This window comes from Anopheles coustani, chromosome X, assembly GCF_943734705.1.
Source record: "Anopheles coustani chromosome X, idAnoCousDA_361_x.2, whole genome shotgun sequence".
NCBI classification, from domain to species: domain Eukaryota; kingdom Metazoa; phylum Arthropoda; class Insecta; order Diptera; family Culicidae; genus Anopheles; species Anopheles coustani.
This window is the reverse complement of record NC_071290.1, coordinates 6,572,856-6,861,213: the sequence shown is the minus strand read 5'-3', so window position 1 is coordinate 6,861,213 and position 288,358 is coordinate 6,572,856. Positions and strand designations below refer to the sequence as shown.

Genomic DNA, 288,358 nt, shown 5'->3' with positions numbered 1-288,358 from the left:
CGTGTGCGAGTGAATATGGATACGCTCATTTTCGGCAGAGAGGGGGACCGTACATTAGCGTGAAGCATCAAAGGAATATATAATTGAGTTGATTTTTAAATCATTCCCTTTCCGGTTCATTCTTCAAACAAGCAGTTTTTTCGTGGTACCCCTCTCTCTCTCTCTCTCTCGCTCACTCTTGCTCGCTATGTTTATCTCTTTCGTGCTTTTTTTTCCCTCCCCTTCCCACACTCACATACTCACACGTGCGAACAAACTTCTTCGTTTTTCCCAAACGGCAAGGCGCAGTAATGTGTTTTTGGCGAACGGCAGACCAAAACCACAACCGAAAGCCGGGTGGAAAATCCGCAAAGGCGAATTTCGTGCCGAAAAGCAAGTCCTCTCGACCCGACGACGACGACGACGACGACGACGTACGGTCGTCGGCTGTCGCAAGCAATCATTAGTCCTTCGCACGTAGGAAGGGGAAGGAGTTTCTTTAGCCGGAAAACTTCTTTCCGCACAACAATAGGAACAATCATTTCGTATTAATCTTGTTTGGGCATGACTTCAAACACCACCCTCTCTCTCTCTCTCGAGGCTCATTTGATCGTCCGATCGACCGGGAGGGGTGAAGGTTTCGAACGAAGGGACGGTTTAATGCCATTATCATAACAACATTCTCGCATCTCGGTGTGTTCCTCCTTCCCCCCCGGATCCCGAATCCCTCAATCGCCCACTCCGAACGACATGTTCGGAGCACGGATCCGATCCGAGCTTTGTTTTCCTTGCGGTCGGAGCAACAACTGATGTGCAAGCAAGATGTGTTCAGGGTGCGCTTCCAAAACTCGCATGCTTCCACTTTTTGCCAGTATTTCGCTTATGCGAGAATAGAAAGCAATTAGAGGCCATCAAGACACACTTTCGTGCAGTTCCCTACGTCAAACATAATAAAGTTGAAGGAAAACATTAGAAGGAAAGCAGAATGAGGCCACCAACATGCAAAATCGGCAGTGAAAGTAACAACCACACCGGAAAAGTCCTGCCCGAAAAAGGGCGAGAAAATCGAAAAAAAAGGTTGTCGCAGAAAAGGTGAAAAACGGTGACGAACACACGCACACACACACACACACTAGCCACAAAGTGCCCAAATTGAGTAGAGCGGCCACTTGAAGAAATGGTAATAAATCAGAAACCCAGCCCAGTGGGGGATAAGAGCGAGCCCGAAGGAAAAGGTGATGGAAAACACTAATGATACGCTACTTATAATTCACCAAAAAAAAAAAAAAAAAGGAGATGGTACAGGTAAGCGAGACGGCGTGCGGCGGTTCGGAAAAGCCAAGGCGGAGTGAGCGAACGAGCGGAGGGTTGATCAAATCAAATCAAATGGATTGTGAGCCGGCGGGCGCAGGAGGGGTGAGCAATTGCGAACAACGCACCCGGGTGGATCCGAACAAAAACAGAATAAAAAAACGAAAGAAAAGGGCCTCGATAAAAACACACACGGAAAACCAAAACCAATAAGCTGAACAGCAACCAACAAACTCCCCTGTCAAATGTAAACAGCTCCCGTTGTAACGGAAAAGCAAATCCACGGTAGCGCCTTTTTCGGTGGGTAAAAACCGCCTAAGGACTTCCTCGCTGCTTTATGAAACAGAGCAAACGGAAAAAAAGAGGGAGATAGAGGGTGAGCAAGTGTGAACACCATTCGGGAAAATTCGGAGACAAATAGTGCGCGAGTGAGCAGCGATAGATGATATAAAAGTGAGCAAAAGCGCGAAGGAGAATGAGAAAAAGATAGATAGATAGACAGAGAAAAAGAGAAAGAGAGAGAAGAAAAGAGAGAGGAGAAAAAGAGAGAACGATGGCAGAAATGCTACGAATGTTTTCCGACTTGCGCGGGAAAATCTTGTTTTAGGGAAAAATGGAATCCAGGAGGTGATGAAAAAATCCCTTCGGACCAGCGCAATGAATATGGTAAATAATAATCGAAAACAGCTATTACTTGTCTTTCTCATGTGCGCCCAAGTGCGCAGAGGGGTCGAGAGGGGTGAACGAAAGTGGGAAGTCGAGAGCGTGATTAGAGGGGAGTTTGCGGTAACGTGAAGCGTGAATAACACCCCTTAAATTATGAGTTTGACTAATAAACTTAGGCTAGGCTGAGCCGCTGATGTTTGTGAAGTGGATCACTCGCTGCCTTGCGTTCGCTGGCTCCTTCTGTCCGTGGCGAATTTCGAGTCCCTTCCTCTCTTTCTCTCTCTCTCTCTCTCTCTCTTTTGCTCGTTCGCACCCTGCATCCACGCCTTGTGTACATAGAAATACACACTTTCGGTCCATTTCATCCTTCCCTTCGCGCGAAAACCCCTTTTTGTGGAAAGCCATCTGCGGAGCCAATTGAGTGCACTTTTCACATTCCACCCCTCTGCCGTGCTATTCTCCCCGAGGGGTTTCTCCCGAGTCGAGGGGTTTTCGTCGAGTGTCGATTGTGATGAGAGTGTTGAATAGCAATTAACTCTTACATGGGTTTGTGAATGTGACAAACATCCTGCTGCGCGCTGGTACAATGTGGACGCGTTTTGATTGGATTGTGTCCTGCAAAATATTTCAAAAACTTACAACTATTTAAATAAACAGTTTCAATTCCGATGGCAATATGGGTATCGGGATTGATTACATAATAATGCTCTTGAAAAGTGTATTAAAGATCTTAAAGTGATAAAATCAGCTTTTGGAATACTGAAAATTCAAACTAAAAAACCACGGAAAGGAAAACAGGAAATGTTTTTGGTTTGCAAAATCGAAACGACTCTACTTGAGATTGCAAACCTACCAAAAGCGAGGAACGCTAAGTACAGCAAACAATTCTACCAAACCCTCAAACATTCTTGATCATCTCGATTGTCCATATGTCTATATATCGTGTTTATGCCGGTGGAAATACTCACACGATTTCAAGACTGTTTTTGCCGTCGGAAATCGGTATAAGCTTGTTGTTAGCTGGTTCTAGGTGTTAAACGTATGAGAGAAGAGAAACTGGGCACAAATATATCATGAGAAGTAAGTAACAGATCTATTAAGAGAAGAAAGTGTCAATAATATAGATAGAGATAGTTTCATTTAAAATATTAATGCGAAATGATAAACTAAACAAGGAAACATATAAATAGCCTACCAACCTATGCTAGAGATTATAAATGGTAACTAGACACTTGAAAGTCTAATTTGGTAACGTGCTTTTGCTGCTGTAGCATTGTTTTTGAGTGAAATGTACAACATTTGATCGCAGTACTAATAGAAACTATTGGAAGGAGTAGAATAAGATTACAAAAATCTCGGAACCAAGAGATGTTGACCCCTTGAACATTATCCTTAAACATTGCCAAGAATGAACCAAAGCACAAATACTTCAATTTTGTTCAAACCTTCCATTACTTTTTCCATTACTTTTTCTTTCGTTTTCCATGATGTGCAGAAATAAACCAAAGTATGCGAAAATGGTACATTTTTCATTAATAGTTTATTTTCATGATTAATTTGTTTCGCTTCTCAACGTCATCTGGTATTTATATTTTGGGGGAAGGGGGGATGAGTTTTATGAGTTGATAATGAACGAAGTTGTATATACATGATGTGTTCATAGTTTCCAATAAGCTTCCGTACTGGTGTTCTTCAACCAAAAACTGTGATGATCCCGCTATCGGTGAGTTGTACTGGGGATCTTTCTTTTGCTTAACAACAAGGAATGTCGCTTTAATCGTGTCTGAGCCTCTCTACAGTCGATCGCTGTTAAAATTCCACGTAATCGGAAGGTTATTTTCTCGAACGATTATTCTCTAAACAATGAAAGCGGTAAAGAAAACAGGGGTTGATCATTTGACACCATTCGACATTTGACTTGCTTTCGTTGTGCTGCGTAGCAACTTTGACAGCGCTATCTTGTTCTAGTGTAACGAACGGGTCTGTAGGAATGATCAGTACCGCAACTTATTGGACACACCATGCACCCCATCGAGATGCCGGCGACCGCAGCGTTAAACGGAGTCTTGCGCGAGTGCTGCAAATCAAAGCGAAAAAGTAAAACAACTTATGCGGTTCCTTAAATTTTTAACGAGTCGAAGATGCGAAGGTGACCGGTAGATTCTACCCTTACACCCCCCCGATGTCCACGTGTACCTCTGTTCCATTCCTAGCGCTATCAATTCCTGCTACTGTTTGGGATGAGAGGTCAGCGGTTTGTCTATGATTAATCACTTATGTTGTAAAACTCATTAAGTATCTTATTTTCGTTATTATTGGAACAGCGAATTGTGGGACAGCTACGATCTCTGTGTTGCAATTCTAGGCTCCTATCATATCCGCATATATCTGACAAGACTTCACACCCATGCCGACTATAATGTGTTCGTTTGTGTTCGTTTGTGTTGCTTTCTGCTCAGCGGCAGACAAGTTTGCTTGAAAGTGTCGATTTTGGGGAAGTTTTGCCTTATCGGTGTTTTTAATCGTAGCTTCTTTGCTTTCACTTTGCTAGTAGGACCGGGTTGAATTGGTTGCAATTATAAATTTCACGTCCGTTTTTTTTTGTGAAGCTGCGATTTAAGTTTGCATTGGTTCAACGTCACAAACTATTTACAATTCCATAACTATCTATAAAGCTTACATTCACTGCTCATCTTTGATTTAAGATTTTTACTTACTTCTTAATAGTTTTCGCACATCGCAAAACATCGGTTGATGTGGACAACTCGTTGTCCGGCTTGCTGCATTATCTATTATTATTTGAATTCAATATCATTACTTTGTTCTTCCGGCTTACTTCGCTTGACGTTTATTCATATCTACGATCTAAGCATAAAACTGAAGTATAATTGATTCTCTTAAATATATATTTTTATGATTGTTTATTACGTCCAGTATTTTTTTTTTTTGCTCCACTTCTTCCTTTTCATTAGTTCCTTAGGATTATGCTGTTTTGTTTCGGTGTTTTCTTCTCTTTTTCAATAATTGTTTTGCTTTCATTTATAAATAATAACTAAGAATTATTTACCAGTCACAGAAGCAAAACTAATAATTTGTTTAATTTTGCTCGCTTGCTTACTTCTCTACGTCGCTTTGTGTTTTTTCCGTTTTTCTGTTATCGTTATTAAAAGTTATTGTTTACTTTTTCTTTTAAGATGTTTGTAATCACACATTAACTTTACTGTACTGTTTACTCCTTTGATGCTCGATATCCTTTGTGAGTTTACTCGTTTGAATAAATTAATAAATGTCCAAGCTCCTGCCACGTCCTGCCCAAAGGTTCGGCGTTCAAAGTAATGCGCGCTGATGGTGCATCTAATACTGGTGTATATTTTCTGGTGCGCCGATTTGAAGCATCTCTCCACCGTAGTCTCATCGCCTCTCATATGGGGGTAAAAGGCATCCATTGCTGGTGCCGTGGTATCAGTTTCCAATAAAATAGGACAAATTTAAAAATAGTTTCAAATGTCTTGTAATCTTGCTGGAGTTAGCAAGTTCAGGGACTGAGGAAGGCATCTTTATTTCGAACTATTTGAAGTATGCGCGTTCAGGCAGAATCATATGAGCTGGAATTTAATTTAAATACTACTTGCTACTGATCATTCATCACTGGATTGCATTTGGACAAACGCATTCGATCTTTTTCTCCGGTTTATGTTTTCGTGCCGCGCATTTTCGTTTTAATATCAACTCTGCCATCCAGATAGGGATTGTGCTACTTTTGTACCTACCATTTTGCACAACCATTTTGATTGGCACAAAGAAAACGAAACTGTGTTTAAATTTTTCCAGCAATACATGTTAGATTGTGCACAAGCTTTGTCCATCTTGTGCGAGTAAGCAAGTTTGCTGCAGAGCTCGGAGTGAACCTACGCTGCTTGTTTTTGACACGACAGTATTGATTAATCTTATGGAGTCTTCTTTGATTGACAAGCTTTTGTTAGACACAGGTGATCAACGTTTTAATAACTCTGGGTTCAAGTGGCAGCCAAGAGTGTGAGCAGTGAGCAGAAACTGCGTGAGGGATGAGACACCAGTTGCCTCCAGACAGGAGTAGTTGAATTGAACTAGGAAGATCTCACAGTATCTCCTCTACACTTTTGATCATGATCGGAATTCACCGAATAGATTTGATTTCGTGTCTTCAGAGGTAGATAAAAAGTCGATGGCGTAGAGCTCTCACGTCTACGTAGAGAATGACGGGCGGTTGTCTGGAGCCGGAGTTGAAGTTGGACTTACTTAGATTTGCGGCGCTCTTGCCAGAAGAAGAAGTTCAGATTCCAGGTGTGATTGGGATGTGGCCGGAGTGTCGATGCGGGACATCGTTTAGTCTTTCAGACCTGAATGTTCTCATCCTCGTCCTCACTGTCGGGCGGGTTGCTCAGAGCGCGTCCGGGTGGACTGCCGGGGTTCAGCGTCGGACTGGGAGTCCGTCGCGCTTGACTACTTAGACTATTGTTGCTGCTACCGCCGCCGAAAGAATTCCCATGGCCTGCTGTAAGGGCACCCTCACCGGTACCCCCGCTACCACCTACTCCGCCCCCAACCGGGGTGCTTCCGTCGCGCCCCGGAACACCCGGGCCAGCACCGGGAGCCTGATGTTGCTGGGCTGCTGCCGCCGCCTGCTGCGCACTGCTCGCCTGGTAGTAGCTGCTGAGCGTCGACAGTGAGCTGGAGGCCGACAGGTGAGGGAACGGACCGCTCGGACCTGGAATCGTGTTGAGAGCGCCGAGGCCTGGTACGCCCGGGTAGATCCGGTAGGGCAGGGGTTTCTGGAGTGCTGCGGCGGCGGCCGCATGCCGGTAGTACGCATCAACCGCACTCTGGGGTGTTCCGGGCGGTCCGGACTGGGTCGGGTACGGCCAGCCACCGATGTACGGAGGTCCACCGTACAACCGCTGGAAGGCTGCATAATTGCCCGCCTCAGCTAGCAACTCCAACCCGACGGCTGTTTGTCGTTTCCACTTGGTTCTAGAAAGAAATAGGAAAGGAAAACGTCAATATCCGCTGGAATTCACGTGGAACTCAATAACTATTCCCCTCTATCAGGATATCAGTTATCAGAACTTTATCACATATGCCTTCAGCTACGTAACTCAACAGGTGTAACTCAATAACTACTTCTGTCTATCAGTATATCAGATATTAGGGCTTTATCAAAATATGCTAGCAGGTGTAACTCGACAACAATTCATTGTTTATCAGGATATCAGATATCAGGACATATCGTCAGAATGTGGCTGCAGGTATATTCGTTACATCAAAGTCGCATGCTCCAAATTAAGTCATGTCTATTCCACACTTTGCGCCAAGCAGGAACCAGAATTCGTACAGGTTGGGTTCGCTAATGTGCTGAGCCTACTGTCACTGTTCCGCCTTTATTATTTCTTCGTAGTTCGGCGCCTACATGATATTTAGCAAAGTTTTGAGAAGACGTAGACAGTTTTTTGCGAATTATATATTTTCCCATTAATCTGTGAACATCATCATCAAAAGATCATTTGGGCGGTGGGTTTGTGTGTGATGAGTTCCTGTGCCCGTGACTTTGGAGACCTCTGGAGCCGGACGTGAAGATGTCCGCAGCTACCACGAGCCACAACATTAAGACGCCTTCGCACGCATGGTTACCCTTCGCCGGAACTGGCTCATTACGGTTCCTATTTACCTCTTGATATTCATGACCCTTTGACTCCCAACGACTCCCTCACTCGGCGGATCTATTTCCCTTCTGGCTCTATCCCTTCTCGCTTCCCATACACCTTCGTACCGCCCTAACCGAACCATTCCCTTGCATCCTAATAGCAACTAAACACGACACATACCGAAGGCATTGGCAGCGTTTTGTTCGAGAGCAGAAGACGAGAAGACAAGAAAAAAATAAACTGCACGCTCGCGTTCTCTTGCAGCTGGATGAGTGCATTTCTTTTTGCCTTCCAACACTTGCCCAACGCTCCTGGCATGTTCTAATCCATGGTCCGCTGGTGTATTTTAACTATATATATATATATACACACACCTCATCTGCACTTACACTCCGCTGCGTCGTCTTCTTTCGCCTTCCAATTTTTTTTTCTCCTGTTCCCGGTTTTGTTTTGTTCACTGTTACGTGGCAATTATGAGTCGGAACATTCCCCACAGGCCTTAATTGTTGCCGTACACCTAACATCGACGGGCTTAAGATAAGCAGCGGTGGCGGCGGCCCTGAGTAGGTTGTAGCAAGCGACATCAAGCTACCACCATTCGGACGGAGATGGACCGTGAAATGAAGCGAACGGCGCGCAAAAGTTGCCGCTCTTCTTTATCGGGGGACACCGATCACCGCACCGAGGCTCTCTCCGGCCGGCATCGAGCATGTGGATGTAGATGAAAGGACAGCAGATATACCATAGGGTCATGACCACGTGATATGAATTGTGGTTGCAAGTGGACAGGCGGCCAATTGCGCTAAGTGCAGCAGAAATTCACCCAGAACCATCGCCTATCCATTATTTTGCTTGCGCTATGGATTGACACGAGACGTCGCGAGGCTTGCGATTATCGCTTGACGGCGCAAAAGAGGCTCCCTTTGACACACGGGGACCGTTTCTGCTTTCATGAAGCTCATTGATAATCGTCATTCTTCCAGCCGTTAATGTTGCCGTCAGGAACTACTTGCGACAACAAGGCCAGCTATTGACAGCTCGATGAGAATACATAAAATACACCAAGTAGCTGTTGACCTATTTCGCGCCAGAACTCTACAGCTTTTCGATTGACACATCTTCATATAAGTGTTCTTTCTTCTGGTTCTGGTATATTTTCCTGTTCTCCAAATGTAGAAAACTATAAGCCTAGGCGACTGAAAGCTGATGTTACAAACACGTAACTGATCAGAATAACTAAATTTTGGACCAAACCAAAAATGGCGGCAATTCAAATCCCGTTAAACCTTTTCAACCGATGCTAAACTACAACGGACTCAATACCGTATTTGAATCGCAGGGACCTGATAGCCCTAACAAAGGTAATGCTCCTGTAAAATATTAGTCCCGACGCAGTGTTACCTCTCGGTTTAACCTAATTTTTATTAAACGATAAAACTGTAGCCGCACATTGGGAACGTTGGGTGCACAGCGTCTCATTTGACGGCTTTAAAAAGGCACACGGTTACGGTACAAAAGAATGAAAGCGGTGAAAAGCATGATGAATTAATTTATTTTCATATCCCGTGGCACGTTGTTTAGGAAACAACATCTCGAGTACTCCGAGGCGCAAAAGGAGGGAAAACACCCTTGAGCGAAATCTAGCTGGTAGAGGACAAAGGGAACTGGGGATCGGCGCTGGAGGGCACGGGTGGTGGCGGTGGCATAATTGGAGAGTTAAAAAAAGGACACACACACACACACTCATACAGGGCGGAACAAGCGGTGGCCCAATTGACGACAACAACGATAGGAAAGTGAGGAAGCGATAATTCCCGAAGGATGTCCTCAGGTTCTTGCCTCGTCGACTTTCTTCTTATCCCTTTGCTCCGTTCCCGTTCTCCTCGCCCGTGCGCCATGGACGTGTCCTTCCGAGGCATCGTAGCATCTTAATACGAACGCATTAACGGAATAGTTGTTTTTTTATTATTATTTTATTTTGCCCGTGGCTTGGCACCGCGGAAGACGAAGAGCAGGCGATGAGCGAGATGAATGGATAAGGAGAACACGAAAAGTGATTAATGAAACTTTAACGAACGGAACGCGATGAAGCTTCCGCTGTCCTTTTACAGGGATTAAACATATCACAAAGAAAAAAGAACAGGCGTGAAAGAAATTGGCTCCCAACATCCCCACGGACTTTGTCCGCGGCAAGAAAAGAACCGAACCCAAGCGCTTTATGTTTTTGGGTCAGCAAATGGTTGCCTGCTGATGGGAAATATTCGAAGCATATTCTGAGATGATTTCAACAAGCAAAAGTTAAACTGTACCCGTAACACGGATGTTCGGAAGCACAAGTTCATTTTCGGGACGTGTCAAAAACCTAAATAGGCCCAGCCAAGACCCGGAGTGAAAAGGGACAGGAAAAGTCAATTTCCAAGGATATTATGGTCGGAGAATGCTTTTTTTTCTCTTCCACGCCCTTGCTTCGTTCTGCATGAAACAACGTCTGTTCATGTTACGTGAAGTGGAATTGCTCGGTACTTCTTAGCGACAAAAGTTATCTACCGTTTGGCTAGTTTGGGTTACCTTTCATCTTTAATTTGGTTTTTCGGAACTTTTCGAGTTCGTCTAACACACCAGGATAAGGTTTCTTGTTTTTTTGCCATCGCACACAATCTCCTCTTTGATAAATTAGCACCGCGAAGGGCGTGAGGGAAATAAATAAAAAGTTACGATTGCTAAAATGTGTTCCAAATATTTTAATTCTTCTTGCTTCTTTTTTGTGCGGAAAGCATTCGCATCTTCCCCAATGCGAACCGTCCCTGGAGAGCATAAGCTGCGTCGGCGATGTTTGGAATCTCTAATAAGACATTATAATTATGACTTGCCTTCAGCGAAGAGCTGAACATTACGTAAAACATTTCCTACACCACCCAATTGGAGGTTTATTTTACGTTTTACGTGAACATTCGACCAGAACACATTGACAGTGTCGAACTATAAACGTTTCAAGAAGGACGTGAGGTAAAGATGTTATAGCTTCAAAAAGCACTAAAATCTGGCAGAAACAACCAATTGTCACACAAGTAGTTGGTTTTACTTGGTATATCGTTAAATAAAAACCTTGCCCAATGCTTACTAACGACTTTCAATGCTTGTTCCAGCAACGATTAATGTTTCAATGTCAAAAATAAAATGTTATTACTATTTTTTATTGCTGTAAAATACGACAATGGTGTTTAACTGTTGCCAGAAGTCAAAACACAATTATCCAAAACGGTTCCTAGTAAAACTGCTGTGTAGTAACCTGCATTAGTATATAGTAGCCTTGGGCCCGAGCAGTCACAAACGTCATCGTAAAAAGCGCGGTAATGATAGTAAACATTACAAAAAACCAACAAAGCGCACGGGAATGTTAGTTCAGTCGTGCAAATGTACTTAAAGTCCGTGTTGTTTCAGTTGAAAGAAGTTTTCAAACACTTATATTTGCGAATCTTCCCTTCTTCTAGTTAGAAATAGAATAATGATAAGTAAATCAAAGTCACAACACAGCGGTCGAGTCCTTCATGTATACCCCGAAAAGGACACTGAATCATGCATTGGATCGTCATTGATTTCCTGGAAAATAAACCCACATTAGGAACGTGTTGAACGAAGTTCCAGTAAGTAAACAAATAAATAGATTGATCAACACGTCGAACCCATAATCGGTGCGATTGAACGGAACGACAACCGTGTACGGGTCGCGCATAATTGACCGCCCTCGGCTGAATACGATCTTAGGGTTTTGTAACCCACCCACAATCCGTGTTCCGAGTATCGGTAGGGTTGCCCAGGCGTATCCGTACTCCTCCTTCGCCCTCGAAAGGAACCCCTCTTCGTCGGTGCTATTATCGATTCCAGAAAGGCGTGTCCAACGTCGTACTATTTCGGGTCGGTTCCCCTCTCCACACTCTCGAACTAATCGATTTGCCAATTACCGGGAAAGCCATCGTCCGCTAATGCATGTTGTAAGGAATCACTTCTTATTGGCACGCCGGGCGGGTGCCAGATCCGAGACATTAGTGCACCACCGGTTGCGGTAATTCGGTTTTGTTACTGTCACAGAACACTCGGCAAAACGCCGACTCCGCCAACCTCCACAAGCACACGTCTGCCCACGGTGGGTAAGTGTAGGGTGCGTCGCCACGGTATCAACCTCGGAAAAGTGGAAATTCCAACCAACGGCGAACCGAAGCGAAGATGTTGTCCCGAAACCAGGGGGGGCCCCAAACACCAATCGGGATGCAACGATAATTGTGGGTGCAAGCATTCCCGCGGCGTTCATACGCCCAAGCACACACCCATGCACCGCGTTATAGCGAGGAGCACCAGCAAGCCAATCAAGCGAATCCAGGCGACGAATGCCTCCTCCGGAGGCGCGACTCGCTCGCGAGAAAAGGACGCCGATGTAACCGACGCAAGTTGGCTGTCTTGTTCGGGCGCAAGCGCACACCAATCTTACCACGCCAGCAACATGATTCACTCCTCCCGCGGCGGCATGTCGCGAGGGTGGCTCCCGACGGTTTCTGGGTTGGGTTTTGCGGCAGAAAAGGTATGGAGAGCCATAAAATACTGCCTCGCTCAGCGTTGCCATCGTCAACTAGCTGCGATGGGTAGCAGAACGGCATTCATGACGCCAACCATTCCAGCGTACTGCACTGTCGTCTGTTGCAACTGTGATTGAGAGCGCAAATGTGTACGAGTCGTGATGAATACCATTACAGGGAAGCAAAACAAGTTTTACATTGGCACGTTCAATTTGCAACAAATGAAAAAGAAGTTCTGCAAGCAACTGTAGTTCTCCATTTAAACAACTTCCAACAACAATTGTAATGAATTCTACTCAAAAAAGGTTCAAAACACATATGACTTAATCTTAATCAAGTTGAAAAGCAGATCGCATTCCCGTTTAAAAGAGAATATATTGCAAGAATTGATGACATTTGTATCTCTTTTTAATATACTGGTTTACAAACCAGAGCAAATTAGTCTCACGAAAGTTCTGCAAAGAACGAATGTACAAGGTTTCAGTATGGCTTTAATGTATAGCATGACTTTAGTGGGACTTTTGCATTTAACAGGAACCTGTTCGAATAGATGTTAACATAAGAAGTGTCTATATCTACAATCTATAACAAATATCTTAGCCAATCTCCATTGCATTCGGAAAACCTGCAACAAATGGTGTTGATACAACGTATATCCCATCAAATAGGCTGTCAGAAAGCCGATGTTTGCTATATGAACCATTGTCTAAAAGAAACCCATGTTCGACAGTCTGCAAACAAAATTGCCAGAATAACGTTGTTACTATAATCAACTTATCAATACAATATTGCAAAGAAGGTTCCGCATAGCTTGTTGGATTTGAATGTTCAGACTCATTTTCGGAGCTCTTCCTTACAAAATGTGTGCATAAATGTCTCAAATAACGCGCGAATCGGCGGAAAAGTTTCTGGAGCAAAATGTTTGCTCTTTCCTCGTAAGACTTCATCTCTATCCATCCAAACCATTAATACCATCTTGTAAAGGTTACTACAACAATATAGTTGGTCTCTTGTCTTGGGACTATATATTTTCTGATTTACAACATTGAAAGATATGCTGAGACTGGTAGAGAGCATGTTAGTTCTGGTAACTTCTGGTTCCAAAATGCGCCCCTACAAATGACTCCTAAAGCCGATCCGCAGATTCCAGCTTTGGCAGGGCCGCCTACAGACAAAGTCCTGCAAGCATACAGTGGTAAGAGATAATTGCCAAGAATCCACTAACTGGTCTAGTAATGACATGGCGAACGAGATGCAAATAATCGATCCAATTGTAAATGAAACGTTTACGGATCCAAAATATCAGTAAACTGTTACTGCTCCGCGTGTACGTACTCCGCGCGCAATGCGCTCCACAAGGGGTACATGACGCTAGTTGGCACAGGGGCTTCCCACAGGTGCCCTAACAAGCATTGTGCTGTAGTGGTAATAAGGCGATTGCGTGTTGCGTTCTCAAATTGCAAGCTTATGTACCGGCATAGAGCGCACGAGCATGTTAGAAAACAGCGGCCTTCTTTGCTCGCTCCCTCCCGGGCCCGGAATGGGGGGGGGGTTGGGGATGGAGGGTCAGAAAATTGCATTTTGTTCGTTACCAGTACGAACAGGCATACCTCCAGGAAACGGCGTTGCAGTGGAAAATTAACGATTTAGTGCCACTGGGAACCGATCGGCAAACGATTTGGCTTGCTTTTCGGTGGGTGTAAGAGAGGGAGGAGAGGGAGGGGGAGGGAGCGCAAAGATGTGCACGGTAACGGATACCTCGTTTTGCAGATATCGTGATGATTTGTTCCCGCACTTCTCATGATGTAAAGATCGTGCCAGCTTCCGCCATTCCCCGTAAGCTGGTAGTAGGCGCTATAGCCTGGGAGAGTCTCCGCACGGCGTAGGAGACCCTAGCAGTCCTTCGGTGTATTTGGATCACCGGTCGCTCCAGACCCTGAGATCCAGCGGATGGAACGGGCTCGGTGGCAATTAATGTTCTGATACATACTAACCCCTCGGTTTTTCGTTTCGTACCGTGAGAAAACATTCCGCCCGGTGCGTTTGTACCACTCCATGTACCCCAAAAACCCACACAGAATAGTCCCGACCACAGCTCCTCTATGGTACAAATTGACCCCGTAGGAGTAAAGCCTCTTTGACGAGCTCTAATTAGAGGCTCTCGCTTACACCTGATTTTCTTTCCCCAGAATCGTCGATACACTGGCGGCGTGGGCTTTACCAAGGCCACGTCATTTTATTTACCCAATTTTGACTACGAATTAAGGGCAGTACCCTCCCGATATAGAGATTTAGCCGGGATTAAGGCTTTTCTATATCCCGGTTGGCTGCGAAGGGGAATAGTTAACGCAGAAGATACTTGCGAAGGTAATAAAGTAACGATTAGCATACAAGATGGCCTTCCCATTTGCTCGAGTGCGGGTCACGAAATAATTCTATTACCGCCTGCTGCCCCGGCCTGCAGTATGATTGACATTTCTTAGCGCGCCCTTTTGCGGCTCGGTCTACATTATCGAAGTATTTGTTATTAATCAGCTTCGCTCGAAAGGTCGTATCGGCTTCGGGGCGTCGTGCCACCGTAAAGAAGCACCACTCGGGGAAGGGCCAAGAACTGATACGTAAGGTAACACCGCCAGTAACACGGATCGTAATGCGATAGTATCATTTGTAATTCAAAACTTCACCCAGCGTACTTGGGATGAAGTCTCACAAAAGTGCTGCCATTCGACCACCCGTTTCGTGCCATTGGTTCGGAATCGAAAAAAACATCCCGGCTTCCCATTCCCCGTAGCATTAATTAATGAACATCGCCAGCGAGCGCCAGCGTCGTCATAATTGACTGATAGAGTGTGGCAGTAGTCCACAACGAGGCGTAAGAATTCCTTGGGAACCTCCCCGGTCGCAAATCTTCTCACTGTGTGGCGTTTCACGACATTTGGTCACAAGCCCGACCGAGCTCGTACGGTTCTCATGTTTCAGCGGCCAGCATGGGATGGGATCGGCTTGCGGCTCGCCGGGAAAACGGTCTCACCGGTTCCCGTGACCGATCGGATATCGATCTAGGAGAGTTTACACGTACGTCTCAGACCCCACGGCTCGGACTGCCCGGTGAAGCGTTAAGTGACGTGACGGACTCCAATGTCTATAGCTGCCTGGATACGGTCTCTCCCTCGTTCTCTCTATATATCGCTGTGGTGTATCCGATCCGCGGCCGGAAGCAGGAACAAGACCTTTAAGGCGCGATGAGGTGCTGACCACGTCACGTATCGTTTTATAAAGCGAGCGGTGAGCAGGCGTAAACGGATGGAAAACTTCAATTTCCCGACGGCGCATTCCGGGAGTCTCGTTACCTCGCAGTCCCAACAAGCCCCCGTCAATTGTTCTACGCCGTGAATGAGCGCATCGAATCTGCGTAGCCGAAGGAGACGACGAAGGCCCAAAACACGCGAAAAGGGGCCTCGGAAAGTCAAAACCGTGACACACAGTGACAAGCGTCTTGCCTATACAAACACCTAGCGGGAAGGTGTGAAATCGCGCCAGCCCCGAAACACCCGAAACACGCGGAGAAAATTTTAATTTAATCTAATTTTCTGACTCATTTTACTGTTTGTTTGCTTCGGTTCGTCACATTTCCGGTTTTTCCCCGGACGGCGGAATGTGATGTTCCGGGATACCACCCTCCCTGGGCACCTTCTCCAATTGGCAGGCAACGTGTTTGCCTAAACATTCTTTCACTCCACTACCCGCGTCAATCGATTGCAACGGTGGAGATGGTTGAACGACTTCCAAATTGATTTTCCCACCAATGGTTCGTTGTGAATTTTAGAGCGACCGGTGTTGTATCCCAGCGAAACGAAAACACAGCAAAACAAACACCAGAAAGGGTTTCGTGGCGGTTAGTTTGTGTGTTGTTCACCATACAGTTTGTCGACCGGAAGCATTTATTGGTTGAAAACGTGCACTTTAATTTGCTACATATTTTATCAAGGACGCAGTTGTACTGTTTGTTTTTCGAAAGGCTATTGGACAATTACTTAATAAATAAAATATATCTAAAAGGAACAAACAAACCGAAATTAAGAGTTACTAATTGTACGTGTGTAGCAAATTTGACTACCTTGTCATCCATTTCGCGAGTGACAGCAGACTAGACTTCCCAGAGGATAAATTTTAAAAGTTTCTATGGTCTTATAATATAAATGCACTACTAAAGTAGTGTTAACATTCTTCACTGAAGTAGTGAAAACATTCTTGACTGAAGTTTAAATCGTTTTTATATGCAATATTTGTTTTGTTTTGGGCAAAGATACTGTGGCACCCGGTGCAAATGAAGGTGCGATAATCCAGCATCGATAATAGTAATGGATGCTGGATTGAAACAAAGGCTTCAGAGACAAAAAGGCTTGACAATTCAAACGAGCGACAGATGTTAGTACTGGTAACAACTGGACCACGTGCGGAACGATCTGAACAAGTGAAGAGATAGTTAAGTTAACACGTTGACTGCCATGGCTATAGCTATTTTTGATAGCCAGCTGTCATTAGTTCTAAAAAGTTTTTGCCCCATAAATGAATGAAAATGCAACATAAATGTATGTATTATTGTATGTATTATTTAATATCAATTCTTTGGGAAGCTAAGTTTTTGCTTAACCTTTGAAAACCATCGGTTTAACAAATGTTATACACAAATTTTATCAAAAAAGGTTGTACTAAAAAACTGTGCTAAAAACGCTTGGCAATCAAAGTGTTAATTGAAGAAAGATAGTAAGTGAACTAAAGAAACCAACTTAGATAAACAAACGATTGAAACACATAACTTCGTTACCAGTTTACTTTGAGTGGCATTCGAAGTAAGGCAAATAATACTATCACTATTACTACCAATGTTAAGGCAACATTTGTAACAATTGAAATGTAATATAAATCAGGTAGAATTGATATTCTATTACCCAATTTGTTTGTGATGTAGTTTTCTCGACATGATACAAATCAATCTACAAAAGAAGGAAACGAAAAATGTTCGACTGTGATTTTTCGGTTTCATTTTGCATTATTAAACGAATCCGCTGACATCGCCGACTTCGGGCGCAACGACAATATTTCAAAACCGCGTTCGAACGTCACGAGCGCTTGTCAAAACGAAGGGGAACCGGTCAGTGCGACCCCTGCTTTTGTTTGGACCGGCAATAATGCTCTAAAACCACAGTAAGACATACGGTTATTAGCTGGGTTATTATTTCGAGCTGGAGTTTTTCGCTTCTCCCCTCCCTCCCCCAACAGGCCTCCCTCCCCCCAGCGTTCGGGGAGGCAACATGGTTTCCGCTCAGCACCGCCCACTGACAATTGAGCTCTTCTGGTCTGGGTCGTCAGCTACCGAAGAAGAAAACCGGTGGGGGGCGGGGGCTGGCGGGTTGTTTGATCAAGCCAACCCGGGATGATGCTTTCCCTCCAATCAATGTGTCTACGTCTATTACCGTAGATTAAATCCTCAAAGTTCCCCCCTCTCACTCGCCGGCAATCACACACACACACACACACCGGGCGTTTTGGCCGGGGATCGATCCGGTGCTCGCCGCACTGTGGTCGCTGTGGAAAGTCTACAAGCCTTTACCTTCAATCAAATTACGTGTCAGAACAAATAACGATATAACGATAATATGCTACGGAATCATGTTTTCCCTGGCTGCTTTCGAATTTCGCTTGATTCGATCGCTGAAAGCATGTCATTATCGAGCGCAACCCCAGAAGTTCAACGGGCCGGGGGGGGAGGGGTATACGATACGAGTGTGCGGTGTGCTTTATCCACCCACCCCCCCGCCAGAACCGCCATCGTCAATCGGCCAATTTGCCTACGCCGGTTTGCAAGCGAGAGAGGACGGTCGAAACATGAAAGAGAAACATGGGGACGAAAAACGAAAACCGAAACAAACCTAACGCGAGGGAAGTAAAATCGAGCGAGAAGGGGCGACAGTCAACATTGCAGAATAAAAAAGAAAACCACCTGCATCGGAACGACAACGGTGGTGGTGGTGGTAGTGATGATGATGATGATGATGATATGCAACCCTGGCCACTCGTGAACGTCGTTGGTTGCATTATGAAGTCCAAACCTCGATATTGCAAGTGCACGTTGTCCCCCCCCCCCCCCCTCCCACTCTCCACATCGCAGCTTGACACATTCCTCGGCACATAAACCGGCCTCCCATTCCCCTTCTATTCCCGAGTGATTTCAACACCATCATTATCATCCTTTTTTTCTCCCTCCCCTCCCTCGCCCGTAATTGGTTTCCAATGGCATGGCATTCGTTTGACACTAATTGTCAAATCACAAATGGCGGGGTAGGAGCATTAGGTGTTTAAGGCGCTGGAGGGTGACAATTGTCCTGCCGTAGCGATTTGAAATAAATCGACGGCGGTGTTGCTGGTTCACGATTTATTCTAACTTCCATGTTTTTTTTCCATTAGAGGCCTCTATCTAAAACAATACTAGACAAACGAGACGTGAAGGAAGCCAGCAGCTTTACAAATGCCGTTTAATCGTTCATTTATTTACCTCGTCAGTGTGGGGGGGGGGGGGGGAAGGGATCGCAAGCCAGAACGATCGAACACGGCGCGGAAGAAGTAATAATAACATGCGCTTCATGCACATACCATTGCTTTGATTCGTTGTCTTGTGGCTTTTTTCTGATGTATTAATTTATTTATTTCTCTGCCAATCGGGCCCTCCCCCATTCCTCCCCGGGCAGGCGGTCGACCGTGTAGTTGGTCGGGAGTTCGCAGCGACCCCGCGATGCAACGCCCGCTAACTAATTCAGCAGTTCCTGGACGGGGACGCAACCCAGCGTCAAATTGCGCCCACGTCTGTGCAGCAAATTACCGGGGGAGGGAGGGTGGGTGGGTGGGAGGGCCAAGTAAATATATTATCCGCGACCGGCCACCGGAATGAGGGGAGGGAGGGGATTTGGAAATGGTCATAATTTTATAACTTGATTGAAATGCCTCGCCCTGGCCCACTTCGTTTTTTTTGCGCTAGTTCCTAGTTGTGCACATTTGTCCATCGACATATAGGGTAGCGTGAGGCACTATGAACCCCTTAACGTGAAAAAGCATTTCATTTTCACAAACTTTCAATTCGCTAACACCTCTTTAAAATCCGATCAACTATCGAATATGTTTCCTATTTGTTTTACTCTTTACCTGTATTACGTACACGCACTACCACCTTTACTTTTTAGTACATAATTTTTAGTACAATCATTTTTGTTTCAATTTAGTTGCCAAATTTATTGAACCAACGCTTTTCGAAAACTAAGCAAAGACGAGGCTTCCTATACGATACACCATTATAGCCTACTACTTCATAAGTCCTCTGCTATAGTAGTGTTAACATAGTGGGTGACAGGCAATCCGAAACTTGTCACGAAACACATATATTATTATTCTAATATAGTGGTAGGCTAGGGTAAAGGTACAAATTTATCGTTAGGAAAGCTTTGTCTATTTGTTATATGTTTAATATGATTGTACTAAAAATATTCTAAAACACCTTGACTGCTTTTTAGTACATGTTTTAGTAATTTTTTTTTTTAACAAATTTGGCTATCAAATTAAGGAAACCATGCAAAGACTAAGCATCCTCAAAGGATGGATGTTTGTATTAATGTAGCTTACTTCATAAATTCAGATATGAGTGTAAAGGACTGCTTTGGATAGCTGCTGTATTATTACACTAATATAGTAGTAAACTAGGGTGATTGTACAAATGTATCGTTAGGAAAGTTTGGTCTATTTGTTATTTGTTTAAAAGCAAGTCTCAGGATTTGTTTTACAACCAAATTTCAACAACAATGTTTGTACTAAAAAAATGTTCTAAAAACGCTCGACGGTGAACGTGTTAATGAAGAAGGATCTATGAAACACGTTAACGTAGATGTTCCATCCGTTCTTTTGAAATTGCCTCACTCAGCCGAAAACATGAAGGTGCGTTTTAGCCCACCGGAGTGTATCTTGCCCCTCTCTCCCCTGCTCTACCGGCCGGTAGTCAATCTTCATCAGTCAGAAGTAGAGGTTAAGCATATAGACTGGACTTTCGTCGGCGAGCAGCGACGCGTGATTTTGAACGGTTTTAAAGTATAAACGGGTCATTTGATAGATGTTAGAATCTGTACCGTTCGTCTCTCTACCTCTCCTGCTTTATCTCTGGCAGTGAGCGCCCCATAGAGTGCCTTCGAGAGGGCAGGATCTTGGCGACGGTGACACTTTCAACTTCCCTAACGTTCGTGTGATGTTTGCAGCAACCCGTTACTCCACTCCAGCTGGCGCTTTGATCAGATTGTGTCCGCTTTTCACCCGAAACCACACGCACACACGCACACACACCGCCCCCGGAGGGCGACGATGACCGCTGGTGTTCGCCTTCCGGTGTTCCCCCCCCCCCCCCCCCCCCTCCCCCCGGTCGCTCTATCAGATGGCGCACCAATTTACTCCTTTTTCCAGATCGTTCGTTCACGGGCGACGTAGCGTGAAACAAGGGTTTTTACCGTTTTATGCGCCGGCACTCCCGCGTTTTCCCGGGGGTTCCGGGCGGCTGGGGTGATGACGCCTCTCTTTGGCCAGCGCCCGAACGTGTTTCAAACCACGTATGCAGCGGTGATAGGGGCACAGGGCCTCTCGCGACAACCGAGCGCTTTTCGGAGCTGGCCGGCGGACGGCTTTCCCAAAACAGTTCGCCTACTCTGCTTTTCTCCATTGCGAGCTGCTTATGTTTTCGCCCGTCTCCCCCCCTCTATCGCCCCGCGTTCCCCCGCCCGGGGTTGGTGGTAATTTATTTTAATGTTATACAGTCTTCAAAGCTCTGTGCATCACGCACACCCAAATATGAGCTTAAATTGTTTGTAGAGAAGTAATATATGTTAAGTGGATCGTTTTTTTACATGTCAATCGCGCCACGACACCTCCGCGTCCTAAACCACGAGCCGGGCGCAGAATTAGCGTACAAGCTCAAGGTGGTGGTGCTTGTTGCTTGAAGTTTCTTGGGAATGTTTTATTTATTTTCCTCCCCCCCCCCCCCCCCCCCTCGCCACCTCTCTCTCTCCCGTTTCGGTGCTATTTTTATACACCTTCCAGGCGCTCGCCCATTTTGTTAAGACCTTTCGGGGCCGACGATACGACGATTAAACGCGGGGTGAAAAGGTGAAAAGAACCGTTTTGTAGTATGTAAATTTTTAAGCGCCATCTAAAGCCCACCGCCTACCACCTACCCTTATCCCTCTGCCGATGCGCGCAAACACTTCTAATGTTCTAACAAACACCACCGCCACCGCCTCCTCCCGCGCAGCAAACCGCAACCGAACGGAGCACCGCCAGTAGGGTGAAACAAACGGCAAGCGACGGGTAGGCACTTTCCATGCAAGTGGCGGTGTGTGTGCGAGAGACTCAACCAACACTCAACGTGTCCTGGGAAAAGCCGCGTCGGGCCCAGGCGCGAGTTTCGTTGATGATCGATTAATTCGTCACCGCGTCATCCGGCGTCATGTACGTGCGACCTCGGTTTGATTAATCGAGGAAACGGCGTTGTGTTTTTTTTTTGCTTTCTTCTCCCTAACGTACTGAAAATGTTACCGATGGCTTGCAACACACCGTTGGCTTCCAATTCCGAGCGTCGCCCTGCTCGATATTAATTGTCATTACACCCTTAGATTAGAACGATTAGTTAGAACCTATTTGTGTCATTTGCCTTCGAGTGTATGTTTTTATTTCACGGTGATTGTAGATTCAGTTAGACCCAAAAAAAAGCTTCTGTTATTTGCGTACCTTTCAAATTTAATAACGTTTGGTCTATGGACAAACAAAGTTAATGTTTCCCTAACATATTTGGTGGTGTTTCCGCGTCGTGAAAAAGTTTGTCAAGAAAAATGTATTAAATAATATTAACACGTTGACTGCCATGTCACCCAAAAGTGGGTGACAGTAAAAATCAGTTCTAAAAAGTTTTTGACCCATTAATAAATGAAAATGCAACATAAAAATTATAGTTATATTTTATATCAATTCTTTGGGAAGCTTAGTTTTTGCTTAGCCATCAATAATCGTTGATTTAATAAATGTTTTAAGATAATTTTATTAAAAATAATGTACTAAAAAAGTGTGCTAAAATGCTTGGCAGTCAACGTGTTAAACCATAATGCCAAGCGTTTTTAGAACATTTTTGTAGTAAAATATTCTTATATATAAATAATCAAAATAACCGTCTGTTTCATGCATTTTTATACACATTTTATCAAAAATTATTGTACGTAAATTAATAAAAAATATTGTAAATTAATAAAAAAACGTGTTAAAACGTTGACTACCATGTCACCCAAAAGTGGGTAACAGCTGAAATCAGTTCTAAAAAGTTTTTGACCCATAAATAAATTAAAATGGAACATAAAACTTAGAGTACTATTTTATATCAATTCTTTGGGAAGCTAAGTTTTTGCTTAGCCCTAAAACATCAGTGGTTTAATAAATGTTATGGTCTAACTATATTAACAAAGATTGTACTAAAACAGTGTGCTAAAAACGCTTAGTGGTCAACGTGTTAAATCAACGGTTTGAGAAAACCAAGCAAAGTCAAAACTTCGCAAAGGATACGTTATTATAATAGCTATAGCCTAGTTATATATTATTGCACTATTATTGCAGTCCAAAAGGCTGATGAAGGTTGGTGCTGTCACCCGCGGGCAGAATGGGTGCAAATTGAATTGAGCCATTGCTGATCATTAAACTATTGGTATCTCAGATTTACGTGAACAAACGCAAATTTAAAACACACAAACCTAACATGTTCAAACACTCTTGAATCTAGTGCGGTTCGCCAAAAGCATAGGACGTGCGTGTGTGCGAGTGTGCTCACGAAGGATGCACTCCTTTGTACGATGTTTGTTTATCGCAACATCTGAGCCAACATCTGACACTTGACAGCACTATAATTCAAATCAAAATGCCATTACAACCAATGCGAACGGATGAGGAGATCGCTTAACTCGTTTCCGTGCGATAATGAAACATTTTCAAAAGGAAAAAAAAAGAAAAAGGAAGATGAAACAAGCACCACGATGGGCTTTAAAACTTGGCCTAATTCATCCCGGACTCGAGATGGGGGATCCTCTTTAGCGACACACTACCTACGGGCGGTGGTGATTGTCAACGGTCGTAAATAATAAAGGCTTCGCGAGATAACGCAGGCGACGAACCGTGGCCCCGGACCGCATCCCGGAGGTCGGCCGAAAGAAAACCCGCCGTACCGTGGAACGCGAGGGGGTTCGATTCTTTTCCCCCAAAAAGCTGCTTCTTCCGCCGGAGAGAGAGAGAGAGAGAGCTCGTTCTCGTTTCACCTGAAGTTTCGCTAATAAGTGCGGTTCCACATAAAATCGGTGAAGCAGAGAATTAAAAGGGTAAGGAAGTGTGTGGCAAAAGCAAAACAACAACCAAATTATGAAAGAATACGACGTCTCTCCCAGCGCAAACGCCATTTTTAAGGAATAACTTTTTCGTACGAACACCGCCGATGATGGCGGAACGAACGGATTAACGGCAGCAAAAACCGGGAGCGGAAGCCGGGCGGCGGGGGGGAGGGAAAGGGAAAGTATTAACAAACATGAATGTCGTAAGTGCCCGTGAACAGGCGATGGTGTGCTGTGTGGTGGCTGTTTTGTGCGGCGGGACACACGCACACCAAACACACACACACACACACACACATACCTACTGGCCGCAAAATAATGAATCGCATCGCGCGAACAAAAACGCAACGGTAATAAATCGTTAATGCGTGCCTCGCTACTAATTTGAATTTGATTTATTATAATTCCTACATTCCGCTTCCCGCTACCCCTCCGTATCACGTCCCTTCCCCCCCCCCCCCCCCCCCTCCGCACCTCTCCCCGGCCCGGCGTAGATCGTCTGCCCTCCCCGGTAGGTTGCTCCCTTTTGATGACCTTTTCCGTAAGCGTGAATTTTCTTTGTCATTACCCCGCTGTATGCGAATTGATCTCGCACGAGCACACGTTTGCATTGTAATGAGACACGGCGAGGGTATTTGAGAGGTGTTATGTATGTATAAATATACATAGCTTGCAAGCCTGATGCTTCCGGCAGGTTTGTGATGCTGCTTCCCAGTTCTAGCGAATGGTTCGACTAACGTTTTTTTTCCCGTAGAGCTTGTAAACACAGCTTGAAATTCTTATTATTCACAACTAACACGTTGACTGCCATGGCTATCATTTTTGATAGCCAGCTGTCATTAGTTCTAAAAAGTTTTTGTCACATAAATAAATGAAAATGTAACATAGCCAAGTAAAGACTTAGCTTCCCAAATAACTTTTTTTTAATATAACTAAAATGTTTATGTCGCATTTTCATTTATTTATGGGTCAAAAACTTTTTAGAACTAGTTACTGCTGTCACCCATATTTGGGGTAACACGTTGACTGCTAAGCGTTTTTAGTACATTTTTTTAGTACAATCTTTTTTAATAAACGATAGGCTAGGTAATGATTTTGCTTCCCAAAGAACTTGTTTTTTCATTTATTTATGAAGCAAAAAAATTTTAGAACTAATACCTGCTGTCACCTGTGTGAAAGTTAAAGGAATCTACGAAGATTACTCATTGTATTACCAAATATTGTCAAAACAGATTGTACTAAAACTGTACTAAAACAACGAGGCAGTCTACTTGTTAAAACACTGTTATAGAGTTCATTTATCTAGTTTTTAGCTTCTTCATAGTACAAAAAGTTGTAAGAAAGTTTCGCCCTTTTATTACGATCTACAAAGTTTGACGGTACGTTAACATCGCACTCGATTCCCTAAGAGTTTGGTGCTAATTGGTCTCTCCTACATGCATTTGTTAGCATGTTTAGTTAGCAAGCCAAACCGGGGTAGAAGGAAATCATGCAAGCATGATTTACAAAAGAATCACTTCGAAAGGTCCAACATCGTGCGGGAAAGAATAAGCGAATGAATATGTTCATTTAATGAGTCAAATCGCTGGTCAAAGTAGAGCCATTCAACAAAAAAAACATACACACACACATACACAAACTCACGCGCAATATACAAACGGCGGAGTGGTTCTTCCGGTAACAAATCATCTCATTTTCGTCATCCCTCCCCGCGGGAAAAAACGTCGATGGAGTGGCGTGGAAATAAGGATTTTGACGAAGGATACAACAATGCGAGCACAACAAAACGCACACGCACAACAACGAACGAGGGAACGAAAAAAAAAACAACAATCCACTCAATCGCGCGGCGGCAAACCACCGCTTCCCCTTTGCGACGCTTTTGGCGTTGCTGGAAGGAAGGAGGAAAGATCCGGAACACATCGCGCTGATGGAAACCGAGGGGTTAAAAGAAATTAACAGTTAAACTAACAAATTTATTCATACATGATCGTTGTGGATTTGCATATACACCATAAATTATCTGTCTCTCGAGGTTTTTCCATTTGCTGCGAGTGCAGAGAGTGGCGCGCGCGCGCGCGGTTTTTCCACCTCTTCATGGGCTGAAATCATGGGCACCCGTTTGAATTTCATCGCGTGGGTGAGCGCAAGCACGCATTGTCCTCCGCGCTTGCCAGGTATAACACCTAGATGCATATATTTCACCGCGCGCCATGCACCGGGAGAAAGAGGAGGACGAGGAGGAGGGAAACCCGAAATGGATTTTATGTCTATCTTCTCGCCAACGGCCATTCCCGGGTGACACCTTATTGACAACAACAGGGGCCCCAGGTCTTTGGTCAACCGCACACGCATCCCGAACCATCATCATTTCTCATTCCGGCCTCTCTCCCGGGAAGTTCTCCGTTGGGTCGTCGCACCCCGCACCCGGCAGAGTGTTGATTAAATTCTAGTTTTCTCTCCTATTTTCTTCCGGAGCGAGGAGAAGAAGGAGGAGGAGGGGTAGGAGGAGGAGTGGGGAAGGGATAAAAGATAACCGCATTCCGCCGCACGACGGACTGGCGGAAGAACCAAAGACAGATTATCGATCCGAACGATCCGCTGAGGCGGAGGCCCCTGCGCAAAGAGAGGGCAGGCGGAAAGCAATCGTAGCCCGTAGTGCTGTGTGTTTACAGTTTCGGGGTTCCAACTTCCTGTCGCCAGGGGTGTTTTTTTTTCGGCGATCGAACCGATCCCCGCAATTAGGGACCTTGAGGTACGCCCCCGAAAGCGACCTCTACGGTTCCGAAAACCCGGCGAATAGCTGAGGGTGCGGCTGGAAACGGGGCGCACGGCACCGCATGCGAAATTCTGGGTCCGTGAGTCGCCGGTGAGTCCTCGCCCTCAGCGGGCGGGCAGGGCGTGCGTGCCGCGCTGTCCTCTCCCTTTTTTTCTGAAGGTTGGCTAATGGATGCTGAACTGTCTATTAGAGGTCCCCGCGATCTGCCGCACGGCGGGGCCCGACGGGGGAGGGCAACGTCGGAAAGCGTTAATTATCCGATGACGAACAGAGCGCCCGCACGAGAGCCAAGTAGCTTTAGCCTATTCGTGATTGATATTAACCGATCACCCGGGCGAGATTGCCGGGTTCTTCTTCGGTGCGATTTCGAGGATCCTCCACTCCCCGATGGGCGGACACGGCGGGATCGGATGTGCCGGCGGCGGCGGCGGCGGGGGCGGAGACAGGGACAATTTGCAGGGTCCCGGAATGTCGGGCCGCCAAAAAAAAAGCCAAAATCCCAAAAAGGGAAACCGTTTGAACTCGGGCGCGCCGCTTGAAGTCCTGGCGCCAACCGGGCCCCGGGTTTCGGTTTGCGGTTCTCGAGGGCCCCGGGGTCCCAAAAAAGGTCCCTGCTTCCTTCCCGTTGCGGAGGATCTTCCAGCTTCCCTTTTTCCCACCGTCGCTTTTAAATAGCCTAGCCGCTGGCGCCGGAAGCTGACTCGGCAACTATTCGCCGACCCCCGGAGGGCAACAAGCGAATGGCAGCGAGGAGTCCGCCGAGTCGGCTTCTGGTGTGTCTTTCTCTGTCCACCACCACCCGCACCGCCGCACCGAGCAAATCGCCTTGAGATCGCGTTTCAACGACTCATCGTCTAATTATACGGACCGTCCATTTGAGGCCATTAAATCGCTTGCCCTCTGTGGCGCACTCTGTGGGCCGCGCGAGCGCAAGGGTTCCATTAGGGACACAACCACCGGTGGGGGGAGGGTGATCGCTCTCCCCTCCAGGGGCAGGCCCATCGACAGCTTTCGCGACTCAAAAACCTCCTACTCCTGCGGGTCTCCGGCGGGCGCTCGTTCTTACAAATGGCATCTAATTTCGCCGCCGTCTTCTCGTTGTCATCCGCTGGCGAGGGGGAGCCGGCTGGGTGTGGGGGGGTGAAGGCCGACATTCGGGCGTGTTTCCTTCGCCGATGGGTAGCAGTCCCCGGCGGGGCACGGAACGGCGCAAAGATGAAAACCCCAAGCAAGCGGTGCACCGAAAAGTAGAACTGATTTGTAATTTTCAACGTATTCCACTTATTTGTTTAAAGCTCTCTAAAAGCAGGTCGTTCCGATGATGTGATCTGATATCTATCGCACCATTCACGACCCGCCTGTACCGCCTTCCTCGTCTTCACTCCATCTCCGTGCCTCTAAATCTGAACTCGTCGTTGCGACGGAACGGGACTGAACGAAACCTTCCGGAGAAGGACCGGAGGAGGGAAGGAGGGCGAAAAGAGCCCCAGAAGAGAAAAAAAAAAACAAGGAAAAGAAACACCTCGGACCTCACCGGGTTAAACCGAAAAACAAAAAAAACAAAACCAAAAAAAAAGGCGTAGGTAGACACTAGGTTCGGGGTCCGAAACCAGTCCTCGGCTCCGGGAGAGTTTCGGCTCACAACACAACACCGTGGAAGCGTGATTAGTCGGCATCTTTCCACGCCTGATTACCGCGTACACCGTTGTTTGATCATCCGCCCCGAACGTCCAGGCGGACACTTCATTCACCTTTTGCTGTCCCGAACCCAGCGCACCCAGGGACCTCGGCACTCCGGACCCGCACATTTTACGTCCATTCATCTTTCGGCGCCCTTCATATAGGCGCGCGTGCGTGTGATGTTGTCTGTATAAACGAGTATATATATATATAGATAAAGCTCTATACATATCTATACATGTACATATAGACGCACACGTGTGTGTGTGTGTGTTTGCGTACGTGTGCGGGATCCCGACGTGGGACGAGGGTCTGGAGGGTTTTTTTTTCTCCCTCTTCTGGAATTGGTCTAATTTAGGATCAATTTTCGATTCTTCGCCGCTCTTTTACTTCTATTCAATTTGCTTTATTAACTCCTTTATTTTAATTGCCGCTCATTGATTCCTCATTCGGTGTTTGAGAAATCGGTGCGCCCTCACCCTCGCGGCGTCGGTGTGCTGCTCTTTTGCATATCATCGTAGGGATAAGTATAATGTGCTGTACATCCCGGGCCCGCATGAATCATTTGCTGGCGACAGATTAGATGAGTTTGTTTGCTGATTGGCTATATATCCATCTACGCCATCCATGCCGCACCGAAAAGGAGTGGGCCGGCATCCTCCTCCGAGGTCCGAGGCGAAATGGCGAACCGCAACCACCATTAAGGTGTGAAATATGCAAATTAAATGAATCTAATTTGATTGCTCTCACCTCCAGTAATGTAGAACGTGATAAAACGTAGTTCAATCAAATGGTCCCCTCCCCGCCCCCTTCCTCTTCTTTCCGGAGTCGGAAGCCGCAACACTATTAGCGCCCGGGTCGCTTTCACCATCTTAGAGTTGGTAAGCCCCAAAAGTGTGGAGTTCCTGCTCCAAGAGAACGAAATGCCCCCAATGTCCGAACTGTGTCTCTTTCGGGGTCTCAGATGTATCATTCTATCGAGTAGTATGCCGCTCACCTTCGGTTCTGGTACCAGGTTTTCACTTGCGTGTCGCTCAGTCCGAGCTTGTTCGCCAGCTCCATCCGGTCCTGGACGCTGAGATACTTCTGCCGCTCGAAGCTCTTCTCGAGCGTCTGCAGCTGGTGGTCGGTGAACGCGGTTCGCGCCTTGCGCTGCTTTTTGCTGAGACCCGGCGTACCGCTCAGCCCGAGCCCGTTCTTGAGGCTGTTGCTGTCGTCGTCTTTGCCACCTGCGGGATAAAAAAAGGAAGAAGAGTCGGTTTGCGTAAGATTCGCCGTTCGTCCTTGCCTACTTAGTGCGCTCTGCCGAAATTATAATCTGCCAAATCAACAACTGTTCTAAGGCATGCCTGGTGAGGATTTGGAGTCTTTCGTACGTTCAGAATTTAGGGACAACAGAAGAAACAAACCAACAAACCTTCTGCAACCATAAGAAACCTGCTTTTCTAACGAAAGTCCACCGTAAGCGGGCGTTTTCTAAAGCCTAACTTACCGCAGGTTGACCGCAACGCATCTGTGCTTAGCTTGCAACCCTAGCTTAACTTAACATAGCCTCGAGTGTTATGCCTTTCGAACGAGCGTTTGCTGAGTTGGGGACCGAAATCGTACGGCTTTTCGACGACGAAGTCCTGAATCGGGTGGATTATCGGGAAATTTGATATGAAATTAGAGTCGGTGCGGTTGTATTTACTTCCGGTAAGTGGCTATATTCAAACCGAGCGCCTATTCTGTTTGTGACGAGACCTGTTTGTAGGTTTAAGGTTCGCGTCTTTTATGCTGATTACCGTTGGCGTCTCCCATCCCATCCCGTGCCGTGCATGAGCACAAATTAAGCGTTATCGGTTGAAGTTGACCGCCCCAGTGGTGCAGGAGCGGGTTTTCAACACGCTGGTGAAGAAACGTCATGGACTGTTCGAGAAATGCTAGACCATCGCAAAGCCGCACAATGCAAGCAACGCCTGGCTTATCCGATTCGTATCTCAAACAGTTGCCGAAGAGCCAAGAAGGAGCCAAGCTGTTACTCGTTCGTCGGTTGATGTGTCATTTAATAGCCTCATCCCGATCTGCCGGCGTGATCTCGTCACGATTGAGCGGATAAAGTGCCTCTCAGCCCGGGAAGAGGGGCGCCTAAATAGTGATTTAATAGACTTGCACCTCAACGCGCACGGACAATTAATCTTTGCCGAGACGCCAACACACGCACAACAACCTACGCCTGGAGGACGTGTACCATGCGGTTCATTTTCACAATTTTCCGCAGGGTTGAGATGTTGTGTGTATGTATGTAGAGTACTTCCTATTTCCGAAGCCACACCGCTGCGTCGCAGGAGTTTCTGTTGTGTGACACTTTTACGATTAGTTTTCAAGCGCCTCGAACTGAATGTGAAATGTGGAAAGCATAAGAAGTGGCAAAATATAAACTAGAACTCCCGAACAATAGCTCTAGACAGCTGGATACTCCATGTAGTTGTTACTTAAAACTTGCTACCTACTCAAATCGAACAAACACTTATCTTAAAAGCTCTTGTAAGTTTGTCTTTAAATAAGAGTTAGTAAAATCCGTCGGCAGTGTGCGATTTGCACTGAGTTATTACTTCAGAATATCAACTCTTGGATAACCCGCATCGAGCCAACAGCGGAAACCGAGTGGAACGATTTGGCGACGGCATTTTGGTCAACTTTTCATTCCGCTCGTGGAAACATTTCATTGGGGACAAGACCTGGAGCTTCTTTCATGTTTTACTAATATTCTTATTTAGTTTACTACCATATCGGTGGCAATTTGTTGGCGCATTTAATATTAGTATTATCTATTTTATGTTGAGGCGTATCATTTCACTTTTGGTTTAGTACCAATTGATATTTCTTTACTTGTTTTTGTTTTTTTAAAACCAAGTACAAATACTTTTACTATCCAATTGTCCGTTTTATATTCGACGTGATTCGTAAAAATGCGAAAACATTTAACCCCAAAGGATGTTTATATTGCACAATAATCTTTAGAAGAGGAAATGTCATGAAAATTGGACGAAGAGTGGAATTCTACTTCTCCCCGTCATTGCTCCATACTTTGAGGTTATGGATGGGTTTGATGCTTTCAATGTAGTATGCAGTCGGTATAGATGTAGATATACATAAATGTCCGCATGCGTAGATCGCTAACGTTGGAGTTTCTTTCTCTCCTCTAAACGATACGGAAAGCAGTAATGAATAGCGGAAACTTAACAATCCTTGGAGCGGCCTAGCGCAAGCATACACACACACGTACGCGCTCACCTCAAACGTCATCGAATCGTTCCGAAGTGAATAGGATATCAATTATGTGAGAAATTGTAATGACACTGCAGGTTTTTCCCGCAAACGCTGGCGCGTCGCTCTGCCAACGTTCGGTTGGCGGAACTTCCTGCTTTTCATTCCGCCGGTTGTTGTTGTTTTTTCTTTCTTTGCTCCGCTCGCCGTCCCGTTTGCACCACCGGGTTTATCCGTCTAATTTCGGAATTGAAACCCTCTTTATGCCCGGGTTCCATTCGCTCTCTTAATTATGCTTTTAAATATTTATAACAATAACAATCAACCGTGAATGCGCGCCAGGAGGTAAGCGACGCTACTGTCGATGCTCCTGTTGCTACCGCGCTGGCCGATTATTTTCATCATTATTCTTGATCCCGCTATTACCGGTATTCTTCCTCGATTTAGGGTATCGGTACGCCTGCTACCCTTTTTTTTCCACTCCTTCCTCCAGCCCCAAACACACAGCAGCCTGCCCCGTTGCCTCCGTACACCCCATAAACTCCTCTTATGACGTTCGTCGGAGCGTGCGGAGAGGGGCGCCCAGGCAGGGCCAACGGAGAGAAATGATAAGTGCAACATGAAGGCCCCGCCGCCGGGTGGAAAAGTGCGGAATTGTGACATTTAAAAATCTATTAGGCTGCATTACGTCAGCAGATTCGATTCCAGCGCGCCTCCGTTGCGCGCCCCAAAACGTCGACGACGGCGACCTTCGATGGAAAAACCATTCGACTTCCCCCGGTGGTGGTGGTGAGGTCCTGGCGTCATGGCGTCGCTGGCGAAAAGGGCTGCCAGGCAACACGGGGCGCACACAGGCGCTTTGTCCGATCCGGAATCCATCGGTTCATTTCTCTTTTTCTTCTCTTCTTTTAAATAGAGTGGAAGTTATCATAATAGCTTTTTTATTATCCTGCGAACAACAACAAAAAAACGGAAAACATTGTCGATTGGTGCAAGAAGATGGCACAATGGAAAAAAAACGCAGGGATCGAACCTTAAAAGTCAATAGTTTCATAGAATGATAGCAAATGGATCGTTACAAACTTTTTTTCCTGATAAGGGTTGGAGAAGAAAGAGGCATGCACAGGAACAGGACCGAAGCTATTTGGAAATGCTAACCGGCGAGCAAAACAGCATGTCACTGCCCGGCTGCAATCTCGTTTAACACAATGACGTATTGGTTGTTGACATGTGGAGCAACACCTAGAGTACACCGATCACTCCAATGCAAGCCAGCCCGGAAGCCGGGAAAGAGCTGAGGTGAGGCTTTAGGAAGCGTTTTTCATACCACTTGGAGTTGTTTGTATTGGTAAAGTGTCCCTAGTACTAGCACGAACTAGTTGTAAACCTTCCCTCTATGCTCAGCAGTGGTTAATTTGACCGCAAAATTTCATAACTTTGTTCATATTTGAAGAATTTGCAATTCTGCAAACAGCTGCTTTTCTTTGCGTTATGACTAGAGTTGTGTCTTATGAATCCTTAGGCGAGATTCATTCATATGAATCTTTCACCTAGGATTCACTCAGATTGATTCATGCATCATTTGGAATTCGAATCTCAAAACCGTGATTCACACGTTCCGTACCACGTCACCCAAAAGTGGGCGACAGCAGCAACTTGTTCTAAAAAGTGTGTGACCCATAAATAAATGAAAAAGCAGCATTAAAAATTATAGTTATATTTAAAATAAGCTATTTAGGAAACAAAGTTCTTCCTTGGCCTTCGAAAGCCTAAACCGATGGTATTTAGAAACAAATTTTAATTCAAAATATTGTACTAAAAACGCTTGGTACGCAACGTATTAATCTATCGAAACATTAATGAATCTTGATGAATGTTTCATGAATCTTTCACGCATCTTAGTGTTTTCGAATTTTTCTTACATTTTGAGCGTCACTGATCGGTTATTTTAGCCTTAGTGAATGTTTGAGATTAATAAATCTCGAAATCGAAGCGAAGCGCCATTCGGATCGATGAATCTGAATCGGAATTACCCAACTCTAGTTATTGCCGATTCAGTAAAGAAAGCATATTTACTGATAAACTCTATACTTTCGTCCTTTTTTTTAATATTGCCAACCTTTACTCGTTTGCGGTTTCGTTTTGCTATATTTCTACACTTATTACTCCATCTGTAATGCCTTTTCGGTAGCTTGATGTAGTGTAGAAAAAGCGTTCATCAATCAATTTGACTGCAAGAGTGTTCTTGCTAGTGGATTACAAAATTGTTGATGTCGTCTGAAGGTTCATTTGGAGCCCGGTCCGTCACTGGAAAGTGTGGTTGCGAGCGTTGCGATGTGGGCAGAGAAGCAAACCTCATTGCAGGTGTAACTGCAACAGCGGGGAGAAACACGATGCGCGCAGAAACACTAAGTTCATCAATGGCAGTCGAAACAAACTATCGAATGTCAGATGGTAAGGGTAGGTACCCTCATCAGCGGCAGTCCGAGGCGAACATCGCCGAGGCGCCGCTTTATCGTCGCCGAAAGGCGCCGCACACCAGCACACACACACACACACACACTCAGGCGCTGGCGGGTCGCCGACGACCTTAGAAGCCAATCAATATCATTAACTAAAAACCGCATCCTCCGAGCGGCCCAACACCGGCCGGGGAGCGGACTCAGGTAAAGCGTGTGCTGTGGCCATCTAATTAATGTAATTTGCTTGAAAATCGCAGCTTTAATTGAACCTTTTGCCTCCCCTTCGCTCCGCAGCGGGCAATACACACTCCTGCACTCCCTACAAGCGCACGTACACACGCACACACAGAGCTAACGGAAGGCAGGAAGCGACGTTCGGCTCGCGATTGACGAGATCTGTTCCTTCCTTCGGTTTTGTACGACGAACGGCGGTGAAGAAGTTTGACAGGAAGATGATAGCCGTGCCGAAATCAATGCATAAAGCTATCATTGATGCCTGTTGGGACGTACAACAGGAAGTGGAATCGAACGGGCCCGGTTGACCATTCTGTGTGAGCGAAGGAAAAGAAAACGACACGAAAGCAAATTCACAAGAGAAGAAATCACCAAAGCAAACGAAAAAGGTACCGAGCGGTCGGCGGCCTAATGGGAATCCGGGGGGGGGGGGGGGGGGGAAAGAGGGCGTGTGAAGAGGTGAAATTAAAAATTGCAATTCTGTCATCCATTTTTGTTGCATCATGGACCCAGTTGCAGTGTGAGTGTGCGCTCGAAAAGGCGATGCAATGGAGTATGATGAGTGGCAGGACCACATCACAACAGGAATGAAAATGGGAACGATAGCGAAAACTTCATCGGTGGATCGAACGGTGTTTAATATGTCACACAACAAAGATTTTCTCAACCACTGTCTTGTATGGTATGCATTTGAAGAAGAAATCTACTTTATTTTAGGAAGAAACTATCTTCTAATTGAGCGTTGATGATAGAACTTCTAGAAGAGATATTTCACAAACCCGGTTAACACGTTGACTGCCATGACTATCATTTTTGATAGCCAACTGTCATTAGTTCTAAAAAGTAGGTAGTTCCAATAAGTAGATGAAAATGCAACATAAAAATTATAGTAGTATTTAATATCAAATTTTTGGGTAGCTAAGTCTTTGCTTACCCTTCAAAAACCGTCGGTTTAATAAATGTTGTAAACCAATTTTATTGAAAAAGATTGTACTAAAAAAGTGTGCTAAAAACGCTTGGCAGTCAACGTGTTAAATCACGGGGACGCTTTTCTATGTTTTATATATTAAATTCTATTATGTTTATTCTAATATGTTTACATGTATGTTATGTACGACATTCTTCGCACTGTTTTTATTTACCCCTTGCAGTTTCGAAGAAGTGAAAGAATGCAGCACAAATGATTCGCAGCATCGCTTTCGTTCGCCACCTCGCAGTTCATTAGCTGACATCGCTCGCCAAGAAGATGCAAACAGTAGCGGGCTCGGCACGTTATATTTTGTGTCGTGTCATGTTTAGCCAATTACTGCTTTATTGATTCGCTGCCAGCCGATAATGATCGTCGAGAGGCATCATTTTCTGCATAAAAAAAAAAACACCTCCCCACTCGTCAACCGCACTCGCGTTTAAAATTGTTTTAAAAGATTTCTACCTGAAAGCTACTGTTAAAATCACACACTCTCTGAATCGAACACATACACACTATAAAGTGCATGGCACGCAAAGGAGAGAAAAATTCTGCTACAATCATTACCATCTGCCAGCAATTATTCGCATCTCGATGGTGGGGCAAAAGGCGGCAAAAGGCGAACACTGTACAGTTACGCGGAGTTTCAGGTAGCACTGTGGGTACTCTATCCAACAATCGCAATCGAAGACATGTTCGAACATGTATTACGTTCTTTTCCAGATTTGTAATTAATTTCTTTACTTTTTCTTTTTAGTACAACTTGTATTCATAAAATGTGTTTATAACATTTATTAAACCGTTTATGAAGGCTATACAAAGACTAAGCTTCCCAAGGAATTAGTTTATAACAGCAATATAATTTGTATGTTGCATTTTCATTTATTTATTGGACAAACACTTTTTAGAACAAGTGACATCTGACTATCAAAACGCTGATATGACACTGATATTGTAATGCAATAATACAGTAGCAGGCTGTAGTTACTACAAAAGAGGATCCTTTTGGACTGTTAGTAAATTTTAAAACTGAATTTTATCAAAAATGGTTGTACTAAAAACCAGTTCTAACAGCAAAAACCGTGTAAAACTTGCTGCTGTAAACACTGGTGTTCTAAACCGTGCAGCTACTTATGCTACCCTTGTGGGCAAATGCGTCGCACCAAGACACATGATGGATGATTGTTGCAGCGATGCAACATGCCGGTACCTATACACATCCCTCCCCCCCCTCATAGGAACGCAAATAATGCCTGCACTTTAGCAGGCACAAGCACAAGCAGCGAAAGAAAATAATGATAGTGAAATTGAGAATCACGGTGAGCTCCAGGTGACGAAATGCAGTTGCTAAGGGTTGCGGGCAGTTCCTGCAGCATAGCATGTAGTGCCAGCTATCTGGCCAGCTTATCTCATCATGGTGGAATTTCACGAGAACATCCCCACACCACCCACCCTTCCGTTCCAATGTGCTTATGTAAATGTGAAAAAAATAAAAGCAAAACCCCGTTAGCCTGATGCCTGATGCCTGCTCTGTGTGTGCTGTAAGGTTGTTAAGTTGTCGGTAAACTCTACATAACCATTATTCCATATCCCCGCCGCTGTTCCCTTACGCACTCAGGCAAGCTCAGGAGTTCAGATTAGTTAGATTAGTTGGCATGTCATGACCGAATGGCGCACTGAGAGTTACGCATTATGACTTTTTTCTCATTTTGTTCGTTGCTGATCTTGATATATTCTCTTGTCTTTTCCTCTTTATTTATCTTTTTTCCCCTTTACGTTGATCGTTCTAGTAGTCTCCCTTTCAAACTATGCCTCATTCTATCTTGCAAAACGCATATCACTTCGAAAAGTAGGTCTTAGATGTATGTACGCTTCACATGGGGGGGGGAGCTAAGTATAACCCGAGCGGTAGTATAAAGAGGTATAATGAATTTCTATCGCCCCAATTGTTTTCTTTCTCAAGTAATGTTGACTATTTCAACTGTAAACAAACAAGTTCACACTTTTTTCAGTTCTAAACCCGGCATCAAGTCTGCTTTGTAAAAGTGCAACCGTTCGTTATACGCAACCCTCATCTACTCACACTCCTTCGGACCGATCTAACCGATCGTATAACATATCTTCCACCTGACGGAGTAAATGGGCCGCAAATGAGCCTCAACTCAGCACGTTGGAAGAATCAATCAACGCATGGCTACCGTCGGAGGTTCAGGTGCACCTTCCATCGCCGATTCTGACCATCCATGTAACGTAGCATTTCATCAACATGGCAAATCAAGGCATATTAGATACCAGTTCGTTGGAATTGTTACAAACGAATTAAAGATGAGTGATTTTGTGTGATTTAAAAACACACTCTGTCTTGTTAAGTTAACTGTCAAATATGTCAAATGAGATAAAAGTGGGTTTGTTTTGTTTTTTCAACAGTAAAACTGCGTTAGTAAAACTCCGTTAGGGAAGAGTAAAATTAAGCGGAACGAGTGAAGATTTTATATCAATTTCAGCTAACAATATAATGTCAAACATAGGCCCCGGGTTTCGTGTTCCCGGTTCGCGTTGCGGCTAGAGACAGGATAATGAATTTGTGATCTGACTGGCTTAATTTAATACACACCACCACATCCCGGCCCCATTAACTTTCCAGCCAGCTGTAGCCACATTGTTCGATCGCTTTTGTATGCCGCTGCCGCAGCGCTTTGCATGCTGCTTTCTAGAGCACAATTATCTGCTCTTTGCCCCGTTCTGTTTGTTGAAAGCATCAAATGACGTAACGATAACACACGGAAAGAGGTGCTGCGGCGTGCCTATCCATGCACGCGGCAACTGGAATGGTTCTGTTTGCGGCTGCCAAATCGCTTAATTTGTCCATTCTTCTATATTTTTATTAACGTTTTATGGAAATTTAACAAGGAAAACAAAGTGTTCCTTTTCCCCCCCTTGGCCGGTTCCCCCGGGGGACTTCACTTCACTTCGAGCTGAACCGGAAAAAGTCGTAGGGTTCTCCCTTCTGCTCCCTTTCTGTCGACCGCGGAGGGGTAGCCCTTTTTTCGTCGTGTGGAACCGGCGAGGCGTGGAAAACGCCGGGGTCGAGCGGGCTTTTCGCTCGACCGGCGACGCGACGCGACCGCGAGGAGCTCGCACCACCAACCCCCGGTTTGCATAGGCGTCATAGGCCGATGGCTTCGGTCGGTTGTCGCGCACTGGTATGCGGCATTTTCCGTTGGTCGCGTGTTTTCGGCTTGTCGAACCTGATACTGCCCCGAACTTCCTCCCGGACGTGTCCCGGGTTGCTGCGGCGTCGTGCACGGAAGTGTTTTATTATTGTGGTTCATAATTCTTCGGTAAAGAGATAGTTAGCTACGCCAATTCGGCCAAACCACCGGCTCGCTGTCGGCATAAACCGGCGTGCCTCTCGGTGGACTGCTGACGGCCGCCGGCGGCCGCCGATTTTTCACGCGCACCGCCCCGCACGGGAGGAGCGCAAACGGTGAAATTTATACGCAAACAAACACTTTGCACAGCCGCACAAAAGAATTATAGCGTCAGCGAAACGACCGATTTGGCAGCGGGCCCCATTTATGTCGCCGGGAGTCGGCCACAAAGCCCTTCAATCCGTTGTCTGGCGACGGAAGCGTGCATGGATAAAGGCAGGAAGTGTTAATGTTGTAACCGAGTCCCGAACCCGAACCGCTAGCCACTCTTCAAATGGGTTTTCGTGGACATCAAAGGGAAATGGACCGAACGGTGTTGCTGTGTGCGTTTCTTGACGTGTTCCAACAAGGGGAAGAGTAGCGCACCAACAGTCGCTGATATCTAACCCTTAACTAAGGATTTGGAGTTCTGATTTGCAACGCATACCTCATTTCACCTTAGAAAACATAACTGCTAAACAAACCCGAGATGTCGAGTGAAACAAGAAACAAGACAAATATTTGCTTTGGTACCTCCAAGTTCAGGATTTCTTATCCATTCCAAACATGCTTCATTCTGCCTTAAAAATGGAGTTCACTAAACTTTTTGTTATAGAACTAAACACAACACTGTTATTGTATTAAATTCAACAGAGGTGTTTTTAAACATGAAAACAGAAATAGAAAATAACAAACACTAGTGTAAAATGGAAATGTAACCGATTTCCGCAAACATTCTCCTAAAACCAGTACATAACATTGGGCAAGCGAACGAACAGTCCTTCCTTTTAGGTGGTTTTGGGAGGGAAAAAGTTTAAAGCTAAAAGATCATACATTTTCCCGTGGTGGAGAAAAAAAAATAAGAATGTCCTCAAGACCCAAGCGGACCCAACCTCAAAAGTCACTTAACGAAATTCACTCATATGGACACTTCGTTTATACAAAGCGAAGTAGTTACCGGGCGTGCGGAGCACACATGGGGCTTGAAACCGAAAGTGAGAGGAACCATCCACCAGGATAAATGTTTAGAACCACTCCGCCGGAAGATGGTGGATGAGTAAGAGGAAAAGGTAAGGATGACAGCGGTAAACCATGGAGGCTGGAGCTGGGAGGGATGAAGGGAGAATGCGACAGAGAACGAGCTCTAGAGAGAGACGAACCGCGCAACCGACGGATCACACCATTTCCAGATAGGTCCAGCATCCGTTTCTCGACCGAAGTCGTCTTCCGTTCGCGCGCACTCTGTCACGCGCGCTATCCTCACTCTCGCCATCTCGCCATACAAACATACACACACAAACGTACCCTAGCATGCCGACTCGCTCGAACTTCCAGGCAAGCATTCGCTCGCGAACGTCCCGGGAAGCTTGGAGCGCCTGCTCGGGCGACACCTCCTTTGTGATTTTTATCCTTTCGGCAACGTTGAACGTTGGCAATTCAACCAATCCTGAACCTGGCTCTATCATCCTGTCTCGTTTAGCACGACGGGGAAGGTAGGTTTCCCACATCCCCTCTGGACTACCGAGTTAACCGGCCCTTTTTTCCGAGTGATAACTTCCTTTCTTTATCCTACCTACGGTCGCCGAACCTCGGCGCACCTCGTAGGAATGCCGCATCGTACCGAGAGCCGGCCAAGTCGGCGTGCAATCAATTTATTTACTCGATCAATTACGGCTCAGAAGATGAGGGCTGGCACGGCAGAACCTGGACGTACTAAGTGAGCCTTCTTTCCCGACGCTTTCGGACGGTTTCGGAAGTAAATAAGGCTATGTTAAGACATTACCAGGAACGAGCTAATCCTACGCTGTACGATCCGGCATTAAGCCTGGAATAAAATGTTCACACACATTAAGGACGTCGGCCTGGAGGCCGTCCCTAAATCCATCACCGAGTTTTCCCACAGCGACGGAGACAACAACTCCAACTGCGGGAAGTACGGACGCGAAAAAAAAGGCCACAAAATGTATTTATATCAAGGAGCACTTGACGTTTCCACACGAGCTCAGTGTACAAAATCGTAACAGAACTGCAGCTGCTCTTGAAAAAGCAATCACCGTTGAACCGGGAGTATTATTCTGTACAGTACTTTCGACCAGGAGGGGTTTTCTGCTAAGTGTGCATTCAATTTTGAGGTCCTTGTAACCCGCCTCTAACGAAAAAGTGACTCTTCGCTTGGCCTCACATCGATGCCAAAGGGTAAGAGTGTGTGAAATGTTCATAGACAATCGTCTCGGGGTGCCTTGCAACAGTCTCTCAGAGACGACGACGTTCGTTGGCAGTAGAAATCATTTCAATACCCTCTACAGACTTAAAACAGTTGAAAGAATAAGTAGTCAGCTGTGTCATTTGACGTAAGTTGCATTTGCATTGCAAACAATGTTTCAAATAGTAGAGAGTCGAGATCTAAAGCTGATGATTTCCTATAACCGATGTGAGGCAAACTTCTTGGAACAGATTCTAGTTTATCTGGAGGATGGTAAATGTCTATCCTGTTTGGGTTTTGCAATCGTAAACAACCCTTTTCGACCAAATTCCCCAAGTTATTTGTTTGGAGCGCATGAAATCCCAATGTGAGTCCAACATATTTTGATGACGATATTCCGCGAACCAATCATTGAGGGCGTCCTACCGATTCGCTCTGGCTGCAAGTCCGGCTTCTACGCGGTTATCCTCGGAAAACATTCCAACAATCGTAGATCCGAACGCCTCTAGTTTGTCTGTTTAATTTCGAACTCCACACATCTCGACAGCCCAGGCTTGTCTACTCCCTAACCTCTGGCGGCGGTCAAACCTTACGGAGGTGGTTAATACGGTTCGTGGGTTCTGCTACCGATGATCAAATTGATTACCGGACACCAAACTATCAATTACGGCTTAGCCCCGGCGTGCACTGATGGCGTTCCGGTCTGTCCTTTCTTTCTGGTTTCTCCTTCGACCGGACCTTCTCGTCTCTCGTGTGGCGCCTCACGTCATCCCCTCGCAGTAGTCCCAGGTTCAAACTGACGGGAAGTACCCAGGAACCAGGGCAGATTGTCGCGAAGTTCGAAGCGTTTCGAGCATTCGTTGAAGCAGTTTCGGAGCAATTGAGTGTCATGCAGTAGAAAACAGTGCGTCGGTTTCAAAGTCGGCTGAAGACGGACCGGGACCGCGCACTTTCCGCTGGAAGTGGCGAACAATGCTCGCCCTCTTGCCGAGGGTCGAGGTCGAGAACGTTCTCGAGAACCCAGCGGCAGCACAGATAAACGGCCTGTTTCTAATTTCCAAATATGTGCGTAATTGACGCGAAGGTGGAAATATTTTCGACACGGAATACCGTGCATCAGCTGCTGCTGCAAGAGGGGGTTTTGGGCAGGCGGGCAGGCAGGCGGCGATCCGGTGTTCCGGCCGGAACCGAAAAACTCGCCGGAAGCCTGTAATCGGAAGTATTCAACCAAATAATAGCAACCCGGCCGGCGGTGGACTTTCGAGTTCCGGCTTCGAGTTCTTCCCTTTATCTGATTGTTTTATCCCACCTTCATTAGGCGGCTCCATCGCACCCAATGGCGCAATTTCCAAATCTATCTTCCTCCCCCCCCCCCCAGCGAATCCCTTCCATTTCCCCCCCCCCCCCCCCCCCCCCTCCCTCGCCAACCCTTACCAAGACCACAATCGCGCGTTACGCTTTCCCAAGAAACCGCCGTCGGTGGCGGTGGCGGTGGCGGGAAATCCGGGGAAAAACAAACCCAACAGAACTCCGCTCCACTCGCTTGTCCTTAGGTCCTAACTACCTCTAATGTTCTCCCGAATTTCGTGCCTTCTTCTTGCGGGCACCACCTCGTGCCGCGATTATAAGCCCGTGTTTGCGTGTCGGAAGTCGTTTCCCGAAGCCGCCGCCCCGCGGAGGGGGGGGGAAACACACATCAAATAATCAACCGTTTCACTTTGGTGAACAAACGTGGCCTTGGACCGCCACCGGGAACCCACCCCCCAAACCCAGTGAGAGAGGGCCTATCGCGGAGGAATTTTGTACCAACCGAAACACCTCATTACGAAGCCCTCTGACCGCTGGCAGCGGAACGCGCGCGTACAGTCCGGTAGCGGCCGAAGCAAAAAAGTATGCTAAACGTGGAAATGGTAGCCATCCGAACGACTTTTCTTTTTCCCTTCGGTTTGGTTGCTTTGATTTTCTCCTCCAACCCCTCGTCACGTGACGTGAAATTGGGACCAGAAGGCGAAGAAATTCATGCCGTGTGGCACGCGTCCTGCGACGGCCAGCGAAACCGATATGCCGGCAGGATTCGGTAAACGTTCATGTATAAACATGTTTCTCAAATATACGCCTCGACTCCGCTGGGTAGCGTAAATGTAAATCATGGAAATTATTTTATTTCATGCCAAATAATCACGTTTGATTACGATTCGAATAACGCTTACGTTAACGCTTGTCCAACGGCTACAGCCGTTGCCGCTCAAAGCAGGTGGTGTTGTCTTTAAGGCACCAAGTTTGGAAAAAACCCACCAGCTTCTGTCTCTAACGCATCAACTTTTGTCTCTTGCCGAAAACATGAAAATCAAAAGGATTATTGCGGTTTTCCTAGATAATAACACTGTATCAACAGTAAATACTCAATTAGTTATGGTTTAAAGTTAGCTCGTGTCTATTGCCATGCGAAGCGGTGAATTCGGGGGTATAAACATATGTTCCAAGCTTCTAAACGTCACCTACTTTGTTTGTTTACAATCGTTGCCTTATATTTTTCCACATTTTGGTCCGTACCTAACTTTAAATTTGTTCATAATTTTGTCTCATTAAGACGTTGATTTCATTTTTGATAGCCAGCTGTCATTAGTTCTAAAAAGTTGTTGTCCCACAAATAAATGTTAATGCAACATAAAAGTTATAGTAATATTTAATATCAATTCTTTAGAAAGCTTTGGGAAGTTTTTGCTTAGCCTTGAAAAAGTGTTGGTTTAATAAATGTTTTAAACAAAGATTGTTCTAAAAAATTGTGCTAAAAACCCTTGGCAGTCAACGTGTTAACCCTTTTTCTAGCCCGCTTTATAAAATAATTTGAAGTACAAACAATAATCTTCATGTTTACGTTTATTTTAAATAGCCAAATACTTAGAGAGGGACAAAACTGAATTCAGAAGATAAAACCAGATGAACACGGGACAAAAGCGGATGAGTTAGCGACAATCTCAGATGCGAGATGCGCTCTCTCAATCATGAGTAGGTTTAGCGGCAAAGCCTGTGATGTAAGAGCGAACTCACGAGGCTCGAAATCGAACCAAATTCTTCTCAACTAAAAAATGTTACAATTTCCCGCTTTAATGAACGATAGAAAATCCAACCGATGGCCCGAGCGGGAAAGGATATTCGTAATATAAAATGTCCAACCGTAAATGATCAATCGCAATGTCCAATTATTACCCAAAGGCCCGAAGCGATGTCAGGGGGTGACGGGTTTGCCCTTTTCCCTCTCTTTGCGTCAATTTCGTTCGACCAAATCCTGCCCCGCTGCCACTTCTCATGGGAAATGGGAAACGCTGGGAAACCGTTATCGTTCGGGCACGGCCCCCGGGCGAGAGGGGGTGGAGAGTGGGGTGGTGTTTTCTGGCGGACGGAAATGTACCAACCAAAGGAAATGGCACTGGCAACTGGGAAAAATTAGTGCAACAGCAGCAAACACGTTAAAAATCGCGCACTGTGGATAAGCGTGAAAAATGCTGGGAAAGTGTGGTGGTGGAGGGGAGGGGGGGGGAGTCGCAGGGTTGGAAGGGGTCCGGCCCGATAAGCATCGCCCGATGCAGATAAGAGCCCTTTTGCCAGCCTTTACCGGTCGCTGCCTTTCGGCCAGGATAGGGACGCCCGAGCTCGCGTTTATCGCAAGGACTTCACGCATGGCGAGCCGGTAGGAAATGGAACATTTTTTCCTTCCCCCCCCTCATCCATGTAGGAAGACAGGGAAGGAAGGAAGGGGGGGAAAAAAGAAACGCATGTTATCGCTATAATCTTGCCGTGTTATTTGCTCTTTTTATTCTTGCTGGTTTGGTTTACTCTCCGTTTCGTTTTGTTGCGATTCGTTTAGTTTCACCTCGTGTGGCGGTTGTGGGGAAATGGTTGAGCATTTAGAACTACTACGCGCGCGTATATTCATGCTAAATACCCACCAGCAAGGATAAAAAAAAAAAAAACAAGGAAGCGAGGGGTGAAAAAATCCATTAAATAACCAACCACTTGCGGACTCTTGCGCGATCGGCCCTCTCGATGCAAAAGGGAGATAATCAAGTGTGCCTTAACTGCTCAGGTATTATTTAGGGTTTTTTTTCTTCTCTCTTTCCTGTTCTACTGTTGTGCAGTGCGTTTTCCATTCCGGTTGGGCGGGGAGGGGAACTTGCAACTTGGGAAACAGGGAAAAGAGTTGTGCGTTGCGGTTAGGCTGGCAAATGGCATTTGTACAAACAGTGGGAAAAACGCTGGGAAAAGTTCGAAATGAAAGTGTTTAAGAAGTGAAGTGAAACAAAATAAAACAAAAACAAAAACAAAAAACAAACGGTTCATCGAACAGGTCGCAGGCGTACATTACCAGCGCACCGAACCGGCGACGCAACGGAAAACGTAATAACCAGCGAGCATTTTATGGTTAATTGCTGCAAAGTGTTCCCTGGACTTTGTGCAACATATAAGTCAGTTGCACGGTGGTCTCCGTGTGGGAAGGAAACACAACAACATTTCGTGAATTTCGTCCTGCTTGCGGCGTGGGCCTTTGCGGCTAGGCGAGGGCTTTTCCTTCCATATCAGGTGCAGTTTTTGGTGACGGCTTCAAGCGCTAAAACTTGTACGACAAATTCTGTACCGAAGGGGGGAGCGCAAGGGTTTGCAGCTGACAGGAAGATAATATTCAAACGGCAACACGCACACTTTTACAAAATTGTTCGGCCGGTGGGGGAGAGGTGCGAGCGGAAGGTGTGCATTTATGATGCATCAACAAAAAGGAAACCACACATTATTAAACTCATTAGGCAACTGAAGTTTCTTCGTCGTTTCTCATTAATCACTCCCTGCCTTCTTGCGCTTCTGTGTTGTTTCCTTCAACCTTTTATGCACTCCCCGTTCGTTCTCGTATGTCGATCTTTCCGTTCTCACTCGACGTTATCGACGGATTCTTATCTTACCCAGGCGTCCCTGTAGAAGATCGTTACAAGATCGGGATGTAAGTGTTACTTGCACTTATCGCAAGCAAACATTCACACCATTCACCGCCTCGTGCACATGTAGACAAACTTTTATCGCAAAACTAGACGTTATTGTGATGCTTAGCGGGAAACGTTTGGTGAACAGTACGTTTCAACAATGTTGCTCTAATCCTTTATCTGTTTCTTTTCTTTATCAAATTGAAATATGTTATTCGTATGGAAAGATTTTCATTCTTATATACCTTTGTTTGGAATTTGTTTTGTTAACTTATTTTTCCTCGTTACACCGTTTTCGTCAATTTAATTAAAATTATATTATTTTTTGATAAATGATTCACTTACATCATTCTAGAAAAGTGACATGCATTTTTAACGAAGTGTTGGATACATTAGGGTCTTACCGAAAAAAAAAACAACAACATGTGCTATTCGAACTTTCTGCTAGAAGCGTTTGTAAGCGGAAGCTTCCATTATTAACGAATATAACCGCAATTTTCCTGTCCCCATGTTGTAGCGTGTTTGAGGTGATTGGAATTCATTGCAACTAGGGTGCGAGTCTCGAAATATCGTCCTTTAATCGTAACTTTAATCACGATTGACTTGTGGACACGCAATGTTATCGACGCCAGAAGACGAACCTTTACTCGAAAGGTAGGACGAGAAGAGTTCGTTTTGAACAAACCAAGCAGCGAAATGATTAGCTTGGCAACACTGTTCGTGTGTTATTGATGGAAAAACTAGCGTGACCTTCGTTATCAAATGAGTGTTTTCGCTTTTCACAATTTTTGGTGTTTAGCTTATCTGCAGTGTCGTTCATGTCAATTAACAGTATTACACTTTCGCGTCGTAATTTTGAGCGGATCAACTAACGCTGCAATCTAGCTATCTCAAATTTATGCGTCCTGAACCCATATACGCCCCATGGTGTTTTAGGTGTTTTTAAGAACGTAAGTATTTGTTTTGTTTTGTTGCTTTTTTGCGTAGGACCCATATTCAATCAAAAAGACTTTTTCAAATTACTTGATTATATTAGCGGGCCCCGCTGCCTAAACTTTGTATCTGGCTCGATCGGACTGCTCGTCAGTAACCAAAGACATGCTGCCAAAGACTATAAACATGTCCCAGATTATATGACAACTCCATTCTTTCCGGCCCCGCCCGTCCTCCAGACCCTCCAGGGGAACGGGACGGAAATGTAGAGATATCAGAGCCCGCGAAGCTGCCCGCCAGACTTGTCTCCGGGCGCGGAAGGTAGGTCGCCGGGATTAATTTAATTCATCGGGGGAAAAAGAGGGAAGGAGAGGGAAGGAACAAAAAAATCTCGAACCTCAAAAACACAGCCCTCCCAATTAGCGAAGACTTAAATGATTCTCACGCCTTGAGAAAGATGTGGAGTAGGCGATAGACATCATTTTAATAATACCAATAACAATAAAAGCAATAAAAGTCACAAAACAAAAGCATCTCGGGCCCGGACGGGGCCCGCGGTGCTGCGAGGCGAGCGAAGAAGTGACAGAAAATCTTTCAACTAAGCCGCCTTCAGCCGCCAAAGCCTGTTAGCGACACATGAACACTTCACTGGTCCGATACCGTGGCGTGAGGGAGGGCGGTAAGGAAGGGTAGGAGGGGACCTAAACGTGAGGGGAAACTGTCGCATCGATCACACACTGCGTAAACATGTTAGGTGGTTATATATTTAAAGTATCTGCATACATTAGACACGTCTAATTTGTAAAAACCATCACAACCGTCTCCGCTACGCTTTTGTAAGCTTTTAAAATTCTTTTCATATTTTCAGAATTATCGCATCCACCGTTAGCCATTCTGATCACTTTGAGCACATAACGCGGTTTTTAGTACAGTTTTAGTACAAGCAGTTTTTTCATAAAATTTGGTCATAGATTTGATCAAAGCAATCATTTTTAGACCACTCTAAGAACGTTTTAGAACACTTTTTAGTACAATCGTTTTTGACGTTTATAACATTCATGAAACCGACGATTTTCGCAGGCTATGCAAAGACTTATCTACCCAAAGAATTAATTTTAAATATTACTACAAATCGTTGTGTTGCATTTTCATTTAATTGTGGGACGAAAACTTTTTAGAACTAATGACAGTTGGCTATCAAAAATGATAGCCATGGCAGTCGACGTGTTATACTATATTAATGTAAAGGACTAGTGTTGATTGCTACTGTCACCCGCTTCTCGGTGACACGACAGTCAATGTTCTAAAAACTGTTTTCATGACATATATGAATATTTGTTCGTAGTAGTTTGACAAAGGAGGATATCACATAAGCCATGGCTGGATACGCCGCCGTCCCGAATAATGAAAAGCTAATCGCTGAAAGCGCATTAGAAATACTTAGAACAATCTCCATTATGTCCTGCGTCGTGTACCGCCCGCACCCACTGTGCGCACACTAGGGCATCGTTTAGCGAGGTGGTGATGGATAATGGTCACATTTTCGCTCCCAAATTATCCCGCTGGCACCGATGTTCTTATCCTATCAAAACGTCTATTATGAGAAGCGTGAACCGGAATCCTGGCGTGGCAAGCAATTGACATACATGGGTCCCCGGGGGAGGAACACGTTATGAAAGTTTTGTGACCGCTGTCACGTTACCTCCACCCCCTACACCCTAAACGGGGGATGTTGGTTGTTTGTATTGTTGTGCTGTTGGAAATCACGGGGCGATCGGATAATCGATTATCCGTTGCGACAAAAAACCTGACCCATGAGCGAACCAAACAAATGGGGTTCTTCCTTTAATAAAAAACAAACCCGAGGCAAGAAGATAAAAGCGCCCCGGCTAAATGTCCGCGTGAGGCAAGATTCGGGACACGGGCACGTAGGGGGACGGGAAATAAAATGGGAGGGAGAAAGAGAGCGATGGGCCGAGTAGAACGAACGAAAATCATTCGAAAACGGGTTTTACTTCGAAGCCGACTTAAAGCAGATTAAGTGATTAGTGTCGCCCCGCTTCCGCCGACCTCCACCGATCCCATCAATTTCCACCATTCAATCGTCCAGCGTTCTGCCCACAGGCAGTATATATATCTCCCTGTGAAACCCATCGGGTCATTCAGGTCTCTCCAGGTGATTCAGATCGACACTAGTCGATCAATGCGATCGACTGTGAGCATTTGTCAAGTCCTTGCGGGAAAGGGTTTCTGTCGCGACGCTCGGAGACATCTCTTTTAATATCGAGTTGATTCCCCCGGCGGCCCAGTAGACGAGACGAGAAGGCCGAAGGAGGGGGGTAGGAAAATGCGAGGCCGGGGGAAAAAATGGGAAGAAAACGCGCCGGATAAAGAAATGAAAACATCACTGGTTTTCTCCTTCGGTTGCTTCGCTTTGCTCTCGCCCGCCGCCCGGGCCCGTTGCACCGTGGTCCGGGTTCCGCCGCTGCATGTTGTGGAATAAATTAGATTTTACGAAGTTCATAAAATATCTTCACACTCGAAAAATCTCTCCGGCCGGTTTTGTCTACGGCGTGATCTAATTTCTACTGATTACAGCCCTGTTAAACGCATTTTCTCTCGAACCCTGTTAATTGATTCAGTAAATCGAAACGATATCCTCTTAGCCGGCTAATGTTTTTGTGCTCGGTGACGCACTTTATCTTTATGGTTTCGGCCCGCAGCAGATGGGGGGTTTTTCTTTTAAATACTTTATTTATTATTATGTTTGTTGTGAAAGCAGGCTTAACCGCGAGGGCTGAGATAACATTTAACGGCGCTACAGCGTAACAAACAAAGCGCATTACACGAGGGAAGTACTTCCTTTTTCGGCACACGCTTCCTTTATTTTCCACACACACACAACCACCATTTCTTATAACACCCCAAAAACTCTCTTATCTAAACGAAAGTTTCCGTCGCAAAAAGGGGTTTGTTATGAAATTGCAACAAAGACGATTCTTGTCAAAACAAGATCGACAAAATGTGGCTCGTTGTATCAATTTCCTTAACTTTAACACGTTGCGTACCAAGCGTTTTAGCACACTTTTTAGTACAATTTTTTGAATTACAATTTGTTTATAATATTTGTTAAACCGATTGTTTTCAAAGGCCAAGCAAAAACTTAGCTTCCCAAAATATTTATATAAAATATTACAATAATTTTTATGTTGCATTTTCATTTATTTATGGGTCAAACCATCGCACCCAAAAGTGAGAGACAGCTGTAATTAGTTCTAAAACGTTTTTGACGAATAAAAAAATGAAATTGCAACATAAAAACTATAGTGATATTAAAAACAAGTTTTTCGGAAAGCTAAGCCTTTGCTTGGCCTTCGTAAATCATCGGTTCAACAAATGTTATAAACAAATTTTATTTTATTAAAAAAGATTGTACTAAAATAGTGTACTAGAAACGCTTGGCAGTCAACGGGTTAAAAAGATAGGTATGTTTTATAAACGCGATACAAGCGGTCGCCAAAAACGGTTAAATCTTTCGACGAATTTATTAATCTAATTGAACATTTAACGGTTGCTGGCGATCGTTTACTTTTAACGACATTGTTTGGCGATATGTCTTAAGTCTTTGACCCATTTTTATTGCTTTACGAAGCAGTTGATTGGCTTCGGTATACTCGCCAAAACAACAAAAAAAAAAAACAAACCAATGGACAGTCAACTGTGGCGTTGCTGTCAAAACCGTTTGAGAGTTGGATGGTAACAAAGCAAAAAGACAGAAAACGGAGAAAAATGATACGGCGCCCGCTTTAAGGTGGACGGAGATAAAATTATTCGGTTGAAAACTGTGGCTGTGGCGCGTGTGTGGCAGAAAGAGAGGGGAACGCATTTCATTAACAACTGCTTGAGTGAATACTGAACAAACGACTTAAACGATAGTGTTGAGAGCAAAGCCTCATACGATTATTTTCATTCCGCAGTTCTCCTCCCCGGCGTTTTCCGAGCACGCTTTGGGCGAAGCGATTAGCTTGACGTGCTAAGGGGTACGTGTGAATAACACCGAAATCCAATCAAAAGTTTGCTTTTCGAAGCAAATTAGTACAACAGCCCATGTGTCCCAACCGCCCGATAGCAGCAGCGTTCTTGGGGCTTGTGTGGCCCGCCGTATAGACGCCGCGATACTGCCGAACGCGACGGGAGCCTGAGGATAGGCTTGATGGAGGGGGAATTGCTAATTATCCATCGTCGACGGTTTTGCGTCCATTTGTGGCAAGCGCTTTTTGTATTCTTTGGTTCAATAAAACATGGTGAGCACGCGTATTAGTATTAAGCTCTTCCGCAGTATATATACTTATCTCGGCTATAGCCTCGAATCGCATTAATTTTGGTGAATTGCGCCAGCTGTCGTGACACTGATTCCTATCTACACATAACGAGGTTTTGGACTAGAAGAAAGTCCAGTTGATATTTGAGCCGACGGTACGACATTCTTGGAGAAATGTGTGGTCGCTCTCTAGTATCGATCCGGTCGACCGAATCGAGAATCGAACCTACGACTCCCAGCGTGGCGTACTCTCGCGCTACCGCTGCACCACGAGTGATCCCAAATGTTGCACCACATTTAGCCGTCCATGTTGCACGCCACAGTATTGCGGAACGTTGATATAAGCACTTTAACGGCCCTTGACATCGCAAGCAAGAGGCAAAAGAGGCCCCGGTGGCCAACAATTGCGGGAGGAAACGGTGAGCGCACTGATACTTGATGGGCACCAGCCAGAATACTTCCTATTAAAAGTACCAGAGGCGGATGAAACTGTACACCGAATTACACCGAATCCCAATGGCAATGGGATCTCACCGAAAGCACTCGACAATGATGGATGCCCGAGTGGGCCTCCCGTGGCAAAATTACGACTCCCACTACCAACGCACAGCGGTGGGTGTGTGTGTGTGCGGCTCTGTACACACAGTGCAATGGGGGGGGGGGGGGGGGGGTGGAATGGAAACGGAAGCAACAGTGTTAGCAAATTAGCTCTTAACAAAATGCCAGCCGCAGCAGCAGCAGCAGCAGCGACGGTGGTGGTGATGGTGGTGTGCTACGGCAGCCACCAGCCTCGACACCATAGACCATTACCCACCGTTTTGCCTGCGCGCTCCCATCAAGACATAAATGGGAAGTGCAATGCTGCCAATTTGCCGGCCCCGGCGGTTTCGACGGAAGGTGCCGAAAGGCCGATAATGCCACGGGATGGCTCATTAAGCCGATGCCGCTGACGAAGACGTTGGCCGCTCGGCCTAGAGGCAGAGCACCAGAGGTCTCTTCCGGAGTCTCGGCCGGAGTCAATGTCGGCGGTGGTGGCTGTATATCGCCCAGGCCGAGCCGGGATCCGAGTGTATAACCCGTTGACGGAAGTGGATGAGGAAGGAAGGAGCCAAGGATGGGCGAGAGGAGGGGGGGGGAGGGCTAAGAATAAAGGGGGATGGAGGCTTGTGGTTAACCATTTACCATCATTATGAGCAGTAAATTCAGCTCTCCCCTCCCCCGAACCGCGCGCACACCCTTCGGCCGACTCCAGCGAATATAACATTCACAACTCTTTGTTTTGTTTTTCGTTTATCATCATCTATTTTCCACTCTTGCCTACCCTTACCCCCCTCTCTCATATCCCCTTTTTCCCCTCCTCCCGTTGGTGTGCGGTTGTTGTTCGCCCTTGCGTTCAACTTTTATTTTTAGTTTATATTTTCGTTTGCTCGTTCCTTTAAACGATTACTATCGAGCGCATTCCCCTGTTTTTTTTTTTTTTTTTTTGCCGAAAGCTGGCTCCCAGGTCGACGGAAGCGCAATGGGGCGCGGGGTCGGGCCGGTAAGAACGTTACGGCCGGGCGAAATGTGCTTCAAATAAGTTATAGTATTTAGTTACGGTTCGGTGCCTGCCGCGCACCGTTTCTGAGAGCGAGTAGACCGTTCGAGAAAACCTTCGGTCCACTGCACAGACAGGAGCCTGCGCGGGAGGGGGGTCGGGAAAAATGGAAAAAATAACGCCGTGAACGTTGGGCCCCCGAGGGGGGGGGGGGGGGGAAACCGGTCGCGCGTTAGAGCTAGCCGCTCGTCAAAAACAAAAAACCCATAGCAGGAGAGAGAGAGGGGGAAAAAAAAGGGAAACACAAAACATAAGCAGCACCTATTATATATCAACGAGTTAATGATTGTCACATCAACACGTTTCTCGTTAACCACGGACCACCGTTTGCTACGGACGGCTCACTCTCGGCCCACCATCCGGGGGGCTACGGTTATCTCGATGGGCCTATACCAACCCTTGCCGAGGCACTCTGTTCTCGGATCAATTACAATGTCTTTCAATTTCCAACCACGAGCAGCAGCAGCAGCAGGCAACCGTACCATTCTTTCACTCGCCCGAGCAGATTAAAACTCTACAAATGATGGATGTGTTGATGGATTGCTCGCCCCAATTCTACGAACATTATTCATTATTGATTAAAATAGTAAGCAACAGCCAACGAAATGATTGAGAGGCTGTGAGCAACGCGACAACTGAAGCTGCAGTAGCACGCTGCGTGATAGAACGGTCTGCAATCACATCACAAGGAAAATTATAACAACTTTCGATGTCCACTTTCCAAGTCCCGAAGGTGAAGAGAACATGTGAAAAGTGGAAATACTATTATTTCTAAGTTATAACTTCACAAGAATCGATGTTGAAAAGATCTATAGCTTATGACACAGCATTGATGTTCTAATCTCTTCGACAATCATCTATTCTGAGGGTGTCTACGATAGCCTTGCGCGTATGCAGGATAGAACACACCAAGCGGGCGTGGGTTCGAATCCCACGACGGCACTGACTATCCATGTATGTCGAGAGAAAACAAATACATTGTAGAGAACAGAGAACACCTGCCGTCGTCGGCAGTGACCTTTTTTCTTTATAATTGCCCCGATTCAACGATGGTGCGATTACAAACACCTTCGGGTGGACTCTCTTTCTGCATATCGCTCTATCACTATTCATTGCGGAATTTTATTTTTTTGTTGATTATTACTCACTTTTGCCGTCTCCCTTTTGATCCCTTTTCGCTAGCTCTTATTCTTTCTTTCGGTATCTTTTTCTCTCTCTCCCACCCAAACCCACACATACGTACACCGACGTACCTCATACTCCTTGTGCGGTTTTGCCCGTTACGCTTTTAGCGTCCAGCCTATCTCTTTCTCGCGTCCCTGTTTACCTCGTCCCACTGCCATTCATTCAAGCTTCATCATTTTCCCTCGTGTCAAAGGGTCGGCTGTATTAGTGGTGCATGAAAACAACCGCCAACAACGGCGTTTGCAGAGGAGCAGCTAATAAAAGGTTGACCGCGACGATTCCGAATCGGGTACGGCCTATAAGGTAGCGGGCTGGCGGCGAATGAAGCTGTCGACTCAAGCTTTTACTGGCAAAAGTGACGAAACAATAACAGCAACCACCTCGGGCACGGGAGGCTTCCGTAGGCTTGTTGGGCTTTATCGTGCATGTACGAATATTTATGCATTAATTCATATATTTATTTCATACTTCCTTTCTCCGGTGCGCGAAGAGCCAAACGCTCGGACCATGTAGTGTAAATGCAGTGGGCTGCCATCAAGAACGGATAGCACGATGAAAAGGAGGGCTGGGGAGTGCAACTAAAACTCGTTCAGAGACTGATCGCTTAACAAACCGTGAAAAAGTATTTTAATCATACATACCACGGGCGGACACAACCTCGACACTCGATGGGTCTGGGAGGAAATCGCGCAGGTTGAACGTCGTATGTATGCCAACAGAGGAACGGCGGCCCAACGAGCTAGCATGGCAGTTTTCGCCGTTGAACCCCCTCTGCTCGTTGCTCAGTAGAATTGTGATGCTAATGAACACTCACCCAAACCCAAACAGGCACAAATGCGCGAGAATTAGAGCCCAAATTACTGACCTGATTCTACCTGATACGAACGGCAGGGAAAATAACACTGTTGTCGGAAGTTCATCATTCTTATTTAGGTGCAACCATGGTCGTAAGGCACACGGTACGTCGGAAGATTCCATCAACCATGGGTTTATCCGAAACCAAGGCAAAAGAAATCAGAACGTAACCGTTCGATTATAAGCGTCCGACGTCACACGTCAGAAAGAACGCTGTGATAAGACTACAAATGTGCTAAGCCCATCTACTTTACGCTCACAATAGAGGATAAACATGGAGTGTATAGCAGACAGAAGTAAAGCCCTTAAAAGGGCGCCCCATAGTAGTGCCCTACTTTTAATGGAGTCTTCCGGAAATGTTGAACAGATTTCTCGACGTGCTCCTATTATAAAACACTTTGGAGCCGTTGTCGAACGGTGAAGGTAAGTGCGTGGACCTGCGTCAGCACTTTTCCATTGTTACCTTCGTCCAACGGGACGCGAGGGGTCGAAGGTTCGGAGGTGACAACTCAGCTTCCGGATCATCCTTCCGACGTTGCACAGCATTTTCATGAGAAGGGTCGGGAACACGAAACCAAATCTGAGGCAAGATTCACGCACCCCATCACGTTTGACATATAAAAGGTCAACAGTGCCTGGTTTAGTATGTTGCGATTAATATTCTTGCTGTAAACAGATCAGAATCCAACCTTTTAGTGGCAGATGTCGGTCTATGATCTCTTTCATGTTGAATTCTTTTAAAAAATTTACTCATTTAGTCTGATGAATCCAAAAAACTTCTCTTATTGTCATTAAGACTAAAATTCCTTGTTGTTTAGTTAAAAAGTTCAATGTAAAATCATCGCAATACCATTCTATTATCAAAAGACAGCTATATCAGAACCAGAAACTAGGAAAACATAAAAATAAAAACCAAACAACAGCCCTGGGCAGCCTAAACATCGTGCATATGACCATCTCTGAACCGGAACAACACTCCCCCGGTCGGGCAAACGAAGTGGACAACAGATTGGCACGCGCATAGTAAAGTGTCATATGCCCGAAGCAATCACATTAAATATTAAAAACAATCCCAAAGCATTCATGTTTTAGGAGATGTTATTCGTCACAGTACATTAGGGTGTTTCAGTTTCAGTTAGTGGATTCCAATAACCTAAAATCAATTGTAAGCACCAATGATAGATGATGGATGACGTACAAGTTGTTGGTAGTAACATTTGGAGATATTCTCCAACCATTGAGAGGGGCTCACTTATTAGTCGAGTTAAAATAATGATTGAAAAGAAACCAAGGATGGAGTAACAACTGTCAACAGTAGTGTAAAAAACATGATTAAATCATAGGTTACAAGCAAAACAAGGCGGGATGAACCCAAACACCTCAGAGCTGCTTTGATGCACTGAATGGAAACTTCCTACCTTGTAAAATAGTTTTATCAAAACAAAATATATCAGAATCCGGACTTAGAGAGGCGGATCAAAGAAGCAAAGCACTCACCTGACTGTTTGTGGCAAATTCTGGTGAAGCGCTGGACGAGCACGCAGGGTTTATTCTTCTTCCGACCAGTTGCAATATCCTGCTCAAATGGCAGCTATGCAACTGCTGGTTGATTGAAGACCCGATTGATTGCATTGCGTGGGCGTCGCTCTTGGGCGAGATCTGTCCCTATCATTGCCAAAAAACGGGCGGCTACACTGCAATTTTCTCTATCTTCACACACACCAATACACTGGGATATTGTTTCGTTTACTTATCTGTAAGTATCAGATAATAAGTAAATACACCCTTTCTCAAGGTAAGACATGGTTACACTCCGTAGCGTTATGCATAAGATAAACTTTTGAGAAGTAGAAATTCCAAATACATGTTTCACTTGCCGCCCTACTGTCTCGCCGATATGCGCACTTGCTGTTTTTAGTAACCCACGTAGAAACATTCCGGCTTTTGATCGCAATCATAGTAGGCTTGGTGGTTAAACAATTTGCAATATTATTCCATGCGCCCATTCCACTTGACATCAAAATCTGCAGTCAGAAACTTAACGTACGTGTCTCGATAGATATTTCAATCATTTTTAAGCATGCGGCAAATAAAAACCATCGCTTAAACTATTATTTACCCGAACCCTTAAAGCTGGGTCGTCGACTCCCTGAACTACAGACTGAGTCTCTCGTAACTCCAGTTTCCGGTATAAGCCGTACGGTAAAGAAAATCGATAAATTGTATCGATAAATACATCTGGAGGAACATCCGGGTGAGCAGCAACAACCCTACCATAATTTTTTTATTTTTTTTTGTAATAATAGAACACAGTTTCAACAACAACGTTTGCTGAAACATGCTTATCAAAAAATTGTTATACTTTTCAAAAACTCCCAATTCTTGAGTGATAAACAAACAAACATACCAAAAACACATTTTAACATGTGGATAAATGATATGCCACCGGAAGAATTGCGTATAATAAATAAGCCTCCCGCTTAATGAAATCGGCTTTCAGACAAGTTTTCCATAGGAAAAACTAAAAATGTAGCTGTATACCTACTTCAGGTCTAGGGGAAAATTAAATCTATCTACATTCCCAACAGGATGTTGTTATAAACTAGACGTACACTATAGGAAAAAAGGACGAGTACCTGAAACGAGTATTTTTATTAAATAAATTAAATTATTTATGAGAAGAAAAAAAACTAGAAAAGTTAGGTAATTTTGTAGGCAGAATGTTTTTAAGCACGCGATAGAAAATCCGTGAGCAAAAACTATGCGAATTGAGCCAAATATCCTCTGTTGGGACGTATTCGTAACGCGCAAATGTGTTTTCGATGGCCTCTCATTGGTTTCGCCGAGTAATTGAAATTAAAAGAAATGACAAAACCATTTATTTCAGTGCGCACCTGAAATGTACCTATTCGAGGCGTTCGAGTTTATTGAATTCATACATGAAAGCATCCATTTCAAACGATTTGGTTCGGATGGTGGTAAAAAAATAAGTCATAGCAAACCCATACGCCAGATGATTGGCGCACGAAATGCCAACTAGTTCCCAACAACAGCATCGGCTGGGATGGACGGAAAACAGTGCGAAGAGGAAGTGAGGCTAAATTATCTACAAAATATCGACACCGCAATTATCGGATGAATTTTCCGGGCGATCGCACCGCACACCGGAAGTCATCGGTAGGCCAAGAAGTAGGAGCAGGAGAAGGCAAAATAAATGACGACCTGACAGAGCCGGTGGCGGCAATGGAGAGGCGCGGGGGGAGGGGGGGAGCTGCGCCGGCAGTAACGGCTGGGATACATGAATCCGAGCGTCTGATTAATTGGCGTAACTTGAAAGGAATGGCCTTGGAAATGGTCAGTAAGTAATAACCGGCTGTCGGAGACCGGCCTGGAAAAGGAGATCGAGGAGTTGGCTGCACATTTTTCCATGTTTTACCACCCAAAGCGGCTGGCGTGCGTGCCAGTCGAACTACTTTGCCGAACTATCGCGCTAATCGAATCACTTCATCGTTCGATAGAGGTAGGAAAATACTTATTTATCCATCCCCGTCTCCAAATACAAATAGCGCGTTTGCAAAACAGTTTCGAAATGTTGATGCACTAGATGCCCGATTAGTTGTCAGTGGTTGTTAAAAACTATTTTCAACTGAAACAGCACGGACTCTAAGTACACTTAACTCTTATTTCACTTTGCTAAAGGTAATGTTTACATTAATTACCGCGCTTTTTTCGATGACGTTTGTTACTACTCGGGCTCAAGGTTACTATATACTTATGCAGGTTACTATAGTGGTTATTCGATACATTTTTGAAAAACCAGTTATAAAAGTAATAACGTTGAAAGGGTTAGTAATTCGTTTGTCAAGTGTTGCGATGTGTTGCATTTCAATATTTGGTGTCATTTCTTCTTTCTCAAACGGGTTTAAAATAAGACTGCGGCGCAAAAATCAACTGTGTTTTGTATAATCTTTCGAATATGCTTTTGTCTCAGTACTGTTATCATGTTTAAGCATTTGTTTTGTTTCTTTTGGGTAAACTTGTGATAAAAGAACGGCCGCTTACTTCCGTAAATATAAAATCTATATGCAGAGGACTCAGAACTCCGGGGTTCTACGGTTTGTAACACTTCAATAATGTAGAAGCCACTCCAAGCACATAGCACTCTACGGTACTTGAATGGAAACTAAACGGATATCGGTTTACATACGTAAACAAATTAAATCACCACGGCTCGATGAGAGTATGACAAGCCATTTCGTGAGTTTCCTGGTGCGTAATGGGTGTCTACCGGAGAGCAGCGAACAGCAAATACACTTCTCGCCAGATCGAGCGGTATCTACACCATTAGCACGGTGGATTTCCACCATTGTTTTGCACCGGGTCACCCGTTTTTCTCGCCCTTCTCGTTATTGAGATATAAAACTTGTTAGTCACTTCTGCACTAATGAGCAAACTAATAAATTGGGGAACAGGTGAAGATATTTCCCATTCACAGAGCCAAATGGCGAGGTGGAAAATGGAGGAAACGCACCGCGCTTCACATCGCTTCGCAGCGGTTGAGCATTATTTCTCATTCTTCAATGAGGCACTTCCTCAATCATCGTGCGTGTGACGTGGGTCCTGGGGGCCGGGGGTGTGTTGCTGCGGTTCCGGTCCCTCGCTTTCTATCCCCCACACCGCTTTTCACTTCGCTTGTTTTATTTCGATAAATTTTGTCTTTTCTCGCTTCCTTGCTTAAAAGTTTCCTAGCGAGCCGCCGAGCTTTCCGCCTTGCTATACAGCAGACACAGCCAAAAGAAGCTTATAGCCGGCACACACATCCGCAAACATCCATCGTCAACACACACGCACATCACGCCGGCGATTACGTGATTCATGATAGCTTTTCCACATGCCTGCGATGCCTTTATTCTGCGGTTTTCTCTCTCTATCTGTTTAATTATTATTACTTTTGTTTTCGAGCACCTTCTTTTACTTCTTCTCGCTACTTCCTTCTAGTCCCCAGACTCTTCCTGTTTCCCCCTTCATCTACCCCCCTTCTCTGTTTCAGTTTATCGGCGTTGTAAGTAGTTTCGGAACGCACATTTTAACAATAAACGCAAATTACACTTGCAAAGCGCGTTATGCTTTTTCCGCACGATTATATGCTACAAGGAACACACTGTTGTACGCACCGAGGGCCATGCAGGTGGAGGAGCGACTACGTCCCCCCACGGTACGTAAGGGTGCGGCTCAGGAAGCATATATATTTGAAAAATTTCCAGTTTGCAGCTGAGCCTGCCCAACATTACAACGCTTAAACGTTGCGCCACCACACATACTGTAGGTCAATCGTGTTTTCGGACAAACTTTGAGAGGGCGGGTAGGGAGGGAGGGGGTTGTTTATCGCTTGAGCGGTGGCGCGAGCTTGAACACGGCTGTTTATAGCGAAAGCTATCCGACGTCCAGCTGATTTGTTTCGCTTTACGACACTCACTCGCTGTTATTGGTTTGATTTTAGCAACAAAAACAAACCCCCCGTACTGACCTATAGTCGGCAACACATGAACAAAATTATAAACTATCAAACCGGAAACAGAATCCAACAAAAGTTTTACCAAAAGTCCACACAGTAAACAAGTTGGTGGGACCAAACCATATAAAACATAAGGTTTTGAAGTAGGAAAGTCCTCACTCAGGAAAGTATGTTAAAACTGGCACGAAGGCAGTGGTCGGCAAAGCCAAATGCGTGTCGGCTTCGTTCACACACCATGTTTTACTTGTAATGAACGTTGAAATCAATACCGGACAACTTCCCTGTCTCGGTATCCTTCTTGTACCCTTTTCGATCACCTTTTTTAGCATTGTTCTTTCTTAATGTTACCAGTCGCGTAACACATTTATTTTGCAGTGTCGTAATAGATGCAAGGAATAAAGTTTTCGTTGCCAGTTTACGAAACAAAACATGCTTCCCAACGTTCAAACCTTCCCGAAACGAAGCGATTTCAATCACTTTAAAATATTCAAAAGAATTGTAAAGTACAACGAAAAGAGAAAAAAATTGATGAAAGGGCCTCAAGTTTGTGTAAAAAAGTATAAAAATTAATGGCCAAGAGAAACACTTTGAAATAGATTGTCTTTTATCACTTTAGTAAGTTACTTTCCGATTCATCTCCACTTTAAACTGGTTTAATGTTACTTTCAGAACATCGTTTGTGGAATTTAGCGGTTTCTTGTCTTTCTTTTATCTTCTGGCCATTTTTGGGAAACGTGTGCCGACCCCTGGGCAACGATATTTTATTACTTATTGTACGAAATCGGTTAAAATCCAAGTTTTGCGGTTCGATTATCGTTATGCAGTTCTTTGATGTATGTGTTCCTCTACGACCTAGGGTGCCTATTAGCTACTGTTAATTTTCCTTTAAACGCTCCAATATTTAGGTCGTTGGTCCAGTGGTAGTTGGTGTGAACCCCCCTCCTGCTTGCCCTGCTGTCGTCACGCACTTTACCAAAAAAAAGACCACCCCCCTCTCCCCCCAACATCACCAATCCTTTCCTACCTAAGCTAGCGAACAGCCACGCGATCCGGTTGACAGATGATCTTTGCTTTACTTATTCGATTACTTTTTACGGCTTGTTTCAACATTGTTAAAATTTTCTCTCCCCCGTCGGGAAAGCTCTAGCTCCCTCCTCCGCTAGTTCTCTGACCGCGCGGAGGGGACGATGGCGGGCGGGTTATGTTTTATGCCATCACCTTCATTTATGTGCGCGTTAACTGTGCGTTAATTACCGAAAATTTCTTCTTTCGTGGTCCATCGCGCTCCCCTTCTCGGCAATTAGGTGCAATAAAATCAGACCTCCCCCTCCCATCCCATCCCCCTTCCCCCCACACCCCTGCGAATCTAATAAATCCACTAACTCCCTGGCATTCCACTCGGCCACTTTCTTCCCCGCTTCCCTTCGTCGTGCCATTCATCAATTCACTGCCACACACGCCCTCAGCGCTTCCGGGAGCGAACGGGAAAAAAGGGGTAGCCGACGCCCCGAAAAGGCACGGGAGAGCGGTGCCGTGGAAAATAAATAACGCGCCCGGAGCCCCCGGAGTCCGATCGATTTTTGTCGCCCGGTAATCCTCACGCTATTTAGCCGGGCTGAGGTAAATATGCCGAACTCCGGACTAGAGGCAGCACCTCCAAAAAACCGAAACTTTGCAGCAACCGCTCTACAATCGGTTTGGGGGGGGGAGTTTGTGGGGAGCGAAATACCTCTAGTCATCCCCCGATTGATTCTTTTCGTGCGCCCGTTTCGCCCTTTTCTTCGGCCCCCTCCCTGCTTTTTTGACAGCTTCCTCCCGTTTCCCTGTTTTGGCGGAGGGTCCCGCCGGGTTTCTTTCCGATTCCGACCCCGCGGCTCCGGGAGCTAATGAACGGACCGGGGGCCCGCAAGTGGTATCCAATTAATGTTGGTCCAATTAATTTATCACTCATTATTTACCCTTCCGCGCTCGCGCGCGCGCACTCGTGAGAGTGTATCTATGTATGTGTGTGTGTGTGTATGGGTGCGTGTGGGAGGATTCGGGAAGCTCGGGGGGATTTGGTGAGAAGTGCTACGTTTTTTTTTTTTTGGAACCCCTCTCAACTGAGGAGGAGCGGAGAGGGGTGTTGGGGATGTGTTGGGGTTGGTGACCGCGGTCGCGGTAAAACTTTTGACGAGCTAATGACGATCGGATACACCGGCGGTTCTGCCACGGTGCTCAATCATTAATCGCTCCGTTAAAATGTAACATATCTTTTCCACCGGGTTTGTTTTGCTCATTACCGAAAACGTGGTGGGCTACGGGACGGGGAAGGGGAGGAAGGGCCTCGGGGAATTGGTGACGAGGGGAAAAGAAACCGGGGGAGGGAGGGCCCGATTCTATCGCTTGCTGCCCTGCAGCCCGTGACCGTTGGTGACATAAATCAAATTCCGTCGGTCACGTTTCCTTGCGTGGACATTGGCTTTTTTTTTTCTTCCTCTGGAGTGCTGACGCAGGGACTGATTCGAGCGGTAGGAGTGGCACTCTCGTCTGTGTGGACAATTTGGTTCGAGATTGGGCCTAAGTGGGTTCGCCCAAGCAGCATTCGATCGATGCGATTGACGTTACATCATCGGTTAACGATGGTAACGCGTTCTCGATCAAGAGGCGTTACTTAGCCTTTATTCGGAACAGAAAGCCGTTACAGCTTACCAAATAAACGGTTCATATTAGTGTTGTGCTTAATGAATCTTTTAGCTAGATTCATTCATATGAATCTTTCACCTAATATTCATTCGAATGGATTCATGAATCTATAGGGATTCGAATCTTCAAACCTTAATGAATCTTTCGAAACTTTCATGGCTCTATCACTAATCTTCACGAGTCTTTCATTGGCGTGGATCTTGCGACCAAAGGGTCCCTCTACCCATTTGTGGCTCATCACTTTTCATCCGTTGATGTAATTTTGGGATTCACGAATCTGTCATCCAAAGATTCATGAATCTCTAAAACGCAATTAATCATTCATAATCATGAATCTCAATCGGAATAGCACGACTCTCAGATTCATGAATCTGAATCTGAATTACACGACTCTAATCACGAATGATTAGGAATTTGCTACACTTGCACTTTGAATGCCCCGCACCGTTTACACGCAAGCAGTTGGTGACTGTTTTGCAACTATTCTGTCTATACAGCTATTTCAGTCAGTTTCGAGCTCGCAGCTCGCCGAACCGTGCAACATCCGACTTTGGCCAGAGCTACCTATTAACACTTGTGTACGCGTTCTGGAATTTTATCGTCTTGCCCTTCAATAGTTTATTATGCTTATTTCGAATTTGCTTACCTAAGACAGCGTTCAAACTACTGAATTGAGGATTAGTTTGACCATTGTCGATTTGAACGGATATGTCAGTTCGGTGAAACACTCGAAAACGATCGTTTGTTTTCTATTTTAATTCGTTCAGAATGAAAGGCTTTTCTTAGACAAATAAACCCCATCTCTTCGATTAATGTTGCTCAGGAATTAACCATGGTAACGAAGAAGCGTTACTACCCGCTTACGAGACAAAACTATCCATGTCTACTAGGGCGGTCTTGATTCCATCGGATGTTTTCGCTAGTGAAGGACAATAATAACTAAACAGTGGTCGGCAATAATATTTCAAAGCTTGTCGATTTTGCACATGATACCACAGATGTATTTGCTTTCATTAACATCGAAAGCATTATCGGAAAATTTCCCTGTCCGGGGGCTTTTCTTGTACTTATTGCCGATCGTTGGACGGATGTTAGTAAACGATTTCACTCAAAACGATCTTTTATTTCTACGACTTCGATCTGACTAAGGATTCTGTTGCTGACAGAAGCGTTACTATCTGGTTGTCGCTGTAAACCAACTCTTCTAATCGATAACTGATCTGATCAGGAATTGATGCAGTTGTCCTTCTAATCGATAAGTTCTGATCAGGAATCGATGCACTTGGCGTTACATAATCGGTTAACGATTGTAACGTGTTCTCGAGCGAAGAGACGTTACTATCCGGTTATCGCACGAAAACTGCCCTACTAATCGATAAATGCTGCTCAGGCAGTTTTGATTCCAATGTATTGTTTTCGCTAACAAAGGGGACTAAAGCCAAAGAACAACAAGACACCGATCTCGTCAACAAAGCAAAACACTTGAACGGCAACGTCACGGGAACGTTGGTCGGACACTTTCCCGTTTGTGTTTATGTGTGTGTGTGGGTGTGTGTTTGTATGCGTGTGTTTATGTCCTCGTTTCGCGTCGGAGGTCGCTTTTGGTTGCGAGTCGCGAAGGTTTAAACTCACCGTTGCTGCACACGCTAGAGTTGTCCATCGGGCAGCTGTCATCGCTGTCACTGTCCGGTTCGTGCTCGTGCTCGTCCATCCCCAGCCCGTGCCCGACGAGCGCGTGTGCCCCGACCAGCCCGTGGTGATGGTGATGGTGGTGGTGTTGCTGTTGGTGCGGGTTGTGATGTTGATTGTGTGGATGATGGGGCCCGGGATGGCCGGCGTTGGCGGCGGCGGCGGCAGCAGCGGCGGCGGCTGCGGCGGCGGCTGCAGCGTGCAACGCCATCGGCCCCGCCCCCGGGTGCATCAGGCCCGCACCGGAAGGGACGTGCGAGTGGCCGTGGCCATGGCCGTGTCCGTGTCCGTGGCCGTGATCCGGAAGCGGCAGGCTGAGATCGCTCGGTCCGGGCGGGCTCGGTGTGCGGCCCTCGCTGCCGTTGGTGCTGCTGCCGTTGGTGTTGGCGCTTCCGGCGATGGCGGCGGTGTTGGTGCCGGCGGCGCGGCCACCCGCCCCGTTCAGCCCGTTCGCCAGCTGCTGGCCGCCGTCCCGGCCGCCGCCCGTGTCGCCGGTGGCGGGCGGGGGACCGGTCGGGTTGGTGGTGTTGGAGGGCGGGGGCTCGGGGCCACCGTTGCCGGCCAGGATGTCCGTGATCATGAACCGCGACCGGGGCGGCTGCAGGATCGCCATCGAGTTGCGCTGCACCGGGACCGTCATCGTGCCGCCGGGTGGGCCACCGCCCGTCTCGCCGCCGCTCTCGCCGTCGCCTTCCCCGACGATGTCCGCGAGGCCGTTAATCTTGGTGTGCTGGAAGGGGCTTTCGCCCGGGATGTGCCACTGGAGCACGATTTTGGCGGCCGTTTGTGGGGACTGGTGCGCAGGAAAGGTGAGGATCGCACGCAACGCACGATCGCCGATCACGCAGACGTGCCTGCCTCTGCTACCCAGTTCTCTCTCTCTCTCTTTTTCTCTCCTTCCCTCTCTCTCTCCTTCCCACTCTTTATCCTTTTCTCTTCCTTGCTACTACCGACTCCCTTTTGTTTTCTTTCTATTGCTCCTACACACACTCACACAGACACACCCAAAAGATTCCCACACACGCGCACACGAATTCCCCCACACTCCGGTAATTCCCCCCGTCTCGGCAGGATGCGTCAACACAACAACACGAACTATAACGGTACACACTGTTACTCGCTGTCTTGCTCCTAGTGTTTCCTTCCTCCTTAGTGCTTCCGTCAATACCAATACTTAGGCCTCTACTTAACACCGGAATGCGCAACGGTCGCGCACCGCCCCGGAAGGAGATCCACTCGTCCTCGTCCTTAACACGGACACGCAAACACACACATACGCGTCGACGGACACTAGTTCACTTTCCAATCGGTACTAGCCAAAGTAGTAGTAGTAGTAGTTTGCGCTTTGTTTCGTGTTGTTTTGACACCTTATTTTTCCTCCCGCTTGGGGTGGAGATGACATTGATTGATTCTGGATGCGAATTGCTTTGCTGCTTGGGTCAGTTGATAAGTTGATTGGTTGGGCAGCCTGAGTGAGTGAGTGAGTGAGTGAGTGAGTGGCTCCTTTGCTCCTTGGTCGAGGCGTCACTCAGCAACAAACCGGGGGTGTAAAATGATCACGAATGCACGCACGGGAAAACCAAAAAAAAAAAAAAAGACAGACGCACACTCACACACACACACACACACAGACAGACACACACGATTCGTAATGTGAATGAACCGGAAGTTGGTGGATGCTGCTGTTAAACTGCCGGAGGGTGGGTGGGGTGGTTGTTGAGCTCAAACCAAAACAAACCGGCCGGCAACCCCGAAGCTTGTCGTTGCTGAGGGGTAGGGGGTGGGCTTATGCCGTCAGTCACCTCACGCAAAAAAAACGCGCTCTCATACACACACACACACACAATCGCACACTCGCGGCCTAATTATTCGACGCACGACGACGACGACGGCGACGACGACGCGAGCGAAACAAAACGGAAGCCGGAATGCAGTGCGCCAACCTTCTACGCCAACTCTACTTTCGATCGACTGGCTCGGGCTCCGGAGGTAGATCGCACGCAGCGCACTCCACCGCACATGATCCAACGAGAAGCGTTCGACTAATACTGAGGCCCGGTGAGCCCGCGCGCCAGGAACCGGCCCGTGGGTCCGGACGGTCCGACGGTTCGTCAGCGCTCCGACCACCTCGGAAACGGCGTGCCGTAACGGGTTTGTGAGTGCGAGCAGACCAACCGGTTGTTGCGCCAGCCCGAGGGCAGAGCGAAGCGAACAACGCGTCAAGCAATAGTCGCTTTTCGAGCATTGGTTCTCTTGCGCGATGGCCACGCCCTCCTTTTTTCGGCTCGACATTGCAAACACACCGGATGTGGGCCAGCACGTCACCGCCGACAGGGGGCGCGGTCTCGCGAACGCAAAGCAAACCCCCCCCCGCGGCGGCGGGCAATGGCTGGAAGATTTCCCTGCCAGGCGGCGATTTAGCTTCCGTTTGGCATGGCAATGGCATGGCGAACCCCCGGCTTAAAGGTGCCGCCCGAGCGGGACCGCCGTATGGATCGGTTCCGTCGCACTCGATCGATTGATCGATTGTGAACGCCGGCGTGCCGGAAGAGACCAGGGCGACGACGCACGGCATAATCTTCGCTCCGACATACAAAAGAAAAGAAAAACAAAACAAACCACACGCCCGAGAACGCCAAGCGATGCTAATAAGCGGCCGGGAAGACGAGATGCCCGCCAGACAATGGCAGAAATGGAGGAGACCAGTCGCCGGAATCTTGCCACGGTTCCGAAGCGAATCGTGTTCCGACGAAGCCTTTTTTCGGCAGGACGGAAATTAGAGGAATATAAAGATCTTTTACTTTCCTACTTGCTACCTCCTCTCTCTTTCTTCCGCCCACTCTACGGTCTCTCTCTCTCTCCTTCTCCTTCACTCTTTTTCTTCCTTCATTTCATTTGTCCTCATCTCTCTCTCTCCCTTTCTCTTTTACCCTCTGTTTTGTACCCGGTTCTTCCGTGCCCGCCCGCGAAAAATCTTGTCTCCTGAGGCATCGCAGCCAGGCTCCTTAGGCTTGAGCATCCTAGGCTCTGTGGAGGACGAAATGCCGATTTTCTTCACGTCGCTATATTTATATAGTGCTTTTTCCCTTCCCTTATGCATTCCAATATAGCTCGTGCGTTTGTTAGGCCGCACCTTGGTTGTTGAATTTGCGAGACAAAATGACGATTTTAAGACTTGGCATTCAACTATAAACGTTCCGGAGAACCCTCCGGTTATTTTATTATTTGTAAACTCAACGACTTAAAGCCATTAGTCTTGATCTGTAATGGAACCATTCAATCGTATCAATATAGACATTTTCCACCCAAACAACCGCCTAGCCAAACCAACATCCTGTGAAAATAAAAAAACAACACATACCTTTTTCCCGGGGAAAACATTCGATACACAATTTGTCTGTGAATTGGGTGAGCATAAATTTACCCTCCGGAGAAAAAAAGGGAAGGGTGCAATCGACCGACTGAGACTACCATGAATGATTTTTAAACCGATCAAAGTTGTCCACGCTTAATAATTTGCACAAATAAAGGACGTGGTCTCAAGTAATCGCAAGATACGAGTGGTCAAACTCCACTCCAGGAAGTTTTAAAGGAGATCTTGCTTATTGTTATTGGACTTATTTTGTTCAGAGTATTCCACACATCTGGAATTTGCAAGAAGAAATCCAACAAGAAAAAATGTTATATTGCTTGTGTTTTCAAAAAAAAAGCTTTCCGGTGATGAATGAAGAAGTCAAAATGTCTAAAACAAATTCTACATTTTATTTGAAAGGTTTCATTGTAATGAAAGCGAAGTGTATGTTACCGTTGGAAGTAAGTTTTTCCATTTAGAAACAGTTTAAAAAAATTATCTCCGCTTTGCGACTGTTTACGAATTACATTGAGTTAATTCATCTCAAGATCGATATAAAAATACACACTTGAGAAAAACTTTCCAGTTTAAAACACTTCTTCAAAACTATAGCAGCACCACCTTAGCTCGCAAACGTGTGAGAAACAGGGCAGAGCATTTCACCGAGGGATTGCTTTTATTGCCTCGTTTGTGTCCCCGTGTCCGTTATCCTACGCAACGTGAATAGGTAGTTAAGTGTAATTATGTTTAATGACAAAAAAAGCCCTCCGTGCGGGAGTACCTTCCGCCGTTTTTTTTTTGTTCTCCTTTTGCGGTGTCTAAGCATCTGCCCATTAATCGGTGAGCGGCAGCAGAGAACTCCACTGGCTGCTCCCGTGTAAATGGAGCTAATTTCTTGAAATTAATATTTGGGGAAGTAAGCAAAACTTTCATTGATATGTGAGGTCAACTGAACTTTTAAAGAAGAAAAGAGAATGATAAAAACTGTATCAAACTCAACAAACATTATGTACAGTATTATATGATGTATTTATATGAAATTCTACTTATAGCGTTCGTGTATACAAAAGAATAAAGATGGTAAGAAAAGAGTTCAAAAGCGTTAGGTCTAGTTGTAGTTAGATAAACTTTACCGTTGAAGCTTATGCAAAACATAGAATTTTCTATTAGATTCCAAAAAACTCAAATCTCTGTGTATTTTATTCGATTGTAGTTAGCCTTTGTTTTATATCATTAGCACCGATTGCAAAGGTTTTTTTATGAAGTCTTCTTTTTGCTTCATTGGCAAAGTTCATTGCGATTGCTACTCAACATTTTGATGCGTGATTAGTTTCCAGTTTCCAGATCAAAAGCTATTTATTTTATATGTCTTCACTTTAGTAAGCGTAGCGTAAAACTCTCAAACATTAAATCTAAACAGATGAAAAATTGCGAATAATTGTCAAGTTCAAACGTCTGTTCATCCAAATGATTTGGGAATGCGTGGGATGAAGACGAGCAGCTTGCCGGAACTGGAGTTGTCTTTGTAAAATAACAGTATGAGCATCGATTAGGCAACTTGCCTCACTACCGTTAATTTGGTAGACTGTATAAAATCTATTAAATGACAAAACATTGCAAAACAAAAATGCAAAAATTTCCTATACTTCACTTGAAATAGCTAAATTGTTCAGATTCAAGTTTGCATGTAAATGTGAACCTATTTGAACACAGATGTCAAAGAGTTGGCAAAACAGACACCCTTGAGACATGTTTTGTGAAATTAGGGTGAGTGGTGTTGTGTTAACTAACCTCTCAAATGTTGCAGTATAGAACATGACGATAAAAAGATTTATCATCAATTAATATTATGAAGCGAGGGATGAATTAGGAGCATTTGCGAGGATTTTCCGTTTGGCGGTGCTACGAATAATCATGAGGTGCAATTAAATCTTTCCAAGCCTATGAAACGTCGTTTGCCAACTATAAAATTTTCCTAGTTTTTGAAAATACCCTTTAGTAAAAGCAAAATTGTGCAGTTTAAAGAAGACAATTCAGGAAGGACACTGTACAATTTCGTGATAGAAAATTCTTTGAATTTACATAGGTTATTAAATGAATAATGATTTCACCGTTTTATTATAATCTTCGTTTTTCTGTAGTGTATTCTGCCTCGTGAATTGAATCACTCCAATTCAATCCAGAGTTTTAAATGTACAGTGAACAATAAAAGCTGTATATCGCTACGAGAAAACGATATGTTTCACGTAGGACATGCATACTGGAGCACCTTCTGCTATGCTTGGTAAGTTAATTGTGTGCGACAGCTTTTGGGTTTCTCACACACAAAAAAAACAAGAACCAGAAGGGTTTTTCCCGCGATCACTCGCGCGGAAACTCTTGACAACAATTAGCGGCAACTAGTGGCCATCCTCCCGGGCAAGCGATGCGCGTTATGAGAACGATACACCATCTCCTACCTTTTTCTTGGTTTCAGTGTTTCATAATTTCGGTCAATTTGTATGTCATCTAAGTGTCTGATCGTTATCGGACTTTTTAGAGGTCTAATAACCGCACCTAACGTACACAGAATTTTTATCGTCAATTTGACATCTTTAACAAGCCAACATGGTTTTGCGTGGAAACATTCTTTCATTCTTACAAGTTTCACCTTTGCAATTGACATCGTAACTTCTGCTTTCTAACTTTAGATATCATCACATGCAGGAAAAGTGTAAAGCTTGTTACGGTTGATGTTTGAGTTTAATTATAATTGAACATTTAAATAGCAGGGTATCGTCTAAGAATGTATTCTAGATGCAAGTCCCTTTATGTCTATAAATCGTCTTCAAACTAGTTAGATTTGTCCGTCCCTAGACAGATTGAAAACAAATCACATCAAGGACGAATAAGAAAGAAATTGTGATGTCCTATCTTGTCCAGAACGTTACTTTAGCTTTCGTAGTACTTTTCTGGTTCAAAGATATGATTTTGAGTAAGAGGTCTCAGATTTGACATTAAGACACTGTCCAGCTTATTCTGGTCAACCGTTCGTTACAAATAACTTCGTGACAAACGTTTCATTATTCTATCGTTAGTTTCAGTAGATAGTAGATTAAATCTTGGAGGAAAAATTTCTGTATTTGATAGGGATATTATATGTTTTCGTTGAAATGGTTCGTAGGCTGATTTTAACACAGTATTACGTACCCGTTATACAGAGTTCGATCTGATTCATCCATTTTTAACTCTTTTCGAAGTTCATTAACAAGTTATTGAGTATGGAATGATTTGACTCTGAAGCATGCTGAGGTGCAGAATAAAAGGCGCGGCATAACCGAAGCATAATCGCTACTAACAACTGTGAAATCGTCTAGCACCTATGATAAGGTTCGGGTTTGTGAGCCAAAATTGTTTTTGGCAAATTTGCGCACCCTTAGTGCTGAAAGAGGGTTTTCCTCAAGTTTGAGGGGTGCAATAGGGAATGAATACTCACTGTATTACCGTATGTTTGAAGAAGAGAAGAGTTATAGAGAAAAATAGAGAAAAGTAACATTCGATCAGTTGAATATTTTTAATTTGAAAATAATAATCAAACTAAGTAAAAACTGTAGTGTTTTGCGTGATTACCAAAAAACAAAAACAAAAACACAAAATACAAAAATAAATAAATATAATTTACAGATATCGTATGATACTTATTCCAGATGTAATATCAAAGTCGTTTTTAACGGAAAATTGTTTAATTTATGTTTAATTCTAGCGATTTGGTAGAACAAATTGTGTTGTGCTTACGTTTCGGATTCTTTTTCTGTGGTATAGAGGTTGCAAATAGTAACATATTAACGAAATCAGGTGACATTGATTTGAAAACGGCTCTAAACGCCTTGAAATAGCGACAAAGAAGCCACAAAATACGTAGAAATAACATGCAGATGGGTGAAAACCACAAAAACCATCAGCTTTGTGAAAATGTCTCTTCTTTTTTCGGCCGTTTTCAATGTTTCTCCTGATAATAGCATTAGCGGTAAATTGAACTCTTTTCTTGGGGCTGGTTATCCACGCTAAAGCTAACGTCTCAAGCCTAGTCACTCGGTCCTGGCGATTTTCTTGGACGTTCCACATAGGGCTCCGTGCGAAATAGTGATAGCATTACCCAATAGCCCGGGAAAGAAATGCATATCACGTTGACTGTCAATCGTTTTAGCACACTTTTTTAGTACAATCTCTTTTGATAAAAGTTGTTTATAATACTTATTAAACCGATGGTTTTCTTACGCTTAGCATAGACTTTGATTCTTAAAGAATTGGTATTACATATCACTGTAATTTTTACGTAACATTTTCATTTATTTATGGAACAAACACTTTTTAGAACTACTGACAGCTGGCTAACAAAAATGATAGCCATGGCATTCAATGTAAAATAAAACTCCGCACCCTAACCTCACTGAACTATTAAATTGAAGTTTCGTTGAACTATTAAATTCAAAGTGGGCCAAGTTATATTTTGTTTTTCATCGGAAGATGTTTATTTCTTTCTTTAATCTCGGCGTTACATGCGTTACAATCCTATGGAAAGGTAACAGATTTAAAAATGTCCTAAAAATGTAAACAACCTTTGGTGAAGAGACAGGAAAGGATGAGAGTTATATTACTACTATGTCAATGGTTGTTTTGATCCGCACAGCTTTTCTATACAAACATACAAACCCACATTCTTTTGAACTCAACCACGCATTACTGCATATCAATAAACCCCTTACGATGTTTACGATGCCGATTTTTCCTTTAAAACCGTCCGCCCCAGGATCTGCCGATTGTTCGTTCCCCCTACCGTATGCGTTCCCTTGGAAAAGGAGTTGGATAGAGTTTTTCCTTTTGCTTTCAACATGTTTGGCTGTGTCCGTAAGTGTAGCTTTTCCGGCTATTTCCTGCCGCCAGAAACGCATTTAGAGTCCCGCTTTGGTTTGTTGGCTTCTGGACAGCGGTGCAAATGTCACGCACGTGTGTGTACAGTTCCGTCTCCGGGGCCCCGGAAAAACTTGTCCCTGCACAGTTATCAAAGTAAATACGTGCAGTGCGGCCCGACGAACCGACTTCCCTCGGCGCGTCATGGTTGACGTGGAAAATTGATCGGTTCTGGCTTCGGCGATGGTGGCGTTTTTCCCGTACTTGCAGCATTCGCCCTTTCTCCCCCGCCCCCGCCGTGGCCGGCGAAGTAAGTGGAAACACATCAGCAAACAGATAAATCAATTGATTTCGGCATCAATACCGATGCTTTCAGGCCGGCTTTAAAGGGCTGCGCGCTTATGCGAGTTGCTATTTTAAAATGGCTATGATTGTTGGTAATATTTTATGCATGTCGCTTGGGGAAAAGCGATTGAATTGATTTGCCCACCGAAAACCTCTCTAAAACTAGTCCTTGAGCGTAGATTTGCAAGGACAAGGAATAAATAACGTTTCTGCCTACAGCTTTCGAACGCAACATACTAAGGCGACAGGATTGGTTGTTCTTTTTAATTTCTCTGCAACGTTTTGTTGTATAAAATACAGAAAACGTCCCTCTTATACAGTTTCCATTGTTTCTTAATTTGAAATCAATTATTTCATAGAGAACATGGTGATCTTAATTCATTTGTTTACGTAAATTTAGCGCATCTATTTTTGATCTATTTTATTGTGCGTTATTTGTATGACACACTCATAACCATTGTTGAACATTTTACCTTGAGTTTTGTCGTATATAAATTGGTGCATCATTCACAAATAATCAAATTGAAAACGAAAAGTCTTCAGGTTTCGTATTAAAATACACGGTGAGGTGTTTAAACTGTAACGATAACAGTAATAACTTTACCATAAATGCAATTGGACACTAGCACACCTTAGTGATTTATACTCTAATGTTTTTTGGTGCATCAATAAGTGATACAAAGGTACTCTTTGTAAAGAAAAAAAACAGATTTCGTAGAAGTTTGATATAGAAAAACTGTTCAAATACTGAAATAAGTTAAGATTGATAAAAAATTGACAGGAAGGAGTAAGTAATTAATAAATTAAGGCTGTAAAATAAGAAAGTCTTGCAGGGCAGTAGCAAGCACACAGTCAACTGAAAATTTCTTAACAAGTGAAACAAAATGTTTATCCACTCACCAAGCATTTGTCGGTCCATTGTTGCGGTCGTCGGGTTAAAGTATCCTTTGCCTGCAGGATCGCCGTTTGATAGATGTTAGATTTGATAAACTTGAAGGCACAACAACAACAACAACAGAACGGTGTAACAACCAGCTGGCACCTGGCGTAAATATCACATGCTGCGAAAAACGGTAACGGTTGAAACTTGTTTACTTTTAAACTTCGGCAGAACGGTGGAAGCGGTGTGCTGTGGCATTGCCTCGCACATTCGCACGTTTTTCGTGGGACACCAAGCTTATCAGTTTTCAACGTTGGGGGTGGGGGGAGTGGGAGAGGGAGGTGGTGGGGTTAACAGACCCTGTTACGCTGAAGGCAACATAAGCACATGCTCTTCCAGCGTAAGTGTAACGGATTTTGGGATGATTTGAATATCCTTTCGAAACGGATTTGCACTTCAAAGGTCGATTGCATATGGTTGAAGGTACCGCGTTGCATTTATCGGTACACACGACGAGACAAGAGCACTAAACAACCTGCACACACAAAAAAAAACAAACAAAGCAGAACAAGTGGAAAAAACCCGTTGAGACGAAATTCAAATACCTTAAAGCGTGACGGCAAGTGTTTGAAACGGAAACAGAAGAAAATACTAAGAGTAAATATAATATTTTCAGTAAAACTTGGCAAGAGGACGCGGCCTCAAATCGAGTGACCGGAACGGGGAAACCGACCAACTGAGCGAACATTTGAAAAATCTGGTTGAAGTCGGTACTTTGGTGGAAATCGGCACCACCACCCCTATTGGTGGTTGAACTTCGAACGCTGAAGTGTTCGCGATGCGATCGGGAAATTACAACTGAAGAAACCCACCGCCATGCACGCACATGTTCACAGAGCGAGCAAACAGCATCCCCCCGGGCGGGGGGGGGGGGGGGGAGGCCGTGCCGGACGAAACCGGGGAGGGGCACAAAACACCACGTAGATAAAACACGTAGCACCCGAAAAAAAAAACCCCCCCCCGAACGAGCACTGCGTTCCGAGCACCGGCGAATCGATGCACAAGTTCTGCTTCCTCCAAAAACGACCTGCCGAGCTGCTAATGCGTCCCTTCTGAGGCGGCTGATAGCGACCGGGGTCCGGTACCGGGACCCCGCCCGACCGCCCAGACGGTCCGAGGCGTTCCGGGGCACCTGAGTGCCCAACACCGGTGCCAGCCGAATCCGACTGGTTCGGCTCCGGAACATAATTATTTAATTGAAATATTAATAGTTCCCGAGATCGGAAGGAAAAACACCATCCGAAACCTACGAACCCCGCCAGCGCCGGGGGAGAGGGGTGCCTGAGGAGGAGGGGGTATGCGATTGAGTCTGCGATCATTTCGGTCAATCATCATTCGGAGCGGTTCGATCGCTGCGGTGTAAGTGTGTGCAGGCGAACAACGGCCAATTTAAGTAGCATCTGCACACAACTCTCCTCCGTTTTCGAAAAGGAATCGACCGGTATGTTCCTTTTCGCCGTTGTCTTCATATGCTGTTTCGCTTTATTTGATTTTATTATCATAAGTATTGTATTAACCCGACCACTGCGCTCTTCGGCGATCGCTCGGTTCGGTTTTACGTCTTTCGAACTAAGACTTTGAGAGCAGCAATTGAGTGTGTTTCATGATTCCAAATTTGTTTATGTCCATTTCGATGGTTGTTGCTCAAATTGGTGCCTCTCAGCATCATTGTTCATTGCTTGGCGCAACTCGTTATCCTTTACATTATCCTTTACACAAGTTATTATATGGTTGTATATTATAACGCGTTACACAGAGTCGTTGAAAGAGTCAGCATCAATAAAAGATGCTAAACTATGGAAGAGCTTTGTCTCGACAGCAGATAGTGTTATCTCAAAGGCACAATGTTTAAAAACGGGAGCTTTTGTCTCAAGCCGAAACTATGAAAATCAAAAGGGTAATTGTGGTTATCCTAGATAATGACACTGTCACAACAATAAACAATAATCAATACATGTTTTGAAGCTAACTTGTGTCGTTTACCATGACTTCTTAACCAATTTTCATGTTACATTTTTATTGACGTAATTTGAAGTTCGCACAGAAGCGTAGAATTCGGGGTTATACATTTATATTAATTTTTTTATATACGTCATTTGTTTCGTTTGTTTACAATCGTTGCCGTGTATTTTTCAAATTTTGATCTAAACTAAACTAAACTTACAATGTGTTAATAATTTTGCCTCAGTTTCTTTTTATAGAATCATTACTTCATAAAATCATTATACGTACAAACAATAATCTTCATGTTTACATTCGTTTTAAATAGTCAAATTTTGAGAGAGGTACAATATTGAAATCAGTAGATAAAACGAGATGAACACAGGACAAAAGCGGGATGAGTAAGAGACAAACTCAGATGCATTAGAGACAGATGTTGGGGCGCTTTTTCAACCATGAGTAGGTAGGCAAGGACAGGTGGCTACGGCTGAAAGCAGTTTGTTTAAATTACTTTTACTTCTCTGTTTAGAACAAATTTGGAGTATCTCAGTTTTACTTTAGTTTTATGAAATTAGTTGTCTTTATCGATAAATTCAAAGTCACTGTTTCATGGTCTGATTCTTCTTATTAGAAGAAGTTGCCGCTATTGTCAACATCCTGTTTGTTTTTCAAAATTTTTGATAATTCTATCTTTTTTTCAATCAACTTAAGCATTTTAAATTTCCATAATTCACATGAATAGATATAATTTAAAACAGTCAGCTATCGAACCACATTGAACGTTAAACAAGCGTTGTTCTCGTATGCTCGAAGCAGCAAAAGCGTGGAAAACACCGAACTCGTGATTAGACGTGAAAGTTAAAGCCGCAAAGCGAGAGGCTAACGCAAGGAGATGACAAGACGGGGATGGCTGAACGAAACACAAAGTTAGGTATACTTTAGTATAAAAGAAAAATAAAAGAATGCAACATCAAATTACATTGAAGTTGCGAAGGCGTTAACTATTGAATTTTATTTGGGATAAATCGTTCGCTTTTAAACTCAACCTAATTAAGCAATTGATTACTCAGAAGGTAAATCGGGTGGTTCTGGATCATCGCCTACTTAGTTACAATGGTTATAGAAAAGCATTAGAACCACCGTGTTATGAAAAGCATCAATTACGAGGTTTCGCGTCAAATCATTTTCGTTTCTCTTAAAATGGGTCATAAATTTGTCACCGTATAACTCTTCGGCGGAGGTCGGCCTGCCCAAAACTTATCTACTGATAGTGGGCCTATCCTCTCCAGCGCAAAGTGCCATATTGGATGAACATTTTGAGGCCCCCCGCTCCTCGCGGTTCCATGTCGTTGGATGTCCGAACAGACCATATCAGCAAGAAGCGACGAAACGTAAAAGAAATGAAATGATCAATGAAACACAGAGGATTATAGAGGATGGGATTGTTAGAGAGGAAGAGAGGGCTAAAAATGACCTGTGTGTACTTCCGAAGGTCTACAAACTGTATCATTTTTTTGGCACAATATTAAACATTATTGGGAATTAAAGCAAAACAAATATTTTAGTGTAAGTTAAAGAACGTTGCCTATTATATGACAAAGACAGATTGGATAATATGGATATGTAACGCCTTAAGAAATGGTAGCGAGGCATCCACATGCTTTCAAACTTTTAGTATTTTACCTCATCTTCTCTGATTTTATTGAAATGGTATAATTCAACATAAAACATGCAGTTACATTTTATTCCACTCCGGTTTCCCCTAACTGCATTTGGCGATAAGCGGAAGTTGAATGATTTGTTCTAACCACAAAACGATGTCCAAAAACGCGTTTGTTACTGGTTCTCCCACCATCGCCATTTCAACGCCATTTCATTGCCGTGCTCTCCTTTTAAACCGCGTTCGTTCGAAGGTTGCGCTTATCCGGAGCCTAATCGGCAACGAAATTTAATAAATTTCGATAAACCAACCGTTTATCGTTTAACCTTAAAGTTGCTAAATCAGACATCATGGCGGGGGTTGGCAAATAAATGAAAGGTTTATTCGAAAGGCTCAAACTCGTTTCGAAACCAACTCGTTGAAGTGAAGACCGTCTTCGGTCAGGTCTTCCAACTAGAGTTTGTCACTATTTCCGATCCTTGCAAGTCCTTGTTAAAAACCGATTTGTAGAAACCGAAGCAAACGTCAAACTGTGTGCCTTTTTGCCGTAATATATGATAATATAAAATGAAGCGAGGGGGGGGAAGGGGTTGAGGAAACGGATAAAAACGCTCCGTTCGGACGCCTCATTGAAGCGGCGAAAATTTGTCTCCGGCATCGGCTCTTAGGCAGCCCAGTGTTCCCAGTGTGTTGGGATTGCGGGGCGTATTAGCATCCAGGTGGCCCCGGCTCCGGCATCCACGAAGGTGTGACGGCGTTATCTCCCTCCAAATTACCAAATTATGTCTATCTTTCGGGGCTCATTAATGAATTGGTATCATAAATTAAACGTTAATCTCTGCTTTTGTTCACCAAGATGGTTTGGATATTTTCTTTTCACCTTTCATCGCTTACTCTTTCGCGCTTCCTTCGTCCGTTTGTTTTTGTTTGTTCGCGCTGAGTGTTTGTCGGGTTTGATGGTAAAATATATGGCACTTGTATGGATAATCTGTACCAGGACTGAATAGTTCTTCAGCGGGTCGAAGTGGGGCAACAGCGTCCATCCTCCTCGGGGCAGTCGTTTTCTTCTATGTTTATTGCTTAATTCTCTTCAGAGTGGACCACATTTCAAACTAGTAAGTTCTTGCCATTACTGTAGCGATGTAAAAAAATCAAATGGTAGAAATTTGTACAAATTATACATGAATCTACTCAAGGTCTATTTATTCAAATATTATTTGACACTAAACCTTCCGTTTCCAACAGCGTAACTTTTTAACACCATCTGATGAGGCGAAGATGAAAAATAAACATGGAATGTAACTTTTTCTCTTCTTTACACCATCCTCAGCGTGTCATCAGCAAAAGAAAGAAAGCAGCATTTTTCCTCCTGTTGGTTACTTTTCTTCTGCAGGTGGATTCGTTTTACGTCACTCACAACACTTGGATATGTACATCGAGAGGATTCGTTCCCGGGCACGGTTTTATGCTTCTACGATTGAACATTTTATGGAAAAAAGTGTGAATTTCTAATTCCTAGGCCAGGCCAATGCCATGCCAGGCCAATGCCAGGTTCGCATGAAGCGTAAAGCAACCTTTGCAAAGCACAGAATGCTGCGAAAACTGGTTGTTTGCGATAGTGTATAACGTTTGTGGATAAGATGTAGATGCGATTTGATTTCCATCTTCTCACGAATAGTAACGTCTTCACGAAACGAAAGCAAAAAAAAATGACAGCAAAACTATACTTTTGCGCTTTATGTTAACTAACCGTTGGTGTAGTTTTGTTGATAATCAAACGGTGCTGCAAACGTATTACAGGGTTTTGATCCATATAATGGAATGTTTCAATAGGTAGAGAGAACATTTTAGGTGATATTTTCAACCGGTTGAGAGAACTTTGCAATCGTATAGGGGAATGTTTCGGACAGCTAAGGGAATCGTGCAAACCCACCGGGGAGCTTTGCAACCGGTTAGGGGAGCAAGCTGTCAACCTCACAAAAGTCCTCGTTTGTTGTAATTTGTTTGTTTACTTTAATCCACCCCTGTACGTTCACGCAAGAAAAGAAAATTAATTACTGTGTATTTTTACTAGTCTATTAATTTGATTAAAATTTGTGTCTTCGATTTTTGGATCAACTAATTTCTATTCGTTTGTTAACCAACGAATTTAGTACGATAAACGTGGCGAACCTCATATCGAATATCACACATTGACTCGTCACTTTACGTTTAGCTCAGTGGATCGATTGGAATCGGAGAATATTGTTTTATTTTAGCTGATAACAACTTATACGTTTTTCAAATATTTAAGTATCTTATCTAAAATACCTTGACATAAAAACGATGAGTTTTGTGAAGTTAGAAGCTCCCCTAACCGGTTGCAAAGCTTCCCGGAAGATTTGCACGATTCCCCTAGCTGTCCGAAACATTCCCCTATACGATTGCAAAGTTCTCTCAACCGGTTGAAAATATCCCCTATGCTTTTGAAATGCTCTCTCTACCTATTTAAACATTTCATTATATGGATCGAAACTTTGTAATTAGATCCAAATGTATTTAATGATCTTCTGATCCGGAATTCTGACACTTTAAGAAAAACCTTCCGTGCTTGGTAATAGAATTTTTTCTATCTTATTAATTGTTTTATAAACCATTTTTTTTATCAAAAAAGATTATCTGAGACTTGTATGCGAAACTTGTGTGAAAGTGTATCGGCTAAATTACCGGTTCGCCCGATTGCCAGTTGAACTCCCTGCGAAAATGAAAATCCTGCGCTCCTGTTACTTCAGTAAAATGTTGGCCGATTTTTAGGTCGATTCTTCGAGCTGAAAATTTCCAGTTTTGTAACAGGAGCGAAGAATTTTGAGGAGGTAAGGATTGGCGGGCACTTGGTACCAAAAACTATCTGCTATCAGGAAGAAAAAAACACAGCTTTTAAAATTTCAATAAGATGCTAACGTTTATTCGCCATTTTTATGTACAAATAATTCTCTCAACCTCGTCCCCGCCACCAGGCTTACATTTTGAGAATTTTGTGAATCACTTAGTAAATTTGTTGGCCTCTACAAAAAGCATACACAGTGCCCGGGCGTTCACAGTCAATGATCTAGAATTTAGACAATCATTTACCTTCAACAACCGAAACGAAAAGGTTCTGTCAATGAAGAGAAACAAGTAAAAAGAGCGTTTAGCTCACGCCAGGCAATCGAAGCGGAACACCCTTCAACATACAATATAATAAAGATTTTATTCATCCTGGTGGTATTGCCATAACCATCTATCACTGGCTGCAGCTTTTAAAGCATATCGCGATTTAGTAAAGAGATTGAGAGGAGGTGTCGAATACAGTTGGACAGTTGCTGCATTCTTTTTTTTATCACTCACCCTGTACGCACTTGCTTCACTTGACTCTTTTCATCGTGTACTCGGTTCACCTAATCCCATTACCTCGCCATTTTGTGACAGGATCCGCAAACCCTCGCTCTAGAATCTAATGGCTAAATTTTCTAAACGTCTTTTGCTTGTTTCCCTCACAAAATTTACCACACACGAAACGACATTCTACGATAGGCAAGGGGTTAACTCTTACGTTTGCGAAGCGTAAAGTTAAACCCGGTTCGACCATCGCTTCAAGCTCACTACCGGATTGTTACGCAATGGAAGTTGAACGATGCGCTGGACGTGTAATTTAGTGCTAGGCTGGTCAAAATATAAATATCGAATTGAAGCCTGCCGTAAAATGTAATATCCTCTGTATGACTAAACTTAACCTTAAAGTTCGTCTGACTCTCAGCGATCGCCTTCGAATGGTTGGCATCGTAGATACGAATAGTTAAAAAATAAATACAATAAGACTGATGTCGATCGTCCCGCTCATATATCCTTACGCGTTGCATAGAATTCGCTTAAACCTGTTGAGTGTGTTGGTGTATTCCGATACGATCCAATCCGATATCGAAATTGAGCAAAACAATTCAATGGGTTTAACGTTACGCCGGGAGTTGACACATTACCAAAGTTTAACCAACTCAAGTGCAACGGATCTCAACGTCAGGTTTTAGAAACCATAGATTAAGCATATATAGCGTACAGTTTAACGTGGGACGCGCGTGTACGGGAGGGGTGTGAGGGGGTTTAATTTAAAAACAATCATGTAAACATTACTAATTTGGATTCGCCTTGGAAGGTAGCGGTGACGCTTGCTGGCTGGAGTTGATGGTGGCGATCAGTTCGCGCTGCTGCCGGAGCAGGTCGTCGATTTGCAGCTTGTACATTTCCTTCACGTCCACCAGATCCAATCGCAGCTCCTCCGTCTTCTCCACCGACTCGCCGTACATCTGGAGCAACGCGTCGTAGCGCTTCTGCAGCTCCATTTGCTCCTCCTCCAGCTCGAATCGACGGTTGTTTTTCTCTCGTATCTATTGTTGAAGTGTAAAATGAAGATCATGGTTGTTAAGAGGACGGGAAACGAAGCGTAATCGCTAGCGTAATCGTGGTATTCTGCTGGTCAATCTGTCAAAAAGAATTTTGGCTCACCTACCCTATAATCGCATGCGTAATCTTGTCAGAACGTAAACAAACCAATCAATAGTTCATTCATCCGTGACTAGTTATCAAATTTCTATGATTATTTAGCGTAGTTTTTGTATTTATTACAATAAACAACAAAATAATAGCAGTAGCTTCAACAAATGTTGCCATTTTTACCAAATCGCAAAACATAAACAAAGCAAAGATGACGCTTGGCCTGAATATCGACGATACACGAGAGACCAGCGATTACGCTTCGTTTACCGTGCCCTTTAGAATATAGTTGATTTTATACCTTGGAGGTTGTGTCTCTCGTTTATGTGACTAGGATGTACAAAGAAGTGTAGGAATACAAATCATATATCACCAACATGTGATATAGTGATGTGTATAAAAGAAATGATAAGGGAAGTAGGGATTCAGAGAGTGGAAAATCGGAAACCCTACATTTATGTGTAAGAATACTGTCTACGATAGAATTCTGTTTTAACCTGGAAACAATAATACTTACGTTATCGAGTTCCATCGTGAGCTTCGATATTTCTGTGTTCAGTATGATGCGCTCCTGCTGGAAGCGGCTCACTTCCCACTGCAGCTGATGCACCTCGCCGTCGCGCTGCTTCAGCATCGCCTGCAGCGTCTCGAGCAGCGATGTGTTGTTGAGAAGATGCACCGGTGCCAAACCGGTACCAGGCGCACCGTCTGCATACCCGGTGCTGGCCTCCAGCGAACCAGTCTCTTCCTCCGTCGCGTTCCAGGGAATGCTCGCCAGCGATTCGGAGAGCGAAAGGTTGCCGATGCTGGGCGTTGGCGAAGAGTCGCACACGCCGCGCTTGGACGCGGTGTACTCGACCGTGGGACTTTCGCTGGGAGCGTTGGAAGCGAGTGCAGTTGCGGTTTCGTTTGCCATAGAAGATGGCTGAGAGGAATGGTAGGCTAGGTTTGAAACGGTTGCTTTGTCTGGTGCGCGGTAGTGTAGGGTAGAGGCAAGATCCTGACTGCCGACCACCTGCTGTAGGCGCTGCTCAAGCTTACTCACTAGCAGCTCCTTTTCGTGCAGCCGTTCGGACAGCGAGAGGCGTTCTCCCTCGCTCTCTGCCAGTCGTTTCTGTATATCACGTTCGAACAGCTCCACGTCGAGCTGCTTCTGCATTAGTTCGCTCGTTGTTTCCTCCACCTGAAATAGGGCTGCCGTGAGTCGCTCCTCCAAATTGGCGATGCGATTCTGCAGCGAAGCGATCTGGTCCCGGTGCGATCGCTCGCGCTCGGCCTCGTACTTGCCCTGCTCGAGGGCGTCCGCCAACTGTTTAGCGACAGCCGCTTCACGCTGCTCCCACACCTGATCCTTGTGGCGTAGGGTGTTCTGCAGGGACTCGAGCTGCTTCATCAGGGGTATCGTTAGCGAAGCGGCAGAGTTTTTCTCCTCTTCCGCGCGCATCTCGGTCGCTTCCAGCCGGCTCAGCAGCTCCGCATGCTCGTGCTTGGCTCGCACGAACCGCTGGCTGTACTCTTGCTCGGTGCGCCTCAGCTGTTCGCGCAGCTCCTCCAGCTGCATCACCATCTGCTCGCTTGCTTTCTGCGCCTTACCGTGTTCGGTTTCGATCCCCTGCAGCTTGGTGAATCGCTGCTGCAGCTCGCGGTACGACTCGGCCTGCTCGTTCAGCTCCTTGCGAGCGCAGTCGAACGACTTCCGGAGCGTCTCCAAGCGTTGCGCATGATCGTCCAGGTTGCTTTTCAACTGACCGCAGTCTCGTTCGAGCTTTTGCTTCTCAAACGACAGCTTGTGGACGGCGTCGATTTGGGACCGCTCGACCTCCTCCTTAGCGGACAGCGAACGTTTGAGCCGTTCCGCCTCCTCCACCAGTTCGCTTAGTTCATCCCGTTGCTTGCGAATCAAGGCATCGCTTTCCTTTTCCTTCGCGCGCAGTTTCTTAATGATGTTCGAATGCTGCAGCACCTGCTTGGACAAGCTTTCACCCTCCTTCTGCAGTTCGCCGATCATAAAGTCGCGCTCGGCAAGCACTTTGTCCACCTCCCTGCGCGCCACCTTCTGCTCTTCCTCCGCGCGCAGCGTTTGTAGCTGCCGCTTTAGAATTTCCTTCTCCCGTATCGCCTGTTGGAACTTGCGCTCAAGCGCCGAAAGGCGTTGCGTATAGCCCTCCGAATCGGGGGTGCCTTCCGATGTGCGGGCCGCTTTCGTCTCGAGCTGCAGTAGGAGCGCCGTGTTCTGTTCCTGCAACTCCGCGTTCTGACGCCCAAGCTGGACGAGCCGATATTCACGCTGCTCGAGTGTTTCCGACACTTCCGCTAGCCGTCGCATCAATCGCTCCGACTCGGTCTGGTGACCCGACTCATCACTGTTTCCGCTGTGAACCGACGCTTCCGATGGTTCGCGTATGTGGCCACGATGCTTTCGGGTGAGTAGAATATCGATGTCCTCACTTTTGTTATCCCGTGCCTTAAGGGGACTCGTACGATACGCACCATTGCTGTGCGTGCTACTCGAGTCTCCCCCGTTCGGACTAGAGATGATCTCGATATCCGACGAGGTGGTCGTTTCGATCTCATCGTCGCCCAAGTTGGGACCAGCGTGGTGTATGCCTTCTTCCCCTTCCGGAACCATCGTCGATGCGGATGCGGTAGCTTTGAATGTACCCTCGATCACTGCCGTCTGTCTCGATCGTTGCACTTCCTCGTTATCATCCAGCGAAGTCTTTACATCCAGCACACTACCACTCGGGGTGATCTCCTCGAAGCTTTGCGTCGAATCGGATGTTTGTGTTTGAATTTCGACGTTTTCGTAGCTCCGATCCAAATCCTGCTCGTCGTTTTGTGTCGGCTGTGGCTTTTTTTCATAACCGGCCTCACCGCCGGCAGCCCACTCGGATTCGCTTGACTCCGCCGTACCGGTGAAACCGAGCCGGGCCGTCGAAGAGGATGCCCAATTATTCGCAGCTGTTTCAACCACGGATATATTGCGCACGCCCTCTTTTACGTCCCTCGGTGAAAATGTACTGGGAAGAGGAAGGTGAAGGCCGCTGCGAGTTGGTGCAACCGTAATGGGAGACATCGTACTGTTTGCCTCCATCACCGTTACAGGTTGCTCCGACAAAGTGTACGACATAGAATCATCTTCTATGCTGATATCGTCCTCATGATCATCCGACGTTCCACGGTGCATCTCGAAGCTAGATAGAGCTATAAAGTCACCATCATTGTTCCCAGTCTGACCATGGGGGCTGTTCTGGTCGGCTGCAGTCAGAGATTCCGGGGACGAAACACTAGACGCAGTACCTTGCGTGCCAAGCACTTCAACCGATTCCGACTCTCCATCGTACTGTGTAGCTTCCCCGGAAGGCAGCAGGTTGGGCGAGGCGAGCGTCGATATTGGCGTGGTAATTGTGCTCAGCACCTCTATTGATTCGGAGCTATCCTTTTCGGTTGGTGGCGAGCCGGTGAGTGGGCTCGTAACAGTAACAGTTGATTCCTTCGAATATCCCGATCGAGCATGCTCCTTGGAGATTGGTTTCGGAATCTCCCTACCCTCTGAATCCTCAACACTTTGTCGCTTAAGACTTGCGGGGGGCTTTGTAACGGTAACATTCTCCACCGAGCCCGTGGGACGTTCGAAAAATGATCCAGTAAACGAACCCCACGAAACAGAACCAACATGCTGCGAGTCGGCTGCTTCTTGTTCGATTGTTTCATTCTTGAGGACCGTTGTGATGCTTGAGCGTGGATCATTTGGTGACACGGCACCCGTCCCAGAGTCGGCCACATCAGTATGCTCACTGTTTTTCGCTGCTAGCTGGTCTTTGTTCACGGTGGCACTGACAGCTCGGCTTGAACTATCTGGAGTCTCGTCATCGATACCCGTCTCAATCGCGTCATCGTCGTCCTTGATGTCCAGCGCTTTATCTATCTGCTTCTGCGCCTCTTTCAGAGCAGTTTTGGCTAAGTTTGCTATCCCCGTCGTATCGAACCAATTCATTCTTATGCACGAATGCGCAGCTTTCTACAGCCGAGCCCGTCTACGCTGCAGCCTGAGCAAGTAAAAGAAAAGACAGTTGAGTTGAGTAATAATCAACAAACAATACTTGTTGCTGCGTATCTTAAACAGTTGGGACAACTTACCCTTGCTTTTCTTTCCCACACTTATTTTGCTTCCGTCGACATTATTTTGTTTTGATTGATTTCTACAGGTTTTCAAAAGCACAGTCGAGGTGGAACAAGAAGCAAGGAGCCAACGTCAGTAGGATCAGGTCATGTCATATGCATCCAATTTGACAAGAAGATTGAGATTACGACATCGCAGTTGAATCTTGATTACCAAATTTTCGTTGGGAGAAAAACGGTTGATTGTTCTACACTCTATTATTCTGTGAAAACTAAACGATCCACCATTTCGAGAATACAATGCCAAAATGTTTGTACATTGGTACGAGCAAATTGAAGATATTGAACGATTTTGAAAATGTGTCTCTCAAATGTCACGGCCAAAATGTAAAATGATTAGATAATCCAATATATCTGGTCGTGTAAAAGGCAATTTACTGCCCGCAATGTTACTTCCTTACACGTAGTTAAATAAAATGTACCTCATATATTGGTTAATTAAATTTGAAGATACCTGTATATTTGCTTCATCTTGGTTATGCATTCAATCTGACAGCAGGGATAAACTATGTTTACATGGAGCCAGTTACGTTGATGCTGCGACAACAGCCATGGTATAGCCAGAACGAATAAATTTCCCAAAATGATAAGTAACAGATCTTAGTTAGGTTTTCAGTTGAGAAAATTTGATAATTTATATATATATATATATATATATATATTTAATGCAAGCGTGAGCAATTTTCTATGAAATATAATATTTCACTTTTGTGGTTTTGGAAACAGCAATTCATACAGTCGTACAAAAACGAAACAAACGTTTGCTTGGAATTTAATTGCATTTTCCTTTTGGCGATTCGGCTTGGTATGCACCAATGATCTGGTAAATCTGGTCGATGTGGACGATGCAATTTTAATAGACCCAAAACTACACAGATTTCGATTCAATGCTTAACTTATCAACAGTACCCGTACTCAGTAAATGAATAGCCAAATAGAATTAAAAAATTTTCGCTGTAAATGAAGGTTTTTATTCTTCTTTTTAAAAAAAACTTTGTCCCAGTTTTGAATATTTGAGTCCAGCTGTTATATTTTATTGATTTTCCTTTCCCTTTACTCTTTTTTATAAAGCCGTCGTCATTTTCCGATGCATTCATAACACGGTTCCCGAATGATCAGAATACGGGTATTTTCAAAGTAGTTTTAACATACAAATTAACTTATGAAAAGAAATAGATCTCTAAACGTTGACAAAAAAGCCATAAAGAAACAAATATTTCAAGTAAACGCTATGTCCTGTATGCCTTCGAAAGTACTTTGCTGTGAAATGTTCAAATAGATTTGTTTATTCCTTCGATTGGGGCCTCTGCAACTACCTTTCATTTCATTTGAGGGAATTAAACCATGAGGTGTTAGGAGTACATTCAACTCTGTATTTAAAAAAAAAGTGTTTTCATCATTCTCATAGACGTGAATAGTGAGTTGCCGTGGTGGTATGTATATTATTGTCCCAAAATTAAGAGTTGATCATTATCGAAGACAAAGATGAAAACCCAACGACATTTGTTCATTAGCAGCAACCGGAATTAATATTACTCTCATGCTCGCCGAAAATGTATCTTCGATTTCTACCTGCTTAGCACGCCGTGGGCGTAACAGTGATTTTGAATGGTAGGGGGTAAATGTTACAGTTTACGGCACTATTTTCACCACTTCTTTTTGTGTTCATCCATCGATACACCGCCAGGACCAAGGGAAACGATCATTAACAGGCCTCCAATGACGGAAAGCGTCTGGAAGAAGTCATACTTAAGGAAGTCACGCAGCGGTTTATATGCAGGTATGGTCCACCAGGCGTTATGATAGAGGTTGAGCACTGTTAGAAGCGCGACTAAGATTAGTGCCGACAGTTTGGTCTTGTACCCGACCGTGACGAGCACCATAAGGATGGAACCAACAATGTCCTGCACAATCTGAAGAAAGCTCAATTCAAACCGAATCAGTGTGATGAACATGAATGCAAGAAGTACTCGTCCGGCAAGCTGCATGAAGTTCTTCGGTTTATTCTCGCCGAGCGATGGGACACCGGCAAACAGGGACCGCGCTTCACCTCGGGATTCCGCCAGTACGAGCAGCAACGCTCCTATTAATGCCAGGTTGCGTAGTAGGAACTGAATATCCCACAGGACGGAATATGCAACGGTCTGCAAGACCACAATGCTGAACAGCATCCAGCAAGCGATGCTCACCTTCAGTCGGCCGAGTACCATCACGCATCCACCGATCTGACCGATCAGATTGACCAGAACAAACATCGTAGCTAGAAACTTGCCGCAGCCCCAGTTCATGTCCATGTACTCGCGTTGTTCGTTCCATTGCACCCACATACGAATGCCATCTTCCAGGAATGTGGCAATCAGGCATAATCGAGCGACATGTGGTAGAATATGTTTACCTTTTCGAATTACCTGTGAAGGACGCAATTTGAAGAAAAAAGATATAGAACTTCATAGCAAATAGCTTTGAATTATTAAATGAACATAATGTTTTGTGTGTTTTGCGGATCGGTCTTGAGATGATTAACATTTCATGCAATATTTTCCTAACAAAATTGAAACCTTGTATGAAAAATATGAATTTAAGAATTACACACATCAAACAGCACAAATTATGCTATAACAACACATCACAGTTTTTCATTGAAAAATGTTTTAATTTTTAGTATGCTTATATGTAAACTATAGCAGAAACAGTTTGAGCATCGTGTTAATGGATGGCTAAAAAAAGAAACATAAGACGAATTTGACCGCAAATAGTGCCACCTTCAGGATGTTTAAGATTTGCTTGGCGAAATATGCAATGTTCGATACTGAATAGCAGTAACAACATAGCCTTAAAGCTCTATTTTTATTCTCTTCCATTGTAGACTCGACATGCAAAGAATATACGACAGGTACATTCGAAAAATGTGCCAGCTTGTTGTAATGGATTTTAGTGTTATGCAAGATACATACTTTTAAATCGTGTGTTGACAAAAACCTTATGAACAGTCTATAAAAAAAAAGCAATTCGCTATGAATAGAGATGTAGGCAAGCACAACAAATAATGCTTCCTAAAAGAGATGTTATCAGAACAAGCAGGATGTATCTAGCTGTGATGATCACGATTAAAGTTACTTCTATGAAGGTTTGAAATTTAATACGAAATGATTTCTGAAACTAGTTTTAGGTAGTATTGATGGAATAGCCCTCATGGACTTTTGTTATGAAGGGCCCAAGGCGATGTGTGAAGTAAAATTGGTGGTCATAAAACTATTATATGGTATATTACCTGATCGGCTACTTCTTCTGTTTTTTCTAAGTACTGATTTGGTATATTCATGGTTGATGGGCGCTAGTCAGGTAGATTCCTTCGACGGCAAGTGTTGCACACCGTGTAACGAAGATTTGGATCGTTCTCGATTGATCCAGCTGGATCTTTAAAGCGCCTTCACGTCCAACGATCTGAAGACCAATTATTATAGATGAGAAGGAGTTGGTGCTATACAAAAAAACAGATGCATCAATGAGTATCACTTTTTACTGAATATGACGATCAAAGCGGTTGTTACCCAGATAAAAGCACTATCACTGAGCGTATTGGAATGCAACGAAGGCTTACCACAAAGGAACCCTGGAATGTAGCTAGAAAAACACTTGTGCACGGTTGTCACATAATCCAAAACAAAAGTGAGACGGGATTTCGTAACGCAGGATTTCTGGATGAAAGTAATTTAAGCTGCGGTGATCGTAAGTAACTTTCTCTTTCGGTTCGAACCCCCAACACGGCACCAAATCAAGTGCCGATTCCGGCTGTGTGGCTCGCAAGAGTGTTGATGTGTAATTATTGCAGTTACTGCAGTTGACCCCTCCACGACGTACGACGTTCCTATGGGGAGAAATGTCATTTCGACTGTTGCTGTGTGCCTAATGGTTGTTACCAAGAAAACATGTCTAGATCTAAGGTACATTCATGCCAAGGTACATTATTTGCAATTTATTATTTGCGGTACGCTTGTTTACTGGACTAGCAACACTTATTACTGTTTGAGAAACCAAACTTTCTTATGATACCACTTGTTTCTACTTGAAATAAATTTACTTTTGCTTCAGAAGCAATACTTGAGCGAAGAAACACTAGATTTTCAGGCATCTCAACCATTGCTTCACTATAGTAACCTTGGTCGTGCGACGGATTCAAAATGTTTTGAATTCTCGGATCCCATCACGTGTAATTATCGGTTGAACTGAACTTGTTTGCATAGACCCTTAGTTATGTTTTTTTCATAAATATATAAGAAAACTCATTTATAACTAAAATCCAAATTAAGTTAATTACAAAATATGAGTTTATATTCTAAACGAACCGGATCGAAAAGAATAATTATCTAGTTTCTAGTAGAAATTAAAACAGGTCTCATAAAAACCGACGGCGCAGGAAGTGAGTTGAATCACCACTTTTATCCTTGAGTTAAGTATTGATTAAACTTCATTTGCTTAGTTTATTTTTGTTAAAATGATTTGAACCTTTCTACCTCATGTAACAATAATCAACCTAAGGCCAGACGATAGCACGATTTGTTGATTTTAAACTCATAAATGTAGTGTCCTACTCTCAACTTTTGTCTGAATTGTGTTGAATGACGATAATATCCACGCCCGAATCATGAAAGTGAAAGTGATCCAATTTTGTATTGCATTTCTTTTAAATTGGTAACAAGTATCTTGTTCAGAGGTTTCAGAAAGACATTCCCTAAAAATATAACATTACATATCAGTTCACCAAATGAATTCAAGTTGTGAAAATGCTTCTTACCATTGACGACATGAAAGTGTTGCTCGAAAGATGAAAAAGCGTACGAAAATCATCATGTGGTGGCTGGCAAGCATTGCGCAGTCGCGCTTTTAGTTTCTAATGAAGATGAAGAATGAATCGATAAAGATATTGTGAAGCAAATCCATGCAAGAGCTTCAAACTAAAGTCCGGGTTGTAACAAGAGGGGGCTGTTATTTGATTGATATCGGCAAAAAGTTTAAAAATATTGTTTTAATCACAAGTCAATAATTGCAAAAATTTTGCTTATCAGCACTGTGGAAATTTTTGTAACCTTAATTAAAATGCTAAAAGGAAAAGCATGAACACTACTATACACTCATTTTCTGGATTTGATGCGCATGCGCCTACAATTGATAAAAGGTTGCAACGTACTTCAAACGAGTGTATCGTTCAGTTGATGGTGAAAAGCCTTCCTGTTTGCGTGCTTCGTGAAAATTTAGGTGAATTTCCAAAGATATATAACCCTAGAAGACTAGGAAAATTCACAATTTTTAAACATCAAGCCGTTGTGAAATATTCTGTTGTTGGTATTTAAAGTGAAACGACACGCCTTGTAATTCAACGTTAACAAGATCCTCAGTTTAGAAGTTCACTATAGTTTTAGCACCGTCGTGTGATGCAAAAAGTCAATCCACCTTCAATCATCTCGAAAACGACCATTTAGCAGGGAAATCATACTTTTGCGTATGTATGCATAGAAATCCAATGTCCGATTCTTCTCAAGTAATTAGGACCAAAATCCGAAAGGAAGCCAAACTACATAACATAACCCGCAAACACCTCGGTGTGTATGTATATGTGTGTGTAGGTGTGCGTGTGAGTGTTTGTGAGTGTATAATTTAAGAACATATGAAAAATTAAAAACCATCATTCAATCGCATCGCATTATGTGATCAAGCAGACTGGTTTTAGAAAACATGTAAGATAGTTTCAATTATCTCAAATAAGAGCTGACTGCCTACCAATCGAATGAAAAATTAGACGGTTGATGGTAAAACATTCCTCCAAACTGCCACCTATTTTATTCTAAGTGCCGTTTGTCTGAACAAAGGCAATCACGTTTCGTTTGAACGTCATCAGGCCTGACCAGGCAAAGGCAATCCCTGTTTCGTTGACACTCAGTTTATCAGCTGTAATTTTGCAAGCAAGGCAATTTGGTAACTCGATTTTACCCTAGATCGATGTATGTAATAATCGATAAATACGAAAGTGTTATAAATGAGCATCTCGAATTTGATCACCTAGTGATTGATTTGCTCGGTTAGAATCGATCAGTTCAATACCATGAAAAGGACAACTGCAGTTACAGTTAGGTTGCATTCCCAATCCATTTCTATTAGGCCCGTTTAGAGGAAATTGAACTCCAGGAAGTTCCCTCTTCGCTCTTATGTACAACAATCTACTCATAGTTAGTCGGTTATCATAGATCAGGAGAGGAGGTTGTGTTGAATGAATATTAGTATTGAATGAATATATTGATAAATTTAAGCCTAGCGTTGGCAGTTCCGTCCATCAACGGTGTTACAAATTTTTATCGAATAAGAAGAACGTCAGTTCTGTAACATTCAATTCGCATTCTTGGTCGTGAGTATCCCTTCGATCAGCCGAGAAAATAATCTTTCCACAAACGTAACATACAGGAACAAAACAACTCATATGCACGCGTGCGCTTTAGATCAAATATGGTGTTGCATCTTTTTCTTTGCTCTCGCTTTGAGTCAAACAGATACTTCTCCTTGCTGGACGCATCGTGAGGCTGTGTCACATGACAGTGCTAGTGCATAACTAAGTTGGTTAATGTTTAATTGGTAATATTTGTGGAAGGATTTTCTGCATCGTGTGAATTCCTCCCCGTAGTGGTGTAAGTTGGTTGACACCTGCAACTATATGGAGGCCGTCTATCACTTTCATATTCTTGAGGTTATTGATTTTTAGACATTCCTGAGACTTCTAAGAAATATAATTAGCCTATTTTATTATCTCACGCCCCATAGAATACTCGCAAGAACAAGAGAAACGTACTTACAATACCAACAAATGAATGTTTCAGAACTTTTGCATTCTTTGGCTAAGGAGCGACTCTGTAAGCGACACATCTTATGTAACCGCGTGCGCTTTGGAATAGGCGTTAGGTTGAGTTGCTGAACTAATTTGCGTTTTTCATTACCATTTGTCCCTTGTTCCTTTATCTTTCCTTGCTGCGCGTGATGCAGACGCTTCAATGCCTCGGTAGTTTAGATAATGCTCAAGCTACCCAAAGGACTGAAGAAGAAAAAGAAAGGCAAAAAGTCAAAAAAAGATCAGGAGCTATTCACTGAAGAAGAGCTTCAACAGTACCGCCGCGAGCATCAGCAGCCATCGGCTTCCGGGAGCTCGGTGGTTCCATCGGATACAGAGGACCATCCAGGTGGTGAGAAGTCGGAGAACGACGAAGAATGGTCGAAGTTTGCAGCACTCACTAGTGGCATCGATTCGGTGTTGAAAAAAACCCAGGGGGATTTAGATCGCATCAAGAGCACCTCATTCTTCCAAAAAGTACCAACCCAGGTAGAGCAGGCGACGCGGGATCGCGAGGAGCGCGACAGGCACGAGCAGGAGAAACGCGAGCAACTTCCCGAGGAAGAAAATGCGGAGCAGAAAAGTACTACTGCGGAAAAGCTTATCGACGCTGTCGTAGAGCTCACCGACTCGGAGTCCAACTCGGAAGTCGAGGAGGATGACATTTTTGACACGGGCTACATTGATGCAATAGCTAGTGGAGAGCTGCCAATCGCTTACGTGCCAGATTCACCGGTTATCGAGTCGTTTGAAGGAGAGGACCCGTTCGATACTTCCTATGCCGATAAAGTTATCAAAGGCCCAGAGGTTTCCAAACGAGGAAAGAAGTTGGTTAGCATCGGCTCTGCAGTAGAGGTTCTAACAGGGCGTGTTGAATCCGCTGGCGCTGGAATTGTCAAAGGCAACCGCCAACGCCGTGGTCTGCAGAATCTTCTATTGAGCAGTTTCGACGAAGCTGAACAGCAGCTAGGGCAACCAGAAGCATCTGACGAAACACTTGCCCACGAGGCTACTGCAGCGGCGAAGAAAGTTGCTGTAGGAGGTGAGGTGAACAGTGTTAGCTTGCTCGATGAATTGACCGATTGCTCCGACCACGTCGCTAATGATCTGAGCGTTTCGTTACATTTGAGCTTGCAAAGGCAATTACAGACAGAAAGCAAAGAAACTAAAGAGCAGGAAACTGCTGTCGACTCAAGCACAGTCCTTGATCTTGACGAATTTGATGAGCTGAAAAACCGCGAACCTTTGGACGTTGGTAGCTGTGGTTTTGCACAACAGATTGAATCAGACAATGGTTAGTGTCGTAGAATGGCCTACAAGATATGAGATATGTTTGAAACCACTCATTATCGGTGATACTTATTTATTGATTATTTCTATTATCCTTTTCCTAGGCACCAAGCAATCGGATGTACTGGCAAATGCCCTCAACCAACTTACATTAGCAGGGCTCGATGAGTCGGAAATAGACGACCCATTCGACACCAAGTTTGTAGAGAAAATTCTTCCAGCCACTGCGGTTGAAGACGACGAGTTTGATCCACGTGCTGAAGACGAGGTTGCGTTTGAAGACGACGAGTTTGATCCACGAGCGGTAGCTCATCACGAGGACAAACAATTAGATTTGCTTGAAGGGGATACTCAGCGGTACGAAAGCATACATAAACCTGCTGTGGAAACAGATTTGCTATCTGGAAATAATCCAGAGCTAGATCAATTGCCACAGCTCTTGCCCCTAGGAGCTGCCAATAGCTCAGTGGGAGGACAAGTAGTTTCAGCTAGTGATTCTGTCCCTGACCCTTTTGACACCTCCGACTTCAAGTTTCTAGTCGCACCGGGTAAAACCGAACTCAAGTTTCTAGAAGAGGAACTACTGACAGATCGACCGGCGACGCTCAACCACTCGTTGAGCGATCCAGATTTTGATCCACGTGCGGACTGTGAAGATAAGAGTGTCACCGATAACCAGCCACAAGAAGAAAACCGTTGGCCAGAGGAGGACTTCCAAACTATTGCACAGCGTAAATCATCTCTCAGTCTTCACATCAACGAAGAAGGATTAGGCACTTCGGGCTCAGGAAGTCGCAGCAAATCTGTATTGTTTGCCGTACCAACCCCTGACTTGCTAAACATAGATGCTGAGCATTCCGTGAGTAGGAAACCACTAACACCTTATTACAATCGTGAGACCATCCAAGCCGATCCTTTTGACACATCATTCGTACCGTCGGTTGCGCCGACACAACTCGAGCTGCATCTGTTGGATCAGGAGCTTAATAGTGTGAATCTGAAACATAGTCTTTCTGATCCTGATTTTGATCCGAGAGCGGATGCGTTAACTGACGCGGCAGTACTACAAGGCCAACGATCTGATCTTCTTGGTGTCAACGAGGCGAACGAGGATCTCCACAAAGTTTTGACCCCTGCACATTTAGGAAAAGCAGGAGTAGAAGACAGTAGTGACCCGTTTGATACGTCTATTGCTGTAAACTTGCAGCCAGGTCGAGCGGAGCTTAAGTTACTCGAGGACGAGCTTATTCCACGGTCATCTCAAAACGAAAGTGTGGTTTCAGATATTCTGTCGGAGGGAGCAAACGAGGCCAGTTCCGTTTTCGTGAAAGTACTCACGCCCCAGGCAAGCAACACCTCTCTGGACCTTGATACAGAGCAGGAAGAGATCGACCCATTTGATACATCGTTTGTCTCTTATTTGGGACCAGGCAAAGCGGAGATCAAGGTTCTGGAGAGTGAACTCATAGACCAGTAAGTGCAAGAGAAGGCACCGAAGGAGAACTGCAAACGTCCTATTACTAGTTACACCTGCGCTGCATTTAACAAGCAACTAAATAACGATCAACATGGCAAATCCCTTCCTGATGAACGATGACCCAATGTCGGGGAATGAACCGACACCGAACCCGTTTCTTTTCGACGATGACGAGGGTGCAGCCGAGAAGCAGGACAATCCGTTTCTACCGCAAGCTGGCAATCCATTTGCAGATTTTGATGCGGCAGGCAGTGAGGACGTGCCGATGATGATAGCACCGGCAGCTGTTTCCACCGTGAACTTTTTTGGTGAAGAAAGTGGCAATAATACCGCCGAAGGCTCTTATCCGGAGTTGTTTGCTAGCGGCCATGCCATGACAGGTGCTGCCGTCCCGGTGAATCCTGCCGAATCCACCACAGCTAATGGTAACACTAACTTTTTCCATACAACAATCAACGAGGAGGACGACCTTATTTTACCAAAGCCAACGCATCTCCACTTGGGCGCAAACACGACCGCGGCGTTGATGGACGACACGTCCCTTGGGGATAGTGACTTGCTGAAGAAGACAGAAAAACCGCACAAACCGCCACCACCGCGTCCTATTCCACCATCGCAAGCCACCCAACAGCTGATTAACTCTCTCGCGGATCAGTTGGATCAGACCAGCACAAATCTGTTACAAAAGATACCAGTCACGCGCACTCCCAGCCCTGTATCGATGCGTGATCTGCATTCCCCCAGTCCAACGCCATTTGATTATGGCGATTTGATGGACTCCAATGTTGCTCCTAGCGACGTTGGTGAACTGTCCGCTGATAATCCCTTCGCTAGCGTAGAACCAGCGGCGGTTCCACCTAATATGGATGCACCCTTCGCATCGTCGAAACCGGAGATGCCGAAACCACCAAGGCCGCGTCCACCACCACCCCGACCAGTTCCGCCGAGAAGTTCTTTGGCATCCTCGCCCATCAGCAACAGTACTGGACCCATTCCCGCTGCAGAACCTGTCATACCACAAACTGCTACCCAGCCGCAGGAGGCAGATTTGTTCGACTTATTCGGGTCCGGCACGACCACGAAGAAGGCTACTCCACCAAAACCACCGGCCCCGAAAACAAAAGAAGATATCCTCTCCTTGTTCGCCCAGCCAGCGCAACCAACTACAGCCGCTACTTCTCTTCAGTCTAAAAAACCGGACCTACTGAGTGATGATCTGGACGATTTCCTAGGGGGGATGCCGTCTGGCGGTACTGGGCCTGAATCGGCATTCGTGCCCAATCTGGCTAAAAATATGGCAACTGTTGTGAATCAGCCAATGGACTCGGCGGCCCCAACAGCCCAACCTCCAGCTTCGATTGTGCAAACTCAAATGGATGCACCCGAGCCTTTAGCGTCAGAAGAACATGCTCTTACCATGGACTCCTTGAGTGAGACATCGAACAAAGGCGGTGCATTGCTCGATAACTTTATGGAGCCCTCCCCGGAAATCGTATTCGAGGTGGCATCAGCTTCTGATCCAATCGAGGGAGGGAAGTCGGAAGTTTCTTCCGAGTATAGTCCGACCGGATCCAACATTACGTCTGGTAACATGCCTAGTTCTGTCTCCGGTAGTATCGTCAACATTCCCACACACGACCACAGTAGCCTACCTGATAGTGAAATGCGCAACATAACTATGATCGAAGAAGGTGTTGATATACCAATCGAAACATCCGACTCCAGCTATCATGAGCACAATCAACCAGAGGCTGCCCAGAGCATGCTATTTGAAGACCAACTCTCGACAACATTCCAGAACGCTGATGCAATCGAGCCTCCCATGGCGATTGCAAACGGAATATCGCAGGTCAATCCCTTTGCGGAGCCTGAGGAGATAAATTTAGTTTATGACACCCAAAGCACTACTGAACCGGTTGATAAAGGGTTAGAATATGCAAATAAACTGTTCGGTGCCACCAACATGGTAAACAACAATCATCCTCAAATCGAGATGAATACTACAGAGGCAAGCGAACCCGATGCTTTCGACTCGTTCGCGGTTAAGTTTGAGGGTAAGCAGGCAGGACGAATGGGCCAGGTGGCGAGTGACGATCGATCGAATAACATTCTGCTGGAAATGGATCAAACTCTTGATGACAAACGAGTGAATGAAGACGCTTTCGGTGGTGATGCTTGGGGTGTTGGTACGGCGGCCAATGTAGCAGGAGGTTTTGATGACTCGAGAGCAGATGGATTCGGTGCCGACGACGGTGCTGATGATCCTTTCCTTAGCATGAAGGCACCTCCAGCGCCTGAGGTGAGCTACTAATGTTATGTTTACCTAAGCACATAGTCTTGTCATAGTCGTTAGGCATTAGATAATATTATTTCCCAAACTTATTTTTATAGAGCACACCGTTCGGACGATCACACTCGCGTGATTCAGAAGATGGCAGAGAGTTCAGCGTTGTCATTCGACCAAAAGAAGGCCACGAATCCAACTTCTCCGTACTTGCACTAGCACCGCCACCTAAAAGCCCTCAAACAGCATCCATGTACTCGGGTGATTCCTCGCCGCGTGTTAATCCGTTCGATAAGAGCGATGACGGTGATCCTATCCCTGTCAGCATGCCAGACCGTACGTACACAGAAGCTTTGTGAATACCTTGGAGTTGGTTAATGATTTCCTTGCGACATTTGTTTTTTTGTTAATTGCATACGGCAGGTAGCCAACTGGAACGAAGCGACTCTCAGGAGACTCCACCAACGCCGCTGTTCGACGAGGACGTCTCGCAACCGCTGGAAGATTATCCGCGCGTGATATACCACGGAGATGGCTGGGAGATGCAGCTACGCCAGCCTAACAAGAAAAAAATTACCGGTCAGCGGTTCTGGAAAAAGGTCTTCATACGTTTAGTTTATCAAGGGGACAGCCCGGTGTTGCAGCTGTTGAACGCCGCCACCGACAAGGAGTCTTTTCAGGAGCTGCCGTTGCAAGGCTGCTACTCGGTGTCGGAAATCGGTGCGCAGCAGTATGACAACTTTGGTAAGATATTCACGGTGAAGTTGCAGTACATCTTCTACAAGGAACGCCCGGGTGTGCGGCCTGGCCAGGTTACAAAAGCGGAGCGTCTGACCAACAAGCTTAGCCAATTCGCTGCTTACGCGATTCAAGGCGACTATCAGGGGGTGAAGGAGCTTGGCAGTGACTTGAAAAAGCTTGGGTTGCCGGTAGAGCACGCACCACAAGTGTCCCAGCTGTTCAAGCTCGGCTCGATGAACTACGAAGATATGAAGCAGTTTTCTGTATGCATCGAGGAAGCCTTGTTCAAGATGAGTGTGCACCGTGACCGTGCGCTGACGTACAAGACTGAGGAGGTGCAGGTGACAGCAGTGGATGAACTATACGTCGAACAGGATGCTGAGGGCCACGTACTGAAACAGATAGCTCGAGTACGGCTCTTCTTCCTGGCCTTCTTAACAGGTATTTGCATTCGGCTACGAACATTATTCACAAACTAATTTGCTCAAATCTCTTACACTCGCCTCTTACAACCTTAAAAAGGCATGCCCGATATAGAGCTCGGCGTGAACGACTTGTGGCGCCAGGGAAAGGAAGTCGTTGGAAGACATGACATCATTCCGGTGGTGACGGAGGAGTGGATTCGTCTCGAAGGTGTAGAGTTTCACAGCTGCGTACAGCAGGATGAGTATGAGCGCAGCCGAACCATCAAGTTCAAACCGCCGGATGCGTGCTACATCGAGCTGATGCGTTTTCGCATAAGACCGCCAAAAAATCGGGAACTTCCGTTGCAGCTGAAGGCCGTGTGGTGCGTTACGGGAAACAAGGTTGAGCTTCGGGCCGACGTGCTGGTACCAGGCTTCGCCTCGCGCAAGCTTGGTCAAATTCCATGCGAAGATGTCTCCATACGGTTTCCGATACCCGAATGCTGGATTTATCTGTTTCGTGTAGAGAAACATTTCAGGTTAGCTTGGGTTGCGTCAACTTCCCGATCTTATGGACCTACGTGTTCTATTTCTTTAATACTCTTAATTTGTTTTCTATCCCACAGATATGGCTCGGTCAAGTCAGCACACAGGCGCACCGGCAAGATAAAGGGCATAGAGAGAATCCTGGGAGCGGTTGACACACTGCAGGAGTCGCTGATTGAGGTTACATCCGGACAGGCAAAGTACGAGCACCACCACCGAGCCATCGTCTGGCGCTGTCCGCGACTTCCTAAAGAAGGGCAGGGTGCTTACACGACGCATCAACTCGTCTGCCGGATGGCCCTGACCAGCTTTGACCAAATTCCCGAACAGCTGGCACCGTATGCTTACGTGGAGTTTACCATGCCCGCGACACAGGCCTCTCACACTACGGTACGTTCAGTGAGTGTGCAGAACTCCGAAAGTGATGAGCCACCGGAGAAATATGTTCGTTATCTTGCCCGGCACGAATATCGGTGAGTGTCCAACGATTGTTTATGAAACACTTTATACAGTATTTGTCAATTATAAAGCACACCCTTATGTACCAATGGAAACCCTAAGGTGTGCTTAATAATTGCTAAACACTATAAGCAAGCTGGAAGTATAAAATTTTAACAATCCTAACGACGAATCTTTTACATTCAAATAAAGCGTTGGTATCGAGCATACTACCGGCGAAACGTTAAATCCGTACCTGGCTGCAACGACTGTATCAAAGCAACCGATCCAAGAGGAGCAACCAATGGCAACGACACCTATAGCACCGAGCGATTCGGACTCCGATTCCAACTGAATGGATTGACTTGGGAAAAATCTTTTCATTTACGAAATTCGCTCGAGTTTGGTTTTTAGTTAAGTCGTCTAGGCACAGTGACGCATTCCGAAAGCTGCTGGCGGACTACCCGAGGTACACTGCAGTGGGTCAACGAGCAAACCAACGTCGGAGTGTCGCAAACACTAAAAATTATAGTATTCAAAAACAGTATAATCGCGAAAAGCAACAGGTTCTTAGCGAAACACACCAGACGGTGGTTGCTTAGAGTCCTCCCAAACCGATGGTGATTAAACGCAAAACTGAAATCTGCTATCCACCTAACGATAAATGTACGAAAAAGCTATTAGTCTCAATGACGATATCATAACTAAAATTTCCTAGTGAGCATCTCAAGCAAGGCAATATATAATTACTAACGCATGCCGTGCACTAACAATGGTCATCCCACTACGTTGATTGGAAACTTTTGATTCTAAATATGTAGGTCAGTAATTAAAGAAGCGCTGAGGCGGTTGCTTCTTCAAGCATGACATCCCATTCCCCCACACATCTCATTCGTGATGTGATTTCAGGTCCATTGTGTTTGTTCCTTGATTTGTTCTTAGGCGTAGGTTATTTTATAAAGACATCCTGCTGCTTACCTCGCAGCTCGATAGAATATTAGTAAAGCGATCCATTCCAGCACTAGGCATGGACATACATGTTCCTAGTGAAGTTTATGTTGAAAACTAACCAATCCGTGATATTTTTACCTACTCGCGATAATGCAAAACTCATAATCTTTTATTTGCTCAAAATTACTGATAAAATTCTACTTTACGCATTGTTTAGCCTGCACAAAATGCTTTTGGAAATCTGACTGGCGTAGATATTTAAAGTCAAAAGCTCGCAGCACCATCAATGGATGACATCCGTAAGTCATAGTACATATAAATACAATTTAAATAGAAACAAATATAGCTGTTGTTACAATATGTTGGATTGGACATGAAATATATAAATATATACGCATGAATTATCAAAGATGCTGCCTTCGATCAAGATGCTAGCCTCGTTCCGTTTGAGTGACAAACAGTTTCCAGTAGCTTTGAGGATAAGCCTGGATCAAAAGATCGGTTAATCTAGAATAATCAAACAACCAGATCCAATCAAAATATGCCGTTTAAAACAACATGTCTTTTCAAAACGCTATGGGAGCTTCGAAGTTGCAGCAAAGAAAAAGGAATGTTGCGTCCAAATACAAACTTTTGTTTTAAGGTTCCGAAATAAGTTTTTTACACTGGGGGCAGTCGGTTTGAACTCTTCCGTATAACTTCTTGTTTGTTAAATATGTTTTCTCATACAAAAAAAAAAAAACAAATTAATACCATGCAGGCTGCTATAGTGGTGTATTAGTAACCGTTTTGAATAGTTTGACTTTAAAGACGCAGTTAAACACAATCAATTCTATGAGATTATTAAGGTCATCATTCTAGAATCATTCCAACGAATACATATATTACTTACATGAGTAGTTCTTTGCGTGTACCTTATTTAAATTAATTAAATTGCCGATTTATTAGGAACAGTACAGGCATATCTTTGATTACTGAAAAACATTGTTTGAATAGCAAGAATACAAGAGAAAAACATAAAAACATGGTTTTTAAGGCTGCGCATTTTAAAAAAAAATAAGGTATTTGAATTCAAAGCAGAAAAAGTACAATGAATTTGAAGGAAATCCTTTCGTGATTGTTTGTATTATTAGCTCAACTATCTTGTAACTGAATAATAATATAAATGCAATGAGATGGAGTTTAATTGAAAAAAAAACAATGCGCAGGATTAGGCTTTAAATGGGGTGTATAAGAATCCTTTGCGAAAATAACGATTTCGTTTCAATCAGCTCCTGTTTTTCGTTAATCAACATTACTCTTAATAACAATATATAGCTATGAAAGGTACATGTTGTCCAATATAGGAACAGCTTTACGCAAACGTTGGCGTTTTATTCCATACAAGAGATAGCGAGATTGCCGTCACCGGTTACTGCACACGTTCTGTTTTCGCATCAGTTTGCGTAAAGCTGTGGCCGGAACTTTATCTCTTTTTTTTTAACCAAAGTACGCTTCATTGCGATAACAATATCATGTAGATTGAACGTATTAAAATATGCATCATGTATATTATATAAATATTTAATGAATGTAATTCTCACGAACTAACGGACATCGTTTGCATTGATATTTAATACAGAACAAATAGGCAATTCAAATAATCGTAGAGTATTGCAATCATCATCTCATCGACGGATGAGATCTAGTACGGTTGATTATAATGATTGAGACATACGTTTCACTTGATTATAATATATTGCAATGCTTAATATAGATGGAATAATCTATGTAATTATAAAATATTTAAACAATGTGGAGAAACCCTGTATAAATTTGTGTATAAATACATATATACAAATAATATATATTTATTTATTTATATGCATGAATAAATGTATATTAGCATGTATATATTTAAATATACATACATGGAAACTTACTTGAAGCAAATAAATGATAACAAGTGCATAACACCTACCACACAGTGCATAGATTAATTGATTTCGTTGACTCGATTATAAAGTGTTTGTTGTAGATCATAAAGTATGAAAGTTGAAAGTGCATTCAGTATATAAATCATATGTTATCGTTCTGCAAAATTTAGTGCAGGTAAAACAGGCGTTGCTTGTTGTGATCAGGTGTTGTTTGAGCTGTTCCCTGAAAGGAAGGCATAATTAAAAAGATATTGTATTTATTTTTGATTGAGCAGTTTACAGGTTTATTGAAGTATTTCTCCCATGCTTTTCACTTGCTCATAACTACACCGGGCGTCTTAGCCGTGCTATCTGATAAATACATGTTTTCTTGCCACAATCATGAGTCGGCACATCCGCATCCGGCGCTAGTTGTTTCGGCATTTGCATTGGCTACGACCATTTGCGTGCTGTTTGATTGGGTACACTTAGTCTGTTCGTTTTCGCACTGCAACGACGGGTCACCTGTTACCGAGGGTCGGTTTTTCGATGCAGTATTGCAAGGGCAGGTGCAGTCGGAGTCACACGAGCGCGTACCACAGCTCCGTTTACTCATCATGCGTAAGCACTTGCAATCTAGTATTGTGGAATATTCAATTGATTTAACTATCTCGCTTACATGATGTCGTCTCGCAGACCACCTTACCTTTACCGCACGTTTTACACGGCATTTCCTGAAGTGAAGACAGCAGTAAAAAGATTGATTGTGGTTGATAGCTACAAACAGTTAGTGTACAAGGTGCGTCGAACCTTTTCCAACAATTATATCACTCCAAAACGTTGACTGAAATGCCAAACTACGATGTAAAAATTATCCACGACGACACTCAACCAGAAAATGCAGCAAAAATATGTCGCACAACTTCGACTAAGTTTAGCGTTCGGCCTACAGCGAGAGTGAAAGTGCACTGCCGAGGGGACGAGTACGAATGTTTTGGTGTTTCTAAATAAGTGTCGCATCCACTCAACGTACCCTTCTTTTATCTTACGAAGCAAAACCAATTTTAAGCGATCACCTACGATTCTTTCAGCTTTCGCGAGGAAATAAAAAACAAAAAAAAAGACAATCCAAATCGGCACGCTTGCAGTTGCATTCGGGAATGCACGCAAACGTCTAGCAATAGTACTTAAAATTTGCTAAAAAAAAATAGAATGAACAACACACTATTTTTAAATTGCATTAAAACGCACACTCATTAGCTTATCGGATTATTTGGTCTATACAAAAAACAATTGAAGATGCAAAATAATCGAAATCCATCCATCAACTGTTTGAAATATTGCCGTTAAATATTGCTTTTGAAAGTATGAATTCGTACTTCCTCATTCGTTGGCACAATACCCATTATTCATGATTGCCTAGCAATAAAATAACCATCATATTGCATGCAACATTCCCAGCGAACAGAATCAGTCAATGTTTATGCGACACATAGGAAGAATCCTTCTTCAAAGACCATCTACTTCAGTGGTGTCAAACTCCACATTTCGCCCTAAAATAGGTTCGCGGGCCAAAAACTAAAATTGATTGGATTGATGAAAATATGTTCTTATCAGTGTGGTTTCATCCAAACAGTCAATCGTGTTAAACACCTTAAATTTTTTTAAATATTATATTACTTCTTATAAAATTTACAATTTTCAGCAAAAGATAAATTTTCCTTAACACTACTGTGCATTTTGGTAAAGATTAAAAAAAAAGTAAATGAGCGTTATTACTACAGCTAACTTATTGCTCCACATCTGTTATTTTATTTAGAATGCTCTTGTAGTTCATGACGTTTGTTTTGTATGAACACTATTTATTCGCTTCTCTCGAAAATCTATGTGAAATCTTTGCTCTTGTCAACCGCTATATATCCTCGTGATGTGGATCAAAGTTGTGTATCACTTTCTTATAGAAATTGTTGAAATTGACGTTCGTTCAGTTCTCTTGCAATTCATTGAATTCAACAAAACACATTTTGCTATTCAAACAAAAGCTAATACAGTTGGTCCCCGCAGTACGCGATACTCGATATACGCGAATTCGCAATACGCGATTTTTTACAACTGACAGCTCATAGCGTTGCTTGAGTTCTGACTAGTCAATTTTACTTTGTTTTGGTAGAATGAAGTTTTTAATATGCACTTTTTAACAAAGACATAATTATGCAATGTAAGAAATGGAACACTTTTTAGTGATTTCGATAAAAGATATGTTAAATAAGCGGTTCCCTCTCAGTGTCAACTCTTCAATATGAGGTATAAACGAAAAGGCAGTGGAAATCCGCAATACGCGAAAATTCGATATACGCGATTGCGTCCGGTCCCAAACATTCGCGTACTGCGGGGACCAACTGTACTCAAAGATCCAAACTTTCGATGTATTGCTTCAAAGGGATCGCGGGCCGGATCCGATGTTCTTGCGGGCCGTATGTTTGACATCCCTGATCTACTTCATACAAAAATTAGATCCTTGGCTAGGGTTGAACAAAAACGTGGAAAGAAATCGGGGAACTGAAGGTATCCTAGAAGCACGTGTGCTCGGCTGGGTGATTCCGTTGATGGAGAAGAGCTCTGCCACTGTCCCTGCGTCACAACCCTGGCTCCCCGCAGCTGAACCGTCCCCAAAAGTTGTGGTTTGTGATTGGCTAATCGATACCGCATCCGATTGGCATGAACATAGCGTTCTGAGAGCATGCTTTTCGCGCCATCTATACGCACCCGGCTACGTTCGGCAGGATAAAGAAAATCTGTAAACGTATGTGCATATGCTATTTTTAACCCTCCACGGTAAACTGTGCTCAGTGGCATCGCTTCAACCTAAAAAATTATTGACGATCTAGTGGTTAGCGAATGGAACAATTTGAAAAAGGTCTCGTATGCAATATGTTTTTTTCTTTCACGGAAAGAAGCGAGCTGTAAGTTTGCACAAGGCGAGCATATTCCGTATCGCATCGGGTATGGTGAAGGAAACAATGTGAAGCAATGCAACTTTGCTGACATCGCATTTCGGCCACGGGGAAGTGGTTTCTTGGACGCATACAAAGTAAATTTACGAGCCGAACGACAACTGCAATATGTCAGCCGAACGAAGGTTGCTAGAACGAAGCAATACTTGGTACAGATCAAGATGAATATTATAGGTGGCGAAACATAGCCTCGTCCTGGCAGCCATATTGAATGGATTACATCATAACTGCGACGTTAGGTAGCGTTAATTCAACAACGATAATAAATGGTACATACTATTCATGACAGAGTTGACATACATTTTAACAGCGAGGCACAGTTTTGGATGCAAAAATTATATGTTATTGAGAAAGTATTGTCCAAAACAAATTAGCATTCATTAATAAATTTAATTCCTATGTTCAAGGACACGTACCGACTATTCGAAAAGCGGTAAACTTCAATTTTAGAAAAAATTGATAAAAGTCGTCAAAATCAAGATAAAGATAAATACAAACTGCCCAACCTTCTGAAAGGAGCAATAGTCCGTTCCAGCAACCTTAAACAAGGGTATGAACCAACCTCCCTTAAATATATCTAGGCGAGGATATTCCACGACCACACGCATACGAAATTATCCTATATAGACAGCACGGCCATGCATGGTGCGAGAACGGAAATAAACCAGCGCGTTGCGATGTGTGCGTTTGTATGGCTTTTCCGAAGTTTTACACTGAGGGGTTGTGGATTTTCCATCTGCTTTCTTGTAAAGAACTCGAGCTCCTGAACCGTAGAAACTGACAGAGTGGTCCTGTGATCACGATATCTGGTCGTTGTTTTTCTAAAATAAGGTACTATTCGTCAGCTCCAACGTTGTGTTTAGCATCAGTGGTTCTGCATGTTTGCCATTTTCGTTTCCCATTGCTGGTGTTCATTTCCATAATTGTCAATTATTGTTGAAAACTTCCGCTCTCTTCCTTTCCATTTCGATTATGTCACAGTGTCCTGTTCCCAATGAATCCTTAAAACAATGCATCTCTCTAGTACAACCGCACGCATAAAAGAACTCCATCCTATTGAACATTTCTTATCCTTCTTTTTCATCGCTCCTTGTTTTTGTTCATTCGCCATCCAAATAGGTGGAAAAAGTGATAAAAGTATGCAGAACAGTGCGTTAGATTTTTACTGTCCGTGCTGAAAAGAATAAGTACCTCCACATCCCTTACTTATTTTATAAGGTCAAGTTTTACCGTGCATTGGTAGATTGATTGTGTGTGATTGCGGAAAGAAACTCGTGCTCTCGATAAGGTACATGCAAAAGTCAGTCGATATTTGTCACGCCGATACCAACTCCAACCTCAACCTCTCCTCGTGAACTCCCATCAAAAGTTAAAGAAAATGTCCATCTTCCACCAAGGCGACCTTCATCATTGCAGCAGCTATGTAAATATGTGTAAAAATAGTTGGACAGTGCATATGTAGTTGGTTTAGACAAGCGTCTTCGGAATGGCAGGCATTTCCCAGGACCTACTCGAGTGAAAAACGCCAGGGTATTAGTCTCTTTGGTATTATGTTTATGTGAAAATACTGTGATTTATTTTTGTGTTAAAATATATACATATCTTTCCCAACTAAACCGACACTTTTAATGGTGCTTTAGTAGACAGTTTTTCTTTAACTGTTAATGGCTAGTAGCAACGGTTAGTGTATCTATAAAATAGGTAACCTAGTTTACATCAGACTAAAAAAGGGGTTCCGACGTGAGAAAAAAGAAGATTGTGAAAATTGGTTTTATATGGATTTGGTATAACTCATCAAAGCCAATGCATTAAAATCGGGTAGTATTTTAACTGTAAATTATGTTAAATTCTGCCCCCAAAGTCACGACTCAAAAACATCACAGGGTACTTCTCATACCTTACCCCTTTACGAATATGCAAAAAAAATATGCCAGTAGTAGTAGGAGTAGAAAACAGTATCGATTTTTTTTTTTCGTTTATAAATTCTGCATGTTTCATTATCGTAAATAAATTTCAATTGATTGTTGCTACATTGGATTATCGAAAATATAACAAAGAGATTGAAATGATTAGACGGTGACATTGTGGATATCGAATTTTGCTTGATCATATTGTTATATTATCTTGTGGGATGCTGGGTAAATTACCCCTCTTGCATTAGCAATAGCAAGCTTTAATGTGGGCCTTAAAGGATTTTTAACATATTTGACATTTAGTTTAAACATAGCAAAAGATAGGCAACAGGAGTGTTACAACGATCGTTTTGAGATCAGAAGAAATCTTAAAACATGAAAGCATTCGAGCATGGTCCTAAAGTACAAAAAACAATCGATTGGAAAACGAACGTATGACAACCCATTTTCAAGTTAAAATCATCCTTTTTCGTAACGACACTTTTGGCTCATCAAAAAACACTGCAGCTAATCAACTACAGCGCACCGATACTCTGTTTTTGTGTCCCATGTTGCGTATTTGTTGTACTGTGTATACATCAACATTATTTTTGATTTAAGTTATTTGATTTATGAACGAGAACTCTGAAAGCGACAGTGAAGTGAAACACTATTGTAACATTAGTGGATAGAAGTGCAACAGTCAGCAACTAATTTAACGTTAATAAAGTGTACTGAGCCCTTGCACGGCTTCATTGGAACACGTTTAATCTTCGACCTATAAAAAATACTGTACATCATGCCGGTAAAAAAACAAGGTATGTACCTTTTGCAATTGAAAACCACCGTTTTAGACGGTTTCATTCATGAGTATCATGCAAACTTGCCCGCGTATCATTAAACTTGCATCTTTCGTTTTTTTATATTATTGCGATCATCTTGGCTTCATTTGATATCGACTTAATTTTTCGATAATCGACGATACACAAAATGGGAAAAGTTTAACAATTGCTACAATTTATTCAGTTTCTTTTGAACTGTGCATAAACATTGCGTTGGTTTTTTTAATTTGTTTTCTTGTGTTGTGGTTGTGTCTACCGTAACAATAGCTTCCTTTTCATAAACACAAAAGAAGCTATCGTTTTTATGCTTGGTATAAATAATTAGTACAATCACATATACAATTCACACTTTCGTTCATCTTACTGCCTTGAAGATAAACTATGTCTCTATTTGGTACATGTGTACAGCACATGTCATACAAGGAGATATTGGTTAGGCTCTATCCGCAGGATCACTCACACTTTGTCTATTCCTGTCATTTCAGAGGCACATCGAGCGCTCGAATTGCTAGAAGACTATCATTCCCGTCTATCAACACCACAGGACCATGCACTGCGCAGTGCAATCGAACGAGTCATTCGTATATTCAAATCGCGCCTCTTTCAAGCCCTTCTTGGTAAGATTTTAACTGTCTCAACTCTGTTCTCAAAACGGCTACCGGACTAAACAATCTACATCATCTTTTTCTGTCCTGCAGATATCCAAGAGTTTTACGAGCTCACCCTTCTCGACGATTCGAAAACAGTGCATCAAAAGACGATAGAAACGTTACTGATTGCCAGTAAATGGGAGCATGATAATGTAGTAAAATCGAATGAGGTAAATTACATCAAGTTATATCAAACTTCAACCGGAATATTGCCGGCTTTCCGATAGATGAACATTCTCTTTCGATCTTTGCCCTGGAATGAGACCAAGTCGCCCTTTACGATATCGTCCTGTAGAACATGATAATGAAATTAGAATTGCAATCCTCTCGATCGTGCACGAATCTAAATTAACATCTCCTTATTGATTTTCATATTTTATCTTGTATTCTCTCAGACAAATCGTATCCAACAACAAGAACAGCCGCAGCAAAAACAACAGCAGCCACAGCAACAAACTCATCGACAATCGCAACACCTACCAGAAGTAGAAAAACAACCTTTCATCGAACTGCCTTCGTCAGAATTATCGACATCCAAAGTGAGTCGTTAGAGTCCGTTTCTTTGCTGGCGAGCGGCAATGCTAAGTATCCGCTCGCCTTGGGGTTGGTACACATTATCCGAAATCGAGGTCAGATCTGGTCAAAAAGTTACCGCTATCATAAGGATAACGAATAGCGTAATGGTTCGTGCATTGCACATGGAACAAGAAAAAAAAACCTAAGTGTCTCATAAAAGACAGAGAACCTGCAAATCTACCAAAATGTCTGGATGACTGATCTACCAGAACAGTTTACAATCTCCAACCGCAATAATGAAGCAATGTTACCAGCAATGTATACATATTCAACGCAATTTCTACCCTGCACATCTGTTACAGCTCTCTCTCTCTATTTCAATTATATTTTGTAGACCGTATTTACCATTTGGTTTTGATTTGCCCTGTATTTTGTTGACATGAACTGTCCACTGAACAATGTAGCAATTTAGAAATGTACTATAGGACGAGCGATGTCTACATCACTGGAAACATTGTTGAATTGTCCGGTAGTTATCCGTTTGTCTGCAATAGCAGGAGAAATGGAGATTGATAGTGAACATCGCCCCTCGATCTCGAATAGTTATAAGGAGTGGTTAGAGACACTAAATTTTTCATTGTATCTATCTGCAGCTAGTTGAAGTTTTGGTGACCACTTTTCAGGCATAAGTAGGCGTTAAGTACACTTTAACACTCAAAAACAAGTCACAATGCGCACCACTCTCTTTCAAAGCAGCTACCACATGACGGCGCAATGTCTGAAATTGTCTTGTAGACAACTATCCTCTTTAAAATTGAGCTGGTTGTTTTTTTTTCTAAAATATGTTACGCTTCTTGATCATTATGTCTAGTTCAGTCTTAAATCAACTAGAAATTCAGCTGCTATGACTGAGAGTGGTAATGCACTGTTTTGCAGCTTGTTGCAATGAAAATTTACCTATCGCTAATCACAACTGTATCCAACCCAAGAATATGCATGCGTGTGATTGCTTGTATGTGTGTTTTGTTCGTCATATCGATTGGACGATTTTTTTTTATTATAGTAAAGTATTTTTACTCCACAAAGTTGTTTTTCAAATAAAATTGATAAACGTTACATAGTTACATAAAATTACAACACAACCAACCATAACATTACATACGTCTCTACATTTTTTTCAAAAGGTGTTTTTGTGTTACTGTTACTGTTACTGTTATGCTGTTTATATGAAATTATTTGAGGTCATGATGAGTTGTCTCCTGATGTTGGTGCTTTTTTGATAAAACTATTAAGGTATTGATGCGATTTTCGCCGTTTTCTGCACAACTTTAAGCATTTCAGAATTTTTTGTGGTAGTTTACAAGATAAGTGGAGCACACGTAGCCCTCATAGCGAGGAAACGTGCTCGAGATTTGTCTACGTCCTTTTGTATCCGCACAGACTCTCGGTGGGACGCAGGCGTTGTGTAGAATTCTCCACTATTTCTCGAAGGGATCGGTTATTTTTTCGTTTGTTTTTTAAAGTCCCTATTTGCATGCGATTTCGGTAGGTAGTATCGATATAGTAAGCGTTCCACCATCATGGCCTCATATAATCGTGCTGGTTCTTTGCGTGCGCCCCAACATTAGTCCGCTTATTGTTCGAAAAACATGTGCCTTAAAAGATCATTGGGAAGCAAATGTGATTTTATAACATGAAACAATTGAATAACGATGTAAAACACATTTAGATTGATCAGCTTCAGCCAACCATTTCAGCCCCTAGCAAAATATGTAATTATATAAACTACTCAAAACGTTTATGAAGCTTTTTATGTGTACTGTTCATGGTTGAATGCTATGAACGTATTACATTCAATATTTCATAATACATTTTCATATTGACCAATCCATTGAATTGCAATTTTAAGAGGCCCTGCTTTACACGTAAAATGTGTGCCGATTTAACCTGCTGAAGCTGGTACTGTTTTGTTCCTGTAATTTTGAATCCTAACACCGGCGAAAAGGTTTAGCGCGGTTCTAACCCGGCCGATCTAACCGAAATGTATGCACGGCTGTTCTGGACCCTTCAGTACACTATAAGTTTGAATCTCGAATAATACATTAAAAAGTGAGAGAAACTAAAACAATTCCGCACCACACAAATCGCTTTGATCAACGTTTGATTATATTGGAGCAAACAAAATATCAACAAATATGAGTAGTGAGTGCTGGAGTGAATATAGGATTTTTTCGAATGTAGATTTAGTTGAGACGAGAGTTCATGGATTTTTCATTAATAATGAAGCAATGAATCGAGTGCAGTGTCTCACATGAGGTGGTACATGAGGTAAATATTAAAACTATCCGTGAAGTGGTCCTCTGCTACAGAAAAATAAAATAATTTAAAATCCTCCGATCGTACACCTTTTTAAACGGTTCATGAAAAACTATAGCCAACTAGAACAACATGTGAGGAAAATTGATGGAAAAAAACCTCAATTTAATAATTTGAACGAGCGAGCGAAGTTTTGGTTGTTACAATCTATTCATACACATATCACCATTTTTTTAAATAATTAATAATGGAAACTGTAAAGTAGCCATGAAGTTTGGCAAGTAAGACTCGCCATCGTGAGGAAAGATTTCTATATCAACTGTGATTTTGAAAATCATGTTAGAATGCACGAGAAAGCATGCCGATCAACGCGTTGATACTGTGTCGTAGAACCTTTTTCAAGATTTGCAAATTCCATATGGCAATTTGACCTGAGTGTAAATGGTTAAGAGGCAGGGCTGAGGGAAATAATAGCAACTTATTAACTCATTACCCGTTTTCCCAGGTAGAACCGCTTAAGTTTGTCGCGTTGAATTCTTGCTTAACCTTGTGAACCAAGCACTGCCTCGTTCCAGCGACCTTGGTCGCGTCATATAAACCTTAAATGTGGAGGTTTGATACACAACGGTGCAAGCGCAGGAAAGTTGTCTAGATCAGCCAGTATAAACCACTTGGGGTGGAGCGCTCGTACATTATGATCGCATCAGTCATCACAGAACGCTCATAAAATGACGGTCAGTCGCTTGTTGGATTTAAGTTCGCGTGTAACTTTTGGATGTGTGCATTAATTTTGATGAGAGGTTCATATTTATTTTCGCTTTCTGTGCATATCGTGAGCAAATAGCTTTGACGAGCATAAGCCGCCTGGTCGCTGTGTATTGACATCATTGGAGAATCGCATCCCGAGTTTTACGTGCGTGCAATGCTTTGCTTCGCATATCTTCTTTGGCGATGCGATAAAAATGATGGATTGGACGCTCGTTACCTTGAGATACGCTGTGCTGTTTTGTGATCTGTGGCTTTGAAAAAGTATTATTTCGATCGGTTTCGTAATGAAGATCAGTGCGTTTTATGAGTGTAAAGATGTGTGTGTAGTGTGTATGCATCTATGCGTGAGAATCAAACCAACACAATCAGGCTATGCAGTGAACATGCCGAAACATAGCTAGCATACCGAAAATGTTTCGACCAAATCAATCAACCATCCATCATCTCTAATATTTTACAACGAACAAAAACATTATCCGAAAAGCGGATCCCTCGCGTCATTCGCTTTTTGTGTGATGGGGCGCAGTATGTTGTATGATTGCAACGATTGATGCAGTGAGAATATTGTTACATGTAAAACGTAAAGCAAGACTGTTGCCACAACTGCCTTGACAATCTTCGACCATTGCCATCAATTGGTCTCTTCATTTGAACGGCTCAACTCGTTTTTCCAACATTAACGCAGTTTAGAAACTTTGTTAAACTACAATTAACCGGCATACTTCAATGTTTGAAATTGTATTATTCGCTGCAATAAAATATGATTAAGCGCAAAGGCATTTGGGCAAATTCATAAAATCACCTGTTTCAAACAAACACATTTCATCGTTGCTGCAAAAAGTTGGACGATCGGAAAAAATTGTTAAACCTGCGCAGCAGTAGAAAATCTATTTTTAATTCTGAACCACTGCGTTTTAAATAGTCTGGATAACTGGCAAAAATGGTGCTGCGCGCAAGAAGCAAATTCAACCTGCGCACTTGCTTCAAGTGCATATAGCAGAATTATTAAATTTGTCTCTACAGAAAGAACATTTTCTGTTAGCTGCAGTATTGAATAATCGCTTAACATGATATAGATGTAGTTTAGTTTATTAGTTAGTATCAACAATCTAGGAAGGAGGTTGGATTTTGTAGACAGTTTACGTTTACAAATAATCCGAAGGAGCTTGTAATGGCCGTGCCACACGACATCTGATCATGGGGTGAACCGGATCAGATCATGATTGTCAAATCGTGAACTTGAGTTCATTTCTAATATCGATGATCCCAGAGACAGACAAATTTACCTGGACGTTTCAAAGGCCATGTCCGCCATGTTAATTTCGTACTGTTTCCAAAACTGTTTACAAACAAGATTGTCTGTGCTTAATGACTAACTTCTTCGCCAATTTCTTAATAAAATAGAAGGCAACCCGTTTGATTGAATACTATGGGGAAGATAGGAAATATGATGTGGTTTGTCTAGGTTTTTCACCTTACTTCCAGAATGTCTACGATCGATAGACTCTACAGTTGTATACGACCAGCATTCCCGGATACAGTCAACTGCAACACTGAGCATACACCTACTAGGAACTGGTTTTACTCTTATAATTTGAGAAAACAATAATTTAATACATTTAGTATTGTATAAATGGTTGAATTTGCGAGAACTCGTGCATTTTTGTTTATACAAAGTCTATCGCGAGAAACTTTAAACGGGTTCTGCCATGTTTATTTGTTTATAGTAATCTGAATTGGAAATTTTCGGTTTGGATAGACGAAGGGTTACATTCTACAGTGCAAACAACTGTTGCCTAACTGGCTTTTTAAATGAATACTGAAAACCGTTCCCGCGGGGGCGAAATAAGCCAACGAGCGAGAAAAGGGTCGTTCAAGAATCCTAAACTAAGCTTTCCAACCGACGTAGAAATTTCCTGACACTCTCCTCAGACTATAGCAGGCTTTTTTTTACTTATTCGCAAAGTCTTTTTCAAATAAGCATTGTTGCAGTTATTTTCACTAATTGATGACACGCATGATTTAAATTTGATTGGCACGTGGAGGTTAGTAACGGTAATTACACGATCGGATCAAAGAATACGACACGTTCTGAAGACTCTACAATTGACGATGTTCTTGTCGTACTTACGAAATATACTGTTTTATAGAAATGAAAACTCTATGCGTTCATGACGCTTTGAATTTAAAAATTGTCGCTTTAAGGGCGTAGGTCTTTGTGATGTGAGAGTTTATGGATGTAATGATAGACGAGAACTGAAGTCTATAGATTTGCAATTTCAATTAATTTCTATTAAATAAACAAATAAGAATGTTAACCGTTCGATTGGGTGAACAAAGTGTACCTATACTTCCGACTTCTTGTTTGTTAGTTTCCACCAAACATCCAAAACAGCCGGTTTATTAACGTAACACAAATTTGACAACTTGTGGCGAAAAATTCAATCACGACCATATTCCTGCCAACAGAATTTAGCTTCTTTGTGAAATCGTCACGGCGTGAAAATTTCGCTACGTGTAGAAACGCTGTAAGTAGATTTTAACATGAAATAGTTCAATCATCGTCCCCTCGCAAAGTTATTCGGAAAGCGATCCGATGTCGCGCAGCGTTATATTGCAACGTATGTTAAATGCTGGTCTTAATGGCCTGTTTGCCTGTGTTTTTAACATTCTTTCAATTAGATCAAACATTCGATAAACTAATTTGAACACTCATACACACGTCAGTCTGACAATGACGACACGGAAGAAGAAACGGCAGCAAGATGGTGCAGACACAATTGGTGTAGGAGGAGGAAAAGGATTCCTCAAGAAAGTGTCGTCCTTATTCAACCTGGAAACGGTATGGTAGTAGCAATAGGTCTTATGTTTATAAGTATTATTTCATCTTATTATTTATGTTTATAGACTGTACTTTCTTATCGATAAAAGCACAATGACACAGTGTAATAAACTGATACGTTTCACAATTCACAATGTCTTCCAGACAAAATTTCATAACTTAAATAAAAAAAAAAGTCGTCATGAAATGTCGTATTTAAGGGGCTTAGTTATGGCGCTATGATTTACAGAATAGACCTCTTGTTATAACAAGGCTTTAAGTTTTTGTATGTTGCGTTGTTTATGTTGATACATTGTTTTAACACCTTCGGTACAGGAACTCTTAAATTTTAAACTGGCTAGGAAATATGAACCCTCATTTTGTGAAGACTTTATGCTTTGCTAAAATACAAACCCAACAAGCTGTAACACTGCGGATGTGTCGTTTTTTTGTTATTGAAATGACATGTTATCCTAACTCTTGCGCTCCATTTGTTGTCTAGAAGAGGCGAAAGAAGCCACACAGCCCAAAGCCTCTATAATCCATACTTACTACTACTACTATTTGTTGTCCTGTGGAATCATGTTTTAAGACCATCTCATTTATTCAAAAATCGTACCATTGATTCAGACGGACATATAAAGGTTTATTTTTTCACCTTGGTTATGGTTATATGAGAAAATATTTTGTCAGTTTTATGTCTGTTCTCAATCTTACACCCCAGCTAGAGTTATTACGGCTTGATAAACACAAGTTCATGCGATAAAGATAAGTGGAAAGCCTTGCAAAACTGTTGCTTATAAAACATAATTCGAAATCGTATGAACGAAAGTTCATATACGTTAGTTTTAGATTCTACCTTCCCCTGATTTAAATTCCCCTGATTTACATGAAATGTTTACAGCTGCCTAGGTGCATATCTCTACGAGACCAGAATGTCAGACGATCTTTTCTGTGTGGATTCTAAAATTTGCAGACTTCGAACAGATGTGCTGTATCCAGAGCCGTTTTCTGTCGCGCGTAACCGCATGGGTGTACCTTAAAAGACTTTTTGGATCTTCCAGTTTGTCAAAAAAGCAGTTCCTAGTTGAATGGCTACCCCGATTCAGTTGTTTAACCATGTTTTTCAACACCTTACCGTGTAAACCGATAAGTATTTTGCGTAAGTTTTTGTGAACGCTGCACCGGCTGAAATTTCTAGCCGATTCGCTTTCGACACATGACGGAATGTGTAGCTAAAATATACGCCCAATGCAAAGACTATGTGTGGGTAAACTTGGAAAACAGATGGCCTGATACTGACGGAAAAAGCACAACGAATCGTCAGTTGTCATGTCTCAGCAATTGACGGGGAATGCACGGAAAGTCTGCTCTGTCTAGCCCGGAGACTGACAAAGCGGTAAATGTGTTAATCAATGCCCAGTGTTTGCCGTACGGATGATGCATATCCAGAAAATGAAACTCGGAATTATGGTGCACTGTAGATGATGTATCAATCTGTAATATTCTTCGACAGGGAACTGACAAATTAGTCATGACCTCAAAAACGTTTGCTAGGAGGTTGGAAAATTCTTCATACGATTATGAATGAATGTTACCATATTTGTCATGCTGTTAAATTGTATTTGGAATAAGTTTCATACATGTGTGCAATTGTTTTTAGCCTACCTAATACCAATTCTATTTTTTTTGCTCTCTTTCTATTCCATCAGACCGCTGTGTCTAGCTCGGATGATACGAAGCATGTAAGTATAGAATGATATCCATTTGTAATATGTTATTTACTAATGTTTACTTTTTTCTATTTAAAAAGCTGAACGGAAATTCTCCGTGGGAATACGATGAAATATCCCTAGTTCGTGGTACGACTGGACTCGGCTTCTCGATCGCTGGAGGCACGGATAACCCGCATATAAATCTCGATGCGTCGATTTACATAACTAAGGTTATTCCTGGCGGAGCCGCACACGCCGACGGCAGATTGCAGGTGAATGATTGTATCGTGGCGGTAAATGAGGTACGGGTGGTCAATGTAACTCACGGCCAAGCGGTAGATGCTCTCAAGAAGGCAGGCGATCAAGTTACACTGGTAAGTTTACGCGAGCACCACCCGCAATTCACTAGTACCGCAAAAGTTACCCTTTTCGTTCTCTATTTGCAGCACATCCGGCGCAAAAAACCGCCTGTCCAAGCGCCAAAGCTGGAAGAGATTGAACTCTTGAAAGGCAACAAAGGGCTTGGATTCTCGATTGCTGGAGGAATTGGTAACCAGCACATTCCCGGCGATAATGGCATCTACGTCACCAAGATCATGGAGGGTGGTGCGGCCCACATAGACGGACGGTTGGCTGTCGGCGACAAGCTCATCGCGGTGCTGACGCCAACAGCCGGAGAGCGTAATCTGGAGAACGTCGTGCATGAGGAAGCTGTAGCCACGCTCAAAGCTATAACGAACCGTGCCACGCTGGTGGTGCAGAAAACAAACATCCTGCAGGCGTTGGCAAACTCTATCAGCAACTTGAACTCGCTGTCCACGAACGCCATGAACAAGGTTGGTGTCAGCATGGTCGACCACGGTTTGGCAGGTGACGTAGGAAACGGTACAGGCGAGAGTCGCGCTGAAGGTGATGCCGAGTTCTCTACCACACGGTCCCATTCACCGGTATTTGTGCTGGAAAATACCTCATCTCGCTACGCATCTTCTAACGTGCTGGAGACGGGTATGCCAATAGGAACACCAAAAGCCGTGAGCAGCGAAGATATAACTCGGTAGGTGATGCTTTTTAAGGCTAATTCAAAACCATGCTTATTACATTACATTTATTAAACGTTAATGTCCTTATTCACGTTTATTTCAGCTTGCCACGCACTATTGTTATTCGTAAAGGAGCCAGCGGCCTTGGCTTTAATATTGTTGGAGGTGAAGACGGTCAGGTAAGCAAGTCTTAATTTGCATAGTCGAATCCGGTTGATCAATAAGTCGGGATAAAGCTTCAAATTGCATTAAAGTGATGAATACACTTGGCATTGTGTGCTTTATTAATATACTTAAAGCGCTATTAATTACTCTACTTAACTAAACATTATGTTTTTGAATCATTCATGGCATTCGACGATTTACTTTTACCATTAGTTGACTATTTTGTATTTTGTAATTAAAGTTGCGCTTTTATCAAGGGACCTTAGGCTTTTGAATAACACTACAGGTGTCGGATCACCGTTTCATAATTATTTCATAACCTAGGCATGGTCCTAGTTTTATCCAAGACCTTTGATGTTTGTATGTTAGTTACGCGCTTCTTATCAACAATAATTAACGAATTTGTAACTAAAGTTGCGAAATTGTGTAATTAAAGTTGCGCTTTTATCAAGGGACCTTAGGCTTTTGAATAACACTAAAGGTGTCGGATCACCGTTTCAAAATCATTTCATAACCCTAGGCATGGTAATAGTTTTATTCAAGACCTTTGATGTTTGTATGTTAGTTACGCGCTTTTCAACAACAATAATTAACGAACGAAATAACGAGTGTAGCTGTTGAGTGAAGAAATTAAATTAACGAAGCAATTAATTTTGTTTGTTTATTTTTGTAGGGAATTTACGTATCGTACGTATTGGCTGGAGGTGCGGCTGATTTGGGCGGCGAGCTCAAACGAGGCGATCAGCTGCTGAGCGTTAATGGCACCAGCTTGACCGATGCATCGCATGAAGATGCAGCTCAGGCACTTAAGGTACGTGTTTTTAGTAAATAATAATATAATTTCAATGTAAATGTCGTTGCCATCAAAACATGTGCATTTCACATCGATATTTACAGAATGCAGGAGGTACGGTCACACTGGAGGTGCAATACCGACCGGAAGATTATAATCGTTTCGAGCAGCGTATTCAAGAACTGAAACAAGCTGTCGCTACAGGAACTGGGACACTTTTGAGAACTTCTCAAAAGCGCACACTTTACGTCAGGTACTGCTATAGTTCATAATTTGTAATTATGGTTTTGTAAAAATGAAGAAGTTATATCATGTGTTCAATATCTTTTTCCATTTCCGCACAGAGCGCTTTTCGATTACGATCCTAATAAGGATGACGGTCTCCCAACGCGAGGCCTTCAGTTTCGGCATGGTGACATCCTGCACGTAACGAATGCCTCGGATGATGAATGGTGGCAGGCCCGGCGCGTTATCGGCGATGACGAGGAGGAGAGCATCGGCATCGTACCGTCGAAACGACGATGGGAGCGAAAACAGCGTGCGCGCGATCGCAGCGTTAAGTTCCAAGGCCACGCATGCCCGAATAATAACAACCTGGAAAAGGTACCATCAGACGAGGAGGTGAATGTGAATGCTTACCCTCCAACTTATGTAGTCTATTAGAAGTTGCAAATGAACAGCTTTGCTAAAACGTTGACATTGCTAAAAGTTCCAGCCTCTAATTTACATGTTTTGTCTGTTACAGGTTGCCACACTTGATCGCAAGAAGAAAAACTTTTCCTTTTCTAGAAGGTTTCCTTTCATGAAAAGTAAAGATGAGAAAAATGAGGATGGTTCTGATCAGGAGCGTATGTATTTCAATCTATGATACTATACTGTTGTGTATATTTCTATAACTTTTAAGGATCTTTTTACTTACACTTTTGCGGTTATATCAATTGAATTTTATTCCTATCGTCACTGGAGGTTGTTTATGTTTTCTTGTGTCTAATCGATTCTTGTTTTGTTTTTTTGCAGCATTCATGCTTTGCTATACACAAGAGGACGCCAATGCAGAAGGTACGTTAAGTTTAGTTGAATAGAAACGAGATAACGACAGAGAAGGTTATCACATCCACACTATGATCTTTTCACTTCATAAGAGAAATGTTGGTTGCTGCTTTATCTGGATTGGTTCTGGGCTGCTTAAATAACATGAGATTAGTCCTGTTAGAAATTATTGTACCATATCCAAGTTTTCCCATTCTGTATAGTATGTTTATTGTGTTTTTCGTTTTGCTTTCTATCATCTAGCGGAGGAAAGTATTCTTTCGTATGAGTCGGTGCATCGGCTGCAGATAAGTTATACACGACCAGTCATCATTCTGGGACCACTGAAGGATCGTATAAACGATGATCTGATCTCGGAGTACCCGAACAAGTTTGGTTCATGTGTTCCACGTAAGTAAATGTTCTTCTCATACTACACAATAGTTGGAGATTGAATTGGACTTGTTCTCTGTGTGCTCTCCTTTTTTGACATTTCATATAACAATTCTTTGCACAATTTTAAACTCAATTACAGATACTACAAGACCCAAGCGCGATTACGAAGTAGACGGTCGTGACTATCATTTTATAGCATCACGAGAGCAGATGGAGCGGGACATTCAGAACCATCTTTTCATCGAGGCAGGACAATACAATGACAACTTGTACGGCACCTCGGTGGCATCAGTGCGTGAGGTTGCTGAGAAGGGCAAACACTGCATACTGGACGTGTCCGGTAACGCGATCAAACGGCTTCAGGTGGCACAACTCTATCCGATTTCCATTTTCATCAAGCCAATGTCGATTGAGTCCATCATGTACGTAGCGAGGGGCGTGAAGATGCGCTTTACTCTTACTTTATCTCTTACCGGTTCTGTAATTTGTTCTGTTCTCGCAGGGAAATGAACAGGCGCATGACTGAGGAACAGGCGAAAAAGACCTATGAACGAACATTGAAAATGGAACATGAGTTTGGTGAATATTTCACCGGTAAGTGTGCAACCGGGGAGCAAATCCAGTTGGCAATGCGCTTAAAACCCTCCGTTCTCTTTTCGACAGCAATCGTACAAGGTGAAACAACCGAAGAGATCTATGGCAAGGTTAAAAACGTCATCTGGTCTCAGGGTGGGCCGACAATCTGGGTACCAACGAAGGAATCTCTATGACCACAGGAAAACCTAACTTGGACGATACCACTTAACATGCGCGCCCGATCTGTTTCCCGCTCTTGTTACCATTGATGGCGGTGGAAGAATGAATGCAGCTACATTAAAAAACAAAAAAACAATTTAGTGCCCTCGGAGAAAGTTGAAAGAAGAACAGGCAGATGCAAATGCAAAACAAAATTATAAAACAGCGATGACAAATAGTAAAATTGTTAGCGCAAGTGTTAATCATTGAGAAATATCAATGCGCGTATTCAATTGATATATAATATGAATGAATGTATTGAAACAGATTGTCGGCAACATTTCTAAGCAAAGTTCTATGGATTCAAAACAATCGTCAAACAAAATTGTGCATTCTACAAAAAAGGGTTGAATAGCTCCTGCATGCCGATTAGTTTCTCCTCAGCCCTTCTGTTTTGCCTTTAAACGATTTAATTGAACAGACAGGCATTGTTAGCAAAATTATTCAAATCATTGCAGTATATGCATGCAAGGTAATTAGAGAAAGAGAACGATAGAAAATAACTTTTTATTTTAATTTAATATGAATGTTCTATAATTATTGTTTTTATGACATGATCTAGGAGTGATACTTATCATACCTAATCGAGTCTTTCTGGTAGTTTGCTTTTACGCCCACAAAAAAAAAAACGCAAAGAAAATCGAATATTATATAATTAAAACGACACCAAGCAGAGAATCGTTACATCGTTTGTCGCCGCATATAAGTGAGCACGACCTGAGAGTTTAAGCAAATGCAACAAAATTATTTCCGCAAGCAAACAAATAATTGTACACTTAACGCGCCGCCAGATTGTGCTAGCTAGATTGTAACATCTTGATTGCAATGTTCTGCGGGTCGAATTTAATATTTATTCCCTCATTTTTAGTAATGCATTGTACTAATAAACGTTGTTCAAGGGGACACAATAACTGGCTTTGTGTTAAAAATTAAATTGCTTGTTGGTGTTCCTTGAATTCCTTCTCGTCCTTTTCTCCGTGTTCAGTTTCTCTTGAGGAGCAACGATTGCAGCCGATTAAACAGCATGGGTTTTGTTTTCTTTCTAACAAAAATATCAAATCACTGAAGAATTCCAATTGACTCCTGATTGAACCAACGGTGAAATCGGGTTAAAAAAATGTGGATATGTTCGACGCCTTGCTTTTCGAGTAGTCTTAAATAACAACACAACCTTTTTTAATTGTAAGTAGGTCCTTCAAATCTTCGTTTATTTTCTCTTCTACTACAGTCTACTTGCTGAAGCTAAAAACCATACCTTATTCACCATACGATTCGGCAAATAGAAATTCCACACATTCTCTTTCACGTTAGGTTGATTTCGACGCGTCGGCAGTTGGTGACGTCGCGCGTTTGTGTCTCAGTTGCATGGTGTTGTGTTCGTGGAAGGACATTTAAAAAACCCATCAAAAAAGATATATGGTTCAGAAAACCATTATTCATATGTTTGAAAATAGGAATGATTGGCAAACTAGAAAAGAAGTAGGAAATTTCATCAACAATCAGCACATTTTGTCCATTCTATTCTGGGAAGAAATATCAATCAAATACTTTCCTATAACCAACCTTTTCCGTTCATCGTTTTCTTCATAAACGAGCGTGAGGCAGTAAAAAGCAAAAACCTGAAACAAGCTCATAATCGGGAGTCTACTGTTACAACACTCAAGGGCAACTTACCGTAGTCAGGATAAACCCCTCAGTTGATATTGTGATATTATTGTGCGACTGCAGCTCCGAACTGCTAGAGGAAAGGATTTTCTGCGCCTAATGAGCGGGGGACAATGGAGAAGGCGGCAGTTCAATGGGTCAGATACAATGTTTATGTTCTTCCGACGAATCACTATGACACGGCCTGCATCGAGCAGAATAAGCGAACCGCACTAGGTTTGCCGAAAAAATGGAGTTTGTTATTATTTTGTAACATAAGCGGAGGCCGTGGGTACCTCTCATACCGCGCCGCTAGGTTTATTGCATATCCGACTTTTGCATGTAAACATGAAAGAAATTTATAAGCGAGTTCATGCTGGACACCCTGTGCAGTTTACTAATGATGAAGTGTTCTTACGACAATTACAATTGTAAGTCTTATGTTAGGTCCACAGCCTTGATAAGAATCGGAAATAATTAATTTGGATTCTTGGCAAACATATTAGCAGAACTTTGTTGTTTATTCACTCAATTATTTCTTCCAAAAGTTAGCGAATAGCCTTGATTTTCTTTTAAATTTTACTGGAAATGGTTTTTTATTTTGGAATGCTGAACATACAATTGAAGAAAACGTGAAGTATTTTAATAATAGATCTATGTATCGTATTTTACGGATTAAAGAGCACACTATGTTTTGACGTAGTTTCAATAAAAATGCTGGATGCATGCAACAAAAGTTGATGTACACCGGCTTACAAGCCGTACATCCTACAAGTTTCATCAGGTCTCTGCATCTATTCGGATCTTGCTTTTTTTTTATAAAAGTTTGATCCTGGGCTAATATACCATCTTCTCTACTCCTCCACAAATATGCAGATATGCAGATTGTGGTGATGATTTCCCGACAACAGAATTGGAATTGACTTTATGTAGGCTTCAAAGTAAAAAAAAACATGTCTCAAAAACATTAACAATTTGTCTAAGCTATAATAATTGAACGATAAAAACTAGCACAATACGTAAGATTAACAACATTTTACGCATTTTGATTGGTTTGTCTTTGGATTGGATTGGATCTACAAGTTTCTGTTCGGCTTATTTTAAATTTAAAGTAGTAAAAATGTGAACAATAGTAAACATAATTACAGTACCAATGCAATCAATATATTAATGAACTTTTTACTTAGCTATGACAACCCATAAGATAAAAATCAACTCTAGTTCAATTTTAATCGAGCTACGGAAACAATAGGAACGAGTACATGTGACATAATGCCAAAACATTCCACTGTTTTACTATTTTGGAAAGATTTTCCAACCGAGCAAGCAAACGCTGCTCGCAAAAATCTACAATTCGCTCAACAACGTTGCGCACTTTAACCCGTTTAATACAGTTACTTAAAATCTTCAATAGTTTGATTTATTCGTTTTATTGAGGTAATAACCAAACTGATTTGTTTGAGTAGCCTAGAAAGAAAAAAATCAATGGGCCATGAAAGAAAAATTGTTCTTTTCTGTCGTTGGATCACATCCAACATTTTCAATTTATAACTACTTGTTTTGGCTTTTCATTCAGTTGATTTTCATTGAAGACAGGTAGTTCAAGTTCGTACAACTAAATGGACGCAATAACTGGGATGGCAGCTTATTTTCTCACTTTTTTTTTTAATTTTTACTGCATTTTTATAATTTTCTTTTGTTTGCTTATTCCTCTGTTCCCCGGAAACATAATAGGCTGTAAGCATTACTTAACTTTCTTATTGATCTATTTACTGTATCTTTACTTATTCTTTTATTGAGTACAATCGCATCCAACCTTTTTAAAAAGAAGGTTTTTAAATGTTCGGTTGAACTTTTTTACTTCGTACCTGTTTGCACGTGTTATCGACTGAGCTCTAGGGAGTCGCTTGAACTAACCGTTAGTAATATTTTACGAAACATTTCTCGTTTCTATCATAGCTGTTCATAGTTATATATACATCTGCTTATTTTTTGAAGTTCAATCATTGTTACTCGATTTTTAACGTTCCTCTTATCTATTCATTTAAAAACTATTTGATAACCAAGCGATAAACAAGAGCTGACGATGATCATTTTGCGAGTTTTATTTTATTTGAGATTGGATAAAACTAAATATAGTGTGGAAACAATTTTTCCCTATTTGTCAAAGCTTTATCTTTTAAAATTGCAGTTGAACTTCGATTTGAGAAGAAAAGTAGAATAATCAAAATTAGGTATGATGAAAATTTCGTTTTTAAATTTTTTCTATATATTCAATATATTTCAATCTTCGCTTATCTCCGAAGCAAAAATTGCTCTGCAAGGCGATTTTGCTCATTCAAGCCGATTTAAATCAAAGTGGCCCACAATTGCAGTTTCTTTTTCTAACTCCTATCCCACCCTAGATACTATAGCAAGCGGGTTGAACAGGTCTGAATCAGCCAAAATGGCAAAAATAATTTAGTTTTTGTTGAAATAGTTGTGTGATAGTTGGTAATACTATACTTCCTTCATATTATCCAAAGAAGAAGCAAGTGAGAAAGAGAAGTAATAATGCAAATCTGAACATATAAATGAACAGTGAGTGCTAGCATAAACAAACAAATTTAAATTGAAATTTAAGAAATAAAACGACTGCATAAGTTGAAAAAAAAGAATATAGCTATTTCGCGGAACGTGATAATTTCATATGTTCGTGTTACGCCAAAGGGCGAAGAGTGGTAAAAATAACAATATCGGCTATAAATATTCAGTTTTTAGAAAAGTTTAACAAACCAACGGGGATTAAGGGCTTTGTAATATTTTTGTAAAAGCACGTAGGAAACATGTCCTCTAGTAAGCGGCGGCCGGATCGTTAACGGGATTAAAGACACATCCTACCGGGGGTGCGTGCGAGTTCTCCGTTGGGTAATGTTGTTTCCACATATACCCTTTTTCTTTCCTTACTCGTTTTTGTTTTTTGTTTCGTTTACATTCACCCTAAACCTCCCGAAAATTCGAGATATGTTTCAAAATGGTACTAAACATGTAAGTATACGGTGAAAACGACGAGGTATACCTAACTCCTCTGCCATGTTGATAAGTTTGCGTAAAATGTGTGACAAAATTGAATCAAACTGTCTTGGAAACGACAACAATTACATTCAAGGGGGCAAAATTTCCCGTGATATTTCTCAAATAAATACTAAAATTAGTAATAGCTCGTCATGAAAATTTAAATGGAACAACTTTTATGTTTATTTCCAAGGATCAGGGTAATTTAGTCGCCAGAAAAGGGATTGGTAAGCTACCGAACTTTTAAAACTTTAAGAAAATGTAACATACTTCACATAGTTTTTCGTACTTGGGTTTAATGTTGCCACAGAAGCTCGGAAAACAGAATGGATAGGCTTTTGGGAACTACTCCATGATTTCCCAACGTACGCAAAGAACCATAAGAAACAGAATGAATGGCTTTAAAATCGTTAGATAATTCCAACACAAATATGGTTTTGCTCTCGCATTACAAACTCACAATAACGCATTATCATTTTTTCCTGGAAAATAAGTATTCAGCTCGAGCAATAGTAAAAGTGAAATTCAAGCTGTAGAGCAACAGTACAGAACTCCGTGACTATTTCTCATTTGGATGCAATTTTTCAAACGCTAAAGGTCATCATACATCTTAATATGAAATTCGTTTGAATAAGAACAAAAAAATAACAACATCAACATTAAAAGTGTTGTTCAAATGAGTGCCTGTACAAGAAACATCATAGTATGCTGCAGACCTTTTAAATGGTAGTGAACAGTTTGCCTGTATGTGCTCTACATTCCTACAAGTTGTTTACCTCTGTGACATGATTTTTCGTAAATTTGAAATGGGCAATGTTTTAGACTGATTAACCGAAAAGAGAACTACTAAAGAGATATCAATCAAGAAGCAAAACATTGTGGAATCCATAAAAAAAATTACGGAAGAAATGAAATGGGGCTGTTCGATGCATTGCCTCCGATGCATTGTTCGAATTGGGTCTATTTTCCTGACGTCGGTTTTTCGGTTCCTCGCAATTAAGCTGATTTGGTTTGTTTTACAGCAAGAGTAAAACGAGTTGTTTTATGTTTTGTTTTTTTTTTTGGTTTCATTTTAGGTCGTTTTGTTTTACTATTTTTTTCGTTCAAATTAACTTCAGCATGATTTATTTGTGTATATCTCTCGATTCAGCGTATACTCTAAAATTTACAATAGCTGACTCACGCACCTTCAGCATCAGGTTGCGTATCACGAACTCGCTCGAATCCGATCATGAATTCGCGAAACGTTTATAAAATGTTTTTTTCTATCGTAAAGACTAGCAGGACAAATTTATTATTTCTTTATACTCTCTTCATAATTTTTAAGCTTTTTCTTTCAGCATAGGTAATCTCTTCGGAATTCACACAAAGTGGTAGGATTAATTTTGATGTTGATTTGCGAGTGTTTCTGTGTTTATGTATTCTGTGTGTTATGTTATGTTTGTGACTACGGCTTTATAACATCAGGTAGCACTTAATCCTTATCATTTTACTCGAAAAAATGTATTGGTTTTGGGATATTTTTTCTTCTCTTTCTCTATCTCTCTTTTTTCTCTTTTCGCGTTCGAAACACTCTTTTTTGGCGATTTTTTTTTACCATAATGTACCTAAATAGCGGAACGGGACAGCTTGAACATGAAAGTGTGCTAGAGGAGTTACCAATGACTTCAAAGTCATCAGTTGAAGTAGGTGCCGTAATGGTTCTCTTTTCACTTGCGAAGGGTTTTTTGATAACCAATGGAGCCCATTTGCGGTCGCTGCAGATTGGCAATCTATTTATTTTAATAGATTTAAGTTGATTCCGTAAGGTTAGTAAAAAAAGGTTTTAAGAACTTTATCTTCTTTGTCTCTCTATCCGTCTGCTACTTAATAGTTATGAGTTTTTTTTTCTTTTCTCTATATTAAACTTCCTTGTATGGCTGCTGTCTCAAAGTGAAAGCTTAATTATTTTGGGGAAATTGTATATTACTATGGTATGCGGTATGTTTTTTTTTTTTTTGTATGATTGTGAGAGGATTTCAGGATTTCATTTATGTAATATATATCTTTTTGGTTTCGTTACCTTTGGTTTGCTGTTTAACATTGGTATTTTCTACTGTAGTGGCATCGAATCGGCCTTCTTTCCACTCCGTTTTGGCTTTTACATTGATTTTTAGTTGCTGTTTTGTTTTCGTGGATAAAATTTAAAGAAATAGCAAAATACAAAATCAACATCGATATCGTTCTGTTTGTACCAGTAGGAAAAGTGTTTAACAAACTATCAGCATTAAAAAAGCCATTCTTTGCCTGTCCTCGTTGGTATAGACAGTAAGTATCGATAAGAAGAACTTTTGCCGTTAGTGGAAGTTGTTTATTTACCTTTTTTTTTCATCTATTGCGTAGCACTTTTTCCATGCTCTGGTAAGATTGTTTAATGTGTTTTCGTGAACACAGATTCACAAACGCATAAACATACTCAATCGTACGCTAAAATATCATTAAAGCAGAAGGGAAAACATTGCCCTTGTAGGATAGTTTCGCTTTGCTCCGTAACAATTGTGTTTGCATCGAAAAGTATATGCTACCAGCAGCTGTTTCGAACTTGAAGGTACCTTTGAGGGTGAAGGATGCAACGTGTGGCTCGATGAGTACAGGCGTTAGTGAACGGCTTGAATTCGGCAATACTGTCAATTGATTCTGTATCCCGGATTTGAACGCAAACAGTACGAAGGAATGAGAATTGTATGTACTCATTTGATGCCGCCACATCGACTTGTGTGATTTCATCGGCTGATAACGCTTGTCAGCTTCCGAAAAAAGAAAACCCTTTTTGTTGCATCGGTGAAAACCAATCCTAATCAAATTTTCCACTGAGGCGCAACACTTGTCGTCGATAGAAAAATATCGAACTGAACGAAAAAAACTTTGCGTATGAGCTATAACTGTTTTTTTTGCTGTCTTAGAGAATATCGACCTATGGTTTTAACGTTCCGCTTGACTCAGAGTCCAACTGCACCAGGATACTAGACTACTAACTTAATGGCTATCATATGTGGTATCACGTAGGTTACGCTTTCGATAGTTCGATTCAATGTGTACATAACTGGCAGTCGAACGAAAAAACTTCGGAGAAAAAACATTGTTGATCATTTTATCGCTGTCCAGAGCGGATTGCTCGTATTCTAGTTCTATCCTAATGCCTATAACGTCCTGTCTTTTAACATTTCTCCCTTTTTGCACCCGTCGCGCTGTGCATTTGCTTCATCCGGTATGTTTTGTGTGGAGGGTTTTTTTTCTTTCTTTTTTGTTTTGGTTTTGTCGTAGAGATCGGTCGATTCAGATCGTTGTTGAATACAGGTCGGTTTTTTTTTCCGCAGAAATAAAGAAAGAAGAAGAAGAGCTGGGCTAACTAGGCGGCTGCGCTGCGATGTGCGATTCGGCATTGACACTGGTGACAGTTGCGATGAGTTTGTGAACGATTTCATGACGTGCTGAGGGGTTTCCGCTCACACTGCTCTTGGGGAAACTGGTAGCCAGCGTATAAGTTCCGCCGGCCAAAAGATTGCCCGAAGTGTCCGTTTCACTGATTACAAACAAGGTATACACATACACACACACGCACACACACGCAAACAGACACAAAACACACGTATGCACACACGCAAGGCACAACAGACAAACGTCCATTCAGGCGGAACATCGTCAACAGGATTCACCAACGTCGGTCGGTTGTCGGCAAGCGTTCGAGAGAAAGCAAATGGAAGGGGAAAAGAAGAGCAAAATGGTTCTTATTAAACTATGGCCTTGCAGCTCTAGTGATATTTAATATATATAGATATTTCAGATTTCAGTATGTTTGTATGTTATTGTTTTTACTTGCTAAAGGAACTGAAAAAAGGGTCAAATATGTCAACAGTGTGCTTGCCCCAGGAGGAAAGAGTGGTGCTGCTGCTTAAGTAGCTGCTTGTTCACTTCTAGAGGTTCGCAATGGCGCATAGGGAATGAAAAGTAGGAGGCAAGGGGCACACTGTGACAGTTTATGACAAGCACAAGCACAGTCATCTAGATAGCCTTACTAGTTGCGTATATTTAAGCATTGGACTCACACCAACGTCTTGAATATATACGGAAGCAGCTTGCCAAAGGTCCAAATCGCTTCCCAGTTCGAATTCTACACTATCTTTACTAGCTTCAATAACCCACAACCATATCAACTTTATTAGCGAGTATTGTGGCCACGTATTAGCTCTGTTCACATCCTTATAGAACGTACGGTGGAGTAAACTTACTGCACAGGAGCCATTTTCAATGCTTACACACCAATTTCAACAAGCAGGTGGTGTTTCGAACCGAATCGTTTACAAACACGGATGCAGTTGCGAATGGTCGATCGGTAAATTTCATTCCTGTTCCCGGTGAGTGTTGTTCAAGCAAGTCTGTTTCAAAAAATATATTCACAATTGTGTAACACATTATTTATGTGTTTGGTGAACTTACAAAGGAAAGGGGAGGAAATATAAAGCAATCGAATGAATCACTTGACACGATGTTAGGAACACGATTTGGATGATCGTGTTTGTAGACAAGATATGAACACCTAACTTAATATTCTGATATTTAATGCAATTTCAACTGAACTTACTCCCTTTCAGAACCAATAAACTAAACCCCGTTGTGGAACTTTCTTGAAAAGAGTTTTGACCTTATTAAAAATATAGATTTTCGTTTTTTAAAGAATTTTGTAACCAATACTAACCATCATTTTTGTGAACTTTTTTCTTAAACTACTCTTATTCGCGCGTCTTTATGTCCTGCTTACTTTAGTTTAACCTCAAAATTGAATGAATTGTTTAATTGTTGTCGAGAATTGTTTTACTTGTTCCCATGTACAACTTTGATAGGTTTAAAACTAGAACTCAGTATCAAACACTCATCGTCTTTTGTTACGGTCAGCATTTGTCATCAATTTTAAATCAAAGTTATGGATATTCTACAAAAAAAAACACATGTGTTGACCGCTTCCCGTCCTGCCGTCCCCAACTCGTCCCGCTTTAAAAAAGTACATAACGTGTCGTGATTGATTGATTGGTATTGCAGTGTTAATGGTCTACAAATATTATTATCGTAGTATGAGACCCTTTTCGTTCGGAAATTGCTGCATTGCACAGCCAATGGAACATAAACTTTGCCACTAAAAAAAAAACACAATCAGAATCAAACCAAAGAACAACTGAAATAAAAGAAGAGTTTCGCTGACAAGCTACTTTCGAGCTGAAGAACGTGTGCAGTGATGAAGTGCAAGTTTGCTAGGTTTACGGTTCGCGCTGTTTTGCACCAATTCGAATCAATTCATTCGTAATGACTCATCTAAGATGCAGTCGCTTGAAACAGACGCAGGCTTATTTCCCCCATTTCCGTAGATCGCCTACAGGATATGAAGTTGAATCAAACAAAAATCAAAGAATCAAACAGGAACCAAACGATTAAAATGGCCTGTCTGTCTCCGGTGCAGACAAAACTCAATTGATTTGGTTTGTTAATCCGAACCCTCCATTTCTAGCCATTCCTCTCCGGTCATAAGTAACGTCAAAATGTAAGGCACAAAATTGGTTTGGAATTATTTGATTGCAAACAGAGGCTGTTTTTATGTTTCGTCAAATTTTCCTCTGCCTTGCAGCATTCTTTCGCTGCCCAAGCATGTTCCTTTTAGTCCTTTAGTAGCAAAGTGTACAAAATCACCTCAAATCGTTAGCAATCGAGTAAAAGGGGGGGGGGCGTGAGTAGGCGTGTTTGTGATAGACGTGAAGAAGCTGTATTTGTACTTTTCGATCATGTGCATATAATAAATGGAGCAATGCTTTACTTACAGGCCGCTTCGGGTGCTCACTGGTTAGATACATTTGCACGCCGGCTACGTCCTGTGAAGGTAGATAGTTTGCTAGGGAAAACCGTTCGCTGGTTAAATGGCAAGTGTTTGCGTGTAGGTAGCTAGAAGAACTCGTTTCTACAACCTTTGTCGTAAGGACTCGCGATTTAAAGCACGATTTCGTCAAATCCTCTTAGTTCATAGTGATACAATATTTGATGTGTTTGTTTTCATGTGTTTTGGCAATACAACTCGCTGCAAGAACTTCTAAGATCGAGAAGAACCAATAAAGTGGAAAAAACGGAGCCATTTTCAAACAGGTTGAGAAATATGTCTACGAGCTTATAAGATACGAAGAACAAGATTCGTTGATATCGAAATTTCTTTCTGTTTTTGGTGGAAAAACTTCTCCAACATGTTTACAAGAGTACCCCACCTAAGTCAGAGCACATTACCTTTTGATGAGAATGTTTTCGATTTTTGTCTGTACAACAAGGTTGTAATGCAAGGTTTATGGGGTTGAACGGACGATGAAACACCATGCGTGAATGGTTCAGTCTCAGCTACCTTAAATAAAGTCGCATGTTTTATGTTATGTGCTCAAACGATTCAGCTGCACTAGGTCTATCCAAAAAGGATTATGTTATGACTTTCTAATCCGACCTCATGGCTTCGTTATTGTTTTGTCTACAAGCTGGTCAAGCTGGTTGCTGAGCTGGAGGCAAATGTTTAATACTCATCGTAAGCACTGTTTATTAACAACAAGGAAAGAAAAAAAAACTGTGTTAAGCGTCGTAAAGTTAACACATCTTGTACATTTGGTCATTGATCCAAGGATTGGTTCCAAGAATGTTTTCAAACCGATGGGTTTTTTTATTGACGTCTCACTTAACAAAAGGAACATAATTAGTTCATCCAGCGCGGAGTAATGTAGGAAACTCGATCAGATTGCAGCATGATCGGGAGAAAATTGAACGTAAAGAACAATCATTGTTTAACACGTTGCGTACCGCGTCACCCAAATATGGGTGACAGCAGTTTTAGTACAACAAAGTTTTTGACCCATAAAGAAATGAAAATGCAACATAAAAATTATTATAATATTTTATATAAATTTTTTGGGAGGCTAAGTTTTTGCTTGGCCTTCGAAAACAATCGGTTTAACAAATATTATAAACAAATTGTAATTTCAAAAATTGTACTAAAAAGTGTGCTAAAACACTTGGTACGCAACGTGTTAAACATCACCCAAGGGCACGGGCAAAGTCTATGAATGGTAACAGCTTAAGACAAACCCCCCGAACTGTGTTGTCCTAAAGAGTGGGTAGTGGATGAGTGTTGACAAATAGACCCATGTATCACCGGTGAGCACCGTCCGAAGCCAATTTACGGAACTATAATAAACAAAATAATTAAATAATAATTTAAACTAGCAGAAATAGCCATACCCAGTAGTCAGACATCGGTTTCGATACTAACAGCTAAAGCGCTATTATGGCGTTGTTGTAAATTATTTGCTCCAACGATGCTGCCGACACCGACACCCTCGGCACTGACACCACAACCGATGGCGACGCCACTCACTGCACCACCAACAACGCCGCCGCCGCCGCCGCCGCCACCACCACCACCTCCGACGCCGCCGAGACCACTGCCAATATCACCGATAACTCCACCACCACCACCGCCAATACCACCTAAACCACCGCCACCGTTAGATGGTTGTTTACAGCAGTTTTGTTGCTGCTGCTGCAATTGGTGTTTATCGGTAAGATGAGCTCCTAAAAATGGAACCATACGATTTTGTTCACCTAGTAGGCCAGATGTTGCCTCAACCCCATCCTCCAGGTCCATCATGTCGGATGAAGATTCGGAGAGGGAAGTTTTCTTAAGATGTTGGCCTGAAAGGAGAGAGAGAGAGAGAAAAAAACGAGACAGCACATGTCAGACACAGGCACACACGGTTAATCCATTAGATCCGCGAGACAATAGTGTCCAGCTGTTCTCTCATCGTTCTCTATATAAAAAGCGCGCCGGCAAACATACCTAAGGTGCCAGGAAGATAAGGACAGCTGGTTACGTGGTTGAAGTTCTGACTCTGCATTTCCTCCTGATCGGTCTCACGGTGATAGAAATAGTTGAAGTTGCTCACGATAACAGGAACGGGTAGTGCGATGGTTAACACACCGGCAATCGCGCACAGTGATCCGACGATCTTGCCCCAAACACCGACCGGTCTGCAAAAAGGTAACGGACACGAGCGGAGGAGGGAGAGGGAAAAGATGGAAGAGGCAAAGTTGTATCAGTAAGTACCACCGGCAAACTCGGTTCAACTAAAATACTTGTAAAACATCTTCGGATCGACGATCGATTGCGTATCGTACAGTTGTGTGAGGCGTGAATCAATATTCGTGAGATTGTATGTTGGTAAGTGAGCTGTGTTGGTTGCAAAAAGTACGAGATGAAGCAAATGACATAAAGGCGGATGCATGCAAGAGGAACAGTATTCGTGCTTCGAAGGACTCGTCAAACAGGTAAGATAATTTTAAAAATTTTGGCAAAAGTTTGCAAAACAAACATTCCTTCCTAGAACGTCACTTAAATTATTCGCAAAAATAAGGTTCACCCATACTCGAGGAACTTTGCCTTACTTTTGCCAAAACTTGTAATGTTTTCCTCTTCTTTAAACATTTCAGGTGAAAGCAGAACGTATAATGAAAACGTATAGTATTTTTACTTTAAGCAATATTTCACTAATCGGAATAACTTTATGTTACAAATGTACTGTGTGTGTTTTTACACGCATTTTCTTTGCGGTAAATCTGTTGTGCGTATCGCCCGACTTCTAAACCTGATCTCTAAACTGCAATAACGGGTCTTTAAACTTGAACAAAGAGGTAGAGTAAAACGCACAATGGGTTTACATTATTTAAAAGCGCGCGTTGTAAGGGGTAAGATACAAAAAATGGAAGCTCCAATCAACTAGCAACGCTGAACATTTAGGCAATCTTTCGTCCGTGTGATCGCTTCGTAACGAAAAAGTGACATGAGTGACATGAAAGAGGGTGTGTACTATATGGTCATGCAATCCTCGATTAGCAACAGTCATGGATTGGTAAACAATATGTACAAGCAAGTACGACTGTTCAAAATCAAATAGGAAATAAAGTTTGTAAGTAGCATGAACCTTGCGACACTTATACACGAACGCTATGAATACACCCAATTGAACATGATTATCAATAGTTACAAGGGACATAAGCAATAGGAATGAAATAAACTACATGCCAATCCACAGTTTCGCCGTACAACAATTAACACTTGCCAAACAAGGAGAAAAACGAAAACATAAACGGAGAAATCCAAACCATAACGGAGGCAAACCGAAAGTAAAACTCTCTGGAGGTGAATAAGTAACAAAGCGTAGCTATATCGATTGGTATATTCTCTATTTTGAGTAATTTCATCTAACTTTTAGCCCTTCTCGGATGTAGTGGATTTAAAAAAACAACTGTTCACCAATATTTTAGACAGTACGAAATGTTTATTAATTTATTCAGCTTAGGATGAAGGACTATGGCGTCGATATTAAATGTTTGTTTAATATTTCTTCACCTGCTTTAGCGGGAATTTATCAAATTTGGTTATGTGTGGGAGTGCGAGTAGACTTTCAACCAAAACTGAGGAAATCTTTTAGGCCTAATTATACTTCCAACAGGTCCGAATCTACACTTCACATCATGGTTCATGATAGTTTGTGCAAAACTCTCGTTGGAATGAGAAGCGTTCGTCAAGAAGCTTGAGATTTATATCATACAGGACATTTTTCAGCTAAAGTCACGGCTCGGTCTCATGGAATTTATCAAAATCTGAAGAAATCTTCATAGCCATGCTTGACAAGAAGGATCAATGGTCACGTAAGTGAAGAAGGATAATGGAGGAGCCGATATAACAAGGAACTCTATATGTACGGCAACCTTAATCGACCAAATCCTTAACCGTGATCAATGTATTAGAAAGGGGAATTTGGAAAACCGCCTGTTTTATTAATTAAGGTCCCACTTCTCCCTAAGTAAACATGCATGGACTGTGAATAAAGGAATGAACAAGTAGTATTCCTACAGGGAACGCAGCTATCACACATCACTCCTGCGCGTTCACGTTTGGGTTAATATCAACAAAATGATTGACCGTTTTTTCCAACAGCATGAACTCATAAAGTGCGATTGGCATGAAAAGTGTGTGTAATATGAATGAGATGAAAGTTCTTTTAACACAACGACATGACGGCGCAACGAGAGCAACAAACGCAAGATAAACGTTTGTTTGATCCATTAAGAAGTGTTGAGAGTTTGCCGATCCGTTGCAAACCCGTGAAACACAAAAACAAAGCACGTTAAGATTTTGATTGAGATAAAATCCGAAATAGCATTTCCTTAGGGGTTAAAAGTGAAAGGGAATGCATGAACATTTGAAATCACGCTAAATGATGGATATTTAATGAAGTATTCTTATTAACTCTGTGATCATGTTCATTATTATGATAACGTGTCATCGATGTGCAAATGGAAATAAACGGTATTTTACAGATGACAATGCAAACCCATCTTTCACATTCGAGATTATTTGTGAATCGGAAATCTATAAAATATGGTTGAGCTGTACAATTTCAGCTTATTTAAAATATTGTTTATCGTTCGACAACAAAAATCATGGTTTTTGATTTTTAAAACACCCATTTTAAGTGATTCTATTTTCACAGCGTTTTTCAATCCTATTACATCAAGCAGTGATGGATCAGTAGAAGAATGTCAATCAAAAGATTAATCAAAAGACGTTAACCGACTTCAATGTGCAACAACCTTAAGTTGAATGCATAAAACGAGGTTCACATGCAACGTAAATACACTCGTTAAAAAAAGCCTCTTAAAAATTTGTATTTCAAGTATCAAATAAAACTACCGAAGTATCAAAGAGCAAATAGAGAGAAAACGGGTGAGATTTGCTGAACGTTGCCGAAAAGTGGAACTAGTTGGTTTCGATTCGACAAACAAAACGCTCAAATCATTCAAATCAAAAGCGCCACAGGAAATGTACAAAACCACACACGCTCAAAACAGTAAAATAACGAGCTTCAATATTGTTTCTGTGGAGTAAGTGTGCAGAGTTTCTCAAGGTAAACAACTTGGATGCCCTAAGTGTTTGATGATCTGTCGCAAATGTTTCGTGTGTTTTAGCTAAACTATTTGCTAGATATGAGGTTTTATAGAACAGATAAACAAATGAATGAGAAAAAAACAAAACAAAAGGGAAACACTGATTAATCTATTCCGTTTCATTATAGCCTACACTCTACACGTAAACAATTTTAAGCCAGGAGTACAAGCTTCTTCAGTTGGATATAAGAACGAGAGTTTGTTATTTTAAAAATGTTTGAGAATTATCAGTTCATGTGCTTGTGCAATTATTATTATGGTGCATTAATTTTTTAAAATTGCGTGTAAACTCTAGCTGAAAATTAATTTTAAGTTATGAAACAGCGGTAGATGTGATACAGTAAAACAATCGGAACAGTGCGCACATAGATGCTACTGGCAAATGAGTAGGTCATGGTACGGTATGTTTTGCGTGTCAATGATCGATGTCAAACTTCATGTAAGAGGCTGAATTCTGTAGTAAAAATGGTATGTAATGATTTGATAAATTTTGATCGTTGCTTCTAATTCAACATTTGAACATTTTTTCTTGCTATATAATTCTCTCACTGGATTTTTTCATGGTGATGGTATTGTAAACTGAGATAATGGTGATGGTATTGTAAACCCATCTCCGGCCATAATGTCCGGCTTATTGATGAAGTAAACAAGGTGAATGGTTTGATAAATATTAGTTTATTTACTATGCTATAATTTTGTGAAAATCTATTTTCCAGTTATTCTACAAATTCATGTAGATCATAGGTCCTCGCGGCGAAGATGGCTTTAGTTAAGCCAGGAAATCGCAACACGAATGAAATATGTAATCGGCGTGCAAATTTCGATCAAACAGCATCGACATCAAATTAATAGCAATGATAAAAGATTATATCATTATTAACAGAATCAGTCATGCGTTTAAAAAAGGTAATATGAAGGAACGAAAACATAATTGACGGTATCGATTTTTTTGACAGATGTTTAATTCCTCATGATGTTTTCCTCATCTTGTTAGCATAGCAAGGAAATATTGAAACAACTAAAACAGGATGAACAAATGCCAAAGCAGGATGTAGCGATGAAAGAGTTCAGCATTTAAAAATTTAATATAAAGAGTAAGTAAGGCGTTGAAACAATGAAAACAGCAGTTAATCAAACAAAAGCTAATAATCAAAGAGAAGACAATATCATACGTCATGTCACCATATCCGACAGTAGTCATGGTAACTACAGCCCACCAAAATGCATCTGGTATGGACTTGAAGAATGAATTTTCGCTGCCTGCTTCCGCAAAATATACCGCTGATGAGAAGAGTACAACGCCTGCAATTCAATACCAGGAGGAATAAGAAAGAAAAAAAAGAGAGCGATTGTTTAGTTAGTTTCGTTTAAAATCAAAATTAAAAGATGCTGATTTTAAATTGTTCGATAGAAAAGCATTAGGACAGAATCATTTTACCATCTCTTTTTGACCATCATCACACCACACCCAATGAAATAAGTCAAACGACGTAGGAGCTGTTATCTGAATCAGAAATCAGCCCATGTCTAATGTGTTCTTAGATTAATAAACATTTCTGTTACTTGCACTCCCCCGAAAGTAAAATACAAATATTTGGTTGAATTTCACTTAATTTAATAATGAATTTCGTTTCATAACAATATTAAAACGAATATGTCTGCGATTTCAGTTTGAGCTTCACCTGGGCAAGACCGCTTAGCGGAACCAAAAACTGTTCACAGAGCGTCGTTTAATGTTTTAGTGGATTCTTCATCATACTTCATCATATCTTGTTCAAATCTGTTCGAACAGATTTCCAATAGGAAAAACCCAATTTTGACAGTTTCATGCGATCTATATTTTCTTTGCAGACATTAGAAATGAACAATGCAAAGGAAACTGGTACGGTGAACTCTTACCGGAATGTTGCCTTTATCCAAGTCAAGCCGAGGCGGTCTTTGTAAAGTAGGATCCACCTGCTACGGCGTGAACCTTTCGCACACATTCGAACATTGTTCTTAACCCTCTTGTAAAGTCTTGACCCCACCCTCTTGTGGTTGTCAAGACCTCAATTCTAAAAGTATATGAACGCCAACCGAACGTATTAATCAAACAGTTGAAAGATTAAATACTTCTAAGTAGTGGCAATTCATGAAAATCAATAAAAAAAACTAAGTCTAACTAGTATAACGTATCAGAGTAAGCAGTTGAATTCGCAATTAGTTCTGAAAGTTTTCAGATGATAAGTCGTTGTCAGACCTGGTAACTCGTGAAATATAATCAAAGTACGTTGTATTGTAACGATAAACGGTCGACAAATACGTCACGAAAAAAGAAGAATTGATATCCTCACCCACCCAATCTTTAATCGAACTTAATCCTATGATTTAGTTTAGATAGTACGGTATCCTTGTCGTTGTCGAAACATCCCTCATGTTTCGTGGAAAGCAGTGAAGTCGTGCTTGAAATGTTGTTATTTTACACTTCGCACTTTGCCAGAAATCCACAGAATTGTCCGACTACGTACACAAGAGCGTTTGTTTGTTAGTAACGTGGTATACTAATACAGTTCAAATATATTGTGTCGTATCCAAAGCGTTGCTTGTTCACTCAATGCTCAATATTCGAATCATATTCCCCTGCCCGAACGCTTTCGCTGTTTTTCATTCTACGTCAGAGGCTAGCGAGGAAGGAAGAGTAACTATAGGGGGTAGCAATACTCATACACAATTTTGGCAAAGTAGGCCATGTTTTCTGGGGCTGGAGCTTCGTTAGAGGAGAGCTGTCGAAAGTTTAAAAAACCACAAGAAATCTTAAGTAAATTGTTATTTCGGCTAACACCTATCACCTATCGAAGTAAACTATCGTTGTGGCATCGCATTCTATCAAAGTAGCCTTATTTATACTTGAAGATGCTTAGGATATTTAAAATAGGCTACGTAAAAACTTCTTTTTGCACTTCAACAATAGGTGTAACAAAAGGGGACTTTGATGTACTCTGTAGAACAATCGAACAAACGAACTCAAATTCAATTAAATGCAGTGTAGTATGAAAAATAAAGACAATTAAACAGATCTCCAATGCGGATGAAATGTGTAGGTTAAATGAGAAACCGGTTCTTGGAAAGAGTTTACCTCTTGAACATACTGATGAAAATCAATTGGAAACGAAACTCATATTACTACCATAAACCAACCTCACAAACAAGTCAAGCGAAAAGCTGTTTATCTAGAATCGGTTGATGTGGCACGCCGATCCACCTCATCTCATACGCATGAAGGTTTTAGATTCGCAAGCCTCACACAATAATAAGCCAAATTATAAAACGGGCGCGTCATAGGTGACAACAAGGGCTACGTTTGTAAAAGAACAGAATATCTACTTACTGGATGGAGAAAGAAGGAGCGAACAAAATAAGAATTTGTTTGCGAAAATTAAATGAGAAGAAAGAACAGAACGAGAGAAATAGAAAATAAGAGTAGTAAACAACAGACCACAACGAATTGGGGTTGTTCAAAAGGGTTTGAACGGTGTGGAGATGTGACGGGTTATAGAGAAACATAACAAGTATGATAGATATTTGACAGACGAACAACAGAGTTCAAGGAAGAAAGGTAAATTTTGACAACAATGTAACGGTAACAACATCAAGATCAACAGCAATAACGCACAACATCAAACATAACATCAACGATGCGTTTCGGTTATCCAACATCTGAGCAGAAAACAAGGGCAGCCCTAGCTCAGTGCTATACCGCTATGTACCTCATGTCGCCGTAGCCAACAGTGGTCATCGTGACGACCGCCCACCAGAAAGCGTCCGGTATCGATTTGAAAAAGGACATTTCTGTGCCAGCCTCGGCAAAGTACACAGCCGACGAGAAAAGAACAACACCTGTGTGAAATGGAACGTGTACGGTTTCTTGTGTTTAATGTCTGGTTGGGTATTCTAACACGTCATTACGAAAAGATTCATACAACATCGTACGGTAGGAATATAGAAGTTATGTCTCCTAGCTCAAATCTTTCCCTTAAATTGATTATTTAACATAGCTCATTAAATAGGAACTAGATAAACCACCTTATTTATACCTAATTTTGGCATGATACTGCTGTTACCATAACTTTTTCCCAAACCGTAACAGCAATATACCGAAAATGGGTGATAATTTTGTCAACACGATGCAACGGTATGCTTAGTATTAATGTGCCTACTCTTTTGTAATAGCATACTGCATCAAGCGGGACTAAATATAGTACCTTTTTGCCTTAAAATATGATGTCACTGTTCCTTGTTTTTAAAACGCTCAACCTAAATTATTTTAATTGTTGTAACGAATTTACCCCGATGGAACAAGAATACTCAGTTTGAAGCATAATTATCCAGCTTTAGTTTTGTAAGTTTTATATATTAGTACGTGCCTGTACAATATAGGCTTAAAGTTTTTAAATTAAAAGATTGTATAAATTGATCGTTCAGCCTTTGCCCAGTTAAGGTTTTTGTTGGCGTTAGCTAAATACAAAGAGTGGATTTTGTAATATAAGTACACACTTCGCCACATTATCCACCCACAAGAAGTTATTTTTACCAGTTGAATTCATTGTGTATTCACTGATAAACAGCGACGATTAGCAGATTAGTGAATAAAAAAAGATTGTTGACATCCGGTTAATAAGAAAGCTGTTTGAGCCACAATAAACTCAATAATGAGTCCAAAGTGGTGATAACTACACACGACGCGAATGGGTGTGTCGTGATGGAGGCGCCTAGTAGTGTGTACACTAAAGGCTCCATACATGCCATGATGGAGGCGCCTAGTGGTGTGTAAACTAAAGGCTCTATTTCTTCGATACATGAACATATAAAGTTCATCCAATAAACAAAGACTTAATAAGTGCGTTACAAACCGAACAAACTAGAGGGTAATTTGACTAACGTAAGAACTGCAGGGAAGTTCTATTCTTTTTCGTCGAATTTAAGGTTTCCGAAACAAAGTAGAATCGCATCTAAAGATGCGTTGGATTTCGACGCTTACAAATAAGTCTTTCATTCCGAATCAGCAATCCAAAACATCTATTTAGATGTTCGAAAAGTAAACAAACGTGTTGACCTTACTGTCAACATTTTCTAATGTTATGTTATCGACGATTTATAGAAACGCACACGACGATATTCGGGTGTCAAAACATCGTTGACGGACCGTTGTTGCTATGGAAAATATATTTTGACATATTGTAAACTTACTCAGCTCGAGCGAGAGATTTTGCGTCCACGGTTATCGCATAATTTTGTTGAACATTTTATCGTTTGCAGTTTTTATCATACACGGTTTGAAGTATCGAGATCCTGATGGACCCACGTTTTGGACGCTTTCAGGATAACACTCAACTTGTCACTGTATGTAAGTTCATCGCTTCCGGATTGCCAGCCAGGTGTGCTCAAAACGTGATGTTGCACAGCGAATTGAAGTGATCGCTTCCAGGGTAGCAAGGACAAAGCAGGCAAGATGTCGCTGTATTTACAGAGACCACCGTTGCTTGACAAGCGATAAATATGTTAACCCACATCCTACCTCAAGCTGGATGCGAATCTTATACAATTGTTACCAACCAGCAACTTCTGGCTGTATGTTTTAAAATGAATAAATTATATAAATCAATAATGAAGTAAACTAAAGCACGTTTCGATCGTAAACAAACGCAATTACACTGACCAAAACTAGCTTTGGTTCTTGTGGTAGACCATGGAACAGTTAGCAACAGTCAAATAACCACCGCACACTGGAACATTACTTTGCTTAGCAAATGTTCCAAATCACACCAAGGATATTGACACTGAAAAATGCTGAAATTGTCGCCCCTCATCGCTCGGGTTAATGGCACATAGGATCAATTTAGTTTTCAATCACGTACATATCGTATTTACAATGCGTAACACAACTTTTTGTTTACTCTTAGTATGGAATAGTTTGATTGGGAGAAGCGATTTTAATTTTAATAGTCTCCAGAGTCTCCAGTGCTGAGCAATAGATTTGATCGTTCCAATCATCCTGTTGAAATTTCCATCTAGAAAAATATGTCATATTCTTGATTTGGACTAAGCACCCTTGGCGAATTGCCTTACATTTGGGTTTTTTTAATGAGCAGTTGTGTTACGATGGTATATATGTACATGTTAGTAGGTAACATTCATCAGTGCTATTAGCTGCAAACGGGTTTTTACTTACCTATGAACAAGAAAAAAATCAGTAAACCTAACTCTCGCATGGATGCTTTTAATGTTCTGCCCAGAATTTGTAATCCTTTCGAATGCCTTGATAATTTAAATATTCGAAACACTCGCACTAATCGTATCACCCGCAATATTGCTAAGGACATAGCCTGATTGGTTGACTTGTCCTATGGATGGAATAAGAGCAGAACGGGAAGGTGCACAAGTTCGTTAGTAAGTGGTGGTCAACTACCCGGTGTTTCACACATACCTGAGGACTGACTGGCGCCTTAGGAAGGTTTAATGTATCCTCTTCTTCGGCAACTACAGTTGCTAAAGTTATGAAATAAGGAATGATAGCGATTATGTCGATAATGTTCATAACATCCCTGAAGAAATTTAATTTGTTTGGACAAGCTAGGAACCTGCGAGAAGTAAAGAGGGGGGGGCGTATGAGCATGACGTGTAGGGCGCAGCTTCGTTTCGCAGACAACATACCTGACACTAAGTTCAAACGTAAACCATATTATACATATCGTCTCAATGAGGAAGAATGGATCTGTTATGTCGGGCACTTCGTCCTCCTCGATTTTTGTGCCATTTGTAGTTGTATTGAACACCTGTGTTGAGGAAGGTCGTATCATATGAATGTTGGTTCGTTACAGTAATGTAGCATATAGATATAACATGTTAGAAAAGACCAAATTGAACCTCCGCACTAAATTTACGTTGCCATATTTCATTAGTTTTGAAGACTCACTTACAGAAACATAGCGAACTACCTATTCTCTAAGCAGATTGAACAATCTGACCGATACATACAGGCAAATCGCATCGAGTTCAATACTTTTCGATTGAAATCTGTTGGTTTTCTTAATAGGGAAGCAATTTGGTCTATTTTCATCCACCCTCACCCCAAAACAAACATTCGTCACGGCTTCGGTACGTACCTTATAATGCTTAAATTCGGGTAATGTTTCTAGACAAAATATAACAATTGATAAAAGTATAACAAATACGCTAATTATGGCTACAACTCTGGCCGCTTGCGAACTCTCGGGGTATTCAAATAATAACCAAACCTTTCTTTGATTTTCATTTGATGGCAAAGGTTTCTCCTCCTCTTTGATAAAACCTTCATCCTCTCTGCGATGGTGGAATTCGTGTAGGGGAAGAGTCGAAAGAAGAAAAGAAAATTAGTGAAAATCGATTGCAGCAAATGTTCAGAATGATTTTCGTCCGATTAAAATTTAGTCATATGCATTTCTGTTCAGTGACAACAATGTAAAACGCCATAAGATTGGCATAATCGCGAACGGTTGTACGTCGGTCTAAATATAATTGTTCAAATGTCTCAAACTGTTTTCACATTCGAGACGAATGATGATGATTAAGTGTGGATGCTTACCTAAATTTATTAGTTGCTTGTTCGCCTAATTCATAAAACTTAATTTCTTCGCTAAATACATCTAAAGGTACGTTGACTGGTCTCCGTAACCGACCGCCTTGGGAACAGGTCATCCACACAAATTCGCATGTCACGTTTGAGTAGTAAAATACGGGGGGGGCACAGCATTGCAATTGGCGTGTTCAAGCACAGGTACGCAGGGTGATGTACGCAGTGTATGGCAATGCGGTGTAGTTTAGTACATTTTCGTAAACAATAAGATAATAATGTGAATGGCAAAATCATGAGAAGAAAACCAAACGTCGATGGCCATTCGATAAGTTGAGTTTAGATATTTTAAATGTGATAATCAGCGCAAAAAGTGCCAAAAACCATTTCCAATACGTTTTGAGCCGGATAAAAAAAGATTAAAACAATAAAAGTCGGCAAATTATGGATGAACGATTGCAAAAGGTTGAGAAACAAATGTACAAATAGAAAGAACGGTGTTTTGAATGCATTGTCGTGAATAAATCGTGATCGAGCAAACGAATATGGTGTACAATCGATGAATTCATAATCGAAAAAAGAGAAAGAAGAGAGAAAGAATTTTTTTAAACAATTTTCTGTTTGCGACGCTTTTAGGGAAATTGAATTGATATATACTACCGCTTTGATAATAGTACAAAATGGCATCAAAGCTCGGTCGATTTCGATCAAAAAAATACTCATTCCGCAAGGGATCGAAATATCTTAGCCTTCGATCTGGGTCGCCTAGCAGAGTATCGGGAAATTGATTTAGCGTCCGCAGCTGTGTTTCGAACCTCAAACCACTGACCTGTAAACGCGTTTATGTGCGCGGTTGAGGGAGGGAAAAGGATGTTTTAATAACGGTTCGGCAAACAGCATACTCCGGGTACTCACGTTAATTACAACTCTCTCGCAGAAATCATGATCGTGTGGTATGGGTTCAAAATGAGTATGACCTCCCCCAAATCCGTGCGCCGCCCCCCCTTCTTCATCCTGACTGCTCAACTTGGGTAGAGACCTACGAAGGAAAAGACATACGAAAGAAAGGAGACTTTAGAAATACAGACGTCGAAAAGATGGTTACGTAGCTTCGCACAAATTATTAATCCGCGTCTTCGCACGAATATTAAAAGGTTATTTAAAAAAAAACTTGAACATATACAAAAAATATATAAAAAAAAAGATCAATCCCCAACCCAGCCCCTTGTAAGAAGAATACACGTTGCACGTTCCCACCTATAATGAACCAGCATCCCATATTTTAATTTGCCCTCCGAATACTTACCATGAATGTTGGTTAGTAGTGGTAGAAATAATATAATTGTAATTGAAAACAATGTTAAAAACGTATGCCTCTTCTTTGTCCCATTACAAAGCGAACAAGTTCGGTACTCAAACACGTTAGAGAATATAGAATCGATGAGAAACAAACATTCTAGCTCATCCAGGATTGTAACTGTTTACGTTCGCATGTTCAGAATTGAGAAGAATATGTATAGACATCGAGTAGCCGCCACATAGGGTGTTTCTCAAAACATCAACTCGTTTTACCTCGAAGACCATGTAGTTTTGAATGTTGTACCTCCTCTTATAATTGGTATAAATCTCTTAAGTAGGTAGATAGTAGGTTCTGCTTATTGGGAAACGTAGAACTTCAGCTCAACAACACCAAATCGTGATTAGGTGAAGACATTTTATTGTACAGACCCAGTTCCATTTGGAATCTTATACTTCTATATAATTTATTGGACAAACATCAGACATTGCCAGCTATGGTATTGCTAAAGATAATAGTAGGATCAAAGATGTGTCCAAATATAATTGTATAGTGCTCATACCTCCAAAATAAAACAAAGTGAAGTGTTTGAAAAACTGTAAAATTGAACAAAAAATTGTAGTTCAAATCAAATTTGATTAGCTTTGTGAGTATCTCACTGTACATTTTATTGTAAATATCAGCTTTAGGAACTCACAGCTTATGAAATATTCTGAGCCATGTAAGAGTATTCCAAGACTAGGAAACCAAGACCAGAACACGTAAGACTTTGGCCACATTTTAGTACAAGTTTCAACAACAATTTGACCTATAAAAAGGGTAAACTAAACGTTCATGCTGTCCATCCGTAATCGAATTCGTACGAGCTGGCGTTTGCACAGTTAGGGCGTGATTTGAAAAATGGTGTGGTATGCTGCAGCCATCAAGCGAAGATATAAACATGTTGCAACACTACTGTACCATTCACTGTTGTTTGTACTCTTATGTTTGTGTCACAAATTTAATTACAATATGCTACTGTGGTAAAAGAAACGGGGGTTTATCACACACTTAATGCTACATGATTTCGCTTCTACATACAGCTCTAGCTAAAAATGTGTGCTTAAAATGTGTCCTGCTGAAATCCAGTTTATAAGTTTTTCATAAGTATTAACGATAGCTATTAAAATCGTCCAAATACTGTAGCTTTTGGAGGAAGTGCATGCTTTTGTCTGTCATTTGGGAGATATATTATCTCTGAATTGAATGCGACTTTCAGTTTAATTGAAACATTCGTAGACTTACAATGCATTTACCAATAGACCAGCTAAAACCTTAGCGTGCGTTGCGTTGTCCTATAGCCGCGACAGTACAATCAGCTGATACGATAAAATAGGACAGTGGTGGTTCGTTTGGTGTAGGTAACGGAGCCAGATAAACCTAAAGAACTTTGACCCTGTTAGCTTAATCCACGTACGTAATGTGCCTTTAAAGCCAAACCCAATCGCGTTGTTTACCAAATAGCTCCAAATGTAAATACGAGGCGTTTCCGTAAATTAAAGTCTCCTGCGATGCTGTATCAGCCCCTTCACCAAAGCTACACTCGGTAGACTGTGTGTGATGCTCAGTAACCTTGCCGTAAGATGCAAAACTTGTGTTGCACCGCATGTTTGAGGCTTCCGAAAGAATTTTCAAAGAATGACGGTTGGGAAACTCTCCGAGAATTCCCAGAACGTCACCGACCGGAGCAAAAGAAAAGACGTCCTCTGTTAACCACTTCATCTTGCTATGTTCTTTCCAGCACGCTCTGCTCATAGACTCCACGCCATTGATTTCTACATTAATATATTGTGATGGTCTTTTTGAGTTTTACTGTAAGACTTGACCTGTTTACTGTGATTGCGAGAACGTGAAAACTTTGACAAAAAGAAGCACTATACACGGTACGGGTTTGCATTTGCTGGGTAACTCCTTGCGGCAACTGGGAAAACAATTTGTATTGTGCACAGCGAACACAGGTTTGCTTTCCTTTTCCATTTTTCTCTTCCCTGAGGTTTTCTCTCGGCCCCAGCATTTTATTGTTTCGTCATTCGTTACTGAATCGCTTGCAGCTACTAAGGTTTCAGTCAAAATTGCAGTAAAGCTGCTTTAAAATGTTTTGAAACGTTCAGTAAATTATTTGAACACTTTAATGATTTTTTTATGATATCTCTACAACAGGCTAATTAACCATTGGTTTATTATACAAATATGCTTTTTTATTGCACGTTGGTTGCACTGTGTATATTCTAGATACAGATTGATTATGTTGAGCACCATTTACTTTTGTCCAACCGTTGTTTTTTACATGTCAGTATATAATTTTTCAACTTGTTTTTCTATATTTACTATTATGGTTTCTTTATGTATTTACAGTATGTATGTTCATTTTGCCAGGCAGTCAAATTCACTTTTCTTCTCTACAACGTTCAACATTTGTACACATGATGAGAATTGAATAGTGGAAATTTGTGCAACAAATCTGTGAATTTGAGCCCATATCGTGGAGTGTCAGAAGCCAGCCAGAATAATTGTAATTTGAGCAAGCAACAACAGATCGGAATAGTGACTGCCCTACCAACCATCGATGAAGAAAAACGTACCCGCAACGGTTACGTACAAAAAAAAAACAATGAAAGTTAAGGAGTTTTGGAATAGTAATGTTTGTTTGCAGTAAAGTATGGTTTACCATGCAAACAGAAGGAGCCTTTGATTTACGGACACGCCTTGTAAATACAGCGATTAAGTTTCTTAAACAGCAAAATTCAAGCAATTTTAATAAATAACGTGTTAGAATTCAAGAATCATTCGATGTAAATCAACGTTCACTTACGTATTATTCAGTTGTGAAAAGCAACACTGCTTTTCAGTACAGCACTTTGTACTAACACAACTTGAAACATTCATTGCAATGTTGCATCCACGGCTTGAATTAATCCACATTTTACTGACCGAATCCTAAAACTAAGAATCAAATCAAAGAAAAATAAAAACGAGTTTTTTCTTATCCTAAATTGATTTTGTTGTTTTCGCTGAAGCATGGTAATGAGTAGAGCAAAACTTGAAATGGGAATGTACGGTCGATATAAGCTCTTATCTAACTGTAAAACGATTTTCAGTTGATCCAACTTTTCACTCAAAGGTTGCTTGATAGGACAATCACATTGACAGTTACTTAGAAGAAGAAGTTTATCTCAAACGGTTAGACATGATTCTGGTGACTTGTTCAAAAACACACACAATAGAATATTATCCTGAAGCGCATAAAGCTTTTAACGGAGATCAAATCTTATTCTGGTTAAGGCCGCATAATGTTCTTGGCTGTAATAATTATTTTCTTAGCTGGAATATCAAAACAATGTTCTATAAAAACTTCGTAAAATGATCAATATTGTTGCCGACGACCAGCATATTTCCGCAACAATGCTATCTCGACAGAATACCGTTAAGTTTTATTACAACCGACAATCATGTAAAGTTTTGATGCTGTCTATAGACAAGCCTACTATCGATATAAAATAATTATTTACTCTCATTAAGCTGAATTATATCTCGTGTATCGATGAAGTTCATAAAATTTTAGATGATACTTTCGTACAAATGTAGCAAAACTAATAATTTACCTTTCACTTTCACTAAACCAAACAACAATTGTTCCCACTCTTTTTCTTTTAAATCCGAACGGTTAAAACCAAGCCGACAATGGAAGGTCCGCTACAGGAAAGTTCTATGTTGATTGGCATGAGAAAATGTGTTGATTACTTTAAACATATGCTCGTAATTCAAATCTTAAGCTCTTGGTCGAAAGCACAAGTAGCACTTCCTTTAGTGCAGGACACCGGACAACCCACTAAACAATCCTATCGTAGGTTGTTCTGAGGCGCAAGGAAGGTGAAAACGACATCCGCTAGTAAAACTGGGACAAAGAATTGGACCATGATGTTTGTATCGTAACAATTGTGTAATGTCGCCAATGTGTCCAGCAGTTGAGCTGATTGGTAAATCTGACAAGCCTTGCACACTTTCTTATCCTCCACATCATCCATACTGTCAGAGTAGTGTATAGGCTAGTGTATCTGGGTAAAAGCATGAAATTTTTCTCAAACATAGCGAACATATCGGCCAGTGGAAGAGTTGACATGTAATTTTTCCTTTTTTTACGTGTATTTTTTTCAAACAAATGCACTCATGGAGGGCGTGAAATATTTATAAAATGTTTTGCTCCAAAACGTGAAATCAAAAGCTTTATGGATTGGAAGTAGATGACTGTTATTCAATGACGATGGATGGAACGCATAACAGACCGAAAGCATTCATTGTGCAAACAACATGAGAGATAAAATCATTTCTTTTAAATCAAAGTAGTTTAGTCAAATGCCTTAGATAATTATGAAAAAAAAGAACTGTAACAAAACACTCGTTTCAAGCAAAACGGATCGAAAATACTCGGATGGTGTTATACAAAGGCGATGTTATACACACGAACGTACAGTATATTGTATGGAACAATAACGTACGGAAAAGCTGTGTGGAGATTTCGAAACACTCTTGTAAACATGCACGTTCAAGCATTCAAACAACTTTTGGCAGCGGATAATCGACATCGACCTCAATTTTAATCTCGGGCCAGATGGTACAGCGACTATAGTGCGTCAAAGTGATTAATAACTCGTTCATTTCGTTGAAATTTGCTGTCCGAAACTATGAATGCGCTGGTGTCGTGTCCGTATGTGAGAGTCACCAACCAATCAAAGGCACATATTTGCAAGCATATTACGTGCAACTGTTAATTTGAAAAGAAATACAAGTAAAACTTCTTGTGTTTTCCTTTTCACACTGCCAGCGTGCTGAATGGATGTACTATGAGGTGGACTCGTTACGTTAAAAGCTGCTGAGTTCGCACTAAAGTGCTGTACGAATCCAGTAAAAGACTCACGCATCGCATATTTCGAATGGTGTACAATGTTTTACTTAAAACTAATACGATTGATGAGGTGGACAGCGAATGTACGTCATGGTGGATGGAAACACAACCTGCAGTCCCTGGTTTCCCCTATCAGGCGAGAGGTTCTCTTCCCATCGAGACCGATTTCTAAGGGGCATTGAGCGAGTTTAGACAATGCAGACATAACCATCCGCCGAATCGGACAATTTAATGAATCAAGGAATGGAAAACTTGAACAAAGAAACAATAATATCAAATGACCAGTCAAAATAACAAGCGCATAACACATCGCACTTATCGCTTCCCTGTACGAGAGCACCGACTATCCACGAACGTAACGATAAAAGTCTAGTGTCTTTATCGGTCAGCTTGACCGAGGACGGTTGAAGAAGTTCTGAGGAAAATTTGACAGAAAGCATGAAAGCTTAAAATACATGCATTTGGGGCTCGCGCGATCGATTTTACCCGCGTGACCACCATTATTTCCTCAAATAAAGCGCCTCTGAGTATCGGTTAGCTGCAAATCCCGCAACGAAGAAGAGTACGAAGAGTCCCCGGAGAAAGAAAAACTACACAAGCTACAGATTGAACAACTGTCAATTGTCGCACTGTCTACCTTTGGACTACCGACTGGATGCTTTTGCATTTGTTTAGCTGAATTTGTACTGGCAGAATGACCGTTCACATTCTATCTTCAGCCAAGTAGCACATTGGGAAGATTGAGGACGAAGCTTTGATTGCCAAAAAAAAACATAATGTTTAAGAGTCGATCGAATATTCATCGATATCTTTAATAGAAAGAGATTCACCGAGATTCAAATGAATTTGATTGCTTACTGAGTAAGTGTTATCATGCAAACAACATCTTGTTATCATCAAAACGGTTTCAAATGACATTCGCTTAGTGGAAATTATAAGAATAACAACTCAAGGGGTGATCAAAACAACTCATTTCATTTCGTGCCTTCCTCTCAGCAGCCCCAAAAGAATCCCCCTTTCAAAACAAAAAAAAACAAAGATGGTTGCCCGTAGTTAGGAAGAAGAAGGAGAAAGAAAAACAACACAAATGGTGAAAATTTACCTGTCTGCAAGAAGAGGGGGCTGACCACTCGTCTGGCTTTCACCGCAACTGACTGGCTCTTGTCTGGGCCCAAGTACTGGCGTCAGGCCCCATTTCTCAACAAAATCTATCGGAGAAATGGTTGATGCCGAATTACACGGCGTTTTTTCGTTATCTTTGCGGTAGATTATGGTTTTGCATTTAAATAGGAAACCAATGGCTTGACAATACTGGCTGAAGTGGCCTGCGACAGCAAAAAAAGAATCACGAAGATGACTGGTGCGTTACGCTTGTGAAAAGTGGGGTATATATATAAAAACATATATATAAATGTATATATGTTAATATATATATACATACACAGGTATTAGTATATAGATACATATACGCATATACACATTTACACGTATATATCAACATATATGTACTAATAGTCAGATCGATCTAAACTTCAAACGTCTTTCGATACACAAGAATATTTGTACATCCATGTTGGTATGTATTTATGTATATACGTGTATATATAACTGTATGTATATACACACATATATGCATAGATATATATATACATATACATAAAAGCTTTATAAGATCAAAGTCAAAGAGTTGTATGTTTTGTGCATTGGTTGAATAATGACCTTGCGCGCGCGCAGGAGCTGTTTGTGTATATTGATCTGTATATATATATGTACAAGACTGTGTAGGCATGTATAGGTGTGTCTAGTTGTATATAAATGTTCATGGAAGAGAAGGTTTTCTAATATGTATATATATACATACATTGCTTTCATTTTATATATATATATATATATATGCATATTTGTAGTATATATTTATAATATATATATATGCGTGTGGTACTGTGAGTGTGCGCGCACGCGCGTGTGTGAGTAAGTGTAGTGAGAAGCAGGAAAAGGGGAAGAGAAAGAGAAAGTGAGAGAGAGAGAGAGAGTAAAAGATCGCAAGGATAGTGGAAGGGATGGAAGAAGATCAGAGAGAGACAGAGAGAGAGAGAGAGAGAGAGAAGGAGAGAGAGAGAGAGAAATGGAGAGAGAGAGAGTGGTGGGTTGGTGATCTGGTGTGAAATGGTGAGCGTTGAGGGATGTGCGCCCACACCTATTGCCAGGACACGGTCGCAAAAACACACACACACTGCGTTACACACACGTGGGGTACGGAGGCTGGTTGCAAATTCTGTGAACACTGGCGTATATCTAACACCACCCCAAACACTTGGCGACTCGGCGACCTTGCTGGTGGCCAGATCGGACCAACGATCACGTTCTTTGTCTTGGGAGACGGACACACTCTCTGTTTCGGATGCTTGGACACCTACGACGACGACGACGGAGGGGGGGGGGGGTGGTTTGGTTACACTTTGACACTTTTGCACACTTCCGCTTGGACTCTCCCGCCCACCGCTCCTCCCCCCCGGGGAGCAGGAAATCGATTCAGTTGGGTTCTACTGCGGTCGGTATTTCACACTGCAGGGCGTTTCGGGGAGGGCAGAAGAACCGGAGCCCCGTGCCGCGTTTGTTGTTGTGCGAGTCGTGCATTCACCTTCACTGGCGCTGGAAAGGCGAGTTACAGGCTTTTGATTGTGCATTTGCTGATGCTGGCGGCTGCTGAGTGAGTTGATAGATGGTATGTCAGACTCGCCCCGTGTTGAAACGGTAGCAGCTTGCTCTGCATCTCTTCTTCCTGCCTACTCTTGCGACTACGTGCGTTATCGTTTACACTTCTTCCGTCATTTTTTTCATTTGCGGTTTTTCTTTCGCTGTCGAAAAGAGTGACAATTATTATTTGACTCGCTGCTGACCACCACCAACACCACCACTACGAGGCACCACGAAACATCATCACTTCCAGGTTTGAGCCCCGGGTGGCGAACCTGTGCGCTGCATGGAGGAGGCTGGCGAAGTGGTACTAGCTAGTGGTACGTGCCTACTAACTCAAGAATTCCGACACACTGTGGCCAACAAACGAGACACGAACGTTAGCGATACACAAACATTTTGCTTGTTTTTCTTTTTTACTTGTCACTTAGGAACCGATGGCTTCGATTCAACCTTGCTGGCCATTATTTGCGCTAAGAACGACGTTGCTATGTCGGTGGGGGCATACTGAAAAGCACAGGACCAACCGAGTTGTACATACACCACAGCAAACTCGCGCGCGCACACACACACACACATACGCAATCAGTACACAATCTGCCCCTCCCGGCTGCTGCCGATGCCGAAGCGGAGATGGGCCACAAAACACGGTTTTGGCAGGCTGCACAGCGGGGCACAACAGTGTTTCCGGGGCACGGAGGACAACGAGCTCACTTTGACATACGCCGACCCTCTGACCACCACACCGTTGCAGTGTGCGGTGCAAGTATCTCTCTAGACCATCTATCCATGCTTGGCATCTCCCCGCATTCACTGCGAATGATGTAGCCGGATGTACCTCGCCAGCTTGGAGCTCGCGCGGAGAGAGAGAGAGAGCGAGTGTGGTGAGACCAGAATGGTGATTGTGACAGCAGAAAATGGCAAAAGGAAGGTGTGATCAGCACCTTTTGTGCTTTTGTGGCGCTCTTCGATTGTTTGCCTACCAAGTATTTGCAAATACTCTGTTAACTTTCCGCTTATGCCCTAGGAAAACGAACGAGCTGTTCGAGGAAGGAACACACTCGATCCTGACAACAACTTCTAATGATACGCGGAGTGGATGAGAATAGAACCCGATTGCCCTAGCCGCAGGCAAAAGGGGACGACTGTCGCAGGTGTGCGTGTAACGAACGACGTACCCAAAGATGTATGCTGGTTTAAGTGGGGGAAAAAGTGTGTTTATCCAGTGTGTAGCAAAAGCCGAGCGAGTGCAATAAAAAAAAAACAAACGAAAAGAGAAGGATTGAATTGTCTTTTGAAGTTTCACATGTCCTTGGTGTTATCAAAGGCGTCTTTGCTACACATCCGCAAACTCACATACACTTCCACACACACACACACACACGCACCCAGTCACACATACACACTTGCGCGCGTGCGCGTGCTCATGAGCTTAGAGGGCCAATGCTACTGCTTTATACCTGTGAAATATTTTATATTCCTCAAAAACTGAACACGGCGTGCTGGACACGCCGTGCTTTCCTATCCTTCGCAAAACAACGAATTTGCTACCAGTTCACCGATACGTGCGCCCGCTGCGGTACTTTGTTCACTTGTGCACACACACGCTGGTCGCGAGCACCCCGAGCTTTGCGGGAGGAAAAATTCAACGTATTGTAGAAGAAAAACTAAAACCTGCGCCTCACAGCGCAATGAATGTTGCAATGCATGGCCCTACCCAACAGCAATAGAGACTCGATGCTTTTGCCGAGGTAGGTCCCTCGCTCTCCCGCGGATGTGTTTGTGTGCAAAATTCTTGCGCTAGGCTGGCGTACCACACTAGCAAAGGATACTGCACAAAATAGCTACAACTACCACTAGCGAGGGATTATATGCCCCCGATGTTATATCCTCCCTGTTATCCTTTGCCCGTTCGAGAGCGAAATCTCTCTTCCTTTCACTCTCTCTCTCTCTCTCCTTATCTTTATTCCTCTCCCTCTCTGTGTCTCTTCCTCTCTCTCTCTCTCTCTCCGTTTACTCTCTTTTCCATTAACTGCATGTGTATTCTTTTTCCTAACCCCTTTTTTTTCCTTTGATAATGCGTCTCTCATGCGTTTTATTACTGGCTCGCGGTCGATAAAATTTTGCCCCGCTATACATCTCAATCCACCTTTCCGCTTCCAATCTGCTTCCTCTCCCTTTAGCCTACATTAACTCGGTTTTTTTTTCCACAAAAAGACACATTTTTTGCTATTTACTTCTTTGCGGCTATTGCAAAACTCCTCTTATACGCTCTGAGATTCAACCTAAAAACTCTTTCGATTATCAAACTTCAAAATTCGCCACGACCACGCGGTGGCCAGTGTTGAGGTAAACAGTAAATGGCACCGTGAAGTTGATTCAACACAGCTGAAAGTTTGCAATGTTTAGTAGCGGCAGCAATGAATTGCGTTACTAACAGTTCGCAGCTCATTTCGCTTCCACGAACAAATCCCTAAGTGTAGGATTACAGGTTTTTTTTTGTTTTTTGCCCCAACAAACATAGTTTTCCAAGCGCTGTGTAGCGCAAGCCATTCCGATTGCGGTAGCGATTAAGCTTTATATACTGCGCCCTTTTTGAGCTTTGAGGCCCATTAAACCATCTACGGCATGATCATTTGGCACATCAATCAACCCAACTTTCGCCATTAGGGGGACGCTTTTTTGTTCGATAGTACGCAGAGAAGCTTTTCCACCGCACTGCAACGCGGCTTCTCAAAATTAGTAATCAACATCCTCTCCGTAAGCTAATACACCAAAGCAAACCTTTTCGAGAGGAAAACGCCGTAAGAGTTGGAAATGGAGTGTGGCGGGGGGAGGGGGGGGGGGGAGGTGGAAGAATTAGCTAGATTTGGAATAGTTGTTAATCGTCAGTCTGTTACAGTATTGGTCAGATAATAAGTAACTTCTCGAGCTTTCTAGATTTGTCATAAACCATGCAAGAGCTTCTTAATTTTGTAACGCACTGCTAAAACCAATAATGGTCTACTAATTTTACAACGCGAGCAACCTGCTCACTCATGACAGCTGTCATTTATGTCGAAGCTGTCATTCCAACAGTAGCAGTAAAGATTTTTTTGAATTAACCGGATTTACATGTATGTTCAAAAAAAAACTGCTGATAAATACCTCTGATAATCAGAGAGAACAAAATAAAACTCTTTCTATTTATGGCATTAGGGGCCTTCTTTAGACGGACCAACTTTGGTTCCTCCTCATTATCGCCTGCCGGTGTTAAGAAAACAACAAACAAAACATCTTAACCTCATGCTGTGGAGTTGTTAAAAGTTTGCAGAAATTGTTCTTACAAGAAAAGGAAAAAAAAGTAACACAACATAATAATAAATAACACTTTGTAAAACAAAGCAAAACAGGTAATTAGAGACAATAAGGCAAAGGTGAATGAGAGGACTAACTTTTTATGACCAAAAACAGCCGTTATGTCAAATTAGACGAAGAAGGGGGTCAAAATGTAATGTGTATTTGTAGGATGGACAGCAAGAGATTAATGTTTTGCGTAAGGGCGCATATTGCCTAACGTTGCTTTCGTGTTCTCGAACCATTGGTAGAACTGGCCATAAAACTCGCACAACACATTGAAAACAATTTAAAAAATAGGGCACATGTCCGAGGTAGCAAATTTGGCAGGCCTTTTTGCCTGAGTCAAAGATCAAGTATCTCATCGAAGTGCTTGCGATTGCCTGTTTCTCTCAGCAAGCAGGCATTTAAACCGCGCATGACGTTAATAGAAGATAGCAGCAAACCGACGTAACCCAGTGTCTGCGTCGCACGGGTAAACGACTTTCTCCGAATGTCTAGGATTCACGATGAATGCTTCACCGCACAGCACCAACACATCCGTCAGAAAAGGAGCTCGCGAATCCAAGCAGGGCCGCCGATGACGGTGATGGCTTCGATCCGAGGACCCGCAAAACGCAACAGTGAACAGCCAAGCGCCAAACTGTCTGCCTTCGAAAACCCGCTTTTGCTCCAGGTGTTTGATAATTGATAGAAAAACCTCATACATATATATCCTTTCGCACATACATACATGCATCCAGCTTGTGCATGCAGACACGTACACATAGATGGCGGGCGCGTGCGCGTTCACAATGGGGAACGCATCCCTGCAGTTTCATAATAGATCCCGTGCGTTCGTATCTGTCAGACAGACAGGAAATCGTGCCTGAACTAACGTAAATATCAAAAGCAGGTTAGAAAGGTCGTAGGCACACCAAGGAAGGTCATTTCAATATGATGTTTGGCATGTAGTAGTGAGGCTGCAAAGGACCCTTAGAGGATATTCGCAAATGTACACTTCACAAAAAAACGGGTAATGCTAATTTTATCGTTTTCCTGCATACAATTTTGATTGAAAACCACTTATCTATAAGTGGCTTATCAATGTTTCTTCCTTAGAGATTGGCTCCGAAGGCGGTAGATACTCATTGTTTGTTTGATTCAGTATTGTACAACCTTAGGTTAGGGTTTTCTGTTCATTCTGACATACAACTAATTTTGACAGCTGAACATAAAGTCAACTTTTCAAGCAGGTTTCATAGAGATTTTAACTATCTAGATTTGTTGGAGGTGACTCCACTAAGGACTAGACCTCTTCGTCGACCTCTATGAACTCCTGAGGAAACTGTGCCTATATCTTGAACTCATCCGAAGGTGGATGAGCCAACGTTGTTAAAGTCGGAAGAGCCTAGCAACAGCTCGGAGGCTTTGCCCGAGTGCAGCAGAACCGGGAAGATACCGGAGATGACCGGGGAAGGTCATCGCGACGTGCTCAACTGCAAGTGGAGCCAATGCTGTCCGCGACCCTCTTCAGAGCCATACTATCTTCTGGATCCTCGAAATGAACACACAGTTTGTTGTGAGGTTAAGTGCGGGTAATCTAGTATCTCTTTTGGAGTAACCAACTTGTTAGTTCGTCGTTGCCTCTAGCTAACAAAAGTTTATTGTAAGTTAATCTGTGTATTAGGTGTATTTGTTCCAACTTTTTAAAACAATCATGTTTTACTTTCGAATGTCAAAACATGGGTTTTCCAATGCTTTCCTCATGGCTATCTTTGGCATTCTTATTTTCCCTGCCTGATCTCCTCCTTGCTTACGGACCCTCTACCGCTTCGACATACTCGTTTGCCGGGTCGTTTGCCAGCTCGGAAGCAAACCTTATACGGCGCTTGGCATACTTTCCAATGCGCTGGACCGATTGCGGTTCGAACCCTTGACCCGATTTCGAAACCGGTGGCCAAAACCCAAAAAAGGCACAGCTGAAACTCGCCAGTTGCAGATCATTTAAAGTGAATGAACGTTGCGCTATACAAAATGCTGCGTTGAAATTAGCTGCGTTTTGTTTATACTGAAACATTCTATTTAAAAAGAGAGACTTTGTTTATAGTAGGACATTTTGGTAGGCCGTCCGAGGGAAGGGGTGAGCACATGCGCAAATAAAAATTGTACGGTGCATGACTGATGTGCACAGTAATGTGTTTTAATTGCAGAGAGTATAATGCACAGTTCACTAGAAGAACCTTTGTGTTTTTTTTTTTCGCAGCATCAGTGGCACCACTATCAACTGCCTTCGTTGCGAAACATGACTACAAGGGCGAAATGCTCTGAGTTTAAATATGTGTATGTGTGTATGTGTGCGTGAGAGAGAAAAAGAGAGGAGGGAGAGAGATAGCCCGAGAGATATTGTGCAGAGAGAGAGAGAGAAAGAGATTGCGTGAGAGAGGATGAGGAGAAGAGAATGAATAGAGAGAGTCAGAGAGAGAGAGAGTGCGAGATCGAGGACGATCGAGAGTTCACTAACGTTGCCGGTCTCTTGCGGACAGATTTCCGTCATTTGATTGAAGCAGGTTTGCTTTGGTGAAAGTTTGATGCCCGTTTCTACCGCGACGCGAGCAATCGTTTGATTGTAGGCTGACCTTGCTCGTTACGTTGATGTACCGATAGTTTATCTGCCCGTCCGTTTCCCATATCTGCAGCTGCGTTTCGTGAGCGATTTTCATCTGCCCAATTGGGATTTCTTTTTTTTTCTCGCAGGGCGCGCTCTTCACCTTTGTCGTACCTTCTTCCTTGTTTTTTTGTTTTTTTTTTGTTTTTTGTTCGCCCTTCGAATGCAGCTTTACATTGTACTAAGCATTTTCTCTACCGCTACCGCTCAATCACTTAGTTTTCGAGAGTGTTTTTCGGCACTACACCAATTTCACCTACACTCGCACGACGACTGCGCACGCGCACCAGTGGCAGTAGGGAAAATTCTTTGCAACAAACACCGTGACAGTCCTGAGAAACGCATTTTCTCTTCTAGCGTGAGTCAAGCCGCAGCCCTGACGCAAGAGGTTAGCAGTTTTTTTTTTTTTTGTTGGGCCCTGTATGCGTGTGTGCGTGTGTGTGTGTGTGCGGGGGTTATTATCTTTTTCTTTCCGAGCAATCAGGTGCACGACAGCACCGTCTTCCGAGCAAAAAAAAAAAAAATGTGTACGCCAGAGCTAAACGTGCACAGTTTTTGCCATGAATTCAGTACGTTCCGATCTATGATGTATATCGAAATACGTTTCAAACTATAAACGTTAATGCACAGCGCCATACGAGCAACTATATGCACACATGTATTAGTATGTACATACGTGTACACACACACGCGCGCGCCGATATGTGTGTATATATATTTATATATACCTATTTGATTTAATTTAGTTGACGAGTTTTGTACTTGCTTTGAGATGTTTTCGTTTTTCTATTTTTGGCGCATGCAAAGGTGACTTGGCAATTGAGAAAAAATACAATTTGAGCTCGAATTGCATGAAAAAAGGAACACCCAGGAAAAAACAAAAAAACAAGGGAAGAAGAGATCGATGGGGCCAAGGTTACGGAAGGCGATGGATTCTGGTTGGCAAATTATTTATTTATTTATTTATACACGCTAGCTGTTTTAGCAAAACCAACAAAACAACAAAACACAAAAAAAAACCAACAAACCGTGCATCGAGCAAGCAAGCGTATGTGGGAGGTTTGTGAAAGTTGGAAGCAATTCGAGGTAAAACAGTATTTTGTAATTGTTTGAACGGTTTCTCAATCAGAGGCTGCCCCTAACAGTTTTGCAAATTTTTTTTTTTTTACAATCCACCTAGACGTCTTCTCACTAAGAATAAAAAGGGGGGGGGGAAAAAAAGATACAAACACACTAGCGCAGACGCCTGCGCACGACCGTTTTACAGATTGCTCGAAGCGGGCATACATTCGGAGCTGGTTTCTTCCAGTGCCAAAAAATCCTGTAACAGTGTGTTGATTGTTTTTCTTAATTTCGCATGCACTTTTTACAATCGATTGCTGCCTCACATGGCTTTTCCAATACGTCGAGCGTAGCGTAGCAAAGGTAAACGCAAGCGGGAAAGGAGAGACGTACGCCGCTTGCTTGGTCGTGCAACCCGTTACTTTTTCGGTTGCAGACGGCCGTTTAAAACTGGTACAGGCTATGGATTTTTCCTTCCTCGACGTACTTTCCCTAATTTAAAAATAGAGGTATGTCAAAACGGATAAGGGGTATTCGGTTCCGCATGGTTTGATGGCGATGAAACAAAAAAAAATCGGTTAGAGGCAAATATCGTACTCTTTGCGATTCTGGCCATGCCACCGGGTCGTATGGCAAAACTTTTTGGGGGGCGCTTAGCCCTCACGACGAGCCGCCCACACACACACACACACACACACACACACCTTCCCAAACGCGAAAGGAGGTTTTTGCCTTGCCTTTGCGAAAATCGCGCAGCAAAACCCGTGCAAGCAAACAATAAAATTTTCGTTTTCATTTCATCAAACGGATGGTGTTCGGATGTGATGCAGCTGAGTGTGTATGTGTGCACGTGCGCGCACGCGTGCGCGAGGCTGTGTGTGTATTTTTTAAATTTACATTATAAATGGAATCATTCGCTTGGACTCTGAGCCACACTTATCAACATCTCTGCCATAACACGGAAAAACATTGCAAATGGGGGGCGTGGGGGGCGGGGTGGGGGGGGGGGGGGGCGAACTTTCAAAAAACCACCAAATCACCGTTCTTTTTCACCTTTCTCCTCTTTCACTGGCCGAGGCGACGATTGAACTTTGCTACTATGCGCGCATACTATATCCAGCAATTTAACACGCGTGCAGTTGCTCACTTTTAACGGGTACGGTTGCAACTAGCATTCAACGAACGATGCTTGGCCCTCCGCTGACTGCTATTCTGCCCGTCAAAGGCGAAGGAGGCCGAGTCTGCCGAGACGAAACCGCACGAAACACTCCTTGGGGGCAAATATTGTTGGTCTGTCGGCCTCGCCTCAAACCAACAATACACCCCGAAATAAAAAAAAACCGCAACCAAATCGCGAACAAACTGCCTATCTGTAGCGCTTTCTGCCAACTTCGGCCACTGTCGACGAGTTTTTCCTAGAGCCTTTGCGCCCTGTATGCCACGGTACCCCGGGATTTTAACTGCAAGATGGTAGATCTAGCAAGCGAACGACGTTCGGGAAAACGCGGATTGCTCCAAATAGTCAAACTGAGTTCGGCGACGAGCTCGACTACGATTTCTAAAATTTGCGAGCTCTCCTGGCTGCTCTCGCGATGCTGTTTTTCTCCGACCGACCGCCCGCTCTTCGGTTTCTTCTCGCGAGCATCAGTTGCGTGCAGCGGTGCCCTCTCCGTGAGTCGCAAATATATGCTTATATAGTGCGGCTCAGACAAGGGTGGAGCAGCAGCAGCATCAAAATTGACTTTGTTTTTTGGAGCATATAGGCTCGTTTTCGATTATACGACAGTCTTGTCAATTCGTCTTCTCGCATTCGTTTCTCTGCAATACAAGCCCTGCAGTGTGAGGCTTTCGTTACTTCCACCAGCAGCCACACATTTCGGAGCGTCCCGTTTCTTCTACAACCTCGCAAATGGTGCACGGACGTTTGCTCAATTTTGCGTCTTTATGAATTTGGTTTTTCCAACTGAACGGTGGTAATTATTTAAGTCATATTCTTTTTCTAATTTTGTTTGACGAATGCACAAAATGATAATGTGACTGCAGAACAACGAACTGCTACTAAGTTAAAAAGAAACTACCCACAAATTTCCATTCATTTAGGGAAAAAAGAATTCTTATTACAGAGACCTTGACCTTCATCATGGCCGTTCCAGTGGATTGTCATGCAGTTGTAGGTTCGAACTATGGTGATTCGCAAACCGACGAATCCTACCGCAACTACAGTAGACTCCTATTTATTCGCGTACTTCCAGATTATTCACGTTCGTCCCATTTTAACACGGTAGCTCAGTAGCTTCGTTATAAAGAAAATGATGTAAAGGAAAATTTTAAGAAAAATTTCCTATCAGTATTGCGGATCTTGTCGCGAATAATGGGGAGTCTACTGTATAGCAAAGACATGGAGCGCTGTTACATTGAAGGCCTAACCCTCCCAACATCTACCACCGTAGAGTTTAGTCGTACAGTTTCAAGCAGTTTACACAGAGTGCGAACAGTTTTAGAAACAAAATAATGTGAAATGATCAAAAATGATTTGCTAAAGCTTTCCATAAACTTCGAAATAACATTTAAATTAGTCATATTTAACCTCATTCATTATTCAAGTTCTTATTTCTAGTCTTCGTGACGACTCCAGCGAGGTACTGGGCGCCTCCATCGTGAAAATAAACAGGCCTTTTGGGGTGCAGCGGATCTTAACAGTTGAAGCGTGATATTGTTTAAAACAAATAATTAATATAATAAACAAACAAAGTGAACTGTAAAATGAAGTTGTAGTCATAGACTGGAGTATCGTTTTATAAGATGCCACTTTCCACGATGGAGACGCCTAGTACCTCTTGAGTTGTAATGAAGTTTTTAAATCAAACGTTAAATAACTTTGTTCATGAAACATGCTAGAGCATGTTTGCATGATAAATAAAGTATGTTTGAAGTATCTTCCCAGGTATGTATAAAATTTTCAGCAATTTGTGAACTCTTTTGCTCAACGGCGCAAGGTTTTTGGCAATCCAACCATTCAAATGACCACATTTAGAAGTATCTGTTATGAATGCCAAGAAAAATTGAGTACAGCAAGGGAACCTGCCCGAGAACAGAGACGCTGCGTCATTTTGTACCCGCGTAGACTCTCAACGGGCCACTAGCGTCGTTTTAAACGACGCGTCCTGCCATTTGTTCATCTTTTTCTTTTAACATGTTGTTTACGTTTTATACGGAATTTTGACAAGCCGCGACGAGTGGCGTCGCTATCTCGGCATGACCTCAATTGTTTGGTCGTGCGCAAAAGTGGTTCATTCCGTTCGCATCGGAACTTCCTCTTGTTCTTTTTCACGGAAATAAAAGTCATCTCTAGTTCTACAAGGTATACGCAGAAAATTAGATTTAAATTCACGAATAAGTATTCTTCATCATCAACATATCTACAGCAAAATGTCTACTTCATCGCTATTAAACAGAATGAATAATAAAATTGAATAAAACCAAACTTCAAAACACTCTTGACTATGTTTCAAAAGTACTTAACGTCAAAAAAAGTGTAATTAATATCAATTTCATTATTTAAGTTATCTTTGGAATGAAATAAACCAAATGATATGCACAACAACACGCAGATCTTTGCTTTTGAAGTTATTTCTACGTACTAAAAAACCCAAGTGCGTGTCAAAAACTGCATCGTAAGTAAAACTGCATGTTGTTCTCGCATGCCGATAGATGTTATCCGTGCATGCATGTCGATATAACATTTGGGGTACACTGAAATGACAGCCGATGAATGCGGATGTATGCACTGTGGAGCGAAGACCACACGCTATACGCGTTTGAACGCTTCCGTGTAGCATCTCGGCAAGACAACAAAAGCTCAGAGGGAAAGCTTTGAAAAATCAATTTAGTCCAAGTAAGCTTCCAACGTGGATAGTTTTAAAACATTTTCCATTTCTGAAGTTTTGGGAATAGCACGGAAACATTAAAACAGATTAGAGAGTTACAAATGATTGTGCGAATTTAAAAAAAAAACTATCAAAACAGTCCAAGCCAAAATGGCATAACATAAATTTGAAAACGAAGCTTTGAAGCTTCCCGATTTCGCACGAGTTTTGAAGATTTCCGATGCGATCTATTTGAACGATTGTGCAGTGGCATGTGGAAACGCGCTTCATATTGTTCAAACTGGTTCAGAAGCACACTCTTATTTTACCGTGTGCGTCCGTTTTATAATGTATTCACCTAAAGTTTTTATAATATTTTCAATTACAAATTAATAAACGCTAGTTGGTTAGTAACACTTAAATTCTTTTAATTCTTCACTACCAAAACTGTCGTGTTTCATGCATTGAAATATAACACTAGCTGAATTAATGAATTTCATACGTGTCTACGGATATTTTCATGAATCATAATTGTGGAAATTTGCAAAAAAAAACCTACCTTGGTTTTGCTCAGAATAATATGATTTTACTTCTCCACGCAGTCATTTCATCGAAGTCTAAATTTCTATCATTCTACATACATCATGCAGCTTTTGACACTGGAATACAATGTCTCGAAGCTTGATCCAACTGTCTCAATATCGAACCTAGCGCCTTTTCTCGGCCTATTATTTATTGTACACTCGATCTCACTAAAAACACATCGTAGATCGGCTACTGGACAGTATTTTTCCGATCGGGTAGCAAGCTTTCAACTTCCCGAACGGGGTGCGATGCTGCCCGGTGGGTTAAAATGTCACTCGATACGCGTAGGTAATGCGCATTGTTCGATGAGCTGTTCTGTCTGCTTGCTGGCGCCACCGGAATTAGTGTCGTTGGCGCAATGAATGTGACCTATTTTTCCGCGTTTATGTTGCACATTCTTGGGGCACATTATAAATGAATTGATGCCTGGTTCAGCAGCAATTTCCAGGTAAACGGCCCGTGTCGCACTGCACGTAAACAACACGTCCCACCCCTTCGCCGCTCGCTGCTCCGCTAATGGCCATAAAGAGGAGGCCCAAAGTAGCGAAAACAAAGAAGCGGTTCGGCTGTGTTTGTAAGTGTGTGTTCAACTTTTATTTAATTTTTAATGCCGTGAAAAAGCTGATGCACGTATTACAAAATGTTGCGATTAATGGGAAGTCGAATATTTTGCACCACCAAAAACGTAATACTGCTTTTCCTCATTTTAACTTTTCAAAAGCCTTAATGGAGGCGCCTGGTGTGCGGTAATCAGTAAGCTTGATGGAGGCGCCTAGTAAGCGGTAAACGGATCGTTGATGGGGGCGCCCAGTACCTGGTAGACTGAAGGTAGGTCAATCCTTCACAAACTCTCAACAATATTCTAAATGATGTAATTAATATGAAAAACAATATAAACGGGATTTATAACGGATCAATTCCAAAACAGATCTTTCAAATGCTCTAACAAATGCACTTTTAGGTCATGACATGCAAACACTCAATTGCGGAAACTACCAATACTAATACCGTTGCACGGTTCAACAGTCAGGAACGTGATGGAGTAAAAAGAGAGAGATGGACCTTTCGTACCGAAGCTTAAAACGGTCAAAGTCTCTAATATCAACCGTGATTGAACATCCTCACTGCAAGGAATATGCAGCGCTTGTTGGCACGTTCGAACGTTGATCATAGTAAGCCGCTTATAGAGTTCCCACTACCAGGACAATTTCGGTAATGCTAGCCGTTTTCCAATTTCCATGCTAGAAAGAAACCGTTTCACTGAGTGTTTACACTGAACGTTGTGCTAAACGGTCACCAAAATCTTATCAGTTGCACGAGCAGAAATAGTTTCATGTTATATATACTAATATTATAAAAAAAGTCAATTCTACGACTATGAAATAATTTTAAAATAGGACAATTCAAATATTTCGTCAACAACACCTCTTGCTACGCGATGTACGTAATCAGCAACGCCAAGTTACACTGCAACTATTGCAACGCAAATATTTTGATTCGTTTGCTTATTTTGGAGAAATTTGTTTATTGGACGGCTTTCATTTGGCCGAGATATTTGTTAATCAGAAAGTATCTGAATCTATAGAACTAATAGGTTTAGAATCGGACGACAGTGATGAAAAAAACCCACAACAATAACATTTGACTGCAATTGAATTGCAACAGCATACACTAAAAGTTGACAACAATATTGAGCCCAAACGAAAATCGGTAAAAATATGTAATTGAAACACAATCTGGTGCATAGTCTAGTCTACTTGAAGGATAATAAGAAAAAGCGCTTACGGTTCGCTGAGCCCATCGGGTGTTTTGTCATTTTTTTCCTGATTTGCCTGTTGAGCTTGCTGCCTGCGCTGGCGTTGATGGCGCGAGTCATCGCCGAGTCCGTACAGACCGGCAACGGCAGCCATTATTGTAATCGTTCCACTTTACACGCGTATTTGATAAAAAGTACACCTTTGGTAATCACTTTTGGTTTTGTCTATTAAACACCGTTTTAGTTCGCGACAGTAAATAGTGATAGCTAGGTGGTTTTGTGTTGTTTTCTTTTCCTTTTTTTTGTTTTTTTTTTGCAAAAGCTACCGGATGCACCCACTGTTTTCAGCAAACACACACGCCTGGATAACACCGTAAGAGTTGGCGGCGCTCCGTACTGTTCCCCCGGAATGGCATCTGTCACATCCGCATGGCATCACTCGAGAAAAGCTAAGTCTATCAAACAACGCTAGTCGAGGCACTTTACAACTTGTTTCGCACATCGATTTTGGTCTCGTTCCGGCAAGTGCTGGTGGTGCTTCGCTTGCCCAGCATGAAATTGTACATGGTGCAGACAATCGTATCAGTCTTGCAAGAACACGATCTGCAGTTTACAGGTACATGGAGAAGTCATCACCGTTGGAAGCTCGATTCCGTGCAGTCCTCTTTGGTGAACGGCCTGGACGGAGTGTAGTTACAGTGGCGGTACAAGTCGGTATGCGTAATAAGCGGGCAGGCTGATCCATGAAAAACACTGAAATTGGTATTGGTGTAGAGATGTAAACATGAATTTTAATACTGTCACTTGAAGGTCACAAGGGGTGGAAATCTACCAACATTCATTAATATTTTTGTGCTTGAATTGTTTTTTTTTTTTGTCGTTCGCTGCTACTTCCCAATACTCTTCTATCTGTTCATTGTCACAGATTTTCAGATCACATAACTACTCTCTAATACAGCCTCCGGCATTCTTACGGTGTCCTTGGTCGGTATGAATAATCCATCCCTCTGTTCCCACCTTTGGGATACATCCCAACCAGCCAGCAAACGAACGCAGAACTCACGATTTCCTCCACAATCTCTCCACACATCCAAGTAACGAATAATTTATAATAGCCTTTGCTACCCACATCTTCACAGCGAATTCATACGTGACCAATTGTTAAGCAGGAGATCTTCCAGTGTTCGCAACGTGCATTACATTTGGTTCGGAGGATCCCTTCGTTTCAGCCATCGTTTTGCATTTGTCTATGGGTGCTTTCCATAGCCGTGCCTAAACCTAATACGTCTTTAGCGACGTTCAACGATAAACTCACACATCTCGGGTTTAATAACTGCGTAATATGTAATACCACAATAAAGGAGCATAAAACGAACTCCCCGGTACCGACAAACTAGGCACGCACGAGGAACGATACGGAATAGTTTCTTACTTTATATTTCAAACCATGTAAAACGTTCCTAAAGTGTACCAGTTTTAGAAGTTGAAAATACCAGTAATCATTTTTTGTGTAGATTAATTACTCCAAACAGGGTACGAAAGCAGCACGTACCACTGGATGGAACAAAATCGATGCGAGGCTTCTTGTGTAAAATATTAAAAAAAAACGCTGCGACGAACATCCACGAACTGCGAAGAAATGGACTGCGCCTCCAGTATTTATGTTGCGTTATTAACGCCGCGCTTTTTTTTTCTTTTTTTTTTTTAACAACCACCCGCAATCAAAATCACTCGAGTCATGTCCAAAAATAGACTTCAACAGTGCGGCAGAAGCTACCGCCATTTCTTTATATGGGCTGAAAATTCGAGCCCCACAACGGTCCTTTATTTCTGGAAATAGAACCCAGCGGAAGGGAGGTGCGGTGGAGTCCAGCGTGTGTGTGCGGAAAGGAAGGGTCCACATCCCAGGTGACCGTTTTAGCAGTTCAGGACTGTTACAACAAACAACGCACGCCACAGCTCCTTTGTCCCACCATGGAAGCTATAGAGCTGTTCGGAATCCCGGTTCGATTTCCCAGTTGTGTCGCATACCCACCCCCATCGAAGGGGTGATTCGAATTCACTAGCGACTGCCTCACCGCATACCGTTTGCTTTCCATCGGATGCTCGTAGTTCGAGTCCCGTTGGCGCCATTTGTAGAAACACTATTTTTAAAATTGTCGAAACTCGTGTTTTCAAAGAAAATTAAATAAAATACTTGTAGAGTTCGAGTGACAATGGAGGAAATACAATGTTTTCTATCCACCACATAATGTTTTAAAACACGCGTCAATACGGTCTTAAGCGTGAACTTTAAACCGTCCGCGAGTAGGTCTTAGTTGTAATCCAAGCGACCTTTTGATTCCAACAACTAAGCTTGCAATTACAAAATTTTTGACTAAAATATTTACAGCCTAGGCTTGACTTTAAGAATTCAACATGAACCGTGTTTGTTTCTTGATATTCTCAAAGGGATGAACCAAGAAACATACATTATAAAAAAGGTTTCCTCATACAGGTAAGCTATCTTCCAAATTGCTTCAGTTTACGATTAACTATACAGAAAAGATAAACCAGTATGTAACTTGCATATGAAACGATGATAATTTAGAATTTGGGAAATAACAGGGAAAACGACAGTGAAAGAGAGTAAAAACTGGACGGTAACAATGGTTTTTGATTCAGATGGAGTGGCAGGTCACTGAGAAAAAACAGGGATTAGAAATAATCTGTCGGAAATTTAGTTATTTTATTCGCTTATTGCGCATGGTCGCACGCCTAACCAAATAAGCGCACGTGACATGCAGTGCATGCAGTTTGAAAATACTCCGAACGTTCGTGGTAAACCGAAGGGCCAAGTGACAAATGAGCGGATCCAACCTAATTTATTGTTTTCAAAGCCGTGTGTGTTGGGCCATAAACGGGTTTTGATGCAAGAGTATTGAAAAAAGTATTTGGAATTGAATTTTCGTGAGTTTTTCGGCGATACAAACTCATTCATTTAAGGGAGGGAAATCAATGTTAATGCGCTGCTCGAAACCATGGGGCATGATATTTATGCGACGACCACCCAACATCAATCCGGCCGCCAAGGCACAAACACGTCCTCGACGCAGTTTGCTTGCGACGCAGTGTGAAGTGAATCGAACGAAGAGTGGACGACATTTAGGCCGTTGATGAAAGACGCACACTCATCTGAAGATATCGACTTCAGTTTTTGTTCGGGCGCGCTCGTGCCAAAAAAGTTTGAAAAATGAGAACGAAAAATGACAAATGAAACCTATAACGTACGTTTAGGTAGTTTTTTCTAAACCAGTAGGATATTTCACTTCATAGTTTTCCTTGTTTGAGGAATTAAGTAGCATTTTGTTTGCACTTAAATCAACACTACGGAGTAAGTAGTTAGAAAAAGACTAAACTAGCGGAGTGATTGAAAGGCGCACAAAAAAAAAACACACACACACACACACACACGTCAAAAGATAGCCAGCTAATATACTGAACAAAGGCAGACTTTTTACACATCGGTCAAGTATTGACCGCTCCAAAGGTTTGGTTTGTTGCTCGGAAGTGTGCTTCTTTATCAGAAGCATCTTGTATAGATCGTTTAAAATCGTTTTACTACGTACTTTTAGTACGTTCGGCATCTAGGAAAACGTATTTCTTGTTTCAACCATTTGAAAAGATAATCGCAAAAGAAAAAGGGGTCAAATTGGTCACTTTTCGCTCGGAGCGTTTGATAATTCCTGCTAACCGTATTCTTCCGGTTGCGGATGTCGGAGCTGGGGATGGACCCGGACGCCGATGGCACTGTGTTTAACTGTTTCACCGTTCACAACAGCACCGCATCGGGAGCCCAATGTTGAAGGTTGGTTCTGGTTGAGGCACCGTTTGCATGCAACTGCCACATCGGAGGCCGTGCGTGGTGGCACAGTGCAGTAAGCAGAGTGTGCGTGGTACCACCGTGCCGCAGTACACAACACTTACAGCGACGGGTTGTAAATCGATTTAATTATAGACGGTGTCGGATTCCCTGGTCGCCTCGCGGTGCCGATTGGCAGTGAGCCATGTTAATTACCAGCGCGCTCGTCGGTACCTAAATGTCAAAAACTGTTGACAAACAAGATGCTTTGTGATTGACGATGGATTCACAACTGGTTCCCGCACGGTGGGCCGGTGAAGCTGGTTGCTAAATCCAACTCCAAATGACTAAAAATCCAACTTTTCCAACGCAATCGTTCGAGCAGCACGTCGGTCGGTTCGAAACTAGTGGCCACGCAAAACTGAGCCGATTCCGTTGGAGTTTGAAAAACCATCGTTATCGACCGCTCAAGGCGGGCCGATTGGCTGGGCCTTTTCGCCACCATCGCCACCGAATAATCCTGACTTGCAGAACGAAACCAACTGGAGCTGTCTTGCAGCCTGACCATCGAACCGCACACGTGAACACAGCGCTTAAGTAATCGAACTCGCTGACCCGATGCTCTAAAAGGTGCACGACATTCCTTAGAAGCCGTACCCCGTAGGAAATACCATCATGCTGCTCCTTGGTTACCTGGCCTGCGCTTTCGTTTTGTTGTGGTCAGTTGCTAGCGTGGCGTGACGCGGTTGTTTGATGTGGTTGATTGAGGATGCTAAGGTTTAAGGATATGAGTATGTATAATGCAATCGTACGAGGGGAGAAAGGGTGCTGCGGTATGGTAAAATCCCTTTGGCTTGGTTGTAAAAGCCACCTCCCCCCCCTCGGATTAAGTTACACAACAATCTCACCTTCGAACGGAACCAATCGAAAGCGAAAACTTTGTAATTGCCACAAGAAAACAAAGTTTGTCGACGACCCGCAAAAACCGGGATAAATCGATAAAAATTGACGGAACTTTTATTCTCCGACCCGGAGTGTTCAAATTCAGTTTGTCTAATAGAGTTAAAAAAAAAATTAAAAATTAACGACATTTTACACAAGAGGGAAAAAGCCCTCCACCTAGAGCGTAAAGGTGGTAATGGCGATCGTGACCTGTCTAAAGGTCTCCAAATGCGTTGCTTCCTTTTAGTGATCTTTTTGAAATGCTTTTGAGGTCGTTCAATATGAAAATAAGACCTCGTTTAGCAAGCTATTTCATCCACATACTTTCCTATTTCCCCAATATACTCTCAGACTACGACTCATTGAAACTTAGCGAACATCCTGTAGAATGAGAGGTTTGAAAATGTGTTCACGATATTGAACTTATCATACGCAGGTTTGTCGTTACGTTGCCCGGGGTTTTGAAGAACCACAGTCGAAAAGGGGGGGGACGAAATAATTAAAAAAGATTGTACATAACGCTAGCGACCTGAACAACGCTGCATAGTGTTCGGTTCGCTTTTAGCTTCTGCTTTATGGCACTTTGGTTGATTGATTAGCCGAGCAATATTATTTAGTAGAGCGATATCCTAGCATTAGGGGACACTCACTGCGGGGGAAAAAAAAACCCCCCCGGTGGCAATGATTCACAGCAAATGTTGAAGCTCATTTTCTACACCGATCCTCTTTAGTTTTATTTTGCAGAGGATCTCGGGTAAAATTATTGCTTTTTATTGTAAACAGTGAAAAGGTTTTGCGTGGGGGCGTTCCGGTTTGTTGGAACTTTTGAGAGTATTCTTGCCTGCTCCAGTAAATAAAGCTTGAAGCCAGGGATATTTGTGAACAAGAAGGTAACATGTTAAGACCACTTACTGCACCAACCATCTCTTTCAGCACATTAATCAAACAATTACGTAAAATGCCAATCGAAAGGAGAAAGAACAAATTAATGTGTCTCCGAAGTCAGAAGAATATTACTTTTCCAGTGATTGAAAGAAACGGTAGAGGAAAATTTAATAAAGCGTAACACGACACTACTAGCCGCAAAAAGAACAGGTACATCGAGAATGGTCAAGCAAAACGAATGCAAACGATAAAGAAAGGATCTAGAAGGAAGCACATTTTGGAACAGTGATCCTTAAATATCGTTCTGCGATGGTATCGAAGTTGTCAGCTCGGACGTAAATAAAGGAATTCTTATGCTAAGCTAAGCTGATGAAACAATCAAACCCAACACTCCAAGCAACACACAGACACAGGGAGGGGGGGTTTGCACAGTGTCGCATTTCATCGCGAGAAACAATGCATCCTGCTGCTAGTGCCAAGTTTAATTGAATGGTAGCGGAAAATGTAGCACAGTTTGAGCATTTTGATGTGTGGTGGGTTGATAGATGAGCGGAACGGAAAGAAGCACGCTGCGGTGTGTGTTTGCCCCGAAAGCGAAAGAAGCGACCGGCATTGGAAAGTCATACAACGAAACTTTGGCGATGGCAGCAGGATCAACTGCGGCATCAATTGTCAATTTAATTATACTATCGAAAGCGATGCCGATTTGGCTGACCCAACTGCCATTCGGCTTTGTAAACACCAAGTGGGAGACATTCACCGTGTTGTAGAATGTGCAACTGTGCGGCAGGTGCTCGGGCACAACTTCCATTCAGCGATACAAACCGCGACTTTTAAGCACAAGCAATCGAACGAGCGAACGAACGAACGAACAGCTTTTTTTTTTTTTGTTTGTAGTCAAGATGGCCCACCGCAAGCGAAAGTGTGTTTCAAAAACAATAGATATTCACACGATCGTATGAGACATGGCTCGCGTTCACTCTCACGCACACGCACGATTTATCGCGAAACAGGCAAAAACACACATTCGAGCGTGTAGCTATTAAGCACTCGATTTACCTCGATCCTTGCTCATTATTCACACTGTTTTACGCTTCCTCCTCCGTTTGTTTTTTGTTGCTCGCACGCACTAGTGTTTAACTTTCGCTGGCTCGCGTTCCTCGTTGTGCTGCCGTTTTTTTCAAAAAACTTCTTTTGTTCAGCCCTCCTGTGCTCCGGTTGCATTTTCCCTAACGCTTTTCGGCTTGCTCCTACACTCTACTGTCTCTCTGTTCCATGGGCTGGCTGTTGGCCCCCGACTTAGAACCAAATAGAAATCGGGTACGTTCAATTTGAAGTAATTGCTTGCTTACGAAAATAGAATCTGTTGTATAGTTGCTACAGCCAGACTCATCGTGAGTTTTCGCTTTTGTAACTTCTTGTTACTCGCAGCTCCTGCCTGTCCTACGAAGCGCTGCTGGGGAGCTGATTTTTTTCCTTTTCCACACGTTCGACGCGATAGATTCTCCACCGCACGGTTTTGCACACGACCAGGCTTGTAGAGATCGTGGGCCCTTCAGCGTTGGTCGTGCGATTTTTGGGAAGCCTCGCTCGACAGTTCACAGTAGTGCCGTGTGGCTTGTGGGACAGAGAACCAAAACAGAATAGCACGGTACGTTTAAATACGGGTTTTTTGGTCTTGCGCCCCGTGGTACGTGTCAGTTCTTGCTCCTTTCGCGGCCCTTTTTGGCGTTACAGGTTTTTACTCAGCGAAACGGCTCTCAGCAGCGCGCAGGCAAGGGAAGGTCTGCAGTGAAAACTTTTGTGCAGAACCCGATTGACTGAGCAAGTATCAATGCGGCAGCAAAAACAGCAACAGAAGGTTTTCGTAGAGAGCCCCGGCCCCGGCAGGAGAGCCCATCCTTGCACACACACACGGCGGTTGCTCTTCGGGAGCTCGGCACAGCGCGCACAAAACTTCCTTGTGTGTCGGTCGGTCGGTCGCTCTCGCCATATCGCACAGGAACGAACCGCGGCCAGTCTCTTTTCGTATTGTAACTTCCACCTTCGTTCAAACTTTGCAGGAGCAGGAGCTCCGTGGAAAAAAAACCGTTGAACCAGGTAAAAACCGCCGAGCGCGGCGGAGAGCTGAGGATGCGAAACCGAAATTCACCTGGTGCGCGCACTGTAACCTTGTTTTCCCGCCAGTTATAGCCATCCGAATGACGTTTTGCTAAATTTCGTGGCTGTCGGGAACGGTATCTGTCGCCTCAGCAGCAGCAGCAACTGGGAACAACAACAACAACAGAAAAAAAAAATCTAACATTACTGCTCTGCCTTAGCCTGTCAATCGGACCTATCGGCTGTTGCAGACCACGGACTTGGCCCGCCAGAGCTCTCCGAGAGAACATTGTTGTTGGTGGTACATAGCCTTTTGTAGTCCTCGATGCCATCGGGTCACTATAACGAATACTAATACCTTCAGGGGTGGTGCGGTGGCGAGATAAATCGAGCCTTGAACTAACCGACCTAGCGATCATATATATATAATATATATTAAATATATAAATACCTACACCGCTACTCAACCACGCTTTGTACACATTTATATGCCCATTATGCGTCACACGAGAGACTGCGAAGCTAAATTGAGTAAAGTTGTACAAGAGCGCGGCAGAACGCGAAGGATTAAGGTTTAACAGAGAACACAATGCTCTACTGCAGTGGTCGGCACAGTTGAAGTGGCTAACTGGCCGTCATGCAACTGTTCGTAAAACAATAAAAATACTTTCCTATGCCGATTGGCAGTACAACAAGCTTACCCCTCATTTTACCTCAATCGAAACATTTAAATATCGTTTAAAGTAGCTGCATCTCGGATTCGTGTTTGTGTTTGCATTTCCCTTAATCGAACACCTGGCCGCCGCACGTTTGCCGATCCCTGCGCTAATATATAGCGGTTGTCTCTAGGGGGGGAAAAAAATCATAAGTCCCGCAATGCTGCTTCTCTTTCAAGCTTTCAACGCCTTTCTGTCCATTCGATACATGCTAGGCTATATCGTTCTTTATACTGTTGTTTGAACAAACGTCTGTAAATAATTGCCTACTTAGGCCTAATGAAAACATTCGTGAGCTTCGCGTGTCTACACAAAACACCCGAACTCTTAAAACCAAACAATATTCCATTTCGGGAATAACGAGCGAACGAGTTCTTTCTCAGATCAAAAAAGAAAAAAACTACAGTGCTTGAGAAACCCATTTTAATACATAGGTCGTTCGGGTTCAACCGTCAGCCAGATACCCAATGCATCTCTAATTATACTGGCAAGGGTGCACACCTAATCATACCGAGTGCATCGTTCACCGATCGTATGCTAGAGGTGTAATTATCGTGATGAATGGTACGCATTTCAAGGATGTAGTAGAACAAATGGAGACCGTTTCAAAAACCACATCCTACACCCATCACGTAGATCCACGATCGAGAACAATCAATTTTCAGCTGTAACTGTCAAATTAAAATTAGCAAACAATTTGAAAAATGATCATCACCATGCAGCACGGTATAACCTAAATCTATGAAAGTGTATTAGTATTTAGTAGTAGGTAGTTAGTATTATTAGTAGTTAATAGCCAGTTGTTTTTAAATAGAAACAGGGAAACTTTACATCATTCAGAATTAGACCTCGAACGATCACCTTCTATCCCATAACTTACAAGTAATTTGATGTATTAGAAACTACCAATCTCTAATATCTTGGCAACATGAACACATCAATGTAGTCAATATAACACATTTTGCATTACAACTTCTTTGTAAAAAATCCATTATGACCAAGTTGCTCTGCAACGTTCAATATTGTTCTTTGCACCAGATATTAATCAGCTACTCCCGTCCAAGAACTACACGACCCATACGCAGGAGAAGTCGAGGAAAACTAACCGAGAGGATTTCGAAAAGGGAGATCAGCGACTGATCAGATCGTCACCATGCGGCAAGTGTCGAAGAAGATGGCAGAGTTCCAACAAAACACTTTCCATCTTTTGATTTGACTTGAGAGCCGCATACGATAGCATAGCCGTCGTATCATTCAGACTTGTAAGAATGCCCGTGACCAACGTCACTGGTTAGGTGAAGGTGGGTGGATGGAAATCTCAAGCTCCTTTGCTTCCACCAAGGAACTGCCCCAAGGGGATGGCACACACTCCTTCATCTTTCAGTCGCTACCACTCAGTTCCGATCTCCGTCGTTTGCTGCAGCGAATCGTATTCAAATCGCCGTTGCCGCCGCAGATGTATTGCTGAAGAGATTGGCAGAAGGCATAGTAGCTTTCTCGTTCCGTTCTTTGAGCCAAAAGTTCCCTCTGCAATGGCTACAACTCATAGCTCTGATGAAAACACACGTTCGTAAAATCGCGATGTCGTGACCATCGGGGACGATGCTAGATGGCAACGACTGGGAAAGAATTGAACGCTTCACGTCTCTTTTAAAGCATGTATAATATAGTTCTATCTGTATTCGATTTTAAAGTTCAATTGGGTGTAAGACGATTCGGAAAGCCGGAGACGGAACTGAAACCCTCTTGGTGGCCTACCGTCCGTAGGATCATTCGAACGATCACTGTACTCGAAGTATGCAATGCATAAATACGCTCAATTGGGCCACAGGATAAGCAATTACTCACCCAATCTAGCATTCCACAGTATTTTTTTTATTTCTTTCCTTTAGCGGTTACATCCCAAATGAGGCTCATCCATGTTTTGCGCATTAGCGCCTGAAGGTATGCAATTGGTGTCAAATGTATTCTTTTCGGACATTACTTTCGAACATTAGTTTTCAAACTGTTGTTTCTGTTAAAAGAAAACGCAATGTAAATTAATCATGCAATGAAGTTTGAGAGTGTTTTAAAGACTACCAGATGGTATGCTACCCTGTAAATGTTGGCGTAGCAATTAAGATCTATTAGATAGCTGAAAGATTGTTTTTGTAAACTATTTGTTAAAACACGACTCATTGAGGTAATGAACCTGTTGAATCTGGAATAAAGAACCTAATATAATATAATACAATATAATCTAAATGGGATTTCGGATTTTGCCTCATTTGGAAGTCTGCCAATCAGGAAAAACAAACATCACATTCATGATGTTCTCTTAACTGTGCATGCACCTACAGCTTTGCAATACTGTAGTTCGTTTTTAAACATAAGTTTCTACGAATGACTAGGACGTTGTTTTAACAATTCTATTTTACAAAACCCGTTACAATACTAACATAACCACCCTTCTTGCAATTAGACCAACTGTACATTATACTCTACAAACAATCTACGGAACAGTATGGTGTGTGCGAGAAATTCTAATTTGCCAGAAAACAATTTACAAAATGTTAGTAACTGTCAACATCACATATTCGATAAGATCGTTAGTGCCAGTAACATTTGAATGCCTTGTTTGACGTTTTTTTTATAACAAGCATATGGATTTATTATGGTTTCCTTACGATCCTTTTCCACAGCAGAAAAAAATGTGTTATACAGGTGAACTTGTTCCTCTTAAAGGTTCTTAACAAATAATGAATTATGACTCCCAACTCATGTTCGCTTTTTTCTCGAGCAGCGCGAAAAATAAAACATCAACAATCATGGTCCCATGGTATAACAATGCAAACCAGGTGTTGTCTATCTAAAATTTTCAGAATAACCGTGTCCCCATATTAAAACGAAGTGAAAGGTAAACAAACGTAAATCAGACAAGCAATACCAAAAAAAAAACTGGAAGATATGGATAAACAAACTGTCTTACTCATGTACGGTTTTCACATAGATGTTAACGAAATAAAGGTAGACAAAAAACTAGGACTCCAATGACAACAGTGTAAGATAAACACCGATTTAACAAAGGGAACGGAAAGAATATTGACTTATGTATGCAGTAACATGAAAAATATAAAAAAAACCTCCCTGGAAGACACTACTGATTAGCTCCATACATCCGCCGAGTATCGCTTCTGGGCTTCCATCTTCTTGATGTATTGCTGCGCTTCGCTTTCACTGAGTCCTCCTTTCGTACGAATTACTTTCGTTAAAATATTACGCACATCTGTTGCCATATTTTTTGCATCACTGTAAAAAGGTATAAAAAAATCATCAGAGAGCATTTCTTTTACACCTTACTACTAAAAGCCTTACCCGCAAATGTAGAAATGTCCTTTGTTTTCTCCTATAACGTCCCATATAAGGTCAATATCTTGCTCTAACAAGTGCGTGACGTATACCTTCTTTTCTTGATCACGTGAAAAAGCAACACGCAAGTTGATGACTCCACGGTCTTGATAACCTTCAAGTTCCTGGTAAAAGAATAAAATAGAATATGAATGTGGGAGCCCATCCAACAACCGTTTGGGGTAGCTAAAGTACTTACTTCTTCATAAATGAAGTCTTCGGAGCGCTTGCGACAACCGAAGTACAGTATCGTTTTGCCTATTTCCTTTCCTTCCTGCTTGCTCAGGTCGCGCTCTTGAATAAAGCCTCGGAATGGCGCAATGCCCGTACCGGGGCCAACCATGATTACTGGCGTTTCCGGTTTCGGCGGTAGTCGGAACTGGCTCTTACGAATAAAGATTGGTACGCGCGGGAGCGGCTCGTCGTTACTGGGATGTTTCTCGGCTAAGAATGTTGTTGCCACACCCTTGTTCGTTCTGCCCGTTTTTGTTTCGTACTTTACCAGGACGGCAGTGACATGGACCGTCGTTGGATGTAGTTTGGACGAGGAAGAAATCGAATAGTAGCGCGGTTGTAATCGAGGAAGCAGTTCACACACATGATCGATCGGTGGGCGACAGGAAGGAATATCTTCCAGCACGTGAACGATATTGCGACAGCTGTCTTGAATCCATTCCTGATATTTGGCCTTGCCTTCGGGAGCCGTGGAGGATATAAAGCGCAAGAACTCTTTGTCCTTTTCCTCCGCACAATATTCAGCCAACTCCTTCAAAATGTGCGTCCTAGGTAACGCAGTGATTTCCAAATAGTGAGTTAGAGCAGTGCGATAGGTAGTTGGGCAAGGGAATGGATGCTTTTTACTGCTATCTGTATCGGTATTGATAAGGGAAAATACCGCGTCGAGGTTGGCATCGCAGAGTTTTCCCAGACGTAGCACCAAGTCATTGTTGTTCACCGGATACATCGCCAAATGGTCACCGGCCTCGTACCGCATTTTCGATCCTTCAATGTCGAACTCAATATGCATGCAAGAGCGTCCGCCTGCTTTGTGTAACTCTCGATTTACTTTCATGGGTGCCAAGAATGGATTTTTAGCATCGAAAGGTGGGCGTTGTGTTTTCAACGAATGCAATCGCGCTACTTCACCGGTGTAAATACGATCAGCACCAACATCTGGTTGCTCTAGCAACCGATACTGACGCATCAAAACATCATCTCCAGTACTTTCAATTCCAAAGTAATCACAGACTGTAGGCCAGAACTTTTCCTTCCATGTTATGAAGTAGTCCTCAATGCTGTTGTGGAAAAAACATAAACAAATGATTGTGAATTACGGATGTTCGCATGTAATGAATGCTGGTTTGATGTACTTACTTGGCATCATCGTCGCCCAGTCCCAGCTCGAACACTCTATTGCCACCAAGCTCTTCTAAACGTTTGTCCACATATATTCCAACCTTGTTGTAGTGTTCGTATGTTTTGTTACCAAGCCCAAATACCTGCGGTAAACAAACGAGTCAGCATATGTAAACAATATTTCAATATTCAAGCAAGAAACAGGTTCTACAGCATGTCGTTATTCGACCAACTCATATTTAGCAGCATCGCATTGCGAAATCGATGATTGTTTTAAATTTCACACCAACCTGTTTGTAGTATTCTTTAAACTGCCCCAAACATTTGAATACTGGCGGTGCAAGCGCATTCTGTATACGTGGTAGCGGTTTAACCAATAAAGAATGGTGCGGGTGTACACAACTTTGGAAAAAAGCACGAATGCCGTACTTGTAGCACACAAGATATGCCATGTTTTGCTTTAAATGCAATCTCTATTTCACGAAAGAGGAGAAAACTTAGATTGACCACAACCACATCGTATGTTTCCTGTTAAGTGGTTTTCTAAGCACTGTTCTTCGCTCATTTCACTTTTCACTTGAAAAAACATTTGGTCCACTGAAGCTAACGTTATTAGAACGTAAATTTTTCACAACAACGGTAAAATTAAAGATGTTTTTTTAACCTTTCCAATCACAAACCGCATGATTTTCCCCTAACCTAAAACCACTGTGTTACATAAGGTAAAGTCATGCAGCATTTGACATTGCACGGCACGTCATGTTTGACGTGTAGCTAACAAGATCAATATAGCTGTAAAGATGAACACAACATATAAGGTTTTTCTATGAAATATTAAAACATTCTTTTCATGATTCCAATCTTTAAGATCATTACCTCGTATTAACTTTGCTGTTATTAGCAAAAAAAAATGTTAAAAATGGAATGATGATGGGCAATGATTGCCATCGATTTGCCAAAGGTTGCTACAATGAAACAATACAACAAATAAAACGTAATCAATGCCACATGCAGAAATTCAAGCACGTAAAAACAGAGCAGTTCTTTTGTTTCGTGGTCGATTTTGAAGGACTTGTTACTGATAAAGATTTTTTTTTCAAATCGTACATGGGCATTTTCTTGTGTATGAAGCAGGTTAAAATTAGGTCACTCGGCGCCATCGCAATGATGGTGCAAAAGTGCACAAAGAAATAATGTTCCCAATCAACGGAAAGCTGGACATTTGGGTGGGCTTCCTCTGTATTTGTTCGGTTAACACATTGAGGAAGATTATTTAGATATTCAAAATCATTTTTCTAACGATTCATGAAGCATTTTACCATCGTGACAAACACGCAGTAGTTCGTCTGATAATTTACTGTTCGTGCAATAAATGGAAGATTGATTCAAGGAGTAATTAAATCCCATCCTTTTCATGCTGTGCTGTACACATCTAAATTCATTATAATTTCAAACAAATTCAGAGTACTGAAAATCGATCGTAGATTGAAGCCACCAAGGGATCAAGATAACCATCTACAGCATTGTAGGATGGCTGCACTTAAATGACCGGCGAAGGCTGTTCTGCACGTGTGTATAATTCACCAAGGGCAATCACCAGAGTCTTTAACTATTTGCAGCCTGTTTAACCGGGGCTTCATCACGGCCCTTGGTTTGCCAGCACCATGCGTTTGCTTCGTGCTACATGTCGCTCAGCACGTAACCGACCTGCAGCGTGTTACGAAGAGACCTGTTTAATTATCATTGCATGTGTACATGATCTCATGGACAGTTTTAGGATACTAGAATGTTAACGCATAATATAGTTCGTGTGCTTTGGGTATTTGGCTTTGGGTACATGCTAAATATGGATCTTTCCTGTATCAATAGAGTCGGTATGGCCGTATTTTTGCGTTTGAATGCCCCGCGATTACACCCGATTGATCGCGTGGCCGGAATTCAACATCCAGTGTCAGTTATGCCCCGGAAAAGTAATATGCAACGCATTCAACGGATACTTATCTCAAGGGACCTTGATTGCTATCATTTACGCACTACAAAAAAGGTGGCCCTCTCCTCTCACAATGAGATTTTCAAATGTCTAACAAATTCACCATGACGTTTGCTTTTCAGCACTGTTGCGTTAGGCAACCTTGGAAAGATAAGGTTTAGATCACATGAATTACATAATAAGGAAATTGGTCGAATAAAACATGAAAAACATATAGGGAAATTGTACGCATTAATGTGAAACATACCGCATAGTTCAATCCAGTAAAATCCACTTCATTGTTTTGGATCCAATCGTAAAATTCCATACAGTTATCGGTTGGGTCACCCTCGCCGTAGGTCGCTAAACAAAACACCGCAAGGGACTTGTCAATGTTTTTCAACATCAGCAACTCCTCCTGTAGAAAACAAATACATAGTACGACCATTGGTGCATGTTTTTGGTGATATAAATAATTAACACTTACCATATTGCACTCTTCAGGGTCGGCTACCATACCCTTCATCTGATAACGTATTCCTTCTTTCGCAAGTCGTCCCGCGAACTCTTCTGCTGTTCCTGTTTGCGAACCATAAAATACGACTAAACGACGGCCGGAGGATTGCAGCTTCTTGATGAATGAGTTTTCCACCATTGTCATTGTGCTAACCGTTGTAGGTCTGTTTAAAATGAATTAATGATAAATTTAGAAATATAATAGCAAGTTTGCACGAGCGACTCAGAACTTCCTATCATGGCACAAAGCTTGCATGCACGTGAAAATTCATTATCAGCTGATTGTACTTACTGGATTGAATACGATTTGAACTGACTTGCTTGATTATCTTTCTTTCGATTTCTCAAAAGGTACCAAGCTGCGCCTGCAACCAGACTAGCAAGCAAAACCATATCTAATGGTCCGAGAAACGGCTCATCATTGCCATTTCCGGCTGGCACCTGGGATTCAACTTGGTCGGCCATAGTTGCTTCGATGTGTATGCCTCAACACCACGCACTACCAGTGAAGATTTGAAAACAGAGAAAAGAAGAATTACATTATCAGCATTATATTCGGTTCTTCGTTAAACTCAATATTATAATTTTAGAGCTTGCCACATCGTGGGCAAAGTGCACGGGAAAAATATCTGTCGTGAACGAATTGCGCAAATTAATTTCCAATGATGTTGTACAGGAACGTATTTGATTGAAAGTATCCATTTGGCATGGATGAACGGTTGCTCAATGGTATTATTTCTCCACACAAATAGTATTAAGAAACTGCACAACTCTGATCTCCGGTTGATAGAATGTCTACATGTTATTTCTCGGATGAATTCAAAATAAGTTGTGGATTGTGTGTGCAGCTTTACGTTTAGCTCAACGTTGGCATTGGGCTTATGACTGGATCTGTTCTGCGTGCAGAATTATTATTCGGTGGAGCACTGTAACAACACTTAAATGATTTCGACCTTTGCTCAATTTGAATGACTTCTGATAACGTTCTCTGCGATCAGAACTGTCCTCCGATTGCAAACTGACGATGATAAACAACTGTTGAGTGCGCCGAAATGGTACAACTAATTTCATCATGCTCAGAAATATTCCCATTTCTAGTGACCATACCCCTTCCAGTGGTACCCTTAACCAATACCAACCAGGTAGAACCTTGTTATCGAAGCAATATAAAATTGCAAATCATCTCCTTATTTTTCCAGGCACTATCGTCGTTCAGCGGTGAGGTTTCTTGCACGCAAACATACTCGGTTACCCTGTAATTTGTCTTACATTAATGAATGACGTCGAATGTGACGTCAGATGCCGAAGGCCACGACGGTTAAATAGGCACGGTGGTTTAGCAGCGTTGCGAAGTAATTTACGCAAATGGATACACGAGGAGAAGGAACTTTCCAGTAAGAGTTTTGTAACCTTACGCCGCTATAACCGCTAGACACGAGGACGGTGGAATTGACTTAGAAACGATTAACCTGAGGCAGTTTTCCCTAGATCCTAGTTGTTTATAATGAAACGAGGCTTCTTGAAACGAAACGACATCAACTACATCGCACATCGATCCAAAACGAACCAGTATCGTGATATATTATCAATTGAGCAAATAAGAATGACACAGCAATTCTTACATTTTTTCGCAACTCGGCACCAACGTCAAACTTCAAGTGATAATCTCTAAACCCAGTTGGTGTTCAATGCGAACGCTCGAATCCCGGTTTGAGGCTTTCACTTCAAGTGCGACTGACACGGATGAACACTGAAACTTAACTAACCTGTGTGTTTCGCCTTAACGCAGACGGCGCCGTCAGCATATATGTGAGATTGTATGCTCAACCAAAAATGGTTGTACTCTTCACTTTACGCACACGCAGCTTTCGACGGCGGCTCTATGCCACAAGTGCTTTTATGCTGTTGCTACGCACATGTGTGTTGGGTCGTGATGCGCAGTCCGCTTCCACTAGCACCAAGCAACCTCACCGAACATACTGGAAACAGTTTTTGGAAGGCAAGAGCTACTTTATACCTCGTTCACACAACTTCCAATCGACAATCTACAACCTGCCCAAAGGCACCACGGAAGTGAATCGTTTCAAACAGAACGTAGAGTTAAATACGTGCTTTTTTGCATACTATTCAACGACAATTTGTTTACAAATCTTTTGCAAGCGTTAAAAAGTTTTCTCGGAAGCAAAATAAACTCCCACTGAGTTATTTTTTAAAGAAATTGCTACCTGGCAAGGCGATCAGTCAATTCCCAGTTGGCCAGTTTGTACATATATGCTAGCTGTCAAACTAACAAGGCTGTTTTTCATTCCGTGGCCTCATCTGCAAGGTCAATGCAATATGCCAGGTAAGTTTATGACGAAAAATACCTGGAAATTTATTAGGGCTTCAGGGATACGGCCTCGTGGGTTCGAATCCCAAACGAAACCGGGCCCTCCCCGGTATGAGCAGATTGACTGATCCACGTACACAAACGAAGACGAAGAAGATATGGCACGTGTCGACGGCTGACATTTGGAAAGCAAAAAACACAATTTTCCTGTTTTCTTCATTCCTTTTTTGAATATTAGACGCGCACTTTTGTCTCGCCTAAATTAGGCGTATCTGTTTTAGCACCTCAACGTTTTTTTGGTATGTCATAGTTAGTAAAAAAGATTGCCTGTGAAATTGTATAAAAACAACGCTACCTGTTGAGAAACACGACCAAAACCAAGTGCCAAGTTAAGCACGTCCACATCTAGATGCACCGAATGGTCAAATCATGATATTTAGTATATTTCGATAATCCAATCGGATTCATATTGAAATCTTCAAAGACGAGATCAAATAATCTGATCGAAGTTTTCTTTTACCTTCCTTTATTGGCAATTACGATCAAAAATTGCTTGCCAATGGACGTTTTGACATTGCTGCTGGCTGATGCACCGCGCACGTGTGGACCCAGCTTGAGTCTTTTCTTATGCTTTATGCTGTCAAATATGGAAAACACAGTGAAAAATGAAAACATTAATGTTATGCCGCAAACACTGGTTGAAATTGAATATTGGTGAGTTAAAAGATAAAACTTACATTAAAGGATCTTTAAGTCTATTTATACTTTTCCATTTCTACACAATATCCCGATAGTAACATCTGCAATTCGAAGCCACAGTGTCTAGAGCTCGCAAGCATCATTCGTGAGCGAATACCAGATGCGGAAGTCGTTTGCCGTTCCGGAAGACGGGGCTCGTTTGAAGTGCAGATAAACGATACATTGGTGCACTCGAAGCTTAGCTCGCTCGCTTTCCCAGACTATGAGCAGGTTGTGAAAAACGTTCAGAACGCCAAAGAAGGTCGTCCAGTGCATACTGTTGCCCAGCAACCAATCACCGATTGCGTAGTACAGTAATACGATATGCAATAGCACTGAAGCAACGACAATGCATTAAATGCATGTACCTACCAGATAGTAAGGTAGAAATTGTTACCGTTAGTTGAATTTTTACAATAAATTAAATATTTACTGATACAAAACAGCCAAACGAAATCTAACACAAACGTAACAGAACGAGGGTGGCGAAATTAATTTGCTGTTTTATTAAACCTGTTACCTTTTATCGCAGGTAAGTAACATATCTAGCTAAAGCTTCGCAAAACCTACCCTCTAAATTTAAATATTTCTATAAGTCTTAAATGCCCTGTCGTAGTTAATCTTTTTAACGCGGTGAGAACTTGTTGTATTGAAATAATAATGCAGTCAGTCGGTAATTTATTTTAAGTGTATATTTATGTTTATTATCCAACATCATGGTACAACCAATGTTGATTGTTAATTGTCACTACTCTTAAAACGTCTCCTGGTAATCTTGATCTGCGTGATTGGTACTAAATGGTAACGAGGTGAAGATAAAACTGCTGCAACGATCGTTCGTATTTAATGTAGTGAGTGCTTTGCGTTTATTCACAGCGATGAATCCTAGTATTTTGGTAGACGTCCAGTTCGCCGTTATAATGACACCTTGTACTTTAATAGAAATCAGTTAACGAACTGAGCTGGATGTACAAGACTCTATAATTTAGGATTATTGCTCTTCAAATGCTATGTCCGGATCGGGAAATGCTTAAGGGAGTGATAAGGAAAACCAAAACACAAAATTACTCGAAAACTGTTTGGTTCGGTAACTAGTTGTTGCTGTATTCTAGGATTATTACATGCTTATAGTCTTCCATCGGATGACGGGTTTATGTAGAAGCTTTGGTGCTTTTAAAACCTAATAAAAAAGGCACATATTGGTTGGCGTGCAATCGATTGCGTTGAACGAGCCAATAGACCAACAAAAATAGACAAAAGCCACATATTTTACAAATACAAAACATAATAAACGACTGAAAAAAAATGCTTATACGTGGTGGGTGGAGGGAGGGCGGCTTTTTGGGGGGTGCTTCCTCGCGCCAGTGCACTATCATTCCTAATTTTACTCCTTGCTGCGAGAGCGCAGCCACAGGCAAAACAAGGCACCGAGACGGAAGAGTACGATGAGTGCGAACAGGCAGATGATGTCGACCGTGAAGTCTTCTACGCGGAAGTTAAATGTCTCGAGGATGATCTCACCCGACCTTGGGCAGGTTACGTTGGCGCGGGTGCAAGCGATATCACCGTCGACAATCGTGCTCCACTGGTTGATTAGCAGCGCCTCGTTGGCGTACCGGAACCAGGAGAGGTAGGACAGATACTTGAAGTACGACGGAACCGACGCGGAGTTGAGAAAGAAACCGCCGAAGATAAGGAACGGAATGACCACCGGTGGCCCAACGGAGAGCGCCATCGAGATGGATGAGCTGGCGCAGGATATGAGGTAGCCGAAGGAGGTGGACACGTTCGCAACGAGCGTCACGATGAAGAGCGTTGTCAAGTAGTGGGTGGCTCCCGCCTTCAGCCCGATCATCGGGTAGGTGATCGAGGTAAAGACGAACGGGACGGCAATGAACAGCGGCAGCTCGGCGATCGTCTTGCCGAGGAAGTAGGTATCGACGCGATACAGACGGGAACGCTTTTCTCGCAGGAACACTGGCAGCTCGGCGGAGAACACATTGATAACGGCAAACACGTTCTGGAAGGTCATGTTGGTGAGGAACAGGAAGAGCGAGCCGTTGATGTTCATCACGCCGTCCTGGTCGAGTACCTGGCCAAAGTAGATCGATCCGATGAGGGTGGCCACCATCTGAAACAAGATCAAACATGAGTCACAAGTCACCCACTGCTCACGATGATGCCGTATCACCTACCGCCGTCTGCAACAGGCGCACTTTAACCAGCATCGGGTCCTTCAGCACGCTCAGCCACGATCGCCAGAGAATGCAGTAGAACTGGGTCCACCAGCTCGAACGGTAGCCGGTACTACCGACGCCCTCAGCCGGTCCCAGGAAGTACGGCTCATCGGAGCCCGTCTTACCCGACACCGCCGAAGCCGTCTCGAGCACGTCGCGTGCGATCGGGCTGACCGCGAACGAGTCGCAGATCTTTTTGATCGTTTCCCGGCACTCAACCTCCTTGGCCGGAGCGATCGCCAGCATCTGTACGTAGAAGTCCGCTGGATTGTAGTTCGGTGGGCACGGAATGCCGAGTCTGTGCGCGAGAGAAAGCTGTTGAACGAAGGATGCGCCAAGGATGGACGGAGGCAGGACAACTTACTGGGAGAAAAACTCTGCCGATTGGTAGGGCGAGCCGAGGAACGCCACCCGGCCCTCCGCCACCAGCAGTATCTTGTCGAACAGGCAGTACAGCTCCGACGACGGCTGGTGAATGGTGAGGATGATCGTCTTGCCCTTCATCGCCATCCCCTTCAGCACCTGCAGCACACTGTGGGCCATGAAGGAGTCCAATCCGGACGTCGGTTCGTCGCACAGCAGCAGATGTGGATCGGTGAGCGTTTCGGAGGCGAACGCGAGCCGCTTGCGCTCCCCACCCGACAGTCCCTTGATGCGGCCGGGCGCACCGATGATGGTGTCGGCGCATTTGACCAGCGACAGCTCCTGCAGCACCTCCTGCACTCGGTGCTGTTTCACGCTGGCCGGCACGTCCCGTCCCATGCGCAGCAGGGCCTGGAAGACCAGATGCTCGCGCGTCGTCAGCGACGGGATGAACAGATCGTCCTGCTGCACGTACGCACACCGCGCCCGCAGCTGCTCCGCGTTCACCGGCACCCCGTTGAGGGCACGGACGGCGATTGGCGAGATTTTCACGCCCGGCGGCGAGCGGAAGGCGAGCGCGTTCAGCAGCGTCGTCTTGCCCGCCCCGGAACTGCCCATCACGGCCAGCAGCTCGCCGCTCCGGGCGACACCGGTCACATTCTTCAGCAGGTGCTTCCGCGGGTTGAAGTCCCGGCGCTGGCGCGAGGTGAAGCAGTGGCGCAGCCGGCTGCAGAACGGCTCGCGCGATTTCGTGTCGGTCGGCGCCTCGCCGAACACGTCTATCTCCTTCCAGGTGTACGTGAGCCGCTCGTGCTGCGGTATCTGACCTTTCACCGAGCCGTAGCTCTTCGGCTTCCACACCTGTATCAGCGTCGCCTTATCGTTCGTCAGCGTTGTGTTGATGCCATCGTCTTCCAACGATTGGTCCTGGTAGCTGCTCGTGCTGTAGCGCTGTATGGGTGTAGAAGAAGCAAGCAAGAATCTGCCGTTAACGCGAGTGCAATCCAGTCGCGGCACAATATCATTGAGCCACTGTCAACCACTCCCTTGTCCTCCTTTCCTCCTCGAAAAGGGAAGAGCCAGGATGCGGGCTAGTACGAACTGGTTGAGCGTGACAAAGTAAGGCTCAAGCGTGGCACAGGAAAGGGGAATCGGAAGTAGCAAATAGGGACAGGTTTGGGGTTTTCCTCCCCCCCCCCAGCTGCCAGAGTACGGCACGCGTCACAATTACGTATGAGGTGACAGGAAAGTAATAATTTGTCGACTCGCAGCTCAACCTCCACGTGCACTCGTAGATCTCGCGCTGCCTCCAAGCGAGTTGGCCCCCACCCCGGGGACAGGCGGAGTTGGACACGAAATAGTCGAAAAGGATCAACCCAGCCAAGCCAGTCACGACACGTGTGCAGACAGAGAAAGAGAAAAACATAGAAAGATCTACCATTACATTCGATCGTACGAGCGCAGAGTGTTTTTCGTCGGGTTCCTTCGGGAGCTATTTGGGCAACGTTGGGCAACCGCTACGGCTTGGTTGCATTTGATTCACGCCGAGTCGAACGGTTGTCATATAACGCGCCCGATAAGGTAATGAATGAGGAGCCAGCGAGAGGGAAAAAAAGGCTCTCTTTAATCTTTTAGAACCTTTTTTACTGCTGTAGTCTAATTAATGGCTGTGCATAATAATGAACAGCTAACGTTCCCTTGGCAGCAGGACTTCCTGCTTTAGCCTGCCGATAGTGACTGCTTGATGGTTTTTTTTCCAAACCATCGTAACTTCGGCCGAAGAACGAGTGTTCACATGTTCACTGCTTCCCCCCCTTTGAAACCTTAAATCAATCGAAAAGAAAAGGAACTCAATGACAAACCTCACCAGAGAAGATGAGAATTCCATTGGAATGTATGCTTGAAACCGCTAATCTATCTTCCCCCATCAAAACTTTACACTTTCCTCGTCGTCTGTGTACTTCTTTTATTTTCATTTTAATGCGTTAGTTAATCGAGTGTGAAAAGTGTATTATTTTTCTTGTATACTTTCGAATGTAATTAAGATTTTCGGCAATGTGTTTCGTTAATTTACTTTTTTTGTAATAAAAGAAAAAGGAATATTCTACAGTACACAGTATGTTACAATAAATTGATAACAATCTACCGTATAAAAGCATTTCATCCGTACGGAAAACGAGTAATGAGAAAAAAAGGAAACGAGGTTGATTTTTCTACGAGCATTGCTTTGCCGAGCTTGCAATTTGGTAGCTCATTATGCTGGCAATCACCTAGACAGCGAGTCTCGATCTTCCAATCGCTAGCCTGACTCATCTAAAAAATATTCAATTTTCGATCCTCGCTGAAGGAAAGTGATCTTTTCTTTTTTATAAAGCATGACGCTACCGAAACATTACCAGTTTCTCTAACTTTAACCAAACTTTTAAATATAATGGATCTCTGGAATATGTAATAACAGTCACTTTAAGAGTTTTAAAATGGTTCACTTTAGTCACCCCGAACCAATAGCCCGAACCAGTCGTCTTGACCTACAGACATTTCCAGTAGTCCTTCGAATGCTGCACTTGTTCGGTAAATTTGATATGCTTTAGCAAAAAAAAAAAAAGTAAAACAACCACAACAAAATCAGCAACGACAAACGTTGCAAAAATATGGCATTGGTTTGGGTGGAAACCACAAAAAAAAAATAAGCGGTGCATTCCACCAGCATTCCGAGCGGGCAGCAAGCAAATAAGAGGGCAGCACATTGCGGTTTTCGTTCAATACTACTCCGGGTGCTTCTCGTCCCACCGGGTGGCTTTACATTAATGCTGCCAGGTGCAGTCGGCGAAATGATTCGCGAATGCCCTGGTAGCATACGACTTAATTAAACAAATTTGTTTTTTACTTGGTCCGTTCGTCGATAGACTATCCACGTACCGGTTTGAAAGAAACGTCTTGTCTTAAACGCAAACCACTGTGAGCAAAAATGGTACAGTGAAGCTAACAGGAAAGCCCAAAACATACGCAGCGAAGCACATGCTCTCATGTCAACTCAAACTCAACACCAACCACGACCAGAATCTCTATTGGTTTAACATGGTTGTCTTTGTCGGCAACGAAATCGGGTTTGAGGCCGCTGGCAGCGAGGCGGCAGTGTGGGAAAACCTACACCGGCTGGACCCGTCCGCAAAGGAAAACATACAAACTCTATCGGGCTGCAAGAACTACGCCGGCACCGTGTTTCACCGCTGTGTGCCTTCCTAGCATAGGTGCCTTCCGTCGCTTGGGGTGTGAATTCGCCTAACCGGAGTTTCCACTTTCATGACGATGTTTTCTGTCTGGTGGCTGTCCCCCTACGCCGTCTGCGTGTGTTAGCTCACTCGATCAGCTTTGTCCGGGGTCGTCGGAACTGGACATCGATGCGGCCGTTCACGCCGTTTGGGGGGATTACTGTACTGCTTCCTGTCTATGAAGTCACCGCACCATTGCCGCATACGAAATGTTACAGTGGCGGAATGAATCCAATCGATAACCGTCGTTTGCTCATTATCTTTTCCTCCATTCGTCTCTGGAAAATCAGTGGAAGATGTTCATGCGTGTGTCCCAACTGATTAAATCTAGCGCCAACCACGAACGCTTATCAGTTTCTTAAGAGATTGGTAAGTCCCAGTGCTGGAGTTTTTCAAATAATTCTTAAGCCATTGCCAACTCACGAACATGTTTCTATCAAATTGCGTTGGCTACCATGCATCATTACAACCACTCCTTTGGGAGCTGATGAAAAACAACGTACATATGCACAAATGAAAGGTAAACCATTTTGATTGTTGGTCAAGAGTTTGGAAACAATATTCTCACACGAATACGTTCGCATCAAAATATGTTTATTTGTTCCTTACTCGACCAAGAAGAATCCAACCCAACAGTGGTGCCTGTAATCAGAGTTCAAAACAACGACTGAGTACACTTTTGACCTTACGGGCTACTGGGACTGCATCGCTATCATTCTTCGCTTTGTATGTGCCAGAGCGCTAACCTACCCTAACGTACAAGACTAGAACAGTCGAGTTGTGAGTTTAGGACAAGGTGTCATCTATCAAAGTGGTACGATCCTCTGCTGTGGTTATTCCTAACACGGAATACCACTCGAATAGGTGAGATAAAACTATTTTTGCAAACTGTACAACTACAGCCACTCCGTTTGACACACAGTCACGAAAAGTGATTCTGGTTCTGTAATTGCCCAACTGACTGAACGTTATTTATTATCCTGTTCGTCAGAATTTCGAAAAAAGCCAGTACTCCCCTACTTAAATTTTAGTTCATTTCAAATACAGCAACTTACATGACCTGTTAATAGCACATTCAAAGTAGGCGCTGTAACGCTACCCTCCCCCGGTCGAAACTATAACAGCCCGATACGCGTGACATCTTCGGTTTGCCGGTGTTGTTGGGCTTCGTTATGCCTCAACGCACACCGTACCGCTTGGAAACCGACGCATCGGTATGGCAGCGAAAACGAAAGTCGGTCGAACAACAAGTCGGAGGGTGCTTGAGCCTTCCTGCGCTAGTTTAGTTTATAAAAAAAAACGGATGTACCTCAGAAAACTACCGGAAACGATCTGACTAATGGGTTTTACTAAGAATGTAGTTAGGAAATAAACGAATGCCTCACTCTGGTACGGATTTACGGTATTGTTTTACATGGTTTGTTCAATTTCATTTCTGAAATTCATCCATATATTCAGACTACAATTTCACCGTATGCTAAATTTTCTCCTTAACTCCAACAACTATTATTATGACTTCATAATACTTCTTGGGGATCAGTAACATCCAATACATTTTACAGCATGCGGTTTGTAAGTTACATCAATCCACTTCTCAATTTCGAACCGGACATATTTTACCTGCTGCTATCAAAACGAGAATGCTTGTGAACCTCGGACTTACCCGACTGGAGCTGATAGTGGATTTATTCTCTCCATCCCCGTACTGGTCATCGGTATTGATTGTCATGGTATTATTGCTGCTTGATTCCGGCTGTCTTAACGTAAGATATGATTTCCACGATGACTGACTCGTTTGCCACGGAGCTACAAGTCGCTTTTTAACCTTGTAGCGCTTCGGTTATGAACCGCAGAGGTGAACGAATCTTCTGTTGGAAATATGTTGTTGCTTCTGCACTGTTCCCTGCAGCTCTGAACTAGAGGCTGTGCGTCTCAAACCGTTGCGTTTTCTGCAATAGATTGTTCGAACCGATCCGGCTGCAATTCAACACTGGAAGTAAAAGACACACAACATTTGTTATTGCACTGTGCTACAGTAGCGGCTTATACCATCATGAAACAAGTGTAGATTCATTCCCATCTTCACTTCTTCAGGCCCTGACCACCCAGACTCTTGTGTATTTCTTTGCGCGATTCCTCTTATGTGCGCTCGCTATAGCCCAGGTCCGTTATCACCCTCAGTGCTTTCCGAGTGTTTTCTGGTCGGCTCATTAACCTTGTTAAAAATCCAAAGGCTTGATTCTAGTTTATTTCGATCCAAGCGCGCCCATCAGCTTGAGTCACATGTTGTTTACAGTTTGATTTGAACTCTACCTCAACATCAAAAATGTTCTGCCACGCTGGTTTTGACAATGAAGAGAACATGGCCATTGGTACTACGGATTCCCTGCATTTGGTATATGGCTTCATTTTATCATTAATTCACAGCGCTTTTCACGTTGTTCCGATCATTTTTACTTTAAATAATCGCACTTGTCTCAATCTCTATTGCACGTTCAATCGCAAAAGTTTTGTTCTATTTTTCTTAATTCAAGATGATCGTAAATTAATGATTAATTGAAAAAAACCAAGACCTCATTTCTTGCGCCCGTTCGCGTGGTCAACATTCTATTCCTTTTAACAATCCACCGCTTCATCATGCCCGCCCAACATGACAGCACTCTTCTTACAACTTTGTTTCACAATCAGCATTAACTTACTTCTAACCAAGCCTTAAAAAAAGGTTTGTTTTTTTAGTGTTCGCTTCATTTGCGATTGAAGCTGCATTTAATTCGAACTCGAGTTCCGATTAGTTTTGTCGTGGTCTTCGTTTTTTGTAATTAACTCTCTGCTTTTACGTTTTATGAAATCCGTGTTGGTACGCTACTGTAATCGAATCCAAAACGACAGCAAAAACATAAGTCAAATAACACGATGTCTGCACTGCTTCAATTGACATTCCAATGCGCGAATTGACGAAGAAAAGTGAAATTGAACAGTTTGTGAACAGAGACGTTTGGTGTTTTCATTCGTTTGAAAAGTTGTACAATATAGAAAACAACTATACCATGTATTCTTTTACGTTGTTGGAAGCATTTTGCATTAATGAACCTATTATTGGACCACTTTTACTAAAATTTACACACTGGAGGAAAACATCGTTAAGACCGAGAAGCTTAGAAGCGTACACCTTCAAGAGACCTAAGAAATAAAATTTCCTTTGAATTTGAAGTAAAGTTGGGGTGTAACCTTATTGTGTATTGACGCGTCACGATTATTGTATAAATTGTGTAACTAAATATTCTCTGAAGCTAGGGAAGCCTTGAACATGCAATCTCTTGTCGCGCCTGCAAGAGCTTACAACTTTGTTTGTTTGAACGCAACTACCTGGGTAGAAAATGGAGTAAGGTTCATTTTTACAAAAGCGACATGTTTTCACTCAGAACCTCTAAATAGCCTTAACGACTTGTTAAAGCACAGTTCGACAGATTCTGGCGTTCAGGCTTCGATTTCTTTATGTAGGGGGAACATTTTTCTACCATAAAACCATTCACATTTACCTTAACAGTACTTATTGCATGCCTTGCAATCAATTTCATAATACTCTCCGGAATTTTGTAATCCCTGGCAAAAAGGTTATGCGATCGGGAAAAAATTTCAATGGTTTTTTTCTAATTTATTTTGTTAACTGCCTATTAAAAAAAATGAAGAACCAAACATTTCGCGATAAGAGCATGCGATACTGATTTTGTCTACTTTTTAGTCCTAGTTTCTACTTTCTTTTTTTTCTCGAAGTCATCGGATCGTAGACATTTTTAATTATCTCTCGACATCCTCTTTCTCTCTTTGCTTCACTTGCAGGTTGATTGGTTGAGTTGTATCGCCTACGGTACCAACAATCATGGTGGAAGATGAAATGATTTCAATCGATCGTTTGATTGGATGACGTTTTCTAAGCACAGTTTCCGAGGACATGTTCAATGTTCCTCATATCCTTGAAGCTGGACGGGTCTCCCGCATCGTGTAATCTATATGTCGTAGTGTTTTTTACAATGGTTCTGCACTTTAACAAAATTTTCCGATGCGTAAAATGCTTTGGTAGACGAAAGATTTTTTTTCTTTTGTCGAGTCTTTGATATGTTGGAGTGCTTGCACTCGAATACACTCACATGTTCGGTATAACGTTCGCTTCAGAACTGTACTATTTAGATGTAATTATATTATATGCTTTTGATAAACCCTTACACAACATTAAATCAATCTAGTTTTTAATGTGATCCACTCTTTCACGCACTTACACTCGAGGGTCGCAGGCTACTTAGACTAATTCGTTCTCGGTTCGTCAAACGCGCGAAAGGAGTTCGTCGAAGGACAGGCTTTTGCGATACACACGGCTCCTGCGGTCAGTACACACTACCACTCCTGCCAACGATCTATTCAAAACTGAACGCAGATTGCCCGAGCGCCGGGAAGGAAACTGAGCATGGGATCGATAGATCGACAGCATGGGCTGTTTGTGTGATGACGGAGGCCAGATAACGTAAAAGGAACAGTACAGAAGCTCACGCATACAGCAGTATAGTATTACGTCCGTCCTAACTCTTAAAGGCAAATGTAGGTAGAAAATAATTTTCGTGTCAATCGCTCAAAGTGAATTTATTATTGCAGGAAAAGGAACTAATTTTGGATTGCAAAAATTCAAATTTAATACAAAAACCACGTACTAGTTTATGATCGTTTCTTTTGAAACGGGGGAATCAGGTCATCCACACAGTTCTTCCTTTATCTCAATTCTTTCTTATTCAACTAAAACTTTCTACACTTTCGAATATCGGTAGTTGGATCCTCAGTTTACATCATTTCACGATCGGAGTGAAGTTATTATGTTTTGATAATTCAAAAAAACATTATTAACAGACATTTGCGATAAGACACGATTTGTTTTATCGAATTTGGTCATTTAATTTATTTACATACTACACCTGACATCTTAATTTTACTAGGATCCTATATGATACGTAAAAAATACATTTTATTTCCGTTAAAAAATCCTGAAGAACGTGAGGTTGGTATCAACATATAGACTTCAAGGGTTTCGTTCCCCTACATTGTCTAATGAGGGAGACTAGATGTGTAGGTAGGGTAAATCGGAGCATAAAGCTCCACTTACTACATTTGTGTCTTGAACGAAATAAACTAGAAATGTATATATTGCTGAAATCTTACTATATGAAATTGAGAAGAAATAAAATAGAGTTCATTATGAACATGAAAGCTCCACATACAAGATAAAATTGCGCAAGACTGAAATCTCAGTTTCAATCAAACATATCAACCAACATCACGACATAGAGCTTTTGTAATCGGGTAATTAGATATTTACACATCCGCCAGGTCATTAGCCAAAGTTATACGCATTAATTGGTAGGTAAAAACTGCTACCATGCTAAAAAAAAGACGTTCCATCAAAATCCCCGAACATTTCGAACTGATTTCAAATAAGAACCGAGCGGATGGTCTCAGAAATTGAAACATTTCCTCAATTTTGATAATCCGAAGCACGGTGACGCCTTACTGATGCCGATCAATTTCTGCAACGGACTATCTGGTTGAACGAGTTCCTTCCATACTTTGGTTTTATTTTTTTATTTATGGGTTGCTACTGCGAGCACATCATTTGTGCCAAGTTTTTGATATGCGATGTCCGTGAAAAGCTATTGAATTATCGACCGGAATTATTATGTTTACCAGAATAAGATTACAAACGTTAGTGCTTATCGTCGATCTATTAAAAGTATGCCGCGCGCTATCAAAACCTCTTTAACTCAATAGTGAAGAATGCTTCTATTACTTATAGCAGGCTTGAACATTTCGCTGAGGCAAATTTTGCCTGTACCATTGCCAAGCTACAATATAACATTCCCAATATGTGCCAAAACACCATGTAGTAAAATCTGTTAAATGATACGTTCCCTCAACGTCGTTAAATATAATAAAGTTAATCCATTCTAATGTTTTTCAGCAAGCTGCAAGCTTCTATAATAAATCTGGGTGATTGAGCACGGTTTATAGAAGTTTAATATCAAATACGTCATATAATGTAAACGGTTAAAAATGGTTCCCTATTTTGGAATGCATGCGAACTCCAAACCTTTCATTTTTCGGATGCTGTGGTTCCCGATTTATTGACGGCCGGCCGGGCTAAACGCCGGTGAACGATGATGTCGTTCCCGATGTGTTTTGTGCTTTATTTTGTCGTTTTTTTTATATGACATTGAATATGTGTCGTTCATATAAATTCTTTTCGCTTGCGTCACATTGCACAGCAACTAGTACATGTCGAGACCGTTCGACTCCCAGTTGGTCGAGCATTCGATGGATTCGGCGGAGATAGGCCGACGGTGTTTTGTCTGACCGACGCCAAACACTGTGTAGGCGGCAACATGTGGCTGCTGCTTAAGCTCAGGTAAAGTATCAATCCAGAGGTTCACGACCGAATCCAATCAACGTTACTTGACGGCCTCTCTCTATCGTTCGTTCTCGTTGTATTTTTTAAAATTTTCGCTCCAAAATCCAATTTTTCACACACATTGGCAATGTGTATGATGGACGCTTGGGGCTTGCCCACTTGGAGCAACCCCTTTTCTACCAAAAATATTTTTCTTTTTATTCTTTATAAGTAGTTTATAGTTCATCATATATCATTTTCGTAATGTTTAAACAGCTATACGTATATATCATATATATATATAATATATATATACGAGTGTTAGCTCTCGGCACTGACGGAAACCTTCGTCTTTTTTATATAAACTATACTGTATACTCTCTATCAAGTTTTTTTATTTTCGCTGTGAAGTATGATAATTCCTTTGGCAGGCTGTGGTGGTGGTGGCGGTAGGCTTTGGACCTGCAGTAATTGTTTCTTTTTTAGTTTACTTTCCTCTGCACCAAGAAGGTAGTAGCTCTCTCACCGGATTTCGGTTGCCGCAAGGAAATAAAACATAAAAAATATTCTTATAAAACCCCCGCTCATCTCTACCTATCTTTAGTTTAGTCCCTGATGCTGTCGAGTGCAGTTGAAGTTACTTGCGCTTATCCCTTTTATGTTTCTCCAAATCTAACACCTCGAAAAGGGGTTCGTTGCATATCCGGGTACATCGCAATTGTTTGTGCCTCTACAAAAAGTGCATATTTTGCGCTTTCCTTTTATTTCAGGAAACATTATTTATTTAACCTTTGAATTCAGTGTCTTGCATAGCACTTAGTGTCGGCTGGACTTTGGCTGCTAACACCATCGCGCGACATGCTAACCTATCTTGATATCTATTCTATATTTTTAAGTTGTTTTGTATTCGAAAAAGAAATGTGCGCACCTATAACGCTAAATATGGTTCCTCGTTCAGCAATGTGTGTGTGTGTGTGCTTTTTCCAGCGTCTTCCTTTCCTTAACGCTAACATATTCCTTCTCCTCTAATATGTGTTTGGCATGTAGTCCATTGTACGTTGATAATAAGCAAATTTGCAAAACTAGGATAATTGGATGGTAGGAGATGTAGATGGTGGTCTGCAGAGAGTCCGTTCCCAACCCATCTTGAAGACGCATCTTATCTAAGTTCAGTTCGGTTCCATGTTATCGGTTATCGCTAAGTTCGTAGAGCAGTTCATAAACGCTAAGCTAAATAGTCTATGTAACTGTTTTACCACGGTTGCTATGGATAAACTTTTAAATTGGTTTCTTCCTTATTTAGGTATGTGTTTGAAAAGTAGAGCGAAATAAAAAAAAATACAAGATATCTTATATATAAATATTTTTTGTGCGTTTTTTGCAACTAGACAGCCTTATATAAAAAGATTTCAATTTTTAACGGAGCTTTGCAATCAAATTCGAGCGAAACTGAGAAAAGAAAACGAAAGATAATAAGGAAATAAATTCGAGATTAACTCCGCATTATCCTTAGATACAGAGAGACAAAGGAAGAGAACTTTAAAAAAAATTCTAATCTATCTGTTAAGACAAGACATTTTTTCAGAATATCATCCAACCACAGCTGAAAGAAGCGGGTTGAACCATTTGTATGTTTTGAGCCGCCTTTGGAGAAAGTCCCCACAAAGTTATTTTTAAAATTGCAGCTCGTTTGTGCATACTTCTTTGCTTTAAATTCTACACAGCTTTAGTTTGTGTCGCTACACCGCTCTTTCAAGGACCATCCCCTATCATGGAAGCTGTTTTTGGGCTAGGGATTTGTACCGTTCAAATACATAGATGCAGACATCCAATCTAGTAAGCGTTATCACAGCACAGCACGTGCAGCAACATGCATCTCACACCACAGCTAATTTTGCAAACAACCTAATCGAGATTCAGAGGCTCACGAACCTGATTCTTTAGCGATCGATTCGATAGATAGTTTTAAATTTTCTACAAAGAATTTGATTCCTGGTACAGTTGTTCCGTTTGTTTATGGCCTTTTTAAGTGCAATAAATTTTAACTTGCAAATATCTCTCGCAGACAATTTTTACCTAAAGTGTTTAGGGCTAAAGTGGACAAGAATCTTCTTCTTCTTCTTCTTCTTCTTCTTCTTGGCGTAACGACCTCTTGGTCATGCCTGCCCCCGCGTTAAGGGCTTACGAGACTTGTTTCCCTGTTGTACGTGGATAGTCAGTCCTCTCGTACAGGGGAAGGTCCGGTCTCGGTTGGGATTCGAACCCACGCCGTCGAGGTGGTGAGCCCCGGCGCTCATGGGCCGATTTTCTAACCGGCGCTACCGCTCGGCTAGCGCGGACCCAAGTGGACAAGAATTTGCACTTTGAATAGGGTCGTCCTTTCCATCTGACATTTAAACATCTACACATCGGCACTTTGAAGCATTTCCTGTTGCGTGGTAGCTGTGTTAGACATCACATTGTATGGTATATTGAAACATCTTATCATCATTCTCATATGTTTGCCGCTTCGCCAAGAAAAGTGACGATGGTTGTACCCTTTCCACGTCCGTCTTAATTCATATAAAGTTCTTCTTCGCGGAACAGGTTTTTTTCGAAATCTTGGGTGATTTAATGGCGCTTGCTGATCATATACGGTACAAACCGGTTTATCCTTGCTTGTGTTGCAACCAATATTTCAACTCCTCTGTGTGCGAGGAGTGAACTTTAATTTATCATTTATTGAGCAAAGTGATTATTTAATCGTGAATTTATCTTTTTTCCGGGACAGACAATTTCAATTTCAATTTGGAACTGGATAAACGGGTTTGAACAGTATTTTGTTATGTATTGTATTCGTTTTCTGTTCTTAGGATATTTCCGCTTATATTAACATGCCTCTTTTTCGCTTCGATGGCTTTAACTTCACTTTCCGTGAGTAACGTGCAAGGCTTATGTCTTTTCTACATGCATTCTACTGGCTATTTTGTTTCGGTTTGGGTTTTCATTTGTTTTGTTTTTGTGCTAAGGCCTTAAAAGATCCTGCATCAAGGCCGAACCACCTACTCGGAATCGCTGTACGTGCCGCCATTGGTGTGGGCTATTTGGCCGAGATGACCGTTGGAGGTGGTGGCATGGGTGGAAAAATGTGGCTGCTGCTGCTGACTTGGGCACGATTTGGTTGGCGGACTCTGATAGATGTTGAGTGTACGCGGCTCACGCCCTGCTGCATCTAGGAAAGCCGGTTGCTTTGGCTGCGGCTGCTGCTGATGGCCGACCGCGGTTGATGTTGGTTTGCGCTTGGCGATGGGACGCCGCAGCTGATGCTCCTGGCGACGCTTTCCGGCCGATTCCCAGTTATTAGCATCGACTATTGGGACGAGCCTTGGGGAGGAGGGTGTAATCCGCAGCCAGTTACCCCCGTTTCTGGTAACCACGTGCGTCGGGGGCTCATCATCCTCGATGGTGATGAACGCTTCCGGCTTCTGCTGCCGTCTGCCCGTTGCGTGCGGGTACGGGTGTGCCGGTTTCGGCAGCGGCGGAAGTGTTCGTGGTATCGGCAGTCCCGCCGGTTGCTTCTGCTTCGATGGACGAGATTTGCGGGGCTTCTTCTGCTCCTGTTGCTGCCGCGCGACGATCGGTGGTTGGGGTTCGGGCGAACGCAGCTGGTGCTGGTGGCTGGCGGCGTTGGCGAGCTCGCTCGGTGTCGGATACTCGGAGCCACCCGGATCGAGCTCCGTATCGCTGTCGGCTGTGCCGTTTTCCGCTCCGGCATCCGGCGGCACGTCGTAGCACACCATTGGTGGAGGCGGCGGCGTGTGGCGTGGCAATAATGCCAAAAAGACGTCGCCAACCTGCAGCTGGGTGCAGCGTAGGTTGTACATGCGGTACGTTCGCTCCGGATCGAACGACGCCCAGCCCTTGTTCGTGACGAAAAACGGATACTCGATGGACGTCTCGATTTCGCTCTGAAGAAGTGCAAAAGCAAAGATAAAAATAATGATCAGCTGACAGAAGTGATTGCCATATTATGTAAATAAGTCAAAGATTAGTTTACATCAAATACATGCTGTACCGATAAAAACCTGTCGTTCGACTATAGCAAGGTTGAATAACAAATGCAAACATAAATGCAGTGCTAACGAGTGGCGAGGGGCAAATAACAGACCTGTAGTTGCTCGTTGTCGTAGGTGAACGATACCAGCAACAGCGCCAGATTCGGCCCGATGATATGATCGGGTCCATCCGGGACGAATCGGGGTGTAATGGCACAAGTGACCGCTTCGGTCATTCGCAGATCGGACGAGCGTTCAGCCGTGCTGATCAAATCCTCTGCACGAATGTCCTCGATGCGCTTCCGATCGCCATTGTCGAACTCGACCATCGCACCGCCGATGAACGAGCTGTTCCTTTCCGGATCTTCCACCGGTATGGGATCGGCTAGCCTACAACAAGGTAAAAGGTACGTAGAAAATTGGTAGAAGTACGTATAAACAACAAGGTAGAAGTACACTACTTACTGCAGTGTGAGACAAGGGCCTCCATCATTCCCGAAGGTGAACGGCGGATCGATATAATGCGGCTGGGAAGCGCTAACCAAGCCAGCGGACCCGTTTGGTGCCGTGCGCGACGGCTCGCCGGGTGAGGTGCGAGTGGCGAAGGCGCGATGTTTCATCGGGCCCTCCTTACCGCAAGGAACTTTAAACTCTTGTTGCTGCTGCTGCAGCTGTTGCTGTTGCTGCTGCTGCTGCTGCTGTTGCTGCTGCTGCTGCTGCTGTTGCTGCTGCCGCAGTTGCTGCTGCTTCTGCAGTTGCTGCTGGACATACTCGTACCCGGCGGCAGCCGGTGACATCTGGCCTCTCTTGCGTTCCCCAGCATCACTCCCAGCTGCCGCTCCGGTGTTCACGGAAAGGTTTGTTGGCACGCTGAATGATCCTGTTTCGATTTCCGGTGAACGTCCGGTGCGAAGCACATGGTCATGATAGGCCGCCGTCGTCGCCACCATACCACCAAGCTCGGTACACGCCATATCAAGGGCGGACTGCGCTTGCCTATGGAAATGATCCACATGTCCCAGCCGGCCACGACGGGGTGCCGAGGTGGAGCCAGTGCGCTTGTTGCGCTCCATCGCTAACGTCTCGGTGCTTGTTTCGTTCGGCTTCGGGGCGGTTTGCTGTTGCCTTTCACCCATTATGCGCGCCAGCTCCCCGAGTGGGTGTGGTTCCGGTGGTGGCGGGGGGTCACCGTCGATGACTGTACCATCCCGTGCCATCCCGTCCGGGAGGCCACCCGGAAACCGATGCGCTGCTTGCTGAGGGTAGTGGTGAGCCAAGGCTCCATTGGCCGTCAGCCCCGCGTACGCCATAAGTGCCTCGACCGTGTTCGGCATCGGTGGCACTGTGGGCTGCTGGGTAGAGTTGAGCGGCCCGGCACCGGGCGGCGATGGCAGCGTCATAACTGGGGCAGCTTTGGTCGCGGTTGGTTTCGGTGGTGGCAAGAGCATACCTCCACCTACACCGTCATTCGGGGAAAGATTGCCCGCGTGCGAAGTCGCCACCACTTGCTGCTGCTGCTGCTGTTGCTGTTGTGTTGGTGGTGGTGGCGGCAAAAACTGTCCATTGTCTCCTGGAGCTCCGGTGTAGGTCGCCGGTTCCAGCGGGCGATACGTTGGTCTACCAAGCACCCGACTAAAAACATAGTAAATAAAACCATTAGATATAAGCTTATCAAAATGATCCCTGGAAATGAAACAAGGACTGTAAATTGACGTCTTTGGATGGAACCAGCATCCAAGATACATAAAAGATACATCACACCAACCAAGCATTGAAAAATAAATCCATTCCCCAAGCTCTTTGTTTTGGAAGTGCTCCTGGGTATAATGAATTGCATATCGATATTCTCTAAAAAAAAAGGGACAATACCGATGAAAGAAGAAAGTTGTTTAATCTTTTTAATTCCAAAAGGAACAGTTTACATCCCATGATGTGCCTTATGTGGCTAGCTTTTGATTCTTATTTTAACAGGTTTGGAATCCGTAATGAAGTAAGAAAGCATGTTTCCGGAAAGTCGTTATCGAGGTTCACGAAAGTGTGACAAAACACTGACACTCACCTGTATGGATAAATATCGTAGTTGGGCGTTGGATAACCACCGACAGTACCGAGCACATCGAGAGCCGATGGGAAGAAGGACATCCGAGGAGTGGGAAATGTGTAGCGCTTGCAGACGTCGATGCAGGCGGGGACCTTACTCTGCGGAGGCGATACATTCTGGCGCCGCTGGGCTTGCTGCTGTGCTTTGTATTGGGCTTCGAATTCGTTTAACCGCTGCTGATACTGCTGTAGACGGTGTGCCTCCTTTTGCGCTTGCTGCTGCTGTTCGTGGAGTGCGCGACTCTGCGCGTTGCTCTGCGTAGGCGATACACTCTGGTGCTGCTGAGCTTGCTGCTGGGCTTGCTGCTGGGCTTGCTGCTGAGCTTGCTGCTGAGCTTGCTGCTGTGCTTTATATTGAGCTTCGAATTCGTTTAACCGCTGCTGATACTGCTGTAGACGGTGTGCCTCCTTTTGCGCTTGCTGCTGCTGTTCGTGGAGTGCGCGACTCTGCGCGTTGCTCTGCGTAGGCGATACACTCTGGTGCTGCTGAGCTTGCAGCTGAGCTTGCTGCTGAGCTTGCTGCTGAGCTTGCTGCTGAGCTTGCTGCTGTGCTTTGTATTGAGCTTCGAATTCGTTTAACCGCTGCTGATAGTGCTGTAGATTGTGTGCCGCCTTTTGCTGTTGCTGCTGCTGTTCGTGGAGTGCGCGACTCTGCACGTGCAGACTTCCGGGTGAGATCTGCGAGCCCAGCACGTCCTGGATGGGACTAGTCTGTCCCCGCGGCAGTTGCTCTGGGTAGCCGGCCCTTCCACCGCCTGCGCCGTCGATGTCGTCCACGGGTGAACGGGACGATCGGCCATTGCTACCGACGGCCAAATTGACCGGACCGGTCTGCGGTGGTGACGGGGTGGCCGACGGTGGACGCGGCGAATGATGCGGACCAGGGCCGGTAGGCGGCGAATCGCCGTACTTCAAGCGACGCTCGGCACTCAACGACGTCGGTATTCCGAAGCCTCGGTTTTCTTCATATCTACGGTACGAGAGAAGAAATGTACAATCAAAAATACGCTCCGTCGAAAACAACTCTATAAAATGAACGATAAAAACCGAATGAACGGTCACGCCACTTCTCTGGCGGGTTGTGGATGTGACCAACGTACCGTTCCTTTGGGAAGGGACGCGCGAATTCGTTCGCTATCGGCGTCATAGTGTGGGCCATGGTGGGCGCGCCTAGCAGCGGGGACAGCACGACAGCTCCGGGCAAAGGCATCTGACCTAGGCCCATCCCCGGCGGCAGCATCGGATGTGGCGGGTGTTGATGGTGAACCCCTTGTTGCTGTTGCTGTTGCTGCTGCTGCTGCTGATGCTGGTATGGGTGAGCATGGATATACTGATGGCGATGTAGGTGCTGGTGATGGTGCCGCGAGTAGGCCACCCGGCCCGGCACCGACGGTCCCAAGCTCTCGACCGCCGACAGCATGCCCGGCTCGATTGGGGTGGACTCTTCGCTCGGTGAACCCGCCCGCTCTCTCTCTCCCCTTCTGTCCGCGCTGAGCGACGCAGGTGTTCTGTCTAACACTCTACCTCGCTTCGCGTCGGCGGTCTGCTTAGACACGGGGCGCATTCGCCCGGAAGCTGCGGATCGCCGCCTTATGATTGCACCGCCAACGTTGCGCTGGCAATTCCATTCCAGCCAATTGCGACGCACCAACTTCCCACACCAGGCGCGCTTGTGGGGGTTTACTTCTATTTATTATCTATTTATCGTCGTAGGTGCAGCATGGGATGAATAGCACACCAACACTCTACCACGCCGTTGTACCGGTACGTTCTCAACCAGAGCAGAAGGGAGCACTTTGCACCTGGGTTGTTAGGAGGATACACCAGATTTCTGTAAGAAAAACAAAATAAAAAAATTAGTCTTAATAATTATAATGCTTTGCTACGTGAAGGGTATTTGTTTTTCGTGCTTTTGAACATCAAGTAGTACCATCAACAAATTCCTCAGTGCCATAAAGGAGAATTGTAAAACCAAAACATTTCGATACCGGTGTATAAGTTTTTGCGTGTATCATAGAAAATAAATCAACAAAATAGATTTAATATATTTCCAGCGACATTTTCTGCTCTTCTGCTCTTGCAGTTTTAATGCTATATTACTTTTGTAAAGAAATTCTTCATCCTCGAAGCAGAAAAGGCTCAGATGGAATTGTTATGGAATTGTTTTACCTTCTTTAGTGATCACATGAACTACGATTGCGGAGTCGCATAAAACGAAATGTATTTTACTTGTGAATACTATCTAGTCTGAAATGAGTTTTTTTCCAGTCGTGCAATTTTGGATGCGATAAAAGGTATGCAACCCACTGTGAAATAAAATAAAATATCAAAATGAATGTTGTTTGCGATGAGTTAAGCAAGCAGGCATAAGGAGAAGGACCCGGTCGAGGCTCAAGGTCGTGTTCGGGGAAGGCATTCTCGAAAAATCATCCCCAACCCCACCCCCCTCACCGCCGCAAACCGGCGTTCCCTAGCAGCCCCCCAGCGGGTCCGATTTTTCCGACAATAGCCGCCAATCCCGACTGAAAATCTCACAGCCACACACACACACACAGCAGTAACGCGCCCACATCACAGCGAAAGAAAAAAAACCCCCAAGGAAGGACATTCCACAAGCGCCACCGCCAGAAGAGTCGAAGTAAACAAGTGAAGCAACAGGTAGCAAACGAGTTCCGCGCGAGTAAATGTCCTTTTCCGCCTTCGGATTCGCGTGAGTTCCTACCGAGCCCGGTGAGTTCCGGTGGGCGATAGATGGGGGAGTTGGTTGGAGGTGTGTCAAAGGATGCGGCACGGCGCGACGGGCCCTCCCACGCACACACGCACCACCACACCCATCGCTACGGAGAGGAGAGTTCGACTAATTTGGGAAACGAACCAAACACCATAAACCGTAGTTCTGGTTTTGAAGCCGCCACGTATATTATTTTTCCTTAGTTTCGAACCATAATTTACGCACAATAAAATACAATTACTTTCTTACACACTATCTTTAAAAGCCGATACTTTTGAAGGGTTAAATGCCAACTGCAACCGACCGAGGAGGGGCCGGAGAGTAACCACTGTGCAATCCGTTACACGCCCAAAACCCCGAACGTCCTTCGGTAGCAAATACGCCCGGTTCGCCGGAAACGGATACCGGCGTTTGGCATGTCTTCGTTTTTACCCCCACCGAAACCGGTGTTCAAGATGTTAGATCAATGCGTCCATCCCGAAGATGTCAAAGACCCTTCAGTGACAAAATGCGGGCCTTTTGGGTGTTGCCAAATAGTTATGATACAAAACACACCGTCAAGTTTAAGAGATATTCTACAAATCATGTTTCTAAACAACTGTTTCTACATTTGCAACATGCAAAAACGCCAAATTGTAGCCCATACGAGCGTTTTACACATCGTTACAATCTGCTCGGTCTCAATGTTGGGAAACTGTCTTGAAATTAAATACTATCCATACCAACAGTTTTTTACGTCGTTACCAACTTCTCGAAATACAGTTTTATTCGATCTGAATATTAGAAATTTTGCTATTCAAATGCTTCCTTGTACTAGTACTTTTCGAACTATTTCTCTTGATCTAAATCAAAAACTATCTTCCTATTAAAATGTTGTGTTGTGGAGAAGGTTGCTCAGAGTTTTAGTTGATGGAGCATTATGGCAACATGCACCTATTTTTAATGCATTTTTATAACACTTATTTAGTTATTACAGAATCGAAATCTAATCATTTAAATTTAATTATAGAGTTCTATTTACACTTATTAGTTTCGCCATGCAATTTTCAATAGTTTTTATACTTAATACTTTTTACAGAAAAACATGAAGAAAAACTTTGTCAACCACCCCTTTCTTAGGAGAGTTCTACCGTACCTCGTAGGGTTTCCTTTTTATTGTAGCAATTGTAGTTGTTCCTCTGCAAAACCCTTTCGCTCCAAAAGTTGTTCATCAAGTTCGCACCGTGCGCTTATTCATTCATTCATCTGCAACGCGTTTCCAAAACACGGAAATTTCAACTGTTAAAGAATGCTGGAGCCACATCCATCCGCGCAGCAGTATTGACTTTGATAAAGTTTGAATTGAGATCACGTGAAAGAAGGAAAGTTTTCATCGACCGACTGTTGGTTGGCCCTTTATTTTTCTTCAAACCAACCCGCTCGACGTTTCATTCCAGACATCAACACATCCGGTGGTGGTTCTGATAAGATTCCGAGACTTTTGCATAAACAAACCGCATTCTAGACGCAACCGGTTTGTTTATCTTGGAGCAAAAAAAAAAGAAACAACAGGAGGGAACGGAAAGAGATGTGTGTGTATATCCATTTGCAATGGAACATGGGATGCAATAATGGTGGAAAGTATTACAGAGACGCCCGCTAAGAAGTGCTACAATTACGTTTACATACATTTGCTGCAGTGTGGTTGTTTGTTTGTTTTATACTTTTTATACTGCTGTTTTATACTACTATCTGATTCATCTGATTTCATCCAGACCAAGACCACATTTAGCAACATGTATAGTAATTTTCAACTCTCTGCTTTAAAAGATTTTGTTTTCTTGGTTGAGTAGATTTTGTTTGTCAAAATTTCGAAAATTGGCTATGGACCGTCGATGTTGCCAAACGTTGTGTTTCGTTAAAAAAATCGGCGTTACGATAAAATTTGACTGAAAAATAGAGCTTCAGCAATAGCACAGAAATAGAACCCTTATACAATATACACCGCTAATGAGCAAGAATCATAGAACAGGCTACAGTTCACACATAATATATTAATGAAGTCAATAGCAAGAGGATAGAAAAGACTTGTACAATGGCTGGTTGACCAAAAACGCAATGGAAAATTTGTTTATATAAGGTTATTTTAATATATAATATATAAATATGTGCATTAACATACGTAAAAATGTTGTTTTTCTTTGCAAATCCGGGTCAAATTCGGTCCGACGGCTTCGATTGGAAAAGTTTTCCACAACCAAGACTAGAGAGACGTCAGTAGGATGCAGGAAACTTCAGGCCGGAAACAACAACACTTACGCCGGTTATTTCTGAGCGACCGGTTTTCCGGATGGGACCCACCCAAACACCTTACCCCCAACCCCCCCTTTACAAGTGTAAAAAGATAAAAATCCGTCAAGCTAGTGCAAGAGAAGAAGTAAAAAAGAAAGAAACCGATCGTAAACACAACCACCATCGGAGAACCGTAGGATTTCAAGGACAACGCAAAGCGAAACTGATGGTGGAAAGCGCGGTGTGGGTTGGTGGGTGGGTTTGTGGCCCGAAGGAAAATTCAAAGGACGCAGCTAAGGACCCTCCAGAACGATTCACGCGGAGGAGGAGGTGGGGTGGGATTATATTCGACAAGTTTGTGTATATGTGTGTGGCTACCACAGAGTGTCCATTTTTGTATGGACTCGGCTTGTATACATCCTCCCATTCTCGCCCAATTTCTACGAATTTCCCGGCGTTTCGAGTCCCCAAAAAAAAACCGGACTCTACTCCACTCTAAGGCGAACTTTCGCTTTCACTTTCCTTCCCTCCTCCCCCGGTCTCTTATGATAATCACGGGGACCAAGCACATATACTTTCTGCTCTCTCTCTCTCTCTGCCTTGCGAGATCCTTGCACAGAGCCTACAAGTTGTTTTCCACCCAGCGGAAACAACAAGCTTCGTGTTTCATTCAACAGCTATCGGAGCGGGATGGAAGGGATTCGTTGTTCCTTACCCTTGTCGAATGTATTTATTGCTCTCGCAAGATCCTCGAACGAAGCCGTGGCTATAAGTTCCAGCAAGTGGGCCGTAGTCACCCGGCACACTTATTACAGCACATTCGGAACCTTAAAAAAAAGGCAAACCACACACAGCTGCAGTCACACACGCATTTCTGCTGGGCAGAATTTGGTTGGACCTTTCGCAGGTCCGTTCCGTGGAGGAGCTAATCAACGCACTCTGGGGCACACACAGTTGGGCACCTTTCGCCGGGCACTGGCTGGTTATACACTGGGGTTGTGTTTGATCGGGCGCTTTTGATAGGGCTGGGGTTTGATGCCGCTGAGCTGAGGAGGATAACACTGACGATGCTCCCCCCTCCCGATGGTGATTGGTAGATGAGGCTGCCCTCTGCTGGTTTGCGATGGTGACGACGATGCCTCGGGAAGGTTTCGGAAGGCGAACCAACGCGCACTAGACACGTCCGCCCCGGTCGGCGGTGTTTGAAGCAATGCCGTGATGCCGGTCCCATGCCGAGGCTAAATATAATCTCAGCTGTATCGATTGCCCCACACAACAACAACAACAACCAGCCCGCTCCGGCGACTCCGCTCGCGCGCGCCCTTCGGGCTTCGGGCTGCCCTTTTCACCCGAACACACACTCCCACGGTGCGCCGGCTGGAAAAGCGGGAGTCCTTTTCGAGCGGATGGCCTCCAACCTCGGCGAAGTGAGCGAAAGAGGCAGGCACGAGCGAACGAACGATGGGCGAAGGCCAGAGAGCACGACGATCACTGTGTGAGCGCACATCCTTCGTGAGTTCCCTTCGCGGGCGGGTTTCTTTTTGATTCCCTTTCAAGTCGACGCAAACCGCCACTCTTAACCCCCGGCATGCCAATGAAAAACGGACCGTTTTTTTCCAGCAACACACCAACACACAGTGCCGACGTTTGGCGAAGATCACCATCGTTTGACGTCGGCTCAAAACCGGCAGCTTCATCCGCGGTGGTGCCTCCCCAACGTTGGGCGATGATCTCCCACGCGAGGGGGTCACGTTCGAATGCATTGCTGATCAGGGTCTGAACTCGACCCCGGTTGCATCCGTTCCGCCTTCCAGGAGGATGGTACCTTTGCGTCGCTGGTTTTAGCAAAGGGAGCCGCTAGCATAATAAAAGAAGACAAGCAGGTTAGAAAATCTGGCAGATAAGCCTGGACCACCAACCCCATCGCCACGCGGTAGAGAAACAAAGGGTCAAGTTCTTTTCTTACTCTGATGACTCGATTACGGCGTTGAATATAGGGTGATAATAAAATTCGACGCAGTTTTAGCAATCGGTGAAAGGCGCTCATGTGGAAAACGATCTTAACATGCACTCAGACATATAGCCATAATTCTTGGATTCGTACCTCTATATACTTTCATGATTCTTAGTCCCAAAGTGTGGTGTTGAAACGAGACATTAAAAACCTTTATATTTGGGGGAGCACGAATTTCATCAAATCTTCTGAACTCTGAGTGAAAGGAGGACTCGGTCTACGGTATACCAACAGCAAGATTTTAGCTTTACCGAGGCACCACATGACAAATTATTCCAGCCGAGAGATTAAAATACCGGTCTTCTGACTCCGGATCAAAGCTACTTGACAAGTACTTGAGGCCTGGAGTCGTTTTTTGAACGTTTACTGTTTGGGAGTTGGATTGCAAAAGCCCAGAATACCTCAGAACACTCGAGATATAACAGTCGGATATAAGATATCGGAAAAGAATGGAACAGTCGACTATCGTGAGTGTCACTCCAAGACCGGAAAGGAAAACCCCAACTCCATAGGCAATGAAACATGTGTTAGGGCAGCCAAGGGTTTTTGGTATGGCGTGTGGGTGGTTATGGGTTCCGCTGGAACAGCTGGTCAACTCAGCTACCCACCGAAACGCGTGTCCTGTGCGTGGCTCTGACCGGCACTCAGCGCGTTGGAGGATGGTTCTCCAGTGTTTTATGGGGTGTTCGTGATCCCGAACGTTTCCCCCAAACCACGAAAACAAATCATCCCCCCCCCCCCCCCCCCCCCCCCCCCCCAACACGATAGGTAGAGGATAAGTAGTCAATCGGAAAACCGGGACTTACTCCACTGCGCGAAGGTGTGCGATTAACTGCCTCGGTTCTGCGTTCTACAACCCACAAGGCCTGTTGCGACTGTCATAATGAGCAGGGAGTAGACCAAACCGAACTGTTTTCGAGTGACGAAACTTTGTGCTTGCTGTATTTGTACAGCCTGTTCATTATTTCGTCCAGATTTGCGTACTCAATTCACACGGAACGTACCCAACTGTTTTGGAACTTGTTGGTAGACTTGTTTAGCCGATGCGCTGCCAAAGGGCTTGCGTTAGAACTACGTAGAGATTCTCCTCTGTTCCTCCAAACCATGGATTGATTCCGTCTAAACACCTCGGCAGCAGTTCTACAACGTATGCAAACGTTGTTCTAATGATGTGGATACTAGAGTTGGGCTTCCAAAGAACCCCCGCCCATCGTGACATCTTCTCCCTACGCATTTCCGCCCTGCATTCACCCTCGAATCACGAATCAGAAGGATCTTCTTGGTGGACATGATAGTGTTGCTCAGGGAGACAAACAGAGACAAACACTTACGGAACCGGTAGCGATGTTGCCCCAAACAACCAACCACCGATCTATCACATCCGTCCCCACTGGTACTCCATCCTCCAGCTCCACAGCCGTTTTTTTGTGTTGTTTTGCAACAATGGCGGTCGGGAAAAAAGGGGTTTCGTAGAAATGTCGGGCCCGGTCGGGCGTAAATTCTGCCGTGGATAGGCACCGGCACACCGGAAACTGCGGTCTCTGGAAGAGATGCGGACAGGAGGACGACACCAGTTCGCAGGAAAAGCGCCGGCACACATCAAACGGCACAACGCATAACCGCCAAACAAGCGAACTGCTGGGCAAATGCTTTCTCGTCTCGAAAAACCCGTCTCAAGGTCATGTGTTCACACAGTACACACATCCTACAATAGCTAAAAGCCCAAGGAGAGATGTATCGATTCACTATGGGCATCCCATCGCTTGCAGCGAGAGGAAAGAAAAATATCTTCGATAAGAAGCATGACACAGGAGAAGGAAAAAAAAGTTTCCCATGCTTTGGAAACGGCATGTGTGTGTGTGTATGTGCGCTGGTTGCGAAATGCTTAGTGCTAATAGGCACCAATCTAACCGATGCCAAGCGTCGGGGAAGAGCATGCATGTTCACAAACCATGCCGCCTCCCGGCTGTTTTCCCGGAAAGCTTAAGGAGGAAAATGCGCGCTCACGGCATAGCATTCAATCAGGTGGTCGTTAGTACTCCCCAGCGTCGGTTGCATCAAAACATCATCGTCGTTCTTCCGACTGCAGCAGGTAGCAAACAAACAACGGATGCATTCCGAACGCGACACGTGTCGGCATAAACGATAAACGCACTGTACAAAACATATGCATTATTCTACAGATATTTCAATCGCATGCAACTCTTTTTTTATAGCACCCTGACAGGATTAACACGTTCCGTACCACGTCACCCAAAAGTGGGTGACAGCTGCAACTAGTTCTAAAAAGTTTGTGACCCATTAACAAATGAAAATGCAACATAAAAATTATAATTATATTTAAAATAAGTTATTTAGGAAGCTAACTTTTTGCTTGGCCTTCGAAAACCATCGGTTTTTAGTTATTAATAAATTTTAATTGAAAAGACTGTACTACAAATTAAGCTAAAAACGCTTGGTACGCAACGTGTTAACACGTTGACTGCCAAGCGTTTTTAACACACTTTTTTAGTATAATCTTTTTTAATATATTATTTGTTTATAAAATGTATTAAACCAACAATTTGTATAGAATAAGAAAAATATTAACTTCCCAAAGAATTGATATAAAATATTTCAATAATTTTTATGTTGTATTTTCATTTATTTATGGATCTAAAGCATTTTAGAACTGAATGTAGCTGTCCCCCACTTTTGGGTGACATGGCAGTCAACGTGTTAAAAATGTTCTAAGCAACCGATATGATTCCTTCAGATGTTTTACGGGAGGTATATAAGTGTCTTTTAACAAACTATTAGTATGATAAAAGCACATAATAACAGCAATCCAGCTGTTCGAAAAACATAGTCGTTATATTGAGTCGTGATCGTGAGAAAGGGGTTTCCCAAAACAAAATATTACTCACAACAGCCTTTGTCGAAAATAGTGCTGGAGAACGACAAACGAATCGACCGATCCCAAAGAGTATCTTAAAAATAATGAACTTCAGGCTACAATATTCTTAATATCCTTATCCTTCAAGCCTTATTTTAGAAAGCCTTTGTCACCAGAAGTGTGTTAATTTATTGTACATTTTGACACGATTAGTAGTATAAAGTATCATTCTGCGTGTTCATGATGAAAATACAGCGGAAAACTTCGTTCGCACGTTAGTTTTCCCTTGAGAGGTGCTTCTTTCTTGCCTTACTTTATTTGAAGCGTTCGATATGACCCACTGTTTTTGCATACTTATTTGTTTTTTAAAGTAAGTTTAGCAAGTTTTTCTATACACCTCTCCATTGCTATATAGATATTTTTAATACGCACAATTTTAACATACAATTTTACCGATTGAGTTAGTTTGTATTATATTATAATTGTTTTGTGTTTAATATTGTAAGAACGTCGACAGAAAGAACGATTTCAACAGATAAATATAAAAGGATAAACAATAAAAAGTATAAATTACGCTATAAAGTTAGTATATAAAGTATAACTTTGCATTGTATTGCTATTATTGTATTGCGATTATTGTGTTGTGACAGATTATTAGGCTTTTCTGCAGTTGAAGTTCGTAGGAAGATCGTTAGTTCCAGGAACTTTATAGCCCTTCAAATAATTAGCTTACTTTCAGATATTTCCCGCTGAAAAGTGAAAACATCCTAATGAGGCAAGAAAAAAATAGGCAGATGTTCAAAACGACCGCTATAAACGGGGGCTTAAATAAGATTGACAAGTCGAGCCCAACTCATGACACGCATTTTGATGAGCTAAGGAAAAGACGGTGGTAAAAAGGGAAAAGTCGGAATGCAAATGCCATATGCTGGCGTTCACAGTAAGCAAGATGCAAACAAAAGCCGTTCAGCACAAGGCTGTGTGTGTCTGGTTTTATGCTGCGCGGCGGTGCAACTCGCTGCAGGAGACATTTGCACAATTCGCAGCGAGCCAAACCACCAAAACTAATCCCGCCGGAAAAGTCGCGCACTCCGGCGTCGCGATATCGGTTTTCATTAGCAACCCTCCCCCCCACGAAGTATACGGTCACCGCATTATTTGCTGACGTTACGTTCGTCACGGTAGCGAGGCAAACGAAACCCGAACGATCACCAAAAGTTGCCCGGGAAGCAGCATCCGATGGGGCTACCATTTCGAACAGAACGTAACGGACAACAGGAAACATATTTCAAAAATTTAATACTAGTGCCAGCAGCCTTCGCAACAGTAATAAATCATACGACACTCTTCTTGCGCTGCTTTTATGTCCGTTATTTGCATATTTGCTCGCGAAAGAAACGATCTACCAGACGCTCTCATCTGCCGGTTTCCACTTTTATCGTTTAGTTTTGCGTTTTCCGCTTAACTCTTTACATTACGTCTTTCCTTTTAGTGTTTTATGTTTTAAATACATATTATCTTCCTTTCTGTTTCCTGTTCGTACATTTTTATTTTCATATTACGTCGTTTAGGTTAGCATGCATCAAAAAAACAGTTACATTTATTACCTTCCCTTGTTCTCGGTAAGCAATTTCTTTTGTCTCCCCAATTTTCACCCGATAGTCCAAAAGATAAAAGTGTTCGAAAAAAAATGTCTACACACACCGCATAACCCGACTTCTTCACCCTCTCCCGAGAGCTCGGAATCATTCCCTGCTCCGAAAGTCAAAAGATCGAAGATCACAGAACCGACGCTCCGAGCGGGAAACCTGTTCGATCGCGCGTCAGGTAGCGACGACCATTCGAACGATCGGATTAGTTACGGAGGAATGTTGAAGGCCCGGGAGAGGGGTGACGGAGGGACGAAAAGGGACGAATAGCTTTCGCGGGCAAACGGAAGGGGCCCGGGAGACGGGAGGCGAGAAACGGTTCCCTGAATAGGAACGAAGAGAAGAAAGAAAAAGGGAATCGTAGGTCATAAAACACTAAACAGAGGTGTTACCTTCTCAAGTGGATTTCGACTTGAAAGAACAACACCTTATAAGGTACAATAATAATAGTAATAATAAAAAGAGTAAATCAAGAATAGATGAACCTTCGCTTCCCTATTCCTTGTGGTCGAATACCTTACCCTTAGTTCTCATCCCCTTGAACAGGCCAGTGGTGGCGGAATGGGAAACGGGGCGCCTGTTTTCGTAGAGAGAGAGAGAAGAAGAAGAAGAAAAGCGTCAAGAGAAAGGAAAGCACGCCAGGGTTGGAAGGCGCGGCAGCAGCACGACCTCCGAAGGGAGACCTCTCGCTGTAAAGCCCTATTGCCGGCGGACCTCATCCACTTGTGTGCTTCATTCTTTCCTCGGGCGATGGCGCACGGTTACGGGGACGAGAGCGTGACAGATCCCAATGACCATTCAAGGATTGGGTCGTCGTAAAAAGAAAAACTCAAGTAGTTACCCTCGCCTCGGGAAGACGACATTGCATCTAGACGAGAAGGATGAAAATGAGCCTTCCATAAAAATATCTCACCGTGTCCTTCTGCCGACACACCGATTGATGGCGGTTGCTGCCCTGAAAGTCCGAACCCGGCTACATAGAACCCACACCAACACCACCCGTCGTTTACGACTCCCGAGTGTCTAGCTGGGGTTGTCGTTTTGCATTTCTGCATCCGGATTGGGCGCCAAGACAGGAGAGTCCGGAGGTCTACACACTCTGGAGGGACGCCCGAAGGGTCGAAGGTTCGACCAATTCCGGGTGCACCGTGAGTCCAGCCGTACACAACATTCGAGCGCATCGAATTCACCACGTAGTACCGACAGTCCAAGTCCAACGGGTTCGCGTCACTCATTCGACTCGATGATAACCCGATTTGCGCGACTTGATTTTGTTTCGCAAACTGCGATCCGAAGAGAAAGAAAACTCCAGCACTGAACTTTCCAAGCTTCGCGTGATGAAAGGAACATGTATATTTTTAGCTTAGCCGTAAGCTAAAGGGTTCCAAAGACAACATATCACACGAACATGGGAAAGAGGATTAACAAAAAGTCCCGACTTAGAAAGGCGATGTCAGGTAAGAACTTCACAAGTCTTTGACTGCCTCACAACCTGTTCTCTGTTCTACCTTTTTTTTTTGTTTTGTGGCACGAAGACCCAGACGGTTAGGTTTCAGAGACTTCTGGAGATGTTGTCGTAATATTGGAGCACCAGACTATGGCTTTTCTCAAAATGTTACCTTTTTACTATGGTTTGGTACCTAGTATTAGTCTATAAGTTGTCTAGTTACTCTAACCTCAATGACTTTCCAGAATGTTTATGATTCTGTGCTGAGAACCTAGAACTAAGCCAAAACGAAGGATCAACCATTTTAAAAAGAGCTACCTTCGTCTAATCTCTATTCTTGGCTGGTCTCTGGGATGGGATCATCATCGTGATTCATCAGCTCAGGGACTTTCGAATCGATACCGTGATCGAGGTTATGTTTCTTAACTCAGGGAAGTCGTAACTAAAATGTTCTCGATTCCCTGCCTGCCAGGACTTGAAGTTGCGTGAGCTTTTTGTTGAAAAGAAAACTGATCCTCCTACATCCAATGTCCAGGATATGTAATCCACTAACGTCTAGGTACTAGACTCATAAGAAATCAGAGTACGCGAATATCCCGGCGCCTAAGATTCCCCAAACAGATGGTTATTCTCTTCAGAGATCCGCACTCAAACTAATCTGGGATGAGCTCGTCCAGCGTTGTCGGGGTGAGGTCCAGGTGTTCGAATATGATCCACAATTCGAATTCTTTGTCCTGTCCGCATAACTCATGGCCCTAGTTCCAGAGAAGCCGTATTCTGGTGTGCGAAAAACAGCATAATAATGGCGTCGCAGTGAAAGTGTTCGAAGTGAAATGAACGCTTTCGCGGAAATGTGACACGGGAAGAAACATAACAATAATTAGATCACCATCCCAGTTTATCTGAACCTCACACTGAACACGACCCCTTCCCCCTCACCGGTGCCTGCTGTCCACAAACCAACGAACAAACAAACAACCCGGCAGACAAATAAACATACTACACTAGGAGGCAGGCAGGAACGCATCAAAATCCGTGTTGAAATGCGGGACCGGGGGGGCGCGTTAAACATTCCAACCACGCTTTTCTCCTTCTCCCCCTCCCCTCCCGGGTCGATGGTTTCCCGATTGTTTTCGGGGCAAGCCAAACAACCTCCCATCCCCTCCAGCCCACCGTATATTTAGTCTCTAATTAATGGAAAGTAGTAAACAACGTAAGTACGAATCCGAAACGGCGGGAAAACTAATTAGCAAGCAAGTTGCTACATGGGGCGAACACTAGGAAAGAGGATCCCGGGGGCGGCCACCAGACCAGACCCGGAGGCCCAGGCGTGGCGGGAATAAACAGAGCTGACCCTCAAACAGATAGAGAGAGATAGAGGGAGGACCTTCACCTTCCCCCCTCGTTCGCGGCCTCGCTAAGCCAAAAACGCTGGAAAGCTGGGAAGCGCAAGATGTTTATCTGGACAAAAAAACCCCCGTCAACAAGAAAGGCGCGCGAAACGCCGAAACTGTTTGCTTTTGCGTGCGCGCGCGTTTTGCGACGAACGAACGCAAGGAACCCCGGACAGTGACAAGTTGTTTACTCTACACACACAGGCGCGAAATGGAAAGAAAACTGAGCCTCTCTCTGCTGGGCGGTAAAGCACGTCGTTCCAAAACATTGAAAACCACTGCACAGAAATACAATCTCGCCACGGATACCGGGGGAGAGGTTCGCTTAATGTTATTGCAAAGTCGTTGATCCGATCGGGCGTCGACGTCTGCATGGGAGGAGGTGACAAGTGCATCCACCATTCGCCGACAGCATAAAGATGTTGCCTTTGCCTATGATATGAAAGCGTCATGCTGCCTACCACTTGAGATACCAACCATCGGAACGCATACAGGAAGTTCTGCAATCTCTGGTCCACAAAGCAGAAGCTATTAGCAATGTTTAACACCTTAACATCACATGATGCAGGTGTTCAGATGCATGCAGTCATGCCACTTTGGCGACTGCCGGAGTGGAAAAGTTTTAGCGAACATGCTCGAATTAAAAACATGTCAAAGGTTTTGCTCAAATTCCATAATCCTTTTTCTCTATTTGCCAGAACGGGAGTTAGCAAATTGAAACACATATGAAACAACTAACTGGACATTAACATTTCATTACATGTGTTTCCCATACTTTACAATACTAAAATTAGCTGAAAACAAATCCATGGACCAATGCACACTTGTTTCACAATTCTTCGAGTTCAATTCTAAGGTTATCAGATGCGTTTTGGTCGAAGAAAAAGTTAACGATCTCCGCCTTCCCTGCGGACATCGGAAGCCAGGGCTCGAGGCTAGCAGACAATATTCTTGGGCGAGCGCAGCATAACATCGCAGTTGACGTAAACAGAACGGGGATGATTCGTTCTCAAAATCTAGCTAATTAAATTGATTTCCAACGAGCTCGAAACCGGCGGGCGAAGAATGAAAACGCCGATCCGCGGGGCTACCAGGAAAACATAATTGTTATCAGCGAAGAAAATTGTTAATTGGGTTGCGGAGTGCCGTGCTACGCCTCCGCCTGTGTGTGTGTGTATGTGTGTCTGTATGTGACATTTATCGCGACGATTCGATTCGATCAGCCGAGTTGTTGGTTCACAATGTGCGCTTGGGTGTTATTTTCCTCACCCGCCGACACGCTACCCTACCCTTGGCCAACCATTAAAACCGGTGCAATGGAAAGTTATGTCAAGACGAGGGGACAAGGGATGACGACTACACGGTGGTGGCAGTAAGCTACGCGAGGACTGTCGAAACCGTGCGAGATGGAAAGCAAAAACCTACTGTAAAACACACTAGAACACTCGGGCGGTCTTATTGGCAGGTTTTTAATTGCGTTTGTTGTTTTGCTTCCCGATCCCGATAACGGATGTATTTGTTCTCGTATGTTTTGTTTTACAACATTTAAAACAAATGCGTTTTATAACGAATATTGTTTTCATTGAAGTTATTCTTATCGCAAAGAACAACACTTCGTGATCGGTTTAACCATTTTCCATTTTCTTTTTCGAATATCTTGAAAACGGCAGCATATTTTTCCAAACAACAAACAGCCTCTTATCTCAGTTTACACTGCACCGAAAGAGTTGTTCACCGCACGGGCAACTGTTTACCGATCGGAAACGTACGCTTAGAGGACCTTTGAAAATTAAAAAATTACTTGCGTTACGCTGTTGTTACCTCAAAAGCGGTGAAATAGACCTGTGTAGTGTGATAGTGTTCGAAAAAAAAGGAAGAAAATATATACATTGCTCAATCTTGCTTCGATTCCGAACGCTAACGAGCCGGATCGTTATCCTTCACCGATGTGTATGAGTGATTGTGTGTATGCGCGTCAGTTTTGTTTCCGCCTCGGACTGTGTTTGTTATTATTTCCGTCGTGGATGTTTTTGTTTCGGAAACTTTTCTCCATCGCTGGTGCAACAAGCAGCACACACATTAGTTCAGTCGATCGGTAAACGATCCGCACTGGAAGCGAGTCCTGGAAGTCCGTTGTTGTGGACGCCACCCACAAACGCAACACACACACCACCCGCTGGTTGAGAGGACAACTGTCTGTGTCCCAGTGTCTGCCGCTAATAAAGCAGCGCCCCGAGGCCCCAAGATAATGGGAATGTTTTTAATTAGCTTCACTTTAGCTCCAGAGAGCTGCCCGTGCGACGGCCATGATACGCGGAATGAAAATAGTGCACCGCTTGGAAACGCAGCTTCGAAGCCCATTCCAAACAGGTTTTCCTGTTAGCCTTTGAGAGAGAGGAGGAACCATCCGCCCGCGGGATGGCGCTGTTTTATTTTCGTTCGTTTTGCAACCGGCCACAATCAGCTCCGTTGGAACGACCTTCCGAAGCATTGTCTCGCTAACGGAACAAATGAAAATAACATTATTAACTCAAAGTGTCAGCCGATTTGTCGGTCAGTAGTGTTGCATCTGTTTTTAACCTTTGATAAACACCTTTCCCAACTCACTGCAGTGCAAGAACCACCAACATTGAATGTCCAGCCCCAGGAAGTTTGTCACTTTCTAGTCTCGGGGCAATAGCAGCGGATTGTCAAGGCAAAATCCAAGCGGGTAAACACTACTGTCAGCAAAGTCTGTCCTTTAGCTTATCTGATCTGATCCATTGTAGGTGTAGCTTGTGCTGTAAACTATGAATGACTTTCCACCCAGACTCCGCCGAGGAAAGCGACCGAAGTTTTCACTTATCCTACAACCGTTGACTGGTGTTTTAACATTTCGTATGCATGCAGCTCGGTTTCGCAAAATATGCCAAAAGGATTGTGCCTCCGAGGATTTTTTTTTCGAAGCGCCACCGGGTTAAAGGATTCTCTCGCAGGTCACATAGCCAAGGCACGAGGAACTGCACGTTCTGTCGCAGTTGACCGCACTACTACGTCCTGCCATATTCCAAAATAAATTGACAACTTTCTCGTGCGGTAAACTGGTGGCAAATGTCGACACGAGAACGGGAAACCAAACATCTCTGGAGCGGGCGCGGTTCATATGAAACTTTCCGTCCCGGTTGGTGCAGCATAACGATGGTTCAACATTTAGCATCAGGTACTGCCGAGCGCATACCAGCGCACGAGATGTTTGCATTAACGAACCGTCGATGTGTTTTTACTTTTCCATTTTTCACTCGCTTTTTTGTGTTGTATTGTTTTGCAAAACTTTCCGCTGCCCAGTGGCAAGCCAGGCAGGCAGGAAGGCAGGCAGGCAGGCAGGCAGACGGCCTTCCGCGTACGGTACGCCAACGTGCCCCAGTGTTGTGCAGTGTGCCAAAGCCAAAACCCCGTTGGTGTTTCCTTTTATTCCGTTGGACGAGACGACGGATGGACGAACGTGCGTATTCTCGCGAAAATTAAAAAAAAATTATGAGTAGCCGAAAGGAAGCTGAGCAGACATAGAATGTGAACGAAAAGCGACGAGAGGGAAGGGGGAGACCACAAACAGATCCACCAAGCAGATCACGTGGCAGCGGCGCAAGGCACGCGAAAGAGAGACCGATACACGGCCGGCGACGGTGGTTTTGCCGCCGAACGGAATGCGCCCAGGAATGTGGCCCCGGCTAGCGCTCGCTATCTCCGTGTGTCTGTGCGTCTCCGGGCCGGGATTTTGTGGAATATCTTCGGGGGAGCCACACGGCGGGCTTCACGGCGTCCACATTCTCATTCCTCCTTCCATTCCTTCGGCGGGGTTTTCTTCCGTGGCTCCGGACGGGGCCTTTGGAATGGTCCCGTACGCACGTTTCTTCTTTCCGTTTCGCCTTCGCGTGTGTGTGGAATGTGTCGTGCCGTTTTTTTTTTGCGTTTTGTTTTTGTTGTCTTTGCCTTTTTCCACCCTTCCCGAGGGGGTGAGACACGGTGACAGGGTTGGTACGGGCGAATTCAACGAAAACCGTTTCCAGCAAAATCCTTTACGGGTTCCTCCTTCCTTCGGGTACATGCGGTGTAGGATGAAATGGCAGGGCGATGGGGAGGGTTTCCCCGCACAAAACGGACACGAAGCGTCACCTCCCCGTTGCCGGCCGAAGACGTCCATCCTCCAACCAAAACTGGCAGAATGATCAACGGTGGCTCAACTGTATTTTTTTTTTCTTCTTGCTGTGTTTTGTTCTCTCTCTCGCTCTCTCTATCTCTCTCTCTCAACGCTTCCTTCTGATATTTCTTTTGTTCCGTCTTTCCTTTTTGCCGCCGGTATATGCGCGTTTTTCGCCCTTGGGGCTTGCATCGTCTCGACGATCTCTTCGCCTTCGAACATGTTTCGCCTCGGTTTCGCTTCCTCCGCGGTGGCGTTATTTTAAACCCCGATAAACCCGACCATTCTGGGCGGCGGGGACGTGGCAGGGGATGGGAATGGGGTTCTCGTCTTGCCGGGCACATCGTTTCGTGGAAGCAAAACTCAAACCCTTCCACACTACTACTCCGGGGATCGGGGGGCGAGCCTAAAATAAAAAGAACAAGCGAAAGCAGAACAGCATCAAGCAGGAAGAGATAAGGGTGGGGGGGAAGACACACGAAAAATTCCCGCGATCACCATTCCCACCCCCTGCTTCACATACGCATAATTCGTTATTGTGGTGAACCATTACCGTTAACCGAATCCTTAAGGATTTTCAAACGCTTTATTGTTGTTTGGTTGTCAGTGGAGCCCTGTCAAATCCCGCAGTGGGCTGTCAAAGTCGCAAGTGTAGGGAAATTTTGCCCGATCGGGCTCGGGTGATCGGCAAGCAGGTAGCTCTGCGGTTCGGTTAATCTCCGCTAAACTGTAAAGAACGCGGACAACAACTTGGAAACCGCGCTATCCATCCATCCATCCATCCATCCATCCCGTCCATCCATCTATCCAACCCAATTAACGAGCAAAAGCGAGATGAAGACAAACACTGCTACAAAAAAGCCAAACGTACAAACCCTCCCATCACCCTCCCGGCAACAACTCCCCACATCGTCCGCTTGTACCACTTTCTTGAGATGGTTCGGGGAGGCTGCGTTTTTACTCTTTCTTGAGCCGATCTTCGCTCGGACGCCGTCTTTCAAGCTCGTCTCCGAAGCTTGGGCATCTTCTTTTCGTTCCGTTCACACGCGAAAGAAACAAGGCAGAGGCGGATGGTGGTGGTGGTGGAGGGTTTGCTCTGGATGGCCGACACGGGCGACTTCAAGAGTCTGGTGTGTCTGGAAGCGGAAAACGTGTATGAGTCAACCACCACATCACTTGGCCGCCAAATGGAGATGAATCGCGGGACGAAGTAAAAAAACAAAAAACAACATTAAAAAAAGATGGCCGCAGAAAAGAGCCTCCAGAGGGTTTGTTGTGTTATGTGTGTTATTGAGAAGCAAAATGTGTGCTCCTGGGGTCCTGGGTATCGAAGAACCGGCAGCACTTTTTCGCTTCCTCATACACACACACACGCTGATGGTGAAGAGATGTGAATGTGGTGAATGAAGAGGCGACGACGCCGTACGCCGCAGGAGGAGCTGAGAATAATGAACTGGATTCGCAGTCTACTGCCTTAGGGCTCTCGCCGGGAAAAATAAATGCTTCGGCATCCACACGCCAGGAGTTGACCTTCCAACTGTTTGTTACACAGGGTGGGGGCAGGCAGGAGAAAGAACTGCACTGTTCATTCCTAAGGATGCACAGGAAAGTTTTTCGCCCGGCGGGTTAAAAAATGTGTCTCGCGGGATCTCGTCTAACGTTACTCTTCGGTTCGCTTTTCCGTACTCTTCCCTTGAGAACTAGGAAACGTTCGGTTTCAAAACGAAGCGCCTAGTGTTCTGGTGGTGTTTTCCTATTTCTCCTTTGGTTGGCACTTCCTTGACGAACGTTCGAACGAATATGTTTTTGTTCGTTTGCAAAAGATTATCTCAGTTCAGCACAAAGCAATTGAACGGAGTTACCTATTCCCCATTACAAGTGCATGAATAGGTAAGAAACTAATGTGTTCGACTCACATCTTTCTGTAAGACTTTTGATCAAATTAAAAACATCAACTTTCTTGTTAGAATTGTTGATTATAAACGGTTCGAATCTTATTTTAAGATGATTATTACCATATGTGTCATCCTCACCCCTGTCGCATAATCACAATCAACTTCCCATTTGGCTTATTCAGAGCTTTACAGAAGCTCCATCAGTTCCAACAAGGAATTGGTTTCCTCTGCTTCACATTGTTTACACAAATCATTTGTGCCTCTTCAGACCTGTCATTTTTATACAAATGAAATGACAGTTACGACAGTTTTGAAAAATAGACTCCACACTAAGATACAAGTTTCCACTGACTGAGTAATGAAGAAATTGGTGCTCAAAATAGCAGGAAAACTTCTTCCCTACTTGTCGAAAAAGAATTGCTAGTGAAAAAGGTGATGTTATGCACGCGACAAAAAACGGTAATTTATCATCACATTAAGTTGATAGCAATGGAAGTGACCTGCGACTTAAGGACAGATAGAAGAAGGTTGATATGGGGTATTTGTGGTTAAGTTCCATGTATGGGAGGGTGAAGAGTAATAATAATAATTTCACCCGGGTACGAATAAATTGTTACGTTAAAAGTTCTACGGAAAGAACTGTTAATCGATTCTCTGATGGTAACACGTTTGGACTCAAGCCCTTCTGATGATGCTCTTAGATCCTTTTATTCCTCTTTCATATTCTGTCTGAAATTCTTCGGGCTTTCCCAGTGCCTTTCACCAGCATCGAGAGCGCCCGTTACGGCGAACAAATCGCACCAAGTGATAGGATTATCCGTGGTGATACGCTTCGGTCGTTTCTTCTTCGTAGCGTATGTTGGCTATCGCTCTTTCCCTTCCCTCGGTCGGAGCGAGTCTGAAGGCATTCCTAGCAGACCATTTCCCATCGCCGTGTGCCAGCCTTTTGCGCATTTTTCGAGCCGATGGATAGATTTGGGATGGGATTCGGTGATTCCTGGAGAATGTTACGGGGTGGGGGAGGTGGTGGCGGTTTTGGTACCTGTTGGAACACCCCAACCCCGAGCCAATCCAACCAAAGCTAATCGATTCTCCTGCAACACGCTGTCGACATGACGACAACGGCCCTTTCTCGTCTCTGTTGCATGTAATAGAAAGAAACCAAAAGGAAAACAACCTAACGACGCGAAGGGACACGGGAGAGGATCGAGAGAGGTAAGAAATGGACATTGCGCGGCCAGAACTTGAGAACTCTGGCCAAAGACACACAGACACACACACTGCTTTTTCTTAGAAAGCATGGTGGTACCTTTTTTTTCCCCATTCTGCTCTCACCGCCAGGCTCATCCATTCCATCAAACACGCAAGATCTTTTGGCTTTTTGTTGTTGATTTTCATTCTGGAGAAAAACGAGAACAATCCGGCCCCCGTCGTCCTTCCCCCGCCGGTTGGAGGAGATTGTTTTCCCAGGACATCGGTTTGTCTTCTAACCGGATAGTGTGGCTATGGTGTCAGGATCTTTCGCCGTTGCATTGTTCGATACCTTACCGGGCCCTTTGTTGTGCCAATTCAGTTTAACGATTTTCTTCTAATTTGTTAGCTTCGTGTGTTGGAACAAAAAAAAAACAATGTCGAAAATCATTACGATTGGATTTTTAACTTAACTTTGACTTTACTTCTATGCGTTAATCGCTGAATGTTCCAACGGCAAAATTGATTTCAAAACTTGTAAAGACATGATACATTTATGTTCGAAGTCTGCCCATCCACATGCAGCAACCTATGGAAAGCAAATACTTTCCCAAGCTAAAAACATTACAAAAAAAAATAAAACACGACACGATCAAAGCCTGCACATTTTGGTGGGAATGAATAACGGATATCCAAACGAAAAACATCCCATCAGAAGTACCACATGTGCGAAAATATTGATTCGAAAACGAACCACATGTTTTGATCGAAATGTGGAGTCGGTTTCCTTTGCCGGAAAGACGGATCGTACAGCAAAATCCGCGGTAGAGCATATGCATATTCGGTTGTGCTTGCCGTTTTCGTTTGCATATGCGGAAGCATATGTTTGTTTCTGTGTGTAGGAAGAAGTAGGTCGCGAGTTTCTTCGGAGCGGAGTTTGCAAAAGACAACTTCCAGTGCAGTGTGTCAAAACATTATTCTATATCAGTGCCGTTCCGTTTGATGAAATTTTCAAACCGGAAGGTGCAGTATCAAAAACATTATCGTACCGGCGATGTTTCTTTCAGCAAAGAGAGTAACATACAGATGTGTTAAGAAAAACAGCAGCGATGAGTCGGTGACTGACTGACATATATACTGCTTGAAATTTAACTAAAACTTGAGCCTGAAGATATTTTATGTAGATTAAAAGAATTTCTATTCTTCGTACAAAGCACCAGAAATTCAGAAATCGCGTTCTTCAAAACAAAAGCAGTGCACGACGAAGAGTTTGTTTAACATATACGAGCAGGACAACCACACAAACAAGTTTGATGCAATCGTGCAAGGACTTCCACGAATCCTGAATAATTAACAACAGTCAACCAACAAGCTTCAAATGAAGTTAAAACGGCGATGCAAATCAAAAGTCAAAAGAGATACTATCCGACGAAGATTAAGATTGCGAGTTCGCAAAACGACACGCAATGGAACCATATGTTGCGGATGGTTGTACACTCCAGAGATATGTAGCAATAAGCAAACGAGGTCATGATGTTTTGTGCCAACGACTGCGAATAATTTTATGTTATGCCAAACCCGAGCACACATGTGAGGAACGCGTGGTTGGGTTTATTATCAGAAGCCCCAGTGTGTGTTTGGGAAAGGGGTTGTAGTAGCTCCTCCAAAAGGCTTTAGAAGTCGCGCCGGTGCTGCACATATGTGAGATGCTGTGATGCGATCCCTGCACATGCTGTGGACATTGGAGAGAAGCATTGGATGAAGGAGGAGGGAAAGAGATGGGAAGAAAGAATGGCGTGAGAACCCATATGTGGGTCTAAAAATAAAGTGACGGGTGTCGATGGCGACGACCAACGGCCCCCAGACAGTCCGCCGTAGGGTAAAGGGAGGCGCTGCGAGGGAGGTCCAGTCCATCTCCGGACATGCCATAGTAGCGCGTGAGTGTTCGATGGCGATCGTGCCGAACGATGAGAAGAGACGGGATGGTAGGAGGCCGGTGTACGCCAGGAGCATGCTTGATGACGCATCCCATTAGCGACGGACACTGGCTACGGCAACGTTGACGTCGATACAGAGAACATCAGAAGAGATCACCCAAAAAAACGGGAGAGAAGGAGAAAGAAAGATCAAAAAGGAAAGCACAAACAACAAGACAACCGACTGGAGGAACGGATTCGATAACAAACCGCATACAGCAACAAGGAGCTGCTGAGCGGTAGCAGGAGGTTCCCGCTTCGAATCCCGCTTCTGGCGAGCCGAAGAGAATCAGAATTGGTTCCCCGGATTGGATAAGGAATCACAATATCGCGGCCACCACCCAAGAAACAACTTCTTGGCCACCCGGACGCTCCGAACGGTACGTCATTAGCCACAGTCGACCGATTTCGAATTAAGACGCCGACCGCTAAGCCTCCGAATCCCGTCGTTTGGCATCACTCGAGGGCGATTGGATTAGTGATCCTTGGAGTGAGCGAAATTAACCGATCCCTACCGTGTTGCGACGTGCCAAACTCGAAGCGGGAAAGGCGTGAAAAGCAGGGTTTATTCCTAAGAAAGTTGATTCTTTAAGTTTTCAATACGAAGAAGTTCTTTGAAGTATGCAATTATGTGCAACTTGAATCAGCTACCTAAAACCAACGAACAGTATAAAAAAAAGGAAACTACCACCTTCGGTTTACCATAAACTGCATTGTCGTACATTGAGCTGCTAGAAGACGGATGCAATATTTCGGCATCAATTGCTGGCACTAGATGAGCCCTTGCTAGATCATGTCCCGTAATTTACCATATCACCATGGCTGTAATTCTGAGTCCACGGACTCTGACAAGCTTTAAAATAAATAAATGTCACTGCATGAAATAAAATCTGACACGAAACTAACTAAACTCAGCCCTCTCTATACTCTATTAGGCGTCGGACGTCATCGCACACACGATGGCGGTTGACATCCAGCGTACATACATCGGTCATCAGTTGTGTGCGGAGTGTGCGTGGCCGCTTTTCGCAAAATGTCCGAAAAAAATCCCATCGCGCAATGGGACAACGCCGACAACAAGTTTCGAAGCCAGGAAGTGTTAAAAAAAGAAATCAACCTAATCTGGCCAAGGCGTGTGCGTTCGCAAACGAGATGTTCGTTAAAAAAAAGAATAAGGGAAAAACCAAACGAAAACCCCCATTGAAAGAACGCTCAGCTCAAGAGCTCGCGCCGAGTAGTCGATCTTGTGACTCATTTTTCACTTCGACGGCAGAGAACACTAAGCGGTTCAAACGGCTGGCTGTTGAAATTCGCCTAAGGTTTGCCCAAGCAACGGGATGCGAATCAATGTTCGGCTTTCCCATCTGGAGTTGTATGGCGGGCAATCAAAATGTGGCGAGTTCTGTGGCAGCCTTACCTTTCGCAGTATCGAAGCTGCTGTCATCGAACTGATTCGATGATTTACAACATTCGAGGTTTGATTTTATTGTTCGCATTCGATCATTTGCCGTAAGTCAGCGAAACCCGTGCTGGACCGCACAGTGTTCCAGGGGGCGGTGGTTGGGGTAAATTTGACGGAATCCAATTCCCCAAAAAACATAAAAATAAGAGGATTAACATTCTTCTTACTTTTCTATTCAAACCCATTCGTTCAAATGACGAAAATAACGGCTATACTTTAAAAGTTGACTGTAGTAATGCCAGAAGTGTCCGTCAAATTTTCACTTTGACATACTGATTTTGCAAGTATCTGCAAAATGATTGAAGGTCCGAGATAGTTATAGGTCCTATTTTATAGTCGAAGAGTATCTTAGCTGTATTCGTAGGCTTAATAGTTGGATGTGATAATGACAGGCTATTTTTCATTTTGCATAAGCTTGGGTCGAATTTAAGTATTATTTGAGTAGTTTCCACTAATACCAATATTTACTTTTGTTTGTAACTGTTCCTCTCCACATAGTGAAGCTGTGCTAGGAAACTGGTGAAACTCCTGTCAAAGTTGTATGGAGTTTCGAGTTTCCTGAGTGCGCTAGGTCGACACGCATTTGTTTCAGGCTTCTTCTCTTCTTTAATCCGTCAGTAATTAAACGTCAAAACGAGTGGCTTTGGTAGTGCTGTCCATAGTTTCCCGTCTGTCCGGGGATCCGAGTTTGTCTGGGGAGATTGCGCTATGTGTGCGGGATGAACAGTAAGCGGCAGACCCATCCATCGTTGGAGTATTATGAGTCACCATGCCGAATGAAATGAATGAAGGATTTCTACCAATAAATGCCGTCAACATATTACCCATAAATCAATCAGCGTCAGACAAAAGTAGTTTCCATAAGTCCGTGATTTACATAGAACCAAAGCTAAGGATATTTATACACAAAACCTATTCGTTCCCACGCAAACTGTAAAACGTTCCAATTAAGCCGATGCTGGTTTGCATCCGAAAAGATTTTTTTTGATAGAACTCTTCGAATGAATAAATTCAAGGAATTAAAGTAATTCTACAGCACGAAACTACAGCATCAGAAATCAGCCATCTTACAGAATAAATCACAAAAGGCCAAATGGCGCTCTTCACTGGCCCCATTGTGCGCTGTTCGGTGCTTGCGAACGGTAAAGATTCGCCGATAGCGCATTACCAGGAATCGGGGTATCGCTGCAGTACAAAAGAAAATTTTAGTTGATTTTGCATTTTCTCAAAACCCTTTGCTGCTGCAACGCAACTCGCATTTAAAACCCCCTACCCACCCCTTGACCAAGGGTACGTAAGGGTGGGCGACATTATACACGATCGAAACCGCGGTTTGACAGCGTAAACAAAAATTGCACACATGAACTGTTTCAACCCTCTCACTGTGCTCTTCCCTCGGTGACCTGTATCCTGTGTCCTATGCGCGACATAAACTCTTGCTCTTCCCCCTGCCTCTCTTGTACGTCATCGCCACCTGCACCTCACAGGCGCGCGCACCTTGTGCTTTCGCGTGCTCCTGAAATTAACGCTAATAGTAGATGACGGTTGCAAGCTAAAACAACTCATATTGGGGCAAATTTAGCCGACCGGCTGTCGCATGCTCGTTTTGCTTCGCTTGTGTTTAGTGTGCAAAACCCTGCCCTCCTCCTCCCGTTGCCACGGATCGTAAGCCGTCTGGGAAGACGCCCTCCGACCACCTCCCTTTGGCTGGTGGAAGAGTACACACACACACGTCGTGTCATGGAGCTCGTTGCACCATACTGCGATGTGACCGGGGATGGATGCAGGATGGAGTGTGCCAATGGGGCAGTGGAGGGTGGGTGTTGGGCTTTGACGGGGATGACGCGAGGAGCGACCGCTATAAATATAATTCACACCCAAAATTCCTATTTTGGGTCCCGGGCACCGGTTCTCCCCGCCGCCACTGGCCCCCGCCGGTCACTCGATGCCAGCTGCATTTAGCAAAACTAGCGTTCGGACCCGATGCACGCAACGGTTGACAAAGAGCAGAGTTCCATTACCATTACGCGGGCGAAAAACGGTGTAGTGGCTCTTACACTTTCCCAGCGTGCGTATTGATTGGCGCTCCAAGGATCCGAGAAACCAGCCATGACGAATGTACGAAGCGCGTCTCAACGCACTATCCTTATCTCCATCCATGCCGACCAGAGTCGTGCGAGACGACTTCGAACCAAGTGGCAGAGAGTGGCGCCACTGGCTGGATTTATTCGAAGCCAAAAATGATTATACCTAATTAACATACTATGTATGTCGCGCAGGCAGCATCGTGTAGGATGGGTGTCAGAAGCGAAACAACCTTGCGGTTCCGAGTGCGACCCCAGCCTACCTCTCAGACATCGCAGGTTGGAGCGAAAACGATAAAATAAATAAATAAACAAATTGTCAAACGAATATCTAACATTTTCCACTCACCTTCAATCGATGCTGCAGCTTTCTCAGATTTTACCCAGGACGCACTTGCACGGACCTCGACCACTGTGTAGTGTTTGGTACGTTTGGTTGGTTGGGCTTGCTTGTTTCGGATCTAGTACACTTCTCCCGGCTTGACTTCTCAGCAGGTTTGATTGTCGCCAGTTGCTGGGTTGGATTTTGGTTCGCTTTGCGTTTGATCGGACGCGGGTTTTGATTGCTAATAGTGTGGGTAGGGAGGGTTCAGTTGGCAATTATCGCTTTCTTTGTTTTGTTTCTTATGATTTGGTCTGGTTCACTTTTAAAACTGAAGAAATACAAGATGAAAAACAAACTTTTGTCAACATCCAAACTCGCGGGTTTTCGTTGCACTTCACTCTCTACGCCCGACGATTTGCCGATCGAGTTCTCGATAAAGCAATATGCTAGGTCCTAGGAAAATCCTTGTCCCAGCCCCGGAAATACAGTGTGAAAATCAAACAATTACCCTCTTGCATTGGAATTGTTTGGAAGCAGAAAACATTAAGCTTCCCTGTCTGAATCAATCTGGCATCGTGGGACTCCACACAAGACGACGCCTTATTTGGGCAAAGGAGTATACGACCGCATACCGGGTGTGTGGAAAGAGATCATTGCATATACTTTGGGTAGCAGATATTCTGATAACCCTATGGTGGCTTTAAGCAAACGGACTACTCCAGAATTCTTATTTGTATTTTCGAGCCAGGACGGGTGGGATAGCGAGAATTCCAAAATGTAATCCACTGATCCGCCCGGATTCCAGTGCTGCAGGCAGTTTGCATACCTCGCCAGTCCGATTCGTTGATCGGCGCAAATAATTGCGTCCTGCGATTCCCAAGCCAAATATCACCACCTACTGCTCTCGCTTCCTCCGGTCGCCATTATCAGCGAATGCGCGATGATGCCTTGGCGAACGAAATCGCTTACCTTTTGCACAGGCACCTCTCGTTTGTCGTTATCATGTCGTGGTCGCACGGCGTTATCGCCACATAGCCGGGGCCGGGTCACACTCCATGGTAAGCGAAACGGTTATCAGCGGGTCGTTGGGGTTGCAATTTTGAGCCGCGCGCACATGTCGCCCTCGTACGTAACATTTTTGACAGCTGCGACAATGCGTGGCAGCAAATTGATAATTGCAAGTTAAATTGCGAGATTCGGCCAAGGAGTCGGGTTTGGTTGATCCAACCGCGGGATGAAGGTAACAACCGAAGACGAAGGAATTGGAAACGGGCCAACTGGGCACCATTTTTCCGCTGCCCTAATCATAAATAGCAGCGCGGCTGGACGTGTTTGCGGTCTTTCGTCGAAACAAACAGTCTCATTCTTCGACCGCGCCCGCAGTGGCTGATAAACCTCGTCCCCCGATGATTAACTTCGCCCAACTTTGTTTGCCTTCCAAGTGGCCTTCCGGCGGGTGTTGGGCAGGGAGGGAAAAAATAGCATGATTATACCGAGAGGGTGAGCGAGGGAGGGTTACACAACATTTGCTTCCCTCCACACCCGCTTGACCGAGCAAGAAGGAACCGCGACGCCCCATTCCTATTGCTATCTGTTAGCAATATTATTTATCTGCGCCCGTATTTATTGGACCGGATTTTTCGCACCTACTACTACTTCAGATTCCACCCCGCGCTCGCATCCGAGATTTCGACGAACCGTCTAACAAAAGCAACATTGCAAATACATTTCGCGCACACCGGCTGTCAGCTGCCAAAGAACTCCACGCATCCATGGCGTTTTAGTCCCGGTATGCTTTTGCAACAATGGTTGTGGTTTGCCACAGCCTGGTGAAAAAAAATTCTGGAAAAGGTGTTCCATGCCAGGACGATGCTACTCGTCCCATCTCCTATTTCGCCTACCAGCTATACAAACATAAAAACTCATGCGGTACCCATTGCTAAAACTATTCGCCGTCGTTCGCCGACTAAATCAGGTTTTGTTATTTTTGTTGCATACCGCTTAACACTACTACCATTACCTCTCACGCACGTTGAACCGCGAACATGGTTCCAATTATTATCATCAATAAGGGGGGTTTGTTTTTCGGTGGAGATCCGGCTACGTTCGTTTGACACACACGCCGAGACGACGGGAATAGGCACCATGCAGAGCCGAACCTGTCACTGCTGCTTAGATTGTTTACTTCTTCCCTTCCGCTTTGGTTTGGTTTGGTTTGTTAACCCGTGCGGGGGCTACACAATAGGGCCCAGAGGCCAGACGTCGGTGAGGGCCGCAAGCGGCGCCCAAGAGATGCCATGCAGTCCAGAATCCAACGACGGAAACGCACAACACGCACCGTACGGGCGCCCGATACGCATCGGCCTATTGTCCTGCGCGTATTGTTTGATAGTTTTCTTTTGTTTTCCTTCTCGCCACACTCGCACTCTTTCCGGTGCACACCCTAGACACACACGTATACGCGCGGACGAACGAACGACGACTGGTGCGCGAGCGATCACTGCGATCTGAACGTCATTACGAGCTGACGGTTGCGGTTAAACTACCACGAATGAGAGCGTGAGAATACCACGGACCCCGCCAGTGCACGATCACCGCGATCGAATCTCGCTCACGAGAGAGAAAAGACGGTAGAATTTCACTCGAAACCTGGACGGAAAACGGGAGTTTTCGAACAGAGCATGGCGTTCTGGGAATGTGGGATATCGTATCGTTGTTCTCTCGCGAGCGAAAATCAGAACATTTGCAAGTGCTTCTCCGAAAGGCAGAGCGCAAGGTAGAATGACGCGTGAGCGAGTAGCGACCAAGTGAGCAGGCGACTTGATATGGATGAGCTGGACCGACTCAGCTCAACGCCCAGACGCATATGCTTTTCGAGAACAGTATTCAAACGGAACGTTAAAGTTTAGTCGCTGCCTTAAAAGTTGTTTACAACATTTGAAGTATGAAATGATAAATATTTTGTGATGATATTATAAGCAAAAACAACACTGAACGGTATTCATGAAATATATGTATATTTATTGTCAAAACTCGACAAAACCGAATCCAAACGAACATGAAGTTCTCCCAAGGAACATTCTAAATTAATTCATTGAATATCCATATAGTTTGTATTCTTTCCGATTATTCTTAGAGATCCTTAGCATGTTGTATATAAACAAATCATCGCATTTGATTCACAATCAAACGTAACAAAAAGTTATTACATATGCTAAAAACAGATTGGCAGTCAAAATGTTCACGAGCTATTCACAGCCTTCATACGAAACACAGCGAAACAAGTCAGATTTGTTGTTGCGTATTTTCGTGCAACAATGAGTCTTCATCTTCTTCAGCAAGGAATTTCTTCGACCACCAATATAAGGATTACTGACAAGCAAGGCTTTATCTCCTTTGTTGCTGTGGGAATGTTGTAATACCTGTGCTTAGGAATCTGCCTATCTAATTTTCTATTGTGATGAAAACCGTTTGCCGTTTGGATCGTATAGATCGTCATATAGATGCCCTTTTACATTGCCCGCTTAGGCCGAATGCCAACAGTAAGGGCGGCTCGACGAACGCCTCGGACGGGAATGTAGGGTTGGTGCGGCGCTGGATCCAATGGGCCGACGAGTTCGGCCCGTCCGGGCAGAGGCCCAACCCCGCCGCGACGCCGTTATGGAAGCTGGGCCAGAGCGCTAGATCCTGCAGCATGTCCGCCAATTCGTTCAACTCGATGATCTCACCTTCGGGCGTGTTGTGGCCAGTGTAGCAGGTACGTGGCACTTCCATCTGTTCCATGTCGTACCTACTGCAGATGAACATTGTCAGCATTCAACGGCCGGTCAGTAGTATAAGTGTGCGCTGCAATAGGTCATTCGGCAGTCGAACGGGAAGTACACCCGCAGCAGTACACCGTCTAGGTTGTCCATGCCATCTCGGAGCTGCCGTGGGGCCTCCATGGTTCTGCGGAAGGCGCAAGCCAGCTCGGATGGTTTTACACGCAGCGAGCCGCTGGTCGCATACGCCAGCCGAACTCATGGAGGTCTGGTCGGAAGAGAAAGCTGTAAACGGCAGTGTCTTGGTCATATCTGGCGTACTAAATAAGCTAAACCAAAGCGACCATATCACAGGACCGATTGCTGACACCGGCAAAGTGCGGATACGGGATAAACTCCGGCCATCCCTGCTGCTGCGATCCGCTTATCTCTTGCCGGGCGTGGGTGAATGCTTCCAAAGGGCAGTAGTTGTTCGGTATGTGGAGCGAATTTGCTTTGACTTTGCGGATGAGTTGGTACACACGGGTGTGATGCTGGATGGAAAGTCGTGAACGCACAGTTACGGTTTCTCCCGGAAACCCGTGTCGGAAGGCGACAAAACAGCCGCGACTCTTCTAGTGGTGGCATTTGATTTTTAAAGGATTGCTAACAACCTATTTCAGCGAAAAGGAACTCTCACTCTGCTCTCCTTGCAGCGGATGTTGCGGTACAACAGTTCGCCGGCAGATAAATTTTAACTTTCTGTCAGTTGGATCGCAACAGTCACGTAATGAAATAATTCCATTTTCTTTGATTTATTTCGCCCAACCGGTAAAATTCGGTAGTGTTGAAACACGAACCTAACTTTTAGGCGAAAAAAAGAAAGTATTTGATGAAGAACTTTATGTTTCTGGCAGCTTTCACAAGTTTTTACAAAAGTCTTAGAAGAGGGAAAGCATTACCGAGTGACTACATTAGGCGTACCATACCAAAAAACTGGTACGCTCCAAGTGTCAAACCAGGCAACCCAGAAGTGCTGGGTTGCATTTGGTATGGTACGCCGGAGCTCGACCGTACCAAGTTTATGGTATGGTACGCCTAATGTAGTCACGCGGTTAGTTGTGAAATGACAGTGGCCGTGGAAAATTAAGTTATAGTTAGGTTGGATTTCGTATAATTTTGCATATTTTTTATTCTACCTACACAAAACTTACTGTCGGTGCCGGTGACTAGCACTGGTTTGACTTAATGAAACATAATTAAGAGTTTATAGTTTATCTATTTTTATAACAACATCATGTAGGGTATGGTAAAACAATACATCTTAATGTAAATCGTAACCAATCGAAAGCAGCTCGAGGCGTTCAATTCTCGTCGGAGTATAATTACACTGACTTTGGAGATGAATATCAGAGGTAAACTATTTAAAAACCCCTGAGGAAAGATAATTGGGAGAGTTTGAAGCGTGTATGGCTTATGCAATTATAATTAAGGGTAATTCCTTGTCTAATAAGGGTATAAGAAGAATCTTTTTGAATTGAATCTTTTTTTATTGTAAGGCTATGAGCACACCTACTCAATACCCAAACCTTGGCCTTGTCAATGAAACATTTCACGCGCTGCTACTGTCAAACGATGTCACGATGGTTGTCATTTCGTTTGCCAGTTGCATTGTACCAGCAATTCGCTAAACCAGGCTAGAAAGCAAGAAACACTCGAGTTCCCTTTTGACCACAGGATGGGGGCTGCTTCTAGCAACCCGCGGACGGTTCTCGTTAATAACGACTCACCCGCAGGATTGATTGATATATCCGACGATGTAGTGCAACGGTTGACCAGCGGCCAACCCCCGAAGGCTCAAGGTAGGCAAAGTGCTATCACGAGCAGTACGATTTGCTTTGGTTTCCCCCGTGCGCATAAAACCGGTAGAAGAAAAAAAATACATCCGATCGAATCCGATCCCTGCTCATCCGAAATGACATCAGAGCATTTCGTGCTTTCATATCCTTGCGTAGGCAGTAGGGGATGGGACAGCGTTAAAGCTATTAGCCGATGCATCAGCAGATGAGGTGCAGTTTTGTCTTCTTCTATTTTGATTATGCAATAAGTGGAAGCAGTAGCAAGGCAACAAAAACTTTATATGCTGTCGGCGTGCGTCCGTCTTGGCTTAGTGCCATTGAGAAAATAACAAAATTTCTACTCCAATCAACCAGGTCGTTCGGAGCAGCCGGCACAGCCGCAGCGGGGAAACACTCCCGATGGCAGAGCACCCACAACTGGCGGGCCCAGCTCTTACCCAAATCCACCGGTTTCACCGGCGGTGGTATACCAGGGCGAGTTGCCGCTCACCTCGATGCAGGTGCTCCAGGAAAAGGAACGAGAGCTCCGTGAGAACGATGTATACTGGACGCAACGGCTGAAGACGGTGGAGGCTAACCTGGCCGCGACTAATCAAGTGATGGAGAAGGAGTACAATGAAGCGGTATGTTACAGCGAATGCGAAAGGGTAGATCAGACATGCATTAAACTGTAAATACTTGTTTACAGATTGCTGACGTGAAGAAGCGCTTCGCTACCTCCGGCGTCCAACAGCAGTTGCCACCGTGCCAGGACCTAAAGGCAAAAGTGATTGAGTGCTACCGAAAGAATCCGAACGAGACCCTTCGCTGCGCCGCAGAAGTACAACAATTCACAGACTGCGTTAATCTGCATCGCATTCAGTTGCTCCAGCAGCGCAGTGCTGGCGAAAAACAGAAGTAGTTCACGGAACCAAGTGCATAGCAATAGATCGCGGAGCAACAGGATCATTATTTGTGCCGGTGCTACGAGAGAGAGAAAGGGAGAAAAGTGGATCGAAAACACCGCTGTAGTGTCTGTATCGAAGGATGTATCTTCGTCAATGCTTATTAAATGCCAGACAGTAAAACATTCGCAGATATGTGCCGATTTTTTCCATTTTCAGCTTTCTACTCGTTGATTCAATAAGATCACGTTTGGAAGAACGGTGCATTACCCTTGATTGTGCATTGAATTTGCGCAGCATCAGTATAACATGAAACCTTTTCCGTATGAATGCTGCTATTGATCTTTCACCAGCTTTCCCAACTCTCTCTCGGTGCGAAACATGGAACAAACTAACAAAACGCTCCATTGATTCCGAAATACTTATTCGTTTGTAAATATAAAACCAAACTCAAACGAAAGTGTAATTGCAGTATTTACTTTGCTATATCATCGTTTTAAATTTCTCTACGACACTCCTAAATTCAATAACAACTAAAAGAACATCTTATTACGGTATTGTGTTAAAAGCGACCATCCTAAAATATGCTCGATTCTGTTTTGATGAACTATAGTCGTTTTATGTTGCTCTCAATTTTGTTTATATATATTAAACAATTTTTCATCTGTAATTAGAACCTCAAGCATAACGCTACCCCGAACTGCCGATTGAGGTTTTTACTGGAAAGGCAACATTGTTTGAACATATTCCATATTACTTATCCAACGTAACGTTTTCCGTTCGACCTGTTCAAACCAATGGGAACATAAATTATAATCAAACCATTGAAAGAAGTACATTCAATGTAAGAGGTGGTTATTATTACAGGATGCACATAATACCAGTTCAACATCAACCGTAACATTTATAAAAGTCATTGTAATTGCCTGTTGGTTTATTTTTCCAATTGATATTTATTTCCTTCGGCTTGCACTTGGTTCGCTCTGACAAGGGCCATAATTGCAAACGTGAAAGCAAATGTGAACGACATATAAACTTTGTCTGGTGTTATTTATTTAACAACTCAAGGCTAATTCTCTTGAAAGGGTGCTGGGCCATATTTATGCAAAACATTCATCATGGCGAAAGTCAAAAGAAACATATTCATATGTTTATCAGAACCCCTCTTACCAATTCACATAGGTGCAGGGAATACCAAGGTAAACAGCATATTTGTCCCAATGTTTGAATAACTACCATTTAGGGCAATACTTTAATAAACATTTATTAGAGATTCTTCGAAAAGTACCATTTTATGATAGCGGTGTTTTCTCGCAGTAAATATTGCCATAATTGATGAAAAGTTAGTTTAGAAATGATAAATTAAAACATAAAAGTTAGTGATTTGGCAACCCTGCTTTTGACGTATCCTTTAGCGATCAGACGATGTTGCATTACCGTCTTGCATTTTCTTGAAGACAGTGGTGTCAAAGACGGCTGTGCGATTGCTAGTAGCGGCATAAATAGTGCGAATATCGAGCGATAGTTTTTCCCAGGTAGGTTCTCAGCCATCGTTGTGCATTTCTTTATCGTTTTAAGTTCGTTATGCCAACGATTACTACGCTAAAAAATGTGGAAAAACAGCTATAATCGACGACAAAGGCTAGGCGTTGCTGTACGCCAATAAATGATTGGCATGACCCAAAACAGGTTTAAACGTATTATGATGCCAGAGAAGATGACTTTCATTGCCCCTTGTTATCGGAGGAACGTGCTAACATGCTGTTTAGAGAGAACTTAATAGTGTGATCATCTTTCGCGTAATAGTTAGTTCGCCAAAAAGACAACACTAGTTTTAAAATTGTAGCATTTTTGTCTGTACCATTGCGAAGTTTTGTACAGCCTTGTTTTGACAAAGACTTCGACGAATGGTTTGACAAAGAATTTCCCATTGCAGAGAAAACACAGCGTTGCTTCACGTTTGTGTAGTCATTGGCTTATGCAAAGTCATTACTATTCTTGCTGATTATTTCATGAAACAACCAGTTTTGTTTAAAGCTATACATATTATCACATTTAAATGGATTGTACATTTTCTAAAGCGACGCGTTGCAAATACACTTGGACGCTATTTTCCCTTGGAAAGATTCTTGACCTCTATGCTTGGGCTTCCTTTACAGAGCCGTCCCGGTGAAACGCGATGGGGAAAAGGGTACGCAGCGACCACTCCTCCACGGAATCGGACGGGGCTTCCTCGACGGAATCGAAAGAGGAGCTCATCTCATTAAACAATAAGGTGAACGGTGCGAACATGTGCAGCCACATTACGAAAGCGGTGGAGCTGTCGACGGTCCTGAAAAAGATCCAGTCCGGGGGGTTCGATAAACTGTGCTGCCGGTGTACCAAAGAAGCCGTCATCCACAGCGCGTACGTGAAGGAACTGGATGGTGCAGCGGACCGGGCCGATTGTACGCTTTGGATGTGCCTGAAGTGCGGTAGCCAGCTGTGTGGTCGTAACAGAAAGCAGCATGCAATGCAGCACTCCACCGTAAGTAGGCTCGAACATGCTGTACCATAGAATGTTCGTTGAAAACGAAGCTCTGTTATTGATGTTGCACAATTTCTGTTTCTTCAATATATTTAAGCTACATCTAAAACTATGATTTATTGCATTTTTTACTGTTCTTCTACCACATATAGCAATCTGATATGCATGAGCTCGCAATGAATACGAGTACCTTCACGATCTGGTGCTACTGTTGTCAATTTCCCGTCGATCCTTACGCAACCCCGATGCTGCTGGAAATTGTGGAGTTTGGCAAACGAAAGGCGAGCCGTCTACGAGGATCAAATGGATTCAACGACGCCAGCGCACGCAATGGACAGCTAACAGAATCGATCGAATCGGTGCGCAACATGGTGATCAACGCGCCTCATTCAACACCGATGGCCAACAATGTCATCGAAGCACTTCCACCGCCACCCCCAGCGCTTCAAGCAATCAAACAAAATGTCATCAACTCGGGGCCGAGTGTCAGTGGTCTCTACAACATAGGTAACACGTGTTATTTTAATGCGGTACTGCAGTGTCTCGCCCGCACCCCCTTTCTGTTGCCCATACTGAACGAGTCGGCGGTGGACGGCGAAAAGGTACTGATACCGGGCGGCACGTTGAAGCTCCCGGATGGGAATGAAATGCTGCTGGAGCCAATCGTCGGTGAGCTGGAGGCGTGGCGCAAGCTGACCGGTATGCTCGCCGACGTGCTGACGAAGATGATCAGCACCACACAGCCGAACACGCCGAGCCGGCTGCTGGGTGAGGTCGTGAGCAAATGGCCCCAGTTCCGCGCCGGCCATCAGCAGGACTCGCATGAGTTGCTGCGCCACCTGCTCGAGAGCGTGCGGACGGATGACTTGCGACGCTACCAGGCACTGATTTTGCACACGCTCGGGTTCGGCCAGAAGGACAAGAACTACCGGGACGTGGATGAAACGCGGAAGGCGATGCTGCGCTTTTACGGCGACCAGATCGCGCAGTGGGTGTTCCGACCCGAGCAGGTGTTCCGCGGCTCGCTCGTGTCCACCCTTACCTGCCAGGAGTGCCAGCACACGTCCTCGCGGCACGAATACTTCCTCGACATCTCGCTGCCGGTGGTGAGCGTGGAGAATCAGCAGCCCCCATTGGCGCCGTACAATAAAGGCGCCCCCGAGCCGCATGGTATGCTTCCGAGGGTTTTAAACGAAACGGCGCCAGCCGGAGACACGCCAGCTGCCACGCCAAAGCAACCGCTCAGCAAAAAGGAACGCGAGCGCGAGAAGAAAGCGAGGCGTATCGCCAAGCATCAGAAAAATAGAATAAATCTGACGTCGGTGGGCGGACCCACCGGTGGTTTCCCTGGACTGACGACAAATAGCACTTCCGTTTCCGCGAGCAGCGAAAACGTGGACACTGTAGATATGCCACCAATGCGGCCTCTGACCGACGATGTAGTGGTGGAAGGGCGCGCGGAATCTTCGGACGATTCCAATGCACTGTCGGACGCGGACGTGGAGGACAACGACGTGATGGACGACGGGGCGGTGGACCACAATGGCAACCAGTCACAGGCACCGTCACGTTCGGTACCGGAAAAGCTGGACGATACGCCGGAAAATCCCAACAAAGAGCCGGAAGGAGGGAGCAACATCGTGTGCGCGATCAGCGTCAGCGCGCATCGGGCTGCCCGGTTGCAGCTGCAGCTGCTCGCCAATGGCAAGACGGCGGCTGCGGCGGCTGCGGCTGCGACGACGGAGGAGGCGTTTTTGAGGCGGCGCGCAGCGGTAAGCGGACGGCAGGGGGCGCGTCAGCGCACCAACAGCCACGCCGACTGGAGCAACACCATCGCACCGCGTTACCAGTGCGGCGAGGGGGAGTGTTCGGTGCAGTCCTGTCTCAACAACTTCACCGCCGTCGAGCTGATGTCCGGCAACAACAAGGTGTGCTGCGAGGCGTGCACCGAGCGCATCAACGGCAAGGACGGCAAGTCGGTGAACACGAACGCGACCAAGCAGTTTCTCATCTCGGTGCCACCGGCTGTGCTCATCCTGCACCTCAAGCGCTTCCAGGTGGGCCCGCGCGGTATATTCAAGAAGATCTCAAAGCCAGTCTCGTTTCCCTTCGTGCTGGACATTGCACCGTTTTGTGGCTCGAAGGTGAAGCGCGCTTCCCACATCCGGCCGGACCAGAAGAAAATACTCTACGCCCTGTACGGGGTGGTGGAGCACACCGGGACAATGTCGGGCGGACACTATGTGGCGTACGTGAAGGTGCGCCCACCGTTCGGGCCGGACGACGAGCGCTGGAAGTTTATACCGTCCGGCACCAAGGACGAGCTGGACAGCAAATCCGAGCACGAGATGGCCAAAGAGCAGGCGAAGCGGATGGGCTTCCATCTGCGCGACAGTGACGATTCGCTCAGTTCGGCCCAGTCCGACAGCGAAGGGGACGATACGACGGGTAGCCACGAAACCGACGGTTCGTTCGCTAAAAGCCAGTCACAGCAGCAGCCGCAGCAGCGCAAGCGGCCAAACGCGCTCGAGCAGAACAACGACGACGAGGAGGAAGAGGACGAGGAGGGCGCAGTGGGCTACACTCCGAAGGTGGTGACAGACACCACGCCGGAGGTAGAGCCACCGCCCGGTAAGTGGTACTACGTTTCCGACCGAGATGTACACGAGGTAAAGGAGGAGAACGTGCTGAACGCGGAAGCGTATCTGCTGTTCTACGAGCGAATATTCTAATCGTTTATTTTCGCGGCGTTCTTCCGCGTTACTGGAGGCAGAGCAGGCTGTTCCAATCGGTTTTCCAACTTTTTACAATTTACTCAGCCTTACCGTCGTGTACCACCTTTTATCACGATGCGCACGACTTTAAGTGAAAACCCATCCAACCTATTGCTGTGAAATGTGCCTCCATAGTCCCTAAACGATTGGCCATTGGCTTAACACTTTGGACGAATGGTGCACGCGTTTTTCGTATACGCTGCGACGTTCACAGCACTAAGTTCGATCGGTTTTCACTAAAAGTGCCGTGCACATCGCGCTAAAAGGTGGCAATCACACCCATCCACTCACACAATCCGAGCCAAACACTTTATTGTCTGTTGACCTTTTGTGGCATCACATAATGATTTCCATTTTTTTTCTCCTCATTCCATAAGGTGTTCCGTTTTGCATCGTTCATACGGTTTCAACTATATTAGCAGCGTCAAACATATTAACCGTACTAACACATTGTCTGCAGGATAATAAATCGGCCAGCGTGTTGTGCAGCAGAAACCAAAAACAGTATCGAACCTCAAACGTCGGCAACACTAGGTAAAACAATTGTGAAAATGGGCACTCGTTGTGCACGGTGTCTTCAACATAGTTTCATACAAATTCAAACACTTAGTCCGATTTTCTTGTTCTTTTTTTAATGGAAAGCTATATTTTTTCATAGAGCAAGTTACAGCGTATGTTTTGGAATAATACTACATATGTTCCCAGACTGCTTTATTCGTTCGTGTAGTGGTAGCTATGGACCGTAGCGTCTTCACTACGGCACGATGAAACAGTTCATGACAATATGTTGGACAGCGTGTAAATTACCTCATCAATTCAAACCTTGGATCGAAACGATGTATGTTGTTTATTCACATCGTTTAGTTCACGTCGTTCAATTACCTCGGATGCATTTTAGTTTATCGTCTATTAATTGTTCGACAAACAAGTGGAAGAATATTTTCTCGTCTCCTTACTATTCCTTAAGCATGGAGCGTTCTGAACAAAACCTCGTTGAAATAGTTATCCTTATTTCCTTTGCATTTTTTTCCTCATTCCATATTATACGACTTTCCATAAGGCATACGGTTGCAACTATATAAGTAGCATCCAAACCATCCTCTCGTTGCTTTTGCCTTTTGAAGCCGTTTTTTCTCCACAGTACGTAGAAGGAAAAACCGGAGGATCGGATTTCCAAACTTGAGGCATCAGTAATGCAAACAGATTTGAAGATGGGAAAAAAATACCTCATTACTTTGCCATGCGAGCCGTTACGATTGGCCAGCCGGATCCCCTTCCTCTCCATTTTTAGGCTGGTTAGAACAGTTTGCAGATTGATTGCAGCTCGGTGCATCGGCAAGCCGGCGCTAGGGTAGAGTTGTAAACCAAATAGTGTGAATTATTATAGTAATGTGTATATAAATATAAAATATCCAATAAGATAACATGCGAGTAGCAACCTCCGCTTGTCTCAGTCTTCAGCATGCACGTATAGTGTACCACTCCGGAACGCGCAATCGGCGCAAAAACATGTTCCAACGATGTTCTGCAGTTGCTAGAACAAACAACAAACGGAAACAGCGATCCTTTTAGTGAAGCAGGGCTCGAACCAGACAAGTGCAGCGTTGCAAGCGTGCATTAGGGATCTGTTTACCATTAACTCGCATAGCGATAGTTTTTGTACTCAAGCGAACTCCTGCCCGATGGGGGAGACGATGACCATAGACGTCACATTAAAGTGCAATGCATGTAAGGTAGACAGGACCGCCTGCGGTGGAAAGCTTATGATTTGGAGCGTGACTGATTGATGGGTAGGTGCTCGGGGGAATGGAATGAAATATCCGAACCGGACAACTTACTCCTGACGAAAGCAAAGTACTGATACGACGAATGCTAACTAGATAGAAGATAAGAAAAAGGGAAAGAGTCGCGAAAAGAAGTAGGCATGCTTGACCAGCGGCGATTAGTATCTAAGATAACTCAGACAGTCCAGCCGATAAGCACTCGTTCGTTTTTCAACCTCGACCACGGTTCGTAAACCCAGCTTATCTCTTTGTTGAGCCACCTTTCGTTTCGTGCCACTTCAAATTCTACTAACCTGGTTTGACAAACCTCTAGTGAAGTCGTACGAGGTAAAGAGTGGTTTAACAAATCATAAATCTGGTTTAAGAAACCGCCAAACGTGTTCACCACCTTTGCGCTGTTCAGCGTAGAAGCGTGCAATGGAAATGATACAGTGATGATAACGAGACGCATGTATGGAATAAACTGTTACTCGGCATGTAACAAAAATGTTACATCTTCAGCTCTGTTGTTGTTTTTTCCTTGCTGTTATGTGTTTTGTATTTCAGAATCGACATACGTTTCGTCGTACAATATGATGCCAAAAAGAGTGTTTGCTTTTGATGGTGTCTGGAATGAAAGATAATAATTTTTCAGTTGAATTTTTGATTGAATAACTCAACGTTTTTCTGCTATGTTCTTATTTATGTAAATTCATACAGATCTGGTGCAGGTGAGTTTATGATCAATACATAATCTTTTTGTTGCTTTTATACCAGCGAAAAACCTTGCTATTGCCTATTTTCTATAGTCGTTAACTTCTCCTTTACAGTATAAAGTAGGTTTCCTTCAGAATGAAATTAGTTTTTCGATTGCTTCTTGAACTGGTTAGCTGGTTTATGTTATTAACACGATTTGAAGTCTATCAATGCTAATTCTAGATATAGCATTATATTAGATTTTATATTAGATTGGGGAGCAAATTTACAGTTTAATGAGTGGGTTTTGATATTCCTCATTTTTGTAATGTACATTCAAATCGTTTCTTAAACATTATTATGTTTCATACCAGTTTCGTAAAGTAATCTTTTTATCTATTTTTAAACTTGTTTATTTGTCTATCTGTCTATCAATCTAATTAACTATCTATCTATTGCTATGCATTTCTTAGACGTAAGTGTTTCTAACTTTATTTTATCGGTGAGAAATGGTAAAAATGTTTTGTTTCATGGTTTTTGTTTAAAATTACGTGTATCAGAAAACATTCACATGTTGGAATTTTTATTTGTTTTGTCAAGTCACATGTAGCTTCTAGCCATGAAAATATTGATTTTAAAAGTTACCCGGATGAGCGGGTCGTAGCCTCTTAGGGTCGGTTCCAATGGTGTCATCATTGAGTTGTGTACAAATGACGGTATGGAAGGTCCCCAGGATGTGTCCCCGGACGGAACCAGAAGGCCAAGGTCAGGCGCAAATAGTTGGACCCCTGACCGAACGCGGTGGAAAACCGCCCGAACTGGCGCCTGCAGCTGCTTTTCCGAGCTTCGGCCCGAGCGAGTGAACTCGCGCGATGACCACTTTTTCCCCAGGCTTTTTGTGGATGCCCCGATACCGCAGCCGGAAACCGGAAGCTGCGGATTTCGGGTTCGCCACGGTGAACGACAGGGGTTCATTCTACACGGTTCATTCCGACGACGTTGGCCGTTTCGGGCACGACTAGTGAACCTTCGGAAAGGGCCAGGACAGTTCGAAACCGGGTTGACAGCAAGCCATCGCCGGTTTTGGCGGCAGTTCTCCGGCAGAACGTGAAGCGTCCGCATAACAAAACGAACACACACACGCACGCTAGCGTTTCCTGCTTGGCGCGGTTTGCTTGAAACGGTAAAATTCGCGGCTCCGGTTCAGGTTTGGGTTTGTGGTGTTTTTCATTTTTAGTTTTTTCCGTTTACGTACCCTTCCCGGTGGACCTTCCGGGAGGGGTGGCGGACGTGGACGGGCAGCTCGGCGGCCAGTGCGTGCGGTGGTCGGACGGTGCATTTCCCTTTCTATCAACCGGGTCCAGCGCGTCGCAGACCAATCACAATCAATTGAACAACACTCAATTAAAAGTTAGGCAGACGGCCTGGACGGGCCGGCGGGCCCGGGTGATGGTGTGCGGGGTCGGATGCAGCTCCGGTGATGCACCGTCGCGTCCGGGGTGCGTCGTTCGCCCGTTTCCGGTTTGTTTTTGTGCTTCGCCCCCGGGAAAAATCCGGTCGTGAAAAACCCCGTTCTTGGCACGTGTGCGATCGGTGTGAAGTAAAGGAATTGTTTTGGAGCGGATTGTGAAAACAGCCCAAACCACCACTCACTCGCGCCCAAGAAAATGGGGAAAAAACGGGGTGGAAAAAAAAAACCAGTGGAAAGTCCTTAAAAGTTCGGTGAAGTATTTCGGTGGAGCGCTTCTTATTCCTTTCGGTAATTTAATTTCCACGTGCGGCGGAACTAGATTGTTTGCCATTGGCGGTTTGTAGGGAGAAAAAAAGGCACATTTTCTACCGCACCCCCCCCCCCCCCCCCCCCCCCCGCCCCATCCTCTATCCCTCTAATGAGTCCACCTAGCTCGAGCGATTGAACGATCGGGAAGTGAAAAGGCGGACGATCGGAAAGCGTTTGTTTGGGGCATCGTGGGAGGAGGAAAAACGTGAAGTGCGTGTGGTGGTGAGGATGCTGACGGTCAGTTGTTTCCACTTCGCTACCATTCCGGGGTGGGGGCAAACGCAACGACGTACGAAATCGTTCGCTGCTCGTTTAAAACCATTTTTCAATTTTCGTACTTGCCTCGGCTTAAATCGTTAGTAATTTATTTATTTTGTATTGTTTCGTGGCTTGTTTCATGTTTTAGCCACTTTGGGTTCTTTTCTTTTCACTTCCCTCCTCAGTTCTAGCGTAATGATAGTGTTAGCTCTGTTTCAACTGAAGCAGGATGAGACTGTTTAACCGTTCTCCATCGCATATTGTTTTCGAAAACCCAACTTTCACATACAGCTGCAAGTATTGGTGTGGGGTTTCACTTTTTTTTTTGTTCTGTGTAACCTTTCTGATTCCGAGTATCGTGGAGGGTTATTAATAAATTCTTCTCAGAAAAATTGGCTTCATTTGATGGTAAAACAGTCCTACGGTGTTTTTCTGAAACAAAATTTCAGATAAGATAATTCAGAGAATTTAGTAAATAAATAAATCTATTGAAAATAAAGTTTTTGATAAAAAGAAAATAACTCTCTAGTGTAAGATGGATGTTTGTGCCACTGAAGGGTTCTCTTGTGTTTGGTGAAAAACCGAATCACACTGGTCCACACACCGCACAAGCATACCAAAGATGGTGATTTGTGTGAACGGCAACGCAATAGAAGTGCACGGAATAAAAGTGCGCGAAAGTGTGAGCAAATGATGTGATCGTTTCCAGACCATTTCGAAGGGGGAAAACAAAGGTAACATTGAACAAACGTTGAAAACCTAAGAACCTAGCATTACGAATGGAATTCTTCTTTTGTACCGAAGTAGTTATTAAAACTCCATATTTTTCCACCTTGCGCTCTTCAGAAACGTTCTCGTATTGCTTCTTTAGAGTCCGATTGTGGAGTCCGAATAGTGTAGAAACGATTTTCGATGATCTGCCCGTAGCTATCGAGCAGACCAAAAGGAAAAGAAACGATTGGGAAATTTGGATTTGGTAAAACGAAGCACTGAATGTAGAAGCAAAGAGAATAAAAAATGAGGGAAATTGTGGAATGTTCATAACGCTAGGAAAAACCGGAGCACCAAATATTCCATTCACTTCGCCTGCCAGACAGTCGGACTTTGTTTTATTTGCCTCTGAAGATGTGTATGTGTGTGTGTGTGTTACTTTCAATCCTCCATGCACAAATGTCTTTTTTTTCCTCGACAAGCCACCAGAAGAGCCTTTTCCAAGTGCCTACGCTTTTCCCATTGCGATCGGGAAAAGGGGGGCGCGCGACATCTTGACCGGAACGAAATTTGTTGGCAAAATTGGTGTGTGGGGGTGAGAGGGAGCAGCGTCGGCAAAAGGGTCCATCAAATCATGACCCCGAATGCGAGATGCTCATAATCCGACGTTCGGCTGGCGACTGCAAAACTCCCGACTCCGGACTTCTTTTGATCAATAATCCATCGGTGCGTTCTTCTGCCGATGAGGAAGGGAGGGAGTGGGAGAGGGAGGAGCAAATTTACAAAGTGACCAGCAGCCCTCAACTGGCCGGGGGGGGGATCATGGCGGCCACAATCACTTTCCACCGCCAGAGTTCGGGGCTCGATTTTCGCCGATTGAAGCCTTCAAATTATCCTTTCATTTTCCCTTCCGCCTCCCGGTCCATTTTCCGGGGCCTTTTCCAAACGCCTTTTCCATTCCTTTGTTTCTTGCTTGACTTGACTGCGGGACTCCCCGTTCCGTTTGGCAATCAGCAGGCCACAGCTCAGGGCTGGAAGACTGGGTTGCTTACGTTACGCATGCCAACGATGTATTGTAAACATTGGGCGAGGAAAAAGTTCTTCACCGGGTTTTGGTTTACTTTAAAAATGTTTTGCCCTACATCTCGAATCCTTTCGCTATCTGCATCGGGTTTTTGTCGGAGTAGAAAGCGGTTCCAGAATGCTTTGGAGAAGCTTTCCAAACTCTTGTGCGAACACTGAAATCTACTCGCTCAACAGGGAGTCGTAAACAGACAAAGGGTTGGTTGTAGGCTGTCGTGACTCTCTTTAGCAAAGTAATTTAGGTTTACACAGTGTCAGAAATCAGACAGAATACTCCTGGAGTTAATGTAAAAACCTCCTCTAAAGACGATAAGTCTTTTGAATATTTCGACGTGATTCAATTAGTGTTGTGCTTAATGAATCTTTCATCTAAGATTCATTCAGATGGATTCATAAATCTTTAGGGATTCGAATCTTCAACGCACAAAGAATCTTTCGAAGTCTTAATGCCTCTTCATGAATCTTTCATCAGTTGATGCACCTTCTGGGATGCTTGAATCTCTCATCCAAAGATTCATGAATCTCTAAAAAACAGAGAATCATTCAGATTCACGAATCGTGTGAATCATTTAATCAAGATTTGTCCCTGGAGATCATCCAGGAGAATTACATTTTATAATCTTTTTGAGGTTGATGTAATCCTAAACTAAAAACTAGAAGTCACTCACGAGTTAAAAGATTCATTCAGCTCTATCAATCTGAATCGGAACCACTCAACGCTAGAATCGACTCATCGGGAACCTTTTATGATATGCAATCAGATGTGCTTTGGAAAACGCTCCTGATTGGAAATCCTAACTGAATAACTTTACCCAAAAAACTTGGATCTTGTGTTGTCGAAACCGCGGTGAATTTGTTCCATCACCCAACACAAATATGAAAGCGGGTTGTGAAAGGATAATGTGGCACCCCTTCTCTCCCTTCCGGCGGGGGCAGAGGTCGGTCGGTTTGCTTTCCAAACTCCGGGAAATGGACAAACGGCAATATCTGTTTAATGCTCGGTTTCAAACCCGCACGGAAGCGCTAGAAAACCGGAAACCCCTCGAAGCGAAAAGGAGAATGGCAAAGGAAATCAAAGCAAAACAAAGAGAAAGAAAAAAAAGTGTCTACATCATTGACATTCCGTGCGGCACTCACTGCGGGCACAAATCCGAACCGTTGCCTTAGCCGCAGGCGGAGTCACACTTTAGCTAATATTTTATCCTCCGGGAAAAAAAAGAAGGGGAACCCCTTTTCGGGGTGAGGGAGGAGCGGGAACGTGCGTTAGCCTTTTTCTCTGCCTGCATTCCCACACCACTGTCTGTCGTCCTTCTCCCTCAGACGCGCCTGTCCTCGGCTAGAGGCCCGGGGGTGGAGGGAATGGACTGCTTCTGTCGGTTGTTAATAGTGTCCATAAATACTAACCGATTCTTTCGCCTGGCCAAGCGCTTAATCAATCAATTTGGATTCCATACTTTCGGGCTCCGGGCTGGAAACGGATCGGTCGGTCAACTGTCAAACCGTCTCGCAAAGTGGCTGGATCCGGTTTCCGGATGCCGGAACCGAACCGAACCCCCCCCAAAATAGGGATACATCGGTAACCGAAGGATGCTGTGTAAATCGCATCCCAAGCCACCCCCTCCATCTCCTACCGCTCAACGGCAGGATGATGAAAGATGAAATACTACTTCCATTGTTTCCTTATTTTATGGCAACCGATTCGATTACTACGACCTTCCATCCCGTCCCTGCCAATTTCTTGTTTTCGAGGAATTTGCCAAAAACGTTGAACAGCTCCCTTCTGTTCCGTCCCGAATTCGGGAGTGTTTCAATCAGGGAGCTGGACTGATGGTAATTTACCACATTTGCCCCGGAGCAAAAGCGAGCTCTCGGCCGGAACTCCGGGCCCTCCCAGGTACCGAGGGAGCAGCAGCTGATTGGGAGTTTGCTTATCGATATGCGCCGGAGTGGAACGCAATAAATTTGTGGACTTAGTTGACCTCGAGCTTGCGGTGCTTGTTCCGATACGGTTGCAGGTGGGCCAGGTACTGCGAATCCAGGAGTCGGCCGGAGTTCCAGAAGTCCAGAGATTGCCGACGCTAGCCGAATGGTAGCTACCGGAACAGGTATACCTTGCCGAGGTGGTAAACCTCAATCCAGAATAGCTACCGAAAGGTTTAGTTTGATTTTTGTGTACAGCAAAACACAGCCCAACACGTTGGAAATCTGATGGAAACCGTAGTGGACATGCCCGTCAGAGTTGTACGGTGCATAGCTCGTGACATTTAAGTTGCTCGCCTCGCACAAACCTCTCCCGCCGAAAAAGGTCGTCGCCCTTGCGTGTCCCCGCGAGGCAAACGACTTCTGTTGAGTGGCGGAAAATTGGCAATAAATTACAGGTGTTACCTTCCCCGGTCCCTTTCCCGGGAAGTGCCGGTCTGCCAGGAGTGTGAAATGTTTTCATTAGGCAGTACGTTTCATACCCTCTCTATCTCTTCCCCGCCTATTCCTTTTTTTTCCCCAGCTCCTGCCGTCTTTCGCTCCGTTCACTTAACTCACGCCCGTAGGCGGCATTTTCGTCCTGCCGAAAAGTTATTTGCAATTAATTACATTCGTCGCCAAAGCGGTCCTCGGGCCGGGACGTCGTGGAGCGGGAAATCGTACGCACTTTCGCGAACCAATCTTGGGCTTTGAAAAGGGAAGGAACCGAGGAGAGTCTTGGGCAATTATAGGTCGGCACCCGGAGAGGTTCATCATTGCGACCAATTATCTGCCTACCTCGTCTTCGACGGTCGACGATTCCCCCAGGGAGGGGAAGGGAGAGGGAAGGCACCCTCAGATGCTTCCTCGAACTTCCTCGATAGTGAGCTACCCCTCCCTTCGGCTTGGGATTCCTTCGGGCGATTCGGATTTCTCCTAATTCGATTGTTCAAAATTGAGCCCGCACGGGGATTAATTAGTGTTAAATGGAAATTGTGCACTTCCAAATACTTGCTGGCAAATGTGACTCTCAAGAGAGAGAGAGAGACAAAATAAAAAAAACACACTACAGTTTTACATGCCGCCCACACCGCGGAAGTTCACACAAACCTATGGACTGGATTTTACCACGCTAATGTGGATGAGGTTATTTTCGCAACAAGATTACAGTCAATTACATTTGTAATTGAAAAATAAAAATTACCCACCCACGGTCCAGGAACGTCGATTAAATTAATTTCTATACCTTGTTACATTTCGTGCACCTGAAATCAAAATTCACCAACATCAGCTTCAGCATCAGAAGCTAAAACAGAAACAACGTGCTTCAGAAAAGAAGCTTTAGTAAGAAGGTTTCGTTAAGCTATATCGAGTTTTCTGTTTTACATTTTATTTTTAGCAGTTTTGATATTACAATCTATTTGTTCTTCAATCTGTAAATTCAACACAAATTAGTGGATATTTATTATTCGTAAATTCACATGCTTAATTACAATAACTAAAATTAGATTGATACTGGCTGCCTCTTTGTTGGAACCTTAACACAATATTGCAGGAGTTTCTTTGTACTAAGACATTATCGATATTCATTGTTGAAATTGTGGAAATAAAAAACTTTGGGAAAAAGTTTGAAAAACCCCTGGTACTATTAATTTGCATTTAAATATGAAAGGACAATAGATTACGAAATAAAACAGAAAAAAAACACGAATGAAAGAGAAAAAATAACAAAACAAAACAAGCCTATCAACTAACACGAAAAACAATTACCTAACATGTCCGTACGGTATAGTTGAGGAAAAGCTGTTGAAGTGGTTCTGGCTTTGAAAGAAACTCGGGATGTTGGTGAAAATGTAATTATTCTTCAAAGCTTGGAGATTTTAAAAAAATCATACATTCTTATTAACAATTGCGTTGTTGTGACGTTTAGACAAATGTTATATCGGTGAACAGGTAACGGGAAAGCTAAATTTTCCTAAGCGACGAACCCTTCGGAGTGAAGCATCTGTTCACCCACTCAATTCACTACGGTGAACGTTTGTTACGTTCGATTCTTGAAAACCAACTTCGAAGCAAAACAATAAAACTCATTTGGCATTGCTAGCCTGCGGATAAATTGGATTGTAACGAAAATCAAACATTGTCTTAAGATTGCTAGCGATTTCTTCCGAGTGGTTTTGCTCAGTGGCTCTGTAAGAAGTCAATGTAAATAGGAAAAAAAACCTCGATTTCGAATGAAATAGAATCAAAAAAGAGAACACAAAAACACGCTGCAGAATAAAACAAGAGACCAAGGAACGCCGGCCAAAAATGTCAATGCTACCGGGACGTTCGGTGGAAACTGGTAACGACAAAACCTGTCGACATCGTACACCCGGCACCGGAAGCTGCCTGCGGTGGCCGAATTAAGAGTCCGATCGGCCAGCTCCCATTCTTTTCCATTTATTTATTCGCTGCGTTTTTCTGTGTGTGTTTTTTTTTTTTACATGCAAAACCCAAACAGTGAACTGGAGGAAAATGTCCACCAGGGCCGCCGGAAAAGCGAAGGAGCGAAAGTTTATGCCTCGCCATTTGCATGCCCGCTGTGCAAGCGGAACTTGGGCTTGGGAAAGGCCCGGCATAAATTAGGTTTTGCTCGGGCTAATCGCGAGCCGGTCACGGTTGGTGGGGAGGGGGGACGTGTGTGTGTGTGTGTGTGAGTGTAAAATTTTGACCAAGCACATAACGGTGCAAGCAAGTGACCTCGGGAATCGTCGTCGAGTGCGCCGTTAGGTGGAAGCATAAATTCTGCCTCGCCTTTGCCAGGATACACTCATGTGTGTGTGTGTGTGTGCGTGTATGTGAATCTGTGAGAAAAAGAAAGCACGGTAAAAACATGGGTAGAAATTAAGTGCAAGACTGTTAAAAACGTAAGAGCGAAAGTAAGGGAGTGATAATGGTAAACAAAAAGTAAACCTGCATCCGGAAAAGCCCGATGAGCAGGAAGCAAAAGAAGTGAACACTGGTAGTTTTGCATAACTGAATACCAATGCACGCACACACACACACCCCCCTTACTCACACAGAACAATACCCGGCTCAGGGGGGGGGGGGGGGAAAGCGCTTTACAAAACTGAGGCTCGGGCAGCAAAACTGCATGTTCGCTTTTAAATGTTCGATGCAGCTGGCAGCATCGGAGTGGCAGCCATTTTGCACGACGGTTTAAAATGAAAACATGAAAAAAAGGCACCCACCCACACACTCACACACGCACACACACACACACGCACAGACAAGGGGCAAGAATACGAAAAACCCCTTTCGCGGTACGTCGAAAAGTGGCTTCCGACGTCCGGGTCCGGGAAATGATGTGCCCTTCAGAGCAAAGCCTTCCTTCCCCGCCTACCCTCTTCCACCGGAAGGGCCCTAGTTGGAGCTACGCGGCCAACAGAGGGCCTTTTTTCCTCCGCACTTTGTCACGGAGTCCATCGGAATGTGCCAGAGTCCGTCCGGAATGGAACCCGCTCGGGCGGGTTGTTTGGTTCGGTTTTCTTATCTTGTTTTTTTTTCTTCTTCTTCCGTCGAGCGGGACGGAACCTTCACCTCGGACTCGACGCCAAGGACACGGCGTAATCATTTAAACGCCGGGCACAAGCGCTCAACGGTTTACGGACTTTTCCAAAATGCACTTTGTTCGACTTCGATCGCGATTTGGGCCTTTTTCGTGAAACTGCGTTAAATAAAAATTATACCAGTTATTTATTAAAAGCGAGCTGCTTATGATTCAGCTAGATAAAACAAGAGGAAAGTGGGAAGTGGTTCATAGGTCTGACGGAAGTATCAACAATTTTCATTTAAATTAAGCAAAGAAAATAATATAATACTATTTGTAACTGTACTATATTATTCTCTTTCGACATATTTGCAAAGTGTTGTTTTATTTTGTTTGTGAGAAACGAATGGAATTAATTTACGCGACATCAAACAAATCGACAAACGAACGATTTAAAAAGATTTTTACCAAGCGGAAATGTTGTTTGGGAACTAACTATAAACAAATTTCGAGTTTTATTCTCAATATGACAATGGGAAAATAATGTTCTGACTTAGCGAACGCAGTGAATGATTGATCAATCGGCTTTCATTGAAATTAGCGAATCGATATACCGTTGGGAAACATTTCCCTTTGATTTCATTTTAATATCGTTGACCATATTCTACCGCCGCACATTTCATTAAGCTGCAAGAGGAAAAATAGAATACTTTATGAACAGGTTTTTAATATGTAAAAAAAAAAACATTTCCGACCCTACTGTTTTTCCCCTCAAAACGATTGTTGTAATATGAACGCATTTTCCTTTCGTTCGATAAATTCTGATTTAACTCTGGTGTTGTCGTGTTTGGGCGAGCAGCAGCTTTTACACTAGCGGACACTCAGGCGCACGGAATGAAGTTTTATGGACCTTTCTTAATTGCTGCAGCCGACCATGAATATTAATAGCGGGCTGGTTGCAAAAAAAAATAAAAAAAAACAAATAATAATAATACGAATCAACCAAAAAACAAGCCAGAGAAAAAGGATGGTAAACAGGCGAATGTTGCATATTCGGCCGGAACACGTTCGACTTTCTTGTCCACACTACATCCAATAAAAAGAACACACACACAGACACACACCTACATTCGGGGAAATCGCTGTGTGCAATCTGTGAATTGACTGTGCGAAGGATAATTTAATGTATGATTAATTCGTTCCGGCTCGGCTGATTCGTGAAACTGTTTTAATTACTTCCATTAACGCATTGAGAGCCCGTTGCGATGCGCCCCGATGAAAAATAACGCCCCCCCCCCCCCCCCCCCCGGCAATCGCCCGCGAATTTTATACCGTCAATTATTATTCATTGAATTTTCCGACCCGCGCCTTTCAGCGCGTTACAACGCGTTACGCTGCGTCGCCTTCCGGTCCTCGCGCAATGTAATCAATTGATCATCGCTAACGAGCGCTGGTTCTGAGACGCCGGGTGTAGCTCCTACCTTCCCTCCCTCCCTCCTTCCCCCCCCCCCCCCCCCCCCCACTCACGCTCCGCGTGGTTCGCTCGCGTTACGCCGTTGTAACGGTGCCATTTAGCGGGCTTAAAGTTTCTTGCTTTAAACGTCGACGGAACGACGCGTGTCAGTTCATCTCGTGAGGAAGAAGGAGGGGGGGGGGGGAGAGGGGGCGAAAAACCATCGCTGGTGTTTGGAGAGTGGAGGGAGGGAACGATGTTTCGTTTTTGTGCTCATAATAAAATCATAACATCGTCGTTATCATTAAATTATTACCACCGGGTTTCGAACCGGAGGAAGGAGGAGGGGCTCCCTCTTGCTGTTGTTGTTGTTGCTGTTGTGAACGGATGCAACATTTAAATGTCGATCCCCGGCCGACAACGGCGTAATCGTCGCCCACTACTTTCGCCGATCGGGTTCGCCGTGACATTAATAATCTTCCGCTTACTCCATGCAAATTGCGCAGGTGGATGTTTTCATTTACTGTCGTGTAGAAGGAGTGTGGAGCCAATTATTATTTGCTTGCTACAATCATCCAACAATGGGTTTTAGATACCAGAACAAATTTTCACACACCCCATTTTATAAAGCGTGCTTGAGATGTTCCTCTAAGTTAAATACACGTTTGTTTCACTTTGCTTTTAACTTACACAAGTAAAAGGGAATACTGATAAAAAATGTTATCCAAACTTTTATTTCCACTTGTTTACGTTCATAACATTCGACGTATTGGTACATATAGGGCCAGTTGATTAGTTTAGTTGAGGCAGTTCATTTTGTTTAACGATCATTTTAAATGGCTTTATACTGTTGACACCTCTCTCAGCTGTTACTTGAGCAAGGTGTTGAACAAATTTCATGGCTGTTAAATAAATTTCTAGTAATAAAACAAATAAATAAATTAACGTTGCCTGGTTAACTGAAATTTTAGTTGCGCAACTAAAATAGCTTGTTTGTTTCGTGTTTAGACAACGTTACGTTGGGTTTGACATGAGTGAAACGAGCGTTTGACAGTTGCTGTGAAGTAAATGTTGCAATCGCTTAAAACTCCTTTTAGATGCTATAAATTACAGTAACTATTTCGTAATGATATTAATAATAAGATGGGAATTTGAAAGTATTCAAGTACAACAACATAAGCTGTAGGACACTTGGTTGAAGAAATAAGTTGGTTTTAAAGATAAATTCAGCACGACCAGCCCTTTACACGAACGGGATTGAGTGTGTGGTATGAAATGGGCAAAGCAATCGATCATGCGAAGAGTTTGATTTCGATTCTCCCAGCATTGATTCGTTTGGAGAAGCTATTTTCCCTCGCAAGAAGAGAGCTCCCGGGCCGCGGCCAGAACTCCGGAACATCCGGGGTCCGGTCCCGCCTGCCGGTTCACGCCAATCCCGTTCGTCGTCGTCGGCGGTCGCGGTCGAAATTGTTCATTGAATAAATAAACGGTAGCGGTAATTCGTCGAGCTGCTCGGGGTTGGTTGGGAAATGCCGCTGGACCGTGGCACCCGAGGGAAAAGGGTGGCTATTTTAAACTTCTTCCTGCCACACGATGCCCCACGCCGCGGCATGGCTCGGGCAGCGGGACGGGGGAGTGGGGTGGTGGGAAAATGGGAGGATGAGGCTATATTTAAAGATGAAAGGCAACATAATTTGCGAACGTCGTTACTGCCAACGTCGCCAGGCCGGTTAAACTTCCCCGCTTCACACTCAATTGGTTATCGAGACGTGAACCGAGAACATGCAAACACACACATACACACATACACACACAGCAATACATTTGTTTTCTTTCTCGTTCTATTCGCCACCGTCCCGGTGGAGCGATTTTCCGGGTGTGGAAGGTGCGCCCCTGCTCCAAACCAAAAACCCGACCGCGGGGAGAGAGTTGGCTAAAAATATTATGATAATTAAATAATCGCAATCAGATGGAGCAGATGCGGGAGGGCAAGGGAAAGAGAGGGGGCCCACAGGCAGCTAAATGTGCTTCGTTTCGCTGGCCATCAGACCTTCCTGAATTAAATTGAACAGTTCTTAAAGCACACGCATCATGGCTTTTTTTATTTTTGAAGAGAAGTTGCACGAAATGAATGACAGGGATTTACTCCTGTATTTTCCTGTTGTATGGGAATGTTGGGATTTGAGGGCTGTGAGCAAGTGATTGGTTTAAAAATATTACACCATCCTCATTTACAGCTATTTTAAGCGCCGATGGAGGCGCCCAGTGGTTGGTAAACGGCTTGTTTTATATCGAAACAGAGGCGGGTCTACTAAGGCTTTGGTAGCATATATTTTCTTTTGCCTTGTTTCAGTGTTATCTTTTCGTTTAATTGTTCAAACCGATAAGGATTTCAAAAACATTATACGACCATAAAAATCAAAAGAGTTAGTTATTTACACTATACGTAAAAATATTCTATCAACAGTAGAATAGATTTGAATTTGTTAAAAGAAAAAGAAAAGAATGAAATGAGAATGAGAAAGGTATTAAAAATGGTAGTTTTCAATAGAAAATGGTAAGATTTATATGGTAGGGAACTTGTTCAGATTAGGTGAGTATGATGAGTTACATATACAACAATATACAAATGGGGGAAAGGGAAATGAGAACTACCCATCACATCACATAGTTGATATAGAATAAATTGAAAATCGAATCCGAATCGAAATCCGATAAAAAGAAATCAAAGCGGCATCAAACTATACTAATACTTTCAATTTTTCTCCTGTTATTTCCGATGTAGAACAATTAACATTCGTTATGAAACATGTGTCCGAGTTAACAAGAATAACAAAATACTGCTTTGGATGTTATTCCTATTGAAAATCACACCAACTATATGACAATACATGCAAACATGTACAACCAATTACAAGCTGTTGTAAAACAAACAAGTCCAACTTTGATCTTTGGCACAGAAATGTTTACGGTAATGGAAATATCTGGAGGGCCCCTTCTTGGAATAGATTGATCCGCCTCTGTATAGAAAGTACGCAAACATGTTTCAACCGGGTTGGTGCGAAGCCAATCTTCTAGTTCACCCGATAGTACATGAAATGGATGAGAAGCTAATTGTGAAATGTCGAAAACAAATACTCTTGTAAAATGGTTTGTCAAGGTTCTCGGAAGGCAGGTTGGAAAAATACGTCGGATCTTCGGTGATGTGCAGCAACGGGAAGGAAAAATGCAAAGATCGGGTTTAATACCACCAACGCTTATTGGTGACGCAACAGTTTCGTAAACACTCGGTAATGTGTATGCAGATCTGACGTTTCTTCGTGGCATGTCGATAGGTCGTCCCACGCACAGAACCTGAAGCCTTTTCAGACTCACCTTAATACGTGAAATCTCGAGAGATGCTCGAGACAACGGACGATAATAGTCGGCGCTCTTGATGGAGATGTTCTAGACGACTTGACGTTGTTTATTTGTTTGTGCCTCACCTAAGACCATTTTTTCTAGCATCTTGCTGGGGAGGAAAAAGTAGAGCGTTCGATTCGATCAAGAATTTTCCAGCCTCGGTACATCGACTAACATACCTGACCTATGTGTGTCTGTGTGTGTGTTTGTATTTTATTTGGGGACATCCGGCGGGTTTGCTTGATGTGTTCCATCCAGCGACTCAAGAGGGTTTTCTCCCTCCTGATAAGCAATGGGGTTTACGGATGCTAGCGGAATTAATGATGCAAGTGACACGACGGAATTGTGTTGTACTTCCCTGGAATCTTGATGTTGTTTCTTTCCCCTCTTTGCAGTTTATTTAATTTTATTTACGCTTAAGCTCCAGAAGAAAAATGCAAACGCAAAAAAAAAAGCAAGGAAAACGGTACCAAACCCACCCCGTCCGCACTCGTTTGTAAATTTACCCGAAATCCACCCCCGGGGGGAAGGGAGGGGCAGCCGGCCGAGCGGAAAAACCACCAGCGGAATGAATGGTGCCGCGAGCGAGCGAACGAGCGATTCAAATGTGTTTTATGGCGTGTACGAAGGCCGACCGCTTTATTGGTAGTACGGCCGGTTTCGGAATCCGGTGGAAATGAGCCCGCCAGCTCCCTAAAGGGGAGGGGGAGGGGGTTTTCCAGCTCGCTGCACACCGGACCGAGGGCAAGGAGAGGGGAGGGGCGGTGGCTCGGAAATAGTTGCACCCTATTCGCAACACACCAGGACCTTTCCCTTTGTTGGAACGTGGTCGAGGTTTTCCACCACGTGGCGTCATGGAGGCGCATGGTGGTTGGTAGGTTCGGGCAAGGGTCGGGAGGCTAGGATGGATTGCCGAACCGGAGTCAAATGTATGTTCACTGGAAAGGAGGCGAGTTGTTTTTCCGAGTTTTCCTAGCTTCATTTAAAGGCTTTTCCCCCTCCCAATGCCCTCCTGCTCCTCCCGTTTCGGCATGAGAAATTCGATTTAATTTCGAATTTCTGATTGGGATGATTTACTAAGCGAACTGCCTTCTTCTGTGTAAACTCACTCACAGCTTGAAAGATAGACAGACAGCCACACACACACACACACACACAAAGATAAATTTCCTTCCTCAAGGGTCCACCGGGTACAGGGGGGGGAGGAGTTCCGGACGGACGGAATCTGGTTAAAACGAAGACAAATCCAAACTTAAAACACACAATCCACCATTTTTCATCCGTCCAATACTAGTCTAACCTTCAACCACCACCATTCCCGCTTTTCCCGACGGCCCTACCTTTCTGATGGGTGATGCACCGAAGCATGAAATTCGTGAGAAATGTTCTGGCCCAACTCACCTCCCCCGTCCCCTTCGAAAGCCAAGTGATTGGACTTTAAAATGTGTGTGTGTGTGTATGTTGTGTGAAGTGTAAGTTTGTCTGTCATGTGGTAGAAGGGTGGAGTTTTCCAGTGGAAAACCCACGGTATTATTAACGATTCCGATGTCGAAGCGTGCGGAACAGGGAAACACCTGATTTTGACGTACTCTGTACATGACTTTTTCCACGAGGTTACTACTTCCCTCGAGGAAAGGAAAACAAAAAAGAAAACACGCCAAGCTCGCGTCCGGCGTAACAAACAGTTTTCTGTTACCAAATAAAATAAAAAAAAAACACACACACTTATGAGAGGATTGCGGCTAAACTTGTTCGAAACAGTTGATGAAACGAGCAGGTGGTGAACAAGGTGGCAAACTCTTAATTAGCGGTCGGCTCCCGTCGGTGACTCGGCCGATCTTTTGGCGGGAGTTTGTTGCGGCTATAAAAAAAAGAGAAGGGAAAAGCGGGCACAACAATGTTAGTTTTTCCGGCGCACGGTTCATAAACTATATTACTTTGGCGGAGGCGATCAAAGTGGAAACACGAAACATATGTACACCGACTTACGTGGGAAACCCGTCACCAGCATACTGCACGGCGTGGACATCGTTCCTGCGGGAAGTTTTTAACTCTCCTTCTCCCTTTTTTATCCTGTTCCGGTTCGAACTTCGCCTCGAGTGCCTCCGAAAAAAGGCAAGTTCCGGGCAGCTTCCAGTGAACACCGATGTTTGTTTTTGCTCAATCTCGAGCTCCGTCGCAGTGGCACGCTGGCACGCTGTTGCACTTTTATGGCATCGTGCCATATCTCGGTGCCATAATTCATAGCGCCAAACGCCCCTGGCAGGAGCCAATCGGGGGCGTCCGGCGGAGTTATAAAGTGCAAAATGATTGTTTCCGTATCTTTATGCCTTCCTGCATTTTTCGACAATCGTTACCACACACACACATAAACACACAGACTTATCCTTAAACCACTAAAGAAACAGTTTGATGTTTCCTTGAAAAGAATATATTGTTTTCTGCATTCAAACATGCTTCAATTTTCAACAAAAACTTGCAGGTATTTATAAAACGAAATATTGATTTATGGAATCTCAATGGATGGTTTTCTTACTTTAATTATAATTCTCGATTTAAAACAACTATAATATACCATAATAGAATTTATTATAGGATGATAGAAAAATATTAAACGATTATAAATATTTGAAATTATTTACAGCTTGCTATAATAGGTGTATAGAACAAAGATTATTAATATTAAAATTAACTATTACAGCATTGTAAAGACATCTATTAACACTAGAATCCAAATTGGGGTCACTTTGACCCCATCGTAGTTTTCGATTTAAGTATCCCGAAAACGGCTGAATATTTTTACAACAAAAAATAAGGCTTTACTTTAAATCCAAAGCTATATCGAAAACAACAATTTTAGATTTTTCTGTTCGACCAGCTCCGAGAACCAACTTGACTATCCCTAGAATGCTTTTTAGGGGTCATATTGACCCCTACTTGTAAATCGCTTTAACTTCACTATTTTTGAAGATTTTTCACATCCGTAAACTGTAACCTTTTAGTATATTTGATAGTCATCAAGTCATCTTTTGGTGTTTTTAACTTTTTGATGTACCACTACACCATTTCGTTAGCTCGGTGTATAGCAAAAACGGTCGAAATTTTTCAGGTTTTATTCTTTCAAAATTTATAATGTAATGTTAGTATGTTGAGCAACATTTCAAAAATAAAATCATGTCAATTGGCCTCAAAGATTGAAAATAACGCTTGAAAATTATATAAAATAACGCTTCGAAACGTTCGCGTACGGAATAACGGAACAAAACGCAGAACGGAAACTACCTGTGGAAAATGTTAAAATCCACATCTTCAAGATCAATTTGTGGCGTTATTTGTTAATTTAAAAATATGAAATTATTTTTCAATAGACAGCCAATATATACACTAAAACGTAACAGTTTGCGGATTTGAAAAATCTTCCAAAATAGTGAAGTTACAGCGTTTGCAAAATAGGGGTCAAAATGACCCCTAAAAAGCATTCGGACAAGTTTCCAAATGCAATGCACTTGCGTTACATTTTGAAGCGCCGCAAGGTATGCAACGCTAACCTGTAACGGTTCAATTTGTTAGCTTTAGTGGATAACCTTATCGGAAACAGTGCTGAAGAGTAGAAGTAACAGAAAGAAACATAGAGATTTCGAACCGTTCGGCTTCTTTTGCCTCTAACAAATGTTAAAGAATCAAAGCTGAATTTCGATTAAAAACCAGTTACGCAAAATGACGCTCGAAGCGTTAAACATTGCTGTTGGCATCTGCCTCCGGTATCAGTGCACAGTTGCACAGCTGACTAGGGAAAACTGTTCCGCCCTACGTTTCCCCCCGCAGGTTCACCGGTGTTTTTGAATTGCATCTAATATTTGAAATCTAATGAAGATTGATCGCCTCCCGCGTCGAGTCTGGGTGGTTTGACAATTATATATTTTTATTTAATTTCTCCCCGACCGTGGGTTTCGAGCCCCGTGCCGAGGAATGCAGCAACGCGGTGAAAGTCAGCACTTTTTATGGATAATTTCCTTTGAATTGCTGTCCGCCCTGTTTTCGGCTGGAAGTCCTGCCGGGTCCGCAGGATCCCTTCGCTTCGAACTTTGCTTCGCTTGGGAAAAATAAAATATACTGGGTGATGGTAGAATAAATATATAATCACGGAAGTGACTTTAATACCATCTGCAAGCCGGGAGCGGGGGCGGCGAAGAGCATTTCATCCGGATCCGGCTAGCTGCCTGAATCCCCCCCCCCCCCCCCCTTCCCACCCCGTCGCACCAACACTTTTCCACACACCACGTTTTCCGACGAGACGACTCAAAGCGGGACCGACTGTTCGACCGTTTTGGATTTTTAATGTTTCGTTTTCGTTTTTCGCCACAGCTTTCGTCTTCTCGCTTCCTTCGTCCGATCGTTGCCCTTCCGTTTTTTTTTTGCTTTCAAATTCAAATGCTCGATTTCCCTCCCCCACACTTCCGGTGGCGCGTAATCCGCCGGTTGTTTTTTGGTTCCCTTTTTCGCTATTTTTGTTAATTCGGCTTCGGTATTTTCATTTTACGCTTCCCTTAACGCGAACGAATCACTCAACCTCGCAACGCAAAGAGGGAAAGAAAAAAACACGAGGTGGCTTTGGGCACGCCGCGCGACTAAGTGGTGGTTGCCTTTCCCCTCCCTCCCGCCCGCAAACTGGACCGTTTTGATGTGCTTAGGCGTAGGGTGTTGTGGGGCAAAACACAACCGTTAAGAAAAGCGAAATGTATGTAATTGAATATCGATATTTTATACACGATGTTTTTCTTTACAATAGTCCCCATAATATTCTTTTCAAAATTCCCAACATAACATAATTTTTTATTGCTGCTTTTTTTTCTGTAGAAGTTATAATAATATCTTTACTTACTTTAAAAAATATTTCGCAGCCGTAATCTAAGTTTGAAATATTCGGTTTAGTTAACAGCGGGTAGAATTAGCTTTTTTGAGCTCATTTCTATGGCTTCAGTGCCTTTCTGTTGCATTTTCATATCGAAAGGAACCTCACCATATTTATTTTCCACCAGATTAAGATGCAACTATCAAGAAACGAGTCATCTTTCATGTTTTCACAACTTAAAAAGCTAGCCGTGAGAATTAAAAATTAGCATTTTACGGTCGTGAAAGCGAACCATATTTAATGGAACTAAAAAGATGTAGAGCAGATAATGATTTGCACGAACAATAACGCCACTAAATTATGGATGACGATTAAAGGTAGTTATAGATTTAATGGACAATCAATGAGCGAAAGGGTTTGGATTTTTAATTTTAATTTGTTATTTTATTCAGAGTATTTTATTCAAACTCGAATGACGATAAGGATTCTTATTGAAATACAACAAACTAGATAGTGAACATTGTGCCCCTCGCTGGCAGCGTATACCGACCCGCGTTCCCCGTACCACCGGTATCCAATCGATGCTCGTTTGTGTGCACATTTCGCCGTTTCGGTACAATTTGTAACCTAAAATCTGTTTAAAATCAACGACATTGAAAGCGAGGGATTTTACACGATATGGCTGTACGGTGAGCTCAAGTTGCACTCACGCTAGATAAGGAACGCGTGCCCACCCCCCCTCCGGGCGAACGACTCAAATGTGGGGCAATGTGGGAGTGAAAAAAAAAAACAAGGGAGAAGAAAAGAAATAAACCAAACCAAACCAACCACTTGCAAAAACGAAATCAACGCATTTACAACGCCGGCGAATGTAACCTTGCAAGTGTGTGTGTGTGTGTGTGTGTGTGTGTGTGTGGGGGTGAGTTTTTGGAGTGCTTTATCTTCCACGCCCCGGGGGGGGAGGGGGTGGGGTTGGGGGGGGAGGCCATTCCTTGACGCGTGCACATCGGAGCAGTGCAGTGCGTTCTTGCGACTATTTATTTATAACCTCATTTATTAAATTTTCCCCGAGGAGGAACCCCGCACCGGGGGGGTTTTCCGCAGCAAAGTCCGGGCGGACAACTCTTCCCTTTTGTCCTCCCCCGCTTCCTCCCCCCTCGTCGACCCCACTCGTAGCAGGATTTGATGTGGCTCGGCAAGGACATCGGCACGCTCGTATGACATCGGCCGCCGGCTGATGGGTTGGCCTGTGAGTGTTGCGCATGAATGAACAACATCTTCACCCACTCACATAATCCCCACCCTTCGCTAGTGAAGTCCCCCCCCCCCGGCCCCCCCACCAGGAAGCTAGCGAAGGCGCAAACCCAGCAAGAGCAGAGTCGGGAACACTTACTCCCCCGCGGATGAAAAGCAAAATGGGGGAAATAAAAGAAAACACAGTCGAGTGGATTAGAATCTGCTGGCGAAATTCCTCCAGCAGCGGGAAAAGCACGCGACACTGACGTGCATGTTACCGGGGTTTTCCTCGATTCCTGCTGCTGCTGCTGCTGCTGCGGTTGAGCTGCCGGATGATGAGTAATGTCGGTTGCTATTTTGCTGACAGTGCCAGCGAAGCTATGAATTTTGCATAGGACCGAGCTTCCCTTGTTGTTGTTTTCCTTTTTTCCAAGCTTCCTCTCCCCCTCTCCCCGCTCTCCTGGTGCTTTAGTTTTGTTTTTCCGTTTTGCCTTTCGGTACGAATTTTTACCCGCCATCCCCTGCCATGCCGTGCTGGTTTCGCTTTAGTAGCAATTTAATAATAAGTACGTGGAAATGACAAATACTACTTGCAGTGTGTGTGTGTGTGTGTGTGTGTATGTGCCGATAAATTAGAAGACTTGACGGTGGCGTGCAGTGCGCATCCGGCTAGCCGTCGGTGGATAAGCAACGAGCGATGTTAAATAAACTGGCAGAACATGGGCTGTTAAAGGGGTTACGCAAGGGATTACCATTGTTGTAGTTTACCCTTTTTCCTTCGTCCTCGTCGGGCCGTTCGGGAAAGCGCAAGCAAAGGGCTTACCGTAAAGTGGATACGAGCTAACCGTTTCTGCCCGTTCTTCACGAGGAAATTTCAAATTAAATGTTTTGTGCAATCGCTGGCCTAGTAAGGCTTTAACGGTTTGGGACAACCGAAAATAATCGTTAAGGTAAAGAAGAAGAAGTAGTAATAGAAGAAGAAGAAGAAGAAGAAAAAGACAAGGGGTTTCTTTTATCCATCGCTCATTCTTTACGCTAGTTTAATGTAAAATAAATAAGGAAAAAGGAAATGTAATTCCCGAAGCAAAAATTGTAGCAGTTAAAATGCATTTCTTGGTCAAATGATAATTCTTTTCTTGGTCACATCTTTGGGAGTGATTGTTAACTTTTAATAACTTTTTTCCGTTAAAGAAATCATTCATTTGTTTAGTGGATGGTTCATTCATTTCTAGTGTTATGATTTGTGTGGAAAGATAAACTAGATATTTACTACTCTTTCAGTCGAGTTTTCCATTGTCGCTTTTCAGTTGTTTTGTATCATTTGTTTTACCTGTTTTTATGTTTACTATCTAGCATGAAACTATGAACTTTCCGAAAACCTTTAATCCAAGCTTCAAACACCCATTGGTTTTTTTTAGATAGGTGTTATTTGAAACAGTGAACTTTTCCTTTATAGTCTGTATTTGATGTTTTAGCATGTTGACTGACAAACTTTTGTAGCACACTGTTGTAGTACAATCTTTGGTGATATAATTTGTTTATAACATTAATCAAACCGACGGCTTTCGAATGTCAAAACAAAGATTTAGCTTCTCGAAGAATTTGATATAAACGTGTTAAACATTCTTGCTGCTAATATCTATAGTTTGTTGGCCAATGTAGTGGCTTTCTTTTTATTAATAATCATCTCATATTCCTCTTGTGAATTATATTTCTTTCTTCAGTTTCTTTCGTTAAATATACAACTGATGTAAAATGGGACTTTTTGAGGTTTTGGACCAGCTTTATAAGATGAATAAGTTGCATAAAAGTATCGTAAGTGGGCGATTTCAGCTCTACTAACAACGTTTTTGAACATAAAAATCCGATCAATGTGTGTCCTCTCCACCGTCCTCCTAATCCCCTCTTCCGACCAACGAAACTGGGTTCGAGTTTGTGTTCAGTGCACTCGTCCTGCATGCAGCTTTATCTATTTACCTTCTAAACCTGTTTGAAGAGATCCTCCCTCATCCCCCCCACCTTCGATTGCTTTTAAAGCGCATCGGCGACATTTCAACTAATCCTTCACAACCCGACCGTGGTGGTGAACGACGTCCTTCTCTTCAGCGACGTTTTTTTTCTTCTTCCCCCCCTCCCCACCAGACTCTCGACTCTCGGTTTCAACGGAAAAAAGGGCTTTCCCTCCCAGCGGTCTTCTTTCCCGCTTCCAACCCGGACGTGCAGCGAAAGCTAACCACGAAGGTCGATAGAATGCAGCATGTGTGTGTGTGTGTGTACTTTGAAGCGATTATGACCTAATTTCAGCTCGCCGCGTTGCCCGCCAGACGGAAGTCCGGAAATCCCGGAGCGACCGCCCACCCGAACATCCGGGTAAATAATATCCGGCTCTTCTTCCCCCCCTCGCCCCCCTCCCTACCCGCTCTTTTTGATGTGTAAGCAAAGGTTAACCATCGCATATATGCACTGTACTTTCGCTCTCGGCTTCGGACCTCAGGCTTAACCGCCGGCGACGATTTTTTTTTTTTTGCGGGACGACCGATTCTGTCTCGTAACAAATGAATGGCAGGGTGGAGGGGGGAAAAAGGAACATTATTGCGGTGGCTGTGAGCGGAGGTCCGAGGACAAGTTCCCTTACAAGCTCGTAAAGCATTGGTTTTTTTCAAAGCCCTCCTTGCCTTCAAACATCCACATCCGGTTTGTCTGGCTCGACACCAGCAACATCCGTCATCGGCAATCTATTTGCCACAAACCGGGGGGGGGGGGTGGAAAAAAAATCAAAATGGTGGTTTCGTCTCCGAACCCGCCCCCTCTTGCGGATGTCCTCATGGATGACAAATTACCCTTCTCTGGGGGCTTCCACCCCGTGTTTTTTTTTTGTTGTTGCTTTGCCTCCGATTTCCAAGCCTAAGTGGTTATGACACATATACACACACATATATATATATACACAGAGCGAACTTGCACACTCGCAATCGGCGAGCGGTCAGCCAGCGAGAAAAAAAAACACAGGAAGACGCTTTGATGTTCTGTGCCTCAACTACCTCTTTGCTGAGTGAAGGGCAAAGGTACCTTGCTGCAAACACACACGCACACACACACACATACAGCCCACAGATATGCAGGGTTGTACGTTTATGAGGCCATTTTATTAATAGCTTCCCGAAGAAATTCCCGCCCGCTAACTGATCTGCGGAATCGAGCAGTTTCTATGTCACCGAGTGGAGGTGGAAAGGGGGGGAAGGAAGTGGGGGGGGGTAATCACTGCAATAGTGGCGAGGACCTGGGCCTTTTGAGCCGGCAGACTCATTGGTGAGACTCGCGTGCCGTTCCGTTTCGCAGGACATGGACACGGACACGGAGCTCCCGGGAAATGGGACTCAGGAATGCCCCTTATCCCTATCGATTTACCATGTGTGTGTGTGTGTGTGTGTGGGTGTGTGCGAGTCACTGGAGAGGAGCCTAACCTCAGCGTATCGATTTCCGAAGTTCTGAAACGCAACCCATCGTGAACTGGGGAAAGGATGTCTGCACACAGCCTGGATGGCAGGGATAAGGGCATGGAGTTGGGTCCGGGAGCCCGCAGGCAGCTCGTCGGTTGGCAACTAATTACCGACAGGGACTCGCTAAGACTCCTTCAGACGAAAACCCACCCTCTACAGGGGGTTTATGCGCGCCCGGCAGTCGAGATCTCTCCCTCACTCACACAACGTCCTCCAAAGGTGTAGACCAAAGTGCTTATTACCCGAACCGTGGCAAAGGGGTACCTCGCCAGCACGGTGTAATCGGGTTTTGCGGTAAAATGAAGCCTTCGATGCGCTTCATATGGCCGCCTCGCGGCGTCGTTGTTCCACGGAAGCGCAGATATTAGCGGTGAAGTGCAACCTGTTAGTGCGAACGGTCGATGAAACGGAGATGGTCCACAAATACACCATGGACGCCATTCCGTGGGCAGGGCGGTTTGCGAGCAGATTACTTCCAAAGTTGATTGAATCTACACTTGAAATCCTCTCAAAGTCCAATCGCAATCCAAGTTGCAAATCCAATAAGGTGCAGCGGATCTGGCACAAACCGTGCAAAGCGTTCCCGTGTGACCGTAGTGACAAATTCATCAGAAAACAACACCAGGAGTCGAATAGTTCATTTTTGCTAAACTGAGTCGCATCACGATAAGGCGAAGGACATGGTAGTAACGTAATACTAGATAAAGATTACCTAAAACTAATAAACCTACCTAAGTAATTTCAACTGCAACTAGATTAACTAGTAAAGGTGTCGAAAAAACTGAAAAAAACAAGTGAACATCAAACAATCCATGAAGGTTGGCTAAAACTCCAACTAGATAATCGAAAAACTATTCAAAACAAATACACAAATAACAAATGAATGCAAATATTGTTATAATGAACATATATTATATTACCGTGAAATTTGATTCATTCATTGAACCCATGTTTAGTTTTCTTTTTATTACGTCTTCTTTTCGTTTGTGGAAAATACTGAAACCGTGGGGTAATACAGTAAAACGTTATAGAATAGAATAGAATATTATATAGAAAAGTTAAAAGACAGCTTATTTCATTTGAATTTCACTATTGAATTATTGTATATTCATATTAACTTCTTTGAATATTTTATCAAAACATTTAGTAAATTCATTAATAAAAACAGACTTCATATGTTTATGGAACCCATTTTATTTTGAAACATTTTTTGGTCTCTGCTGCTGCTTTAAAATCAGTTGAGAAGTTTTTCATTTGCCTTAGTTTTCTTGTTATGTTTTGTTTTCTTTCTACTACATTTTTTTTTAGTGTTTGAAAAGGATCAGATTGTGAAAAAGTACCGAACCCGTAGGGTATAGATACCGTAAAACTTTTTGATTGTCTAAGCTGGAGTTATATACGAAAGGGTTTATTTCATTAGACTTTCACTATTGAAATGTTGTATATTTATACTAATGTTTTAAATTCTGTTATTTTTTTCATTGAATATTTTTTCAAAACAAGGTTGTTTTGTGTACATTCAGTAATAAAAACAGACCTCAAATGTTTATGTTATCCATTTTATTTTAAAACATGATTCGTCTCCTCACTTTTAAATCTGTTGAGAGGTTTTTCAGTTGCCTTAGTTTTTTTTTGTTATGTTTTGTTTTCTTTTTACCACAGTTTCCTTTTAATTTTTGAAAAGGATCAGAATATATTGTATACGAAAGTGTTTATTTAATTTAACTTTCAATATTGAAATGTTGTATATTTATACTAATGTTTCAAAATATGTTATTCTTTCCTTTGAACATTTTATCAAAATAAGGTTGGTTTACATACATTTAGTGATAAGAATAGACTTTAAATGTGCTTGTTACCCATTTTATGTTGGAACATGGTTGTTCTCCTCTTGCATTGAAATATTTTGACAAGATTTTACATCTATTTGTTGCAAATTGTTCAGTGTTTTGTGAACGATGCAAATTTGAAGTGAAACATCGATTTGACAGTTAGGCATCGCTTGGACCGAAGCACCGTTTTCATTTGCGACATTAAAATAAACTTACCCAAGGCACGGATGGGATCGACTCTCGTGTCGACATTGGAAATATGTAGTTAGAGTGCCTGATGGTTTTCTTCCCATGCGCGTTGAGTGAAGTGCTGCGCCTCCCCAACCGTATTTGCTTTTCGCTCGGTTTCGGCTAAAACTAAACACGCGTCACCACGAGCGAGGGGGCGGCCGTGGGCTGGTGGTGGTCGGCAAACAAGCGGGAGAAACTTTCCACAGCCCTTGCGTAAAACCAACAAGGAAAACCCCGTGGCAAAAACTTCGCACCGGGTTCGCACATCGACAAACATCGAAACGGCGAAAAGACTGTCTCGAATGAGCGACCAATGGTGGAGGGGCAGGGGGGGGGGGTGGCAGGGAATGTGTTGAACATCCGAAAGCAGAATGGATGAGGGGGGATTGGTGCTTAGGGCGACTATCTGAGATGCACTCTGAGTCGAATTGACCAACTTTCGCATTTTCTTCCTCCTCCGCCGTGGGAAAGCTGGCCGGGGTTTTTCCTTGCGAGTGAGTCCAGGAACCAGTGCGGAGGGATCGTATAAAGCCATTTTGTGGAGGGCGGGTGCAGGGGGAAAGGAAGGGAGGGTGGCCACAGAAGGCGGCGAAAAACAAAAGCGCCGAAGAGTTTTCGTCACAGGGATCACGCCGCCGCGTCCCGGGAAATCCCTCAATCAGCGCCCCACACATGGGACACACAATGACGATAACTATTCCACCCTTCTCCCCCCCATCTCTCCCATCCCATAACCCACCTGAAGGCCACACCACCAAGCGAATCACGGGCGAAGATCCATCAATATATTGCGGAAGTCGTATAATGCGATATCATATCATCTTATAGGCATTGGCCAGCCTTTATGGCGGCGCTTGCTGTGTGTGTGTGTACTGGGGGAAAAGGGAAGGGTTGTTGGATTGTGTTGCGGTGGCAAAGAGAAAAACTCCGCCGATTGTTTGGCAAAAGTTTTGCCAATCTCGGTCACATATTGCCCCGAGGACGTGTTACAGCTGTCTCAGGCTTGCTGGCTTTTGGGAGCTCGCGCGCTAAATGTGTTGTTCTTTCCCTTTGTTTCCTTTCCTTCCGCCCCCCCCCCCCCTCCCCACCCCTACGCGGCATAGATCTCTTTGGTTTGCTTGCAGATCCAACCGAAAAGGCGGGAAAAAGGAAGGTTGCCTAATCCAATCTGGTGGAAATTAAATTTCCAAACACCCTCCACCACATCACGTGGGAAATGCACAATGAAAAGGGAGGGGGGAGGGGGAGGGGTATCCAGGAACTGCATCCCGGTTAGTGCCGGGGGTTTGCATTTGTTTGTCTTTCGGCCGGTGACAGATACGATTGCTTTCGAGGTTCCAGTTCCGGGTGGGTTTTTTTTTCTTTCGGTGGACCGCGCCGCTGCTGATTGCAAAAGTTCCGCCTGCTAATCCCGGTTGCCGTGGAAGCCCATTTTCCACCCCCCCCCCCTCCCCCCTCGAATCGAAGCTTTCGAATCGGAGCACGGATAATCGGTTGTTTTGCTGCGAAACGGAATCGGCAAAATCGGTGGTTACCCGCAAGCCGCAACCGGAAGTCGGCGGCACGTGCGCCCGATTCGTTATCAACTCACCCCGGAGTCTCACACGCAGAGGGGGGGGGGGGGGGGAGGAGGGTGCCGGAACCATCGGTACATCGTAGGTGGAGTCGCGATCGCTGCCCTCCTACGTTTTGTGCAAACAACCAGCATTTGCTCGCACTTCCTGTTTCGAGGGGGGAAGGAGGCTCGGGGGACTTAATCCCAACCCGATGGCAATCGGCTCTCGCACTTGCCCGGGGACACCAAGATGCCCAATGGTAGGGAAATAAAACCGTTCCGAAACGGGTAAAGTCGCACTCGAAGGACATCTTCGCCAAAAAGAAAGAAAACACAAACGAGACAAAATGGAAGGGAAAAACACCCATAACCAAAGTGGTATGTATTTAAGGATGCCAAAGGCTTAGCTGCAGCTGGATTGGCGATACAACACGATTACACGAACCGCTCCGCTCCCTTCCCACTTGCCCCCTTTATCCCCACCGCACTTCATCGAAATAGAGATCCTTCGATTCGATTGCTCGAATCGTTTTCTTTTTCCTCCGATGTCTGACTTCTGGACCTTCGCGGATTTCGCACGCCAGCCCTTCTCCGTGTTTTCCTATGGTGTTGGTGTGTGTGTGTGTGTGTGTGTGTGTGTGTGTGCTGGGAAAGGACTTCCTTCCGTTTTGGCAACCAGTGCGGGCAAACCGGGGCGGATAAAAAGATTACCGCCGGGTTTGTTGTCGCCATTCGACGACGTTCGGGCGACCCTTTGGATAAGGGTGGTGGTGGTGGTGGTGGTAGTGGTGGTGATGGTAGTGATGGTGTGCGGCTGGCTGTGGCTTATTGGATTATTTTAACTAGTTTTGATAAAAATTGCTCGAAGGGGAAGTTGTAATATAATTTGCCGATAGCGATTTTTCGCGTTTCTTTCACTGTACACACACACACACACAGAGGTTTTTTTCAACAAACCCCACCCCCTAGTGCACCACCGAGGCATACATTTCTTATTTTTTAATTTAATTTCGTTCTTTTGCCTTCGATTGGGAAGTTGCGTTATCTTGTTTCTTGGTTTTGATTTTTTTTTCAAACGAACCGTTTCGAACCGGTTCGAAACAAAACGTCAAACGGCGCGGTCAGTTGGATGGGGTTTTTTTTTCCTGTGAAACTTAATATCCGCTCCTGCAATGCCTGGACTCGCCGACGCTCCCTTCGGCCCAGGGGCAAGGCGGATCGATTTTCTAATATCGACAGTTACAGTAGTTGAATCTTTTCATCGGCATCGGGCTTTGAGTGGCGAATGAATCGAATGACTGAATGGGGCGGCAGCGTTCGACAGATTGGCCGGAAAACGGTTTAATAAGCAACCGGCGACGTGGACAATGGTCGGTCAGAGCATTTGGAGTATATTTCGTGAAAAGAGTTGTTCGATTACTTGCGATTACTTGAATATCTATATTGCTAAAGCTTCAGTATTTTGTTCTGAACTATTTTAAGTTTGTTTAAGGTATTTTTATTCTCCACTCGCACACTTATTCTTCACTCAGGAAACGGTTTTTATACATCTTAATTAGGTTTTGTACATTCTTATTCTGTTTTAAGTGTTTTATACTACACGTCCGGTTTTAAAATGTATAGTGTGTTGTTATTGAATTCTTCACTCTTTTAAACCTTTTTCCAAGATGCAGCCGTAACACTTGACACTCTTCTTTCAGCAAGTTGCTTAAACAGTAGCTATTTGTGCAGAAAATAGTGTTGACTGCCGGTTTGTTTAGACTTCTCACCTATTGATCTATTTTATGTTTATTATTCGTTTTGACACCTTCAGATAAAGCTACTTTTTGTATGTTTCAAGCTATGTTCATCCGAACTGAGGTGAAGCGTAGGGTTTCTAATGCACTCCCCTGTTGTAAGTTTATCTTCCAGCTGTTTTAACGCCTTTCTAAAAGAATGGGAGAACAGAGTAAACTGTTATCAACACGAAATGTGCGTCTAAAGGAAGTGAAGTTATACTTCCAGAAATTATTTGTGCTTCTACATCATTTGTTGTTGTTCTACAAATTGGTTTGATTTTCATTTGAAGATTGAAAAATAAATGTATGTTGCCGTTCACTTTTAGGTACAGTGTGTAAAACTTTGCTCAACAGGATGTCCGTGGTTGGCTAGGACTCGGGTAACAAAGGTAAACAAGTGTGCCCTGGCCAGGGCAATGGGACGCTCAGGTGGTGTGCATCCGTGCCGTGTGCGGTGGTGTGCGTAGAGCCTCCGGAATCCCATGGGCGATCCCCGCGTGTTCGGCTGGGGGTTTCGGGCTCTGGTAGCGCAAAGTAGCCAAATTGTTTCCCAAAAAGCAGGCAGCGCCGGGTTTACCGAGGATGGAAGAGAAGAGTGTATTTTAGTGGAGTGGAATTGAACCGGTAGCCCCAACGGACGCTAGATGGCACACAGGTGCTGCAGTGAACTTGTGAGACCAGTCGGTCGCTATCAGGGAAGTGGAACGCTTACGAGGACGAGCTGCAAGAGTAACCGACTCATTCGGTGAGTATCAAAACGTACCACAGTATATTTCTGTCTATCCTTCACGATCACTCTGTGAAACAGTGTGCTCTTCCTCTCTCTGTGTATATCGTGCAGGTTCGGTTCATAGTACCTGTGGCAGTATGTACATAGTATAGTCTGAACCTAGTTTTGAGTATCATTCATCTCCAAATGAAACCTTGACGCCCTCCTTTCGACCTCTTCTGATGTAGTTCTTAGTTCCGCCTGATGCCTGCTAAATCTCTCCTTCGCTTCTGTTTCCCCCTTTCGGTTCCAGCTAAAGTGTGCAGGCTGCAGAGGAGCTCGAGATCGAACAGTACATCGGGGGCGAATGATGAATAATGCAAGCGAGCTGTACTGGGAGTTGTCGCAATTGATTGGGCTGTCGAATCTCACCTTCTACAATGTCTCTAGCGAGGGCGTCGTCGCCACCGGCACGGTGACGCTGGCGGTCAACTGCTGCACCACCGAGCCGAACTTCTCCAACTACCTGGAGTCGCTGCCGAACGACCGGGCCGGTCTGCTGGCGTTCCTGTTTCTCTTCTCGTTCGCGACCGTGTTCGGCAACTCGCTGGTGATCCTGGCGGTGATCCGCGAGCGGTACCTGCACACGGCCACCAACTACTTCGTCACGAGCCTCGCGGTGGCCGACTGCCTGGTGGGGCTGGTGGTGATGCCGTTCTCCGCGCTGTACGAGGTGCTGCAGAACACCTGGTTCTTCGGCACCGACTGGTGCGACATCTGGCGCTCGCTGGACGTGCTCTTCAGCACCGCCTCCATCCTGAATCTGTGCGTGATCTCGCTCGACCGGTACTGGGCGATCACCGATCCGTTCTCCTACCCCATGAAGATGACGCGCCGGAAGGCGGTGGCGCTGATCGCGGCCGTCTGGATCTGCTCGAGCGCCATCAGCTTCCCGGCGATCGTCTGGTGGAGGGCGGCCCGCGAGGGCGACATGCCCCCGTTCAAGTGCACGTTCACCGAACACCTCGGCTATCTGGTGTTCTCGTCGACCATCTCCTTCTACCTGCCGCTGCTGGTGATGGTGTTCACCTACTGTCGCATCTACCGGGCCGCCGCCATCCAGACCCGGTCGCTCAAGCTCGGCACCAAGCAGGTGCTGATGGCGTCCGGCGAGCTGCAGCTCACCCTGCGCATCCACCGAGGCGGGACCACGCGCGAACGCCCGAATCACCCTCGATTGCTACCATCTGCCGCGATCGAGCAGCAGCAGCAGCAGCAGCTACAGCTAGACAAACAGCCTCAGCAGCAATCCCCGATCGGTGGGAACAGCGGCGGTGGCAGCCAGCAGCCTCATCAGTCCCAGCTCCATCAGCAGCAGCAGCAGCAGCAGCAGCAGCAGCAGCAACAGCACCAGCAACAGCATACGGCCAACTCCACGCCGGAAGATCCGGACGACGAGCCGCTGTCGGCGCTGCAGAACAACGGGCTCGGCGGACGGCACCGGACGCACATGGGCAAGAACTTCTCGCTGTCGCGCAAGCTGGCCAAGTTCGCCAAGGAGAAGAAGGCCGCCAAGACGCTCGGCATCGTGATGGGCGTGTTCATCGTTTGCTGGCTGCCGTTCTTCGTCGTCAACCTGCTGTCCGGGTTCTGCATGCACTGCATCGCGCACGAGGAGATCGTGTCCGCCGTCGTCACCTGGCTCGGCTGGATCAACTCCAGCATGAACCCGGTCATCTACGCCTGCTGGAGTCGCGACTTTCGAAGGTGAGTGAGCAGAAGGAAGAGCTTCCAGTGATCTGATCTACTCTCTACCTTATATGATCTGATCTGATCCGAAAATATGAGCGCAAATGACCCATTCATCCTGAAGGGAAGTGTTTGCGGACTATTTAAGGTTAGGTATCTCATGTCTGCATTAGTTATGAGCAGAAAGAAGAGCTTCCTATGATGTATTCGTACTCTAAAGGACTCAGAATTCTTATGTATCAAGTCTGCAAGTCAGTGATTAGAAGAAGGAAGAGCTACTTACTCTCTGAACTACTTTCCAGCTTTTAAGAGCAGCAACCCTCTAAACCATTTAGTCGTATAACCCATCTCCAATCTGATCTGATCCAACATGCTTTCAAGCATGCCTGATACTTATACGGATGGTTGGAGTACAATTGCGGATTGACTCCTCTTATCGGATCTAATCTCTGGCTAGGAGTAAATCATCTACACTGCTTTCGGATTTTGGGAGTTTTCTCATCTCAAAGCGCACCACTCCTGAGATCCTGCCGAGCTATGAATTTATTTGTGAGAATATATTTTATGTCTCCTGCTGCGCCATGCCGGGTAGTGAATATCACTTTGAAGGAATTCCCTTTTCCAGCGCTCGACCGGGGAGCCGGATCGAATGAAGGAATTTCACCCAACCAAGTCCTGGAATGTCGCACATAAGACTAAATGTTGGACACCGTCGTCCAGCTGATTTCTGATCCTCGTGCAAGGGAACAGCGAAGACGCCATAGCGGCCTGCTTGTTGGACACCATCGCACAACCCGGCATCGTATCGTTCCTTCAGGAATCGCCAAGCGTAAGGGATATAAATTTCATCCGAATGGCAGATTGCACGCAAGAATGCGCTGTATGGTTCCGTGATCGGCAGCTCCTTGAGCAGAGAGAGAGCGAGAGGACGATGGAGCGACGAGCGAAAGGAAACGTACGGGTTAAACGGTTCGTGGCGCACCGCGAGGTGTCGAGTGTGGCGATATTTATATATAGCTAAAGAACCGAACGCAACCCCGTGCAGCTGCAAGTGACGCGCCTGTTCAGTGCCTTCCACCGGTGGCGGTGCAATTAAACGATATGTCACGTACTCATCTTCCGAGCATTAATGCCCCTGCACGCCGGTCGTAACCGCAATAAAATAGAAATAGACGGACCCCCCTCTCCGGTATCTGACAGCGACCAACTTCCGTCGTGATGGCTGCCAAAGCAAACAGCTTTCGGGTACAGGGAGCTTTGAGAGACAGAGAGAGAGAGAGAGGGTGAAAAACGTCTTATTCTAGTCGGTTCGGGAGCAAGTAAAAAGATTGCGAATGTCGGAGAAGATATTCTGCAATGGCACGCGGTGTTGATTGCCGATGCGAACCGGAACTGTACGTACAGCTCAGTGGTCAACCGAGTGTGCAAAGATAGAACACCTTCTCTCACCCTGCGCTCCCTGCCTGCCAATCTGTTTCGTTCGATTTGATGCGCTTTCTTGCATCGCAGCAATGCCACACGAATGGCTTTCCAAATGGCGACGTGTGTGACTGTTTTGTCACTCGGTGAGTTCTCGCTCGGCTGACATCACGTCCCGCAGCCGCCTCACGATCAATCATCCACCCGAGGATCCGCTCCGGAACTGGAACGGAACGGCGCTGTAGGGACTAATCAATCCGTGTCGATAATCCGCCCCGCGATTCGCTTCCATTCTCCCGTATCAGGTGGTAGGCCCTCGCGAGGGTGCGATGTATCGAACCTAATTTATTCATGTTCCTCCCGTCGTCACAGTCTCGTACAAAGGCGTGCAAAACGCCGCGCGACTGCCTCGTCTCTCTCTGCTTCGGGAGGGAAATAGAATATTTATAACGATCCGGAAGCGCACAGAGGGTGAATGCAGCGAGCGCATTAATAGCCACCCGGTGCCTGGTGTAATTAAAGTTTCTAACAGGTCGCAACACTGTTCCGAACCTTCCAGTAGTGTGGGGAAAGGAACGCCATGGCTGGCTCGGTGCAGTGGCGCGTGTAATTAGCTCTCGCTCTGGATTGCTCTGGTGTGGGTTGCGTTTAAGCATCCTTTGTGGAGCAAATCGCCGAACAAGCCGTAAAAAAAATTACGAGCGCACGATGACACACAAACGGTTAGCAGAGGCAGAGGGAAAGTTAACAATAAAATATATATATGTATCGCACAATAAAATATATATATGTAAATTTTACTGCCTCCGTCGGCAGCTGAATCGGTGCTGCGTTTTACTACCACGTCATATCGCCCGTGTTATTGTCCGTTGTATTGCGCTGTACTAGTTTTGGATGCCAACGGCGAGATACGCATCTCCACCGGCTGCTAGAAACCCCCCTTACCGACAGGCAACAGCGTTCAGGGATCGATGGCCTGTAGCGCAGCGTTGTGACAAAGTAGCGCACTTGCTAGAATGAACCGATATTTGATGAGATAACGACGCGATCAGTGAGCTCAGTTTTTTTTTACGTGAGCTGTCAAAATGCCAAACAAAAAGTAAACAACAATCCACCTACATTCTCGACGGATCGCAGCAGGTCCTTTTCTCGCTTTTTCCAGTATCTTGTTTACTTTTTGCAAGGGATTTTGACAGATGCTGAACCAGAAGTGTTACTAAATAAAAGCTCGGTCGGACTTTCGCAATCCTTACTATGAAAAATGGTAGCCAAACGTACTTGATTCCGTGCTTAATTTGTTTCATCTTGTTTTCTCTCTAACACGTTTACTGCCAAGCGTTTTTAGCACAGTTTCTTAGTATAATCTTTTCTAATAAAATTTGTCTATAACATTTGTTAAACCGATGGTTTCATAGGTTAAGCAAAAACTTAGCTTCCCAAAGAAATGATATTAAATAATACTATAATTTTCATCTTGCATTTTCATACATTTATGGGGCAAAAACTTTTTAGAACTAATGACAGCTGGCTTTTAAAAAATGATAGCCATGGCAGTCAACATGCTAAACATATTTTCATATGAGTTTTGAAATAAAAACACCTTAGTAAACAAATTGTATAATTTTGGTAAACACGTTAAGGAGCATTCTCCCCTCCGACACTTTTGCGACATTTTGCCCCACATTTCTCTACATGGTAACATACCGGCTCCTAATCTACGGGAGCGGAAGATGGCAGGAAGTTTTTTTTTCTAATGAAAAACGCGTACTGTCAACTGCGTACTGTCACTTTGCAGATGTTGTGCTGTTGTTTTGCTTTCCCCGTGTTATTCGATATTCGATCGTTGCAGGTCGATTGTTTTTTTCTTCAGGCGAGTACCATTCGAGAACTAAAAAAATCCCACCGTTTTCGTTTTGCAGGGCTTTCGTACGTATCCTGTGCGTGTGCTGTCCGAGGAAGATAAGACGCAAGTATCAGCCGACCATGCGCTCGAAAGCGTCGCAGGTAAATACGAACAATAAACCCCCTATCTCCCCTTCCTCTACTCCCCCGATACCCCCTTACTCTATCTCTCACACATTTTTATCCTTCCCACCGTGTCGTAGCATCTAGTAAAACCTACGCGCGCACACCTGCTACCACTCCTTTTCCAGCATTCGTGTGTATTATTCATCTAAAATATATAAATCTATATTTACTGATTTATTTTTCATGGCTGTTTTCCTTTCTGTCCGTTGACCGTATTGAATATGTGTGTGTGTGTGTGTTCGTGTGCGTATGTTTCCAATACCTGCGAACCCCTTTCCGATTGTATGTGCGTTTTCCAGCCGTGTGTGTGTGTGTGTGTGTGTGTGTGGTTGTTTTCGCTAGGATGAGGAGCGGAAAGTTGAAAGCCAACGTAAAAAAAAGTATAACACTCTCGTACAGCAACGGACAAGTGTATTGTTGGTTAAAAATAGAATATAATAAGTGAAATAGTGAAAGAGGATAAGATGAGGTTTTGCTCTATCATTCTCCCTGATCGCCTTCTTTGCGAGCTTCCATTATCCTGTTGGCTTGTTTACTTCACCGTCATGTTTCTATTTAACCTAATGTTTATCTATCTTTCTTAATTGTATCTGCATCGTTTGTACTTTTACTTTTTTCTCTTACATTTTTTAACTTCTGAAAAGAAATGGCGAGCACGAAACGCGCCGCAAGCAGCCGGAAAATGCCCGTAAATGTGGCGCGCAATCCGTCTTCGGGCGTTTCCGCTGGGCGGGATCAACGGATTTATGTCACGAATCGGACGGTTCGGCTCTTGCGATTGTCTTCCGTTCTGGCTGGTGTTAATTACTGTGATTCAACAATAACACTGCACATTTTTCATCCGTCGTTGCCGTGTCTCGGTGCTATTATCGCTTCCGAGGCCCCGAGGCTGTCATCCTTACGCTCGTCCATTTTTCACCACACCGTTCACCACCGGTTGCCCGCAACGGTAGTACCGCAATCTGTCCGTCTGCTTACGGTCCTATTTTCGCCCCACTCCTCCCCCCCCCCTTACTTCTCCCAACGTCACCGCTTCGGAAGGACGAGGTGTCTCGCCTTTAATGGCCCGGTCCATCCTTTTTAAGCGGCGTCGGGCTAATTTTTGGGCCGCCCGCAATCCGGCCTGTCACACAGCTATTGACATGACTTTGCCCTGCCCTTGCGTCCTCCTCTTTGCACCTCCCCCCCCCTCTCTCCCCCCTCCAACGGAACCGGAAATTCCGGCAAACTGGTTCGTTCTGAGAGGGTGGAGTAGTCAGGCAACCACACAAATCTTGGGGTGGATTGTTGTGGTTTGGGGAGGTTCAGCTGATGACAATCACCCTCACAATGGATTCGCCCGAAGTGGATCATTAAAAAAAAAAGAAAGAGAACCATTGGAATCCTTGCGCATTGAGAGCGGGAAAACTCGTCCATATTCCGTGCGTGAGTTTAGCCTCAATCTTCTCCAAGTGGGTGTGTGTGTGTCTAGATGTGTGTCTTGAGGCATCACGATCTGTTGCGTAAAAAAAAAACCTGAACCAATCAACAGCAACTAACGACGAAGGAGTGAAGGAGTGATAGAAAGCGGAAGAAGGACCAAAACGAAAGAAGAAAAAAAAAGAAAGAAAGAAAGAATGATATGTGCTGTGAGTGAGAGGGTTTGGTTGCACAATAGGAAACGACGAGGGGGAAAACCCATCCAAGGTATATATATATATATAGAGAGAGAGCGGAAGCCGCAAGGCTTGGACAAGACAAGCACGCGCCGGCCGATGAACAAAGTGGAAAAGTCGAACGGAAGGAAAACCATATTGACGAGTGGGAGGGTCGAGAGGGTAAAAGTGGGAAAAATAGGTGCAAAACCCCGGAGCGCGGCAAAGAAGGTCCCGCGCCAAATGCGAGAGGCAGAAAAGAAAAACCATGTGCCAGAAGCGCTATGATTGATGATTGCACTCATTTGTTATCACAATGACCTTTCATCCATTCACACTGTGTCGATTTACGAGCACTCCTGCCTGGCGGGCGGGGGAACTCGCATACACACACACACACACACACACACACTCACGCACGGGAACACTTTCACTCGGGTTAAACAAAGGACCGCACGTGCCCGAATGTGTGTGCGCTTCCGGCTGGCTTGGGCCGTGTCTATGTGTGTGTGTATGGGGGTAGGTGCTTCCGTCGTCCCTAGTAGCGTCGAAACCACAGCCAGACCCACACCTTCCCGTTATCTCCGGCCCTCTACGCACACAGGAATATGTCCCTTTTTATGCCCCGGTCACGAGCCACTCGTTAACAAGATGGGGAAAGTTTGGAAGAATATGATTTCCGGCAGTTCCAGCCGAATACCCCCCTGTTCGTCGGTTCGGGTACTATTTGACCGAAGAGACACACACACACACACACACACGAGAAGAAGCAAACCGGTGACGTGTGATTGTTCCCATTTATTCCCCGGTATTGGGAAGAAGCCTTTTAATGTGTTTTTAATTCACGGCAACAGGTTGACGGGGGGGGGGGGGGGGGGGGGGGGGGGGGGGGGGGGGCAAGAGACATTCCTAAGGCTGCATCAAAGATCCCACACTGCTCATGTTGCGTATGAATTTCACATTCTACCAGCAATCAACAGCTTCAAAACAAGCCGACGTTGGCACAGATTCTTGTTGCATCTCACGCCTGCAAATAATTGCACCATTAATCTTTCGCCCACTGTGTGGTTTTTATTGCGCAAGGAGTTAACTAAACGCTGTAAAGAAATGAAAAATGAAAAAATGCCCCCCTTCAATTTGCATTCAAAAATATATTCAACAGTAAAATGAAACATTTTTTTGCTTGGTCCTATTTTAGACACTTTGGTACATTCTAAATCAGGTTAAATAGGTGCGTTGCATTTTTCTCTTTCCTGCAGGATGTACTGCAGGAGTTCAACATTGTTTGCTGTTTTAAGTTACACCAGTTTTCTACCCCTAAAAGTCAGTTATTTATTAACTAGGTTTAAACCTTGGAACAGAGGAATTAATTGAAACACATTGGAAAAGACAACTTTCGGTAGGCATAAAGGGAAATTTGTTATCTCAAAACAAATAGGATGAGTTAGAGTTTATCACAGCCCAGATTTCTTGAAATTTTGGTTATAACAATTATTAGTGTTCATTATTCTAGTTTGCAGCCAGTTTTCTGAGAATCGACATTGGAACATAATTAATACTTCATGTGGGAAGTATAAGGTCTACCACCTACTGGGCGCCTCCATCGTGACTTGGTACTGGGCGCCTCCATCGTGGCCTACGGGTAGAGCTTCGGCGAATGAGGAGTGTAGTACAGTAATTTCACCGCCATTTTTCTGATTATTATTCGCTTTAAAGATTAAAGGAAGTGCTGAGGTCAACACGAGTAAACTCTGGACCCTCTTCTTGGTATTCAAAATCAAACAGCTGGTTCGTGGTGTTCGGAGGCGATGCCCTTAAGGCTTTCCCGTATCATTACCCGAGATCAATCGAAAACTGAAAAACTAAACAATCAACAAGGAATGGGAAGAGATAATTAATAGGTCCCCGGTTGCCAAGCAGAACATGATCGGTGGGAAATGTTATGCTGTAGAGTGAAGTGGGGTAGTGTCATGCGAGAGCACTGGGTGGAGAACGTTAGACAAAAAGAAAAGAGTCACTGATATAGTTTACCGCTTATTTATCGTAACTTGTTGGCCATTTGTAATATTTCGGAGGCACCTTAAATATGCTCCAAATAAAAACAAACTCACTGTTAACACGTTGACTGCCAAGTGTTTTTAGCACACTTTTTAGTACAATCTTTTTTAATACAATTCGTTTATAACATTTAATAAACCGACAGTTTTTGATGGCTAAACAAACATTTAGCTTCACAAAGAATTGATATTAAATACTCCTATAATTTTTAAGTTACATTTTCATTTATTTATGGGACAAAAACTTTTCAGAACTAATGACAGCTGGCTATCAAAACTGATAACCATGGCAGTCAACGTGTTAAACGGAAAACACGATTTCATTTGTAAGTAATGAAGGGTTATCATTTTGAACAAAAGAGAAGCAAAATAAAAATCGAAAATCGAAATGATTTTAACTCTTTTCATTACAAAACTAATAGGTTTTAAAGCTATTAAATAAATAAGAAAAGCTTTTAGAACAAGAAGTGTGTTGTAGTTATACCACTAAAGAGCAAGTGAAACTTGTTAAAAAAGTAAAATGGAATCAGTTTTGGGTTCGTCCTGAGTACTTTGCTGTTTGAACTTGATAAAATAAGAGTTGTCAGAGACGTTTTTACTTGTTGCTTATCTTTTGCTTCTTCGCCGTATGGATTTAGCAAATGGAAGTAAACAAAATCTTTTGACACAAAACGATCAGACGATTTCATTGTTTTTTTCCTGTTGCATCCGTCAAAATGTAACTGACTGATTCTGCTCCAGTTTGCCCTAATGTTTATACTTTCGGTTCACACCAAACGCGAAACAAGCACCGTGTTGCATCCAAATCGAGATAGAATTCTCGCCCCGCCTGATATCCTCCGTCTGATACATCATCGACGTATGCAACCACCGGAAGTGGAAACTGACCTGCGGCAAAAAAAGAGAAAAAACCTCAGGCTGTTTGCTGGCGCTTCCACCATTGCCCGGTATTTGTATTGCCATCCACAATCGCGACCTGCCCGTGTGCAATTGAACTGCAATTAGTTTCCTCCGCGGCCCTCGGCGCGGATTGTCCGTTTACCTGCCCACCCGTTTCCACCCGGTTGGAAGCGGTGGCAGGAAATGAATAAATAAGGGAAAAGCAATTAAAAGGCATCCGGTGAGAGAACGGTAGCAGCAGCCGGTGCGCGACCGAGCTAACTCCGATTAAGTGCCGAAGCGAGGTGAAATCTTGAATAAAACGAGCCGGAAATGGCTTTTATTTTGCCGCCTCTCACGGTGAACCATGGTCGCGGGGGGTGGGAGGGAGGGGGAGGGGGGGGGAGTTGTGACCAAGCACACGAAGGGGGTTTCATTTTCATCGAACCCGGGTGCTTTTGCAGCGGGCAGGATATTTAGATTCGTTTGTACGAATCTGCCTATGGTTGTTCCGTTTTTGTTTTGTTTTTATCAATAATGCTATCTTTTCCTATTTCCCCCCCACAGGAGGGGGGTGGGGGGGGGGGGGGGAGGAATGGGTGGTTTGTAAAAGATAAATGTGGGGCAGAGAAACCATGGGTGTACGAACACGGACGGATGATTTGTGCTGTTGTATAATTCCATCGTTACGCGGGAAACTCGCACTCAGCTTTACAAATCGCTCCAACATTGCTTTGGGAGGGATTGACTTTTGTGTGAGTGCCGGACGCGGATAGCAGGTTGACAGTTTGCCCGAAACATGTTGTCGTTCGCCCGCCCGACAAAAGAAAGCGCCAAGAAATCGCTCCGTGAACTCGCGGCGGTCTGCTTTTCCTTCGCCTCGCGGGGAAAAACTTCTACGGTCGGCGAAGCGAGTGTAACATTTAACAAACATATTTGCCACGCTGCCAAAACTATCTATCCAATAATGGTCACACACACACATCCTTGTACAAACATACACCCCACAAATTTTCCCGTATGGTTTGGAGTTTTTCACGCGGTGAGGAATGGTACGGTGTGCGGTGAGGACGATTTCGAACATCCGACCGGCTTTGGAGCTTCGAGCTGGAAATGGGAAAAGTTTTTCCCCGCCCTCTCTTACATGCAACCCACCCACTTCGGTTGGCCATTTGGCGGGTGAAGTGGGTGAGCGCTCTAGCCGGCTGGTGGCTTTTCTCGGCCCTAGCCCCGGAAAAGTCTCGGAAGAAACCGCGATCAATCACGGAGCGAGCGCCGCTTGGCACTGATGGACGACGGCGCACGGGTGGACGCAGCTGGGGCACGCACGGTGTTCGCGTTTTGCAGTTAGTTTCGACTCGATTAGAATATTCCCCCCCCCCCCCCCCCTCCGGCACCCCCCGTGCGTTGGGTTTTTGGTAGTTTTGATTAAATGACCATCCGTTTTGGGGTTTTCTACCCCACACTCCCGGAAATGGGGGAAGGGGAGAAGGAAGAGGTGTGTTGAACCTGATTCGCTTTCTGCTTGGAAATAGATTGCATCACCACAGCAGTAAATAGTAGCGATCAGCGGCTGGATAAGAAATACAAACACACCTTTTGCCACATTCACTGGCATACTTTTCTATTAAACAAATATTGTTCCTACAACCACACAGAACTTGATTAGGAGCAGTACAACAATTCTACTTCCAAACTCAAGACTAAAAAAAAGAAACATACATTTCATTGTAAATGATTTATGAGTTGAGAATAAATAAGACTTCTAAAATGGTTTGTGAAACAACCAGAAACTAGTGATGTGCGTACTGGGTGAGAATGAATAAGTGAGCTAAATCGCACTTAATTTAATCTAATGCATATTACTCTTCTCCAACAATTTTTGTAACTCCATTTTGAGTTACTCCAAAAGAGTGAGTGAGTGAGTCAAAGGGTTGCTAATCAATCCCAATTAGGAATCCCAAACAAGGGATAAAGCTCACATAAGCTAAAGAAAAGAGTAAATAAACTAGAAAGAGAGTGTGTTCATGATGTTTTCGCCAAGAGAAAGTACAATAATGCATATCTCCTTATTTGACATGCATTTTCCATTCTAAAACAATGTCTTAACACTTCGACATCCGCACAATTCATGGTGCCAAAACGCTTTAAGATCGGCGTGGTTGCCCCAGTTTGTTCGCATCTTGCCACCCTGTCTATGCACTTTCTTTTTTTTCTATATTAGAATATACGTATGTACAGGAAAACGCTCTGCGAAGTTTATTACATTCTATTTAATGTTTGTTTACATCCAGTAAAATGTGGCGGGTGTCGTTTGACAGCGTTGGCAGTACACCAAAATGATGTGATCGGATGAAAACTGATACGGTTTTTGGAC

General features: G+C 43.7%; 14 protein-coding genes across 27 annotated transcripts in view; 7 read left to right on the top strand and 7 right to left on the bottom strand.

The window, feature by feature from the left end:
• Positions 1-6,329: 6,329 nt before the first annotated feature.
• LOC131269124 (homeobox protein B-H1-like) lies at positions 6,330-65,035 on the bottom strand. The gene is made up of 3 exons (XM_058271448.1): positions 64,339-65,035; positions 29,115-29,346; positions 6,330-6,966 (listed from the first exon to the last, which is right to left on the bottom strand). The coding sequence occupies exons 1-3, from the start codon at positions 65,033-65,035 to the stop codon at positions 6,330-6,332; spliced, it is 1,566 nt and encodes a 521-aa protein (XP_058127431.1).
• Positions 65,036-80,733: 15,698 nt separating this feature from the next.
• On the bottom strand, positions 80,734-86,259 carry LOC131269120 (TATA element modulatory factor). Its single transcript, XM_058271443.1, has 3 exons — positions 86,170-86,259; positions 82,547-86,078; positions 80,734-81,923 (listed from the first exon to the last, which is right to left on the bottom strand). The coding sequence occupies exons 2-3, from the start codon at positions 86,024-86,026 to the stop codon at positions 81,669-81,671; spliced, it is 3,735 nt and encodes a 1,244-aa protein (XP_058127426.1). The 5' UTR covers positions 86,027-86,078; positions 86,170-86,259; the 3' UTR covers positions 80,734-81,668.
• Positions 86,260-87,169: 910 nt separating this feature from the next.
• On the bottom strand, positions 87,170-89,998 carry LOC131269125 (surfeit locus protein 4 homolog). Of its 2 annotated transcripts, none has more exons than XM_058271450.1 (3): positions 89,763-89,998; positions 89,483-89,692; positions 87,170-88,619 (listed from the first exon to the last, which is right to left on the bottom strand). In XM_058271450.1, the coding sequence occupies exons 2-3, from the start codon at positions 89,531-89,533 to the stop codon at positions 87,858-87,860; spliced, it is 813 nt and encodes a 270-aa protein (XP_058127433.1). In that variant the 5' UTR covers positions 89,534-89,692; positions 89,763-89,998; the 3' UTR covers positions 87,170-87,857. The 2 variants fall into 2 exon arrangements, with proteins under 2 accessions (XP_058127433.1, XP_058127432.1); XM_058271449.1 differs by having other exon boundaries at positions 89,813-89,998.
• A 1,854-nt stretch (positions 89,999-91,852) lies between these two features.
• LOC131269260 (protein stoned-A) lies at positions 91,853-95,852 on the top strand. Its single transcript, XM_058271609.1, has 3 exons — positions 91,853-91,946; positions 93,241-94,379; positions 94,480-95,852. The coding sequence occupies exons 2-3, from the start codon at positions 93,269-93,271 to the stop codon at positions 95,850-95,852; spliced, it is 2,484 nt and encodes an 827-aa protein (XP_058127592.1). The 5' UTR covers positions 91,853-91,946; positions 93,241-93,268.
• A 91-nt stretch (positions 95,853-95,943) lies between these two features.
• On the top strand, positions 95,944-103,169 carry LOC131268615 (protein stoned-B). The gene is made up of 6 exons (XM_058270842.1): positions 95,944-98,151; positions 98,244-98,472; positions 98,560-99,318; positions 99,400-99,820; positions 99,908-100,300; positions 100,479-103,169. The coding sequence occupies exons 1-6, from the start codon at positions 95,944-95,946 to the stop codon at positions 100,618-100,620; spliced, it is 4,152 nt and encodes a 1,383-aa protein (XP_058126825.1). The 3' UTR covers positions 100,621-103,169.
• Positions 103,170-108,816: 5,647 nt separating this feature from the next.
• Positions 108,817-122,551, top strand: LOC131269515 (disks large 1 tumor suppressor protein). Of its 5 annotated transcripts, XM_058271914.1 has the most exons (17): positions 108,817-108,835; positions 109,345-109,476; positions 109,558-109,679; positions 109,905-110,048; positions 117,643-117,675; positions 117,744-118,019; positions 118,092-118,699; positions 118,789-118,864; positions 119,524-119,661; positions 119,748-119,896; positions 119,988-120,264; positions 120,389-120,491; positions 120,661-120,702; positions 120,937-121,083; positions 121,208-121,490; positions 121,571-121,662; positions 121,732-122,551. In XM_058271914.1, the coding sequence occupies exons 1-17, from the start codon at positions 108,817-108,819 to the stop codon at positions 121,836-121,838; spliced, it is 2,748 nt and encodes a 915-aa protein (XP_058127897.1). In that variant the 3' UTR covers positions 121,839-122,551. The 5 variants fall into 5 exon arrangements, with proteins under 5 accessions (XP_058127897.1, XP_058127899.1, XP_058127901.1 ...); XM_058271916.1 differs by lacking the exons at positions 108,817-108,835; positions 109,345-109,476; positions 109,558-109,679; positions 109,905-110,048 and adding exons at positions 113,016-113,075; positions 115,792-115,951; XM_058271917.1 differs by lacking the exons at positions 108,817-108,835; positions 109,345-109,476; positions 109,558-109,679; positions 109,905-110,048 and adding exons at positions 115,346-115,637; positions 115,792-115,951 and having other exon boundaries at positions 119,988-120,246.
• Positions 122,552-127,534: 4,983 nt separating this feature from the next.
• LOC131269446 (potassium voltage-gated channel protein Shaker) lies at positions 127,535-176,057 on the bottom strand. 7 transcript variants are annotated; one of them, XM_058271804.1, is made up of 13 exons: positions 174,419-174,647; positions 167,428-168,151; positions 146,126-146,249; positions 145,868-146,039; positions 145,223-145,319; positions 144,765-144,960; positions 144,313-144,434; positions 144,086-144,239; positions 143,831-144,002; positions 138,795-138,924; positions 134,453-134,643; positions 133,855-134,307; positions 127,535-130,123 (listed from the first exon to the last, which is right to left on the bottom strand). In XM_058271804.1, the coding sequence occupies exons 2-12, from the start codon at positions 167,550-167,552 to the stop codon at positions 133,862-133,864; spliced, it is 1,929 nt and encodes a 642-aa protein (XP_058127787.1). In that variant the 5' UTR covers positions 167,553-168,151; positions 174,419-174,647; the 3' UTR covers positions 127,535-130,123; positions 133,855-133,861. The 7 variants fall into 7 exon arrangements, with proteins under 7 accessions (XP_058127787.1, XP_058127790.1, XP_058127786.1 ...); XM_058271807.1 differs by having other exon boundaries at positions 145,871-146,039; XM_058271803.1 differs by lacking the exons at positions 127,535-130,123; positions 174,419-174,647 and adding exons at positions 133,331-133,800; positions 175,880-176,057 and having other exon boundaries at positions 133,886-134,307.
• A 2,772-nt stretch (positions 176,058-178,829) lies between these two features.
• On the bottom strand, positions 178,830-184,861 carry LOC131269441 (NADPH--cytochrome P450 reductase). 2 transcript variants are annotated; one of them, XM_058271796.1, is made up of 8 exons: positions 184,733-184,861; positions 183,403-183,609; positions 183,082-183,274; positions 182,863-183,012; positions 180,644-180,768; positions 179,469-180,564; positions 179,237-179,394; positions 178,830-179,170 (listed from the first exon to the last, which is right to left on the bottom strand). In XM_058271796.1, the coding sequence occupies exons 2-8, from the start codon at positions 183,573-183,575 to the stop codon at positions 179,026-179,028; spliced, it is 2,040 nt and encodes a 679-aa protein (XP_058127779.1). In that variant the 5' UTR covers positions 183,576-183,609; positions 184,733-184,861; the 3' UTR covers positions 178,830-179,025. The 2 variants fall into 2 exon arrangements, with proteins under 2 accessions (XP_058127779.1, XP_058127780.1); XM_058271797.1 differs by lacking the exons at positions 182,863-183,012; positions 183,082-183,274; positions 183,403-183,609; positions 184,733-184,861 and adding an exon at positions 180,916-181,193.
• A 1,231-nt stretch (positions 184,862-186,092) lies between these two features.
• On the top strand, positions 186,093-186,615 carry LOC131269233 (migration and invasion enhancer 1). The gene is made up of 2 exons (XM_058271576.1): positions 186,093-186,153; positions 186,234-186,615. Exons 1-2 carry the CDS (start codon positions 186,122-186,124, stop codon positions 186,493-186,495), a joined length of 294 nt encoding a protein of 97 aa, XP_058127559.1. The 5' UTR covers positions 186,093-186,121; the 3' UTR covers positions 186,496-186,615.
• A 668-nt stretch (positions 186,616-187,283) lies between these two features.
• Positions 187,284-196,475, bottom strand: LOC131268660 (protein white). Its single transcript, XM_058270899.1, has 5 exons — positions 196,327-196,475; positions 193,713-194,039; positions 188,779-189,728; positions 188,373-188,712; positions 187,284-188,308 (listed from the first exon to the last, which is right to left on the bottom strand). Exons 2-5 carry the CDS (start codon positions 193,776-193,778, stop codon positions 187,562-187,564), a joined length of 2,103 nt encoding a protein of 700 aa, XP_058126882.1. The 5' UTR covers positions 193,779-194,039; positions 196,327-196,475; the 3' UTR covers positions 187,284-187,561.
• Positions 196,476-198,263: 1,788 nt separating this feature from the next.
• LOC131268914 (histone-lysine N-methyltransferase 2D-like) lies at positions 198,264-206,030 on the bottom strand. The gene is made up of 6 exons (XM_058271212.1): positions 205,711-206,030; positions 204,570-205,580; positions 204,139-204,142; positions 202,976-204,036; positions 202,624-202,900; positions 198,264-202,423 (listed from the first exon to the last, which is right to left on the bottom strand). The coding sequence occupies exons 1-6, from the start codon at positions 206,028-206,030 to the stop codon at positions 201,518-201,520; spliced, it is 3,579 nt and encodes a 1,192-aa protein (XP_058127195.1). The 3' UTR covers positions 198,264-201,517.
• A 31,482-nt stretch (positions 206,031-237,512) lies between these two features.
• LOC131269070 (uncharacterized) lies at positions 237,513-239,038 on the top strand. 2 transcript variants are annotated; one of them, XM_058271386.1, is made up of 3 exons: positions 237,513-237,703; positions 238,055-238,323; positions 238,389-239,038. In XM_058271386.1, the coding sequence occupies exons 1-3, from the start codon at positions 237,580-237,582 to the stop codon at positions 238,599-238,601; spliced, it is 606 nt and encodes a 201-aa protein (XP_058127369.1). In that variant the 5' UTR covers positions 237,513-237,579; the 3' UTR covers positions 238,602-239,038. The 2 variants fall into 2 exon arrangements, with proteins under 2 accessions (XP_058127369.1, XP_058127370.1); XM_058271387.1 differs by having other exon boundaries at positions 237,513-237,712.
• A 1,006-nt stretch (positions 239,039-240,044) lies between these two features.
• LOC131268614 (ubiquitin carboxyl-terminal hydrolase 45-like) lies at positions 240,045-246,130 on the top strand. Its single transcript, XM_058270841.1, has 3 exons — positions 240,045-240,119; positions 240,744-241,111; positions 241,264-246,130. Exons 2-3 carry the CDS (start codon positions 240,764-240,766, stop codon positions 243,841-243,843), a joined length of 2,928 nt encoding a protein of 975 aa, XP_058126824.1. The 5' UTR covers positions 240,045-240,119; positions 240,744-240,763; the 3' UTR covers positions 243,844-246,130.
• Positions 246,131-276,582: 30,452 nt separating this feature from the next.
• The window catches only part of LOC131269626 (dopamine receptor 2), a 20,115-nt gene continuing 8,339 nt past the window's right edge, over positions 276,583-288,358 (top strand). The window contains exons 1-3 of the mRNA XM_058272086.1: positions 276,583-277,517; positions 277,557-277,982; positions 281,303-281,387. Of these exons, the coding sequence (XP_058128069.1) occupies positions 276,583-277,517; positions 277,557-277,982; positions 281,303-281,387 (1,446 nt within the window). The remainder of the gene's footprint in view (positions 277,518-277,556; positions 277,983-281,302; positions 281,388-288,358) is intronic.

Bases quoted from the DNA above. Each gene is read 5' to 3' on its own strand.
- LOC131269124 (XM_058271448.1), bottom strand. From the start codon at position 65,035: ATGACGGTCCCGGTGCAGCGCAACTCGATGGCGATCCTGCAGCCGCCC. The intron at 29,347-64,338 runs GTGAGTTTAAAC...TTTATCCCGCAG, and splicing joins CTCTAGCGTGTGCAGCAACG to GTGGCAAAGACGACGACAGC. The intron at 6,967-29,114 runs GTGAGCGGCATA...ATTTCTTTCTAG, and splicing joins ACCTGGTACCAGAACCGAAG to AACCAAGTGGAAACGACAAA.
- LOC131269120 (XM_058271443.1), bottom strand. From the start codon at position 86,026: ATGAATTGGTTCGATACGACGGGGATAGCAAACTTAGCCAAAACTGCT. The intron at 81,924-82,546 runs GTAAGTATTATT...CTTCAACAATAG, and splicing joins TCACGATGGAACTCGATAAC to ATACGAGAGAAAAACAACCG.
- LOC131269125 (XM_058271450.1), bottom strand. From the start codon at position 89,533: ATGAATATACCAAATCAGTACTTAGAAAAAACAGAAGAAGTAGCCGAT. The intron at 88,620-89,482 runs GTAATATACCAT...CGTCCTTCACAG, and splicing joins CAGAAGAAGTAGCCGATCAG to GTAATTCGAAAAGGTAAACA.
- LOC131269260 (XM_058271609.1), top strand. From the start codon at position 93,269: ATGCTCAAGCTACCCAAAGGACTGAAGAAGAAAAAGAAAGGCAAAAAG. The intron at 94,380-94,479 runs GTTAGTGTCGTA...TCCTTTTCCTAG, and splicing joins ACAGATTGAATCAGACAATG to GCACCAAGCAATCGGATGTA.
- LOC131268615 (XM_058270842.1), top strand. From the start codon at position 95,944: ATGGCAAATCCCTTCCTGATGAACGATGACCCAATGTCGGGGAATGAA. The intron at 99,821-99,907 runs GTTAGCTTGGGT...TCTATCCCACAG, and splicing joins CGTGTAGAGAAACATTTCAG to ATATGGCTCGGTCAAGTCAG. The intron at 100,301-100,478 runs GTGAGTGTCCAA...ATTCAAATAAAG, and splicing joins CTTGCCCGGCACGAATATCG to CGTTGGTATCGAGCATACTA.
- LOC131269515 (XM_058271914.1), top strand. The intron at 117,676-117,743 runs GTAAGTATAGAA...CTATTTAAAAAG, and splicing joins GCTCGGATGATACGAAGCAT to CTGAACGGAAATTCTCCGTG. The intron at 120,265-120,388 runs GTGAATGTGAAT...TGTCTGTTACAG, and splicing joins AGGTACCATCAGACGAGGAG to GTTGCCACACTTGATCGCAA.
- LOC131269446 (XM_058271803.1), bottom strand. From the start codon at position 167,552: ATGGCTGCCGTTGCCGGTCTGTACGGACTCGGCGATGACTCGCGCCAT. The intron at 145,320-145,867 runs GTATATATCAAT...CCTGTTCCCAAG, and splicing joins GTACTATTATCAAAGCGGTA to GCGGTCGGTTACGGAGACCA. The intron at 138,925-143,830 runs GTAAGTAAAAAC...ATTGAATTGCAG, and splicing joins GATTTTTTTCTTGTTCATAG to GCGTTGTACTCTTCTCATCA.
- LOC131269441 (XM_058271796.1), bottom strand. From the start codon at position 183,575: ATGGCCGACCAAGTTGAATCCCAGGTGCCAGCCGGAAATGGCAATGAT. The intron at 180,769-182,862 runs GTATGTTTCACA...TGTTTACCGCAG, and splicing joins TTACTGGATTGAACTATGCG to GTATTTGGGCTTGGTAACAA. The intron at 180,565-180,643 runs GTAAGTACATCA...TTTCCACAACAG, and splicing joins CTGGGCGACGATGATGCCAA to CATTGAGGACTACTTCATAA.
- LOC131269233 (XM_058271576.1), top strand. From the start codon at position 186,122: ATGCCGCAAACACTGGTTGAAATTGAATATTG. The intron at 186,154-186,233 runs GTGAGTTAAAAG...ATATCCCGATAG, and splicing joins CTGGTTGAAATTGAATATTG to TAACATCTGCAATTCGAAGC.
- LOC131268660 (XM_058270899.1), bottom strand. From the start codon at position 193,778: ATGACAATCAATACCGATGACCAGTACGGGGATGGAGAGAATAAATCC. The intron at 189,729-193,712 runs GTAAGTCCGAGG...ACACCCATACAG, and splicing joins CCACTATCAGCTCCAGTCGG to CGCTACAGCACGAGCAGCTA. The intron at 188,713-188,778 runs GTAAGTTGTCCT...TCTCGCGCACAG, and splicing joins TCGGCAGAGTTTTTCTCCCA to ACTCGGCATTCCGTGCCCAC.
- LOC131268914 (XM_058271212.1), bottom strand. From the start codon at position 206,030: ATGCTGTCGGCGGTCGAGAGCTTGGGACCGTCGGTGCCGGGCCGGGTG. The intron at 202,901-202,975 runs GTAAGTAGTGTA...ACCTTGTTGTAG, and splicing joins GGCCCTTGTCTCACACTGCA to GCTAGCCGATCCCATACCGG. The intron at 202,424-202,623 runs GTCTGTTATTTG...GCACTTCTTCAG, and splicing joins ACGACAACGAGCAACTACAG to AGCGAAATCGAGACGTCCAT.
- LOC131269070 (XM_058271387.1), top strand. From the start codon at position 237,580: ATGGGGGCTGCTTCTAGCAACCCGCGGACGGTTCTCGTTAATAACGAC. The intron at 237,713-238,054 runs GTGCTATCACGA...CCAATCAACCAG, and splicing joins GAAGGCTCAAGGTAGGCAAA to GTCGTTCGGAGCAGCCGGCA. The intron at 238,324-238,388 runs GTATGTTACAGC...ACTTGTTTACAG, and splicing joins AGAAGGAGTACAATGAAGCG to ATTGCTGACGTGAAGAAGCG.
- LOC131268614 (XM_058270841.1), top strand. From the start codon at position 240,764: ATGGGGAAAAGGGTACGCAGCGACCACTCCTCCACGGAATCGGACGGG. The intron at 241,112-241,263 runs GTAAGTAGGCTC...TACCACATATAG, and splicing joins ATGCAATGCAGCACTCCACC to CAATCTGATATGCATGAGCT.